At 40.0% G+C, this 288,358-nt stretch overlaps 3 protein-coding genes and 1 non-coding gene across 5 annotated transcripts; 2 read left to right on the top strand and 2 right to left on the bottom strand.

The window, feature by feature from the left end:
• Positions 1-53,232: 53,232 nt before the first annotated feature.
• On the top strand, positions 53,233-263,606 carry Cdkl5 (cyclin-dependent kinase-like 5). Its single transcript, NM_001024624.2, has 19 exons — positions 53,233-53,323; positions 119,259-119,489; positions 123,428-123,462; positions 171,346-171,391; positions 181,861-181,997; positions 186,860-186,980; positions 189,055-189,114; positions 191,469-191,559; positions 195,584-195,773; positions 200,897-200,977; positions 207,468-207,619; positions 213,080-214,046; positions 217,892-217,993; positions 218,266-218,371; positions 223,816-223,939; positions 230,923-231,022; positions 236,198-236,317; positions 239,223-239,439; positions 263,332-263,606. Exons 2-19 carry the CDS (start codon positions 119,426-119,428, stop codon positions 263,433-263,435), a joined length of 2,817 nt encoding a protein of 938 aa, NP_001019795.1. The 5' UTR covers positions 53,233-53,323; positions 119,259-119,425; the 3' UTR covers positions 263,436-263,606.
• Gja6 (gap junction protein, alpha 6) lies at positions 140,862-145,798 on the top strand. The gene is made up of 2 exons (NM_001001496.2): positions 140,862-141,003; positions 143,924-145,798. The coding sequence occupies exon 2, from the start codon at positions 143,980-143,982 to the stop codon at positions 144,829-144,831; it is 852 nt and encodes a 283-aa protein (NP_001001496.1). The 5' UTR covers positions 140,862-141,003; positions 143,924-143,979; the 3' UTR covers positions 144,832-145,798.
• Positions 248,251-282,095, bottom strand: Rs1 (retinoschisis (X-linked, juvenile) 1 (human)). 2 transcript variants are annotated; one of them, XM_030251270.1, is made up of 6 exons: positions 281,968-282,095; positions 279,677-279,774; positions 266,004-266,156; positions 256,999-257,140; positions 256,327-256,522; positions 248,251-253,395 (listed from the first exon to the last, which is right to left on the bottom strand). In XM_030251270.1, the coding sequence occupies exons 1-6, from the start codon at positions 282,093-282,095 to the stop codon at positions 253,243-253,245; spliced, it is 870 nt and encodes a 289-aa protein (XP_030107130.1). In that variant the 3' UTR covers positions 248,251-253,242. The 2 variants fall into 2 exon arrangements, with proteins under 2 accessions (XP_030107130.1, NP_035432.3); NM_011302.3 differs by lacking the exon at positions 281,968-282,095 and adding an exon at positions 268,531-268,556 and having other exon boundaries at positions 266,004-266,109; positions 279,677-279,901.
• n-TVtac3 lies at positions 281,732-281,804 on the bottom strand. Its single transcript has one exon. It is a non-coding gene; the product is annotated as a tRNA-Val (tRNA).
• Positions 282,096-288,358: the final 6,263 nt, after the last annotated feature.

Below are 288,358 nucleotides of genomic sequence, written 5' to 3'. Positions count from 1 at the left end.
AGTTAAAAACAACTAAAATTAAGAGCTGAATTTTGGTCAGACCTGATGGAGAATCCCTGCAAATCCAGTCATTTGAGAGGTGGAAGCAACACTGATGGTCACAAGTTCAAGAACTGCCTTGGCTACAAAGCTACTTGGAGGCCAACCTGGGTAGCCTAGTGAGACCATACTTAGAAATAAAAAGCAAAAAGGGACTAGGGATACAGGTTTTTATATATAAATAATGCCCAATACTAGGAAGATGGTTGCCTTTTCCATTCTTTCTGCTGACCCTAGGGGCTTCAGTCCTTTTCCCTCACCCAATACCAGATCAGGTTCCCCTCTCCCAACCCCATCCACTTTCCCTCCCAGTTCCCTCCCTCCATCCCCACTTGTGATCACTTTCTTCTCCCTCCAAAGTGGGACTGAAACATCCTCACTTGGGCACTTAGCTTGTTGACCTTCTTGAGTTCTGTGGACTGGATCTTGGGTATTCTGTACCTTTTGTGGCGAATATCCACTTATTAGTGAGTCCATCCCATGCATGTCCTTTTGGGTCTGAGTTACCTCACTCAGGATGATATTTTCTAATTCCATCCATTTGCCTGTAGATCTCAGAATGTCCTCATTCTTAATAGCTGAGTAATATTCCATTGTGTAAATGAACCACATTTTCTGTATCCATTCTTCTGTTGTGGGACATGTGGGTTGTTTCCAGCTTCTGGCTATCACAAATAAGTCCTGATCTGGTATTGGGTGAGGGAAAAGGACTGAAGCCCTGAGGGTCAGCAGAAAGAATTGAAACAGGCAACCTCCAAGGTAGGAGGTGGGGAGACCCTCCAGAGACTCTCATAACTCAAAGGGAAGGACTTTAGATGAAATGCCCCAACAGTAGGGAGAGGGAACTTATAGAGCCCACCTCCAACAGGAAGACAAGGTATCAAGTGAGGGATTGGGGTTGCCATCCCACAGTCACAACTCTGACCCATAATTGTTCCTGTCTGAAAGAAATACAGAGTTGGAAATAGAGCAAAGCCTGAGGAAAAGAAGGTCCAGTGACAGGCTCAAAGTGGGATCTAGCACAAGGGGAGGTCCCAAGGCCTGACACTATTACTGAGGCTATGAAACACTTACAAAAAGGGACCTAGCATGGCTGCCCTCCAAAATACCCAACGAGCAGCTGAAAGAGTCAGATGCAGATATTTGCACCCAACCAATGGACAGAAGCAACTTACCCCTGTTGTTGAATTAGGGAAGGCTGAAAGAAGCTGAGGAGAGAGCCGGGTATTGGTGGCACATGTCTTTAATCTCAGCACTTGGGAGGTAGAGGCAGGCAGATTTCTGAGTTTGAGGCCAGCCTGGTCTACAGAGTGAGCTCCAGCACAGCCAGGGCTATAAGAGAAACCCTGTCTCGAAAAACAAAACAAACAAAGCCGAGGAGAAGGGCAATCCTGTAGGAGGACCAGCAGTCTCAATCTGGAACCCCGAGATCTCTCAAACACTGGACCACCAAACAAGCAGCATACACCAGCTGATATGAGGTCCCCAACACATATACCGCAGAGGACTGCCGGGTCTCTGTTCAATCAGAGATGATGCACCTAACCCTGAAGGGACTGGAGGCCCCAGGGAGTTTAGAGGTCAGGTGAGGTGGGCGGGAAGGGAGGAGGTATGGGATGTGAAACAGACTGGGGTGGACAGGAGTGGGTGAATAAAATTTGGAGTGTAAAAAAAAATTTTTAAAGGATATTACCAATATAGGAGGATCCTTCCCCCATAAAGGAAGAACATTTTTTCATGAGCTGTACTCCCTTGATAGAATGTCCAAACAAGCTCTCAAGAAAAGAAAAGAAAAAAAAAGATACTCAGCACTATTAATGATCATCGGAATTCAAACTACCATGCAACTTAAGCTCATTAACCAGCAAAAATCTAAGTCTCACAATAGCAAGTGCTGACAAAAGTATAAATATGCATTTACTTTGAGACAAGGAGGTGGGAGACATGGGTCTGGGACAACAACCAAAACAAAGTATATATGAAATGCTGTATTCAGAATTCTAAAATTTTGTTTTCTTTTTTGAAAAAGAAAACAAAACACAGAAATGTTGTAAGAATGTGCTTTCATTTTAATCCCAGGTGTGGGACTATGGGGCTGCTTAAGACTGACCACAGCAGCTGACTATGATTTGCCTTGTGCTCTAGCAAAAGTGTTCTTTTGCCAGCTGCAGCTATTTTCTGTGATTGTGTGATGTTTGGAATTCTGGGAATTTTTCAGAGTGTCTATAAATGCTAGGTGGGATGGATGGTTGTTGGTCATTCAGTGATAAAGGCTTGGAAAAGAAGAACCCACAATGTAGCAAAGACCAGCTACAAAGGTGCCTTAAGAAAATCCCTCATTGTGTCTATTAGTTAAAAGGTAAACTAATAGCTGCTAAGATGGCTCAACCAATAAAGGTGCTTGGTGCCAAGCCTGACAACCTGAGTTAGATCTATGGGTCTACATGGTAGAAGGAAAGAACCAACTATAGCAAGTTGTCGTAAGACCACCACCTACTCGAGTATACATACATAAACAAATATCCTCTTTCTTTTTAAACAGGGGAGCTGCAGAGAGATCTCTGCAGTTAAGATGACATGTTGCTCTTCCAGGCAATCACATTCTGTTCTATACAACGACATCGGATGGTTCACTATGACCTATATAACTCCAGCCCTAGGGGATAAGAATTACTCTGCTGGCCTTCCCATCTCTACCCAGCCCAGCACCTGAACTTACATGTACATACCCACACAGAGACACACATGCATACACAAAACAAAAATAAACCTTTTATTTAAAAAACACAGAGAGAGAGAGGGAGGGAGGGAGAGAGAGAGAGAGAGAGAGAGAGGGAGGGAAGGAGGGAGGGAGGAAGGAAGGAAGGGAGGGAGGAAAGTTAGAATTTTAAAAGGGGTTTTGAAACCCACTAGGCTGATATATGCCTAAAATCCAAGCACTTGATGAACAGATGAAGAGGCAGAAGGACTGCCAGTTCAAAGCTATGCAGAGGAAATTTCCAATCCAGCCTGGGCTATATAACCAGTCTTTGTATTAAAAATAAAAGGGAAAAGAAGAAAATTAGAAAATTCTTCACTGGTAGATCATGCTTATAATTCCCATATAGGAGAGGCTGGACCAACAGTTCAAGTTCAAAGCTTTACTGGGTTACATTGTTCTTTGGCAGCCAGCCTGAATTACAGAAGAAATGCCCTCATCTTCCTAAAACTGAATAAGAAAAAAAGCAACAAAATCACAATTATTCACTAAGCATAGTAGGTAGGCTAGTGCCTTAAATGTAGTTAATGGTCTCAAAGATGTAATAAGTAACTTTTGGGGAAAGTGACACTCACACACTTCCAAGCCTGAGGTAAAAGTGATCTCAAACCTAGAAGGTTCAAGATGACCCACATACCTGCACTACTTCAGACTCCTTAGGACATTCTAGTAACGTGAAAATGTTCAACTTACCTCCATAGTGAAGAGGTAAAGCAGCCAAATCTGCTGAGCTGAACGTCCTGATTAGAACACAGGAAAGCTCAGAGAAGCTGAGAAAACAGTTGGCTTCCAGATAGCCAACAGTGTTCCAACAAAACAGAAAAAGTCAAAAAGGAAGCAGACCAGTACTCCAGGACCCTATGATTTGCAAAGGCCAGTCCAGTTTTGCAAGCAGGGGAAGGAAAGAAATACTTGACCATTGAACTTGAAGACACATAAAGGAATTTTTCCAGAGTTGAATATATCTTTAAGGTTTCTTAGGATATTATTGCTGTGATAAGTACAATGAGCAGAAGCAAATTTAGGGAGGAAAGGGTTTGTTTCACCTCCAAGATCACAGTCCATCATCAAGAAAAGGCAGGCACTCAGGGCAAGACTGAAGCAGAGGCCATGGAGGAACACAGATTACTGGCTTCCTCCTCTGGGCTTGTTCTTCTGCTTTCTTATACACTCCAGGACCAGCTGCCCAATGGTAGCACCACCCAAAATGGGCTGACCTCTCCCATATAGATCATCAACGAAGAAAACTCCCCACAGGTCAGTCTTATTGGAGGCATTTTTCTCAGTTGAAATGCTTTCTTCCCAAATGATTTGGGCTTGTGTCAAGTTGACAAAAACCTAAGCAGAACAATATGAGATATGGAAGATTATTTCAAGAAAGTGAAAGGTCAGGTAAGATCTGGCACCTGTGTGTGTGTATGTATGTATGTATGTATGTATATGAATATGTATGTATATATATGCATACATGTATTTTTACTACAGGGTAATGAACCCAGTGCTTTTTGCATATGTGGTAAATACTCTATTAGCTACATCCACAGGCCAATCTAGTATGTGTTTAAATATAGCTTCCTAAAGAGAAAATAGAGAATAAAGGCATTCTTAAAAGTCTTTCAGACTAACCAAAAGATATCATCCTATAGAAATTAGAAAGTTATTGTGACGGTTAATGTTAATGTCAGCTGGACAAGATCTAGAATTACCTAGACAGCAAGCCTCCAAGCACACCTGTAAGGAATTATTTAGGTTAGGCTAGGTTCTAGGAATGCCTGTGGGAGATTATTGTAATTAGGTTAACTGAGGTAGGAAGACCTGCCAACTATGGGTGACCCAATTCTCTGGGATATGAAGAGACTGGGTCTCTGTAAAAAGCTGGGCCAAGCCCTGCCACCAGCTGATCAACTCAGCTACCATCTGAGCCCAGATCCAGTGATTTTTGCGTCTGTCCACCCTAACATCTAACCCATCTTGGAGCTGCTGGAGCATGTGAAGGAGGCAGTCCTACAGAACCACAGCTGTGGGGTCATCATGACTCCGACAACAGCAGGATAACCAATGATGGCCCAGTGTTTGTGGTGCTTCAGAAACCTGAAACCTTGAATCCGACCAATGACTAGTTGCAATGTATTTGCATGCAAATTGATCTGGATATATGTGTGTGTGTGTGTGTGTATTTATGTATATGTATATACACATACATATAGATAAATTTAGTATATATACACACACATATACTACATATATGTGTGTATATATACATATATATATACATGCATATATACGTATGTGTATATATACTACGTGATACAGTGCAGTTTCCAATGCCACTGTGATGAACAAATATTTGATAGAGAGATGGGAAAGATAGAGGAGTGAAGAGGAGAGTGAGTAGTAGAGAGAGGTGAAACTAGAGACTCAATGACACTAATAGGTGTGAGAGAAGGCTGCAGTGGGCAGGGGAACATGTTGCTGAGTAGCTTATGTTCCTACTCAGCCCCTAAACATGCTGCCCAGCCTCATGATAGTCCTGGTTCTGAGCAATGACTGGATGTCCAAGATAAAGCATGGATCATTTTCTAGATTGGACCTCCTTGAAAGACCTGTATGTCTGGGCCACTTTGGTATCCATCATCTGTTGCCCCAAGCCATATTAAAGCCCAAGGTTCATATGGTTGTCTGTGATCCTACAGCAGTCAGGAGCAGTGTTGATGTCCCTGGCCCAAGGTACCACTGAAGAAGGCCATACAGATGTCTTTGGTCTGGCCTGCCACCTGATGCCATGCTGATGTCTGAGTGTGTGCTGCTGCCAAGGGCCATGTCTATGGTTCTACTGCAGTGGAGATCTGTGTTCATATCTGTGACCCATGTTACCACTTAAGGCCATGGTCTGTGCTGTATTCCAAGTCGATGACAGTGATTTGTGCTGCCATCAAAGGCCATGTCTTGGTCCATGGCCCTACTGCAGCTGTGGTGATGTCCTTGGCATCTTGTTAGCTCTAAGGCCAGGTGGGTGTTCATGTTTTGTACTACAGTCTGAAACCATGTTAATGTCTGTGAGCCTTTGCTGTGTCTGGGAGCCATACTGATGTGAGTGACCTTTGATGGCAGGTGAGGCCATACTGATGCTTGGGTCCATGCTGCTACTGATGGCCATGTCTGAGTCCTTGGTACTACTGCAGCCAGGGTCTGTGTTAATTGGCTCATATTACTACCAAAGCCATGCAAATGTCCATGGTCCATACTACCACCTGAAGCCATGCTGGTGTCTGGATCATGCTGACTCCAAAGGCCATGTCTGGGTCTATGTTCCTACTGTGGGAGAGGACTGTGTTGTCTGTGATCTGTACTGCCACTATAGACCATGCTGAGATGTTCATGGTCTGGGCTGTCTTCAGAAACCATGTGGAAGTCTATGATCTATCCTCTTGCTGGCTGTAAAAAGCAAGGAAGCTACTTTTGCCATGGGATTGATGACGGCAGATTCACAGTTGAGAAAGAGGGACTTAGAAAGCTTCTGTGACAACCTCTCCCCTGCCAAAAGAAAAGAACAGCCAAGACAGAAAACCACTGAAGAAAACTCTTAAAAACTGTGCGAACTATGCTGAAGTGTAGTTCTCTACAATTGATCACTTCTGGCAGGGGTGGGGCAGGGAGTGGTGGGTCTCAGTTTTCTTTAAGGGAATGGTCACTGGGAGTTTGACCATGCAATACAAATTGGACTTGATTTTCCTCCTCCTCCTCCTCCTCCTCCTCCTCCTCCTCCTCCTCCTCTTCTTCTTCTTCTTCTTCTTCTTCTTCTTCTTCTGGGAGGGAGGGAGGTAGGTCCCAGGGATAGAGGACACACCTGGGAAGAGAGTGTGGTCAGGGTTCATGAAATTCCCAAATAATCAATAAAAATATTATGAAAAATGACACTTTACCAATATGAAAAACACCGGAGAAAGTAAACAGTGCTCATTTATTCATCCATATCCTCTTCTTGCAAATGAATATAATCTGACCATCTGCACAGAAAGTTAATGGATGTGAATGTTGGGAACCAATTTCAGTTCCTCTAGAAAGAGCTGCAAACACTCTTAACAGCTCAAAGTTCTGAATGGAAGTTAAGCAAGGAACTTCTGCCTGAAACAATAAAAGGAAGTCTCTTAGAAGAGCACTGAGATTGATTTTTGATAGAAGAACTGAAATTTTCAGGAAAGAAAATTAGGAAAGGTCAGATGTGGTATCTCATGCCTCTAATCTCCAAATACTCAGGAGGCCGAGGCAAGAAAACTTCCACAGAAAGTCTTTTAAATGGACTGGGGACATCAAGGTGTCTCAGAGGGAAAAGGTGCTTGCCACCAAGTCTAGTGACCTGAATTTGATATCCAGAATCCATGTGGTAGAAAAAAAGTGAGTCTCATGAGTTCTTCTCTGACCTCCACATGTGTACCAACATGTACCCACACATACATTTACAAACACAATAAATAAATATTTTTAAAATAAATAAAAGGAAGGAAAATAGAAAATTAAGGAGAGGACAGAAGTCATTCTTCCTAAAAAAAAAAAAAAAAAAAAGAACTGAAGGAAGAAAAATATTTTTAAAATACATCATGGACTGTTTTCTGGACATGGATTTGGAAACTGATAGGACATCTAATGAATGTTCAAATATTTCTTTTATTAGCATGGGATTAAAATTTTTTCCAGAAAAAAATAGTTTTTATGAAAAATAAACCTGTAACCTGTTTTAGGATTGCCAGATAGTCTTAATTGTTGAATAAAAGTTCTCTACATAAATTTTTTGGCTAATAAGAACAATAGGAATACTGGAACTATAAAATCCTAATGAAATAACTTCACAATAACCATCAAGAGAAGCAGCCAAAGTAATGTGCTCCAGCATTTGGAAGGTAGAGGCAGGTAGATCTCTGTGAGCTAAAGGTCAGGAAGTCTGTATAAAAATGCTTGTCCCCACACAGTACGGTAGATCTGCACCTAGATGCTGGTCTCCACAGTCTTGTTTCAAGGGTTCCATGTTCCCACACTCAGCTGCTCCAGCACCATGCCTCTCTGGATGCTGCCATGCTCCCTGACCTGATTCATAGACTCTAACTTTATGGCATTGTAAGGCATAATAAACTCTTTCTTCTATGCACCCCCTTGATCATGGTATTGTTGGGTTTGGGTTACACAAATGATAAGGACCATGCAGTACAAGTCAAGCAGGACAGTTTATTTACCAAAGACTTCGAAAGCAAATGGATTAGGGATGTGGCTAGACTCAGGAGCTGGAACCATGACCATAAGGAAACTGTGTTCAGGTCTTTTTAAGCATAATAATAATAATAATAATAATAATATCAGGGAAAGGGGACATTATGGGCAACTTACCCTTTATGGGGATTGGCTGTGCCTGTGCCTGTGCCTGTGCCTGTGCCTGTGCCTGTGCCTGTGCCTGTGTCTGTGTCAGAAAAGAACTGTTTGGCCCTGGCTAGCTCTTGAGGCTTACCCAGGAAGGATGTGGGAGGTCAGGACAAGTTGGCCACAGGACAAATGGAATTAAAGAGAAAAAGGAGTTACCTTGGTCCATTCATTGTCTGTACAGCAGTGAAAAAGTAACTTTTGTGACAAGAACTTTATGGATTAAGTCATCTCCCCAGCCCTTACTAAGATTTTGAACCAGAACTTACTCATTCATAACATGAAGTCAGGCATGGTGAAGCACACTTATATCCCTAATACTCAGAAGTCAGGCAGAGAATTGGTGCACGTTCAAGGCTGGCCTAGCCTACACAGTGGATATCAAGGCACCCAGGGATACATAGCAATACCTAATCTCTCAAAAGCAAAACAAACAAACAACAAAAAAAGAACAACAAAAAGCATTGAGAGTGTCAGGCTAGATTGCTATGATTATTCTATTATTATTATTATTAGAACTAGCCAAACTCAATATGGTGCTAACATTTGCTAATATAATAAGAGAAAATTTTACACTTATTTGGTTTTCTTTTAAATGTATGAGTGCCTTGGCTGAGTTTATGTCTATATAGGTACCATGTGCAAGCCTGGCATTTGAGGAGGCCAGAGGAAGATATCATATGCCTTGTGACTGGAGCAACATAGTTATAAGCTACCATGTGGGTGCTGGAATTTGGTGCTCTGGAAGAACAACCCATGCTCTTAACTGCTAAACTATCTCTCCAGCTCCAGAATAGTTTTATTTAATGCCAATGTTCAAGCTTTTAAGAATACATAGCATCTGGAACTGAGCTGAAAATACAGTCTGTGGAACCAATTTTAGCAAACAGATAAGATTCTACTAGTATACTGTGTGCTTATATTTATCTTCTCAAGTGTTTCCATGTGATATGCAAATGGTTACCTCTGAAAGTATTGGAAACAACTTCTCCACTCAAAAATCTTGTCTGCAGTAGTAATTTGTGAAACAAACCTTATTAGATACAGAATGCAAAGGTACACTTCATCTCAATAACAAACTCAGTGTTATTCATGTAGTCATTATTGAAGTTTAATTGTAATTACTAGGTGTGGCCTACAGTAATCATTCGAGCAAAATATTTTTCCACTGCATCTCACAACCTGCCTCCTTTTTTTGCCTTGAATTTTCCAGTGCATAATGAGTTATATAATAAGCCTGTGTCTCATCTCTAAAGCAACCCTAGTAACATGGAAGGGTTTAGTGAACTTCAAAGACCTCCACCACTGTTACTACACATCAAGTCTCTGAATAATGATTCTCAACCTTCCTAATGCTGCAACCCTTTAATACAGTTCCTCATGTTGTGGTGAGCCACAACCATAAAATTATTTTTGTTGCTATTTTGTGACTGTAATATAGCCAATGTTATGAATCATAATGTAAATATTGTTTTCCAATGGTCGTAGGCGACCCCTGTGAAAGGGTCTTTTGACCCCCAAAGGGTTGAGAACCATTGGATTAGACATATGGTTTAGCAGTTAAGAGCACTTGTTGCTCCTCCAGAGGACCCAAGTTCAGTTCTCAGAACCAACATTAGGTGACTCACAACCACCTGTAACTCCAACTCTAAGAACTCTGACAAGTGCTGCTTTAAAAGTTAATTTTATGTGTTTTGCAAATTGTATCTTGTATCTTGGGTATTCTAAGTTTCTGGGCTAATATCCACTTATCAGTAAGTACATATCTCGTGAGTTCTTTTGTGATTGGGTTACCTCACTCAGGACGATGCCCTCCAGGTCCATCCATTTACCTAGGAATTTCATAAATTCATTCTTTTTAATAGCTGAGTAGTACTCCATTGTGTAAATGTACCACATTTTCTGTATCCATTCCTCTGTTGAGGGGTATCTGGGTTCTTATATGCCTCAGTACAGGGGAACGCCAGGGCCAAGAAGTGGGAGTGGGAGGGAGGGGAGTTGGGGGGGGAGGGTATGGGGGACTTTTGGGATAGCATTGGAAATGTAAATGAAGAAAATACCAAAGAAAGAAAGAAAGAAAGAAAGAAAGAAAGAAAGAAAGAAAGAATAACAACAACAACAAAAAAGAAATACCAGAATAAAATAAAATAAAATAAAATAATCTCAGGGCAGTGACTAATTTTTTAAAAAGTTAATTTTATTTTCAGTTTAGAGCAAATTAGACACCAACAAAGAAATCAGAATCAGCCACAGAATAAAAATGACATTTGGCCTGATGTTTATCTGGCTGCAAACTTTAAAAAGTCATGCTAGAGCTTCAACATCCAGGAAATTAAGGGCATCAAGATTCAGAAACTGGGGCAGGAGAAATGGCTCGGTCGGGGGTTAAGAATATTTTCTGCTTTTCCTAAAGACCCAAGTTCAGCTTCCAACACCCCCTATGCTTGGCTCTCAACTGCTTGTAACTGCAGCTGCAGGGATTCTGAAGCCCCCTTTTGGCCTCTTTGGCCACACATATACGGTATAGACCCACTCAGACAGACAAATAAAAAATAATCCTTTTTACAATTGGAAAATGTCGCGTCCGCTCTTGACCAGCAAGAACGACACGACCACCAGTCCTTCTAAGAGCAGTTTATTCAGCAAAGTTCAGTCTTCGTCTCTCTTCTTTCTCTTCATCTATATCTCCCAATAATAATAATCCTCTCTTGAATAATAATCCTCCCTCTAACCGGGGCCTCTCACTCTTATATACTCTCAGTTCCCATCCACGCACAGCAGGCCACGCCACCTCACCAGGCACACAGCTTCAGCTAATCAGGGCAGCAGGGGCATATCTCCACCAAAATGGATTCGCCAGTATCCTGGTACCCCTGTGCAGCTTTCACGATGGTTGTGGCTTATACTCAGGTGAGGAAGTCAGGTGCAAGTCATAAGACTTAGCTGCAGTCCCTGGCACCTTCTTGGGACTGCCGCCATACCCGCTCCTCACAGGAAAAGATTCACGAACTTGTGCCGGGCTTTTAGCTCAGTGCATGTCTAGCATTCCCAAAGCTCTAGATTTGATTCCTAGCATTGCACAAGCTGAGTGTGATGGCACCTTTAACCCTAGCACTGGGAAGGTAAAGAGAAGAGGATCAAGACTAACCTCAGCTTATAAGTTCAAGGCCAGCCTGAAATACATGAGACCCTACGAAATAAATAAATAAATAAATAAATAAACAAATAAGTAAATCCAAACATTGGAAATCAAGTTACATTATTTGATATTTTAAAAAAGTCTTACATCCCAGTCTGTTTAAACATATAGGGCCCTCACCTATTTACCTATCTCATATGGTGAATATATGTTGGATATAGAGCCATGTTCCTTTCTGTTTTGGTCTGTTCTAGCTTCTGCTAGGTTTATGCCTCTTGTAACCACCTTCTGTGTCATCGTATCACATGGCCTTGACAATTTCAGAGGTGTTCAACTACTGTGAAATCAGTGTTTTTAAGCTCCAGAGATTTTCACATTCACTCCACTATAAAGTTGTTAGCAGGAAGCCATGACAGAAAAGGGAAAATCCACTTCTATTTTCAGCATCAACATGTGAGAATTAAGTGTTGTGTGGTCTTCATAGCTGTATCATCTGGGCTGTTCTCTGCACAACATACAGGAGTGCCTCAAACTCAGATGGGATGGCCTGGTGAGAGAGGAGTCATAGGAGCTACAGATCCCCATTAATGGTGGGAACACTTGCAGGGAAGAGTCCCCCCAGGCAAGGGCCAGTAAAATGACTCAGCAGTAAAAGCACGCTGCTAAGCCGGATGATCTGGGTTGTATTCCAAGATCCACACAGTGGAAGGAAAGAACTGACTCTCCCGAGGTGTTCTCTGACCTCCACAAATGTGCTATGACATGTAACACACAAACACACTCACACACACACACACACACACACACACACACACACAGAGAGAGAGAGAGAGAGAGAGAGGAGAGAGAGACAGACTATAAAATATACAGTTTTTAAAAAATGTTTTCCAGGCAAGATGAATTTCAAGATACGAACACGATTTTCTACAGCAAAGAAAAACATAGAGACTAGATACCTCACAGGTATGATGTTGCATATTTATAGAGACAAGAGGATCAGAAATTCAAAGTGTACCTAGGCTTTTCAATCCAGCGTAGTCTAGAGTCCTAGTCTCAGAACATGTAAGTAGTATGAACACAGAGAGAAATCACTGTCTGGGTCTGATTTTAAATTCGGGAATACAGAATAGGAGAAGAATCATGAAGTAGGAGTCATAATTAAATAGAATGTGTAATTAATGAAGAATTTAAATGGGAGCCACAAAAGAAATAGGCCTGTAGAGACTCTACCCAGTGAGAATTCAAGTGGCTATCATCCACTTTAATTACATGTGCAAAATAGAATCTTGAAACTGAGGTTTAAATATATGACTTTAGATGAGTATTTATTCCATTGACAATTTTCTTAGCAATGTTCTCAATCTACCCAAAATTGAAGGTGATTAAAAAGTAAGTTGGCAAAGAAGCATTCTGAGAGGAATGTGAGACCCAAAATTAGTGTCCTAATGTAGTTGAAAATTGTTTTTACTTTGGCGGGGGTGGGGGGATAGGTACCGTGGAATAACACTTCATCGGTAGGAAGGAAGCAGGGCTGCCTTCTTCAGAAAAACGCTTTTCCCTATTAGACTTTTCAGATATAACAACAATAACAACAACAACAACAATAACCCAATGTACAGTGACAGACTTGTAATCTCAGTCTTCAGAGACAAGAGGATCAGCACAAGTTGAAGGCTAGTCTGATCCACATATTAGCTTCAGGCCAGTCTGTGCTAATGTGTGAGACCCTAGCTCAAAAGCAATTCAAGAAATAATCGCAATAATGATAATAGTATGTTTAAGTGTGTACTATGTGTATGCCTGGATACATATTTTTATGTGTATGGGCCTGTATGCATGCACAGATATGTGTGCCTCTGTGTAAGTCTGCATGTAGAGACCAGAGGTTAACATCAGTCATTTTCCTTGAACAGTCTCTACCTTTTTTATTTTTATTGAAATAGGGTCTCTCTCAAACCTAGAGCTCACCAATTCAACTCATCTATCTAGTCCACTTGCCTTGGGGATCTGAATGGCAGTCCAGCATTTGCCTAGGAGCTGGAGATCCAAACTCCCACTTGCATGGCAATCACTGACTGAGACATTTTTCCAGCCGCCTAATAATTTAATAACTTTAGAAAAACTTTTACATCAAATTTCCTGGAAAGATCTCTTGTCCTGTTAGCTTGCCAAGGAAGAAAGTAAGTACCTGCAGTTATGCAGTATAAGATTTCTATATTTGGGCTGAGAAAAGTCAGGAGGAATGAAAAGCTCTGATTGCTCCATTACTTTTCTCTCCACATCTTTGGTATTGTGTGTCACAGACTGGGAAGCAGTAGGTAGGATTTCTAAATAATAATAACATTCATTAAAAAAAAAACAACTGTAACTAGTTATCACAAATTCTATGACTTTAAAGCAGAATTTTATTCTTTTGGAGTTTGTTTGTTTGTTTGTTTGTTTGTTTTTCAGACACCCTGGCATTGAGCTTTGAACTTAATATCTAGGCTCTGAATCCCTGAGGGCTGGGATTATAGGCATATGCCACCAAATTCATGATCTCCAGAAATGTATCCCCTCACCTGTGTGTGTATGTGTACATGCTTGTATGTCTGTAGAGGTATGTGCTGGTACATGTGCACATGTGTTCATGTGTGTAAACAAGAGGACCACATCAATGTCTCCATCAATCTCTTGCCATCTTGTATTTTGAGACAAGGTCTCTCACTGAACTTGGAGACTATTTATTCATCTAGAGCAGATTACCAAAAAGTCCTAGGGTTCCTGGTGTCGCTACCATCTCAGAGCCAGGAGGGACTCAGTCTGTTCTTGGGCTTTCTTTGTTTGTTTAGAAAAGGCCTGATATAAACCAGGTTGACCTCAGCTCGATATGTACTGAAGAATGACCTTGAGCTTCTGATCCTACCTCCACCCCTCTGAGTTGGAGACTACAAGTGAGTACCACAAACTGAATCCAGTTTTTGCATGTGCACATTTGCCTATTTTAGACACTAGATGGCACTGTAGGACAACCAGAGCGAAATGTGTTTTGGCACAAGTTGAAGACAGGATTTCCTTTCTTCCCTCCCAAACTGTTCCCTGCCCCAAGTGTGTGTAAGTTTTCCCTCTGGTCAATATTTAAATGTGGCCCTTGTATCATGGAAACCAACATCACATAAAGCCTTATTGGGTATATGGTAGCTCAGGCCTAAACTCCCATGAGACAGAGTTGACCCAATAGGCAATACCATCTTAGGTAATCTAAAGCTTTTATTATTACTCCTTTATGTATGTATTTATTTTAGTGTATACCTGCACATCATGTGTAGGGGCACATACATGATACATTATGTGTGTAGAGGTCAGAGAACAATTTATGAAATTTGTTTTTGTCCTTCCACCCTGTGAGTCCAAGAAATGGGACTTGGGTCGTCAAACTTCTGTTTGTTTCCTTTATTTCTTTATTTTTTAAAAAATATATGTATACACACACACAGATAGATAGATAGATAGATAGATAGATAGATAGATAGATAGATTATATGGCTTCCCAGAAATATGAACTTTGTTATATAAAGCACATTTGAAAGTCTTTGTTACATTTTTATGTTACTACATTTTGTCCTTAATATGATTTTTTTCAAAGAAAGGCTGTCTTAGAACTCACTATGTATGCCAGGATGACCTCAAACTCACAGAAATCTGTTTTATTTCCAACATAATATTTTTGTTGATTATTTGGGAATTTCACAGAACTTACTCCAATAATATTCACTTCCCAGTCCTCCAAGACCCTCCCACCCTTGTGACCTCCCCACTCCCCCCCCCCCAGAAAAAGGGAAGGAAGAAAAATTGAAACAAAAAGCACAAGCCCAATATGTGTTACCCATATACTCACTGGAGATTGGTCGAAATCTCAGTCGCCAGCCCCTTAAAGAAAACTGAGCCTTTCCCCACTTGCACAATGCTGCCCCCTACCAGAAGCCATCAATTATTGAGAGCTACACTTTAGCATCCTTATCACAATTTGAAGAGTTCTTTTCAGTCCCTTTCTGCCTAGGCTGTTGTTTTGTTTTGTTTTGTTTTTTGTTTTGGGGGTATTTTTGGAGGAAGAGGAGGAGGAGGAGGAGGAGGAGGAGGAGGAGATGGGGAAGGGGTTGTCCCAGAAGCCTTTCATGTCCATTTTTCACCTGTGAGTCTGCCATCATCAATACCACTGCAAAAGTAGCCTCCTTCCCCTTTACAAGCAGCAGAAGCACCAGGTCATAGACATCCACATCATTTCTGGTGACAACATGGACTGTGACATTCACATGGCCTCTGGGATCAGCACGTGCCACAGACCTCAGCATGGTCTCTGGTGGCAATACAGACTCTGGACATCAACACAGCCCTCACCCACAGCACAGGCCATGGACATCAACAAGATCCCTGTTTGAAGTAGAACCATGGACCCCAGCACCTCAGGGGCAGGATGGACCAAGGACTTCAACATGACCTCAGGCAGAAATCACAACTATAGACACTAACTTGGCCCCCTGCTGTAGACTATGGGTATCAACCTGGCCTCCTTTGGTAGTCCAGACCACTGGTATCCACATGAACCTCAGGTTTCAACTTGGCCTGGGGCAATAGCATGGACCACGGATACCAGCATGGCCTCTGGAGGTGGTCTTTCAAGGAAGTCCAATCCAGAAAATGATCAGTTCCTCATCTTGGACATCCTGCTGTTGCTCAAAGTCAGGGAGATCATGTAGTTGAACAGCATGTTGAGGTGTAGGGGTCTGCACTAGCTTCAGGCTGCTACACACACACACACACACACACACACACACACACACACTGCCCTACTCAGCAACAAGCTCCCTGGTCCACCACAGCCTTCTCTAACACCTGCCACCATTGTTAAGTCTTTAATCCTCCCTCTCTCTACTGCATATTGCTCTGCTCCTCCATCTCTCCCACCTCTCCATCTCATACCTGCTTGTCATAGTGTCATTGGAAACTGCAGTATGACACACAGTATACCCTTTCACCCAAACAGCTTTACATGCAAACATTGATTGCTGTGAGTCATTGATCTGGTTCAAGGTCTTTGGCTTCTGACATACCATAAAATACTGGACCATTGCTGTGACTCATCTCAGATATCCTCTTGTTACCCAGAGTCAGAGTGATCCCGAGGCTAAGCAGGGCATCTTGGGGGAGTCTCTATGCTACCTCCAGGATGCTACCAATTGATGTCGGCCACCCCAAGGCTTGCTGGGCTCTACTACCTTTGTAATTTGTAGCCTGTAGGTAGCACCACGGCCCCATGCTCTTTGCCTCCCAGTGGGGCAAGCAGCAAGGGCTGCAGCCACAGCATCTCCATCCTGGGGGCTAGCCAATGGGCCTAGGCCCTATTGAGTAATTACCCCTGGTTCTACAAGATTGGCTCCTACACATACTCTAGTACCTGAGAGATGGAGTACATGTGGGGTAGGCAGACTCAAAGCACTGGATCTTGGAGGGGATGGTAGCCAAGTTGGTCTGGTCTGCCTTCCTTCGCCCATGCAGGCCTTCTGCCACCCATGCCTAAAAATGTAGATTTTAATTTTTTAATTTTGTATGTGTATATGAAAGAGAGAGAGAGGAAAGGAGAGATAGAGACAGAAAGAACACATGAGTGTGGTACCCTTGGAGGCATCAAATCCCATGGAACTGGAGTTATAAGCAGTTGTAGGCCATCCAATGTGGGTCCTAGGAATAAAACTCAGATCCTCTGGAAGACCAGCAAGCACTCTTGATGGTGGAGCTATCTCTCCAGTTCCATTGGGTTTTCTTTGGTGGGGACTGTTTTTGCGTTTGTTTGTTTGTTTGTTTGTTTGTCCTAGGCTGGTCTTGAACTCCTGATCCTTCTGACTCTGCCTTCCCAGTGTTGGGATTTATAGGCCTTTGCAATCTCACTCAGCTTGTCTTATACCTTTTGCAAGGTTGGTGGCTATATGAAAACAGAATTCTTCTGTATCAGCAAAGTAAGACAAATGCAAAACAAATCTGACCTTAACCAAGGAAATACATGGTTTCTTTCCCCTTTAAGGAAGAAACAATTACCCTTGTAAACTACACTGAAAAACTTGAAGATGCCTGCTGCTTTATCAGCAGATGGCACTATGGAACAACTAAACACTGTTTTGCTGTGTTTGGGCAGTGTTGGCAGAAGCTGGAGAAATAGCTCAATCTAGACTTTTTTAAAAAATCCTCATCTCCAGTGAATTCTCCTGGATGATGAAAAATGATATAAGCTCTTGGGAACATGGATCAATGAAGAAAACAAATAATTCTCCAGAAGGAGAGGAAGTTGCATTTGCCTCTGTTAAGTGCCAGAAAGGTCTTTTGAGCGCCTATTTAAAACAAAAATGATTCCCCCAAAGCAACCTATTTCACCATCATTAGTGCCTTTCCAGGCATCTGTACCCTTGTATTTTACATCATCTGTAACCTTGCTTTGGAATGCTCTGACAGCCAAGAATCTGTCCCCAAATAGGCAAAACTTGCCAGGAGATCAAGTATGATACTCCATGTGGGGTGAGGATAAACCTAGGATGCAATCTTAAGCAAAGTCTCTAGGTACTGGATCCCAGGAGGGAGCTCTGGACAGGTAATCACTTGGGTTCAAAGGCAATTTTCCATTGAGAGGCTCAGAGGCATTTCCCACAGTTAGGATTAATTGAAGATGAAACACTGATATGCTGAGTTTGAGACTGGAACAAATTCCTCAAGCTGCTCTAGACATGCCTCTAGAATAGCTGCTTAGAGTCTCAGAAAATCAGTTTTTTCATTGTCATCCCACAGCCAAGCCTTGGTCTTGACTGACTGTCCCAAGAGAGGTCACTGATGGCTGAAAACGAGATTGAGGAGTATCTTACAAAATGAAACTAGGATCTGGAGAGATGATTCAGAATTCAAGAGTACTGGACTCTTCTAGAACACCTAGGTTTTATTCCCAGAACCCACATGGTAGCTCACAGCCATCTGTAACTCTAGTTTAAGAGGATCAAATGCGTTCTTCTGGGCACCAGGCATATATGTAGTACACAAGCATACATGTAGGGCAATCACCCATATACATCAATTTAAATTAAATTACAAAAGAAAAGAACATAAAACTAACTGGGCATGGTGGCACATGACTATAAACCCAGAACTTGAGAGGCAGAAGCAAAAGTATTGACACAAGTTTGAGGCCAGCCAGGGGGCTATGTAGTGAATGTCAAGCTAGCCATGGCCATATAAAGAGACCATGTCTTAAAAATACATTAGCATGAAACCAAATTATCATGTAAAACTTACATTCTAACCAGGAATGGTGTCCTCACCATAGTAGCACTCCAGAGTAGAGGCAGGAAGATGGGGAGCTCAAAATCAGCTTTGACCAAACAATGAGTTCACAGCCAATCTAGGCTATATGAAAACCTGTCTCAAAAAAACAAAAACAAAAAAAAAAACCCAACAACAACAGATAAACCAAATCACAGCATCCAAGATAAGACATGCTAGAGGCATGACTTTCATATCAGCATTGAATGAAAATTTAAATATAAATGTGTCTAATAAACTTATACTTGAAACATCATTTACTGTTTATGTGAAACTCAAATTTGGTCACTTTGGCTACTGTCCTGTCAGCAGGGCAATCATGCAAGTCTTCCCGCAATGACAGCAGGTCTGAATGCCACAAGTCACAGGAGCCTGGAAGTTACAGTCTTTAGGGTGTGAGATATATTGATATATATAGATATATAGATAGATGTGTGTGTGTATATATATATATACACACATATATGTATGTATATATCACCAAAATGACAGACAGCCCTAGATCCAATTCCTACTTTAACAGAAACGAAATATTTAACTAAATTTGGCTTAGAAATTTGGAGGGTGGGCATAGTCTCAAATACCTTTTATCCCAACACTTGGTAGGCAGAGAGATAGGTAGATTTCTGTGAGTCTGATGCCAGACTGATCTGCATAAAGAGTTCTAGATCATCCAGGACTACATAGTGAGGCCTTGTTTAAAAACAGGACAAAACACACACACACACACACACACACACACACTCACGCATGTGCGCACTAATTAACTAAAATAATAAAAACTGACAAATTTTGGTTAGAAATTTTTATGAGAAAGAAAATAAAAGCATCACAGAAAGCAATTAAATGCCATTTTTTATTTTTTTAATTTTTATTAGATAATCTCTTTATTTACAATTCAAGTGTTATCTCCTTCCCCCATTTCCTCTCTGAAAACCCCCTATTCCATCCCCCTCCCCCTGGCTCCCCAACCCACCCACTCCTGCTTCCTGACCCTGGCATTCCCCTACACTGGGGCATAGAGCCTTTACAGGACCAAGGGCTTCTCCTCCCATTGATGACCCACAAGGCCATCCTCTGCTACATATGCAGCTGGAGCCATGGGTCCCACCATGTGTACTCTCTGGTTGGTGGTTTAGTCCCAGGGAGCTCTGGGGGTACTGGTTAGTTCATATTGTTGTTCCTCCTAGGGGGCTGCAGACCCCATCAGCTCCTTGGGTACTTTCTCTAGCTCCTTCACTGGGGACCCTGTGCTCTGTCCAATGGATGGCTGTGAGCATCTGCCTCTGTGTTTGCTAGGCACTGGCAGAGCCTCTCAGGAGACAGCTATATCAGGTTCCTGTCAGCAAGCACTTGTTGGCATCCACAATAGTGTCTGGGTTTGGTGGTTGTTTATGGGATGGATCCCCAGGTGGGGCAGTCTCTGGATGGCCTTTCCTTCAGTCTCTGCTCCAAACTTTGTCTCTGCATCTCCTCCCATGGGTATTTTGATCTGAAGAATCCACTCTGTGGTTTTCCTTCTTCTTGAGATTCATGTGGTTTGTGAATTGAATCTTGGGTATTCCGAACTTCTGGGCTAATAGCCACTTATCAGTGAGTGCATATCATGTGTGGTCTTTTGTGATTGAGTTACCTCACTCAGGATGATACCCTCCAGATCCATCCATTTGCCTAAGAGTTTCATGAATTCATCGGGTTTTTTTAAATAGCTGAGTAGTACTCCATTGTGTAAATGTACCACATTTTCTGTATCCATTCCTCTGTTGAGGGGCATCTGGGTTCTTTCCAGCTTCTGGCTATTCTATGCCCTCAGCTAAAGTATCTAATTTGCTTTTTCCTATCTTTCTCCAGAGACCCCCGGCACATGGAGGAAGTTGACTCCTAAAGACTGCAACTTCCAGGCTCCTGTGACTTGTGGCGTTCAGACCGGCTGTCACTGCGGGAAGACTTGCATGATTGCCCTGCTTACAGGACAGTAGCCAAAGTGGCCAAATTTGTGTGTGTGTGTGTGTGTGTGTGTGTGTGTGTGTGTGTGTGTACATGTACATATATATCTGATATACAGATATACTGGATATACAGAAATGTAGAGAAAACTGACAGACAGTTTTACATAGTAGGACAAAATCTAGTGATGACACTAGAGTGGAACTTCTTAGAATTTTTCTTATTCTCAGTACCTTTTATCCACGAAATATTCATGCTCCTCCTGGTGTATAATTATACAAAATAGAAATGCAAATCTAACACTGATTATATATCATAAATAAATGTATTTTGAAGCAAATATTTGGCTCTACACAATTTTGATCATTTATCAAAGATGAAAGGAAATTTATATACTAATCAGATGAATGTGCATATTTATTTTTATATAAAAATTAAATTGTGGCTGAATAGCTAATGCTGTAGGACATGGAATATCTTCTATACTTTTTGGAGTTGGCTGATATTTTGATTTTATAATTGTTAATATGGAGAATGCTACTTCATATAAATACATAGTACAAGGTTACAGAAATGTGCTTAGGATAATTTCAAATGTTGGAAATTCTATCCTACTACCAAGGTAAAAATCACTTAAAGATTTTTAAAAACTGTTAAGCTGGGTGCTGGTGGTGTACACCTTTAATCCAGGAAGCAGAGACAGGCAGATATCTGAGCTTTAGGCCAGCCTGGTCTACAGAGTAAGTTCTAGGACAGCCAGGGCTACACAGAGAAACCCTGTCTCAAAAAAAAAAAGAAAGAAAGAAAGAAAGAAAGAAAGAAAGAAAGAAAGAAAGACCCCACTACCACCACCACCACCACCACCACCACCCCAAAAATCAACAAACAAAAAAGACTTTTGATGCATTTTCACTTATTATTTTGGGGACCTGCTTATGGCTCTATGGCATCTGGTGTATGTGTGTCGTGGTGCATGGGTGGATGAAAGAGGACAAGTGGCAGAAGTCAGCTCCCTCCTTCCTCCACTATGTGGGTTTCCAGGGACTGAACTCAGGTCCTTGGCTTATAGAGGCAGAGGTGCCTTTACATGCTGAGCCATTTTGCCAGCCCATGATTTCATTTTTATTAAACTCAAGTCAGCAAATTAAATAGCACTTTTAAAATCAAACATTCTAACAATGTAGTACAAATATAGATTAATTTGATACTTTAATGTTGAAGAATGGCAATAGAAAATACTGAAAGTCTCTCTTTTCTGCAAATAATGGGGTTTTTAAAAAATAAAAGTAGAAAAGTTTGTGTATACGGTAATAACTGTATAACATTCAACAACTTGGAGTCTGAGCCAAGATATTTTAGGCAGGTTTATTGATGCTGTGTGTCATAATGGCATGTGCAGTACAAAGTGTGCATGTAGTTCTTTTAGAACCAAGTCTTCAGGAACATCATGCAATTTCTTCAAGGACTGCCAAGGTCACCTCAGATTCATTATGCTTTTGACTTGAGCTTAAGTGTTAGCCATTGCCCACTTAGAAACCTTTTTATCACTCACGCATTTTCAACAAACCCCACATTAGGACCTGGGGAGCTAGCTCAGTCATTAGAGTGGTTGCATCACAAGCATAGGGATCCGAATTCAATCCTCAGAACACACATAAAAATGCTGATTGTGTCAGCAAATATCTGAGCCAATAGTTGGGGCTTATTGATCAACCTCATGTAATCGGAGAGTCCCAAGTCTCAGTTACTGACCCTTTCTCAAAATAAATAGGGATGAATGGCTCCTGGGGAATGACACACAAGGGCTGAAATATGGCCTCTACATCTACATTCTCTCTCTCTCTCTGTCTCCCCAATATATACATATGTACATACATACATACATACATACATACATAACATGTTAAACTGGGCCTAATGGTACAGGCCTGTAATCTAAGTTTCTCAGAAAACTCAGAGCAGAAAATCACAGGTTCAAAGCCAGCCTGGGTTACAGAGTGAGTAGGATGCCAGCCTGGGCAAGTTACTGAAGCCCTGATTTAAAATAAAAAGTTAAAAGTGGGCTGATGGCTAAAACTCAGTACTAGAATAATTGGCTAGCATTTGTGAAGCCCTGTGTTCAACACCTGGAGATAGATAGATAGATAGATAGATAGATAGATAGATAGATAGATAGATAGATAGATAAGCAATCTATAAAGACATTCAGATCCAGAAGAGGGAGGGAACCCTGGGATAGAGAGCTGAGAAAGACTCAAAGAAGAGTGGGGATGGAAGAGGGTCTTGAAAGCTGGCTAGAACTTGCATAGTGGCTGTGGAAGAGGTTTAGCATTCTATACATAAACAAATGTGAAACACAATAAAATCCACAGTGCAGGACCCTAAATGCTCAGCAGAGTATTTGAGGGTCTACAGAAATGGCTAAGGATGGAGAAAAAGTTGGATCAGGAATCCATAAAAACTGAAACACCCTTCCCCAACCACCATCCAAGCTTATTCTGGCACATGCCTTGGTCTACTGGGCAAAAATTATCCCTTGAAAGTCCCTCAGAGTCCCATGAAGAGCCTGCATCTTTCTTTGTAGAGTGTGGGCAGTCATAAAGCTTTTCATAGCTAGGCAGTGGCACGATCCAATCTGTGATGTAGGCAGATTCACTTGGCAACTCCACACTTGAAAGACTGAAGAAGAGAGAGAACTAGAGATGGAAGAAACGTTCAGAGACCAAAGCCTTTGTTGGAAGACACATGGAGGTAACAGTCTAAAGAAGACCAAGGCTCTAGAACTGCAAATAAGAGAAGAAATGAAAAAAATAAAAATAAAAAACCAGGAAATTGGTAGCAAAATTCAACAACTGTTACATCCAAAGGACTAAAAGAAATAAAGGAGGGATCCAAAGTTTCAGAGAACAGTGACGTTCTTAAGGACAATAGCCTTTAAACTGGCAAGTCGCTCTGAGGTTAGAGGTGCATTTGAGTAGAGGATGGAGCACAGTTGGCAGCACACTGCTTGCTGAGCATAAATAAAGCTCAGCTTCAGCTCCCAGCACTGCATAAATCACAGGAACTGGACACGGATGGAGTACACAGCTGGAGCTGTACACAGTTGGGAGGCAGAGGAAGTTTAAGACAACTATCTAGGGCTGGAGAGATGGCTCAGTGATTAAGAGCCCTGACTGCTCTTCTGAAGGTCCTGAGTTCAAATCCCAGCAACCACATGGTGGCTCACAGCCATCCATAATGAGATCTGATGCCCTCTTCTGGGGTTTCTGAAGACAGCTACAGTGTACTTACATATAATAAATAAATCTTTTAAAATGACAATCATCTGTCTACACAGTAAATTTGAAACCAGCCTGGTCAATGTAAGGAGATCCCATCCCAAAATAAAAGGATGGAGAAAAGGAAGGGTGAGAGAGAGAGAGAGAGAGAGAGAGAGAGAGAGAGAGAGAGAGAGAGATCATTAGGACACATTTTGAGCTAAAAGACTAATAAATAGATTAGCTGAACTGGTTAGTCTAATCAGCTTTGAGACCATGGGATTGGAGGCAAATCAGAGCTGCCGATTCAGATTTACACTTGAGTGCTGGGTGCCTTTTTAGACGAGTAATTAAGAGAGAAAAAGGTATACCGTGGCCCTATTCTTGAGAATGAAGAGCAAGAAGCTAAAAGGAACCAAAGAAAAGAAAAAGCAGTAGATGTTGGGTGGCTTAGTGACTCACTCCTATAATCCCAGCACTTAGGAGATAAAGGCAGGAGGATCAGGAGATCAAGGTGAGGGACCAGAGAAGTAGCTCAGTGGTTAAGAGCTCTTGCTGCTTGTGGTGGTTTTAAAGAAAATGGCTCCCACGGGCTCATAGGGAATGGCAGTACCAGGAAGTGTAGTCTTGTTGGAGTCGGTGTGGCCATGTTGGGGGAACTGTGTCACGTACAAGGGCAGGCTTTGAGGTCTCAGGAGCTCAGCTAGGCTCAGTGGCTCACAGTCAGAGGAGACCTGCTGCCTGGGGATCCAGATGTAGAACCCTTATCTTCCTTTCCAGCACCATGTCTGCCTGCATGCCACGAAGCTTCCAGCCATGATGATAATGGACTAAACATCTGAACTGTAAGCCAGCCCCAATTAAATATTTCATTCTTGAGAGTTTCTGTGACCATGGTGTCACTTGTAAGCAATAAAACCCTAATTAGAACACTGCTCTTCTGGAGTACCTGAATTTGATTTCCAGCACTATCATGGTGTCTCTTGAATATCTCTAGCTCCAGTTCCAGGCAACAAAATGCTGTTTTCTGGTCTCCATGGGCGCAAGACACAGTAAAGACACAGGTAGGGAAAATGCCCATGCATTTAAAATTAAAATTAAATTTAAAAAGAAGAAGAAGAAGAATTTGAAGCTAAAGTTGATTAGATACTGAGTCAGCCTGGACTATAGGAGACTCTGTATTAAAAAAAAAAAAAAGAAAAGAAAGAACAAATCCTGGCTTGGTGCAAATGGCGTTAATCCCAGTTTCTGCGACAGAGCTTCCACTGTTCATCTCTGAATTCAGGTTCAGCCTGATTCACTTGGTGAGTTCTAGATCAGCCAGAGCTACACAGTAACGTTTTTCTCAAAACAAAACAAACAGACAAAAAGAACAATAACAAAACCCAAAGAGGCCTGTGGCTGTGTCTCAGGTGACAAAGTATTTTCCTAGCAAGTCTCAGTACTGCGTAATCAAAACTTGAAGGTCATCCTTTGCTGCTGCATAGTGAATTTAAGGCCAGCCTGGGCTATGAGAGACTCTGTCTCAAGAACAAAACCAAACCAGAGTGGGAGTAGAAGGAGGGAAGGAGGGGCAGACAGGAAGAGATGGGGGTGGGGAGAAGGAGAGGGAAAGGGAGGCAGGCAAGAGAATGAAGGAGAGACAGAGACAGAGAGAGAAAGAGCAGAGAGAGACAGAGAGACAGAGACAGAGAGAGACAGAGACAGAGAGAGAGAGAGAGAGATGGGAGGGGGCTACTAACTGCATGAACTGAGCCTATGCTGGCTCACACAGGAGAGCCAGCTTTCTATAGGCCACAGACAAGTGTTTGCCTACCTGATACCCCTTGAACAGAGCAGCATCATGCCTTGAAGAATCCCTTTGTCTCATTTTAAATTACCCTGTAAATATTATTCACTTGTGTGTGCACAGTGCTCAGTAACAGTGGGTATGGTTCACACCAGTGCCATGGCCCACATGCAGAGACGAGAATCAACCCAGTGGGAATCACTTCTCTCTTGCTACCTTTTACCTGGCGAGCAAACTCAGGTTGGCACATTTGTCAATAAGCACAGTTACTGAGCCATCGTACTTGCCCAGGACTGAAGAGCCTCTTCTCAGCTCCAGTCACTGTCACAGATACTCAGGGCTTGGCATGTTTGCCAGTCTCTGTCCCATGAAGCTCTCATTTTGCCAGTTGTCTCATTCCTCATTTGTCTTGAAGTGACTCAATTACACACATCCCGCTCTGCGCCCTCATAGGACACTTCTCGACCTTCCATTGGCCCTCCAATAATTCAGCCAAAGGACATTCTGATGTCACTGACTTTCAACAAAGGCTGTGTCATTTACTGTCTGTGACTTGAAGTTGATTAATGAACCTGCCACGTTTGATTCAATTCGGCTAGCAGGGGCCTAGAACAGTGACAACTGGAATTCATAGTCACTTGGTTGAATCCGATTTTGCAAAGCGCCTGGGTGCTACATGTTACTAGTGTGTATTGTACTGCCTTCATGTTTTCATTTCGTCTGCACCATGATGTTTTTAGCTGAAAAGGAAGTATATACTGGCCATGTACTCAAGAGATGGGACAGTGAAGAGCAGAGGAATAGCATGCTAATGGGGAAAAACAGTGAAAGGCTTTTCCCGAACAGTGAAGAGCTGTGTGTAACTGAGGAACAGTGAAGAGCTGTGTGCAACTGAGGAACAATGGAAAGGGCTGAAATCAGTTCAAAAACAGGAGATGGACTTTGTAGGGTTGATGGGCTCTGAAGCAGGCAGGAAGAACTTAAATCGTGAATGCCAGGGACTAAAGAGAGGGCTCAGCAGTTAAAAACATTGGCTGCTCTGGAGAATCCAGGTTTGATTCCCAGCACGCACATGGGATTTCACAACAGTTTGAAACTCTCGTCCCAGGAGAATCAGTACTCTCTTCTGGATCTGTGCTGAACAGACATACATTCAGGCACAGTCTCATACATGTAAAATAAATAAAATAACAAAAAACAAGTCACAAGCACCAAGACAAAGAAATTCTTGTCTCTGTTTCTCTCTCTCTCTCTCTCTCTCTCTCTCTCCCTCCCTTCTCGTTTGTGAGTACAGTCTCTCAGGCTGACCTTGAACTTCCTTTGTAACTAAGAAGGACGATAGTCTTGAACTCGTGACTTCAATCCCCAGGTGCTAGGATTACTTGTATACCATCATTCCTTTATTTTGCTTAAAATCCCATTTTCAAAGATTTATTTTTTTTATGTATATGAGTGCTCTGTCTTTATGTACACCAGAAGAGGGCAGCAGATCCCATTACAGATGGTTGTGAGCCACCATGTGTGTGCTGCAAATTGAACTCAGGACCTATAGAAGAGCAGTCGGTGCTTTTAACCACCGAGCCATCTCTCCAGTCCCCTAAAAACCCATTTTTAACAACTTCTGTCAAAGCAATAAGAATCTCTCTAAGTAGAAATTTATCAGTAATTAGCTGTGAAAGTCATCATACCAATGCATCATTATTTAAACTGATCGTTCACTGAAACCTTGAAAATTTTCATGCATGGACTGATAAAAACAATATGCAATATATTTAACAGTTTAAAAATCAATATGGTCAAATGTATTAAATAAAAATGGAGTTAAACAGTTATGGCACCAAATACAATCAAAAGCCCCTATGCTACATGCTACCAATTAAAATTTGAACTAGGGCTAGGGATTATAACTCAGTGGTAGAGTGTTTGCCTATTATGCTCAAGACCCATGGGTTCTATCCCCAGCACCTAGGAAAATAACAAATAAATTAATAAATTCATTAATCTCAGGACTGGGGCTGTATATAGTTCTGTTGGCAGAGAGCTTGCTAGGCGCCCTGGCTTTGAACCCCAGCACCAAATAAACTGGCAATAATAGCATATGACTATAACGCCAGAACTCAGAAGGTGGAGGTAGGAGGATCATGAATTCAAGGTCATTTCCAGCTACATTGGAAGTCTGTTTGAGGCCAGTCTAGGATTCATGAGACCCTATCTCAAATAATGGGAAATAAATAAATTAAGCTATATTGATCTCTATAGCTCAGGAACCTGGGTCAGACTACAACTTGTTTGTTCTCCCTTGCTTTAGCCTCCTGAGGCCTTCATCCTTAACCTCCCACCACAGCATTGCTCAATTCTCAATATGGGAGGGTATATAAAGGCTCAGAAATGAGACACACTGCACTCCTGCTCCCGCGCGCCATGACACACTCTGATGTGTGATAGACATTTTGTAGTCTTGGGAACTGGTGTCCTGGAAGATGCAGGTTTCAACCAAAGCCAGTAGTTATAGATAAGGAGAAAGCAATAATTCAGTCCAGACTAAACAGGAAGTGACCCAGAAAGACACAGGAACCCATGGAGCCACATAAGGTCACCTCAGGGACAAGAGTGGGGAGTGGACCAAACTGAGTGAAGTCAAATTTAGGATTAAAGCACAAGTAGTGACAAGAGGGAAAAGTCAAGTTAGGGAGCCCCATTCTTAGAAATGGTGGTGGATGACTGTGGTAGGCCTCAGGCCACTGCCCGCTTACAGGAGGTACTTGCAGTTCACTATTCCAGTGGTCACAAGAGTCTTTTAGGGGCTGGTGAGATGGCTCAGTGGTTAAGAGCACCAACTGCTCTTCCAAAGGTCCTGAGTTCAAATCACAGTAACCACATGGTGGCTCACAACCATCCGTAACAAGATCTGACGCCCTCTTCTGGAGTGTCTGAAGACAGCTACAGTGTACTCACATATAATAAAATAAAATAAATAAATCTTTTTTAAAAAAGAGTCTTTTAGTCTCTCAAATAGAATGTATATCTCTAGGGAGGTATGGTCTCTTTGGAAATTGGGTGGAAAACATGTATTGCTCCCTAAAAGGCATAGGTGTAACACAAAACCTCCACATTTTGCAAAGGGTTTGAGAGAATTGTGGACCCCTTGAGAATAAATACTCTCAGGATAAGAGAATAAGCACCCTGGGGTCAGAATTTCTACTCTAGATTGTTTTCCCTTTGTGATGCTGGGGACGGACCTCAGGGCTTTTGCACATGCTAAGCATGTGCTCTACCACTGAGCTATACCTCTAGCACCTACTCTCAGATGTTTAGGTGCACTCTGGCCCATTACTGAAATGAAAGTATTTCATTCTCATACATTGAAGAAAATTTGTCTTAAAGGTTCTTGGCAACCTACTCTCCCTAGCTCCTTCCCAGCACAATTGGGAAAGCTGAGCTGCAGGGCCAACGTGCCTGCAAATCCTCTTTGGAAATGGTGTGCTTCCTTGGCACGGTGGCTCACACCTAGAATCCTAGCACTTGAGAAGTGGAGGCAAGAGAACCAGGAAGACCAGCCTAGGCTACAGGAGACGGTTTAAAACAAGCAAGCAAACAAAACCATAGTGAAAATGAGAAATGATGCTGATCGTGATGGCTTACACCTGTAATCCTAGCACATGGAAGCCTGAGACAAGATCACCACAGATTTGATGCCTTGGCTCCATTACATTCTGAGCTGAAGGCTAGACTTGGCTATGTGAGGCTTGAACAAAATAGAACACTCCAAAGTGACAGCAGCAAAATAAATGCTATTGCTTCTCTACCACTGTTTTTCTGCCCAACCCCCAACCCCCGTTTCATCTTCCTCTCCTGTGAAGGAACAGTGAGAAGCAGATGGGTTGAGAGTGCTCTGGGAACCTTTGAGTATATTTTTTGCATGAGGTGGGAGTTATGGGTTGAATTATGTTGCCTAAAATTCATAGACTGAAACCTTAGTCTCCACCCCCTGGAAATGAAGAAATGGGGTCATTGCTGATGCAGTTATTTAGAATCAAGGAGTAGAGGGGATCCCAATTCAGTAGGACTGCTGCCTTTATTAAAAGGGGAAATTTGGACATAGGAACTCAGAGAGAACATCTTGTCAAGATGAAGGCAGAGGTAAAGTGCTCATATGCCAAGAACTGCTGGGTTGCCAGCAAGCCACCAGAAACTACAAGAGAGGCTACATAGAACAGGTTCTCCCCAATGACCTTGGAAGAAATCAATGCTGCCCTTCACCTACCTTCATGCCAGAATTTGGCCTCCAGAACTGAAAGATAGTGTTAGGGTTTTATTGCTGTAGTACAGTGCTTGCCTGGTATACATGAACCCCCAGGTTCAATTTTCAGCAACATAAAAGAAAACATTCCCAGGGGCTGTTGAGATGGTAAAGGGGAGTTCCATCAACACTAAGGATCTGAGTTCAATCCCGGGGGAGCCACATGATGGAAGAAGGCATCTGGCTCCTACAACTTGTCCTCCAAACTCCACATGCTCACCCTGGTATGCACTTTTACACAGGTAATTTTTTAAATTTACTTAAAAAGTATCCTGTGAGTGGTAGGTACTTTGATACAGTAACCTAAAAGGGTAGTATGGCGAGTGTTCCCTACCCTTGTTTGGGCTGAGCACTGTCAGAACATAAAGAGCTATTGCTGAGCTTTACAGGGAAATGCCCTTCCTGTGCAAGTATTTCTTTGATGGAAGGCAGGAAACAAGAAGTGCATGGAAATAGAACGGTTCAGGCCAGCTGGCTCTGACCAAAGGGAGCAGGCAGTAGGTTTGTTTGGTTTTAGGACCGAGCAGGCTTCAGAGCAGGAAAATGATGAGAAATGAGGTCAGAGAATGGAACAGGAAAATAGCTTAAAGTAAATGAAACTGGCTTCACATGGATTTAGTTATGGAGAAAGGAATGTGGGGACAGAGAAGACTAGTGCATCGCATGTAACCTCATCAGCAGTCGCCTACCTAGCATCCACCTTCAATTGCCATGCATTGTAAGCAAAATCTTAATAGAAGAGTCAACCAGCTTGTTGCCCTAAGTCCCTTACACTCTTGGTCTGCTGGTGTCATGGAAAGAAAGTACCATGGACTGGGTACTTCCAGCAACGGTACATTTTCTCAAAGCTCTGGAAGCTCGAAACTTGAGATCAAGGTGTATCAAGTTTCATGTGTCTTGAGACCTCTCCACTTGGTTTTTGGATGACTACTCTCTTACTACGTTCTTACATGGCCTTCTATATGCTAGCACATCCCTGGGGCTGTCTGTCTATTGACAAGGATGCCAGTCATATCTGATGAACAATCTACCATAAAAGACTCATTGAATCATTGTTACTTTCTTTGTAAAAAAAAATAGATTTATTTTATGTATATGAATATTTTGACTGAAACACATGTGCTGGTTCCCCTAGATGTCAGAAAAGAATATTAGATCCCCTGGAATTGGAGTTATAGATAGATGGCTGTAAATACCATGTGAATTTAGGGAATTCAGCCCAGGTTCCCTGTGAGAGCAAAAGGGGAGGATGGGAGGAAAGGATTGTGTGTGTGGTGGGTTGACTGGGGGGAGGAGCAGTGAGCAGGATATAAAATGAATTTTAAAAAGTACTTTTAAACCAATGTGCCATCTTGCCAGCTCCTTAGCTATTTTTAAAAAAGGCTGTCTCCACATTACATTGAGGATAAAGGCATCGACATATATATTTCAGGATAACACCATATGACCTAAAACCCCACCTTTGTAGTAAAGTATCGAAAATCACGAGGAACATACCTGGCCTAATAGAAGAGCCAGGGAAGGAGAGCAAGAGCTTCTACTGTGGGGTAGAGTTTCAAAGGGAGAACACCAGGCAGAAGGGATGCTACTCAATTGGTAGAGTGCTTGCCTAGCATGCACAAGGCTCACAAGTCGATCCACATCCACATAGACTGCACATAGTGACTCGTTCCTGTAAGTCTGGCACCAGGAGGTGGAGACAGGAGGATCGGGTGTTCAAGCTCATCCATCCTTAGCTACATAGAGACCACCCTGAGCTGAAGAAAGAGGAGAGAGGGAGAGGGGGAGGAGCAGGTGGGAGGGGGAGGGAGAAGGGGAGAGGAGGGGGATAGAGCAAGAGGGATAGAGGGAGAGGGAGATTAATTGAGAGCTTGTTACTGGTTGCAGTTTCCAAGAATGCAGACCCTAAGATAAGCACAGGATGTTTATGATTAGAGGGACCCTTAGGGTCAACCCCTGTGGACCAATGATGAGTACTGCAGGGTGGGATGCTGCCCTGCAGGTCCAACTACAGCCTCCAGGAAGTTCGCTTTTCCGCTTGAGTTGGCCTTTATGACCTTTATCACCACTTATCTCAATTATCAAGGATGTAGGTCCACTGGGCCCAGCTGCTCTCTGCAGCTAAGCCACCTCTTGAAAGGACTCCATGCTGGTGGAGAAACAAGCCTTTCCCCAAACATGGCTCAAAGTTGTGCATCAAAAAAAATCTAGCATGACATTTAGGATGACAAATATGAATTGATTATGTAGAAAACCAAAAGGAGAGTGTAGTTAAACCAATTTAAATATATCCCTATCTAGCTTACAAAGAGAAAGACTCAGAGTATGGTTATTTTATTTGGTTTTGACCATTACTGGGGGTCAATTGCCCCTAATCTACTTTCCTAACTACTGGGCTGGCTACTTCCCCAGAAGTGTACCCCAAATACTTGCTGTTTCTCCTGGCCACGTGCTCAGGGTCTATCACCTCTCTTGGTGGCTTTCTCCTCTCTCCTCTCATCCTTCCTCTCTCTCTGAAGCCCTCAAGATAACTCCAAACCTATCTACGTCTAATCCCTTCAGTCATTGGCTGTAGTCAGTTTATTTAACCAATAGTTTTAAATCAAAGAACAAGGTCTGCACAACAAAAGCTGTTAACCATGAGAATAACTCTTAGGCAAGTAGAACCTCCAGTACAGAATTTAGCATTAGGATGCATAGCAACAGACCAAACATCAACAATTCCCCCTTTTTTTCTAAATATAAAGGTTCTTTTTCTTCTAATATAAACAACATACAGTAAGTAGGAACAACTATGAAACAATTATGAAAATTATTAGGTAAGAGTTACGTTTAAGGTCCAGTCTATTTGTATTTGGCAACTTAGAAGAAGTATTCTACCATCTATCCTATCTTGGTGAGTTCTGTATCTAAATCATATTTTCATGCTAACTTGTATTACCATCCTAAAAACATCTTCATAGACTTAGAACATCTTCTTAAATTCTAAAAAAAAAAAAAAAACAAACAAACCTTAAGCTTATATATAGTAAGACTATGACTATTTAGTGAGGGCTTCTTTAAATTTTTATCCCTAGAATCTCTGATTCTTACTCAGCAAGATTTCAAAAGGAACCCCAAATTCATCACCGATCACTGATCTCCCAACCCCAAGAAACTGTCAGTTCACTCTCTTGGTCTCTATGGATTTGCCTACTCTGGCTATTTTGTACAAATGAAAACATATAGTATGTGGTCTTTTGTGTCTAACTTCCTTTATTTAAATAATGTCAAGGTTGATTCACACTGTATAATGTATCAGGGTTTTATTCCTGGGGTAGGGGTGGGGGTGACTTTGGTTGCAGAGAATTGAGACCCGGGGTTCAATCCTCGGCATTGAAAAAACAAACAAAAACATATTTGTTTTCATTGCCTAGTGGTATTTCATTGAATGGATATACATTTTGTTTAGCTGTCCATTCATAGACATTTGAGTTGTTTCTGCTATTTTTTACTATCATGAATAATGCTATTACTCTCAGTAATATTGGATTTTTATACTGGGATTTTGCTAGTTTTACTAATTAATTGGTCACTTTGGTGTTAAAGTGTCAACTGTCAGGGAAAAAAATACACATATCGCATCAATACTATCAGTTGGCTTCAAAGAATCTTTTAAGTGTTTTTCTGAGAACTACTTTTGAAAGAGAAAATACCAAATCAGGAATGATATGAGGTCCAGGAAAGTGGATAGAAAGGGAGACTGGGATCCCCAAATAAACGGTATTGCCTAGACCTTTCCTGGTATCAGTGAATCCATGAGTAAGATTTCTAAAGGCATCTAATATATTGCAATCATTTAGTCTTTGTTTCTAGTTAGGTATTCTTTTACTCGGTCGCTGGTGAATAAATATGAATCTCTGAAATCTATTATCTGAATTCTCCTTTGCTCTGTTTTGTGTTTTGTATTATTTGGGGTTGTTGTGACAGGCTTGTACTATGTAACCCTGACTGGCCTGGGCTTTTCTGTGTGAACCAGACTGTTGTCCAAATTTTGTTTATTCTACTGTGCCTGTCTCCTCCAAAGTGCTAGGATTAAAGGCATGAGCCACCATGCCAGACTTGTATCCACAAAGTCTAGAAGTTATACACACACACACACACACACACACACACACACACATATATATATATATACACACACACATACATATACATATATATACACACACATACATATACATATATATACACACATATATACATACATACACATATATACATACATAGACATATATATGCATATATACATATATATGCATACACACACATGTATATTGCCATTAATTCCTAAGAAATCAAACTTCTGTTTTTATTTGGTTAGTCTATATAATGTTTCATGAGATGATTGCCCTATTTAAAAATTATAAAGTAACAGGGTTCCATCACCCCTTGGTGTTTCATGATTACTTTTTGATTATGTCTATGCATATGAGCAGTTTAGAAGAGAAATAATCAGGAAAATATAGCTTAAGATGATTGGCTGCTCCTTTTATTTATCTCTACTGTGATAAATTCAATGTTTTCTATGTAAATAGTGCTCATTAGTCTTTGTTACACGGATGAACTCAAGCCAACCTGGCCATTTGCTAGAAATTCTTGTGGGAGATGAAACATTTAATATGCAAGAGACTAACAAAATTGGTTTTAGTTAAATGGTTGAATTGTTGATGTCAATTGGTTTTAAATTCTTTGTTTCCTACTTGGACAATAAACACGGCTTTTCTTTTGATTTTGGAAACTGGCATGTGCAAATGAAAGGTTTTGTTCTAAAGACGGCTAGCAGTTACCTTTAAAAAAACAATTCGTGTATGGGTGTCTGCAAGTTCAATTGGGTAAGTGCAGGTGTTCCTGTGGAGGTGTGAGAACAATCCTGGGTTTCTGCCTTTGCTTTCCTTCCTGTTTGAGACAGGGTGTCTTTGTTGTTCACTGCTGCATATGCCAGACTAACTGGCCCATGAGCTTCCAGGAATTCTCACTTCTCATCTCACTATAGAAGCTCCAGCAGCAGGCACCAGGGGGTTGAATGAGGTGGGGGGTAGATTACATATGTGTGCTACTGTGTCCAGTTTTACATGGGTTCTCGAGATATCTGAGTACAGGTCCTCATGCTTGTGTGGCAAGTGCTTTATTCCCAGAACCAGCTCACCAGTCCTTGGAACAGTTATTACTGAATAACAAACTCCTCCTAAAGCCACTACTTTACTAGTGGCTTCCAATTGTTTTATTAGGAACCTGCCATTTGAACAGGGCTTATACAGACAGCTAATTCTATTCTAGGCAGTACCAGCTAGGGTGCCTTGACTAGGGCTGGAGGATACACTTCCAGAAGTGGCTCTCCTGCCTGGCTGGTAAGTTGGGAGTAGTAGTAGTAAGTTGGCTCCTCTCTTTATGGTAGCTTGAGCTTCCTCAAAAAGGTGACTTCATAAACCATAGGGAACTGCAAGAGCAGCAAGTGAAAGTTAGGCTTGTCTGTTATAACTTAGACTTGAAAGCCAATGTTATTTTCACATTGGGCACAACATCATCTGATGCAAGAGGAAGGGAATATAGGTATACTCATCAGTAGATGGAAGTGGTTTAGAAGTCACTGTACAAAGGACTGTGTGATGAAATACATAGTTCTGGCTGTTTTGATGAAAATACAGTCTGTCCTAGGTCTTAACAATAATTTCCCCATGTCCTAATTTGCCTAGTTGGTCCTATAAAGTGTTTTGTAGTTTGTTTGGTTTGGTTTGGCTTTGTTTTTGGTTTGTTTTTAGACAAGATTTCACATATTCCTGGCTGGCCTCAAACAACTTGTGGTCTTCCTGCCTCTATCACCCATGTGTTGGGGTCTATCGCCAGTGTGTGCTACCATGTTGGGGTGATACAGCACTGGGGATCAAACCCAGGTCCTCATTTCTGCCAAACAAGCACTCTACCAACATTCCTCAGCCTCATAAAGATGTTGGCTTTCATTTTTGTGAGTTTTCTTTGCATTGGTCATTTAATTAGTTTTTTCTTAGCATATAAGGAAACTCATTTTGTTGTGATATTTTCATTAATATAATTGTCTTGGTGATAATTTTTCTAATTTGTCCTAAAACTTGTTAGTTATAATATTTGAGAAGTATTTTATTGATGAATTTGTTTATTACAGAACTAGGGATTGGATATAGGGCCTGTGAATTGTAGGTAACTTCAATTACTGGGCTACCTCTCCAGCTCTGAAGCTAATGTTCTTTAAAATAATTTTTGTTTAGCAGATTGTTCTTACAGTGCACTAAAAAGGAGGGAGAAAGTATGTCTTGCTAGGGTTATCTATTTATTTATACATGCACTAATTTATTTATGAAACAGGATCACATATATACTGGCTGGCCTCAAACTTACTATACAGCCATGTGACAGAGGATGATAATCCTAAACATTTGGTTCCACCTCTACCTCCCAAGTGCTGGGATTGAAGATATGTACCTCCATGCCCTGCACCAACTAGGTTTCTTAATTCATATATGTCTAGTTCCTCTGTGATATGGAAAGGAGAACAGCATATAGCTAAGCATAGATAGAAATAGAATACATGAGAGAAAGTCTGTAAGTATATACATATGCCTAGAGGCATCTTCAAGTTAGTTGTGGGAAAATTCTATTTTATAGGTGATGATGAATACAATGGTGAAATCAGATAGGATACAAAGACTCAGAGCAAAGTATTACAGACATCTGGAGAATAGTAATTTCTATTCAGAATAAATTATCATGGTAAGTTATACAAGTTTTCTAACTACTGGAAATTGTGTTATGCCCAGAGTAACCAGGAGCTGCCCATCCAGGTCCTACGATTGTCATTTTATTTGCTGGATCATTTATCTATTCATTCATCTAACTCTCTACCTGTCAATCAATTAGTGTGTGTGTGTGTGTGTGTGTGTGTGTGTGTGTGTTTCAATGTATCTTGTAGTCATTGATAGGAGTGTATTTTTAGTTTGGGTTTACAATACAGAGAGTCTTTTATTACAACCTATGTCTTAAAATATATTTAACAATTCATAAAGTCAGGTATCAGGTGGACTCAGTATTTTCTTATTATATTAAAAACAAACTGAGAACTTAGTGGAAAACTCCTGAAGAAGCTCATTTGGTCAAGATTATTCTGTTGTCATGCCTGGTGTGCTTCAGACCACAGCTTTATGAGGATTTCTTTTTTATGATTTAAATAGATTTTTTCATATATTCTGATCACAGTTCCCTCTCTCCTACCCCTACTAAGATCCTCCTTATCTGTCCAATTCCATGCCATCTTACTCTCTCTTTTTAGAAAATAAATAGGCAAATAAAAACAAAATAAACTAGGGTAGAACAAAACAAACAGATGAACAAACAAAAAAGCCATGGAAATGAAAAACAAAGGCAAAGCAAGAGAAGCACATACACATGTAGAAACACATGCACACACAGACAGACAACCAATAAAACCACAAAACCAGAAGCCGTCATATATACGCAAAAGACAAGTAAGGTAAAAAATGCTCAGATAAAGCATTATTTGACAAAAATATCTCCAAAACTACTATTGAGTTCATTTTGTATTGGTCATCTACTACTGGACATTGGGTCTACTCTTAAGTGTGGTTTGCACCCAGTGAGACTGCTTTGGAGGGGTTGTCAATTTGAGATATCTTCTTGGTTAGGGATGGGAGATCATGTCTACCCCCTTCTCTCAGTTCTGGAACCCCATCTGGCAGGCCTTGTAGATTCTGCCATAGTCTCTGTGAGTTCATGTGATCTAAGTCCTGTTGTATCTGGAAGACACAAAAAAGACAAATATGGTATGTAGTCTCAGAGGTTGTTTATAGAGTGAGGGACTGGGAAGAAGGGAAGTTATTTCCCAGAGAAGGAGAAACAGAATGTGTAGTTTTAAAGGAGTTCTTGATGTGCATGTTTGATGCCTGAGCAGGTGCTCCTCCTATCTGTAGCTATTGAGAGACCACAGGAGGGTGACCATCCCTCTGGGTTGGAGTTACAGGCTTTTCCAAGACAGTTGGATTGTCACATGGGTACTGAAATCTGAACTCTGACCCTCGTGATTGCACAGCAAGCAGTCAACTTCAGAGCCCTCTCTCCAACCCTACATCACATCTTGTGTGTGTGTGTGTGTGTGTATGTGTGTGTATACATAATTTCTTATTATAACTATAACATTTACCCCCTCCTTTCCCTCCCTCTAATCCCTCTCATATACTCCCCTTTGCTCTTTCAAAAATCACAGCTTCTTTTTTTCATTGCTTGTCTTTACATACCTATGTTTGTGCATGTACATATATACTCCTAAATACAACCTGCTTAGTCTGTATCATGTTACTTGTGTGTGTTCTCAGGGTTCTTGGTACTGGATATCAATTGCTGTGCTTTTCCTCAGGAAAGCCATATTTCTTTTGCTGTCAGCATTCCTTAGTTGTCTGTGTTTCTCTGTGTAGGGTTGAGATCTCCTGGGTGTTCCCTTTATACTTTCCCATGCCTATTGTTGATGTTCTTGTTCAATCCACGTTTAGGTAGTCATGTTGGTGAGACTTGATGAGTGTAGTTCTAGGAGAGACAATCTCAGAAAATTCCCTGATCCACACTTCCACAATGATCCCTGAGCTTCAGGTGTGGAAGTTGTAGTGCAGATATATTTGTTCGGATTGGACTGCACAACTCTACATTTTTATTTGTTTTGGTTTTCTGTAGTGGTCTCTGCTGTCAAGTAAAGTTTCTGTGATCAGGGGTGAGGACTACACTTATCTGTGGGTATAAGGACAAATATTTAGAATGTACTTAGGGACCGTGCTAGTTTCGTAAGGTAGAGGTCATAGATTTACTTATCGTTTTTTTTTCAAGTTTCCACACTGATTCCATAGAGGCTGAACTCATTTTCAGTCCTACCCACAGTGAGTAAGTGTTGCCTTTCCCTACATCCATCCCAGTATTTGTTGTTGGTTGTTTTGTTGATCTTTGCCATTCTAAGTGGGTAAGATGAAACCCCAAAGATGTTTTAATTCTCATTTCCCTACGTTATGGAGGATGAACAATTTTTTTGAGATATTTCTTAACCATTTTTTTTTCTTCTTTTGAAGATACTCTCTTCAGGTCCCAAGATCATTTGTTTTTAAATGAGTCATTTGCTTTTTTTGAGATTCTTATACCGATATAAATATGAATCCTTACTCAGATATATACCCGGCAAAGATTGTCTCCCATTCTGTGGGCTTCCTCTTCACCCTGTTGATTGTTTCCATTTTCATGAACTGAAGAATTAAAAAGGATTTATTTATTTTATGTATGTGAGTCTTCAGACAGACCAGAAGAGGGCATCAGATCCCATTACAGATGGTTGTGAGCCACAATGTGGTTGCTGAGAATAGAACTCAGGACCTCTGGAAGAGCAATCAGTGCCCTTAACTACTGAGCCAACTCTCCAGCCCTTTCTTCAGAGATTTAAAGGGTATTTTTTTGTCTTTTCCTAATTTATTGTGATTCATAATAATCTATTGTCTTAACTTCAGCAGTTTTCCAGACAATCTAGCTGAATGTGAAAATTTGGCTGGGACAAATGCAGGCTAATCTCTCCCCCCCCCTCTCTGTGTGTGTGTGTGTGTGTGTATTTCTTTTTTTATTCACTTTCCATCCCAATATCAGCTTCCCTTCTCCTCCCAGTACCCCTTTCACACAGATCCTCCCCCATTCCCCCATTCCCTTCTCCTCTGAGACAGTGGAGGACTCCCTGGCACATCAAGTCACTGCAGAACTAGGTGCATCCTCTCCCATTAAATCCAGACAACCCGGCCCAGTTAGGGGAACAGGAGCCACAGGCAGTCAACAGTCAGTAACCGGTCCTGCTTCAGTTGTTGGGGACCTGCATGAAGACTAAGCTGCACATCTGCGGAGAGGTCTAGTTCCAGCCCTGGCTCACTCTATGGTTGGTGGTTCAGTCTATTGGAGTCCCCAAGGGTCCAGGTTAGTTGACTCTCTTGGTCTTCCCCTGGGGTTCCTTTCCCATTAGGGACCTTCAATCATTCCTTCAACTATTCCACAAGACTACCTGAGCTCCATCCAATGTTTGGCTGTGGGTCTCTGCGTCTGTTTCCATTGGTAGCTGGGTGCAGCCTCTTAGAGGACAGTTATGCTAGGATCCTGTCTGCAAGCATAACAGAGTATCATTAATAGTGTGTCAGGGATTGGTGCTTGCCAATGGGCTAGGTCTCAATTTGGAGCAGTTGGCCATTCCCTCTGTCTCTGCTCTGTCTTTGTCCCTGTAAATCTTATAGACAGGACACATTTTGGGTCAAAGGTTTGTGGGTGAGTTGTGGTCCTTATCCTTCCCCTGGGAGTCTTGCCTGGCTTCAGGAGGTGGCCACTTCAGGATCCATATTCCCCACTTCTAGGAGTCTCAGCTAGTGTTGTCCCATAGACACCCTGGGACCTCTTCCAGTCCCAGGTCTCTATCCTAGAGCTGTTCCTCACCACCAATTTCTGTTATCTCCCCTCCTCTCGAGATTTAAAGTTCTCATAGGAGAAGTCCTTCACTCCCTTGGTTGGACTTATTCATAGATATTTTATTTTCTTTGAGACATGTGTGAATGGGGGCATGTCCAAGTCTCTTTCTCTGTATGTTTGTTGGTGGCATATAGAAAAGCTATTGATTCATGCAAGTTAATTCTGTATCCTACCACTTTGATGAAATTGTTGATCATTTCTAGAAGTTTCTGGGATCTCTATTGTATAATTTCATGTCTCTTTCCAAATAGGGATAGACTTCATCTTTATCTTTATGAATCCCTTTAATTGCCTTTTCTTGCCTTATTAATCCAGCTAGTGCCTCAAGCACAATATTGAAAAGTAGTGGTGATAGTGATTCTCCCTGTCTCATTCATCACTTCAGTGGGATTGCTTCAAGTTTTTCTCTGTTTCAGATGACGCTGGCAGTGGATTTCTCCTATATTACTTGTATTGTATTGAAGCACGTTCCTTGTATTCCTACTCTATCTAGGACTCTTATTATGAAGACATGTTAGATTTTTGTCAAGGTTTTTTTTTTTTTCTGCATTGTTGAGATGATCATGTGATTAAGTTCATTCATGTGGTTTATTGCATTTATCGACTTTCATATGTTGCATTTTGGTCATGGTGGAAAATCTTTTTGATGTATGTCTGTATTGTGTTTATAAGCATTTTATTGAGTATTTTTGAGTCTATGTTTATCAGAAATATTTGTCTATAGCTTTCTTTTCTGATTGTTGTTGTATCTTTTCCTGGTTTTGGTATTAGAATGATACTGGTTTCATAGGAATTTGAAAGTGCTCCTTCCGTTTCTATTTTTCAAAATAGCTTTAAAAGGATTGGCTGTAGCACTTCTTTGAAAGTCTGGTAGAATTTTGCAGTGAATCCATCTGGCCCATCTGGCACTGGACTTTTTTTTAGTTGGAAGGCTTTTTATTACTATTTCAATCTCCTCATTTGTTATGGGTCTGCTTAAGTTGTTGATTTCTTTTTGCTTTAGCTTTCATGGTTTGGCTAAATCTAGTATTTTTTTTTTTTTTGCTAGTGGAATGGAGTTTTGTTTTTGTTTTTGTTTTATTTTTTTTAAATTCACTTATAATATTCTCAATTTCTTTGGGGTCTGCTGTACTGATTCCCTATTTATTTCTGTTTTGGTTAACTTGGGTTCTCTCTTTCTTTCTTTCTTTCTTTCTTTCTTTCTTTCTTTCTTTCTCTCTCTTTCTCTCTCTCTCTTCCTCTTTCTTTCTTTCTTTCTTTCTTTCTTTCTTTCTTTCTTTCTTTCTTTCTCTCTTTCTTTTGGTTAGTTGGACCAAGAGTCTGTCAATCTTATCATCTCAAAGAATCAGCTCTCAGATTTGTTGATATATCACACTGTTTTCTTTTTATTCTATTTCATTAATTTGGCTCTGATTTTTATTATTTCTTGCTACCTACTGGGTGTGGATTTGTTCTGTTTTTGTTTTTCCACCTTTTAGATTTGTATCATTAAGTCATTTATTTGAGCTCTTTATGATTTGTTCATGTAGGCACTTAGTACTGTACATCTCCTCATAGGACAGCTTGCTGCTGTCTCAGAGGCTTCCTTGTGTTGTCTTTTCATTTTCATTTAGTTCCAGGACATTTTTAAAAAATTTCTTTCTTGATTTCTTCTTGGACTCATTCATCATTTAATGGTGAGTTGTTTAATCTTCCTATATTGGTATTTATTTGTTGTCAGTTCTGAGTTTTATTGCTTTGTGGTCAGGGAGGATATGAGGAGTTATTTCCATCTTTTTGTATTCATAAAGATTTGTTTTGTATCCCAGGATGTTGTATTTTTTAGGTAAACTTTTGTGTGCTGCTGAGTAGAATGTTTGTTCTTTGGTGTTTCTATTTTGTAGGTATCTGTTAAGTCCATTGGATGTATAATGCCAATTAATTCTGATGTTTGTCTGTTTGTCCTCTATTTTTGCAGAGGACCTGTCTAGTGGAGAAAGTGGTATGTTGAAATCACCTAGTATTAATAGCTTGATGTTGTTCTGTGTCTTTATATCCAGTAATATTAGTTCTAGAGAGATGACTCAGCAGTTAAGAACACTGGCTGCTTTTCCAAGGTGCAATTCTAATCACCCACACATAGACACATAGCTTACACCTGCCTATAACTCTTGTTTTAGGGATCCAACACCCTCACACAAAATATATGCAGTCAAAAGATCAATACACATACAATGAAAATAAAATAAAAACATTTGAAAAAATAATAATTAAAAAAATCCAGTAGTCCATTTTTAATGAAATTAGGTGCAACAAGGTTTGGTGCATTTGTCTAGGTTATGTCTTCTTAGTTAGCCATTCCCTTGATTAGAACTAAGTGATTCCTTTTTATGTCTTCTGATTAGTTTTAGTTTGAAATCTATTTTGTCAAGCGTTGGAATAGTGATACCTCCTTACTTTCTGGTCCCATTTGATTAAGTACTTCTGTCCATCCTTTTACTCTAAGGTGGTGCTTATCTTTAATGCTAAGATGTGTTTCTTGTAGACAATAGATAGAGAGATTTTGATTCTTGATCTATTTAGTCAGCCTGTGTCTTTTGATTGAGAATTGAGTTTACGGATACTGTTATTGTTGAAATGTGTTAGTGTGGTCATCATGTAGATTTTTGGTGCTGTTGTTAGTGTTCTCAGTGTTAATTTAGTAATTATAGCTTCTTATTTCTTTCCACAGTCTCCTGGCTATGCTCATTGTTTGTCTTCATCCTGATATTTCACTTCCTGTATTTTCTTTAGGTTTTGTTTGTTGGATACAAATAATTTTAGGTTGTTTGTAACATGGGAAGTTTTTATTTCTCTTTTGATTATGGTGGCTAGTTTTTCTGGTATGTTCATCTAGATTGCCTGGTGTGGTCTTCTGACTTTCCAAGTTTCTACTGAGAAACCAGTTGTTAGTTTCATGGCTTTTCCTTTAAATGTGACTTATGTTTATTATTTCTTTCTTCTTGCAGTTTTTGATATACTTTCTCTGTTCTGTATACTTGATGTTTTAACTAGGATATGCTGGGGGCAGTTCTTTTCTGGTATTGTCTATTTTGTGTTCTGTGTGCTTTTTGTATCTGAATAAGGATATCTTTCCTGAGTTTGGGGAAGTCTTCAACGTACTTGTTGACGATCTTGTCTGTACATTGACTTAGGATTTTTCTCCCTTATGTATGCCTGTAATTCAAAGGTTTTGTCTTTTTATGTTGTCCCATATTTCCTGTGGGTTTCTTTTCTGTGTGCTTTTAATTTTACATATTCCTGGATTATTTGGTCTATATTCTCTTGCTTATTTGGTCAGGAGTCCTGATACATTTTCTGCTTGATCGTTCTACATGTGAGTTTTCCTTTGAGTTTTCTAGTGAAGTTATTCGCTTTTTCAATTCCATCTTCACTTCTACTTGAATCCTCTTCAAGGTTTCTACCTTGATTTCAAGTCCTGGATTATCTGCACCATTTCCATCAGCCTTATGTTTGTTTTTTCTTGGTCATCAATCAGATATTTATTTTCCTTAAGTTCTTTCTACTTAATTTAATTGAGCTTTCTCTTTGTGTCTTCTTTAAACTCCTTATATTTTTATGAAGTTTATGATTGTTCTTTTAAATCTGTGTCCTGGGGTTCATCTAGGTAATTCTCATTGACAATATTTCTACAGAATTGGTAGATTTGGGGTAGGAGATAGTGGCTTGATCTTTCACGTTGTTTGTAATTTTTCAATGAGATCTGGACTTGTGGAGTTCTTTTGTTTGTTCTAAGTCGGATATGGACAAAACAGCAAAAAGGTCTGCCAAATGAATAAAAGTAAGCATCGTTCTTTTTCATCACTTTAAGCATTTTAGAGCATGCATTGGATTTTCTATCTGTAAACTTGGCCAAAAATTTCTCTTCAGAGTCAATGAAATAAAGCCTCTGGCCAGGGCTCTTGAGATAAACAGAAGTAAAAGAACAGCTATAGCTACAGGTAAACGGGAACTTATGGAAATCAGCTCACCCAAATTTAGAAGCTGAGAATTTCTGACATATGCCATCTACAATGGGGAAGCAGGAATAGTGGCAGTGTAATTCAGTCAGGGCCAACGTGTGTGTGTGTGTGTGTGTGTGTGTGTGTGTGTGTGTGTGTGTATGTGTGTGTGTGTGTATGAGAGTCCACAGGACCAAGGTCCAGTATCTGAGAGCAAAACATGAGTGCTCCAACCAGGGACAGAGACAGCAAGTTTCACCCTTCCTCTCTCACTGTATTTTATTTGGGTCCTCAACAGATTAGCTGTTCCTCACTCCCACTGGGGAAGATGGGCCTTCTTCATTCAGTCTGGTGATTCCAAATGCTAACCTTAGCTGGAAACACCCTTACAGACAGTCCCACAGATATTGTTTTTACCAACTATCTGGGCATTCCTTAGCCCATTCAAATTGACAAATGAAAAGAGTCACCACACTTGAGGGAATTGCACAGAAGGGTCAGGAGCTTTCCACATCTCTCATCCCTTCTGGTAATAGTTTGCTTTCTGTTGCTGTGATAAACAAAGTGAGTAAAAAGAATGTGAGGAGGAAAGAGTTTATTTCGTTTTGCACTTCTAGGTAACAGTTTATCATGGAGGGAAATCAGGGCAGGAACCTGGAATCAGGAACTGAGGTAGCGCCTCAGGAGGAATGCTGCTTCCGGGCCCCTATTCAGCTCTTAGATAGCCTGGGCTGCCAGCTTAGGAATGGAATTGTGCACTTAACTCGTCCTTTCTACATCCATTAACAACCAAGAAAATGCCCCAAAGACATGTCCCCAGGAAACTATTCAATTGAATTTCCCTCCCCCACCCTGGGGATGTCAAGGTGACAAGTCAGTTCAGCCATTGCACCTTTTCATTCCAATCTACCTCAAATGGGATGACGCGCCCCCCCCCAAATTGTGCTCATCCTCTTTTTACAGTTCCAGTCTGTTAACATCTATTTCTCAGCCCATTGTCTGGATTCTTGATTTCCCTCTGTGTATGTCAACAGAGCCTGCAATGAGGGAATGTGTGGGAATACAGATGAGCTAATTAATGGATTAATTCAGCAAATGCTTATTGATTGTCATGCCCCATGCTAGGCATCAGGAAAACAACTCAAAATGGATAAAGCTCAATCCATACTCCCCACTTTCTCTTGTTGCTATTGGTTAGAAAGGATTTCCCTGACTGGCCCAGAACTCATGGACAGTCCTCCTGCCTCTGCCTCTGAAAACTGGTATACAGGAGAGCACCACTATACAGGCTACTTTTTCTTTTATGTTATTTTTCTTCTTTTTGTTTTATGTAGTTCAGGATGGCTTCTTACTTTTTATGTAGCTGAGAAGGATTTTTGAACTTCAGATCATTCTGCCCCCTACCCACCCCTTCCTGAGGGTTAAAATTACAGGAGCATGGTACCATGTTCAGTTTGGGCAGTTCTGGAGATTCAACTAAGAGCTTTGGTGTGTAGTAAGCAAACACTATACCAACCGAGCTACATTGCCAGCCCCACCCACTCTGTGTGCTTTTATATAACTGTCCTAGAATTCAAACATGCCTTATAAAATTGCATTGAATCAGATCTGTTATTAAATCTAGAAAATGAAAAGCACAACCATTTTATTACTTTTAGCACTTATATTCTGTGAGCTCATTTATTTCTGTAAAAATTAAATGTTGTTTTAAAAATGTTTTCCCATTTTTAATTAAAATCTTGGGATATGATAAATATGTTATATATGGTCTATCTTCCATTACCTGTAAAATATTCAGGGGAAAGGCATTATTTGGAATCACTTTTCACTATCAGAATCCTGTAAGAGACTGACATTAGTAAGATGCTAATTAAGACACCTTGCATTTGAGCTAAGTAAGTAAGCAATGAAACGGAAATAAAACAGAAAGCTCGGGCACAGTGGAACATGCCTGTGATCTCAGTAGCCAGGAGGTTGAATCAGGAGAATGCCAGACTTGGCGTCATAGTGAGACCTCGTCTGGTGTGGGAGGATAAGAGTAATACAGAGGTCACTGACCCACCTTTACGCACATCATTATCATTTGACTTTATTTGGTAACTTGTAAAAGGCAGAAAGGAATTTTCCATGTACAGTTGTTTTGGGAGTAAAGGACACAATAACATTTACATTGTATCTACTGACAGTGGGGTATAGCCTAATGATTAAGGGGTTCAGCTTCTTGGGTCAGTCACTTGGGGCTTGTTTCAACTGCTTACTGTATGAGTAAGACTAGACAGGTTACTAAAACCTCACCTGTCAAATGAAGATAGGAACCATATACACGAGTCAGGACTGTAGCATTACTAATTAGCACAAAATGGGTGGCTTCAAACAACAAATGCGTGTCATTTTGTAGTTTCTAAGGGTTACACATTCTTAAGTGGCTTAGTGGAATGATTCTGGCCTGGGTGTTTCATGAGGTTGAAATCAGAATGTCAGCTAGGACTGAGACCATGAAGGAATAAGCAGACTGGAACATCTGCTTCCAAGATGACTCTCGAATTCTCTGGCAAAGGTCTTCAGTTTCTAACTCCATGGGCATCTTGAATGTCTTACATATACCTATATTCCACACCATGGTGAGCAATTTAGCAAAGAGAATGAAATGGAACACTATGACCTAATGTTACATCAGGACCACTTGTGATCATCACTTTTGCCCATGTTTTATTAGATGAGAGCAAGTGTATAGCCCGACCAAAGGTGTTTCCATGGATTACTCTTACAGTAATAAAACAGTGTGTGTGTGTGTGTGTGTGTGTGTGTAGGAAAGGGTATCTAGTGGAAATTGGTTCTTTTCTTCTACCATGTGGATCCTGGGGATTGAATTCAGGCTTCCTAGTCAATGCCTTACCAGCTGAGTCATTTTACTAAGTCTTTTTTTGTGTTTTCTTAAGGCCAATGAGTCTTTCTCCCTTATGCTTGCTACAAACTCTATGGTAAGAGACATTAGGTTTGGTGAGTGAACTGAAAATACCATCTAAGTAACTGGTGTACAAAGGAAAGGCCTATCCTATCTCGGGAAGCACTTCGTTTGCTTTTAGTCACACACCTGGTGGGATGGTGACAGTAACGCAAGAAAAGGAGAATTTTTGTTGTTTATTTGGGACTGTAAAAGTGTTTATACATACTTGATTTTTTTTGAAACAGGGTCTCTTGTGTTATTATCCTCAAACTTGATGTGTAGCCAAGGATAAATTTAAATTTCTGATCCCCCTGCCTTCATTTCTGAGTAGTGGGATTACAGCTTGTATGCCACTACACTCCAGTTGTGCTATACCATGCTAGGGATCAAATACAAGGTTTCACACATTCTAGGCAAGTATTCCACCAAGTGAGGGATATCTCTGGCTCCTAAAGATTACTTTCACAACAATGACTTTATAAATGAATGGATTTTTATTCATTACGGCATTTTTATAATATGTGTATAGTTTGTTCTAACGTCCCCTTCTCCAACTCTCTCCACCACCTTCATCTGCCACCATGAGCCCTGTCTTCCTCTTGCTGGTTCTCTTTCTTCCTCCAGATAACTCCAGATAGTTCCTCTTTCTGCATTCATGTCACATTCATTCCATTACCCTCTGGAATTGGGGATTTTGATCAAATGCAGCATTCTAGTATTAAACTGGATTAATTTTTAATAGCTGAAAAAGACCCCAAAGTCAGAAGCATCAGCCAAGATGTAAGAGAACATGAGAGGCAAACTTTCCATAAAATAGGACTCAAAGTATTGATCACAGGAAAAAGTGCTTCAAGCTGCCGTTAGTCCACGGAATGGAGGCTGTTGAATAACAACTAAAGCTTCCAAAGTCCTGACTATAATAGGTCAGTCAGTTGGGTTTTTGGGGCACTTCCTAATCACCCACTTACCTGTGAGGTAAGCATTACTGATGTCTTCATTTTATATAAGAAGAAACGGAGGCACATGGAAGCTCAACAATTTATGCAAGGCCATAATTGAAGCTAGCATTTGAACCTAGAGAGCTGCCCTTCCGTACTTTTGGCTAGGGTAGCTTTCATGTGACACTCTATTCTGTGGTTTGCTGTCACTCTCTCCAGTCATTCCTTCCTTCCTTTCTTTTTGTTTTTAATCAATGCAGTTCAGGCAGGCCTGAAACTAGCTATGTAGCCAAGGATAACCTTCAACTTTTGAACCTTTGGCCTTTACCTCCAGGGTGCTAGAATTACAGGTATGTACCACCAGTCCTAATTTATTTGGTGCTGAGGATTCAGTCCAGGACTTCATATATGACAGGCAAATGCACTATCAACTGCATCATATTCCCAGACATTTATTTATTTATTTATTTATTTATTTATTTATTTGAGGCAGCTCTCACTCTATAGCCCAGGTTGGCCTCAAATTATTAAGTCCTGCCCAATCCTCATAAGGGAAGGTATTATATGCATAAGTCAACAGGGTCACTTTTCATGTTTCATTTTAGAATAGGTGACAATGTTTTTACTTCCTTTGATAGTAGGGTAACTCTCCTGTCAACTTTCATTGTGTACAGTGGTGTGTAGTTAAGACAGAGTATACAGACACAGCTCATGTGGTCAGAAAAACTGTATTCTTTTTTTTTTTTTTTTAAGACAGGGTTTCTCTGTGCAGCCCTGGCTGTCCTGGAATTCACTCTGTAGACCAGGCTGGCCTCAAACTCAGAGGTCCACCTGCCTCTGCCTCCTGAGTGCTGGCATTAAAGGTGTGTGGCACCACTGCTCGGCTGGAAAAGCTGTATCTTAAAACAATTTTTGTTGTTGTTTTACTTTGGTTTTGATTTCTTTAGCCAAGTGTCTTAACTATAGAGCTTTAGCTCTCCTGGTACTTACTATGTAGACCAGGCTGGCCTTAAAAAGCCTAGAGATCAGCCTGCTTCTGCCACTCAAGTTCTGTGATTAAAGGCATCCCTGCCTGTTTTGTTTTTGAAACAGAGCTGGAGTTTACTAAAAGAGGCTTTTTTTTTTTTTTTTAGTGTGAGTGTGTGTGCATGTTTGCCTGTGCACAGATAAAAGTGTTGGTACATGTATGTGCCCACATATGTAGTGGCCACAGGTATTGTTAATCAGGACATATGTACTATTATTTGAGTCTGGAACTTGCTAATTAGGTTAGGCTGACTGGCCAATGAACCCAAAGATCCAGGGATTGCTGCTGCCTCTCCAGCCCTGGATTACAAACCCTTATGCAAACCTTTGTCAAGAGGCTTGGCTTTTCATGTAGGCCCTGGGAAGTAAACTCAGCCCCCCATGCTTGAGCAGCTAGCACCTTACCTACTGAGACACCTTCCCAGCCCCAAAAGGAGATTCGAAAGGTGAATTTAAACACAGACTTTAATAGAAACAGAGAAAGAATAGGGCACACTCCCAAATCGTAGACTTGAGCTTCTCAGAGGAAAGTCACTTCTTGGTTTATTTTTTATTTTTTTGAAGACATGACCACAGTTCAAGATATGTTAAATGTGCAGAAGAGCAGCAGTGTGCTAAGGAAGACACTCATGTTCCTTCGACACTATTTGTGCCTAAACTCAGGGCCTGAAGAGTAAGGCACTGAACTTGAATTTGTAAAATAACATTTCCTCAAATAGCATAAACTTTATTGTTAGTTCTTGCTTTGTTTGTTGACAAAGCGTCATTAGGTAGCCATGGCTGGCCTGGACCTTGCTGTGTAAATGTGTGTGGCCTTGAAATTGTTGTGATCCTCCTACTTCTGCCTTTCGTGTGCTGGTGTTGCAAAGTTGTGCCACCGCATCCTAATTGTTTATTTATTCATCTTCTTTTTTTGTTGTTGTTGTTTGTTTTTATGTGTCATAAACTTTGAATGAAGTCATGTAAGATTTGGCTTGATTTGAACTCTGAACAGGGCAAAACAATTACTGATGCTCCTGTCTGCCTCCAAGTATTAGCAATTCATTCATCAGGTTGATTCTTCTGCCTTGTCAAGAACCCAGGTTGTATCATGAAGTTAAGATCCAGATGGTTTTCAAGAACCTACTTTTTATTTTCCCTTTCTGTTTTTTAAAATTTTTAGTTAGTAGGTAGGCTTTGACTTAAGGCTGGCTTTCTTCTCAGTTACAAAGTGGCTGTCTGTGGCATTTGGGGTATTTAACTTCCTTGTTCATCCAGAAGGTGTGTGTGTGTGTGGGGGGGGGATATCTTTCTTTCAAACCATGGAATGCTAAGTTTTTTCTTTTAGTCTAATCAAGCCACATAGGATCGACTGAGACTAAATTAGATTCAGCCTCTTGATGTGTGAAGGGCCTGGATATCTGAAAACAGTGGGGGGTTCCATTAGGAGAGAAGGAGGCTCTGAGGCTGGTTCTCCATCTGGAAGTGGTGAGACTCTTGCTGAGACATGTGAGGATTAGAGATAATGTGTGTAACAGTATCAGGTTGTGCAAAGAGGCAAATAAAAGCAGAAGACCCCCAGTTAAATGTGAATTTCACATAAATAGCTACTCATTTTTCAGTATGTGTATCTCTTTCTACAAACACTACAGATTTATTTAGTTTGCCCAAAAGGGCGGTTCATGAAATTCTTTTTAGACAGTGATTAAAAGACTTAATCAGTCTTCTAGCTTTGTCCTGAATGTATTTGGATAGGACACATGTATTACAAGCTATTATTTGTTTATGTAAAACTCAAATTTATGGAGGCAGCCTGTGCTTTCTCTGTCAGCCCTAAATATCTGTAGAATTGCTATGGAGTAGGCATTTGCAGGGAACTATTAGTGCTCTTTTTACAGAAGAAAGGACCTCAGGTAAATGACAGCATGGTATTTCTTTAAAACACTTAGAATGTCTTATCTTCTCTCAAAAAGGGAATTAACTGAACTGGATGTGGCTCCAATAAACCAGTACTAAAAACCAGAGCAAAGCAAATGTCCTTCAGTGAAAGGCTGTGCTTGTCCATGGTATGGCTCCTTGGAAAACATCTAATACAGCTACTTAAAACGACATTGAACTTACATCTGTGGCCATTCTGTTACGGTTTTTTCCTTACCTTCTTCTCAGAGTGTTCAGATAAACCATCCTTCCTTTGACTCCAAGGCAATGCGGCTGAAATTTCTAGTACAAAGGCACTGACAGGGGGTGATAAAGCAGCGATTGTCCCAGGAATTCTGGCTCCACGTGGGTGAAGCATGAGGTCACAGCACTGTGATTTTGCAACTGGAGGAGGCAGGAGCCTCTGCAAAGCCTGACTCCATTTTCCCTCACTGTTAATTCCCTGCTCCTACCTGGAAAATTTTCTAATATGCTTCCTGAGAAAGTGGGTGCCTTCAATTGACTATGAAATATTCACCACGTTATGAAAAAGAATAATCTTGTTAGCTTGGTTTCAAGTAGACAAACCAATTGTATAGCTACCAGATTGAAGACAGGAGTAGATTAAATGGATTTTATCCAAGATATCTATTTTCTATTACAAAAAAATTAATTTCTGACTTGGTGGCATCTTCGATGTCATGCACTGCCTATTTTCTGCCCCCAAACCCGGAAAAAAAAAAAAAACCTTTTCTTTCTCTCTGCTTTCTTTTTTAAGGTGGAAATCATGCAGCTTTTCATAGATTTGTCTGCAAGGTCTTTCATAAAAGATTTTTTTCTTAGTTAAAAAAAGTGCACTGGAACTATCTCTATCTTAACCACTAGTCATCCTCATTGGAAACTCGATTCGCGGTGGGACTTAAGATCTTTTTATTTCTACTGGTGCGGCGATGACTTCATTGTTGGTTTTTTTTTTTTTTTTAACCAGCTGGGGAATCGTGTAAAGCAGAGCAGCGTCGGACTGGAGTAGAGTTGTGGTTTGCTGCTGCAGCCCCGGCCGCCACGGTTTGCACGCGTCCAGCTGCTGTGTAAGGAATCCTCGGGCTGCCAGTTCTTTGCTCTTAAGTCACCCCAGGGAATCGCAGGCTGCGAGATGAACGTGAATATGAATGTGTTTGCGCGCGCGTGCACGCACAGCTGCAACAGTTAGGAGCAGCAATGGACTTCAATATTAAAAAAAAAAAAAACCTACGACCGAGATGAGCCATCCTTCGTCCTTTATTTTCAAGTAGTGCCCGGGCTCCCGCCCGAAATGTGGTCCCCGCCCTCCACCCACTCCGCTCACTGGTCCCCAGAGAGGGAGGCTAGGATAGCTGCGCTGCAGGCAGGATTTCCCCTTTTTTTTCTACCGCAGTGACAGGTGGATTCCCGGGCCTCCTCACCCCCCTCAACCCCCGCATCCACCCCTCTCTCAGTCACGATCTCTCCCTCCCCTTATCCTATTCCTCCCTCATTTCCCCCTCCCCACGTAAGCTCGCAGCCTGAGCCCCGCCCCTCCCAGCCTAGCAGCCCAGGTTGCTAGGGCCTGGCAGGGCAACCAAACCTGGTGCCCCAGGAGGAGCATCGCGAGCGCGCATAAGCGCGTTCGTGTAGTAGAGGGCTAGAACAAGAAATCCTGGTTCTAGGATTTTGGGGGACTCGAGAACGAGCGGCGTGGGCGGGGCGCGCGAGCCCGAACTCGAGCACGAGCGCTTTCTCTTCATTGGCGCCTATTGGTAGGCGGGGCTAAGGCGGGACCTAGCGGAATGAGAGGAGTTTGCCGATTGGGCCAAATGGGCAGACGGGGGCGGTGCGATCATCAAATTAGGCTGCGCGTTCGCTCCGGCGAGAGGGCGGGGCCGGAGGTTTCGATTACTTGTCGCTGCCGCTAGGGAAGGTAAAGCGGTGACGGCGGCCGCGAGAGTGAAGGCTTCCCCGATAGAGGTGGGGGACTCGGCAGGGTGAGTAGTTGCGTCCGCCCGTCAGGCCGTCTCATGTTGGCCGTGTGTCCACTAGCTTGTCTTTAGAGAGGGAACCCAGTCGGTCCACTTAGGAGGGTAACAGAAGGGGTAGCAGCGCAGGTCCCTGCACAACCGGGAGACACGGTGAGGGAGTCCCAAGCTGGAGTCTCCCTCGGCGATCCACCACGAGTCTCTAGGGTCTTCCCGGAAGGGCTGGGGCTGGAATTTTTGGTGCCAAGAGACAGAGGGGGCTGTGCTAGACGTATGGTAGGTCGAGGTCGGACCCCGCGGGGCTCCCCTTTGCTGCAGGTCTGCGGTGTCCCCACCCCGCTGCCCCCGTGGCCAGGGCTCTCCGGGCTTGCAGCAAGGAAAGCCCTTTTCCGCTAGCGCCGAGGAGGGCCCCCCGAAACCCCCGCCCAAGTTCCCAGAGAGCCCGGGACCCGCCGGCAGCTACGACTCTCAGCCCTGGTCCTTCTGACCTTGGCTGCCCGGGAGGGTGGGCGAGCGCCCCGCCTGCAGCCCCGCAGGTTTCTGCCACCTTCCACAGGACAAGTTTCAGGCGTTACTGTGAAGTTCACGGCTGGCGTGCTGGCAGAGAAGCAGAAATTGACCTCTTCTCAGATCTTCCTACCCTTTGGACCTTCATAGAAATTGAATCCTGGGGTTTGGAACCATCTGCCAGAACGAACAGGTCCTCGCACTGACACGTTTTTCTGTTCTCTTCTCTTCTTTTCTTTTCTTTCTTTCTTTTTCTTTTGTGCCCACGTTGGGGTAAAAAATAACCTGGGCATATTTCAGTGTAAAAGCAGATCTTTCTTGGGGGTTTTGATTTTTCGCTTCACTTGAGTTAGGCATGGCACAGATGCTTGGATAAGAAAAGCCTGACCTTAGTCAGGCTAGACAGACTAGAAGGATGCTGTGATATTTAAATAGTTGCAGATCAGTATTCTGTTAACACAATTATTTTTAATTGGCTGAAATTTAAGCTGATTTTAGAAAGTATTGACACAGAATAATTTCTTTCCGCGCATCTGATTTAGGCTTGTTTGAACGTAATGGTTATGTAGGCAGTATAAAAGATTACACAAATTAATTTGTCTGAGAGTATTTGACTGGAAAAAAGAGGCATAAATATGTATAGAATATAGGATTAGGGTTTTAGGTAACATCTGCTGGAACACTTCCAGCTTGTTTGTTTCTTGCTGTAGGGTTACAAAAAAGACATTTTGACTGAGACACTTTGGAATTTATAGACTGCATAACATTTAGATGTAAATTCGTTTTTAATTCCTTTAAGTGTATTAAAATGTTTCAGTAAAATGCAGAACGGGTGTGTTTTCTTATCCCTGTATATCTGGCGTTGAAGGGGGAGTATGATCTTACATTTAACAACCCAACTAAGATTCATTAATAATAAAAACATAAAAGGCCTACCCCCATCTTTCTGAGAATGAAGATTTAAGTACCTAACGAGCCTTTTCCTTATTAAAAGAACTATTTTGGGTTGGAGCTTTTTTGGCGTTGATGCTGGAATGGGAGTAAGGAAGCCTGCAGCAGTATTACCAGTTTGACACCACCAGTGGGTGTTTCTGTTGACAAATGCCGAGAGGAGAACAGTTGAAAAGGAAATCTTTTTTGGGTGGTGGGATGGGGTGGGGTAAGGAGGGGAGGTGAGGGGAGAAGGAGCCAGAAGAGAGAAGCTGTAAAACTAAAGCTGCCAACACTGTGTGTGCTGGGCTTTGCACAAGTACAGGGCAACCTAATTAGGGAGAAGAATACCATTTGGCTGCATTAAAGACTAGAACTCCAAAAGAGGCATACTAAATAAAGTTAACCATTCCAAGAGTGTTTACTAATCCACCATGTCTGAGTACTTGGGAAGAGGGCTTCTCTTCTGGAAAGGGCATCAAATTCTTTTGAATTGGCTTGTCTTTTGAACATAGTCAGTGCAGTGGTTCATTTGTTAGGTAGAAATAGAAAGAGTTTACTGTCCTCATTGTATGGATTTAGCAGAGCTCCTAAGCCTATTTTTTTTTTAAAAATATAATAAAAAGAACTTGGTATGTTAGAAAAAATATTCAGAAATAAAATTTCTTCCCCAGGGAGGCATTATTTTTATCACTGCTTAGTCTTATATTAATGCCTTAGGGACTCCTTAAGCACCCCTGTCAGGGTTCTGATTTTGTTGTTTATGCAAGGGTCTTGGAGTTACTTAAATCAGGGATACAGCTAGTATGCTCCCTGAGGTGGTTTTTTTTTTTTTAAGGTTTCCATTGAGAGAAATTGCAGGGACATCTCATATAAATGAAGAATAGAAGGTTGACTGATTGTGAATTAAATGCATTGTGTTCCAGATAGTCTACATCTAAGAAGAACCAGACTTTACATGGCATTTTCTGTTTTGAAGGTGTAATATTCTTACACTACAAACCTTCAGTACAGAGGTGGAAAAATCCCTCTAAGTATGCATTTTCCCCCAACCTGTTTCTCCACACTGGCTAGGAATCTATGAGAGACTCTCAGCCACAGTTGCATTGTTGAAAACGACAGCAGCTCCTCTTGCAGGGTGATTTACATTTCCGTTTACTTTATAATAGAACATTGAGCTGTAGCTGAGATATAAGCTTGTAGGAAATTTGTAAAGAAGTGAGCTGGGGAATATTTTCTTATCTGTTAACATTTTCACCCTTTTCTTCCATTTTCACAGCATTGGTGGTGATCTCCTTTATTTTAATAGGATTTTAATGTTTGGCTGTTCAAAAGTGTGCTAATATGAAATTTTATTTTTGGCAGTTAGTGTGAGAGTATGATACTCTAGTATAACAAATTGATGTCAAATAATAACATGAGTCATTTAAAATGAACAAAGCAGTCCACTTGCATAGATCTGAAATAGGAGGAAGATCTTTTATATAACTCTTTAGTACAACACCAGCAAGATTTGAGATATTTAGTTGTTTTCTGATTCAAAAAGATTTTTTATTCAGAATCAGATAACTTTAGATCTTAAAGTTTTATTTTTGGCAACATCAAATTTCTTGACAGAGGAGAAGATAAAATGTCAAAGGTCGCTCACCAGCTGATAATTGTGTCAGGACCACATATTTCAAATTAAAAAAATAATGCAAAATCAAGACATTTAGAACTGGAGCTGTAACTCAGGCAGAGTCCGTGGCTTTGAATTGGCTCCTTACAGAGGCAAGTGGGAAGGTAGTCTGCATTTAAGCTCTCTGTATGAGCATCCACTTTGCTTTCAATCTTAAAATCTTTCCTTTTTGTTTTTTTCATTTTTTTGATAATTAATTTTTTTAGCATTTGGATTTTTGTTTTTTATTTTCTTGAGATAGGGTCTCATTTTTAATTCAGGCTTTCTTGGAACTAACAGTGTAGCCCAAGGTGGCCTGGAACTTGTGGCAATCCTCTTGCCTCGGCTTCCCAGGTGCTGGGATATGTTTGGTCTAGATTTAACATTTTGATATTTTTTTTTTTAGAAATTCCCCTTTATATGCAGCAGTGCATGCATTAGTGAATTATTTAAATGTGGAGTCTCATTTCTCATTTAAGTTTATACACTTCTTCATATGGAGATATGAATTTGGGAAGCATTTCCATCAGTGCATATGAAAACTGAGACAGAGGATTTTCTACCTACAGAGATATTTAACATTTAAATATTTCAGATTTGGGAATTAACAGAAAATTATTTATTAGATTAAAAGGACTAGGCTCTTGGAAATCTGTTGTCAATACATTGAATTAAGCCGTTTCACGTAAAGATATTTGTTTTGGGGGTAGTTCTCATCAGACGTTTTGGGTGCAGCCTCTCTTTTGTATATAGTCTGCTCTGTAATTTTCATAATGCTACATCCATTGACCACTATTGAATATCAGATGCTATGGCAAATTATTTATTCACGTGCATGCATGTGTACTCACAGCCTATCTCATATACATGTCAGACGAGCTCAGAAATAATTTGCACATATTAGCTAGCTAGTCAGCAGAAGAGGCAAAATTGCCATCCAAACCGGTCTGACTTGAAATTGTGCTTTTCCAAGCCCTGCTTTCTGCTTCTTTTAAAGAGTGTGGTTCCTTAAGCCTGTTTTGAATTCATTGTGTACATTGTGCCTGGGGAGTCCTGGAGGTACACATTTGCTTCCTGGGTTGATGGGCCTCATTGGCAAGGCTGCCTAGACTCTTGCGACATGGTGGACTAGACTAGATCCATCAAAACTGCTGGTTAGGACAACCCAGAAGTATAGACTTTTTGCAAATACCTTGGTTTGAGTATTTCATAAATGAAAGTTGTACATATAATTATGTATGTCTAAAATGAGATAATTGTTTCAATCATGTGTGTCCAAAATGAGATAATTGTTTCTAGTTAAACACTTGGTGCTTCATGTTTCTGCATATTCATTATAGGCTTACATTGGCTGATTAAATTTACTAATAAAGATTATGTAGATAAAGTAATAAATAAAGATTTAGTAATAAAGATTATGAAGATATCCTTTGAATTCAGTTTTATCTTTGTAGGTATGTGTTGCTAGGGTATTGCACATTCTAGGCAAGCCCTCTACTATTAGCTACATTCCTAATAGTATCCTCCTAATCCCACTTTTCTTCCCCATTAAAGGAACTCACCTTTTGTATTCCAGACAAGACTTGAACAATCTTTTCCTGTCTTGATGAAGAATTCTGCCTGGAGCTGCAATTTACAGGCCTGAAATTCCAGGCCTGGCTAGGTATATGCTTGAAGTGGCAGCTATTACGATTTCCAGATGGATATCTTTTCAGTAATTATAATGACTTAAGTAAAATAAAACTGAGAGGTAAAGTTTAAACAGGTACATTGTTCTTGTTTCTTTTTTTTTTTTAAATTATCTTATGTATTTGAGTACACTGTAGCTGTCTTCAGACACACCAGAAGAGGGCATCGGATCCCATTACAGATGGTTGTGAGCCACCATGTGGTTGCTGGGAAATGAACTCAGGACCTCTGGAAAAGCAGTCAGTGTTCTTAACCACTGAGCCATCTCCCCAGCCCTTGTTCTTATTCTTTAATTTTTTTTAATTTTCGTGTATATGTGTGTAGGTATCCAAGAGGCTGGAAGAGGGTGTCTAGATTCTTTGGAACTGAAGTTATAGGAAGTTTTAACTGCCTGATATGGTGCTAGGAATTGAACTCTGGTCTTCTGGAAGAACAGAGCAGCAAGCCCTCCCAACCCCTGAGCCATTTCTCTGACCCCCCCCCGCCCCCGTTCTTGTTCTTGTATCTTAATACATAGAGATTGACCTCTAATGAAATATTTGCTCTTGAAAGCAGAATTGTGGGGCTGAGTTGTAGGCCTTTCAGTGGGGTGCTTGTCTAACTTCCACAGAGCCCTGAGTTGGATCCTTAGCTCCACATACACAGGAGGTGGAAGAGAGATCTGTAATCTCTAGCATTCAGGAGGCACCAAGCTCTAGCCCTTCATAAAGTGTGTGTGGTGGCATATGCCGAGAATCCTAGTACTTGGGAAGATTAGATCATCAAAGTCACTCTTGGCTACGCAGTGAGTTTAAAGCCAGCCATAAGATGCTATTATTTTTATTATTATCATTATTATTATTTTAGAAAAGGTAATTTTCTAGGTAATACTTTGTGTGTGGTAGTAGTAGTAGTAGTGATGATGATGATGATGAAGAAGAAGAGGAGAAGGATGCTGATTTCTCTTTACATTTTTATCACATTTGTTTCTTTTGTGTGTAGGCGTGGCTGGTCATCCACATGCCATGGCACTTGTGTGGAGGTCAGAGTATAAATGCAGGAGTCTGTTCTCTCCCTCCACCATATGGGGCTCAGGGATTGAACTCAGGTGATAAGGCTTGGCGGCCAGTATCATTACAAGCTGAGCCATATTGCCAGCCATATTAGTTTTAAAGCAAGACAGCCAAACTGTTCAAGATTAGTTTGAAAGAACGCTTACAGGTTCCTGTGAAAGAAGAGAAGAGAAGGACATGTCATCTTTGTTTTTCAGTTGATAAAAGTCATTTTTGTCATTTAGTGATGGGTATTATAGAGCCTCGGGACCAGAAGTCTTTTTGGCCAGATCAGAGAGATGTTGTGCGTAGATGGAGCCTTGAAAATATTTGTTGATTTCTGTACAAAGTACAGCTTTCCAACATACAACTTAACACTTGTTTTAGAACAACAGTCTCAATGTGTAGCCCTGGTTTGCCTGGAATTCACTGTGCAGATCAGGCTGACCTTGAACTCAAAAACATCCACCTGCTTCTGCCTCTCTAGTCCTAGCATTAAAGATATGCAGTGCCACCCCCCAGCAAAAGTAGCTCTTATTAAAAAAGTATGCTAATCATTCTTTAATAAATTTATGGAGATTTATAGCCACTACTGTCAATTTTCAGAATATTTCAATCATTTAAAAAAATTTTCTCCTTGAAACATAGTTTTTGAAACTCAGTTTATCTGTTACAACTAGGCCACAGACACCAGTGATATCGTAAACGATATATTTAAAATATAATTTCTTTTTTTAAAAAAAGATTTATCTATTTATTTCATGTGTGGGTATACTGTCACTGTCTTCAAACATACCAGAATTTGGCATTGGATGCCCATTACAGATAGTTGTAGCCACCATGTGGTTGCTGGGAATTGAACTCAGGACCTCTGGAAGAGCAGTCAGTGCTCTTAACCACTGAGCCATCGTCTCTCCAGCCCTAATAATTTCTTTTTTTTTTTTTTGGTTTTTCAAGACAGGATTTTTCTGTAGCCCTGGCTGTCCTGGAACTCACTTTGTAGACCAGGCTGGCCTCGAACTCAGAAATCCACCTGCCTCTGCCTCCCAAGTGCTGGGATTAAAGGTGTGTGCCACCACCGCCCGGCTTAATATATAATTTCTTATACATGTCATAATGTTTGTGTTTCATTTTTATCTATCTGGTGTGTGTGCGTGCATCTGTGTGCCTGTGTGCCTGTGTGTCTGTCTGTACATGAGTATGTGAACATGCAAATGAAGGGCAGAGGACAACTTTCAGGAATCAGTTCTCTCCTTCCACTATGTAGGACTTGAGGAATAAACTCATTAAGCTTAGTGGAAAATACCTTTCTTACAGAGCCACCTTTCAGACCAGTTTCAAGTTTTTACCTAAGCACAATTCTTAGTAGACTATGAAGAATCATACTACAAATAGCTCAAGTTACCTTGTGTTTGTGGTTTTATTTTATTTAATTAGTAATGTTTGGGGAATGAGTCTCATATAGCCCAGGCTGATCATACACCTCTGTGTAGCCAAAGCTGGCCTTTACGTCCATCTCTCCCTGAGTGTTGGGAGTACAATTGTGTGCCATCCTATTTATGTTGTGCTGGGGATCAAATCCTGGGCCTCAATCAAGCCAGGCAAGTGTTGTACCAAATGAGTCACATTCCCAGTCCTGGCTTCAATTTTTTTGCAAAGCTAGCAAATAAAATAGCATCATTCTTAGTGATATATGAGAAACGCATAGAAAAGAAATTGTGGGAAAAATTATACAATCATTGTATAAGGAAAACTCACTTTCTGATATAAGACTATGGGCAGAATAATTGGTTTTCTTTATACTGGACCAGTGCTGTTGTGCTGTTTACTCTTTGATCTCTTATTTGAGTTCTGATTGTCCTAGACAGATCATCTCTGCTGTGCATGTTATAGGACACCCTTCATTGTATTCAGATACCCAGATATTTTGTACTTTGCGTTGCTTCAGACTGGATGGTGGTGGGATTTAGACATGGTTTTCTTACATCATTTTTCTTCTTAGTTATCATTTATGTGGACTGGAGAATAAAGCAAAAATTCTGCCATATTGCACTATCTTGGTCTTTGCCTAGTGTGTTGATGATGTAGGTAGGGAGTGCTTATAATATAGCTTGTACATGTTATCCTTATATAATAAAGGATAATGGTTTGGTTGGAAGTGATTAGAAAACTGTGCCTAAATTTTAGATAAACAATTCTTGTGGGAAAGTGACTCTTAAAAGTGCTAGGTAGAGGGCTGGAGAGATGGCTCAGTGGTTAAGAGCACTGACTGCTCTTCCAGAGGTCCTGAGTTCCATTCCCAGCAACCACATGGTGGCTCACAACCATCTGTAATGGGATCTGATGCCCTCTTCTGGTGTGTCTGAAGATAGCTACAGTGTTCTCATATAAATTAAATAAATAAATCTTTTTTAAAAAGTGCTAGGCAGGTAAATCATTTACTCTGTATGGTAGGTTGTATCTGGATTTGTAATAACAAATTAGACAAATACTGCTGGATCGATATTAATAGATTATTGTCAATTTAGTCATAATTCTTTGAAATAGTTTCTAATCTTTAACAGTGATGAATGTTTCTTTTGTTATTTTTATATCCTTTCTAAGAGAGAGGCCTAATATCAAGTAGTAATATCTGGAAATAACTTGTTTGTTTTGTGTATATGTGGGTTCTTGAGTGTACCCTATTTGTACAGTGGCTGCAGAATCCAGAAGAGGGCATCAGATCCCCGAGAACTAGAGTTGCAAGCAGCTGTGAGTTGCCTGATGTAGGTGGGGGAAAAGGAACCTGGTCCTCTGTGAGGGTATTAAATATTCTTAACCACTGAGCCATTTCCTCAGCACTGCAATAACTTTAGATAGAGAGTGGGTTTTGACAGCAAGAAAACAGGTTTCTGGGAGCTAATAAAGCATGGATGAATACATTTAAATTTTAAAAAAATATCTATTTTTTAAAATTTATGTTTTACTGTTTAATTGTGTGTATGCAAGTGAGTGTGTGAGTGTGTGTGTGTTGGTATATGAGTATAGATGCCCAAGAAAACCAGAGGAATTGAATCCCTTAGAGCTAGAATGTAGGTGCAGGGAATTGAACTCATGTTCTGTGTAAGAGTATACTCTCTTTTAGTGACTAAGCTGCCTCTCCAGGCCTTGTCTGTCTGTCTGTCTGTCTATCTACCTATTATAAGTACATTAATATTTATAAATATTCTGTGTGCCTGTATGTATTCATGCACATGTATATGGAATGAGTAAGAGGTCAAAGGACAGTTTTTAGGGATTGGTTCTTCATTCTACTGTGTGGGTTCCTGGGATTGCAGTTAGGTTGTCAGACTTGGCCGAAAGCACTTTTATCTACTGAACCATCTCATTGGGCCATTTTTTTTTAAAGATTGACTTAAATTATTTCATGTAAGTTGCAGTTACAGATCTTTGTATTATGTCTAGAGATTAGATTCTTGGAAAAATGAGATTAAGTTTCATATTAAACGTATAGGAAGATATGGCAAATAAAAACTGGTGCTAAATAGGGCTAAGGAGCTGGGTTAGTTGGTAAAATACTTGCTATGTGTGCATGAGGACCTGAGATTAGTCCCTACCACTCATGCTTAAAAAAAAAAAGAATGAATTCAATTGTATTTTTTTGTTGTTCTCATAATGCTTTGTGTGGGTTTATTTATATATGTATTTATTTGTTTTTACTGTGCAGGTCTTGATTTCTGATTTTGTTCTTAGGGGTTTTCTGTGTGTTCGAGTGTGCATGTCTCTGTGTGACTATGTGTGTGTGTGTGTCTGTGTGACTATGTAGATGTTTTGGCTCTTTTTTTCTGTTTATTTTGCCCTATTCTGGATTTTATTTTATTGCTATTTTTACCTGCCTATTTTCTAATGCGTGAGAGAAAGAAAGACGTCGAGTGGTTTAGAGTTGGAGAGGAGACTATAATCAGAATATATTGTGTGAAAAAAATCTATTTTTCCTTTTTCCCTTTACTTATTACTTATTCACTTTACATCATGATTGCAGTCCCCTCCCTCCTCTCCTTTCAGTTTCACCCTCACACCCGCTCTCCTCCCCCTCCTCCCCCCTTCTCCTCTGAGATGATATGAACCCATCCTGGCACATCAAGAGCATCCTCTCCCACTGAGGCCGGACAAGGCAGCCAGTTAGGAGAAAGGGAACCAAAGGGAGGCAACAGAGTCAAGTCCCTTCTCTAATAGTTAGAGGGCCCACACAGAAACCATGCTGCACATCTGTTACATATGTGTAGGGGGCCTAGGTCCAGCCCCTGCACACTCTTTGGTTGGTGGTTCAGTTACTGTGAGCCAACATTGGTCTAGGTTAGTTTACTCTGTAGGTCTCCTTTTGGTGTCTTTGACCTCTCTAGCTCCCACAATCCCTCCTCCCATTCTTCCACAAGCCTTCCGGAACTCCCGAGTAATGTTTGGCTGTGGGTTTCTGCATCTATTTCCATCTGTTGCTGGATAAAGCCTCTCAGAGGACAGTTATGCTAGGCTCCTGTCTGCAAGCACAGCAGAGTATCATTAATAGTATCAGGGTTTGGCTCCTCCCCATGGTATGAGTTTCAAGTTGGGCCAGGTATTGGTTGGCTGTTCCCTCAATCTCTGCTCCATCTTCATCCCTGTGTATCTTGTAGGCAGGACAGATTTGGGGTTGAAGGTTAGTGGATGGTTTGGTGTCCCCCTCCCTCTACTGGAAGTTCTCCTGGCTACAGGAGGTGGCCACACCAGCCTCTATATCCTAGGCTGCTAGTAGTCTCAATTAGGGACACCCACATAGACTCCCAGGAGCCTTCTGTCTCCCACATTTCAGTCTCATCCCAGAGATGCCCCCCCCACTGATTTCTCTTCTCTCTCCCACCCTACACCTCCAATGTCTATTTTATTTCCCCTTCTGAGTGACATTAAAATAAAATACATTTAATGAAGAGTAGGGGTGACAAACACACACTTGTAACCCCAGAGGTGATGGTGGTGAGATGGAGACAGGTCAATCCCAGAAGTTTTTTGGGACAGCTAGTCTGACTGAATCAGTGCCTCCAAGTTCCTTGAGAGACTTTGTTAAGTGCAGAATGGTAGAGAAAGTCACTAGATATTGACCTCTGGTTTCCATACAAATGTGAATACCCAAGTACACACATGTGCATATAAGAACATGTACATATGCATACACCCCACCCTCCACAACATGATGATGAATGATAGCTGAAGAAAACTTGTTGGATTGGATTTGCTGAATTACCCTGATGTTGGCCAGTTGTAGAAACTAGTTTCCTGAGAAGTAGAATCTTAAAGAGATCTTCAGAGTTGGTTCAGAAAGGAATACCCTAGAATTAATCCACATTCCCATTCTTGTGGGACATACAGACTTTAATTGCTAGTAATAACTAATAGTATTTCAACTAAATTCAAATTTCAAATCATACAATACATACACAAAAAAGGTTTTCTTTATTTTCTTTTGAAGCGGAGTTGGAGTTTATTAAAGGGGATTTATTTTTATGTGTGAGGTTGTTTTATTTACTGCTGTGTCTGTACACTGCATGCATATTTGTGGAGACCAGAAGAGGATGACAGATCCCCTGAAACTGGAGTTGCAGATGATTACCAGCTGTCATGTGGTGCTGGGATTTGAACCCAGGTCCTCCAGAAGTAGCCAGTGCTCTTAACTGCTGAGTTGCTCTCCAGTCCTCAAATGTATTTTTAAGCATAGATTTAAGTGTGGTGGTAGTTATGATGATTGTGGTTGTGGTGGTGGGTGGCAGGTGGGGAGTGGCTAATGGAAAGACATATACGTGGTTAATCAAAAGGTTAATAGAAAAATTAATATATGCTGAGCAAAGGTGTGGTTTCTCAAGGGAGCATCACAGAAAAGGCTATTCTTTATTGTGCTTATTGAAATTGATGGATGCAAACAAAGGTTCATTTTGTGCAAATTGGAATTTCGTACTGCATCAGTTCTTTATAAGAACAACCTATCTTACATCCTGAGACCTGTTTTTTGCTTCATTTAACAAACACTTAATGAGTAACTACTGTGGTCCTGCCCTCTAAGAGTTTAGTATTGAGATGGAGACAGAGGAGAGAGGAGGAAGTCACCTGTGGGAACAAATGACATGGTTAAGGTGGATGATCTATCCTGAGGCTTGATAGGAAGGCCATCTTGAGGTAACTTTTCAGTGAATTTTAAGGATAAGAAGGATTGCTTTAATTGGAAACAAGTTTTCCAAGAGAGTGGGTGCAGATGCCCTGAGGCAAGATGCGAGTTAGAGGCTTGAGAGAAACAAGACCTTTGGATTCTAGCTTGTGAGTGTGTGTGTGTGTGTGTGTGTGTGTGTGTGTGTGTAATGGTTAAATGGGTAAAACTAGAAAGGAGACCCAGAGATCAAAAGAGGTGTTGAGGAACAGGCCATGGAAGGCAAAAGAACACATGTGACATGAGATCTGAAAGGAGAGTAGGGGAAATGTACGAATAGAGGGAGAGGGACAAGAGAAGATAGAGGGAGAAGAGAGTATCCTTAAAAAAAAACCCACATTGCTTTGAAAATGCCGTAAACTGAGGGACTGGAGAGATAGTTCAGTGGTTAAGAGTACACACTGCTCACGTTCAGTCCCCAGCATCCATGCCAGGTGGCTCACAACAACCTGTAACTAGCTCCAGGGATCTCATCTTTTCTTCTGGAGTCCTGGGGGCTCATGTTCACACACTGCCTTGTACATAATTAAAAAATAAAATTAAAAACATCGCAAAAGAAAATGCCATAATGCTATCTAATGCCCTTGTATGCTAATTTTTGTTGGATTTATTGATTTTATATGTATGTTTGGTTTTGCCTGCATGTCTGCCTGGTGCCAGCAGAGGTCAGAAAAGGGAGTCAGATCCCCTGGAACTGGACTTACAGATGGTTTTGAGCCACCATGTTGGTACTAGGGATAAAATCCAGGTCATCTGCAAGAAAACAAGTGCCCTTAACTGTTGTGTCATCTCTCCTGCCCCCTTGTATGCTAATTACAGATAATGTTAAGAAGGAAGATTTTACAATGGCTAGAAAGGAGGAAAGACAAAGAAGAAGGCAGCGGTCAGTAGTAGCCCAGTAGCCCCACTGGTTTCCTGCCTGGCTCCTGGGGGACTGTTGGAGACTTTAAGCAGGAGTACACTGTGAAATGCAGGGCTGCAATCAAGCCAAGAGTTTCAGCTTAGCAGAATCTTGGTAGTTTGTCAAAAAGGTCATATTCTCTGCAAGGTAAAATATTCTTCTCATCACATTACAATTTTTGCAACTGCTTCCTGGATTGATTATAACCTGTAGTACTCTTCTCATTGTTTTTCTAGAAACTACCTTTACTTTTCCTAAGATTCCTTTTCTCTTTTACCATTCTGTTAACCTTATATAGCAATGCCATTTCTATTTATAACTGAATTAAAATATTTTTTCTAATGATTTCATTTTTTCTCTTCCTTATTTAAACTTAAAACTCTGCTGGTTCCCCCTCATCCCATTTATCTGCTGAAGTTATTTAATGCCTTGATAAAACATTTTATTAAATATCAACATTATGTTTGAATTATTCATTTGTCTCTCCAAATACATTTCAGATCTGGTCTAATATTTCTCAACATGTATGCTGTTTCTTTCCTGATTTCTAACCTTTTTTGTGTACTTATAGTGTCTTTAGGTAATTTTGCTTATACTCTTTAAGGACATCAGACTCCAGGAAGTGTAGCACTTCAAATCTCATTTTTTGTGATCTTGTCTTTTATATTAAACTATTCTGTGTTAGACTTCTATTTTTCTTTACTTTCTCATTGTATACACATGTGCCACTGTGTGATATAAGCCAGAGGAGAATGTCTTGAATCCTGCTCTGTCACTTTCTACCTTAACCTTGTGTGGCTGGCCAGTACCCCTAAATCAATCCTCTTGTCTGATCCCAGATCCCCAGTAACAAGGAAGTTAGGGACACGAAAGGTCACACCTGGCTTTTTTACACAAGTCCTGGGTATCTAAACTTAGGCTTTATGCTCTTAACGCACTTAGCCCTCCAGCCCATGTGTTCAGATTAACTTACGTATGCTCATGCTATGCAGAGGTGCCTATTTTAAATATCCAGGTTATTTATTTCATTCTCCTACAGTAAGCATTCTAACATGTTTAGGAGATGTTTGTTTAGACCAAGTCTCAAGTAGCCTTGCTTTTAGTAGAGGGTGATTTTGAATTAGAGGGGCATGCTGCCATGCCAAACACTGCAAAAAATTGGTTTGCCTTGCTGAGTACATGAGGTTCAGGTCTTCATTGCTTTAGAATTGCTAACTCCTACCTGTATTGAATGCTGCTTTTGCCCCTATACATATGGAAATAATAACCACAGCATCATCACCTTCTTCTTCCCTGATGTCCTATGCAGTCCACCTTTTGATGTAGCCTTTCACTTAGCTTACTTTCAGCATTGGCTCTTAGGCTTTATTGAACTGTCCCTGTACCTGTGCAGTTTGCTTGCCTGTCCTCCCTCCCTTCCTCCCCACTTGATTGGTGGCTATCCCTTGCTACCTTTCATGGTGGTTAAGAGTTTGAAAATGGTTTATGTCAATTTTTTTTTCAGTTTTATCCAGACCAGGGTATGTACTTGAAAATAATTGCCTCTCTTCCAAATTAAGAGCATGAAGCCAATATTTTTATCCTAGCGGTTTCTCCAGTCTCCAGAGTTAACGCCCCTGATTTAGAGGTGTGTTTTGAAGTCTGTCTGTCTGTATGTGTGCAGTGTTGGTAAAGGAAATCGACACTTTCTTGGCTGACTTTGTGCTAGGGTAACAGTTTGATTAGTAGAGTATCATTGTTATTTTCTTCAGACAACTGAGAGAATGTTGACATCAATATAAGCAATGGTGATGTTCTGTAAGCCAGCAGAGAGGCCAAATGCAGGACTAAAGCACTGGGTAATAAATAGCACATTCAACTGGAGAAGCAGGGGACAAGTGGCTGAGGCAGACTTAAGGCAAAAGAAAGGGGCAAAGAGTGCTTTGAGAGTGGGTGAAAAGAATCTTAAGAGAGGCCTAGAAATGTCAGGTAAAAGGAATGGGCCTTAAGAGGGTATTTTCAAGACATGGGTCCACAAATAGGCATGTAAACCTAGGAGAATTGTAAAACTAACAATAACAAAGAAGTGAATTTGTGTACTGTGTGCTTCACATTGTCCTGGGATTTTGGCTTTCTTTCATTATGGCCCATAAGAGTATATGAATATCAAAACTAGTAGTTTAAATAGTGTTGTGTCTTAGGGAAATGGACGAGTATATGATATTTGTTATGAGTTATAAACTCTGTGATGGTATGGTGTAGGCTCAGCATGTGGCACATAGGAAATGCTCAGTAGACATTTCTCCTGTGAAAGGTATCCCTTTGCTGCCACAAAAAATTGGGAGTCTCGTGCCAGTACCTTCTTTTTGGGTGTTTCTCTATATTAGGTACTCATCTAGTGAATTTCCCTTTCAGTTCAGCCTGTAGAAATGTGCTATCCTTGGCCCCACATTGGTACATGAATTGGTGCTGATGTCTCCCTATGGAGAGCTCTAAACTTTCCTGCCAGTGTTAATAGTACAGTGGATGATTGAGCATGGGGGGACATACTGTTGGAGCAGGATACCGGGGAGGCAGGACAGCGATCAGGATGTAAAGTGAATATAAAAACTAATGTCGTATTTTCAGATGACCTGGATAGACAGCAAAGGAATCAAATTCCTTAAATAAAAATGTATTGACTTAATACAATAAATAATTTTATACATTAAAAAACCATTTACACAGTTTTTAAAAAAATATAGTATATGAGAAGGCCAAAGCTGAAATGAAGTTTTTTTTAATAATGTATTCTACTAGTTAATGTAATTGCAGAGTCCTTGTTCATAATAATCTCTCTTTGACTTCATCTCTTTTTCTCTCTCTTTCTCTCCTTCCCTCTTTCCTCTGCCTTTATCGTCCATTATCTTCTCCTTCCTCCTCCTTTACCATCAAGCAAAACTGTCATTTTTGGAACATGTTTCTTATTTATCATATGTCTTCACACACCCCTAGGCTACTACTTAGGTCTTTTAGACTGGCAAACTAGCTTTAAATGGGTTACCACACTGAGGTAAAATAAATACTGTCACATAAAACCCTTCTGGGAATGCAGTAAGCTAACCAAATAATTAATTTGCCATGATATAAATTAGGTAGATGACTTTTGCCATTTTTGGATTGTCCAGTAGTTTTAAACATCCTTTCTACCTTTGAATTAATTTATGGCCCCTACTTTACTGGAAAATGTGTACCCCAGCCTCTCTTACTGGGGTACATGATTGTGACATAAGTTTGACCAAGTACGTTACACAATAGAAACTTGGACACAGAGTGAGCATTGTATAATGGTGATCATACTGAATAAATAATCTGTAAATCATGTTGATAGAGGGCTTTGCTTTCTAAAAAATACTGATTTTAAGAAGTTGTATGTATACATGTGTGCCATGTAAGTCTGTGTGTATAGTGTGCATGCAGGAGCCAGTGGAGTTCAGCAGAGTATATCAAATCCCTTGGAACTGGAATTATAGGCCACTGTAAACTATCGTGTATGTCCTGGCAACCCAACCCAGGTGGTTTGCAGGAGCAGCAAGTGCTTTTATAATCACTGAGCTGTCATCTCTCCAGTGCCAGGTTTTGAAGGAGTGCCAATGGCAGGGCCTTGGAAATTTAGCCTCTTGTTTTAACTAGCAATGATGGTAACAAAGAAGGAGTATGTGTTTTATTACATTTTTTGGTGGTTTATCTTCCTTTTCTTGAATTATCTAGCATTTGTGGTTAGATGTCTTATGATCAATTGGGGGATAATTTTAGCCATTATTTCTTCAGGTTCTTTAGTCCTATTCTCTTTTCTTTTCATGGATCCTAATTATATCAGGACCTTTGATACTGCCCCACAGATCTTTCCTATTAGGCTCCCCCCGCCACCGTGTTATCCACCCACTTTCAAGGTCACTAATTGCTTCCTTTGGCTGAATTGTGTCTACTGGGGAACCCGTTGAAGTGGCCATCTCTCTTAAATGATAACATTCCATTGGTGGCAGTTTATGTTTTTGGTTTTTTTTTGTTTTGTTTTTTGTTTTGTTTTTGTTTTTGTTTTTGACACGGTTTCTCTGTAAAGCCCTGACTGCCCTGGAACTCACTCTGTATGTAGACCAGGCTATATTCCTCGAACTCAGAAATCCTCCTGTCTCTGCCTCCCAAGTGCTGGGATTAAAGGTGTGTGTCACCACTGCCCGGCCATTGGTGGCAGTTTTATTTGATTTGTCTTTACAGTTTCCATTTCTTTGCTGGAATTACCCATCTGATTTTTTATGCTGTTCTTTTTTGGGGTCAGAGCCACCAACATACTGCTTAACAGTATTTAAACTATTCTAGTATGTCTTTGTGTCTGACTCTTTTTTGGTTTTGTTTTTCTTTGAGCATTTCTTTCTTTGTGTTCTCGTTTGCCTTGTGGTTTAACTTTCTTGGAAGCCTGACTTACTGTGTACGTGCTAGAGATAGAGGTACATAATTTTTATGTTTTGTATGGGCATGCTTTTGTTTCTGCTAGGCCTTTCATGTTGGGATTTGAGTTAATCTATTTAAGAGTTGAGCTGCCCCCCCCATCACCCCATCATTATAGTTTCTCTCAGACTACCTTAGGCTTCAAATTTTCTTAGTGATACTTTGTATTAGTGTGGGAGTTAGTACCAGTTCCATTCAAAATTTTGAATCTCCCCTTTAATGCCTTGGCAAGTTTCTTCCTTCCTTCCTTTCTTCCTTCCTTCCTTCCTTCCTTTCTTTCTTTCTTTCTTTCTTTCTTTCTTTCTTTCTTTCTTTCTTTCAATAGGCTCTTGTTTTCTTTCTTTCTGTTGAATTTTGCTTTAGTGTTCCTAGAAGCTCTTTAGCTTGTTGAAATATGATCTCTGTTTTTCTGATTAAACCTTGGATGTAGGTTGAAGTCCCAGGGTCCTGCCCCTCTGACTGTTCTATTGGCCTCTTTGTGGAAGACTGTCCTACTCTCAGAAGGATACAGCATTCCTCCACCCCTCTTTCATGGAGCTTTAACCCAGGCCCTAAGGATAGAAGTGGATAGGGGCACTAACTGCCTTTCTTTCTTTGTTGGACATGGGAATGATGGGGGGGGCGGGGCTTGCTCCTCTAGCACTGCTGTTGTACAGACTACATCACAGGACTGCATCACAATGGGTACCCTCAAGGCTCTTTCCTTTGCCTCAGTGCCTATGGGGTATGGGCAGGGGTTAGTGGCTGGAGGGGCATAATCCTGCAGAAGATTGGGCTCCCCAAACTCTGCAGCCCCCAGAAGTTTCACAGTGCCCCTTCAGCAAGCTACGCCAAGCTCTCACCACTTTGCCACCTGTTTCAAACCCTCCCTTTTTTCCGTTGACTCATAGTCTATTCCAGGTAAGCACCAGATTGTCTCCTGTCTCTCTGCTTCTTTACTTTTTGAGCCAACTGTTTGCCCTCTGTTGGGTCAGAAATCTGGTTACTCTTAAGATTTTCACATACGTGTATAGTTAAACCTGAATTTAGTTATTATTCATTTTCTCCTAAATGAGACTGAGATTTTAGAATGGTTATTCTTAACCCTGGTGGCCTTTTCCATGATAATGTTTCTTGTATGTTAATCTTGCTTTAATTAAACTACCCTACGCCTATAAAATAGTGAATATTTTCTTTAAATTTCTTTGCTCACCATTCTTCATTCACACCCTTTCTTCCTTGTTGTCTCAGTTCCCTTCTGTCAATACATAAATGCCAACTCTGCTTTAAGGAAAAGAGCCAAATATGAGTAAGAATGACCTGAGACCATGAATCCAAGTTACTCTGAATGGTCTGTTCTGCCATGGGAGAAGGCTCACGAGCTTTTATAGTCATAGAAACGTGTAGGTGGGGGGGCCCCAGGTAAGTGGGGGGGAAATTGTAAGCCTTGAATATCAGTGTTAGGGTTGAGGGGATGAGGCATGGTAAGCTTAGTGATGTATTCCAAGAGCTTTATCTGAAAGTCAAGACGTTTTAGATCACAAACAGGCTATTAAAAAGGGACAACTAGTAACCCAAAATAATTTTGTTCTTGACCTGAAAGATCCAATTACACTATAATCCCAGTGTTCTCCTCAACCAAGGTCAAGCTGTCTGCAAGCTCCCTAATGCACATGCGGCTCATTCAGAGAACTTCGGATTCTGTCTAAATAGTATTCTTAAGTAGTTCTTTCAGTAACTGTCCATTAGTAGTAAATCTGTTCTTACTTAATGTGTCTGAAAATGCCCTGACTTAATGTTTCTCTGCTAAATGGTACATAGAATTTCAGGTTGACTGTGACAAGCTTCATTAATGAAAAATTTGTAGTTCGTTCACTTGTAGTTTTCCTAGCAGGCACATCAATATCTTTTCTCTTGGACCTCCTTTGAAGACCTTTTTTGCTTTTGGTTGGTAGTTTCTCTGCACTATCTTTCTTTTTGTTGTTGTTGGTTGGCTGGTTGGTTGGTTTTGAGACAGGGTTTCTCTGTAACAGAACCCTGTAAACTCAGTCTGTAGACCAGGCTGGCCTTGAACTCACATAGATCTGTCTGCCTGGACCTCCGGAGTGCTGTGAGTAAAGACACGCTTGACTCTCTGCACTATCATTAGCCGTGGATTTACTCTTATTTATCTTGCATTTATTTTGTATATTCCATCAGGAGACTCCTGATAGTCTCAGTTGTATTTGTGGTCTTTAGAAATACTGTTTCTCTTTCATTTTCACTTTCTGGAGCTATTACTTAGATATTGGAACTTCATTGTTCTCTGTGTATGTGGGGGAGTGTATTTGGGTACAGTTGGGGATATGTGTAGAGGCAAGAGGACAATGTTGGATATCATTTCCTCATTACCTGTTCACCCTGACTTTTAAAATCAATTCTATTTATTTTATTTTAGCTATATAGTATGTGTGTGTGTGTAAGCACATGTGTGCAATCAACTGTGTGTGCAAGTACCTGTCAGCCTGTACACATGTGGAGGTCAGAGGACACCTTTATGGAGGAAGTTTTCTCCATCTATCTTTATGTGTGTTCTGGGGTATTGAAGTTAGATTGTCAGGCTTTGTGACAAGTAGTTTTACCCTTTTATCTCTCCTCCTTCTCTCCCAGACACAGCTTTTTTGTCCCCAAGATAGATTTCTCCTTGGCATGGAGCTTGGCTAGGCTGAGTGGCTAGCTAGATAGCCAGCAAGTCCTAAGGATCCATTCTAGGGCACGCAACACCCATGTTTCTTTCAATTGGGTTCTTGGGTTCTAGGGATCGACCTCAGTCCCTCATGCTTAGGAGGAAAGTGTTTTCCCAACTGAGCTATCACTGCAGCCAAGATATTCTTTACTATTTTAATATTTAAATTGTGGTATTTCTAATGACTTCTTGGCATCTTTTTACAAAAGAAAATAAAAGTTTATTTAGTGTATACTAAGAGGGGCAGTGGGATAGGCAGTCACAAGAGTACTGGCTGTAACACATTTCTTTTACAACTCACCAATTTGTTTTCTTTAACATATAGTTATATTGAGCTTTGGATTCTTTTCTTAAGGGGTTCTTGAAGAAGGAAGACTCTCACTTCCTGTTTTCCCTTGAGCCCTTTTGCTTGTTTCTGTATGTAGCTTTTGGCATTCATTAACTTATAATCTGCCTATGCCTAGGTTCTGAAGTATGATTAGTATTCCTTAACCATTCTTTTTGTTTTGTTTGGTTTCGTTGTTTTGTTTTTTGAGTCAGGGTTTCTCTGTGTACCTTTGGCTGTCCTGGAACCCAATCTGTGGGCCAAGCTGGCCTCAAACTCACAGAGATCCACTTGTCTCTGCCTTCTAAGTGCTGGAATTAAAGGTGTGTGCCACCACTGCCCAGGCTCCTTAATTGTTCTTAATATTGTTTGAGGTATTACTCAGAAGAGGAACTGTGAATTCAGATGGTATCTGAAGACCATCTTGCAGCCTTTTGGTCACTTTTGAGACTTGTTACTCGTTGCCAGTGAGAAGTATAAGTCAGGTTTTTAAGAGGAGGAGTCTCTCTCTCTCTCTCTCTATCTCTCTCTCTCTCTCTCTCTCTCTCTCTCCCTCACTCTCTCTCTCTTTCATTGCCTAGTGCTTTGGTCACTTTTTCTTGGCACAGTCTTGGACTGATGTGTGGAGAAATTCTTTTTCACCGATCTGTGTACTTATGGTGGTTTACGTCCAGTTTCTTCCCATGCAGACCTGAAACATTTTCAGCTTCTTGACTTTATAGTCATTTGAGTTGCAGTTCTTGGTTTAGGAGGTAGAAAGGAGCAGGTCTTTGTCCTGTGGTACATTGTGTAGAATATAGTGTCTGTATTTTTATCACTTGCTCCGATTATTATTTTCTTCCCGTGCCATCAAGTAGTTCAGCCAGTTAAAAACCAGGAAGAAGATACAACTATAGACATTTTTTACTTTGCACTGGTTATATGATTGTTTAAATATAGCTCATAGCATCTAATAGTAATTTTTATTTTTTAAAGGGCTTTTTAAATTTTCCAAATTGTAAAACTTAGGAGTCTGTTTTTTCCACTATATGGATCAAATTCATAGATTTTTTTTTCTTTTGCAGACTACAATCGATAAATAAAGATAACTTCTGTTGGAAAGTGAAATTTAAGATTCTCAGAAGGGACTATGTAGTGGTGCCCAACCCCACTCAGTCCATTTTCTGCTGCTATAACACACTCCTATATTATTCAACTCATGTTTTTGAAGGTTGAAAAGTCTAAAAGCATGGTGCCAGTGTGTGTTGAGATCATTAATGTGATGTGACCCCATGGCAGAAGGCAAGTAAACAAAATATTGAGACAGGAAATTGGGCCAAAGTAATCCTTTTTATCAGTAAGTACTCTCTTACTAATGATATCAATTCCTTCTTGAAGGCGAGTCCTCATGACCTAATCAGTTCTTAAAGACTTCACATTAGTTTTTGAAACAGAATCTATGTAGGTGTGCTTGTCCCATAGCTCACTATGTAAACCAGGCTAGATTTGAACTCATAGAGTTCCACTGGCCTCTGTCTCCATAACGTTGGGAAGAAAGGCAGAGGCTACCATACTCAGCAAGGCTCCACCTATTAATGTTGCTATCATGCCAACTACATATTGACATGAATCTTGGTTGGTTTCCCACTGGGTGTTACAAATCCTCCCCATTACTTTCATTCTTGCTATGAAGGCCAAGGTTACCATTCATGATGAGTTAGTGGTAACCTTGCCTTCTCTCCACCGAGAAACTTCAGTGTTCTGATTTTCTCCAGCTCCTGGAACCGCCTGCAAATAAATCAGCTTCTAGCCTTAGACCTTTTCTTTTCATCTTTCCCAGATGACATACTGCTCAGTGCTTCAGTGCTGTTGGAGACTAGGCCCTTGCCGGGGAGCCTCGGCTTCACTGCATCTATTCGAATAGTCTTCTTTCCATTGCCTGGTCCCTCTTTTTCTCCCTAGCTTGTTCTCAGAGAGTTCTCAATGGGGAGGAACAGTTTTTTTTTTCTCTCTCAGGACATCTTGTGGGTAGAGGCCAAGGATGCTGGCAAGCATCCTAGGATGTACAAGCTCTCTGCCCATAACAGAATTATCTCCCTTAAATGTCAGCAGTGCTGAGGTTGAGTAACCTTGTTGAATCCTTAGTTTCCCCTTTGCCTCTTCTGTTTGCTCTGTCGGTATTCTTTTTATTTTCATTTTTTAAAAAAATTATATATTTTTATTTTATATACATTGGTGTTTTGCCTGTATTTGTCTGTGTGAGGGTATCAGATCTTGGAGTTACAGACAGTTGTAAGCTGCCATGTGGGAACCTGGGTCCTGGGTCAGTGCTCTTAACTGCTGAGGCATCTCTCCAGCCCCCTCCCTCTCTCATCCATATTCTTACTGCTAAGGTTCTCATCCTAGAAAAGCGTTCTTGAGAGCTGTGGAGATGGTTCAGTAGTTACAAACACCTACTGCTCTTGTAGAGGTTTCCAGGGTCTACATGATTAACTTAACACTGCCTGTAGCTCCAGCTCTGGGGAGTCTGATGTCTTCTTCTGGCTTCTGTATGTACCTATACTCATGTGAATGTAAACACGTGCACACACACAATAGTTTTTTTTAAAAGATTCTATTTCTTAAAAGAAAATAAAAACTTGTGTGAGCCACCTATCAACTTCTCTTCTAGCTTCCTAACCTTCTTATCTAAACGGCTTAAAGTGCTCAGGACACAGTCTGTCCATTTTTCATTCACTCTTCAAGCTTGAGCTGTTGCTTCTATCTTCTCACCTTTATTACCACTTGTATTATTTTTTCTGAGCTCAATAGTGACTTCTTGTATGCTTCATTTAGTCAATGCATTTAGTCCTAATTTTACTTGGCATTTCAGTTGCATTTGACAAATGAATGTATACTCAAAAGACTGGCATCTGTGTTTTCTGTGTCCTTCTTTTATATTTATTTTTCTTGACTCCCATGTGAGTACTTATTCGACCCTTTCTCACTTTGTACTTTTTTGAAACAGGCTTTCAGTGTGTTTCCCTGGCTGATCTGGAGCTCATAGTATAGACCAGGCTAGCCTCAAACTCACAGAGATCCACTTGCCTCCCTCTCCTTAATATTTTTCTGAAACAGGATTTCATATGGACCATGTGGATCAGGCTAGTCTTAAAGTCATGAGTGCTAGGTTCATAGACAAGTACCACCATGCCTTGAGCAAAGTTGTTTCTCCTAGTTGTCTCCCTTGCTTGTTTCTGTTGAGTGTGTGGGTTGCTTCCTTGAACTGGTAGGATTCTAGGACTCCCATTCCTCAGGGCATGTACAGTTGATTGGTGCCTTGATCCATTTCTCAGGCATTACCATTACTGAGCATATTCCTGGTCTCAGTTGGCATTTTAGAGAAGCAGGCCTGGGTAGCATCTGTCCTACTGAAAGAGACTAGGGAAGGAAGGATACTGGCAATAGTGTTCCCTGCTCTGCAGTCATGTAGCTTGTTGGCATCTTTCCTTTTCTTATTTCCTACTGCTTCTAATTGTATTATCTTTCAAAGGTTCTTTTGGGAAAATATATCTTTTGTGAGCATGCCTCTCTTCTCTTCTCTTCTCTTCTCTTCTCTTCTCTTCTCTTCTCTTCTCTTCTCTTCTCTTCTCTTCTCTTCTCTTCGCAACAAAGCTTTGGGTTCTTCAAATTTGTGGCCAAGGACGATGAGCCTCTAAGCTTCCAGCTTTCATCTCCTCAGTGCTCCGATTACAGGCTTGAGCTCCTATACCTGATTAGTGCTGAGCGGAGCTACTGTCTAGTCAACCATTTTAAAGTAGACCTTTTGGGCCCCATACCTCAGTGAATTCCCTCATTTTCTCTGTTGTTGACATCATGGCAGAAGATGCCTTTAAAAGCAAATTCTTGTGTATACTTATTTTTCTTGTTTATACTTTAATTTTTTTAAAAAAATCATGTCCTTATGTCCTTCCTTAGTTTTGCTATGGGCAACAGTACATGATTCCTATGTGATTGTGCCACACCTATGAAAAGCCAGGGAGAAATTTTGGTCACCTGAACAAAAGTTGCTTGTTAAAAATGTGTGTCATAAGCTGGGTGGTGGTTGCGGCAGCCGCGGCAGCGGTGGCGCACGCCTTTAATCCCAGCACTCGGGAGGCAGAGGCAGGTGGATTTCTGAGTTTGAGGCCAGCCTGGTCTACAAGGTGAGTTCCAGGACAGCCAGGGCTACACAGAGAAACCCTGTCTCGAAAAACCAAAAAAAAAAAAAAAAAAAAATGTGTGTCATGTTGGGCTGAATTGTTTTTGTTGTATTTTCAGAACTACTAGTGAGACTGGGCATTTATATGGTTCATTCATTGGCTGTTTATATATTTTCCTTCTGTATTTTCTCTTCATGTTAATGAAAGACTTTTCCTCTTTAGTACCCTGTTTCAGGTTTTGTTAATTCTGTCAATAGAAAATAAGCAAACATTTAAGTTATCAATCAGTTTACTTTTTAGTTTATCTTTAGTATCTCATTTGAAAAAGATCATAAAGCACCAACAACCTTAAAAATAATGCATATTTCACTGGACATGACGGCACAGATCTATAATCTTAGTACTCAAGAAGCAGGGGATTGCTACAAGTTTGAGACTGTTTTTGTTTTCTTTCCAGCACTGGCTACACCCCCTTTCCAGACCTGGTTCAAATCCTGTCTCTAGTGTAAAATATGGCCTTCCAGTCTGAAATAAACACTCTCCTTCGAGTATTCATAGTTATTTTATTTGTTTAGCTCATTTGGTAATTATAAATCTGAATTATCTCATTTTGCTTGCTGTCCTCTATTATCCTAGGATCTTGAGATATTTCCGTGTTTGTTCAAGCCAGCAAAAATTTATTGAGTACTTGCATTGTCCTAATGGCAGAGTAAAGTTTTCAGATATTCCAATTCTTACAACTGGGCCATATGATAGTTTAAGGAAGACTTTTATGAATGTCTTGAGTTTCATGAATGATTCTTTTATATGTAATATAGTGTGACTGGTGATGTCTTGATGTGTCATTAATGTGAAAATCAACTTTAAACATTATTTCATCTTTATTATTTATCTTTCCTTAAACTGCTTAGCCTTTTCACAGATCTTTTAGAAAACTATTTCCAATGCTGGCTGTCTTTGTAAGTTGTATCGTTGCAGTCAAATGCTGGCTGTCTTTGTAAGTTGTATCATTGCAGTCAAATGCTGGCTGTCTTTGTAAGTTGTATCGTTGCCGTGCTTTATTGACATCCTTGAGCTGTGCCCCCTTACCTTCATGGTGGCCATCAAACCCAGGGACCTGGACATTTACATGAGTGAGTATCCCTGAGGAACAATCTATAGGTCGGTTTTGTTTGGGAATTGATATCAAAAGAAGAAAATAATAATAGACTTATTTTCTATAACGGATTTGTTTTCTAAAAGTGGTTTGAGCTTAAAAGCTGTTACAGTCTAGCATCAACTGGGGGCTTTTCTTAGAAGAATAACCTTTGTGTATAGACTTGAAGGAATGAGCACAAGGATGTAGAATGGTTCTTGTGAGAATCCTGTTCATTTGATGGATTGTAGTCGATAATTGAATTTTTTTTAAAAAAGAATGACAGGGTCTTGCCTTGTAGCCTACAAAGGCAAGTCTTCCGAGAACTGAGATTCAAGATGTGCACTCCCACACCTTGCTAAATTAATCTTTAAAGTTGGATATGTTCTATATAACTAAGAACACATGTATAACTGTATAACTATATTGCTATAAGCATGTGTTTTTATTTTTACTTATGTGACTGTGACTGTGAGGGGGGAAAGAAGGGGAAGGGAAGGGAGAAGGAGGAAGGAAGGGAGAAAGAGAGAAAGTGTGTGCATCACACACACACATACACACACACACACACACACACACACACACACACACACACAAATTGCAGGTACCCTGGAGGCCAAAAGGGGGTATTGCATCCTCTGAAGCTGGAATTACAGGTGGTTGTGACCTGCCTGACTTGGGTTCTCAGAATTGAATTCTGATCTATAAGAACAATGTATGCTTTTTATTGCCGAGCAATCTCCCCAGCCCCCTAAAACATGTTTCTTCACCAAAGCTCTGTGACATCTTTATTATATGAACTATGTTCATAATCTGTCCTGTTGCAGCAGTATACAGTTTTAATTTGTGAACATGAAACAATAATTTAGACAGTTGGAGAAACCATCTAGTACAGAATGATGTTTTTATAGTTCTCTCTTGTTTTTAATATTATCTAACCCATATCTAATTTGACAGCAACATTTTCAAAGTGATTCATCACCTTTGTTGAATCTTGCCAAAGCATCCAATGTAATTTTTACTTACAATGCAACTCTCTTTCAGTTGCTTTTTCATGGTACTTAATTGAAAACCATGCAATGATTAGTATAAGAAGCCATAACAGTTTTAGGGAAGAAATGCAACTGACTTGGATGTTAACCATATAGCTCAATTTAAGGGACCAGAAATGTGAGGTGAAGCTGAAAGTTGTTTCTCAAGTTTGTAATCCCAGGACTAGTGAGGCTGAGGCAGGAGGATCACTTCAAGTTACAGGCTAGCTTGAGCTACAAAGTGGGTTCCAGGACATTTTCTGCTACAGAGTGAGACTCTGACTCAAAGAACAAAGAAGGGTTCCAAATAGTCTGAGGGTGAGTTAAGTTTTAGTGGAAACACATAGGTTATCTTGGTGTTAACCTGTCTGTTTTATAGAGGTTGGTGGGGGTGGGTAGTAGTCAGGTTAGGTCTGTTAGACCTGCTGAACACCAGTATGGCTTGAATGCACAGTGTAAATTGGCGTTTGTAATGGACTTTATTCTTTTCAAAAGGTCCATTAACCATGAATAACATGCTTAAAAGAATCTTGCCGAAGGTAACTGGTATTCAGACTGCCTGGAGAAAATCACTGTGTTCACTTGAGATTTCACCATGACCAGCCTTTCCCACACAGAAGAGTTAGCGTTTCATCAACCATCTATGCTTTCTTCCTTATCTAGATATGGGACACAGTTTGGATAGTCCTTGATTTTTTTAGCACTTTTCACAGAGGGTTCACTAAATCTTTTTCTCTTTCTGTAAATTCTTTCTTTCTGTAATTTTTATACCTAATGTTTCATACGCAGTTAGTCTAGCCCAGTGAATGGAATGAAATATACTTTTGGGGGGAGGGGCATGTGTCACAACTTAATTTTGCTCAGAACTTTCATTGATGGGCTTTAGAAAAATTTGTTGCTACATATACAGTCAGGTCAAGAAATACTTTGATGTAGTTATACTTAATCAAATATGTTCTGTATGTCTTAAGATACCCCACTGCCTCTAAAGCCCTGACTTGGATCTTGTCTGCAAACACAGTTCTTACTAGGTCAGTGGGACTGTATGAAGAGGAGAGGTTAGAGCCTGGGGGAAAACAAAAGACTTAGCACGGATAGGACCTCAACTGGCCTGAGAAGGATAATGGCACTTTTGGTGGGTAGCTGCTCAGACCCTGGCTGCTTTGTGACATTCAGGAGTTGCTGTCTCTCTCAAAGGTTTTTTCCATTCTATCACACATTCCTAGTGTTGCTCTACCCATTCCTAGTTTCCTTCCCCTGCCACAGTTCTCTTTTCTTTAACCTTATTCTTTCTGTTCTTGGTAGAGTGCTTCATTGCTCTAACCTTATGCTTCTGGAAGTACACTTTTATCATTTTTGCATGGCACAACTCTTCATTGATAGACCTCTTACAATACTCTGGTCAAGTACATAACGTATCTTTACTGGACTGCAACTTTTGGAGGGCAAGTCCCATCTTTGTAGGTCTTAAAATAGTCTTTCATTTTCTAAGTAGCAGGATATGTATGTATGTACGTATGTATATATATATATATATATATATATATATATATATATATATATATATATCTTCACTCTCCAAATTTGGCTTATCTTCCAGACTTTCCACTTTCTGTTCATAGCACTAGAGTTTTTTCCAAGGCCATATTTGGTTGGCAAGTTTTGCTTTGTCTTGATAATGTATTTGTAGCCATACTGTTTTCTCCACCCTCATCAAACTCAAGGATTTAGTGCACAGTGTGTTCTCAACATTCAATAGGGGTTAGAAATACAAATAATGAGATCCAAGCTCTTGTTCTAAGAATAATAGGTGAGGTGGGCAGAGATGGGGAAAGAGTGAAAGACACCAAGACTGACGTATTTTGGCATTTTAGTGACTGATTTCTCTATGTGCTATCATAGGCAAGGACAAGCTATAGTCAGTCATTTCCTATAGGCTACTTACTCAGCTTTAGGAAGAAGCTTTAGAAGACAGTTGCTGGGTTTCTTTTGTCTGAAGGAGTCTTTTCTTCCCTATGTTTTTAGCATTTATGAAATCCAGAAGAATCCAAATCCTGGCATGTATGTTTTATGGAGTTTTCAATTCTCCCTTCAAGTGTTGTTAAATTAATTGTGCTTATAACTAGTAGAACCTCATAACTGGGGAGCTGTACTATATATTCAAGCAAGTATTACAGTGGAAGTATGTATAATAATACACTGTCAAATATGGTAGCTGTAGCCACATATGGCTGTGTAATATAACTTAACTAGACTTTAAATTTAAGCTTAAAGTTAAAAGATTTAATTCCTTGGAAAAATGAGGCACACTTCATGTTGCCAATTTGACTAGTGGTATTGGACAATATAGACAGTAAAGCACTTCCGTTATTGTAAAATGTCCTTTTTGAGCAGTGGTTCTCACCTTTCCTAATGCTGAGACCCTTTAATAACAGTTCCTCATGTTGCAGTGACCCTCAACCATGCAATTATTTTCATTACTACTTCATAACTGTGATTTTGCTATTGTTACAAGTCATAATCTAAAAATCTAATATCCAGGATATCTGTTATGTAACCCCATGTGAAAATGTCATTTGACCCACCAAGGGGGTTGCAACCCACAGGGGGAGAACCATACTTTTAGATCGTGCTATAATGTGGTTCTACAGTTGGATCTGGAGGGCTAGAAAAAGTGTTAGCTCTTTGTTCCCTGGTGTTATTACTACATTTCTTCTTTTAAGCATATAAGGGACTTATCTTTGGTTTTACCAGTGCGTAGAACAATGTGTAGGTACCAGGGGTGGGGAAAAAAGATGGAGTATAAATGAGCTCAGATGGAAGTGAGGAAATCTCATTTCATAGCTTAGCCAATGTGTAACGGAATGCCTTTTCCCCCTTTGTTTCTTGTTTATAGTTTTTTTTTTTTTGAAATTACAATATATTAGTCAAAGCCCTCTTCTTTCCCTTTCCCCCTTCCATCCCCTGCCATGTATCTACCTCTCTTTGTTCTGAATTTGTGGATTTAAAAAAAAAATGTTACAAACAGACGCAGGACTTGCGCACTCTGTATAATGTTACTTGTGCTTTTTCCAGTTTGTTTTGGAGACAGGTCTCTGTAGCATTAAGTCTGCAGTCCCTTTGCCTCAGCTTTCTGGGTGTTGAGAATGCCAGTGTGTGCCAGAGGTTATTTTTAAACAACAAACTTGATTGCATTGACTATTTAAGGATTTTTGCATAGGTTCTTATCATGTATGGAGTGTGGTTCAAGGAAGCTTTTTATGTTAGAAGGTTATGATTTAATGGAATGTATACCATAGTGAAAATTTCTGAATTAGAAATTTGTAGTACTATTTGTATTTTCTCAGAGAAGATATAGTTGGGATTGATAGATGGAAATAATTACATAAACTATTAATTCCCGTGGCTTTATTTTTGCATCTAGTGAGTCTGGTTTGCAAGGACTTGAGGCAAAGTGTTCCTAAATCTTTTTCTTGTTCCTATTTTATTACATGAAGGCAGTCTATACATCCTCCCATTAATGATCATCTAGATAGTTTCTTTCATTTGGCTAGCAAAACATGGGCAGATGCTTTCATTTCTCCATGTTACATACCCTAGGGAAGTTGCTAAGCTATAACAAAGATGTAATGCCCAACAGTTTTCTAAGGTAGCTGGAGTAACTCATGTTGCTTTTTTTTTTATTCTAAGAGATTAAGGTTTAGTCATGTTTGGATTTTTATATCTATTTATTTCCCCACATGTCTCCAGCCTGTGAAATCACAAATAAACCTAAAAATAGTACAGATCTATACTGCTGTCCAAAATACCTTTAAACAGTACAAGCACCAAGGACATTCTTTTTTCTATTGGCAATTACTAATTTTGACTTGTTTGTGTGTTTGTTTTTTTACATTTTTAAATTTTATTTTAATTAGGTATTTTCTTTATTTACATTTCCAATGCTACCCCAAAAGTCCCCCATACCCTCCCCTCCCACTTCCCTACCCCCCCTCCCACTTCTTGGCCCTGGCATTCCCCTGTACTGAGGCATATAAAGTTTGCATGACCAATGGGCCTCTCTTTCCAGTGATGGTCAACTAGGCCATCTTCTGATACATATGCAGCTAGAGTCAAGAGCTCCAGGGTAGTGGTTAGTTCATATTGTTGTTCCACCTATAGGGTTGCAGACCCCTTTAGCTCCTTGGGTACTTTCTCTAGCTCCTCCATTGGGGGCCCTGGAATCCATCCAATAGCTGACTGTGAAGAGCTACTTCTATGTTTGCTAGGCCCCAGCATAGCCTCACAAGAGACAGCTATATCACGGTCCTTTCAGCGAAATCTTCCTAGTGTGTGCAATGGTGTCAGCGTTTGGAGGCTGATTATGGGATGGATCCCCGGGTATGGCAGTCTCTAGATGGTCCATCCTTTTGTCTCAGCTTCAAACTTTGTCTCTGTAACTCCTTCCATGGGTGTTTTGTTCCCAATTCTAAGAAGGGGCAAAGTGTCCACACTTTCGTCTTCATTCTTCTTTAGTTTCATGTGTTTTGCAAATTGTATCTTGTATCTTGTGTATTCTAAGTTTCTGGGCTAATATCCACTTATCAGTGAGTACATATTGTGTGAGTTCTTTTGTGATTGGGTTACCTCACTCAGGATGATGCCCTCCAGGTCCATCCATTTGCCTAGGAATTTCATAAATTCATTCTTTTTAATAGCTGAGTAGTACTCCATTGTGTAAATGTACCACATTTTCTGTATCCATTCCTCTGTTGAGGGGCATCTGGGTTCTTTCCAGCTTCTGGCTATTATAAATAGGGCTGCTGTGAACATAGTTGAGCATGTGCCCTTCTTACCAGTTGGAACATCTTCTGGATATATGCCCAGGAGAGGTATTGAGGGATCCTCCGGTAGAACTATGTCCAATTTTCTAAGGAACCGCCAGACTGATTTCCAGAGTGGTTGTACAAGCTTGCAATTCCAGCAACAATGGAGGAGTGTTCCTCTTTCTCCACATCCTCGCCAGCATCTGCTGTCACATGAATTTTTGATCTTAGCTATTCTGGCTGGTGTGAGGTGGAATCTCAGGGTTGTTTTGATTTGCATTTCCCTGATGATTAAGGATGCTGAACATTTTTCAGGTGCTTCTCAGCCATTCGATATTCCTCAGGTGAGAATTAATTGTTTAGCTCTGAGCCCCATTTTTAATGGGGTTATTTGATTTTTCTGGAGTCCACCTTCTTGAGTTCTTTGTATATATTGGATATTAGTCCCCTATCTGATTTAGGATAGGTAAAGATCCTTTCCCAATCTGTTGGTGGCCTTTTTGTTTTATTGACGGTGCCTTTTGCCTTACAGAAGCTTTGCAATTTTATGAGGTCCCATTTGTCGATCTTACAGCAGAAGCCATTGCTGTTCTATTCAAGAATTTTTCCCCTGTGCCCATATCTTCGAGGCTTTTCCCCTCTTTCTCCTCTATAAATTTCAGTGTCTCTGGTTTTATGTGGAGTTCCTTGATCCACTTAGATTTGACCTTAGTACAAGGAGATAAGAATGGATCAATTTGCATTCTTCTACATGATAACCTCCAGTTGTGCCAGCACCATTTGTTGAAAATGCTGTCTTTTTTTCCACTGGATGGTTTTAGCTCCCTTGTCAAAGATCAAGTGACCATAGGTGTGTGGGTTCATTTCTGGGTCTTCAATTCTATTCCATTGGTCTACTTGTCTGTCACTGTACCAGTCCCATGCAGTTTTTATCACAATTGCTCTGTAGTAAAGCTTTAGGTCAGGCATGGTGATTCCACCAGAGGTTCTTTTATCCTTCAGAAGAGTCTTTGCTATCCTAGGTTTTTTGTTATTCCAGATGAATGTGCAGATTGCCCTTTCTAATTCGTTGAAGAATTGAGTTGGAATTTTGATGGGGATTGCATTGAATCTGTAGATTGCTTTTGGCAAGATAGCCATATTTACTATATTGATCCTGCCCATTCATGAACATGGGAGATCTTTCCAACTTCTGAGATCTTCTTTAATTTCTTTCTTCAGAGACTTGAAGTTCTTATCATACAGATCTTTCACTTCCTTAGTTAGAGTCACCCCAAGGTATTTTATATTATTTGCGACTATTGAGAAGGGTGTTGTTTCCCTAATTTCTTTCTCAGCCTGTTTATCCTTTGTGTAGAGAAAGGCCACTAACTTGTTTGAGTTAATTTTATATCCAGCTACTTCATTGAAGCTGTTTATCAGCTTTAGGAGTTCTCTGGTGGAATTTTTAGGGTCACTTATATATACTATCATATCATCTGCAAAAAGTGATATTTTGACTTCTTTTCCAATTTGTATCCCCTTGATCTCCTTTAGTTGCTCTGGCTAGGACTTCAAGTACAATGTTGAATAGGTAGGGAGAAAGTGGGCAGCCTTGTCTAGTCCCTGATTTTAGTGGGATTGCTTCCAGCTTCTCTCCATTTACTTTGATGTTGGCTACTGGTTTGCTGTAGATTGCTTTTATCACGTTTAGGTATGGGCCTTGAATTCCTGATCTTTCCAAGACTTTTATCAGGAAGGGGTGTTAGATTTTGTCAAATGCTTTCTCAGCATCTAACGAGATGATCATGTGATTTTTGTCTTTGAGTTTGTTTATATAATGGATTACATTGATGGATTTCCGTATATTAAACCATCCCTGCATCCCTGAAGTGAAACCTACTTGGTCAGGATGGATGGCTGTTTTGATGTGTTCTTGGACTCGGTTAGGGAGAATTTTATTATTTTTGCATCGATATTCATAGGGGAAATTGGTCTGAAGTTCTCTATCTTTGTTGGGTCTTTCTGTGGTTTAGGTATCAGAGTAATTGTGGCTTCAGAGAATTAATTGGGTAGAGTACCTTTGGCTTCTATTTTGTGGAACAGTTTGTGAAGAACTGGAATTAGATCTTCTTTGAAGGTCTGATAGAACTCTGTACTAAAACCATCTGGTCCTGGGCTTTTTTTGGTTGGGAGACTATTAATGACTGCTTCTATTTCTTTAGGGGATATAGGACTGTTTAGATCATTAACCTGATCCTGATTTAACTTTGTTACCTGGTATCTGTCTAGAAATTTGTCCATTTCATCCAAGTTTTCCAGTTTTGTTGAGTATAGCCTTTTGTAGAAGGATCTGATGGTGTTTTGGTTTTCTTCAGGATCTGTTGTTATGTCTCCCTTTTCAGTTCTGATTTTGTTAATTAGGATGCTGGGCAATTGACTAATTTTGAACCACATGCTATTGTTCTTCCTTTCTTTGTAATTTGATCGCATTGAATGTTGGATTCCTATTGCTTTCTGTGATAGGAGGAAGTGATATAATGAGCTTTGTATATCACTGGTATGACTGTTAAGTGTTTGGGAACTTATGATGTGAAGTATATCAGAAAGTAAAGAACAAAAGTATTCTGAATTTTTTAAAATTAATTTTGTGGTGTTAGGACCAAACCCAGAGTCTTACATATGCTAGGTAAGGGCTCTACCACTGAACTATTTCTTCAACCTGTTCTGTAAGTTTCATTCAGTCAAGTTCAGCATAGTAAATTGGTAAGCTTCAAGCTGAATTCTTGGTATTTGTGAGGTTCTGTTTTAGGCATCTCTACATCTAAAGTCTGATAAGAATGAGTCTCCTAACCGTATAATCTCATCTAATGAGGATAGACACATAATGCTTAGAAGAACAGCAATCATTGTCACTAGGATTACAAGTAAGGTGCCCTGTGGCTTCTGTATCTTATCCGATTTGAGTTGTAGAGAGGAGATGGTATCCTGTAAGAATTCATGGGCGAGTAATAGTTTATGATGTCAAATTTGAGAGGATTTTGGTTAAGGCTGTGTTCTACGTGAGGTGAAGGGAATTGCTTGATGAAGTCATGAAACTAGAAAGTATGGTCTATACTAAGTTCTTCTCTCAGATCAGGAGGATCAGCAACTTCCCGCAGACTTATTAGAAAGGCAGATTCTTGGTACCTACCAAAACAAACAAACAAACATACAAAACCAAAACCAAAAAGCCAGAATCTCCTTTAGTTAATTGTGATACACTAAAATTTGAGAACCATTACCATTGATCTGTACTTACCTGCTAAGAGAATAGTAAACTGCTTTTGGTTGGAGAGTAAAGATTGATGCATGAAGAGATCAACAGAAAGGGAAAAGCTTAACTGGGGGTTTCGAGTGTTAGGGTTTAAGTATATAGGTACCAGCAAAGGAAGGGTCAGTCCATGAGATACTTTAGAAACAGTAAGCTGAGACTTCTAAATAGAGTCAGAACTAAGGGCTATTAAACTGGTCATGCCAGTGGTGCATGCCTATAATCCAGAGCTGAGGTAGCTGAGGTGGCTGAGGCAGGGGTGACTGAGACAAATGAAATTGTCTCCCAAACCAACCCAATCAATGAAATAAACAGAACACCTGAGGGATATTGGATGCAGTGAAGGTAAATTAGGGGCACAGGATATCTGGGACTTCTAAGGAGACCACTGCAAAGGAGCGGCAAAGCTGGGATGGGCCAGCCTTGACACAATACTGGCTCAATGGCAGGAAAAAAAGGGCAACTGGGAATCTTAGAAGTAGCTGAGGCCTTGGACCTGGGTGTTGACTGTGGGCCTTGCAGAAGCTACTCAGGCATAGGCCAGATGTTACATGGTTCAGAAAGTGGGCTATGGAAGACAAAACTGTTTTCTCTAAGTAAAGATACCTCCATGACACAACCTCGCTGGAGGAAATGTAGGGACTTGAAAGAAGGTGAAGAGGGAAACAGAATTGCCTTAAATCCCACTTTACTGAGATAAGCAAAGCACGTCCTGTTTAAATATTTATGAGTTCACATTTGTTTATTTAAATTCAGTCGGTATGCATGGAATTATACAGTTCTACAACCAAAATTTCTTAGACAAGTGATCTTAAACACATGTCAGTGTTCCACACGTGAGAGTATACCCAGGTCAATGTGTGTTTGAAAATTGGTGGATTTTATGTTTGAGAGACAGAATGTTTATACAAGCAGCTAATTGGTAAAGATTGCAATTTCATTTGGCATGATTACAAAAACGTCCTGTCTGCATCTATTTTACACAAAATCTGGAGCAAGACAGTCTGAGATGCATGGTGTGCTAGCTATTGGGCTGGGAAAAAAAACCCTCCCAACTGTAAAAAAAGGAAGGGATTTATGTCTTTTATTAGAATTTCAAGGTTATTCTTCTGTTTTATAAGAACCAATTAAAGCAGGTGTGCTCGAGTACACCTATAATCCCAGTACCAGGGAGGCAGAGGTGGAGATGTCGACAAATTTGAGGACATTCTGGTCTGTATAGCGAGTGCCAAACCAGCCAAGGTTTCATAGAAAAACTGTTTTTTCTCCTTTGTTTTCTTTTGTCTTGTCTTGTCTTCTCTTTTCTGTCCTTCCTGTTATGGGTTATTTGTTCTTGTTGTTGTTTTCGTTTTTTGAGACTGGGTTTCTGTGTGTACCCTGGCTGTCTTGGAACTCACTCTGTAGAACCGGTTGGCCTCAAACTCACAAAGATTCACCTGCCTTTATCTCCCCGGTGCTCGGATTAAAGGTGTGTGCCACCACACCTGGCAGAGAAACCCTTTCTTAAAGGAAAGATGGAAAAAACAAAACAAACAAAAACCCAATTAATGCTGGGCTTAATACCATCTGCCAAGTTTTAAAACTCTGCATTTAAATAGGCAGTTGCTAGTGGGAATTTTAAAAAAAAAGAAAAAAGAAAAAAAAACAAGCAAAATGTGGAATAGTTTGTACATTTCTTAAGTTTTGTAAGATTTTTGTTCATTGATGGAATATATCATCTGTAACAAGATTCCCCACCCTTTTTAGATACATGGCCACTTCTCTGTCCCTTCTTTTGAAACAATCTTCCTTCCTCAGCCTCTCAAGTGCTAGTATTGGTTACAGGCCTATACTAGCTTGTGGCCATTCTTCCATAGCAGTAAATACAGATTAATGCTTGTCTGTTTTTTGAGACAAATTCTCACTCTGTAGCCCAGTCTGGCCTTGGTATTGACCAACTGTAATGATCCTCCTGTCTCTGCCTCAAATGGTGAGATTACAGAGGTAAGCCACCTTGTCAGGCTCAGTCATGAGAATACATTTATTTCTATGACATTAATCAACTTTATATTAACTGGTAATAGGTTAGTTTTTGTTGTTGATTTTATAAGCAGCACTGTACTATCAATCTTTGGCCATTTGTCAGATAATCTCCTAAGGATAAATCTCTAAAAGTACAAAAAATATGATTTTTATCCAGGGGTGATGAAGCATACCTATAATTCCAGGCATAGGCAGCTGTAGCTCTGAGTTCAAGGCCAGCCTGGTGTCCAGAGTGAGTTTTAGGACATCTAGGGCTACACAGCAACCCTGTCTTGAAAAACAAACAAAAATATCATTTTTAAATTAATAAAAACTATGTGTATGGACATTTTGCCTACGTGTGTGTCTACACCACACGTGTATTTGGTGCTTGGGGAGACCAGAAAAGGGCATCGGATCTCCTGGAACTAGAGTTAACAGGCAGTTGTGAGCTATCATATGGGTGCTGGGAATTGAACCCAGGTCCTCTAGAAGAGCAGCCACTTCGCTTAACTGCTGAGCCATCTCTCTAGCCCAGTGGAAATACATGGTTTAAAAAGCAGGTATATAGTTAAAATGCTTAATGCCTGTTGCAGGGTTGTTCTTCAGGATCCTTTATATTTCTACTGTGAGTGTGAACTCATGTTCTCTGGTACTTACAAGGGTACTAGATATTCTTCATTGAACTTTAATCATTATGTTTGATAAGTTAAGCAGGATTTCTTTGAAAGCTTATTTAGACAAGCATGGTAGCACACACCTTTAATCCTAACACCGGGAATGGGCGGGGCTGTGGGGCCAGAGGCAGGCAGATCTTTGTGAGTTTAAGGCTAGCTTGGTCGTCATACTAAATTGCAGGACAACTGTAATAAATAGTAAGTAGTAAAATAAATAGTAAATAGACAAGATACATAGTAAAAGCCTGTCTCAAACATTACATGATATTTTTGCTATTGTGGGTAAGTGTGCAGATATGCCACAGTGTCTATGTGATATAGTGTACATGTGGAGGGCAGAGGGACATTTTGCGGGAGTCAGTTATGTCTTTGAACTCAATGTTCTAGGAATTGGGTTGAGGTCATTTGTCAGGCTTTTGTTGCAAGCATTTTAGCAGCTGTGCCATTTTGTCTACCTGGTTAAACATGCCTTCTTATTTGTATCTTGTTTATATTTCTTTTTATGAGGCAGAGTTTCATGTAGCCTGAGTGGGTTTTGAATCAAAGTTCAGACACTTGTACTTTTCTCTCCTAAGTTCTCGGGTTATACCTTGTTGATCTTGTATATAAATGACTACTCGTGAGATTAGACAACTGTTTATTCATTTAAAAGGAAACCATTTCTTTTTTAAGATAGGCCAGTTCCTATAGCTGTTCTTTACCTGTTTCCTTTTGGATTGTTTAAATCATACTGATTTGTAAGGTGCTAACATGTTAAGGATATTTAGTCTGTCTCTTATTTCATAAATCATTTGTTGACTTTCTAAACTTCTTTATAGTGATATACGAGGAGAGGAAAACATCAAGCTATATGAGACATTAGTGAATTATCACAAAGCCAACACTAATGTCACTTTACCCACCTGAGACATAAACACTGGCAAACTTCCCAAATCCATGGATATGATTTTGAATGACCATTGATGGCTGAGATCACAGTAGATTCAGGTGGCACGAGTACATTTTATAAATAGAATTAAAATCAATATAATTACTGAATAACAGTTGGTATTCTTTTTATTATCACCATCACCATATGGAGGTCCTTTAAAAATATCATCATCCATAATGTCTACTTTCTTTGTGGCTTTCCAATTCATTCTTTTGATAAACAAATGTTCATAATTAATGTCATTCAGTTTATCTGTCTTTGAGATTGTTGCTCACGGTATTACAATGAGTTATTCTTCTGTATTATCTTAAGAGCTGCTTTTTCATTTACATTCAGAAAATTAATATTAATGCTTTGTACAAATTGGAAGTCGTTTAATTTCACTTTCCCTTATGGACATCCAAATGCTAGTATCGTTTATTGGAAAGATCTGCTCTGCAGTGCCAGCATCCATCTCATATGTGATCTATTTCTGGTCTTTCCTTTCTGTTCTCTCATCTGCTTGTCTCCATGACTGAGCTTCATAATACATCTTGATAATCTAGGGAGAAAAGTCTTTTTGTTCTTCTACAAGGGTGTCTTCTTTGCCATGACAATCTGCTCCCTGTATAAATTTTCAAATTAACCTGTAAATTTCCATAACAAATTGTTACTGTTGATTGGGATTATATCGGGTCTGTAGGTCTCCTTTTGACATCTTAAACATGGTAAGCTTTAGTATGGAAAATCCTTTTATTTTTAAAGCTCCTTTAATTTTTAAAACTATTGTTTTCATTTTATTTACCTTTACTTATTTAATTTTAAAATTCGTTTAGTTTGAAAAAAATGTGTGGGTGTTTTGCTTGCAAATATGTATACCACATGTGTGCTTCACATCCATAGTTGTCAGAACAAGGAGTCAGAGCCCTTTGGACTGGAGTTACAGAAAGTTGTAAGCCACCATGTAGGTTCTGGGAATAGAACCTCTGGAAGAGCAGCCAATGTTCTTAATCACTGAGTCATCTCCCTAGCTCCTTGTTTAGTGTGTATGTGTGATGGTACACCTATGATCAAAGGGCAACTTGTACGAGTCCTTTCCTTCCACCATGTAGGTCCCAGGGATCAAATTCAGGGTTTTTTGCTTGATGGCAAGATACCTGAGCCATCTCTGCCCCCAAATAGTATTCAAGACAGAGCTTTACTGTGTATTCTTGACTGGCCTGGTATTTGATATGCAGCCCAGTCTAGCCTCAAGCTCACAATTGTCCTTATGCTTCAGGTTAGATTACAGGCACGTGCCACCATAAATGGTGTGTTTGGTCTTTTTAAAAATTAATTTATTTTTTTCTTTGACAGTTTTATGCATATATATGATGAATTTTAGTCTTTTTTCACATGTAGCTCAGGCTGGCCTTGAGCTTTTTGTATGGCTAAGAATGATTTTGAATTTCTAATTAGCCTGCCTTCCCTTCCAGAATTCTTAGATTGCAAATGTGTATTACTTTGTCTACTTAAAATTCTAGTGTTGCCTAGCAGTGGTGGCACATGCCTTTAATCCCATCACTTGGGAGGCAGAGGCAGGTGGATTTCTGAGTTCGAGGCCAGCCTGGTCTACAGAGTGAGTTCCAGGACAACCAGGGCTACACAGAGAAACCCTATCTCTAAAAACCAAAACCAAAACAACAACAACAACAACAAAAACAAACAAAACAAAACAAAACCTATTGTTTAATGTTATCATTGGCTTATACAAATTAATACTAACTTATGTGTCCCTTATGTTGATAACATTCATTTTCCCCTAATTTGTAAACTAGGGAAATTTTTTAAAGTTTTTTTATCTGTATAATTTGTCAGTAATGACAGGGTTTTTTTTTTTCCTCCATAGTTTATATCTTTTATTTTCCTTCCAGGCATTATTCTAGAGGAAGGAAAATTTCTTTCTTATAATAAAAATGTACTCACTTCATATCCTTTTCCTTTGCAAAGCAGACATTAAATAAATGAAGGTAAGAAAAATGTCAGCAATATTATGCCGACCCCATCCCCAAAAGGCATCCTGCTGGGACTGCCACTTTCCTAGGACTCTTGAGGTGTTTTAACAGATCTAAGCAATGGGGAATGGTGTAGGCTCCCAGTGAAGCTATGCCAGCCTGGGCTAAACCTCTCTGCATCTTGCTCAGTGGTTCCATGGTGAGCTGAACAACCAGAGGACACTGTCATCTCTCGAGATCTCTGGTATTGATTTTGTTTTGTTTTTATGAGCCAAGGTGTTGGCTATGCCTATATAACTAATACTGGCCTGGAACTTGCTATATGGCCCAGGCTAGCATTGAACATGTGCTCCTATTGCTAAATTCAGCCTCCTGAGTGCTGGGATTATAGGCCTCTGCTGCCATGCTCAGCTATGTAGCCTTTTCTTCATTCTGTGCACAGCCTTTTGCTTATCTGGATTACTTAACATTAGTAAAAACTCAAATTCTTTCTGAATGAAAAACTAAAACTGCAACCTATTTTCATTTCTGAATTATTTCAGGTTATAAGCCCAATTCTGTTGGGACCTCAGTGGCCATGAGACTCAGTTAAAACTCATAATGCCACCAATGTTAATAATAATGCCACAAATATTCCTAGAGGCTGTTTAAACAAATCACTTAAAATATTTTTAATACTTGAAATTTCATTTTGAGAGCAATGTGAAGGTAAAAGAGTTAGAGATAAAGGCTTGCTAGTGGTTACAAAACTTCCTCCAAATAATGGAGTCACTAGTGAAGCCACAGGGATCCCTGGTGAATTCTTTCTCAGTCATTATTCTTAATATTCTCCCACAGGAGGTAGCCCAGGGAGGTTTCCACGTTTGCAGTAGACATTGCCTTGCTCTTGTGATACTGCATGGTGCCAATAGAGATAGGAATTTCGGGAACTCTAGAAACGGCACGGGCGAAAAGGAGCGAATGTGTATCTGCGTGGGCAATGTCAGGGACTGTTTGCCAAGGAAAATTCCAAGTTGGCTAGTAATGTATTTAGTTACAGCTGAAGGATTAATTAAGTATTGCTATAGGTTGTCCTCTGGCAATGTCATAGTAGTGACAAAAGTGAGCAAAAGAAGTCTACGGGCCATTGTGGCCTGCCAAAGTCAAGTCAATGGAGCATACGATGGTATCCCATAACTAAATGTACAGTTGGAAGGCTGAAGTTGGAGAATTGCCGTGAGTTTCACACAAGCTTGGGCTATACAGTGAGTTATGGGCTAGCAAGGGGTTACAGAGGGAGAGGTAGAGAAAAATCAGTGGCTGTTAGGCAGCCTCAAGAACTAGATGGGAACTGAAGAAATTATTGCTGCAGGGTCACCTCCATGGGAAGAACTCCTGGTCATCATGACTGTGGCCTTTCAGTAGCACAACTCATGAGACTGATGAGCTACTACTGCACTAAAACGGTGCTTATGTGACAGTTTTATTTTGGGGTCATATGGCGCTTTTGATGAGTAAGGGTTTCATTCATTGGCTATTTGGGGATTATAAGAGTGGGCAAGCCAAAACTAACCATAGGTTTGTGAAAGGACAATAATGTTTTTTTCCCTTGTATTTTCGTCTTTGCCAGCCTCTTTTACATGGTAGGTGTTTGATGACTGTCAGTGGTATGTGTGGATCATCATTAAGACTTCAGAAGACTTCTGGACACTCTTAAATGTTACTCAAACGAGCTCAGTTTAAAAAAAAAAGGTTTATCTTTGACCAAACTAGCTGATTAAGTAATTTCATTCCCCTAGATTAAAATATTTTAATAACAAGTTTAGAGGAAAATCTTATTCTAATTTTAGAAAATGATGTATTTGAATTCAATTTGCAGATTTCAAGTTTGAAGGAAAAAAATAGTGATGGCTGTAATTATAATCAGCAGATGAATGGGATGTGAGACCCATTTAAGTACAAAATATGACCTTAAATTAATTAATTCAGAACATTCTGGATGCTCTTCAGACTGTGATGATATTTTAAGTAAAAATTTCCTTTACAGGAAATATAAATGGAATCTATGCTATAGTATAGTAAGGATTCTAAAGGAAGCCATGTGGAGTAAAGAGGTTTTTGTTTGCCCAGCATGTCTTGCTGGACCATTTTTATGAATTTGTGTGTGTCTTTCTTGAGTTTTGAATTTATGGGATGAGTAAATGATTTTTTCCCTGTCCTAAACATACATTTTCTACTGTCTACAGGGAGGGATCTAGAAGTAGAACTTCAGAAAGCACAGCTGCCTGTATAGTTTAAACATATTTCTATCGAATAGCACCATCTTTGAAAATGGTTTCTTCTTAGCTTCTCTATATGGAGTAAATTCAAATATATCACAGGACTATTTCTTTTAAATAGAGCATGAAAATAATTCTTCTGTTTATTTATTAGCATGAATAGCTTCCAATCTTCTCCCCTACCCCGAACACATATTTTGGTCTTTATAGGGAGGGATTTTAATATATAATAAGTTTTTCAATTACAAGTAGTATGTCAGAGATTAGTATCTGAATCTGGTACTTAATAATTGTTCGTAGTCATGGTAGACTGTCTTTTCAATTTTGAATTATTTTTTATGTTCTTGAATGTGATAGCCTAACTATAGTATTCATACTGTCACAGTGATGGAAGAAATAGTTGATAATTTAATGTTTAGGGAGATGTATTAGGCTGTTATGATTGTTAAATCCCAAATAGAAGGACTGGGGAGAGCACTGGTGAGAGCATTTGCTCTTCTCCTTGAGGACCTGGGTTCAATCCCAGTACCCACGTGGTGCTCACAACCATTCATAACTCTGGCTACTAGGAATCCAATGGCCTCTTCTGCCCTTGGGCACCAGCATACATGTGTGTATACACACACACACACACACACACACACACACAGGCAAAACATTCATACACATAAAATAAAATCAGTAAATCTAAAAGAATCCCAATAGACATTGAGGAATTTTTGGAAAAGCTGACTTAAGAAGAGTTAAGGCTGTGGAAGGGGCTCAGTTGCTAAAACACTTGCCATAGAAACCTGGAGATGGGAGTTTGGATCCTGAGAACCCACATAAAGAGTGAGGCAGCTGTGGCAGCCACCTGTAATTCCAGCACTCAGGAGGCAGAGAAGGGCTCCCTGGGGCAAGATGGCTAGCTAAACTAACTCTTATTGGCTAGTTCTGAGTTCGGTGAGAAACCCTGCCTTAAGTAGTTATCAAGCAAGATACTTGAGGTCAGCTTTAATCCTCTACAGATGTTTACTCACACATTCACCTGCACAGGTGTTTACATCCACACACAGACATTTGGCTCTGCATAACACACATACATGCACACACCACACCACACCACACCACACCACACCACACCACACCACATCTACCCTACCACACTGGAAATAAGTGAAGCAGACATTTCAGTGTCTAGTTTGGATGTTGGTTCTTCAGCCCGTACTCATTTCATTTAGAGAGAGAAGATATTTCCTATGGCGTCATGTTTAGCTGATCTTGAACTCATGATCTCCCTGCTTCAACCTTCTGAGTACTTCTGCACTTTTTATAATTTTAGAGTTAGAATTCATAAACTCACTTTAGGGAACACTTATTTATACCTATTATTTATTAATCCATTTCTTGTAGCAAGTCCTTAAAAGAAAATTTGGTTAAAATAGCACTTAAAAGCTGAAATGTTAACACATTATTTTTGTTACAATAACTTAGATTAAATATGGTTAGATTATATAATAGGTATTTTATGTGCTATATGTGGAGAAATAATTAAAGATGATAATAGAGCAGGCATGGCCTGATGGCACAGTGGGTAAGGATGCTTGCTACCAAACCTGATGACCCAAATTTGGTCCTTGGAACCCAGAAAATGTTTCCTAACCTCCATATGAGTATCCCCTACACATCCACTCACTTATACAAGTAAATACATGTTAAAATGAAGTAAATGGATAAAGTGAAACTGGTTCTTTCTGAAAAAAAAAATCAGCTTAGTAGTAATAGAAAAGGGCCTTTCAGTGCTTAAACTCATTCTGTCAGTGTGGCTGGATTACAAATTAATTGCTTACTATTGAGTATATGGGGATCCAGTGAGATAAACGGAACGGCTGTGAGCATTGTGGGAGAAGGCTATTTATTACTGTAATCTGCCATTATCATCATCACCATCAATCGGCTAGGTTGGGAATAGATGGAAAGCAGATAGTCACTAATAGATCCTCTAATAGCACTGGTAAAGGTTGATAAGTGATGGGTTACTCAGAAAATTTTTAGAAACCAAATGTGTACAGCCACGAAAGTGCTATTGCAATGTGTCTTTTTACAGAGATGTCTGTGGGAGGTATTGCCTCTCTGAGTCCACAGCCCACAGCTAAGCATATGTTGTTGGGTGCTTGGCTTCTGTTGGCCAGCTCAGAGGAAGGACTCTGAGCTGGGACTCAGAGTGGGACAAGAGAGGAAATCAGGAGGATATGGAAGATGCTATGTACCTCTCCATTTGATTTTACTGTGTTTAATGATGAAGGCTTTCCAAGATTGGTTATTTGTCTCTCCATATATATCATATATTTTTGGAAATATTTGAGGAAATAGTTGACAGTTTGATAACCTTTCCATAAAATGATTCAATATGTTGAGCTTCTTATTTTGAGCATATCTTTTGGTTTTCTCTCATCAAAAGATGAAAATGGCTTCCATTTCTGGCTCCAGGGGCAGTTGGAACACTTGACTAGCATCGACTAAGCCATGAATTATATCCCCAGCAACAGCCTAACTTTTTTTATGTTCTTATGTTATTTGTTTGAGTAAATGTTCATAAGCTGTCGTCATCACTGGAGAATTTAAAACGCTGTATTTTAGATAGCTTTTCTTTTGTTTCTTTTTTCCACCTCTCCAAAAAAACCCAAACCAAAACAAACAAACAAACAAACAAACAAACAAAAAACCCCAACACTGATCTTTCTTTAACACACTTCATTTTATAATAATTTAATCCATTTAAATTATTACTGATTTCCCCTTCATTGTTATTGAGGCTTTACAGTGCCACCAAGGAATTTCCACACAGGTAATAACATTCTAATTTTGGAGAGAAATTGGGTACAAAATTGAAACATGATTATCTTTGCATAGTCTTTGGTGGGTTTGGGGTTAAAAATAACAAAGCAACCCTTCTATAATGTTAAACATTAGCAGTTGTGAATCAAAGGAGATGGCCTTTTGTAGAAGATTTTAATTTGAGGACATTGGGGCTCTCTGAATTACAGAATGTCGTCATTTTTCACATTGTATGTATTTATATATTCAGCAAGCAAAATTAAGTACTTGTCGGTTATTGGATACTCACAATATGGCTCATGTTTTGGGTCAGCCTTCTATCTTCTCCAGCATGAATATAATATACATTCCTACTAATTTTTTTAATGGGTAGCTGATAAAGGAGTGGTAAGTGTAAGATAAAATAGAAAGTCCTGCCATTGCAGTCATTTATTACCTTCCTGCAGTGCATACTGGGTTAATGTGTTTCCTTTTCATTTACTCTTATACCCCCTCCCCCTCCGGAAAATCCTTTCTAATTTTTAAAGGCATGTTTGTTGACACTAACTGAAATATTCTAGAGAGTTACATCTCAGGCATGGTTTTAGAATATTTAGTGTGTTTTAAGTTGGTTTCCAGGGTCTGTTTGCATTAAGATATATAGTAACTGACAAGCAGACATTTGTCATCCAGGTTAAAAAAAATCATTTCTTGGTTTACTTTGTATTCAGGTGCAGGTATAGGAGTAAATGTTAGCCAGTGGAATACGAATGGAAGTGTTGGGGACATCTTTTGTGTTTCCCCTAAAGAGAAATGAGTTTGGCTCTCCCTACATCCCACTTTCTCCTTTTTTTTTTCTGTGACTGGAATGCAGTCAAAATGGTGGAAAACTCTGGAACATGTTCCTCAGATATTTACATGAAAGAGATATAAATTTCTGTTTTATTTAAGCCACTGTTGTTTTGAGCTTAATGTTAGATCACCTAAATTGATATCCCAATTCAAGTATTAGTATGCAGTGATTCATGGCTGTAATCACATCACCATGTAGGCTCAGGCAGGATTGCTGCCAATTTGAGGCCAGCTTGGACTATTGTCTTAACTTCTTTCCTGTTGTTGTGACAAAATACCCTAAGAAAAAGCAATTTAAGAAAGGGTTTGTTTTAGCTTACAGTTCCAGAGAGATAACAGTCACTATGGCAGGGAAGAAAGGGATCAGGGGCGTAGATCAGCATGTCACATTGCATCAGGAAGCACATGAATGCATGCTAATGCTCAGCTTGCTTTCTCTATTCTGAGAATATTCTGTCTAGGCTCCCCTACCTGGGGGAATAGTCTTGCCCATAGTTAAGATGGATCTTCTCATAGCAGTCAGGATAATCCCCCATGGACAGGTCATTCTAGAGCTGCCAGATTGACTGTTAACACTAGTTATCACAGCTGTATTAATTATCACAGCTGTATAGTGACCTTTAGGCCACCCTGAGCTACAATGTAAGACTCGCTCCCAAAAGCAAAACAAAACAACCCCTGTCAAATATCATATACTTCATAATATGATTAGGCATTGGCTGAAAGAATAGACATTTTCTCAAAAAAAAAAAAAAAGACAAAACAAAACAAAAAAAAAAAACTTAAGGGCAACAAGATTTTGTACTAACTCAGTTTATCATCTGAAAGCAATTCAGAAAATAACCAGGCAGCTTTTACCTTTAAGATTTGCCCTTCTCCAGGTAATTTCTAAGTTTCTAACTCAACTAGTTGCAGGTCTTTTGTCACTACCTCCTCAAAATCACAACCCAAAGCCCCATATCTGTTGGATCTTCTAGTGATCTCTCAAGATAATTACTGTCTTGATTTAGGAGTTAAGTCCCCATCTCCCAGAAAGGAGAATATTCTCTCCGTCTTTGGCCAGGGCTTTGTCTCTAGTCAGATAAATTATGGCCCAGGGCAGTGGCGTACGATATTGTTTAACTGGCATCTAAAGACTGTGACTGACATCTTCGTGTTTTTCCTAAGTGTGGCTAGGATGGAAATGATGGGTGTCTTCTCTGAGCAAAAGTTTATGACAAAGGTTTTTGAAACGTGTTAATATTTTCTTACTGTTAAAGTGGTTCTTTAAAATATGCAACAGTTGAAACGACAAAGGAGAGGCTGAGGATGCAGCTAAGTTGGAAAAATGCTTGCCTAACATGCACAAAGCGCTGTGCTCAAACTCCAGAACTCCATAAAGCAAGCATTGTTGGCATACATGCCGATAATCGCAGAAGGCATGGAGGTGGAGGCAGGAGGATCAGAGGGTCACATAGAAAGCTCTGATATAGCAAGTCTTGACTGCCTATGTCCTGTCTCCAAACGTGTAAATTAAGAAAAGGCAAAACACTTGAAATATTTCAGGAGTCTCTTTGTTTATGCTAGGTTGTAAGACCTAAAGTAAAATGCTAACATTACTCAGAACAACAACAACAACAACAACAACAACAACAACAACAAAAAGAGTATCGTGTAAATCTATAAATTAGAATATGTAATTTGGAAAATGTAAGTTTATTATTGGCTAAAAAACCAATAATACATACTGGAGGATGAGTAGTTCATTCTTTTAATAGTACTTATCTCATTATAAAATATAGTTTTGTTCTGTTTGATACCTTAGTCTGAAGTAATTTGGATAGAGTTGCAATAATGTATGCTTCCATATTAAATTTGATATCTGAATTTTGGAATCTTATTTGGCCTGTGGCTTTGTACATATTGACTAAGATTAAGGTTGCTTATTTGGAGGTATAGTTATTATAATAATGAATATTATTCATTTTTCTAGAAGATTTTTTAAATGCAGATTGAAATAGAATTGATGCTTTCATGATAAAATGAAAAAAAAAACTTGAGGCATATATATAGTATACATAGACCTCTTTTGTGTGTGTATGATCAGACATGTGCTCCTCAACATACTCTAGCTCAATGGCAAGTTCCAGGCCAAATGAAAAATCTTGTCTCAAAAAACAAGGTCAGGCTGGGCATGGTGGTATAGGTCTTTAATCCCAATATTCAAGAGTTAATGGTAGGTGTCTTTCTGATTTTGAAGCTGGCCTGATCTACACCGCAGGTTCTAGGCCATCCAGGACTGCATAATGAAATCATGTCTTTAAAAAAAGCTGGATGGCACACATGAAGAAAAACACAAGAGTTTGACTTCTGACTTCCCAATGCATGCAAGCCCACAAACATGCTCACACAAACACACATAGACATACACACAAAGAAGCAGAGAGAATAAAGATTAAGTATATATTTGCATATACGTGTATCTGTATTTATTGGTTTTGCCTTTCTTCATGTCTTCCTTTCTTTATTACAATACAGCTTTGCCCCTATCCACCTTCCTTGTGCTTTACTAGCCCTTAAATAAGTGTGTGGACTCAACATTACTGTCCTGTGCCATTTACTTCAGAGTACAATTTCTTAAATATGTCTTGTATGTTATATCTTCTGGATGTCAATTACCTCATTTTTACTTTTTAAAATACATTTATTTTGCCTTTATGCTAGAAACAGTAGACAGGTTTCAGTTTGTTTGTTTGTTTGTTTTTGTCAGTATTGACTGTTGAATTGTCATGATGCTGTCTCCTTTTCTGCCCTTCCTCTGTCTCCCTCACATCTTTGTCTTGCTATGTGATCTCAACTGGTTTGGAAGTCACTTATGTAGCCCAGGTTGGCCTTGCTCATTGAGCAGTTCCTGCTTTTAGCCTCCTGTAGTACCAGCACTCTGCCTATATGCTATCAAGTCTTGATTTCTATCTTTTCTAACTAGAAACCTGCTATTGACCTGGCTAAGTCTGCCTTGTATGTGACAAGCTCATTTTACTTCTTTTACCATTTTCCTAGTTTTCCAGTTTGAGTGTATGTCTTGGCATGGATCTTCTTGTGTTTATTCTATTTGAGGTGTGTCGAGGTCCTTAGATGTTGTGCTAGCTACTGTTCCATTGCTGAGAAGAGACACTAAGACTAAAGCAACTCTTATGTAAGAGCATTTAACTGGGGGTTGGCTTATAGTTCTAGAGGTTTCGTTGTTACATAATGGTCGGGAACATGGTGATTTTCGTGGCTCTGGAGTAGTAGTTCGCATGGCCAGAATGTTTGAACACATATCTAGAATTTTTGTAGCATGGCCAGAATAATGTTTAAACAAATAGCTGGGATTTTTGTGGTCCAGTGAAGTTGACACATGCAATTAACTAATGCAATATGCTCAAAGGTAGCTCCTGGTTTCCTGAGGACTGCATATTTCTCTTTATTCTGTTTTCTTCTTCAGATTGCATGATCTTTGTCAGTACAGTCTACAAGTTCATTGATTCTTCTGCCAGCTAAATATCTGGAGCCTCTTTAATGAGTTCTTCAAATAATTAAGTCCAAAGTTTAGGATACTTTTCAGTGTAGAGAAATATTGTGAAGGTAGTGGCGTTTCCATCTGCTTCTCCCTTTACTGTCTTACTTTAGTAGTATATATTCATTACAGTTTATGAGTTGGTGACTCATAAATTATTGATTTATTGATTATTGATACTGCTAATAAAGTTTCCAGACTTCATCCAGGCCTTATTTGTAATCTGACTTGAGAATTCAGGAGAGGTAATAGCCAAATCCCATTAAGCAAAACGATTTTGCTAACATTTCTATAAAGCTCAACCTGTCTTTTTATTGAAGGAACCCATTGGAACTCTGTTCTGTGTTTTTCTTTTACTTTACACTTATTTAGTGTGTATGTGTGTGTGTGTAGGGGCACAGGGAGCACACGTATGCATGTAGAAGTTGGAGGACAACTTCTGGATATGGATTCTTCTCTTTGACCATGTGGGTTCCAGTGGTGGACTCAGGTTGCTAGGTGTGGCAAGCACGAAATGCCTTTACCTGCTGGGTCATCTCACAATCTCTCCATTTTGTGTCATACATTGGATGTGGCCTAGGTCATAAATAACTAATAACTAAGTGACAGTGAAATAATAAGAGTAAATTATAATATCTCTGCTCTGTTCAATTATAAATGGTTCTCTCAAAACCTGATTTCTTTCTTTATTAATTTTCTCAAGTTTTATTAATTCTGATGATTTTTAAGGGGGGACTATAAATTCTTATACCCCCACCCCGCTCTTACAGGGTTTTCCTCATATACTTATTTAACTGCTTATTGCTTGTCTACATATCTGTTTCCTTTAGGCAAATTATAATTTCCTGAGAAATAGATGTCATACCTCAGAACCTAGCCTATGCATATAACATGGGTGCTACATTAATGAAGACACACAAAAAGATAAAAACTATATCAAGAGTTTCTAAGATTTTGTCATAGGTTAGAGAGATCTGTTTCATTATCTTTCCTGTCAAAATTCTCTCTGAAGTACTAAAAAAAATCATTTTAGCTTTTTTCTACCTGTTAACTGAAGAATTTAATAACAGCTCATATTTATGAAGGAAAGATAAAAATCAAAGAAAAGCTTTGCGCTTGGAATAAGCTGTCCTAACAATTCATAAATAAGAATTGACCATGTATGTTTATAACAACAGTAACTGTCAGGGAATGAATTCTTACTTGCTCTGTAGATTATTCATAATATGTTTTACAGTTCCATAAATTTAATTATTTGTGGGTTGGATTTTTGGTTTTTTTGTTGTTTTTTTTTTTTTTCCCGAGACAGAGACAGGGTTTCTCTGTGTAGTCCTGAGTGTCCTGGAACTCATTTTGTAGACCAGGCTGGCCTGGAACTCACAGAGATCTGCCTACTTCTGCCTCCCAGTGCTGGGATTAAAGACCTGTGCCACCACTCCTGGCTATTATTTGTGTCTTTAGTTCCATGCAGAAAATCTTGTAAAGCACTTTGAAATACTAATCACCACCTTCCTGTTTGGGGACAGAACCTGAAAGCTGGGACAAATCTTATATGTTCATTCCAAAACAGAGAAAATTCATATGCAGGTCCTATAAGCAGCTTTTGAGAGGGTGCTTCACAGCAGAGTAGGTGAAGAGTGGCATAGCTTCCTGATGACCATGGAGCCAGTCTCATCATGGGATCATCATTTATTTCAAAATAACTACTACCTAACTTTAGGTGCGAGATTCAGTCCTTTAAAAAGACCCACACTCAATGTAAATATTATCTTACCGCTGTTTCGGTTAGTCAGGTTAGCATAGCCTAATTTTAAATATCACAAGTGACTTTTTAGTTCCTGGCATTGATATGTCTTTCCTTCGAAGATGAGACATCATTATCTCAACAATTGAAGCCCTATTAAAATGACGAACAGTCAGTTCCCACGCACTTCTTGTTGGCACAAACTCTTCCTGCCAGAACTCCAATTTCTATTTTTCAGAGAATACTGATAAATTTGAGCGCCATCTTTCACTAATTATGTGACCAAAACCAAGTCATTTTTACATCTTTCAGCCTGTGTTTTCATTCATTAAGAGGAAATAATACTATCTAAACAAAAATAGGCTAATAAGGAAGGCTAAGGTTTTATATATATATATAATAATCATCACTAATTGTATAATGACAGCAGTATAACAGTAAATGACAGAAATAAAGCAAATACCTCTACTAAGTGGGATTTATCATCTTAATTAGAAACTTGTACTTAAAGGGGTTCCCCAAATGACACAAGCAATTTATGTCAATTTACCAAAAGAAATGGTAAAATCATAAAATATCATTAGCACTTTTTGGGGATGCAGGGAGGAGCCAGTCTTGCTATGTAACCCCCAGGCTGTCCTCGAACTTTGTGCTAAATTTGGGGATTGCAGACTTATATGACCCTGTCAATCTCATTTTAGTCTTGCCACTTGTTACTCATTAAGTTGTTTACAAAGCACGGTTATTAAATTGAACAATATCATTGAAAAATTTGAGGCTGGAGAGATGATAGCTTAGTGGTTAAGAAACTTGCTGCTCTTCCAGAGGACCTGGCTTCAATTCCCAGCACCCACACAGTGTGTTACAATTTAGTATAATGATTAATGCTTCATTCATCATTTCTGTGTCATTTCTCCACACTTGTGTGTGTGTGTGTGTGTGTGTGTGTAGAGGCCAACCTCAAGTGTCATTAGTGCCATCCACATTTTTTTGATTGAGACAGAATCTCTTTGGCCTGGAACTGGCGGGATTTCTCAGATCTTGTAGATTTTACATTTCCAAGGCAAGCGGTTTACTGACTAAACCTCACCTGAGTTTACAAGGAACATACAGATAAGCATTACTTTGATGTATACAGAGGTGTTTTGCCCACTTGTGTGCCTGTGCATAAGTGTGCAGTGCTCTCGGAGGCTAGAACAGGAATGCATCCCCCTGGAATTGGAGTTGCTCATTGTTTAGAACAACCACATAGGTGCTGGGAATTGAACCCAGGTCCTCTGCAAGAGCAGCCAATGCTTTTAAATTCGTAAGTGACATGTTTGGAAGTTTCTAGCTTGGTAACCACACAGAAGTTCTAAGAAGAAGCGTGCCATGAGAAGTCGTGAGAGAACCTGAGTCGTGGGAAACCTGCAGTTCCCCACCCCACATTCTTTGCCTTGTGAAGACCTCTTCCTTCAAGCTGTTTCATCACTATAGAACCTCCAATAAGAAAGCACTGACTATGAGTAGCATTTTCTCATGATCTGGAGCAAAGTTTGAACCTGAGGAGATGGTATGGAAACCCCTGAATTTGTCCTCATGTCATATAACTACTCTGGGGCTAGAGCTTTGTGGCTAATGTTTTAAATGGGACAGTCTTGTTGGACTAAGCCCTTCAATCTGTGTGGATTGAGTCATAGGGCAGCCAGCTGGGGTGTAGTATCAGAGAACTGTTATTGGAAGGAGCAGGGCGGGGGGTTGAGATGCCCTGCAGATACAAACTGTCAGGGAAACCCCACAGGTCCTCACAGGTATTTCCAGTTTACAAAAGAAAACAAATGCAATCTCTCAGAGACTGCACAGCTCCACATCAAGTTAGTATGTGGTAAGATGGGAACTCCAAGCTGCTCTTAGCCCTGTTTTGTCCTTTCTTGAAATTGTAATCTGCTTAAGGGAAAGAGCCAATCATTTCTTTTACTTAGGTTTTATCTTTTCAATTTGATTGCTTACATCATTTATTGATCTTAAAGAAACTGTAAGTTTTACTATTTGCCCTTCGAAAGTTTAGTAGCACAGACAGCTGAGAAAGTGTAAGGGTTTTTTGTTTTGTCTTGTTTTTTCTTGATTTTCTTCTAAAATTTTTAATTTTTTTTTTTAAATAGGACACAAGTATCTTTAAGTAAAAATAACTTTCAGTCAATCTGGAAACTACCCCCAGGCTTCCTCTGATGCCTTACAGAGTTGCTGCTGTCTAGTTATTACCACTTGGTTTTCATCTTTAACATAACTCTCACAGGGCTAGAGCTTAATCACCAGCTATTTGGCAGGCAGTGTTCTATTTGTTCTGGTTTTGCTATTTTTTGGAAACCTTCTGAATTGCACTCAATCACTCCACAGACTTACCTTTCAAGTGATTTGGAATCATAATGAGAAGATGGGATAGACTTTACAGATTTCATATTGATCCCCTGTGAACTGATCTTTATTATTGAGAATTTTAGCATCCATTCTCAGTTTGCAAGGCTTCGAGTGCTTAGAAATGCATTTGTGGACTTGAAAACAATAAGGAACCTCAGAGATCATCTAGCAGAGGGATCTCAGAGTTCAACTAAGAGGTTAAAATTAGTCAAGGTCAGGCATCTACCGGGACATTTGTCTTGGTGAGGGAAATCTAGGTTTCAGGATGTATTAAGTACTTTCCAGTGTGGGACTATGAGGACCAGGAGTCTGGAGATCAGATGAGAATGTCAGTTTGTCAATGTATTAACACTGTAGTCTGGAAGCTTTTGGAATTTTCTATGTTATTGACTTTGAGATTTTATGGTGTCTTCAAGACTAGTAACTTCTATTATGTTGTTTTAAAAGATTTGTGTGTGTGTGAGTGTAGGTGTGTAGGTGTGTAGGTGTGTATAGGTGCCTGTCAAGGCCAAGTGATAAGATCCCCTGTAGCTGGAGTTACAGACAGTTGTGAACTACTGGATGTGGGTGATCCAAACTTAAGTGTCCTCTACAAGAACAGCAAGCTATACCAGACATCTGTCCAGCCCTCTTCATCTTCCACTATGTAGGGTTTTTACTTGTTGGTTAGTAGATTTTGAGAGATTTAAAAACAGCAATAATATCATAATATGATTGCCAGTATGTTCTTAGGTAGAAATGTACAAAACAAAAGTGGCATTTAATTAGAACACAGCTTTTTACATTTATTGTTGTGTATGTGTGCAGGGCACATGCATGTTATAGCAAGCAAGTCTAGATCAGAGGTCAGCTTATAAGAGTTGGTTCTTTCCTTTTGCTGTGTGAGTCTGGGGGATCAGATTCAGGTTTTTAGGCTTGGTGACAGGTCCCTTTACTCACTAAGCCTTCTTACTTGCCCTAGAATATAGTATTAAGTATAATTCAAGATTATTCAAAACTAAGATAAAACATTATGAAATATTTTCTTAGAGTATATATGTATTTCACTTTTGACTCTCACTTAAAATAAATGAATGACTGTAGACAGGCTCCTATGGTATGTTTAGGCTGCTTGCTCTATGTGAGTGGGGGAGGGGTAGATGCTGCTGATGGAATGCAGGGCCTCCATGGTAAACAAGTGCTTCTACTGAGCTAGACCCCAACCTCATTCTCTTGTTCTTGCTAACAGTACTGTGGTGCATCATATGTATGTCTTTGTGTACAGATTCCTAAAAATGTTATTCCTGTGTCAAAATGTTTGTCTTTAATTTTGGTTTTGTCAAAAAATTGTGTCAATATGATTTCCTACTAGCATTGAATGAGCAGGCTTAATTTCCTCAGGTTCTCAATATGGTATGTTTACTCTTGGGTATTGCCAATCTGAAAAATCATATCTCAGTATGATTATTTTTACATCTGTCTATTGTGAGTGTACGTGTGTGCATGTGTGCGTGTGTGTGTGTCCCCCTCTGCCTGTGCATATGCATGCACATTGAATGGTTAGAGGACAACTATTGGATTTCGTCTCCAGAACTCACTCAGTTTGTCAGCCTTGGCAGCAAGCACCTTTACCCACTTATTTTTCTGGCCCCAATTTTCAGTCTTTAATATATGTATAGCCAAGTTACATTGTATATTCTTTCCATTTATTTATTTAACATCCCAATCACTGTCCCTCTCTCGGTCTCCCCATCACAGTCCCTACCCCCATCCTCCCTTTCCTCCTCTGAGAGAGTGGAGGCCCCCTCCTGGGGATCTCCCCACCCTGGCCCATCAAGTCATTACAGAACTAGCTCCATCCTCTTCTACTGAGGCCAGACAAGGCCTGGCCCAGTTGGGGGAATGGATTCCACAGACAGGCTACAGCTTTAGGGATAGCCCCCATTTCAGTTGTTGGGGACCTACATGAAGATCCAGCTGCACATCTGCTACATATGTGCAGAGGGCCTAGGTCCAGCCCATGTATGTTCTTTGGTTGGTGGTTCAGTCTCTGGGAGCCCCCAGGATCCAGGTTAATTGATTCTGTTGATCTTAACTGTGGAGTTCATATCTTATATATCCAAGTTTTTTTTGATTATTTTAACTGATCTTAAACATTTATTTTGTGTGTGTATGCATGAATATTCATGTAAAAAAACAAAGGAAAACTTTGAGTAGTTGTTTCTATCCTTCTACTCTGTGGGTTGAATTTAGGTCATCAGACTTAACAATTAGTGCCTTTACCTGAAGAGCCTTCTCCCAGGCTCCACACTAGTTGCACACTAATTGGTTATCCAATACCAAATGGCGAGCGCTGAACACATACATACAAGTAACATTATACAGCCTAAAAACACAAACACAAGTAACAGTATACGGCCTAAAAACATACATACAGGTAACATTGTATGTAACATTATACAGTCTAAAAACACAAATACAAGTAACATTATACAGCCTGAAAACATACATACAGGTAACATTATACAGCCTGAAAGCATTCATACAGGTAACTTTATATAGCCTGAGCAGATTTTACAAGTGTGTGTGTGTGTGTGTGTGTGTATGTGTGTGTGTGTGAGAGAGCGAGAGAGAGCGAGAGAGAGCGAGAGAGAGAACAGTTAATGAAAAAAGGAGCCATGAATTTGAACGAGAGCAAGAGAAAATACATGAGAGGACTAGGAGGGAGGAGGAAAGGGAAGGGGGAAATGATATAATTATATGAATTGAAAAAAATTGGGCTTCTACTCTTAATTGAACAGAAGGATTGGGGACTTTTTGTTAGAATGTTGACTCTGTAATATAAATAGATTTTCTTCCCCAGGTTTTTATTTCTATTTTTCTCCTTTTCGTTTGTATGGATATCTAAACTCAGAACATGTGTAAAATGGTGTTCTGGATTGTCTTTCTTTTAAAAATATGAATAATAACATTTTCATGTCATCCCTGTGTCTCTGCCACACCTTTTGACCCTCTAGTAGCTCCTTGTGTCCCACAATAAAAATTGTAGCATTTAAAATACATAGTCTTGGGCCAGTGAGTAAAGGTGCTTATCACCAAACCTCATGATCTCAGAACTCCAATGGTGGAAAGAACCTGCTCCTCCAGGAGGTTGCCCTCTGACCTCTACACACACACACACACACACACACACACACACACCCAGGGAAGCTAGGGGCATCAATCCCTTGGAGCTGGAGGTAGAAGAAATGTAAGCCTCTGGAAAAACAGCAAGTTTTTTTAAGCACCTTTCTAGCTCCTTAGCTCAGTATTCCTTAGTCTTGAACTCCAGTTCCTTCCATCATGTTATAATCCTAAGGATGTTGTTGTTGTTGTTTCTTGGAGTAGGGGACACAGTAACTTGCATCCCAAAATCTGGTGCATGTCAGTATACCAAAATCTAGCAAGTTCCAAGCTTTGTAAGTTTATTTTAAAGTTAGTTATTTAGGATTTGGGGTTCAAAATATCATTTTGTGGTAACCTTGGTAAAAATTGATCTGTAAATTTTTCATATAGTTACTTTCAAAAACAATTTTAACCTCTAAGATATCTTAAATGGTTGGTATATTATTAATATGGTGTGAGTTTTTCCTGCCCTATTTTAGCTCCTTTGTTTCAGTGTGATCCCCAAAGCCTTCTTTGGAAGGCTTGGAGTGTTTAGTAGGATTGGAAGTGCTGGGAAGTGAGGATCAAATTGGTATTGGATTAGTGTGTTTCCTTCCTTGTAGAAAGACTGGAAAGGACACAACAAGGTACATGTTGGTTAGTTTAAACTTTTCACACTAGCAAGTTCTGTGTAACTCATGCTTACCAAGTAGGTGTTTGATTTAATGATAGGAAGTGAAGTTTAGAGGCTAGATTAATAAATCAAATTACTGTCTGCTATTGAGAGAGTAAAGCAGAATGAAGACCCTATTATGTGAGGGTCAGATGGTCCTATGCAGGAAGAAGACTAAAATAGAGTGTACTATCTTTTTCCCATTTGACTGTGGAAAAGCCTCCACAAGAAGGTAATTAGGATGGTTTGCACAGGGCTGTGCTTTCTGCAGAAATGGTTTCCTTCTATCCATGGATCCTGAGTTTTTAAGATGCTTTCAAATTGTTTGAATTCTTCTATTATTGCAAATTTAGTCATGTACCAAATTTATTCCTGTGCAGTCTTCAGTGACAAAATGGTCTCCTCATTTGTATGTATAAAAACAATGCCAGGAACAAAAACAAAACTCATGATTCAACTGATTTTGTTCTCTCTTTGAACAGAAGAAAAGATCTGTTGAGATGAAGATTATAATTTCAGCAATGAAGAGAACATTCTAGGCCCAGGCAGCTTTTAAATTTGATGCTCGAAATTTATGAGATAAACTCCAAGCCTTATCTTTCTGTCAGTTCTTATAGCTACCTGCTTACTTACATATGCAGAAAGAAGATTAATTCTAGAGCTGATGACATTGCTCATCGGGTAAAGGCACTTGTCACACAAGCCTGACTGTTTTTTGATCCCCAGAACCCACACTGTGGAGGGAAAGAACAGAATTCAGTGAGTTCCACTCTAATCTCCACATCTGTTTCTGTCTGTCTGTCCCTGTCTCTGTCTCTCTCTCTTAGTCTCTCTGTCTCTCCATAAATAAATGTAATAATTTAAAAATTCTCCTAATTTTAGGTGTTACTTATTACTGTGAGACATTTGGTTATTTGTTTATGAAGTTGATGGCTAGTAACCTCAAATCTTGTCTTTGGAAGGTACTGGAGAGGACATCTAGTTCAGTACAAGACTGGTTTCAATCAGGGACCAACTGTTTCCAGCCACCCCTTCCTGCCACCTGCTGGCCTTCTCTGTTCCTGAGCTCATCAAGTCCCTCTTTGTATTGCCTTGAATGCTCTTCTCCTGACCCTGTGCCGTGGCTTACTTCTTTCCATAGAACAGAATGTGGTTGATCACTCTCAGACCACCTATCTAAAGGACCCTTTTCTGTCATCTGCCATGGCTTAATTTTTTATAGTAATTGTCACTGTAAATTTATCATGCTTGTTTGTTGCCCACATCCCCTTAGTGTTATGAAAGCAAGAGGCAGGCTGGTATTCACCAGCTTATCTCAAAGCCTTTCTACCATCAGATGGCCTGTTGGAGGCATCTGACAAATATGACCAATGTGAACAGAATAAATATGACTGGTCCTTGCCTAATCACTACTGCGCTGAAATCTCTTTCTGATTCTCTTTCTTTCTCTCTTTCTCTCTTTCTCTCTTTCTCTCTTTCTCTCTTTCTCTCTTTCTCTCTTTCTCTCTTTCTCTCTTTCTCTCTTTCTCTCTTTCTCTCTTTCTCTCTTTCTCTCTTTCTCTCTTTCTCTCTTTCTCTCTTTCTCTCTTTCTCTCTTTCTCTCTTTCTCTCTTTCTTTCTTTCTTTCTTTCTTTCTTTCTTTCTTTCTTTCTTTCTTTCTTTCTTTTCTACCAGTAATCTTAATTCTACTCCATGAAATAAACCTGCACTTTGGCTTCCTTTTTCTCAACAAGTTCAGATGGGATGTCAGTTATTTTTCATAGAAGAAAAACTCCATTTCTTCATTAGCTTTCTCACTGGGTGTTATTTGAGGAGTGTGATAAACTCTGGTTTATCTGTCTCTAAGAATATTTTGGCTTTGTTAACGGTATCTAGCAATAGACATAGTAAACTGAGTGGAACCTAAGCCTCAGTGACAGAAAGGACATGGCATTTTTGTTTATGTCATTAATGCAGTGCTCAATGTTTTATCTTCAATAAGAATTCTCATTTGCATCCAAATGAATGGTGAAGAAACTAAATATATATGGTATCTTAGGGTCATTGTGAATTCTTAAGAACATGTTTTATGATTGAATATAACAGCATAGAAATTCCAAAAACACAAATATACAATAGGGAATAATTACAAGTAAATCGTTAGTTAAGCCATTAATTAAATAGAAATGACATCTCTGAAAGACCATATTAGTATGTGTCTCTTCTCCATTTCGCTGCTCCCTAGAGGTAATTAATATCCTGATTTTTGTAACAAACATATAATCACATATATGGCTACATATTATGGTTTGTGGCTTAGTTTTTCTGTTTTAACATTGTAATAAAAGAAATGAGGTTGTTTTTATTAGTTTTCTGTTGTACAGCAAGTTGCCACTATTGTTCCTCTAAAAATCACCCATATGCTTTAGCTCACAGTTCTGTGGGGGCAGAAATGCACCCTGGCATGGTTGAATTTTCTATTCAGGATATGATGAGGCTGACACTCTGCCTCTTGTATTTTTTTTCTCTTTTAGTAAATAGGTTCTCTGTATAGTCCCAGACTAGCCTCCTCGGACTCAGTTCTCCTGCCTCACCTTTCCAAATGCTGGGGTTACAGGTGTGTTCATAGTCTACCATATCTAGCTTAAAACAAATACACAAATAAAAACAAAAAACAAGAAAAATGTAAATTGTAACTTTGATTTCCAAGGCCCAACTTTGCCCTTTTTTAAAACCCACTTAAATATGTTTCCTATTTTTGGAATTTCTGGCATGAATGATTTTTCTATATCATATATATTCATTTTAACCTTGAGATTGGTGCTTAGTTCATTTGTTTTAAGTTTTTGCATTTTTGGATGTATGTATATCAGATTCTTAGTTTTCGTTCTTCTTTAAAAACAAACAAACAAGCAAACACTTGTTTTATATAGGTGTATCTCACATATGTGGGGATCAGGGGTCAAGGCAATCTATAAAAGTGGTTCTTTCCTTCCATGATGTGGGTCCTGGGGATTGAACTCAGGGTGTCAAGCTTGGTGCCAAATGCCTTTACGTGCAAAGGCATAGCATCCTCTGGCCCCTGGCAGTTTCCTTTTCTAAGTATTGATTTAGCTTCTTGCCATAAATTTGTGGCATTGTAATTTTTAAATGTTAAAACGTCTTGTTTGACTTACTAATGGGATGTTTTGGGGATTATTAACTTCCAAACTTATTAATATTTTTTCAATTACTTCTTTTGTGTTTGACTCCCTCCATATTTTAGGTATGGCGAGAGAATATCCTCTGATTTCAGCCCTTGTAATTTGGTTTGAATTACATTATGGCCAAGCATGCCATCCTTTATAAGTGTGTATGTGCTAGAGAATTAGAGAAAACATATTGTGTAGGTAATTTGGTGTTTTTAGAAACCATCTAGGATCTTCTGAATGCTGACACTTTTCTTTCTCATTGAGTTCTTCTTGCATCATTCTCTTGTTTTGCTATTCTAACTCACTGAGTTTTGTCTCTCACCCTTTGGACCAACCAGTCATCAAAATGCTTGCTCTCTCCCACCTTTTTTTCTATCTTAATCCTGCAGTTATTTCCTGGGCTTTCCTGATCATCTGACTCTTTGCGACCCCTGTGAGTTCCTTGCTGTCTCAGCGATCTGTTTACCTCTTGCTTGTGGGCTCTCACCTTGTATTTCTTTCTGCCTGGTGGTGTTTCCAGTCTGTCCACTGTAAATGAGAAATGATTTGTGACACTAATACCAGGTCTAGATTGGTACTGTTTTCCCCTAAGATGAGCAGTGACACCCCCGATCTTAATATGGAATCATTTTAGTCTAAGGTACATTTAGAGATTTTATCTGGATCACTGGAATGCCATGAGGCCACAGTTCGGCTCTTTCCAAAGGCTGACGTATTGCTCTTTCCCTTTGTCTAGAGATGGGCTTTAGTTTCAAATGACTAGCGATGTACCAAGCTCTGTCCTTTTGAAACACCCTTGACTTTGATATTCATGCCCCTATATCAGTAAGGATTTCATAAGTAACCTGTTTTTCTTTCATTTTACCAGATTTCTTCAACTTCCAAAAAGGATCAAAACAGTTTAGAGTGGTTTGGGCTACCTCTCCAGGTTCAATTCTTTTGCATTGATTTGAACTGGATACTTCTTTATAATCTTAACTATCATAGCTTTCAAGTTCTTTTTTAAAAAAGTATTTCCCCAGCATTTGTATTTGTCCTCAAAGACACATTTCATCCAAGTTACATAATTTGCCATTAGCAGAAGCTAAAGTGTCTTTGTCTTCATTCCATTTTTTCTCTTTTAAGATTAATCAGTTTTATTCAGCTAAATTTGGCAGCGCTTTTTTTTTGCCTCAGTATGAATACTGGTAGTTAAAACATGGATTTTGACACCTATGTATGTACTGGCATATTTAAATTGGGATTCTCAGTTTACCTTGTTTGGCTTGCTCCAGAGACTAGGTTATAACACATCTCCTGTTTCTCTTGTGGTGGACCAGGATTCAGTGCTGGGTCATCTTAGTGGAGATCATTTACTTGTTACCTCAGTTCCCTTGAAATAAATTATACTGTAATTTTCAGAAGAAAGGATATTTAGATGTTTCCTGGATCTTTCAAACCAGCCTTAGGAAGTGAAGATTAACAGTCCAAAATATTCTGAGCATCTTTTAACTAAACACGCATCTTCACTGCAATCTCAACACCACACTTTCTCCTCCCTCTGTACAGTGAGAAACCCTACGGCAGTGAGAGCCTGGACTACTTAATTCACCACAGCCTTGTGTGCCTTTTCAATCAGTTAGTCTGTATGGATGATGCATATTGTGTGTGTTTATCATGGGGCGTGAGAGTAGAGGTCAGAGGTTTGGCCTTTCCTTCACTGGGTTCCAGGGGTCTGAACTTGGGTTGTCAAGCTTGTGTGGCAAGTGCTTTCCCAAGATCCTTGTGGGTCTTATTTACCATTTCCCCGAAACATGGGAGATAGTTTCAAAATGAGATTTTAAATAAATAATAGAATGTTTGACCTTTTTCCCCCCAAACTGTAACATTGTAAGACAGGTATCTGAACATATGCCTGTGATCCCAGCACTTGAGAGACTGAGGAAGGAGGATTGCCATGAGTTTGACGCCAGCCTAGGCTATAGATTTTGGGACACCCCCATCTCAAAAACAACAACAAAGGATTGTAACATAATTTTTACTGAATATCATGGTAAGCCATTAAAGCCGTGGTTTCAATCTGTGGGTCGGGACCCCTTTGACAAACCTATCTCCAAAAATATTTACATTACAATTCATAACAGCAGCAAAATTACAGTTATGAAGTAGCAACAAAAAGAATGTTATGGTTGGAGTCACTGCAGCATGAGGAGCTATATTAAAGGGTCACAGCATCAGGAAGGTTGAGAAGCACTCACTGCACTAGAGAATTGTGTGCAGATGGAAGAAACATGTTTCAGTTTTCTGAGGAAAGTATAATGAAAGGTGGTCAGTGTGATTGGAGCCAGGATCACCACATTGGGAACTAGCAGATGCTCTCAGAGGATGGATGCATGTGGCTTACAGATGGACTTCAGCTTCTACCTTTGATGATGGGGGAAGTCATTCTATAGTTTCCAGTGAGATGTAACATGATCCAACGTACTGAATGTTACTTCAAGTCCTATCAGGATTGTAAGAAGTTGGAGGGATATTATAATATTGATATTACTTATTCTTTGGGTTCATATCTGTCTGTTCCACTGTCTTTATTTGCCTCTGGTGGCACAGCTCTGTTAGAACTCTCAGTATATTCTGTAGAATATTCAGTAAACCCCCATCCCTAGCCTGACTTCCATTCTTTTTTTTATCCTTATAAAGGAGTATTACTTCTACTTGTAACTCTACTCTTCCATGCAGATTTTGTTTGTGCACATGAGTGCAGTACCCTCAGGAGGCCAGAAGAGGGCAGTGGATCTCTGGAAAGTGAACTTGTAAGCATTTGTGAGCATATGTAGGTGCTAGGAACCAAACATGGATCCTTTGCAATAACAAAGTTCTCTGAACTACTGAGCTTACATTATTACCTGGTTGCAGGTATTCCTTTTTTTTTTTTAAAGCATCTCACTGTGTAGTCCTGGCTGGCATTGAGCACACAGAGATCTGCCTCCTGGAGAATGCTGGGATTGAAGGGGTTGTTCGCTATGCCTGGCTGTTGCAGGCTTTGTATGGTTGCAAATCTTCATCAGGATAAGAACATTTAAATATCATTCAATTATGCATATTCTAATTGTTTGGAGGTCTTATCCTAGTTTACATTCCCACCATCATGTTGGAAAGAATGCTTCCTGTTTACATATCATGTGAAGTACCTTTTAAAAAATTTTTGAGATTCCACAGGCAACAAACAATTTTCTTTGTTTAAATTTATTTCTTCCTTTTAAAACATTGTTTTTTAATATCTGTTATTGTTTGTAGAAGTAGGGCAAGTTTTTTTTAAATAAAAGAACTAGAACAAAAAAACCTAGAGCATAGTTTTCTATGACCTCAGTACTATCAAAATTAATACTGTTTAATCTGTGAGCATTTAAATTTTGTTTTTTCTTTGACCTTGAACTCACAATCTGACCAAAGCTAGATATGAATTTCTGATCCCAAGGGCTAAAATTACAGTCATGTACTAACATACCTCGCTAGATTTAGGCTTTACATTTCTGGTAGAATTGCCACAGAGATAGTTATGTAGTATGTTCTATCAAGAAACATGTAATGTTGGTTTCTTTCATTCTTGACCATATTAAGTTTGATCACTTAATTATGGTTGTATTGGCCAGAATTCTTCACTTTAAAATTATACTTTGTTCTTTTGTAATTAATAGGCACCTACCTTGTGGGTAGATAGTTTGAGATAAGATAGTATTTTTCCTGTAACTTTCAAGTATAAATTTTAGCACATATTGATGACACTTGCTAAAGTAATTATTTCTAGAGTGATTGCTACATGGAGATTTTGTAATTCCATCACTAACTTTATTATTTGTTATAGAACTTCATAAAAAAGCTTTGTCTATATTTATTTATAGATATGTTTTTATTTCATTCTGTAAATTATAATTTATTAATACCTTTATATATATATATTTTCCTGTTGCCAGTATGAGTCAGTTGAGCTTGGCTCCTAGGATCATTTGACATGCTGTGGTTGTTCTTCAGGCATTTCCTCACTTTGTGGCTCTGCACTTTTTCTGCCCTAGTCTTAAATTAGTCACTTCTTCAAAGAACTGGGAGTCTTTTCACTAGAGTATGCAGTGTGCTCAGAGCTGTTGGTATGCCATTACTTGTATGCTCTCTTAGGGCATAGATCTAGGGAACATGTATATGTGAGAACATAAACATTTACATCTTTTTCTTGCCCTTTCATATTGCATTTCCCTTTTGTGGGACTAAGAAATGATGGTCTAATTCCTGCCTGGAGAAGGTAGGGCTTATAAGGCCCTAACCCGAGCAGAGGAGCCATTGGCAGTTGATAGACACCATCAGTTTTCTTCAGGGATGTGGCCCATGGTAGGTTGTCCATGTTCCAGTGGATAGCACCCCACACCTATCTATATACTGGCTAAACTAATTGGACTCTGGGTCATTAAAAAGAAAAGATAGGAAATTGGGAAGGGGAAGTGGTAGAGGTTTCATTATCCAGTGTATGCTTACCTGTTTGGTCCAAAATATAGATAAGGAAGTTCCCTGTCATCTGGGTATAATGACACACCCTTTAGCCCCAGAACTTGTGCATACTGGAGTCAGAGACATGCGAACTTCTGAGTTTCATCCAGGGCTATATAGATAGTGAGACTCTTATCTTTAAATAAAATGGTTCTATCACTATTAAAGGAAAAATGTCTAAGATCTAAGTATGGTTGAGTACAATGTTTGTTCTTAGTTTGAGATACTAGGTAAATTCCTATTTTCAAAAGTTAACTGGAACTTTTTTCCTTAATGGTGGTATTAATTTTAAACTAAGAGGTTCATTTCATTTGAGGTTCTTTCTTCCTACTTTCATTTACAGCATATGAAACACTAACACAGATAAAGAAAACATTTTAAGAAGAATAAGATAGGTTGAGTATTGTAACATAACAGTAATGGTGCTTCATTGTGTTTGCTCTTCCAGGGACTCAGTTAATACTGCACAGTTGAACAAATGTATGAAGGTTCCTTGCCAACCATTGAGAATTTCTTCGTTGGGACATTATTTCCCTGCTTACTGAATAACTTGTTTAGACGTTTCTTTTTTGGTGCCATGTTCTGTGGCTCACATCAAAAGAGGAGTTTGTCTTCATGAAGATTCCTAACATTGGTAATGTGATGAATAAATTTGAGATCCTTGGGGTTGTCGGTGAAGGTAAGTTAGAATTTCACGTTTGAAGTTTGGAGTACTGTATCATTTTATACATCACCAAAAATTCTATTCAGATCCTCTTAGTTTATCAATTCAGATATGCACCTAAATGTACAGTAGTTTTAAAAACCCTGTTCTTCAACTATGTGGGTCTTATTCTCCAAGTGAAAAATCTTTTAAAACCCTTCAAAGTTAAATAGATATTTTTTGAGACCAAGTATCTTTGTGTTGCTTTTGCTGTTCTGGAACTTGTTCTATAGACCAGGCTGGCCTTGAACTCACAGATCCACTAGCCTCTGCCTCTGGAGTGCTAGAATTAAAGGCATGCGCCACTATGGCAATCAGGTATATTTTAAAACTGACCTGATTTCATTCTCTTCACTAACATGGTTTCCTTAGTCTATGTATTTTTGTTATTGTTATATTTTTTATCATCTGAGCTATTTTTAAATACCTGAAAATTCACTTGTATATGCGAACTTAAATTACTATGTAGTAGACAAATGGATAAATAACTTTTTTTTTCCTTTGAGAATTCAGACCATAGTTTATGAGTTTTCAAGTACATGGTTTGGTTATATTTTTAATCTCTTAAATTAGTATGCATGGAATGGTTTAATGCCATTTATTTTTCTTTCCCTGTAGTGTATAACATGATGCTTTTATGACCAAAGCTACTATTGATTAGATAAAATACAATTCAGTTTTCAAAAATTGACTCCTAGAAAAAAAATGACCCTTTTTTTTTCTTGCTTAGTCATTTGAGATAGCTTTACAGAAATTTGTAAACATGATTTTAGTTGAGTATCCAGGAATACATGGGTTCTTAGCATTTTAAAAAACAGATGTTACAAAACTTTTGGATTTTAGGTTTTTAAAATAAATTTAGAATTTCAAGTATTGAAATTTTTTTACAGGGCTCTTTAAGATTTTAATATTAGGTTGACAAATTTTTCTAAATAGATAGAAATAATGAGAATCTGATTATTCATTAGGTGCTTGTTTCAAGGTCTGAAGTTCAAACCACACCAAAAAGTGGTTTTTCTCCCTTGACTAGTTGACTCCTTTTCATCTCATCATTGATATTACACAGCAACAAGTTATTCTCAGTCTCTTACCTGTTTTGTAAAATTTGCCTTTTGGGGCCAGCAAGATGGCTTAGCCAGTAAGGTGCTTGCTGCAAATCCTGAGAACCTGAGTTCTAGTCCAGGACCCAGAATGTAGAAGGAAAACATGGACTCCACAGACTTGGGTTTCAATCTTCACACACACTGTGGCATGCCTACACTTCCCTATACATTTTTTTAAAAAAAAGGTTTTTACTTAATTTTTTGAGACAGGGTTTCTCTGTGTAGCTTTGGCTATACTGGAACTTGCTCTGTAGACCAGGCTGGCCTCAAAGTCACAGAGATCTTCCTGCCTCTGCCTCCTGAGTCCTGGGATTGAAGGCATGTGTCACTACCTTGCTGTAAAAAAAAATAATTTTTAAACACTGCTTTTTTAGAATTTATTTTTCTGAAGTCCACCTTCTTGAGTTCTTTATATATGTTGGATATTAGTCCCCTATCTGATTTAGGATAGGTAAAGATCCTTTCCCAATCTGTTGGTGGTCTTTTTGTCTTATTGACTGTGTCTTTTGCCTTGCAGAAGCTTTGGAGTTTCATTAGGTCCCATTTGTCAATCCTCGATCTTACAGCACAAGCCATTGCTGTTCTATTCAGGAATTTTTCCCCTTGCCCATATCTCAAGGCTTTTCCCCACTTGACTCTAGCTGCATATGTATCAAAAGATGGCCTAGTCGGCCATCACTGGAAAGAGAGGCCCATTGGACATGCAAACTGTATATGCCCCAGTACAGGGGAACGCCAGGGCCAAAAAAAAAAAAAAAAAAAAAGGGAATGAGTGGGTAGGGAAGTGGGGGGGACTTTTGAGATAGCATTGGAAATGTAATTGAGGAAAATATGTAATAAAAAAAAAGAAACAATATACACCATAAAAAAAAAGAATTTATTTTTCAAAGCTGTTGCAGTTAAAAGCTCCTGCAATAAAGGGAAGAGGGTAGGTAGAGTATACCAAAGTTAAAATGTTCGGTTTGCATTTGACTGTCTAGATTATAACCTTGTTTTGGTTTTTTGTTTTTGGTTTGTTTTAAGTATGTGTTAATGAAAATCTTAGATATTGGCTCAGGTTAGCCAAAATTGCAAGCCTATCATTTATAAATTAGAATCTGTTGATTTGTAACTATGGTCTGTCATTCTCAAAGAAAAGAAAAGTTATTTATAGCCAAACATTGTCGTTTTACTTTTTCTTTGTAGATTAACTCAGTTGGTTGAGTTTAGGAAATGTATCTGTCAAGCATGCATTCCTGTAGCCTACACGATGCATTTTGACCACCTAGAAAAGTGGCTGTGGACTGTTTCCTGGTGATTGTGAGTGAGTTAGAATGGTTCTCATCCACTGGTTTCATCTTAGCTATGATTATTAGACTCATACCTCTCAACAAAAAATAAAGGAGCAACTTTAAGGTATCCTCACCCCTTAGAGACATAGCTCCCAATTTTGTCTCACTCAAGTCCACCTTCTGCTTAAGTAGCATGTGGGATTTGCCTGTCTGCTAATAACCATGTTTGTAGCGTTTCTTCAGAGATCCACCATTGCATATATGTTATGTCTTGATTCTTTCAGTTAGCTGTTTCACATTGTAACTTTAACCTCTGTATCCTGGCTACTTTCCTGCCAAGGTACTGTTTCTTAGTTCTTCCTCTAGCCAGGTGAGCTTCCCACTTCCATAACAGGAGATCATGTCAGAATAAAACAGAAAGCGGCAGTGCTTGGGACCTATGGAATTTGTACTGGTTTTTTAAAAATTTATTTATTATATGTAAGTACACTATAGCTGTCTTCAGACACATCAGAAGAGGGTATCAGATCTCATTACAGATGGTTGTGAGCTACCATGTGGTTGCTGGGATTTGAACTCAGACCTTTGGAAGAACAGTCAGTGTTCTTAACCTCTGAGCCATCTCTCCAGCAGGCATCTTGTTCTGTTTAACGGAATTACTGAGGCTGGTAGTTTTGGTGTGTGTGTGTGTGTGTGTGTGTGTGTGTGTGTGTGTGTGTGTGTGTGAGAGAGAGAGAGAGAGAGACAGAGAGACAGAGAGAGAGACAGAGAGAGGGACAGAGAGACACAGAGAGACACAGAGAGAGACAGAGAGAGAGTGAGACAGAGAGAGAGACAGAGAGAGACAGAGAGAGACAGAGAGAGGCAGGGGACTGGACATAGACCCAATGACCATGGAAGAAAAGCACTCTACCACTGAACTTCACCCCTAGCTCCAACCTATAATACTTTTCCTGTTAGTATATTACAGTGTTCTAGAAAAGGCTATACTTGGCTCCTGGGATAGAGATCTTATTTGAGTAGGCTTTGTGTTTGACTTTACTCTTGTGAAATTATTAGCTTTTAAGTTTTAAGTTCCTTAGGATCTATTGAGTTGATTTTTATTTGCTTCAAAACATGCATTTTTTGAGATGTCTTGCTGTGTACCCCTGTTTGGCTTGGCACTCACTATGTAGTTGGACTGAGCCTTACACTGATGGCAGTCCTCTTGTCTCAACCTGGTAAGTGCTATAATTGCAGTGTGTACCACTGTGCCCAGTTCACATAGCCTCACAGCCTTATGGTGTGTGTGTTTTCTTCGATCCCATTTTGCTTAAAATAACAAATGTGTGTAGTTTGTTTCTTAGCCATGATTTGCCTCTACTCTGGGTTTATACAAAAACACATGAGACCCCTGCTCTATTTGTATGTGACTTATGATGCTCTCACTCTAGAATATTGTCAGAGATGTTGTTATTCTAACATATGCTCATAAGCAATATAAATATAGAACTATAGTTCATATGCATATCTCTGATTGCTTACTTCTTTTTAATTATAGGAGCCTATGGAGTTGTACTTAAATGCAGACACAAGGCAAGTACATGATTTTTACAAGGAAAAATATGTATGTATTTTAGCTGTTTTGAAAATGAAGCAATGTTCTTTGTATGTGGGCATATAATTAAAGTTGTCTGGCTCTGGTAGTGATGGTTAGTAAAATATAATTGATATGTAAACATGGAGAAAAAGCAACTTTTGGGATAAACGTGATCATGGTAAGTGACCATTACATTTTAATTTTTATTTTCATACTGTTTTTAAGTCAATCTATTTATGTATAGGTGAAAGTTATATAGTGGGAAGAAAGAAGTAGGATGGAAGGAAGCAAGACAGTGTCATATTAAATTTGTATGCATATACACATGAATGAGGGAGGAGCTTTGTTGTGTGATTTTCACGCAGACTAGTTGATTACTTGATGGAGTCCTGTCTAGGTTTTGAAAGGTAGTGAATGGGTAGATGTTTGGCTGTGTACAAGGGCTTGGGATAATAATGTATGATTATGGGTATTGGCTCTAGTTGATCACTCTCAAAGTCAATCATACAGGTTTTTGACTACAGCAACCATAAATTATTCATAGTCACCTGAGGTTTCATAGCTGCTACTTGGTGACTGCATCTTGCTCAGAGACTACATTTCTATTAGAATGTATCCAGTCAAGGTATTCTTATTTAGCCTCATGTTATTTTGTATTAACTTTAAGATCAAGGCTTTAGTATTTTGTAATTTTTTTCCATTTTAGTGATGTAGTTTGAATCCGAAATGAGTTCAACTATTGGACTCAAGATATCATCCATCAATAGTAATTAATATATATGTAAATAATGAAAGCTTTTCCTTATAAATACCTGCTACCTTTTGATTTTAGAATCCATTACCATATGGGTTTGTGTTTTACATCATGGATCTATTTTAATACAATGATTTCTTAATTCTTGAATTTAGATATTTGAATTACTTTTATGTTGAAAATATCTGCAGATCTTTGTCAGTAACTAAATCTTAAAAGTTGCTTGAATGCTACTGGCTCTTGATTAAGGATGATTAAGGATTCAAAATACATGTAATCAAAATAAATTTAGTACACTGAATACCTCGTTAAGAAGTATTACTGTAGTTTGAAATTAAACAAATGGAAAGTTCTCTAATGAAATGCTCTTCTTTTAATGAGTTTCCTTGAGTTATAATAAATTTCCAAAGCTTAAAAAAAAAAAGCATTCCCCTTTCTGTGATGGCTCTGTTATGTACAGCATTGCAAATAGAAGCATCAGTGTTTAATTGTGGGTTTTACTTTAACATTATTTTTTGAGACAGGGCCTCAAAAATCCCAGGCTGACCTCAAAACTCACTATGTAGCCAGGCATGATGGCATTGAACTTCTGATCTCTTGCCTCGAGCACTAGAGTGCTGGGATTCCCATTATGTGCCATCGCAGCCTGGTTATGCAGGGTTGGGCATTGAGCTTGGACTCTTATGACTATGAGGCAAGTACTCTATGAAGTAAGCTACATCTGTGCTCAGTCCTAGTGCTGGGTTTTAAACCATAAAGATTTAGGAGATCCATACACGTCTAGAATACACACACACCACACCACAACACACACACACACACACCACACACACACCACACACACACCACACACCACACACCACACACACACACACACACACACACCACACACACACACACACACACACACACACACACACGATACACACACACACACACACACACCACACACACACACACACACACATCACACACACACACACACACACACACACACACATCACACACACCACACACACAAACAACACACACAACACACACACACACTACACACCACACATCCACCCACACACACACACACACACACACAACACACACACACACACACACACGCATCATTTGCTTATGATTTTTATATTTATATGGTTTAAATATTTTCTGCTAGTCTTTGTCATTTATTAACCTAAATTTAGTCATTTGTTTGCTTGTGTTTTGGGGGGAGGAGTGGTTTGAGAGAGGGTCTCATGTAGGCTGTCATCAAACTTCCTATGTAGCTAAGGATGACCTGGAATGCCTCATTCTCCTGCCTCTACCTTCTAAGAAGTGAACTTATAAAGTATGCACCATCATACCTAGCAAGGTGTGATTTCATTTGCAGAAACCTCAAGCGCTAGATTTTAAAGTAACTATTTTCATATAGGCTACAAGGGCAAGAAAACTATGATATATTCATCATTGTAATTCAAAGGGTTGTATATAATAGTCAGTAGACATTACATTTCACATTCAAAATGGGTTTCCCAAAACCAAAGGATGCCCACTCCCATCCAATTTCCTTTAGTCCCATATTGCTGGCACTATTTATTAGCCAAACCAAGTATATATTAAAACAATATTCTAACAAACAAGTAAATGGAAAGATAAAAACAAAATATTCCACTTAGAGGTGTAGCTCATTTAGTAGAGTACTTAGCTGGTATATAGGAAACCCTAGGGTTTACCCACAGTACAGCATAAAACAGCATGGTGGCACACACCTGTGATCCCAGCACTTGGGAGATGGAAGCAGGAGGATAAGGAGTTCAAGCCAGTCAACCTGAGCTTGTATCTAAAAATTGTCTTGTCCTGCTTTTCACTAAATGAGAGGTTCAGATCAGCATTCAAAGTACTGTTGCTTTTCCCTTTTAATGCATCTAAAAAGATTGTTACAGGATGGAAAATTTAAAGCATAAATTAGGCCATAACTTAGAATAATATGAAACTCATTTTAGCATCGGCAGCTGTTTAGCCGTTTGACTTGTTAGAGTATATCCTTTTCCCAACTAAAATCAGACCTTCAAATCTATGCTCCAATATATAAAAATAGGGAATCCGGTGTGCCTCATGGGATTTATGCTTTAGAATCAAATGAACAGATTGCTATGGAATTCATGTTATAGGTAAAATATATGTGATCCTGCTTATTGTGTTCATTATATAAAAAAATTGTGCCAATATATTTGTATATCAACATTTTAGTAAGATGCTTAAAATTTTAGGTATTATTGTCTCTAATTATTTATATAATAGGTTTATTTTTAAGCATAGATCAACTATTGTTAGGTATTAATTATATAATAATAAACATTATAGTATACTTAAATATTATATAATTAAGTGGTTCATAATATATTATGTCTCTAAGCACGTATAAAAAAAAAGCCACTTTAGGTCTGTATACTGATAAGAGCTTTAGAGGTCAAGTATGTTTTGTCTTTTCTGAACATAGTATGATGAGCTATTCCAGAGCAAAACTATACTTTCTTTTTAACTATTTTTTATGAAGGTGGGCAGATAGCTGGCAGGAGATTGAAAGTCCCCCTGGGATAGCAGGCTACTCTGGGCAGAGGACTCAACAAATAGGGAAGATGGGTTGGGGAAAGGAAGCTAATCTGTATGGTTCAGGCTCTGCACATCTGATGACAGGGATAGCAGGATGCTTAGGGCAGCTTGGGATGCCCCAGAGGACTCAGAGAGCAGGGAAGATGGATGCGGGGAGGGAAGCTTACCTGTGTGGTTCAGGATCCTCAGGTCTGATGAAAGTTGGCAGAGAGGTGGCAGGAAAATGGAAGTCCTAGACCCTCCCCCACACATATGTAGCAGCCATGCAGCTTGGTCTTCATGTGGGTCCTGAACAACCGAACCCCAATAGTTGTTGCCTGTCTGTGGGATATGTTCTTTCAGCTGGGCTGCCTTGTCTGGCCCCAGTGGGAAAGGATGTGCCTAGCCCCACAGAGACTTGATGTGCCAGGGTGTGTGTGGGGATACCCAGAGAGGACCCACCCTCTCAAAGGAGAAGGAGAGAGGGAAGGATTGTGGGAAGGGGTGACTGGGAGGGGTTAGTGAGTGGAATGTAAAGTTAATAAATGAAAAAAAATGATTTAAAAAGCAATCATTTGAGATTATAATTACATCATTTCCCACATTCCTTTTCCTCCCTTCTAGCCCTCCCATATGCCTTTGTTTCATTTCAAATTTATTGTCTCTTTTTTCATTAGTTTTGTGTGTGTGTGTGTGTGTGTGTGTGTGTGTGTGCATGTGTGCATGTGTGCATGTGTGTGTACTCCTAAATACATAAATACAACCTTCTTAGTCTGTATAATGCTTATAGTATGTATTGTATGTTTTTAGTGCTGATCATTTAGTATTGAATAACCAATTGGTGTGTTCTTCTTTAGACTTCAGTACCTAAGGTTTATAGGTGACTTACAGGAGACTTTGCTTGCTTGCTTGTGTTGTGGTACATCATAATGTGCATGTAGAAGTCAGAGGACTATCTGCAGGAGTGAGTTCTCTCCTTCCACCACATGGGTTCTGGGTTTTGAAGGCAAGTGTCTTTGCATCCTGTGTTAGTTCACTCTCTAAAGACTATTCTTTTTAGCTTAGCGGTTGAAATGTTGCCCAAGTGAAAAATACAGCTTGTGGTTTTTTTTTTTGTGGATAACGTCTGGTTTTTGTTATGTGTACACATTGACATGTATATGAAAAGTCTTAATGATAATGCTTAATTATAATGCTTATAATGACTTAAAAGTACTCATATTTGAAAGATGCACCTTTTTTAATTTATTTATTTTATTAGATATTTCTTTATATTCTTTTACATTTCAAATGCTATCCTGAAAGTCCCCTATACCCTCCTTCTGCCCTGCTCCCCTACCCACCCATTCCTGCTTCTTGGCCCTGGCATTCCGAGGGGCTTCTCTTCCCAGTGATGGCCAACTAGGCCATCTTCTGCTACATAAGATGCACCATTTTTTACCTTTACCCTACACAGATACCTTGGTGGTTTTCTTTTTATTCATATATATGTGATTCCTCCTGCCACTCCTCTTTTCCTGAGGGCCAGAGTTGAAAATGTTAAAAACATAAACCCACACCACATATTGAGCACTGTCATATGCTAGGCACTGCAGATGTTTCAATCTCCTCAACAGTTGTGGTTGTGTCCCCATTTTAAAGATAAGAAACCATTAAGTAGAGAAACCAGGCTTTGTTCTGCTTCTAGAAGTAGATAACTTGGGGAGGAAATGGAGTTTTGAAATGATAGGATGCTTACAAGAGGGAATATAGAGCTGAATGAATGGGCTACTGAAATTGTTGCTTCAAAAGAAGACTAGGAGGGAAGGAAGAACTTGAAAGATAGTATTTATCAGTAGTCTAAAAATTATAGAAGGACGTATGATGAGGATTGAGAGGTGAACAAATCCATGTGCTACAATGAGCCACGTATCAAATTGCCTGTAAGTGAAATGGGTACATGACATTTTTAAATAAGTAGACATTATAAAATGTGCTGTTTTCCTCTTTCACGTGTTAAAAATGTGATTGTAATAGGTAGTATAAAATTGATTAAATATTCACTAGTTGTGCTCACTAGTTTTATATCAATTTTACACAAGCTAGAATCATCAGAGAGGAATGAACCTCAGTTGAGAAAATGCCTCTATAAGCTCAGGGCATTTTCTCAATTAATGACCAATGGAGGAGGCCCCAGCCCCTTGTGGGTGGGACCATCTCTGGGCTGGTGGTCCTGGGTTCTATAAGAGAACAGGCTGAGCAAGTAATGATGAGCAGGTCAGTAAGCAGCATTCCTCCATGACTTCTGCATCAGCTCCTGCCTCTGAGTTCCTACCCTTAATGATGGTGAACTAAGTTGCTTTTGGTCATGATGCTTAATCATAGCAATAGCAACCCTAAGACACTAGTAACAAATATCTTTGTCTGTACCAAGAAGACATTCTTAGTTGTTCATACTCAGTTGTCACAGTTTCTTGTTTATCATGAGGCTTCCTGGTTGGCTTTTAAAGTCTTTTTTTTTTTTTTTGAGATAAGGGGTGTGGTGGTTTGAATGAAAATGATCCCCATAGACTCATACTGAGTGGCATGATTAGGAGGTGTGTCCTTGTTGAAGTCGGTGCAGCCTTGTTGGAAGAAGTATGTCACTGGGGGTGCACTTTGAAGTCTCAGGTGATTAAGCCAGGCCCAGAGTCTCTCTCTCTTCCTGATGCCAGAGGATATAGAACTCTCAGCTACTCTCCAGCACCATGTCTACCTGTGGGCCACCATGCTTCCTGCCATGAGGACAATCTACTAAACCTCTGAACCTATAAGCCAGCCCCAATTAAATGTTATCTTTTATAAGAGTTGCCTTGGTCATGGTGTCTCTTCACAATAGAAACCCTAAGACAGTGTGTGTACTCATAATATACTCCAGGTTTTCCTGAAACTCACTATGAAACCCAGGCTAGCCTTGGTCTTCCTGTCTTAGCCACTTGAGTGCTGGTAGTACAGGCTTGAGCCATCTTGCCTGGCTAGACTTCATTGTTAGTAGCATACTTTTTCCTTCCTTCTTTTCTTTTTTCCTCTTCCTTCTCTCCATCTCTCCCTCCCTCCTTCCCTTCCTTCTTTCTCTCTTTCTTTCTTCTTCCCTTCCCTTCTCTCTCTCTCTCTCTCTCTCTCTCTCTCTCTCTCTCTCTCTCTCTCTCTCTCTCTGACTAATGTCTCATACTATAGCCCAGGATATCCTAGAATTTACTGTGTAGCTTAAGTTGGCATCAAAGATATAGAGATCCTTCTACTTCATCCTTCCAAGAGCTAGGATTTAGAAATGAGCCATCACACCTGACAGGAGCATATACAGGAATTTATTTTGATTTTTCTCCAAAACAATTTGTAGGCTTTTTAAACATCAAACTATATCAAGGTCATATTTGAGTAAAAGCTGGTGACTTTTTTTTTTAATAATTTTGAACAATATATTTACTTTGGGCAAACTGCCATCTAAAACTGTGCAGTATTTTCTACTAAAACAAAACTAACTTGTTTCCCTCCCTCCCTCTCTCCCTCCCTTTCTTTTGAGACTGTGTTAATCTGTGTGGCCCTGGCTGTCCTGGAACTTGCTCTGTAGAGCAGGCTGGCCTCGAACTCACAGAGAACCACAGGCCTCTGCCTCTGAGTGCTGGCATTAAAGGTGTGCCTCATCATGCCTGGCTAACTAACTTAGTTTTTAAAACTACACTAAATAAAGCAAATTCTTTTTTCTTTAATTTTTAGTTTTAAGCTTCATATATAAGTTACAGTTTTAAAACAAAGATCAGTAGAATAGAAGTTTGTTATATCATTTTCTCCATCATTGCTTTCTTTTTATTTAAGTAAATATCAGGGTTTCTGCTTTGTGTGTATAAATTTTTATTACTTAAAATCACAGAGAAATTTGGGGTTTAATAAATACTGTAAAAAAACTGGAAAAAGTTTGCAGTTTTCATTATAATCCATTCTAAGTGATTTAATTTACTGAAGGTTAGGGAGATTAATGAGATGTCACTAGACTTCAGGTTTAGAGCAAAGATAATAGGAATCATTAATAAAGAAAATATCTTTTGTCCTTGTCTTATAGAGGCACTCATACAGAACAATTAGTTCACTTGCTTTCTGCTCTTGACCTGTTTTTTGTAGTTGTTGCTGTTGTTGATCTAATTAGTTTTCTGAAATACTGTAAGACTTTCATTAAAATGTTACTTCTCTGTAGTTATGTTTTACTTTATTTTTGAGACAATGTAATATACTGGAACTCACTATGTAGTACAGGTTAGCCTTGAACTTGTGGCATTCTTTCTGCTCCAGTCTCTGCTTTATGAGAGTTACAGAAATGAGCTGTCAAGCCCACCCCATAACCAATTGATAGGAAGATCTGCCCATATTTGTACATCAATAAAAGAAATGGATGTTATTTTCCATGCAGATCTGACTTCTTTAGGGAAGTAGAAGAATTTGGATCTTTTCTTGCTTCCTGAATGCTTGAATCTTCATCATCCTCATCTAGATTTGGTTTTCTGTTGGTTTCTCAGTTAATGGAACAAAGAAGTACTCATTAAAATTATTTTTACTAGCTCTGTCTACACTGAAGACTACCTCATTCTATCTCAGTTTTTTTGTTTGCTTGCTTACTTTATCTTTTCTTCTCTCTCTTCTGTCTGTCCTTCCTTCTCTCTACCCCTCCCTCCCTCCCTCCCTTCTTTCTTTCATTCCTTTTTTTTTCTTTTTATTAGATAGGGACTTGCTATTTAGTCTTGACTCCCCTGGAACTGCTTGTTCCTGCTTCTCAAGTGCTGGTATTAAGGCTTATACTACCATGCCTGGCTCTGACTCAGTTTCTAAAGCATCTTTTTAACCCTTTGTAGAGGATTGTTCCCCAGGCTGCTTTTCCAGTTTACCACATTCAAATGGCCAGGAACATCTTGGATTCCTTGTAAGGGACCAAGTCCAGCTTTTTGGTACCACCTCTCTTCTATATGTTTCTTTTCAGGTTCCTCATTTCAATCAGTGTCACTATTTATTGAACATTATAGGGTGAACTTTAAATCCCTTTTATGCAAATTATGCTATAATTAGTACTAAGACAAGAACATTCTTTCTCCATCTTAAGATGAGTGATTTCAAGCTAGGCGGTAGTGTGGCGCACACCTTTAATTCCCAGCACTGGGGAGGCAGAGGCAGAGGCAGACAGATCTCTGAGTTCAAGGCCAATCTGGTCTATAGAGCAAGTTCTAGGATGGACAGGGCTACACAGTGAAACCTTGTCACGGGGGGGGGGGGAGAGAAGGAGTGATTTCTTATCTCTGACAAAGATCTGTGGTTAAGTAATCTATAATGTCACCTTCATGAAACTTCTTTAAGACTTCAATAGTAAAAATTAATACAGATTATTTTTCTGTACAGACTTGAAAAAATATATTCACTGATAATGTAAGAAAAAGCTAATTAACAAATGCCCTTTTAATGGATATTGTTAAATAAAAAATATAGTCTATATGTTATTGAAACCAGTGACTGGAAAGTAGTGCAGTGTGGTCTATTTCTAAAAAAAAAAAAGTGTAGCTCCAAAGTACATATGATTAGTAGCTATCATTCACAGCTTAGATATTTTTGAATTTTAGTATCTCTTAATTTAAGGATTTATTTTATATGTTAAAGTATTTTCATTTAGAAAAAAATCAAGAACTTAAAACATACTCTTCACACATGGATACACATGTTGGGGGTGTCATGTGTCACATGCATGTGTGAGGGTCAGCGGGCAACTTTGGGGAGTCAGTTCTTTCCTACCACCTTTGTGTAGGTTGTAAGAATTAAACTCAAGTTGCTAGGCTTGATTGGAAAGCACTTTCACCTGCTGAGCCAACTTTTTTTTCTTTAAAACAATGTTTTCCAGGCCTAACATTACAAACAAAATTGAATACATATCTGCTAAAGAAAAAAAATTATGGAGTGCTGACAAAATATCAGCCACTTAGCTAGGACAGTGCTCTTCTAATTCAATAAGAATGAATTATTTTGAGAAAGTTAGTTTAGCCTAGCTCAACCAACACATGTAAGGTTACATTTTTCCTTTGTCAAGGAGCTTAAAATGTAGTTAAGTCGTCAGTCTGAATACTGTAGAAGATGGCAATTGAAAGGAAAATGTGAAACCTCATTTTCCTGCTAAGTTCCCTATTTAAGCCTGTTTATGAAAAATGCTTGTCAGTAATAAAGCCATAGGAAAGGACAGTATTTCCTAGTGCCCCTTAAGACAAATGCACAAAGCTGAGAATGAAAGCAGCACCATTAGTTGCTGGCATAACAAATGAGAATGGGGTAGTAGGAAGCTCTTTTATAAACTCCTGAGGTCTACAATTATTATTCAGATGACACAGTGCAAACTTGACCTTAGGCCCTGGTCATTTCCTTTAAGGGTAAGGCCATCATATTAGGATGGGTAAGAGAAATTAGCCCGAGAATGTAGATCTGAAGGTTGAAGAATAAAATTCTCTCTTGAATAAAGTTTTGTTGGAACACAGTCACACTCATTCATGTGTGCTATTTCTGTGGCTGCTTTGTGTGATAGAGTTAGAGAGCTGTATAGTTTTATTATATAACCCACTGAGGCTAAAGTACTTATCATCTGGCTTTTGCAAAGAAATTTGCTTATTTCTATTGTGAAGCAAACCCCAACTAGGAGAATGTGGCAGAAATAGTATAGTAGTCTCAGTGGAGCAAGCATCTGTTTTCTGTTTCTCGGAGCCTAAGGAATTAAAAGCCAGAAGGAGGAGATTTTCCCTGAGAATTACTTTTCCTTTGATTTCACTTTGAGTAAATTCTTTAAACGGTTCCATGGGAAGTTGTATACGGTGAGCAGTAGAATATTCTGGGAGTCAGACATACAGAAACATACTAATCAGCTGTTGTTCCACCCAAAGATGAACAAAAGCACAATGCACTCTTCTTGAGAATGAAGAACACAGTCTTCGGATTAAAAGAAGGACATTCTTGCAATGTGACGAATAAAATTCTTTCGAGAAAAACAAAACAAAACAATTGAATATCTTTCTTGTATAAGTCAAGGAAAGATAAATACATTAATAAGTCACAACAATAACTTCCACTTAATGTCTCTCCGTCAAGCATTGTGTCAGCTGCTTTACCTCCTAACTTTAGGTTAGAAGGAATTATCCTTCTTTATGTGAGGGACGCTGCTGCTTAACTAGTTTAAGTTTCTAAGGCCCAATAAATGGAGTTTTTTTATTGAAGTGATAGTTAAGACATAACTTTGCCCCCCACATTAATATGAAATTTACATTCCATAAATTAACCATTTTCAAATGTACATTTCAGTGACATTTAGTACATTCACAGTCTTTCAAGTTTTAAAGTATTCTTGTATCCTCCCAAACAAAGCTCCATGCTTATTGTCTTAGTTAGGGTTTTACTGCTGTGAACAGACACCATGACCAAGGCAAGTCTTATAAAAACATTTAATTGGGGCTGGCTTACAGGTTCAGAGGTTCAGTCCATTATCATCAAGGTGGGAGCATGGCAGCATCTAGGCAGGCATGGCACAGGCAGAGCTGAGAGTTCTATGTCTTCATCCAAAGGCTGCTACTGGAAGACTGACTTCCAGGCAACTAGGGTGAGGATCTTATACCCACACCCACAATGACACACCCATTCCAACCAGGTCACACCTATTCCAACAAGGCCACACCTCCAGATGGTGCCACTCCCTGGTCCAAGGATATACAAACCATCACACTTATTAAGTATAAACTCCATTTTTCATCCCCACTTTTAGCACTTGGATTTGCTTTTTGTGTTTCTTGGTTTAGATATTCTGAATATTTGATATATGTGAAATTATATGACATGTGACTTTTGAATTTGGTTTTCTTTGCTTAGCATAAAGTTGTTTTTTTGTTGTTTTGTTTTTTTGGGTTTTTTTTTTTTGAGGCTCACCAACATTATACCATGTATCAATGCTGCATTCTTTATCAGGCCAGAATATGTATTTTTAGTGACTGAATGTCTGGCTGTTTCTACCTTTTGACTATTGTGAATAGAGCTGCTATGAACATTCATGTGTAAGTATTGGAGTTCTGTTTTCAGTTCTGTAGGGTGCATACTGAGGATGGGGAGACTATCATATGGAAATTCTATGTTTAACTGGTTTCCATAGCAGCACCACCACTATATTCCCACCAGCAATGTACCAGTTTTTCCACATCTTTACTTTATTTTCCTTTTGAAACATTATAGCCATCTCAGTGGATGTAAAGTTGCCCCTCCGATTGGTAATGTTGAACCTCTTTTTAAGAATTTATTGTCTGTTATTGGCCATTTGTATATTTTCTTTTTTTTAAAAAAAAGATTAATGTTGATTCATTTGTATGTGAATGTATGTATATATGTGTGTGCATATGCACATGTGCACATACAGGTGTTCATGCATATAGACACATGGAAGCCCAAAGAAGGCATTAGGCATCCTCTTTAATAACCATTTCCTATCTGTTTCTTTGAGGCAGGATCCTCTCTTGAACTTGGCATGTGTGTCTTAGCTAGGCTGGAAGTCAGCAAGCACGAGTGATCCTGCTGTTTCTCTTTCCCTTGAAGCTGGAGTGCTGTATGCCTGTTTGTTACATGGTTGTAGGGATCTGAACTCTAGTTCTTATGATTGCACAGCAAGTGTTTTTAACCACAGAGACAACTGTCCAGCTGTAGGTTAATAGTAGTGTCCTGCGTCCGACCAGCCACAGGGCTAGGGCCACTCATGGAGGAGGATGCAGGAAGATTGACTGTGCACACCCCACACCTCCGGTCAGGCTTTGGGCTGTGAGAAGCCCAGGATCCCACTCTGGGGGTGGGGAATCTCAGTCTGAGATCCCCATGGACCTGTTGGAGTTGACTAGGGGACCCCAGGCCTGCATGGAGGCCGAGGACGACAGGTTCTCAGGCTCTTGGACACCACAGATAACTGCTGGATGCCATGGAAGAGCTGAGAACTGAGTGGGGGCCCGATGGCTGGATTTAGCCCAGGCTGAAGGGAAAAGGGCAGGAGGAGAGCTCTGGCTGATTCCCATGGGGAGGAGAGTTTCTGGTTTGCTTGGGCTGCTGGGCTTGGTGGAAGCCATGTCTGGAAGCACAGGGAGGCCTTTTAGAGGAAGACCTGCTCCATTGCTCCAGCACGGCAGGTCCCAATGAGAAGAGATAGTCCATGGTTTTAAGGTGTTTATTGTCATGGCAGAGGGCTGTGATGAGTGAAACCTTACCCCCTTTTCTCTGGGTGGGCCTGAGGTTAGGAAAGGAAAGCTAAGAGAGGCAGAGAAAGGCAGAGAGATGGAGACAGTAGAGAAGTAGAGGCTGGCCATGGCCATGTGAAGAGAGGGGGAAGGGAATTCAGAGAGAGGGGGAGCAAGGGGCAAGAGAGAGAGGCAAGAGTAAGAGAGGGAGGAGGGGGCAAGTAGCCCCTTTAATAATGGGCCAGGCCTACCTGCCAAGTAACTGTGGGGAGGAGCATACCTGGATGTTGCCAGGTAACTGTGGGGGTGGAGTCCAGACAGAATACCAGAGACTTGGGGCATTGTCCTATGTAACTGATGGCCACATAATTATGGAGCTGAGGTCTCATGTCAGGAGCCTGGTGTCTAGGGGCATGACAAACTTCCTTTTGTTCCTTGCAGAGTTATCTGCTGGGTCTCTGGGGTTTTAACCTTGCTCAACCAGAAAACAGGCTGCCTTTCATGGTCCCACATCCAGCCATTTGTATATTTTATTTAGGGAATTGTCTATTTAATTCTTCTGCCCATTTTTAAATTGAATTTTGTTGTCTAGTTTGAGTACAAGTTTCTTGTCAGGTATATGGTTTGCAAGTATTTCCTCTCGTTCTTTAGATGGCCTTTTCATATTGTTATTGTTGATGCACAAAAGCTTTTAATTTTGATGATATATTATTTACTTTTTCTTTATTGTGTGCCTTTAAAAGACACTGAAATCCAAGTATGTGAAAGTTTAAATGTACTTATCTGGATTTAATAGAATACTAGTATAATTTTAGCTTTTATAATTGGGCTCCTCACCTATTTTAAGTTGATGTTCATATGATTTTCATATAGTGTGATACAGAGGTCCAACCTTTTCATTTTTTTAACTAATTAATTAATTTAATGTGCATGTGTCTATGCACCACATGCACGTAGTCCCCACAGAGGCCTGAAGGGAGTGTTGGATCGTCTGGAATAGGAGATACAGGTTGTTGCAAGCTACCATGTGGGTCCTAGAACTCCAACTCTGGACTTCTGGAAGAGCTCTGCTAGTGTTCCTAACTAGTGAGCCATCCCTCTGGTCCCTGTTTTTTTGGTTTTTGTTTTTTGTTTTTTGGTGTGTGTGTGTGTGTGTGTGTAATGCATGTGTTTTTATATTCATGTGTGCATGTGCCGGTGGAAGGCAGGTGTCTTCTATCAATATCTACCTTACTTTTTTTGTTGTTGGTGGTGGTGTTTTTTTTTTTTTTTGAGACAGGGTTACACTGTATAGCCCTGGCTGTCCTAAAACTCACTCTGTAGACCAGGCTGCCCTAGAATTTACAGAGATCTGCCTGTTACTGCTTCCTTAGTTCTGAAATTAAAGGTGTACACCACCGTGCCTGGTTCTGCCTTACTTCTTGAAGAATTGTCTCTTATTGAACTTGGTGCACATCAGTTGGCCAACTTCATGGATGTCCCATTTCCCCTGTACATGTTTATGTGCACTAGTGTTACAGATTTGTGCAGCTATGCTTGGCTTTTATGTGGGCGTTGAGAATCTGAACTCCTGTCCTTAAGCTTCCATGACAGGCGGTTTACTCACAGAGCGAAGCCTCCAGTCCCTGCTTTTGGTTTCTTTTAAACTGAGTCTCACATAGTTCAGGCTGCTCTCCAGGTCACTTTGTGGCTAAGGATGACCTTGAACTTTTGACCATCCTGCTTCTGCCTCCCAAGTGTTAGGATTGCGGTCATGAGCCACCACATCTAGCTTTTATCTTCTTTTCATAACTTTGTATGTGAATATCCAGTTGAGCTAGTACCTTCTATTGAGAAGATAATTCTTTCTTGCATTTACTTATTGTGGCACTTTTGTTAGAAATCACTTGGCCATAGTTGGGGGGGATTACATACCATTGATTTTTGTTCACTGGGCTCTGTTCCTGTCTTCATATCAATACAGATTGTCTTGATTATTACAATTGTGAAATGAAATTAAAAATCAGGAAGTCTGAGTCCTCTGAGTCTTTTCATTTCAATGCTTTTTTGTATATTGAAGTACCTTGTTCTACCGTATGAATTTTAAGGTCAGCTTTTCCACTCCTGGAGGTAGGGAAGCCATTGGAATTTTTATCAGGGTTGTATAGAATCTGCAATTTAATCCGCCAATATCTTACTCATTTATTCACTTATTCATTTTCATGCTTTTATAACTGTAACTGATCTCTTAATTTCCTTTTAAGATGATTTGTTTGTAGTATAGAGCACTATTCCTGTTTAGTTTTAATTGTGATGAAAGTTTTACAGTTCAGTAGTATGTATTCATAGTAATATGAAAACACTACTACCATCTGTTTTCATTTTTTCATTAGCCAAATAGAAGCCTGGAACTAAGTAAGCACTACCTCACAAAGTTTCCCTACTGCATCCTGGTACTTAGTAACTTTAAGCTTCTTTCCTTTTCTGTGCTGTTTACCTATTGTAGATAGTTTGTGTTGCTGGAATAGTACAATACTTGTCCTTTTGTATCTGCCTTCTTCCATTTCTATGTTTTCAGGGTTCATCCATGTTGTACATATGAAAACTTCATTCCTGTAGTGTTCCATTGTGTGTATATATGTATGATGTATGCCTCACATTTTCCAATCTATTCATCTGCTGATGGAAACTTGTTTACATCTTTAGCCATTATGAATGCTGCTTTATACACAAGGATCCAAGTATTTGTTCTCAGTGCTTGTGAACTGAGTATACCTAATAGCAGAATTCCTGGCTCATATGGTAAGGACATGTTTAACACCTTGAGGACCTCTAGTTTAAAGCCAACCAAAGGAACATAGTAAGACACTATTCAAACAAAACCAAAATTATGATTAATGTATTAAGAACTCAAAGTATCCCTTTAATCCCAACACTCAAGGGGGAAAGATCGGCAGATGGATCTCTGGGTTTGCAGCCAGCCAGGGATACACAGTAAGAGCCTATACCTCAAAAAGAAAGAAAGGGAAGGGGGAGAAATCAACTTTCCCACAATCCTACAACTATTCAAAAAGCTTAGAGAAGCACGAAGAGGCTTGTCGAAAGAGCTGCTTGTGATAAGAAGGCACCGTGCTTCCACCTCCTGTACCTCCCACTAAGCTTTTTGAATAGTTGTAGGATTGTGGGAAAGTTGATTTCTCCCCCTTCCCTTTCTTTCTTTTTGAGGTATAGGCTCTTACTGTGTATCCCTGGCTGGCTGCAAACCCAGAGATCCATCTGCCGATCTTTCCCCCTTGAGTGTTGGGATTAAAGGGATACTTTGAGTTCTTAATACATTAATCATAATTTTGGTTTTGTTTGAATAGTGTCTTACTATGTTCCTTTGGTTGGCTTTAAACTAGAGGTCCTCCTGCATCACTCTCTGAGTCCTGGGATTGCAGGCAAGAACCATAATGCCTTGTTTATTCATAGGTATTTTAAATTCTTTATGTGACAGTTCTCAAGTCTGTGCCATATCTTCATCTGGTTCTGATACTTCTTTTGTCAAGTTAGATGGTTTTCTTGCCCTTTGCATGCCGTGTGTGTGTGTGCACACTGGGTTTGGTATATGGGGAGATACTAACTGAAAAAGTGGGCCTTTAGTAAGGGATTTTTTTTTTATGTTCCTCAGCCAGGAACCGAACCATTAAACTTTTTTTATTCATTCATTCAGTTTGTATGCATTCATGCAAGTGTTGTGGCTGCACATATGTGGTTTGGGGACGATTTGCAGAGATTAGTTCTTCGCTGCCACAATGTGAGTTCTTGGAGGTTAACTTAGGTTCTCAGCGTTGGCAAGCAAATACATGCTAAACTATGTCACCTCACTGGCCTGTTTCTAATGTTAGAAGTTACTGCCCTCAGTTTCATCTAATGCAGTGGTTCGCAACCTTTTTAATGCTGTGTGACTCTTTAATACAGTTCCTTATGTTGTGGTGACCACCCCCCAGCATAAGATTATTGCTATTTCATAACTAATTGTGTTATTCTTATGAACTGTAATGTAAACATGTAATATGCAACCCCCAAAGGGATCAAGACACAGGTTGAGAACTACTGCTTTAGTGTCTTTTGTTTGTTTGTTTTCTACTTCTTGGTCCTTTCCTTTCCCTGAGACTGTCTTGCCAGCATCACTTTTCAGTGGTGATCGGTACTGGAACCCTGTTGAAATGATGGGAAAGAGTGAGATGGGGAAGTGTTTGTCACCTATGGCTTCAGCTGGGCACCAGTCCTTGGCTATATCCTTCCCAAACATTTTTAGGGCTGCTGTGTCTCTCTCCTCCTTTTGTTAAGTAAAACAGGAATAACAACTCGGACTGGAGCTAATTAATTCCCCTTCTTCCAAAATATATAGCTTCTGATACATTTTGTTTGAGTGTTACGTTAGCCTTTGTTATTGAAGAACATTCTACACTTATTTGCACTGGGCCAGATGGCACAGACTTGTAATCCTAGCTATTTGGGAGGCTGAGGCAGGAGATTCCAAGTGTAAGGTGGGCCTGGGTTACAAAAATGAGTTTATTTGAAAATTATACTTTGCATTTCAAAAGTACTTACATTCTCCATCCCTGAAGGTTTTTTATTGTTTGGTTTTGTTTGTGTTGTTGTTTAATTCGAGACAGGGTCTCTGTGTAGCTCTGGGTGTCCTTGAACTCCCCCAGACCAGTCTGGCCTCAACATTGCATCTATGTCTCAAATGCTGGCATTAAAGGCAAGCTCCACCACGCCTAGCAAGGAAGAGATTCTCATTGGCTCTTATGTCCTGGGGATATTTCAGAATGGTTACTTTTCCCCTCCTACAAAGGGGAGGGGATTTCAGATTTCCGGAGGCCAAGCTGCAAGAGTAGGAGGGTCTCTTCTCCTTGGAGCGCTCTTCCACAAGCTGGTCTCACTTAGCACTTGGCAGATTTATTTTCATTGCTAATATTTTACTCTAGTGCCTTCTGCCTCAGGTAAGTGTCTTGGGTGTGATTTCATGCATTTGTCCATCTAGAGATAGCAGGCTCTCTTGCCCTGTGTCCTCGCTTCTCTAGCAGGTTGGAGCAAACTTGCTGACTTGAAAGTTGCTAGGGTCTCTCTTGCTGTAATGACAGGAATGATGATATCTAAGCTCCGCATGTGTTGGAGCTGAAACTGGAAGTCCTACGTTTATAGTTTAAAATTAGATCTTGTCCAGTTTAAAAATAATGTTCTGCAAGAGGGTTTTAAACTTTCGTGTGAACCATTTGCTTAACAAAGATGACTCATTCTCAGTTATTTCCATCCTTTTGAATCTTAGATCTCTATTTTCATATGGTTAGTAAGAACTTTTTCAGAAGAAAAAAAATTTGAAAAGCTTAAGAACTTCATCTAGTTCTTGAAAATTGCTAAGAACTGTATCCTGGATTAACTAAAAATATTATGACTCTTGATCTGCCAGCATTGTTTTTTGACTTGTCAGCTACCTTTTATAGACTTCGCTGAAGCAGGTCTGGGGATTTGTCTTCACTATTTCACCCTATTTGTTTCTGCAAAACTATCTCTTTCTAAGGCACTTTCAAATGTCTAGAGATGAAGATCTTTGGAACATGAAAAATGAATGAGAATAAACTTGGAAGTCTTATACTGCCGTTGACTTGTACTCAATTAGCCTTGAGGAAGGAGCTAATTATACACTCTAGATCTTGGTGACTTTTGCTTAATAGGACTACTTTTCTAATCTGTGCGACAGAGGACAGTTCATCTAAAATGTGTTAGTTATCTAGCTGAGAAAGTACGCTGTACTTTGAAGCCTTGTAAGTTGATAACTTGCTAAAAAATTTAATTTGGGGAAGCTTCTGTTCTTACCCTTGGATAAGAGTTGCAAACGATCTCAGGTGATTGACACATTGTAAATTTTGTTAACCTTGCCCTTTTTCTAGGGTTCATTTTAAATTGTGTTTTTCTCACAGAAAGTACAGTGAGGAATGGCCATTAAAAATGAAGAAACAAAATAGTATTTAGATGTTTCAAATTGATTATTACTTGGCAAACACTTAATGTGTTTGTGTTAAGAAATACTATTTTTCTGTTTTATTATACCCAATTATTTCCAATGACTATTTTTACGAAAATGTTTTTGAAGAAGGCAAATTCAAATATTAAGTATGATGAATATGATTTTAACTCAGCAGATGAAAATTACTTTATAAATGATTTGCTGCATTGAAAATATTTAAGTAAAAATATTAGTTGTTATGTAAAAATTATCAGTGGTCCAATCATGGTGAAACACATTTGTCTTGCTCTGAATTAGAGGCAGAAAGCCCTTCATTCTGCTTTTGCTTTGAGGACTTTGTCTCAAAAAATAGAGGCTCTTGGAAGGAAATGGATGAAGACTAGCAGGTGTTCAGAGCTGTTTGGCTCACATTTTGCATCATAGGAGCTTCCACCCACACTCAGTAGGCTAGAGGATGGTAGCCATGCTCCTCCTGAAAATGTTTTCATCTTAAGCCCTTTGTGTATCCTAATTATCTCCTCCTAACTGCTGGGCCATCTCTCCAGGTCTCCATCACTCTTGATAGCCTCTTCACATTTAGTTTCCATCAAAACTCGCTTGCTATCTATTAGCACAGACTTCCCATCCTCTTGCTGATCTATTTGTCCCTGCTCTAATCCTGTGCTGTCAGCCCTCCCACTCACTCTGCGAAGCCTCAGATAACCATTTGTAATGTCTTCCAATGCCTCAGCCTTGTCCTAGTTTCACAGTGCAATCTTTGTTTCTGCACCCAAGTCTTCTCCTCCTATTAAGTGGTGTCTGTCATAGCTCTCTCTCCTGTGACCTCCACCTTTAACACTGCCCACTGTGTCAACCTTTACACTTCCTGCCTTTTAGTGCTTTGAATACAGAGAGTTCTTTACCTTTAATTTGTTTGCTCTTTCTCTCTCATCAAGCAATAATTTTCTTGCTTCTTGTGTGGCTATCTTTAATCAGTGTGGCTGGGGTTTTCTTACCTTATTCTCTGTCAGTGTCTCCTGGTTGTTATCGTCTCAGCATCTACTTACATGTGTAATTACTGTATATTTACTTGTTCACTGAGCCTTCCTTTAATTATAACACTTGCACACACACACACACACACACACACACACACACACACACACACATTTTTGAAATTAAGATGTAGGATGTGTCTTATACTGGATTTCTTGATTCCTCTCAGAATTGAAACAATTATTTATCTTTTAATCAATTATATTGTAGATTTAATAAGATGCTATAGTTTTTAAAGACAAGATCCCACTCTGTAGCTCAGGATAACTCAGTAGGTAGCCCTGACTGGCCTAGAACTCTCAGTGATACTTCTCCTTAGGCCTTCTAAGGGCTTGAGGTTACTGGCTTGTACCAGCAAAACACCATATTTGAAATGATCTATTTTTCCCAGTTGATTGCGAGTTTCACCAGTATATTCTGTTTTACTCACCAGTAAGAGCCCATGCCTATTATAGTACATTTCACCTAGTAGACACTGAATAAATAATGGATGAATGAATATCGCTGTCTTTTTGGAAACTGTTGGCCCACCCTCTGCAGCTGCATCAATCAGTGTATGAGTATGAATTGTTAGTATGCCAAACAAACAGTTGACTCATTATTTTTGGCGATTGTTTTATACTGAGAAAGAGACCTTTACATTTATCTGTTCTCCCATTTATGTAACTTGTTTCAGTATAGGTACACATATGTAGGAGCACTTACCATTTATGAAAATGAATTCACATAAGCTTTCACCTGGTGTCAGCAATTTTCTTTCATTAGGGGGAATGGGGAAGGTACGAAACAGCAGCAGGCTTTTAAACTTTAGGCAGGTGTGCCTCTTGAACTTACTGTCTTATTTCACTTCATCCTCCAAGGTGTGCACTCACTTGGGGTGCCCACCTTTTAAGTGCAAGAACAGCGAACAGGCAACATGAGTGATTGGAGTGCCTTACACCAGCTCCTAGAAAAGGTTCAACCCTACTCCACAGCTGGAGGAAAGGTATGGATCAAGGTTCTTTTCATTTTCCGCATCCTGCTCCTGGGCACTGCTATCGAGTCGGCTTGGAGTGACGAGCAGTTTGAGTTCCATTGCAACACTCAGCAGCCTGGTTGTGAAAATGTCTGCTATGACCATGCCTTCCCAATCTCTCACGTGCGCCTCTGGGTCCTCCAGGTCATTTTCGTATCTGTGCCTATTCTCTTATACCTGGCACATGTGTACTATGTGGTTCGACAGAATAAGAAGTTGAACAAGCAAGAGGAAGAACTGGAAGCTGCTCATTTTAATGAGGCCAGCGTGGAAAGGCACTTGGAGACAATTGCAGGAGAGCAGTTCAAGTGTGGCAGTGAAGAACAGAGTAAGGTGAAAATGAGAGGCAGATTGCTGCTAACCTACATGGCCAGCATCTTCTTCAAGTCTGTCTTCGAGATGGCCTTCCTCCTGATCCAGTGGTACATTTATGGATTTACTCTGAGTGCCCTTTACATCTGTGAGCAGTCTCCTTGCCCACGTCGGGTGGACTGCTTCCTCTCTCGCCCCACCGAGAAAACCATCTTCATCCTCTTCATGTTTGTGGTGTCAGTGGTGTCTTTTGTCTTGGATATCATTGAGCTGTTCTATGTCTTATTTAAGGCTATTAAGAATCGTATGAGAAAAGCGGAGGATGAGGTTTACTGTGATGAGCTACCATGCCCTTCCCATGTCTCTTCATCAACTGTTCTCACCACCATAGATTCTAGTGAGCAGGCGGTTCCAGTGGAACTTTCTTCAGTTTGTATTTAAAGTGAACAGAACCATGTCAGTTACAATGCGTGGTCAAAAGGGGGAGGGCAGGCAGGAAGTATCCTTTCTGGCTTATACTCAGCATTCCCCCCCCCCACTGTGATGATAAACAGAATTCTCAGAGGGTTTTAGGTAGAAAAGCAAAGCAAAGATAGTGGACATTAACATTGTAGAGCAATCTAACAGTAGCCATGACTGTACTTAAACAGCAGCTTCATAACCTAGACATTGTGACTTGTGCTTGAAAGCATTGTGAAAGCAAATTATCTTTTCCCCTAAAATATATCTTCCAATTTATTGAATAATACATAATAGTTTTGTTAATTGCGATGAGTTTTATTTTTCTCTTATATACTATAGCAGTAATCCTATTGCTATGTATTTTTTGTAATCCTCTTGCTATGTAGACAATGTATTTTCCTTCTCCAAGGTAGATGTATATTTAACTAAATCAATTGTACTGAAAACAGCACTTGGGAACACTATACACTTAAAGAAGTGCTTAGAGGTAAACTATGAAATGTGCCTACATGAACTTGGCAATAATAGGCATTCTTGGCTTTGTTCTATGTAATGCATATTAATTCAGATCTTACATTCTGCAGTGAGTTTTACAGTCTTATGGGATGACTGGCATTTTTCATGTTCATAATTAAGATTTTATTTGGAGAGCAGAAGAAGGTGAAGGGGGTTGCCTAATTCCTGTGTAATTGACCTGAAACATATACACGAAAAGGTACCCATTTCTTCTAATGCCTTTAAAAATATTCCACAGGTGATTGAAAGTGCTGAGCTGCAGACTTTTCACTCTTGCATGACAGCTCCACATACCATTTTATACAAGAAATATTAATTTGTTTACCATGTGATGTTAAGTTACTGTTATGTTCTGCTTCATTTCACGCAATGCAGGCTTAATATATCTTGTTCTAGAGAATTCTTTATTCAATAAAGCCTTTTGAGAGTGGTGCATATGTATTTCTTCTCCGAGATCCTCTGAGTGATCTTTGGAACTCTTCATTGGGGCATCTTCATTTAAGCAAACTAAGGTGGGTGTGGTGGTTTGTGGAAGCCAAGGCAATTGCAGAGTGTCCTAGGCTCTAGGCTAGCTCGGACTGCAGTGTGAGACACATCCCCATCTCCTGCCCACAAAACTCAATGCACTGTAATCACAGTTTTTGGACTTCAGGTTGAATGACTGACACTGTTCCAGGAACAGCATCCTTCATCTCATGTAACAGAATCCATGACTTTGAGATATGCAAAAAGAATGTACTTAGGTTTTTTCCCTTCCCTTTTAAGGGATGCACTCTTCATCATTAAGTATCTTCCCACTCCAGGGAACTCAGGGGAATGGAGAACACAGGAACAAATCATCAAAGCTGCAGTTTATAACATCTTGTTCTGACAGTTGGTACAGTCTCATTTGGAAAACCCAGTCTCTTAGTTAAATGATGAGTTCTAGGTTTTCTTTTAGAAGTACATTGTGAAGATTAATCAGTTATGTAGTAATGGGGCACTTGTGCCTTTTGGACACTGCAAAAGTTCTAAAGCGTTTGAATCAGGGCACTCCCTAGTCCTGTTTCACAGTCATTTTCCCATGTAGCTTGCTTGTTTTAGTTACACATTTACCCTGAGATAATTACAGATTGGAACATAATAGTAAGGAATAATCGATTCGGCATTCCCTCACCATGTTTCAACAGTAACCTTTTTTGAGATAGGGTCTCTCTATGTAGCCCTATTTGGTTTGGAACTTACATTAAGGAATTTACTATGTAGATAAAGCTGGCTTTGAATTCAAAGAGATTCACTGGACTTTGCCCCTGTAGTGTAAGGATTAAAAGTGTGTACAACCATACCTGGCCAAATACATGGTTTTTTGTTTGGTTGGTTGGTTTTGGGTTTTTTTGTTTTGCATTTATTTATTTATTTATTTATTTTTACTTATTCACTTTACATCCCACTCACAGCCCCCATCCTAGTCACCCCTCCCACGTTCCTCCCTCCCTCCCCATCCCCTTCTCCTCTGGGTGGGTGAAGGGCCCCTTGGGTATCCCCCACACTCTGGCACTTTAAGTCTTTGTGAGGCTAGGTGCTTTCTCTCCCACTGAGGCCAGACAAGTCAGCCCAACTACAAGAACACATCTCACATACAGGCAACAGTTTTTGGGATAGTCCCTGCTCCAATTTTTCAGGACCCACATAAAGGCCAAGCTGCACATCTGCTACATATGAGTGGGGAGGCCTAGGTCCAGCCCATGTGTGATCTTTGGTTGGTGCATTCAGACTCTGAGAGCCCCAAGGGTCCAGGTTAGTTGACTCTGTTGATCTTCCTGTGGAGACCCAGAAGGAAGTCATAGAACCAAGTATTCTATATCCCAATCTGGTCTTGAAGCTGTGGTTCTTTACTGTGAAACCGAAGATGACCTCGAACTTCTGATCCTCCTATGTGCTGGGATTACAAGTGTATGCCTCCATGCCTGGCTTATACTATGCTGGGAATTTGATCCATAGCTTTTACATAGTTGGCAAACCACTGAGCTACACCCCCAACTTTTACTGTTTGTTTTTTTTTTGTTTGTTTGTTTTTGTTTTTGTTTTTTTGGTTTTTTTTTAATAGGATCTCTTGTAACCCATGCTGGTCTTGAACTCAATATGTAGCCAAGGTGATTGTCTTCCTGTTTCTACCTACTATTTAATAGAATTAGAAGTGCGCACCATCACGACCTTCAGATTTCATCAATTTTATATGCACTCATTGCATTTAGTTATGTATAGCTTTATAATTTGTGTACAGTTGTGTGCCCACTACAGTCTAAATACACAGCAGTTTTGGCAATATTACCTTTTTTAGTTGTGTCCTTTCCTTCTTCCTAACCCTTAGTAACTCCTAATCTTTACTTCACGTGTATAATTCTTTCATTTCAAGAATGCTATTTAAACAAAATAGATAGGCTAGAATGCCTTTTACGATGGCTCTTTTGGCATTTGTTGTCGTTTGTGTGTAATATGTGTAGCATTCCATGGTATGCCTGCCTGTGGAAGCCAGAGGTTGAAACCAGCTGGGAAATTTGAGTGGAATGAGGGCATCCTTTCTGGACCACAGATAGAAGTCAGTCTCTCTCTCTCTCTCTCTCTCTCTCTCTCTCTCTCTCCCTCCCTCTCTCTCTCTCTCTCTCTCTCTCTCTCTCTCTCTCTCTCTCTCTCTGAGTGTGTGTGTGTGTTATGGTGTAGATTCCCTAATAAAGTCTGTAAGTAGCACTTTAAAAATTATTTTTGAAAGAGGATCTTACTGTGTATCTGTCTGAAAGAGTTCATAGTTTTGTGACGTTTAGAGACCTATGATATAAGTGCACCATGCTTGTGACCCTAATGGACAACTTTTGTTTCCTTCTTTTTGGTTTTTGTGTTGTTCTGGTGATTGAATTGAGGGCCTCATGGACAGTTAATTGATTGCTTGTGACTGAGTCTTGCTTGTGTGGGGGCATACATTTTGGCTACTTTATTGGGCTTTTATATATACTACCTTTCCCCATCCCAATCCCTTCCAATACCCAACACTAGGTAGGCATGAAAGAAGGTTAGAGGGGAGAGGGGGCTCCAGTCTTGTTAGACTACCTCCTACTGATTGGGGTGTCAAGTTCCTTGGGATAAGTCCTATCTTAGTCATCAGGATATCTCCAACAGGCAATCCAGCAACCATCAATCTAGAAGTAGCAGAAGGAGCAAAAGCAACAGGAGGAAGCAGCAGCAGCAGGGGCAGCAGCAGAGGCAGCAGCTGCATCCACAGGCCCACTTGAGGCTCTCACGTTTGTTCCATGTTAAGAGTTCCCAAAATTCCAAATGTAAACCATCTGCAGCTGGCAGAAATCATTCCCCTACTAGAGCATGGGACAAATCATAGCAGCTGTGGGAAACCTGAAGCAGCCCCAATCCCATACCTGGGATTAAAACAAAAACATAACTGGATTTTAAAAGAAACCAAAATTCTCACTACACTTGTGTCCTGAACTGATAATTAAACTTTCAATCCCCTTTCTCACTTTTCCAAGTGCTAGGATTCTAAGTGCACTGCCACACTCAGCTTACAATTCTGTATTTTGAAAATAAAACTAAGTTTACATCCCCTGACTTGTGATCCTATTGAAACTCTTTCCATTCTTATTGCCTGTCAAGCCATTTGACCCATGCTAAGAGGCCTTGTGCTTAGTGCCTTGTAGTTATCTTGGTTCTCATGTTTTACTTGGGTTATCTTTAAGCCTTTTGCTGTCTAACAGGCAGAACACACCTGGCTGGCTTCAGCTCCCCAGGCCATGTGCTTTGTGATCAGATGGAAAAAAAAATCTCTGCAACAAACCTCCAGTCAGAAGTCCTGGAGCCCTGCATGCCATGCAAGTATAGCATGCAAGTATCATAGCCCCATGGCCTGCCCAGTCCTGGTGGTGACTCTGTGGTTTGTTGGACAAGGATATTCCATTCCACTGCTGTCCTAAGGCTTAGCTTAGAAATAGCAGTAAGGACTGGCATTCTTCCTAAGGGGAAGAGGAGCCAGGCTTTAGAATTAGACCTAGGTCCTCTAAACTTACTTGGGAACATACTTAAGATGTTTAGGAATACCTACAAGCAGAACATTTTGTTTAACTTAGATCAACACTGAACTTTTCTTTTGTCTTTTCATTTAATCCTAATAGTATCCCAGGAATATGAGCTCTTGTTAGGCCCAGTTTTCCTAACAAGGAGGCTGAGATACCAAGAAGTCAGTAATGCCCTTCAGGCCACTCACTTGGGTAGTAAGTGCTGGAGGCAAGGTTTAAATCTCTGCAGGCTGGCTCTCAGGCTGGTGATCTCATCCTTCTTAGATAGCATCCTTTTGGAAGTGTGATGGCCTTTGAGTTTTATGTCACCATTTTCATTTGCTTGGCATCAGGAGAGGCAGATATGTCAGAAAGAAGATGCCACAGAATTGAAGGTTTGTTTTCCCCTAACTGCCTAGGAAGCCATATAGGTAGACTTGGTAGCATTGTTATGAGAAAGGACCCAGGACATAACTTACATTTTTTTACTGTTTGGAATATAGCCCTCTATATGGAGAGTTTTCTTTTTTGACTTATTTTTGTAAATAGGAAACAAAATCTTCTTAGTAAACTGATTTAGTGCTTCATAGAAATTTTAACAGTTTCTGATGTGTATTTGTTCTGCGTCATTTTCTTTCTACTTTCTGATCGATCCTGCTGTAACCTTAGTTTTGTTTAAATACAGCTAGTAGAATAGCTAGAAGGACAAAAATCAAAGCCAGTATGTCAATATTATTCATAGATTTAGAATTTTAGCTCAAGGACTTCTGTAATGCAGCTAGAAGTCAGCCATGTTCCTCTGTCAGAAAAGACCCATGCTTCCCTTTACCTTGCCTTTTCAGCAAAAACTACTTCCACCCCCACTTTTTGTAATGTAAACTCAAGTCCCATTTATATACATATTCCATGGACTTGGTCCAATGTCTTAAATGTTTGTTCTATGCCACATAAATACAGAGTATTAGATATAAAATTTCTGCTGTTAAGAAATAATATAATTTCTCCTATAATCATGTTACTTTACATTTTTCCAAAATTTCTCATTTTTCTCTTAAATTTCTTGAAGCACTTAGCCAAACCATGATGTTTGTAAAGCAGATATTTTTCAGATTTATACGGCTTCATTTTTCATGCAATTTGAATATAATTTATTGATATAAGGAGAGTCTTTGTCCTAGTTAAAGACAAACCACAAGGATAAACTTTAAAACTTCAGAATAATTCATTAAGCAGCCATTTGGCTGTGGATTTAGGACAAATGGCATGAAAGGCATGCCCGGCATCTATAGAAAGCTTACTAGATAGAATGAAAGGGCTCACAGCAATATAGTAATGGAGTTTGCCCTGTGTCCTTCAGTTCAGTCTGTCAGAGAGTGAACAAAAGGAAGTCGCCGTTTTTGAAGGTTAGATCCTTTTAACAAAGATGTATTTCAAGTCTTTATTTTTGGTAGTGTTTTTAGTTACAATTAAAATTTTTGGTAAAGATTAATTAATTAATTAATTAATTAATGTATTTATTCATTATATGTGAGTACACTGTAGCGGTCTTCAGACACTCCAGAAGAGGGCATCAGATCTCATTACAGATGGTTGTAAGCCACCATGTGGTTGCTGGGATTTGAACTCAGGACCTTCGAAAGAGCAGTCAGTGCTCTTAACCACTAAGCCATCTCTCCACCCCCTACAACTAAATCTTATCCCATTTCCTTGTCCAGGATGTCCTCGGTCTCATTGCTTCATGATTACTGAAAATTTCATCAGGGTTACTTAAAATGTGTGGACTGGTCAGTCACAGTGGCTCACACCTACATTCCCAGCACTTGAGAGGCCGAGGCTGGGTGCAATCATGCCACAAAGCAGAGGCCATCATGAACTACACAGTGGGGCCCTGCTTCAAAACAAAACAAAACAAAACAAAACAAAACAAAACACCAAAACATCAATGAAACTGGCACGTCCAACTGGTCTAGCTCATCCTTTTGGAGGGCTTTTCTGCTAGGTATTGCAGTACAGAGTCAAAATAGGGCCCCTATTTTTACCACTATTAATTGTTATTTTGCTTGGGAAGTGAGGCAGTCATATGGATGTCCTTTGCCAGAGGTATAGATAGAATGCTAGGGACTGTAAAAAGAGGAGTCACAGAACAAGCTGGAAGTCCCTGCAAATGCTTCTCAAAGGAGGAGACTGAAGGCAAAGAGAAATGAACTTGCTGGCTTAGTATCATTTAAGTAAGGCTAAAATGTGGTACTTCTTTGAAATTTCCTATCGGCACAGATACCCTGGAGTTGTCTCACCTTGTTTTCCCATAAGCTGTTAACATCACCTTATTGTATTGTATTGGGGATCAAATTCTAGACAAGCATTCTACTACTAAGCCACATGCCCAGGCCTATTCTTGCTTTGTTTCTTGCTCTTCCTTCCAGAATGTAACCTCCATGAGAAAAGAGCCCCCTTTGCAATGTTGGTTCCTATCACACAGTAGAAGCTTGAAAAAAATGTCAGTGAAATGAATGAATGAAGAATGAATGCAAAGTATGCACAGTTGAGAAACTGCAAGTAATTAGATGTGGCAGAAAAGGCACTTTTCTTTAAAAGATAAAAAATCCTGATCTCATGGAGACCTTTGATAATGGTATTTGAAGAGGATTTCTAACATTATTACCCACTAATATTGTTTTCTGTATAAGGTCCACATTTTATATCCAAATATAAATGAAATTGTATGGTACTTTCTATGCCTCTCTTATTTCACTTAGCACAATGACTTGTAATTCCTTCAATGTTGTCCCAAATGGCAAGATTTCTTCTCTTTATGGCTACATAGTATTTCATTATGTATATGTACATATTTATTGTCTATCCATCCTTTGATGTACATTTACCTTCACTATTATGAATAGTGTTGCATTACATCTGAGAATGCAGATGTCTATATTCCATATTGATTTCATTTCTTTCCCATATGTAGCTAGTAGTGAGGCTGCTAGACAGTGTGGAAGATATGTTTTTAAGATTTTTTTGAGGAATCTTCATTCAGTTCTCCATGCTACCTATACTAATTTACATTTCTATCAAAATTGTATATGTTTTCTTTTTTTCTCCAGGTTGCTTCCAGTACTTCGTGTCCTTTGTCTATTTGATGATAGGGGTTCTTATTTGAGTAAGGTGATCATTTCATTGTAGATTTTACATTTTATAAAATAATTTTATGTGTATGGATGGTTGTCTGTATGTCTTTGGATCACATCCATTCCTGGTACCTGTGGAAACCTTAAGAGAGCAATGGATTCCACTGGGACTGGAGTTTTAGACAATTGTGAGCCACCATGTGGGTGCTGAGAATCAAACCTGGGTTCTCTAGAAGAGCAGTCAGTATTCTTAACCAAAGAGCCATCTCTCCAGCCCCATCAGTGTAGGTTTGATTGCCATTTCTCTGGGAAATAGTACTGTTGAGCATTTTTCATATTCATTTTTGTCTTTTGAGAGATGTTTGTCAAAGTCTATTGCCCATGTTTAAAAATTCAGTTGTTGGAGCTTGTTATTGTTTTGCTGTTGGGTTGAACTCCTGATATGCAGTGGTATTTGGTAACCAGACACAAAACTTTGATTCAAAATATATACTATTATCTGGCTGTTTCTCTGACATCATTGAACTTCTGAAGACTTTCATGTTGGTGTTGTTTCATTAGTATCACCATGTTGGGGAATTTGTCTTTCTTCTTCCTCTTTTTATCTTTAGCACTTATGCGACATGACTTACAATCATTAAGCTTCCATGTGTGGTTATGGTAAATAGTGCATCTTCCAGATTCTTAATATGATGTAGTACATATGTAAGATAAAATGATGTGGAATTGGATATGAAGACCACACACTTTTTTTAAGAATGCCACAGACTGCTGCTTTGTTTCATATTCTTTGTGTGGTAAGAGAATGCAAGGCTGAAGTTTTCTAGTTTATTTTTCCATGATGCATAATGAAGTATGAAGAGTTTTCACTAAGACACTTTGAAAGGGTATTTATGTATTTCACATTTACTTGCTTTATTTTATGTGTATGAATGTTTTGCCTGCATGTATATATGTGTACCACATGAGTGCCTAGTGCCTGAGAAGAGCAGAAAGGACTTGAGGAGATCAGAAGAGAGTGTGGGGTCTAGAACTGGAAGTGAGCCACTGTGGGAGCACTGGGAATCACCTTCCCATTATCCTTTCTTGTTCACCTTCAATTCCCAGTTGATACCCTTCCCAGCTCATCTTCTGTTTTCCTTTTCTTTTTGACCCATTGTTCTTAGGGTTTCTTATAAGATCCCAGGTAAAGGGCTATTTATAAGAACATTAGCTCTCTACCAGTGATTGTACCACCTAAGAATATGTCTCTCCCTCCCCCAGATATTCAGGTGGAGATGAATCTTCTTGACACCCTGCCCCAGCGCTATTATCTGCCTTTTAGGTTCTCTTCTAAGCTCTATGGCAGGATACTGACAGGCCTAGTCTTACACAGGTAAACACAACTGTCGTGAGATGAAGAACATTGCTGTACTCCAAAGATGACATCTACCTCATCCCATCCCTTTCTTTGGCTTTTTTTATTTCTGCCCTCTTCTTGCCACATTCCTTGAGCCTTGGAGTGAGTATTGTTGATGTCACTTATGGCTGACTCCTTTGCCAGCCTTATGATTGCTTACTTCTTATTACTTTGACCATTTATAAGTCTTTGCAGTTACCACTGCCCATTGTAAATGGAGCTTCTCTGACCAGTGTTGATGGCAGTACTGCTATATAGGTATAAATATAATTGTTGAGAGGGTAATTTCATGGCCACATCTTGTTTATTTTGTGAAACAACAGCAATAGCTTCCCACTTAAGGCCTGTGACCTCCCAAGCCACCCATAATTCCAAAGAATTGGAGGAAAATAACCATTGACATATTGGCCTTATTTAAGAAAGTTCAGTATTCATATTGTCATATTTTTATAGAGTATAAACCTAGACTAGTATGGTATTTCCCAAAATCCAGAATGAATAGATCACACACACCATATACACAGGATTTATCAGGGTGTTGATGAACAATTACAAAACAGACATTAATTTGCAACCACTTTAGGTTTTTGTCTCTAACTTCAGCAGAAGGTGTGAATGTGTGGGTACCCCTGGATATTTTTGTTGTTAGTATTCCCTCAGAAACTGTGAGCCACTTTTTCCATGCTAACTACCTTTTGTTATTGCCAGTTCTTTATACATTGTTTACCTATAAATAACTGCAAATATAAAGACATCAGTGTTATCTACACAGTGCACAGGCAAGTTAGACAGTTTCTACCCCTTATAAAGGAATCTGTATAAAGCTACTCTCACTATTTAGCAGAGAAATAATGTTTTCTCTTTAGCTGAACCATTTTAATTTTATGATTTATTTTTTATTATTTTAAATTATGTGTATGGGTATCTCTCTGTCTAGGTAAAATATATACATGAGTACAGTTCATGGCCACACAGGTCAGGAGGAGCATCAAATCCCCTGGAGCAGTTTTGAATGGACCTTTGCAAAAGGAGTATGAGCTCTTAACCACTGAATCATATCTCCAGCCCCAAGGAGCATGTATTTTTTTAAAATATTGATCATTTGTCCACAGTTATAAGATTACTTTGGTTGTTGTTCTATCAGTACACCTAAATTTTTCAAATTTAATAGGGATAATAATTTTGAAATACATGCTGCTGTATCTGTGGTCAATATATGGGAATTTCTCTCCTTAAATTTGCTTTTTATCATAGCCCCAGGAGAGGGCTATGGGGAGAGAAGCAAGGATGCTACTTTCTAGGAGAATTTTCTTTGAGAATTAAAGCAGTGAAAGAGTGTCATTTCAAGTGATAAAACCACATAGAAAGAAGAGGGCAAGTTAGAGTGGGTAACTCTATGCTGACATTTCCAACATTTCCGCTTCAGAAAAATGGATGTGTTGAAGTTATTGCCAAAAGTGAAGGAAGCTCATTTCTCATTCCCTTCTTGAAAGATGCTCCTTCCAAGTTTACCTCATTACAGCTGGAGCAGCAACAGCAGAAAAAAAAAGTCTAGGGTGGTTAAGTGGCTAGAAGCCTCCTGCTCTTCCTTTAGCTTGTGATCAGTTTCTAAGGATAGCAAAAGAACATTTATCTTAGGTAGTTGGGTTGACAGCCAGTGGAACTATCAATGGGGACATTGTATTGAGGCAGAGGCTGATAACAATATAGCAGTCAGTAACCAAGGGGAGTCGTAAATGAGATTACAGTCTAGGTGTCTTTAGCACCAGGAAGCCAAGAGGGAACTAATCAGTTGGACCAAACTCCCATGTTCTGAGCTAAGAGAGCTCTCCAGAGTTGATTATATTTCTTGGGACTTAACAGAGGCACCAGGGGTTCAAGCCCAGAAAGAACCTTCTTAGAGACCAGAGAACCCCTGCCTTACTAGAGTGAGCGCCTTTCAGCTTCACCTACTCCATATAATGCAGCCCTTGTCTTGGCAGAAGCAGGGAGAAAGATCTGAAAAATCTGCACATTTCTCTGAAAGAATCTATAAACTAGGAAGGACCAAGTCACTAACACATCATGCAAGTTCAAGGTGAAGTGAACACTTTAAAATTTAAGTGAACTTGAATTACATAACAGAAAATTGAAAAACTACCTTTTCTCAGTACAACTTAGATTTAGTGTTAGTTAAGTTAGTGTTGCTGCCACAGCAAGATAATCTTTGATGAAATATAGTCTGCATTTAATTTTAAATTTTGTATTCTCCCATCAGAGTTGAGTGTCCCATAAGCCTGGTGATTGTCTGATTGAGGTTGTAGATTGCCTGCATTTGGCATGCCCAATTAATGCCATCTTTATTTTTAATTATTTGATCAATACAAGTGGAACTTTCATTTTTATCATTACATCCTTATTGTTATAAAATAAGGGTGCAATGAAATAGTCACACAATTTGCACAATAACTGCAGTGCAGGCAGAGACGGTTAATATCACTTAACTGAAGTACATCCCAACAGCCATCACTACTGCATAATCTCTGAAATTTTCATGTACAAGGCCTCTTGAGGACATCTGTAGATATGTGTATAAAGGTGTGGACAGTATACAAATTGAATATTTCATTTTACACAATCTTTTACTAAAGAGCTAGACTATTTTGAAAGGATGTTTGTTTCTCCACATCACCATCCTTCTTTTCTCAGAAGATCTTATGTCACACTGAACTCAAGCTATCGTCCTTCCTCTTCAGCCTCCTGACTAGCTGGGATTCCAGGCTACCACACCTAGCTTGTCTCTCCCCTTTCTATTTAAAGAGATGCTCTTTGCTGTATGAAAGGAATTAGGGAAACTTGTTTGGGCATCTTATTTTTTATCTTGATAACTGGATTTCAGTTTTTGAACATTTTATTAATTACCTTCCCTGCACAGCCATAATTTAGTAAATTTGTATTAATCTATAACTATGAGATAAATTCATTTTAAAAGTGGTTTTTAAATGATACTAGAGATTGGACCTAGAGCCTTGTGTATGCTGGGAAAGCATGGGCTGCATCTCTCTCTAACCTTAAATCTACTTTCCTGAGGTATAATATATAGATACAAAAGTGTAAACGTGGCCTACAACACACTCTAGGTATAGAGGGCTATAGGTGTGTCTCAGTGGTAGAACACTTGCCAAGCTTGTGAGTGACCCCAAGTCTTATCTCTAGCCCATGAAACCAACAAAAGGCATGCCTATTTCCTTGCACACAACAAAATGAGCCCATTTTCAGTGCATTGTTTCCCTATAGACATTTCTCCTTGCATCATCTTTCGACATTGTCAGCCAGTGTCTGATCTCGTTGAACACTGTCACATACTAATGCTCACAGTAGCTTACTTTGTTGTGTGGGTTTGTGTTCATCTTTCAATTAGGCAGTCCAAGATTTTTATGTCTTCCATTCTGATATTCTTAGCACCAAAATATCAACCTTCAGCTTTCTCAGAAACTTTGATTTTTATTGTAGAAATAAAAATAGTTCAACTCCATTCTAAGTACTCTGAGATGCCCACTGCCCTAAGAACTTAGAAAGGCCATACTGTACAAGCTCCATAGCTGTTAGCCGGCTAGCAAACTTATGACTGTTCCTATACTGAGAGCATCGCAGATGTCACAAGTGTGTGATAGCAGTAGTTAGAGCTTTATCATTTTCACTGGACTAAAGCATATTGCACAACTTTGCCACAGACTAGAACACAGGTGACTGTGGAAGAAAACCTTTTATTTTTAATTAATTAATTAATTAATTAATTTTCCACTCCATATTCCATTCCTGCTCCTTCCTTTTTTCCAATTTTTATTAGATATTTTCTTCATTTACATTTCAAATGTTATCCTAAAAGTCCCCTATACCCTCCCCCCCGCCCTGCTCCCCAACCCACCCACTCTCAGTTCTTGGCCCTGGCATTCCCCTGTACTGGGGCATATGATCTTCGCAAGACCAAGGGCCCCTCCTCCCATTGATGGCCGAATAGGCCATTTTCTGCTACATATGCAACTAGAGACACAGTTCTGTGGGGTACTGATTAGCTCATATTGTTGATCCTCCTATAGGGTTGCAGACCCCTTCAGCTCCTTGGGTACTTTCTCTAGCTCCTTCATTAGGGGCCCTGTGTTCAATCCAATAGATGACTATGAATATCCACTTCTATATTTGTCAGGCACTGGCATAGCCTCACAAGAGACTATATATATATCAGGTTCCTGTCTGCAAAATCTTGCTGGTGTATGCAATAGTGTCTGGGTTTGGTGGTTGTATATGGGATGGATTTCCGGGTCCCCACCCCTTCTATCCACCCTCCTACTGTTCCACATCCCACACCTCCTCCCAACCCCACCCCATCTCCATGTGGATGTCCCCACCCCTGACCCCACCTGACCTCTAAACTCCCTGGAGCCTCCAGGCTCTTGAGGGTTTGGTGCACCATCTCTGAATGAACACAGACCCGGAAGTCCTCTACTGTATGTGTGCTGGGGGCCTCATATCAGCTGGTGTATGCTGCCTTTTTGGTGGTCCAGTGTTTGAGATATCTCGGGGGTCTGGGGCATGATGATACACACCCTTGATCCCAGTACTCTGGAGGCAGAGGTTGGCAGATCTATGTGAGTTCCAGAACAGCCTGTTCTACATACAGAGTAAATTCCAGGACAGCAATAGGCTATCTACATGGTAAAACCATGTCCTTAAAAATATTGTAAGCTGGGCAGTGGTGGCACACGCCTTTAATCCCAGCACTTGGGAGGCAGAGGCAGGTGGATTTCTGAGTTTGAAGCCAGCCTGGTCTACAAAGTGAGTTCCAGGACATCCAGGGCTATACAGAGAAACCCTGTCTTGAAAAACCAAAATAAAAAACAAAAAAATAGTGTGTGTGCAGGTGTGTGTGTGTGTGTGTGTGTGTGTGTGTGTGTGTGTGTGTGTGTGCACGTGTATATGAGGGTGAGAAGGGCCACTTTGTGAAGTTGGTTTTCTATTTTCACCTTTTCTTGCATACTGAGGATTGAACTCCAGTCACTAGGCTTGTGTAGCAAGCGTGTTTACTCAGCCAGCTCACTGGCCCAAAAGCAAACCATGTGATTGTTTCAGGGAGAGAAGCACAAGATACACACACACACAAAACCTAGCACATTCAGTCATTTCACAGCCTTGTTATGAAAGCAATATTAACAGAGGAAAACAACCTCAGTTTCACAGTGCATTTGGAAGACCTTCCGGGGGTCAGGGCAGTCAAGTAGCAAAGCAGGCGTTTACTGAGGCAGTATCATTTTTTTCTGCACTTTAAGAGCTAATTTAAATTCCTGGTGAGGGCCAGGGCCAGAGATGAGGGATCTTATGTCTCTTTGAATTGTCATTTTTGTAAATATTCTAAAGGCCAGAAGAACAAATCTGTTCAACTGTGTTTCCTAGGGAATACTGTGTCCTTTTTTTTTTCTTTTTCTCTTTCTTTCTTTTTTTTTTTTAAGATGTATTTATTGTCTTAGTCAGGGTTTCTGTTGCTGCAACAAAACACCTTGATCAAAAAGCAAGTTGGGGAGGAACGGGTTTATTTGGCTTACACTTCCATATTGCTGTTCATCATTGAAGAAAGTCAGGACAGGATAGGGACTCAAACAGAACAGGAATCTGGAAGCAGGAGCTGATGCAGAGGCCATGGAAGGATAGAACCCAGGACCAGCAGCCCAGGTATGGCACTACCTACCATGGACTGGTCCCTCCCTCAGTGATCACTAATTGAGAAAATGCCTCACAACTGGATCTCATGGAGACATTTCTTCAACAGAAGCTCCTTCCTCTATGATGACTCTAGCTTGTTTCAAAACCAGCCAGTACAATTGACCCCTTGTCAACTTGACTCAAAACAGTCTTTTCTTATTCATCCCAAATGTCTCACAGTAAAAGCATAAATAACTTTAAAAGTCTCACAGTCTTTCCAAATTCAAACATGTTAAAATTTCAGTCCCTTTCTTTTTCCTATTAATGTAGTCATTCACTTCGCATCCTGGTTACAGCCCCCCTATTCTACTAGTCCCACCTCACAGATCCTTCCCCCATTATCCCCTCCCCTTCTTCTTAGAGAAGGGGAAGCCCCACCCTCTTGGGTACCACCCCATCCTAGGACATCAAATTGCATCTGAACTAAGCACATTCTCTCCATCTGAGGTCTTATCAAGCATTCCAGCTAGGGGAAGGGGATCCAATGGCAGACATCAGAGTCATGAAACAGCCCCTGCTCCTATTGTTAGGGAACCCACAGGAGTACCAAGCTGCATATCTGCTTCACATGTGCAGGAAGCCTACATCCAGTCCTTACATGCTCTTTGGTTGGTGGTTCAGTCTCTGAGAGCCCCCTTGGGCCCAGGTTAGTTGACTCTGTAGGTCTTGTGATGCCCTTGACCCCTCCAGCTGGCTCAATCCTATCCTCCACTCTTCCACACAGCTCCCTGAGCTCAACCTGATGTTGGCTATGGGTGTCTGCATCTGTTTTGGTCAGCTTCTGGGTGGAGCCTCTCAAAGAATAGTTATGCTAGGCTCCTGTCTGCATGCAAAGCAGTGTATCATTAATAGTGTCAGGAATTGTCTTTCTCACATGGGATGGGTCTCAAGTTGGGCCAGTCATTGGATGGCTATTCCCTCAAACTCTGCTCCATCTTGATCCTTATACATCTTATAGGCAGGACAGATTTGGGGTTGAAGGTTTTGTAGGTGGTTTGATGTCCCTCCTTCCCTCCACTGGAAGTCCTGCCTGGTTACAGGAGGTGGCCACTTCAGTCTACACACACACACACACACACACACGCACACACACACACACCTACTAGTAGTGTCAGCTAGGGCTAGCTTATTGACTCCCAGGGGCCTCCCCTCTCCTGGGACTCTGGCTAGTCTCAGAGATGCCCGACACAGATTTCTGTTCTCCCTCCTGCCTTCTGTCCTCACACCTGATTCCTCCCCTCTCTATCCCCAGTTCTCTCCCTCCATTCACCTCCAATGTATTTTATTTCCCCTTCTGAGTGACAGTCACAAATCCTCTGGTGACCCCCTCCTAATTGTGTAGTTTCTTTGGATCTGTGGATTATAACATGGTTTTCCAGTACTTTACGGCTAATGTCTACTTATAAGTGAGTGCATGTCCTTTTGTGTCTGGGTTACCTCACTAAGGATGATATTTTCACTATCCATCCATTTAAAATAGCCAATTTCTTTTAAAGGCCCACATCTTTCAATTGTGGGCTCCAGTAAAATAAAAAATAAACCAACTACTTACTTTAAAAGGGAGAATCAGGGCACAGTCACAAGCAAATCAAATCAAAACCAAACTCCAATTATGCAATGTCTGAGATCTAGTCACGATCTCTGGACTTCTCCAAGGGGCTTGGATCACTTTTCCAGCTCTGCCCTCCGCAGCAAACACAGCTTGTCTTCTAGCCTCCAGCTGGCTCCATTGTTGCTGTTCTTGGCAGTCATCCCATGGTATTGGCATCTCCAAAACTTCTGGGGTCTCTTGCTATAATTGGGCTGCACTTTTACCAATACCCTCTCATGGGTTTTCTTCTTGATGCCTAGCCTTAACTTTTCTGCATGACTTCTTCAGTCCTGAATCTTCAATTCTCACTGAGGCTGCACCTTCACCAGTGGCATCTCCTGGCCTCTTACAGTGCCAAATCTCAGCTGCTCTGTGACCCCATCATGCCTTCAAAACCAGTACTACTTGGGTAATTCTTACACATTACCAAGTCTGGGTGCTAATAGGAGGTAGAGCCATGGCAGCCACTGGAACACAATTTTTCTGTGCTCTCAGGAAACTCTTCCCAGATTTCACTACAATGATGTTGTTCTCCCTCTTAATCACTGCTAAATTCTCAGCTCCAGCTGCCCCGACTATCCCAGCAACACAAAGGTTTCGTGCTAGTAGTTCTGGTATCTTGTTAATCACAGCTGATTCTTTAGCTGCAGCTAACCAGAACCACAGAATCTTAATTCAAAATAGCAAACAACCCTGATAGCGTCTTTAAACTTCCCTCTGAAACTCTTCACACCAGGTCTCTCCATCTTCTGCACTGCTCTCAACTTTCTCATCTTCCAAACTTCTAAAGAATATCCCACTTAGCTGTTAACATTCAGTGGTTTTTCTAGCCCAAAGTTCCAAGGTCCTTCTACAATCTTTCCAAAAATATGGCCAAGTCAGTCACAGCAATACCCAACCATGCTGATAACCAACTTCTGTCTTAGTTTGGGTTTTATTGCTGTGAAGAGACGCCATGACTAAGGCAACTTTTATAAAGGAAAATAGTTTATTAGGGTTGGCTTACAGTTTCAAAGGTTTTAGTCCATTATTGTCATCATGGGACAGATGGTAGAGTGCAGGCAGACATGGTGCTGGAGAAAGGGCTTAGAGTTCTACATCTTGATCCACAGGCATCAGGGTAAGATTGCCACACCTAGCTCAAGCCCACCTCTACACACCTCTTCCAACAAGACCATACATACTGCAAGAAGGTAACACCTCTTAATAGTCCCAACCCCTATGTTCCAAGCATCCAAATACATGAGTCTATCTATGGGTGTATGTGGGGGAGGTCATTCCTATTTAAGCCACAACATTATGTAACAGTACTCTGTTGTGGGCCACCATGTGGTTACTGGGAATTGAACTCAGAACCTCTGGAAGAGCAATCAAATGCTCATAACACTAAACTATCTCTCCACCCCCTAGGAATACTGTGTCTTAAAAAATAAAACAAAGAAAGCCAGAAATGGTAGAAAATGTATTCAGTATTTTCAAGGCCTTGGGCTTGATGCTCAGCACCAAGAAAAAAAAAAAGAAATGAAAAAACAACCTGGAATAAAAACAAGTTTAGTGTTCTTGCTTGGTTGATTTGCTTTTCCTGGTGTGCCAAGACATGGGTAGCTCTTTTTCTTCTTATTTTTTTAAATTACTGCAGGAAAGTAGAGGGTTTTTTTTTGTTTGTTTTGTTTTTTGTTGTTGTTGTTACTGTTAAACTAGTAATTGAAGCCCAATGAGAAAGATGGCATGGGTTTTCAATAGACTTGGTACAGATAAGCATTTGCAATCCTTCACCGTTTGCTTGTTTTGCTGAATGTCTGTGTAGAGTGGTCAGAGCTTGATGGTGCACTGTAACCCTGGTGAGCATTTCATATGGGTTATAACTTTCCAGAGGCTATGAACCATGCATGGGAAGCTGAGTTGGGTGGGGGCAAGATGAATAGCCCTGCAGTGGGAGGTTGAGTCTAAAAAGTGGCTGCAGCTTGACAAACGCATGAGACCTGGAGAGAGGAAGAGAGTAAAGTGTTGTCCTGTGTTCTGATCACCCAGTGGTCTTGCCAACCACCTGGGGTGGGGCTGTGATATAGTTTTTAAGTCAGTGGAGTTTGGGGACTATTTTAGGGGGTCATTACATTGGATTTCTAGTTCCAAAGAGGATCCTGTTGGTTGGGGGCAAACATGCTAGAGTAGGGGTGCTAAAGACTTGACCCGTGATGGGAGCATTCATATATATTTGGAAAAACTCAGATGATATGAGCCTCTGTCACTTGATGATAAACTAGATATATTTGGAGGTGCAGATGTAGGAGATTGGAAGAGGAATCCTAAATTTCTGGCTACCATTCACTGAGATTGAGAATTGGGAACAGGCCCAGGTTTAGTAGAGGAACATTGAGAATGATTAGGCATTCTGTCTGAATAAATTATACTTTTATACTCCCATTTTATGTCTCAACTAAATATTCACAGAGGGCAGATTTGCCTTACTGAGAGAAGAAGGTATTCTATGTTTTATGGAACTAAAGAAAAAATAAGAATTTGTTACATAGGATTTATCACTGACTTGGCTTGAAGACTGCTTTCTCCATAGGAAGTGCCACTTTAAAATGCCATTCCTTGGCTAGAGATGTGCTTCAGTTGGTAGAGTACTTGCTTAGCATGCACAAAGCTCAAGGTTCCATCACTTGTACCACATTTAACAAAAGAACTTGAGTGTGGGGATGTGGAGATGGTATAGTTGGTAAGTTGATACTTGCCATATAGTCATAAAAACCCGAGTTTGGATCCTTAGCACCTACATAAAAGTGAAAGACTTAATGGCTGTGCCCATAACCTCAGCACTGAGGGTAGGTTTTGGGAAGCAGAGACAGTTGTATCCCTGAAGCATATTGGCCAATCAGCCTAGCCAAATTGATGAGTTTGAAGTTCTATAACAGACCCTGTGTAAAAAGGTGAGGGCTAGAAAGATGGCTATGCAGGTAAGAACACTTGCTATGCAGAGGACAGTTCCATTACTAGCACTCACATGGTAGCTTACAACTGTGTATGACTTCATTTCCGGGGGATCTGGTGCCTTCTTGTGTTGTCTACAGGCACTGCACACATGTAGTCTACTTACATGCATGTAGGCAAAACACTCACAATTATTTTTTTAAAGGTAGAATATTATTGAGGTAAGACACCCATTATCCAATTCTGATGTCAGTTTTCACCCTTGCACACCAACAAGCACACATATATATACCCGCAGGAGCATATACATATAACACGTGCCCTCAAAACACTGCCCTAAACTTCAGGGTAATGGTACCTATCAATGATCCTTGCACCTTGAGGATAGAGGCAGGAAGATCAAAGGTACAAAGTCATCCTCAGCTACATAGTATGTTTGAGGGCAGCCTACACTATGTGAGACAGCCTGCAGGGGTCACAAAGCAAAGCAAAGCAAAGCAAACAAAAAACCCAAGAAGAAACAGAAAACATTCTTCATATCTATTTTGGCTACATGCGGTTAATAAAGTATTAATGTTTTCATAAAACTACTCATTTTAAAGTCTGAACATGAAGTAGTAAATACGAAGAAGTTGTCTTATTATTCCTTACTAAATATTAAGGTTTTCCTGAAATTACGCTTAGATAAAAGTAAATTGAAACTAAGTGCAGTTCTGAGTTGCACTGAATACCAGTGCTTGCTGTGTTACTATCCCAACAGCATGAGTCTTAATAGCAGTTCTCTTGGCTTTTGCTGTAGATGATGGTCCTTAGCTAAATTGATTCGGCCAAATGGGAAGTGTTACTGAATTGTTAACAGAAAAGTAAATAATATGTTTTAATAGATTTTAATATATGTGTGTGTTTCCATAATGTGTATCTGTGTTCTTGAGTAGTATGTATGCTCCAAGTTTGTGTATGTGCACCACATGTCTGCAGTGCCCATGGAGACCAGAAGGCAGCTGTGAGTCCCCTGGAACTAGTGTTATAGGTCATTGGGAGCCACCTATGTGGATGGATGCTGGGAGCCAAGCTCCCATCCTCTGGAAGAGTTCTCACCCACTGTGGCCTCTCTCCAGCTTCCCTTTTGATATATTTTGTCATATAAAATTTTACTGGAGTCATTGTAAAAATAACCATTATTTTGTTAAAATGAGTGTAGATATTTTAATGCCACAAGTAATAGTTTTAATACTTTTTTGAGACTTGATCTTTTAACTTTTCCATTTGCAATTAAAATTTCACTGAGTCCTATCCCTTATCAGGCAACTATTGACTGCCTGGAGGAGAAGGAGCTAGACAAGATATGGTTTGCTGCTAAGTATGAAAGGAGTATACATTTTTTTCTGTATATTTGCATGACTAAACTGTTTTGAGTTCCTGTGGTATATCATACAACATCTGTGGTATTTTTCAACTTCTGTCATGCATTTTCAACTTACTATCATACAGTGTTAAACAGCATCTCATAGATAGGCTTCAGTGTACAGGAGCCAGCTTCATTGACTCCCTCATGTCAAACACAGCAGCAGAAACCTTTAGCCATGGCAGAGACCCAGCAGGCATTTGTTAATTGACAGATTGAGATGTCTTCCTTCCTGCCTACACTCGATTGTTCCCTTTCTGATTTGGTATCACATATTTAAATTTAGACATAACTAGCTTTTAATATAGACAAACTATGGTAGTTTTCAAGTAATCCAATGTAGGTCACATACTCTAACATTTATCATTGTATATAATGGATAATAGTTTGTATTTCCAAGGAAAAAGCATTACATATGTATCCTACCTGCTGTGAAATATATCTCATGCTTCAGTTTGCTTTCATTTTATAGTTTTACTCATAATGTAAAAAGTAATTTCAGTCTAAGTTATTTTTGAAGGTGTTTATAAAAATAAGAGTAATGATAGAAATAAGTAAATATTTATCTATTTATTTTAATAAAAACATTCTTTAATATTGATAATAGCATCTATGACTAGAAATACCTGATGGTGCTAAGATACATTTCAGAAAATCGAGGAATAGAAATAGTGATCCTGGCTGGGCGTGGTGGCGCACGCCTATAATCCCAGCACTTGGGAGGCAGAGGCAGGTGAATTTCTTGAGTTCAAGGCCAGCCTTGTCTACAGAGTGAGTTCCAGGACAGCCAGGGCTACACAGAGAAACCCTGTCTCGAAAAACCAAAAAAACAAAACAACAAAAAACAAAGAAATAGTGATCCTTCCTTGGTAGGTGGTAAGTGTACTCTGTGTGTGATTGTGGGGGAGAAGTGCCCACACACACACTCACACACACACACACACACACACACACACACACACACGCATACCTATCTATGCGTACATGTTAGAACTTATCTTTTCTTACAATGCATATTCATTTATTGCTTGCAAAAGCCATATTACACTACAATGCTTGAGAAATGACACCCAGAATCAATTTGGGTTTGAAATCTCAGTTCTACTATCACTTAGCTATGGTTTTGTGGTGCTTTTAGCTTCTACTTTTGTACCTGGAAACTCAGCATCCTTATCTCTGCTTTAGGTTAACACATATAATAATGGATTTCTGTATGACCTCTTCAAACCTATGTTGTATTATTTTTTCTATTTTTTTCATTATCTTCAGCATCCTCATCTCTAAAGTGTACATGACAAGATCCTTAGTGTAGTGATTTGAGGATTGCCTGAAATAATTTGTGGGAAATACTTAGTATGAGACTTGTCATAAAAATTATTTTTAAAATGGTAATCTAAAATAAAGTTTATATAAATAAAGCCTTGTATAATTTGAGAAGTGAAAGCAGGATGATTAGAAGTTCAAGGCTAGCTTTAGCTACATGAGATTCAACCTTAAAAATGAAAACAAAGTAAGTTTGCCTTTTTGAATCCCATACTGGCCAATAAAGTTTGTCTGTGATTAAAATTTTGTTTCGACTGAGGGGGCATGGGGATGTGTGAACACTGACTGTTGGAGATCTTTGCATATAAAATGTGGAATGACTTAAAATACTTTGGTTATCAAGATGTAGCCCTTATGTAGATGAAGAAAAGCATTTCTCAAAACAAGAGGGGGTTTCCTCCGAGAATAATTAGAAAATGAATTATTGAGTATAATTTTTGAAATAGCTTAGTCTGTGACTAGAAGACTACGATAGAAACAGTGCTTTCTTTTTCCTGTTGTTTCCTGCTACATGCTGTATATTTTAACATAGAAAGCAAAATGACTTAGGGGCTTTCAACACTGAGCAATAGGAGTGAATCTGTAGTCCCTGTCCAGTATGGTTAGAGGCTTGTTTGTTTGTAATGGAGTTGAGAACTTGTCGTAAGAATAACTATAAGCCTTCCAGATCTTCTACTGTTAGGTACTACTCATAACACATTTTTCAGTTGTCTTCTCCCACCACCTCCCCTTTTTCTTTTTTGAGACAGTGCCTCATATGAACCAGATTGGTCTCCAAACTCTCACCTCCTGCCTCTATGTTCTAAATGCTGAAATTACAAGCCTATAGCACCATAGCCTGCTTAATCTTTTTTCCTTTCACTGAAAAAGAAAATAAAACCTTATTCTAGGAAATGTTGAATGCTTCAATATAGAGATGGTAAAATCCAGAAAGCTTTATCTAAAAATTATTTCATCCTCCTTTTGTGTATTCTGAAGTAATCTTGAATCCAATTTGGAGGTAAAAGGAAGGATGAGGTAGACTGAAGGATGAGATCTGTAATGACCATTAATGAATTGTGGAGATATTTTATCTCATTCTTATTTTGCTGGTTAAAATGTCTTCTTTGGACAGCCTCATTTCAAAAATAAAGCAGGACACTGAGACAAGACAGGATGATGTCTATCTTGCTAACTGCAGCTAGTGACATTCTGTTGCAGACATTGTGGGGGCAATGGCATGCTTTGGGGAATAAACTGAATTTAAAGCCCAGGTTCTTTAGTTATTTTCATGTAGTTTCTTCTTTGCCCACACCTATATTATGAGTAGCATCCCAGGATAGTGGTAAAACTAGTAATAGTGTTTGGCATGTCACCTCCTGCCTCTCTATTAAGTACCTATGAAGACATTTAAACAGAAAAGCAGAAACTCTTAATAGTTCTGTGAATGTAAAAGAAATTCAAACACTGGTGACAAACTCTAGGGAGAATTTCATTAGCAAGAGAAGATTAAAAAGCACCCTTGAATGCCATGTTATTTATTACACTTTCTGAAACCAGCTGAGGCAAAAATAGGCAAAGGGGGCTGGGAAAGACTTGCACCCATGTGTAAAGTGGCCGGCAGGCAGGCAGTCATCTCACCAAGGAGCTTGGGTTCTTGCTTTCCTACGAGCCCACTTAGCATCCATATTTCCAGATCATTTCAGATATAAAGTAAGGCAAGAAATAGTGAAGGCTTGGAAGAGACAGTATCCACAGAGAATTGTGGCTGCCACCAATACCAAGGTAATGTGTTCTACAGCCAGTACAGCCAAGTACTCATTTGGCTTCTTGTATAGAGAACCCTTCCCACATAGTCCAAGGTCAAACTAGCCAAGTCCAGTGAGGACAAGGATGTTCAATTGAAAGCAGGCTCTGAGAACTCAATCTTTATTTGAACTTCATGTGGCCGAAAAATCCATCTACCTAATTTGCTGCCAGGTTCCAATCTTGTTGAATTTCTTTCCATCTTGGTAATAAGTATACGTTTTATAAGGGCTGTGGGCAGAGGAGGACTACAAAGAGAGGAGTCCAGATAAAATGTTGCCTTGAGATTTCAAAGCAACAGCTTGTCTTGAAAATGACTTTTGTGTACCAAGAAAGTGAAGTCAAGACATCTATGCTATCTCCTGAAAGGAAACAGTAGAGATTTGCCCTGTATAGAGCGGAACAGACTGGACAACAAATTCAGGACTTTTCTTGAGATAGAGAAGGATGAAGAAATCTAAAATGGAACAAATGAACAGAATTGATAGCAGTGCTTTTGAGTAGTTCACTCATTGAATGGTCACTAAATATTAACTGCCTACCTGATACATTAGGGATTGGTGCTGTAATACTGAACAAAATAGATTAAGCAGTTATGGGAGACATACCAGGTTTACAGTGAATATTACTAGAAAATTTTGAGTAGATACAATATTTAAGGCTTTCAGAAAAAAACCCTCCTGAACATCAATAATTTTCATATTACTTTCAGAACACAAACATGGATTTTTTTCTACAATATAGGCATATGATTTCAATTTTTTCTTATATCAAGGAAAAGAAATGACCTAAGAGAATCTAGATGTAAAAATTAATAATAATAATAAGGTATCCACTTTGGAACAAAAACCAAATCAGACTTAGACATTTTTCTAAAAAACCAGAGACCATCATGGCAGATGGAACAGAGGAAAGAACTCTGTTTAGAGCCTTCTATGCTATCACTATAATTTCTGTTAGAAAGCAGCAGGCCTTTGTGGGATGATGTTGGAGGCACACATGTGTGGGTGATACCTGTGTGTGTGTGTGTGTGTGTGTGTGTGAGAGAGAGAGAGAGAGAGAGAGAGAGAGAGAGAGAGAGAGTGTGTGTGTGTGTGTGTGAGAGAGAGAGAGAGAGAGAGTGTGTGTGTGTGAGAGAGAGAGGGGGGAGGGGAAGGGAGGGGAGGAGAGGGAGGGAGGGAGGGGAGAGAGATCTGTCAGGTGCCATCCACCTTGTTTCTTTTAGACAGGGTCTCTCTTACTGGCATGGAGCTCATCAAGTAGGTTAGGCTAGTCAATGGGCCTCAGGAATATGCCTGTCTGTACCTCCCCAGAGCTGAGCTTACAAACTCATGCACAACACCTTCCTTTTTGACATGGATTCTGGGGATTGAGTTCAAGGACTCATGTTTGCATGACACAGCACTTTACCAACTTAGCTATTTCCTCAGCAAGAACAAGCCTAAATTAAAGACTTTAACTTTTTTTCTCTTGAAAAAAAAATAGCTACTATGTGAATTTCTTGCAAAGCATTTCATTCTTAATAAGAATATGGATTTCTTGTGTTGGTGATGTGAATGGTACTTCTCAGGGTTTTTTGTAAGCATACAGAAAATCTGTGAATGCAGGTTTTTCTTCCTCCAGATTGATCTAACCTCCCTCTTTCCCTCCCTCCTTCCTTTCCCTCTTTCTCTCTTTCTCTCTTTCCCTCTTTCTCTCTTTCCCTCTTTCTCTCTTTCCTGCTTTCTCCAATTTTTTGTTTTAGCCTCATACACGCTAAACATACTATCTACCACGATAGAAATAGAGGATCAACCCTCATAAATTGTTCTCTGACCTCTACACATACAGTGTGGCAAGCATGCTCAACCACACAATAAATAAACAAATGTAATTAGTGAAAAAAATTCTCTACTAATATATAGTTGAAAAATATTCTTTTAAGTAATGCCATTTGTTTTGGCACTGCTTGTGGACTAGATAGTATATACTGCTGAAGGAGCCTGGAAAGGGGTATACTTGGGTATGCCAGCTTAGTTGTGTGTATTAGGAACGTTCAGCACTTGTGGCCTTTGAACCATCTGTGCAACTACAGCATTAGCTCTGGGAATGAAGATGCTCTTGGAGTATGTTGATTGACAGACTATTTAAATAACCATCTATTACAAATGGAGCTTTAAGCAGTTTTTACCATCAGGTATAAATGTTACTTATATAATGGGAAGTGACATGCACAACCATATACATATATATGCATATAATATGTGTGTGTATGTATGTATATTAAAAAAACAAGGTATACAGTATTATGATTCCAAGTTGAGAAAAAATACTGAAGAAATATACCAAACTGGTAAGAGTTATATGAATATTTCTGGATGTCTTCTTTATTTTGTTTCTTTTGTGTCCTGTACTTTTGAAGACATTGATAGTGAAGAATTATGTTTCATACATAGCGTGCCAGTGTCTGTTCTTTGCCCCCTTGCTACCCTCTTTCTTAACCTTCCTTGGCAATGTCTCTAGGGCGGTAAGAGGATTCTGAAACAGAGTAGTGGGTGGATGGAGATGCTCTGTCTTAGCTCCTCTGCCCGCAGATAATTGTGATTCCCAGTTGGGACTAGAGAATGATTTTCCCTCTGCCTCTCTTTCCTTTTCAGGAAACACATGAAATTGTGGCAATCAAGAAATTCAAGGACAGCGAAGGTATATGTACATTTTTACTTCTGTACTTTTTTTTGTAAGTAAAATGTATTAGAGGTAGGTTTTAGTTGTTAGACCTCTAGCCCTGTGATTTTAAAATTATAACCTTGGGGAGGGAATGCAACTTGTTTATTATCATGCTAATTTACTTTTTAAAATATTTCCTATCTCATGCTATTAAAACATCTATTTTAATTTACAATCAAGGGTGGAATTTTTGCTCCAAAGGCCAGATAGAAGTTTTCTTAACTACATGTTTCCACATAGATGACAATGGAAGAGATGATTAAAAGCAAATGCATGTGTAGCTCCCATAAGTGTGAGTGCAGCATTTGGTCATGGAGTTCTCTAGCCCCTAGTCACAGCAAGGAATACAAGAAGTGGAAGGCAGGATGGAAAGGGGAATTTTTATATTTAGGACCATTTTTTTGGAGCAAATAAGATTTTCAATAACAGATACCATATTTGGTGTGGGGTGGGGGGTTTGGTCACACTTTTAGAGCATTAAAATTCTCTGCTGGGCAAGAAAGTTTCAAACAGCCTTAGCTGTTAACTCTTACCTAACCAAAGACAAAGAAAGACTGATAATGAAAGTCTACATGGCTTTTGAGATTTAGGCAGCAGTTCAGAGACCTCAGTAAAAAGACTTTCTAAATCCTAGCCCAGTTTCCATATCGACACTATACTATAATGAAGCAAGTCCTACAAATTCGTGTGTTAATGAGGTACTCAATCTTCTACTTTCACTGCTTTATGTCAAATCTTAAAAAAATTCTCCAGTGTGACATTGACTTGCAAGCTACCATATGAAAAATAGGTAAGAAGGTATCAGCATCAGCCTCTGGATCGAATGTGAAGCCTGAAGATACACAATGTAGCCTGGCTTCATTGGTGCACCTTTCCTAAGCACTTGAAGGCAGTAGCTTCTATATTTATGAACAGTCTCATCCCCCTAACCTCAGATATTTAGAAAGCATAAAATAACAGAAGGCTTGTAAACAAAAGGTTCCTAGGATAGCTTCCATAGCGTTTGATGTAACTAAACTATGAAGTAACTAAACTACTTATGTGGAACTCTTGCATATTACCTAGGGCCCTGAGCAGCCATTGTGAGGACAGTCACTGAGGACAGTCTAAAAGGAAGGCACTGGGAAATGCTTTATAGCTTATTCTGGGAGACAGTGTGCTTAAAACCATGCCTATGTGCCTTTGATCTAATGCAAGCAGTTACCCCTGGGTAACCTACTGTGAAACCATTGGAAATAGGCTCTTTGAACAGTGACTCTAGACTAATGACAGATGGTCCAGAGACAAATGGTGATCTAAAAGGAGTGATTGCAACAGGAAATCAAAGCAGCACTCTTGCATGTGTATAGAGACATCTGACTCTGTCTTCACCTTTAAGGTCACATTGGCAAGCTGCAAAGTAATAACGGCCAGCAGAGCTTCAAAAACTTTTTTTTGGCACAGGGTCTATGTAGACTAAGCTTGCTTAAAACCCTGTTATCTAGTCTTCTATGTCTTTACCCTGTTCCTCTGGCAAGGATACTCTTAATAGAAAGGATGGTTCATATCTGGTGATCAACTCTTTTACATTATGAATCATGTATAATAGTTTCATATAGACGAAGTTGTCTACTAAACTACTATGTAAACTATGATATATAAAATCTGTTTTATTAGCTGGGCGTGGTGGCACACGCCTTTAATCCCAGCACTTGGGAGGCAGAGGCAGGTGGGTTTTTGAGTTCAAGGCCAGCCTGGTCTACAGAGTAAGTTCCAGGACAGCCAGGGCGATACAGAGAAACCCTGTCTTGAAAAAAACAACAACAAAAAAATCTGTTTTATTATCTAAATTTCAACCAGTGTATTATAATAAAAAATAGGAGTATTCTAATATTGTTCTCATTGTCTAGTAACTCTCAAACATTCTCTTTATTAGTTGCCATAAAATTCATATTATAGTAGTGAATATTCTAAATCATACATGTCTAAATTTTTGTGAAAGTAAATGAAATGATTCTATAAAAGCGTTGATAAACTTAGGCTGAAATGAAAATTGTGCTTGGTCTGACTGACATTCGCATTAATGTCCCTAAATATTCTCTCAGTGATGATGTGCAGGGAGGGCATGAGAATATATACCACCTTTTGGTAGCTTTAAAAGATTATAATAACATCCTGCTATCCTGTTAACTTGATATAGATCCAAAAATTATGTGAAATATTTTATTTTCAATTTAAATAAAAGTGTATTTGCTTTTAAATAGAAATAAAATGTGATTTAAATTTGAATTATATTTTATGTAATTTTAAATCTAGATAAAATTGTATTTAATTTAAATAAAATACATTACTATTTTATTTAAAATATATTTTTAGGTAGACCACTTTTTAGTGCAAAATATCAAATATCTTTACTATCCCAGAATAACTGATTACTGTTTAAAAGACCCAAATTTTCATAGTAAATAAAAGGGTTGTTACTTTAACTGGAAAAATTAAAACTGAAATTCTGACAATAAGTTTATTTTTATAGTAAATACAAATTTCTATTATAATAGCAACTGTGTGGTAATTTAGTTTTTAGCACAATTGGGTATTATCTTTTAAGCAGGAGAGTTTTTACAGTAAAGTTTCATAATTAGCTCAATAAAAACATAGCAAAAGGCTTTGTCAGTTTTCTCTGTCTTCATATGTGTGTCTTCATGTTCTAGAATTAATGTATTTTGTATGTATGAGTATTTTGCTACAAGTGTGTATTGTACCATGTACAGGTCTGGTGCCTGTGGAGGTAAGGACGTTGGATCCCATTTGTGCTGAGAATCAAACTAGGATTCTTCAAGAACAAAAACTCAAACCTCGGAGCCATCTCTCCACTCTGTTCCACATTTTTAAGTTTTTTATTCCCTGGTTGTTAGTGGATAAAACTCTACCAGATCATTTATCAGTATCTTTGCCTATGCATTTCCCTGCAAGATTTTAATACTCTAGAGGAGTTCAGAAACTTCTGTTAGGAGAAAGTATATAGGCTGGGGATGTGGCTCAGTGGTAGTCTTTGCTTTAATTCCCAGCTGCCAGCCCCACCCCCAAACAAAAAGGCATGTTTAAGTGATAACAAATTTTTATCAAAGACGATTTCCTTTGTTGGTTTTTCTTTTATTATTTTAACAGCTTCCACTTTTGGCATATCATCATAAATCTGGCATCTCAGAATTCATAGCAACACTCTGAATGATGATATAAATTTCTCTATGTATACTTCCACAGAGAAAATTAAATATCAAATACCTAACAAGTTAGTGGTCTCTACTGAATTATTTCTGTTCATTATTTGGATCTTCTATGAATAAAAAATGACCACAGACTCCAAAGATACAGGGGATTCTTTGGTTAAAAGAAGTTTTGAGATTGTATATAGTAAATATTTTAGCCAAATTCTCTTTAACTTTCCTATAACTGTAGTCTTGAACATTAATATTTAATAATCAGATGGTCATGGTTTTTTGTTTGTTTGTTTGTTTTATTGGATATTTTATTTATTTACATTTCAAATGTTATTCCCTTTCCCGATCCCACTCCCCTGTTTCTATGAGGGTGTTGCCCCACCCACCCACCCACTCCCACCTCCCTGCCCTAGCATTCCCCTACACTGGGGCATTGAGCCTTCACTGAACCAAGGGCCTGTCCTCCCATTGAAGCCCAACAAGGCCATCCTCTGCTACATACAGGGCTGGAGCCATGGGTCCCTCCATGTGCACTCCTTGGCTGGTGGTTTAGACCCTGGGAGCTCTGATTGCTTGATATTGTTGTTCTTCCTATGGAGTTGCAAACCCCTTCAGCTCCTTCAGACCTTTCTCTAACTCCTCCATTGGGAACCCTGTGCTCAGTCCAGTGGTTGGTTGTGTATTAATAACAGATTATCATTATTAGTTACATTTGTTTGTTTATTGTATGTGTTGTTGTACAAGTGCCATATCCGGTATCTGGAGATGAGAGAACAGCTGTGGGCATCAGTTCTCTCCTTCCAGCTTGTGGGTTCTGGGGATCAAATTCAGGTTGCCAAATCTCAGAGGCAACCCCTTCACCTTCTGAGCCATCTTACTGGCCCCGGGTCATCATTCTTACATAAAGACATAAACCAAATTTATTGAAGAATCCAGGAGTGCCAATTTAAACTAGGTAGTTGTTTAATAGTAACAATGAAAAATACTGTCTATTAAACATTTATGTTAGGGAAACATGTAGTCAGAAATTTTTAATTAATATTCCTTCTTTTAATTCTTTGTACCATTAGCTTTCTTTGATGAATGAAAAATTCTCTCTGCTTACCACTAAGCCTTCGTACATGGCTACCTCCAGTGAGCTGCGCACTCAGCTCTGTGTCACTGGGGTGACACAGGGATGCTTTTATATCAAAAAATGGGTAGCATTTTATCTCCTGTTGTTTGTTTCCTATAAATGTTTTTCTCTTGAAATGGACATATTTATATCTTTAATTCTTATGAAATGTTTAGTAATTGTATAGTCTTTCCTACAGTTGATTCCACTCTTATTTTTACCTAGAGACTAGCAAACTCTGTACTGATCTCTTAGTTTGCATGATGCTGTAAAACAAGAATTCGTGAATTGTAAACTTTAAGAGCCTAGATTCTGTATAAGAGAGGCCTTGAAACAAAATTTCCGGCCTTGATTATCTAAAGAATCTGATTATCTGAGCTGCAGCACCAGCTACTCCTGTTACTATCATACTCCCCTTTCCTGGACAAACCAGATCTCTTTCAAACCTCAGGGATTCTTATAAGATTTGGCAACATTTTGCACTTTTTGTGATTTCATAAATTTTCTCTGTTCTTTAACTTGTACTTCATCTCTAAAGACTGAAGGGTCCTCATCTTTTTTTGGTACATAAAACAGTAAGTAACATCACCATTCCAACCTCTGGCCACATTGATTGTCCTGCTGCTGCTGCTGTCCTGTCTTCAATCAGAGCATGGTACCCTATGGTTTCGTTCAAGGATGGATTGACTTCTCTTTTTCATTCTATCTGTTTAAAGGTCTGTTTGGGGGCCTCTTTGGCTATACAAAGATGTCAGATTTGTGGTTTCATAAAGTAGGTTACAGCTATTCCTGGATTTCTTTTCTAAGCCCACGGCTCTTTAAAAATAGGGTTACAATAGTTTCTGCTGATCTTTAGATTTTTCTTTTCATCACTGACTTATCTTTGAATTTATTTTGCTCCTGTGAGCTTTCTTCTTAAAAAGCTGCTATCTTTTATTTTAGTGAATCTCTTGATTTTTTTTTAGGTGTGTTAACTTGACTCAGTGGTAAGCCTGCAGAAGTAGGCCAGAGTTTTGTTTGTTCTTACTTTGCATCCTTTCGGTTACTGTCGCTTTGTCCTGGGTAGGGTGGATTGTATACTGACTGCATAGAACTTTAACAACCAGTCCAGTACTGCTTTTGTTTTGTTTGAGATAGGATATTGGTATGTAGCCCAAGATAGCCTGAAATTAAAGTTTCATATATTCATTCATTCAATCTTCCTACTCTCCCCCTCTCCCTCTTCCTCTCCCCTTCCACCCCTGCTCTCCTCCTTTCCTTCTTTCTCTCTCCCTCCCTCTTCCCTCTTCTCTCTTTTTTTTAACCACCATGTGGTTGCTGGGATTTGAACTCGGGACCTTCGGAAGAGCAGTCGGTGCTCTTAACCACTGAGCCATCTCTCCAGCTACCCTCTTCTCTTTATTTTGAAAAATTATCTTATTGTAGCCTAGGCTAGCCCAGAACTCATAGTTTAGCCACAGATGGTTTTGAACTTGTAGCAATCCTCCTGCCTCAGCCTTTTGAATGCTAAGATTACAGCTGTGAACCATCATGCTTGACTTTCTTCAGCAGTGCCTAAGGATGAGATTGGCTAGCATGGTCTTAAACCAGTATAGAAACATTGACTTTTATAAGTAGAAGATGCCTTTAGAATAAACCACTGTAACTCCAGTCAGTCTCAGTTTATAGGTGAGGATCTGGTATGTGTTTAATGTGACTAAAATGCAGACCTTCACTGACAAGTCATGTTATGCTCTTTGGCTATGTGGCGATAGCAACAAGCCAGATAGCTGGATCTAACGTTACAAAGTCTAGGCATCAGTGTAGGGATTGTGACTCACTCTCCAAAGCTCACTCACTGTAATACACCATACCACCTAAATCCCTCTGTTCAACTTAGGTTGAATGTGACTCTGAGTCCATGTCCCCAGAGAAAATTAGCTATCCATTTTAGATGTCAGTTATTTATGAACAGAAGAAATTAGCACAGATAGCACACAAGGATTATCTCAACTCATGGTGATTTGGGGAGGGGAGGATGGAGGATGCTTGTTTTCATGCAGTGTGCTATGGCTCCCAATGCTTTGCTCCTTTTTGCTTGTTTTAGAAGCATGTGTGTCGGTGGAGTGTGCGTTACTTTTCTCCATCATCTCATTATTTACTACCACACTTTTCACTGTCCATGGTAGGCTAGAAACCTTAAAAGTACTCACAGAAAGAAAATTATAGCATGTTCCAAGTAATGGTGAGTGCTTAGTGTGCTTGCACTTTGGGAATTAAGCACTTCACTTCTTGCCTGTTCCCAATCATTACAGTCTTAATGCATAAGGTTATTACTTATGGCTGGCATAAAGAGCCTCATTTTCATAAAAGGCAGCTCAAATGAGGTTGTGTTGGCACACTACACCCTAAGTGATGTTATTGTGTGTACCTCCAACCCCCAGCCCATTTGTGTGTGTGTGTGTGTGTTCCTGACAATTGAACTTAGGACTTGCACTTGCTCAGAAAGCACTCTACCACATAGGTATATTCCAGGCCCTCTTTTTTATTTTATTTTATTTTATTTTATTTTATTTTATTTTATTTTATTTTTTGTTTGGAGACAGCTTTTCAGGACATTGTCCAGGCTGGCCTTGGACTTGGAATCCTCCTGCTATAGCCATCTAAGTAGCCACGATTACAAAGTGCCACCAACCTAGTTCACTGTATGCTTCCTTTCAAAGAATTACTTATTTTCTTTCTCTCTTTATAAACATTCAGAATCCATTATGATTTTATAACTCCACTGTTAGGTGGAGCTAGTATATATGAATGGTATATTTTATCAGCTACCAAAAATCAGTGAGGCTCAGGTTTATAATCAGAAAGACTTTGGCTAGAGAGATGGCTCAGTTGTTAAAGTCTAGACTCAAACCAGAAAGACTTCAGTGAAAAAAAAATTACAGATTATTAGATGTATTTACTGATGAAAAAGTTTATAATCAGAAATACTTTACTGAGAAAAATCATAAATGATTAGGTTTAGTTACTGATGAAAGTGTAACTGCTTTGCCTAGAGTTGCATGTTGCAGCATGAATTGCTTAAAAGACAGAATCCAAAGTCTAGCTCTCCAGCTCTTTTCTGGTGTTCCTTCCATAATTGCTATTTTAATTTGGACATACCAAGGCCACCTTATCTATTAGCACAATGAAACTGTCCCAACTTGCTAATTAGACACAACACTGTATTTTTGTTTGCTTTTTAAATGCCCAGTGTGCCCAAGCATTTGATTAGAGAAGAAACGCCAGCTGTATCTACTTAGTAACCTTGTAACTCCACTCCATATAGCTTAGTGATCCTGTTACAGATTTTGTATGTAGACACATATACTGTTGGCCCTAAGTACTATTAGTTTTCTGGATTCCCCATTTTCATAGTCTAGAAACATTCAGGGTCAGAGATGAGTAAGGGGAAATAAATTCTGTCTTTCACATTACCTCCCAACTAGCCCTTTCAAAGTTTTCAAAAGAAAAATTGAAATTACTCTACTCCGAACTGAGAAGACAGAGTTTATTTGTTGGGCATATTGTTGGGCATCTCTTACCTGGTTCCCACATCTGAAGTTGGGGAGAGCTAGGCATATAGATCTCTTCCTGGGCCCAGCGCAAGCATTCATAACAGGAAGTTGTGAGTATTTCCAGTTCTGCCAAGTTGAATGTATGTTGGACAGAAGAGCTTAGTCAGTAAGCAGCCTCAATCCCAATCCAAAGGTCCAAAGTGTGAAGTGTATCCAGATTTACTTGTTGAGGGCTTGTCTGATTCTATAAGTAGGAAATTTCATACTTGACTTTATGTAATATCTTGGAGTCAAAAAATAAGCACATTGAAAACATTGTATAAAGTTGTCTTCCATGATATGGATATATGAAATGTAAATGAATTTTGTATTTGAATTTGAATCCAAATCCCAGGAGATTATTATTACACACAGCTCGCTTGCTCTCTCTCTCTCTCCGTATGTATGTGTGTGTGTGTGCTCTCTCTCTCTCTCTCTCTCTCTCTCATGTACTTACTTATTTCATAATCGAATTTCTAAAATGTTAGACACTCCTTGGTCACAAGCATTTCAGTTCAGGGACACTCCACTTGTAGCAAGGAAACTGATGAGCTGTTCCGTGACAAGAGAGCCCTGTATATTGTGGTAAGGAATGGGATGGGAAGGAGTTGTCTACTTATAGGGTCTGATAAATCCCCTTGCGGCATGAAATTTTACAACAAAACAGTGAAAACCTGAAAGAACTAGTGCCATCAAGAGCCAGGGTAGAAGACTGAAGGTACCGAGCTTAGAAAACAGGTGAAATGGCCCTCTGCTGACAAAGGTTAGGGCTGTTATTGCAACTGAAAGATTAAGATGAGAGAGACATGAAATTGGCATCCTGATATAGTTTCTGATGGAGGTTGGTGCCTTAGTGGCTGGACCACTATAGTAGTCAAGAGCAGAATTTTTGCACAGCAACATCCACAACCTTTCAAACCTGTGTTCCAGCAACCTCCAATGCTTTTCTGGCTGAAGAGTGCCTCATTCATGTAACCAGGTCACAAAGAAGTAGTGACTTTATGTTTCCTGGTTGTCATCGATCCACCAGTTCCACAAAGCCCTGTTTCTACCAACCTCTTCTTTAAACTCATTTTGAAGGGAGCTGAATGTGGGGGCTAGATAGAAAATCAGCTAATAAGCAGTCCTTACTCTGCATTTAGAATCTTTCCCTTCCCTCATCATGACCCCCAGTCAGCTTTTCCCCTTTTGGGTGCCTTTGGTAAAAAGCATGTTTTCTTCAAAGCCATAGGTGTTCTTGTCTTTGTCCCAGAACTTCCAGTTTCTTTCGTTTCAGACTTAAAGGCATGCCCGTATTTGAGGTCCCCACAACATAATCTCAACAAGCCTGGATTCTGGCCCCTAACCAAAGCCTGAGACCAAATGTGTTTTAGAATTCATCATTTTGAAGTTTTAGAATGGAAATATGGCACTCTACATAGCACTCTGTAATCAAGGCATTTTTCTATAGCCTAGACTATGAATATTCATATTAAGTGGGTTAAACAAAGAACATAAATAGTCTCATATCAATTCCATGATCCCTCTGAATGAATTTGTCACAAACTTAGAAGGGGTTTAGTTTTCCAACTAGGGATTTTAGAATTATGAGCCTGTACTCTTGAGCATACATATTAAAAACACACTACTTAGAATTTCTCAGTTACCTCTTAAACTATCATAAGTAGACAATTAAAGTAAAATCCTAGCTTCTTGCTTGTCTGCCCATTAATGTGGCTTCTGTCTCGCCTCCCTGTCCATGGAGGATATCACAAGTGAAATTGATGGTATGGAAGGGCAGATACTGGTACAGCACAGGATCTCTATCCCAGAACAGCTATACCATCTGTGATAAACAGATGGAGATGCCATGGGAAGGCAGCAGGAACCCACAGCAGCTTCTGTTCAGAGAAATAAGGCACTCTTAAGAATTTCCTATGATTTGACCATGAACTGCGGCGTCACAGATACCTGATGCACAGCCTGTGCTCACTGAGGCCATTCGCAAGCAAGCCTGAAAAAAATGAAATATTCTTTTTAAGACAAAACTTGAAGCTAACCTTAGGACATGAAGTGCTACACATACTGGACACAAAGCTTCCAGCACACATTGATGGGGTTGGCTCTCATAACCCTTTTAAACAGTTTCTTCCCCAACACAGAATGTTAGAACCAAAATGATGATGAATTCATGTGCTATGTCTATAAATCTGTGGTTTGATACAACAAAAAGGAAAATAAAATGCAAGCAAAAAAATGGGTTTGATGTGTTCAAGGAAACCTTTTCTTTGTTGTGTGTTTTGTTTGGGGTTCTTTGGGTACCTTATAGCATAGGCTGGCCTGGAACTTACCATCCCCAGCCTCAACCTCCTGAGTGCTGGAATTATTATAGGTCTGCACTAAGTCTTTTCTTTAAATTTTGTTTGTTTGTTTTCTTTCTCTTACCATGAAAATGTGTTAATATTCTATCTGTGAACATCTTAAGTAGATGATGTTGTCAATGGTCTTAAAATTCTTTGAACGGTACTTTTGAAAGCTTTCATTTATTTTCTTTCTTCACTGCTGTCTATATTCTAGAAAATGAAGAAGTCAAGGAGACGACCTTACGAGAGCTTAAAATGCTTCGCACTCTCAAGCAGGAAAACATTGTGGAGCTGAAGGAAGCTTTTCGTCGGAGAGGAAAATTATACCTGGTGTTTGAATATGTTGAGAAGGTAAGTCCTGAATGAATAGCCAGCATGCAGCCTCACCTGTTTTTTTCTGTTGTTTCTGACCTGAGTGAAGAGTGTAGTATTACTTAGTATGCCCTATCGGTGTACCCATAATCTGAGGGTATTAAATATGAAATTATCTTCCGTAGTCATTAGATGTCCTGAAATAGATTTAGGGATTTGATACAAGTTCGATGCATTCAGATGCTCTTGTTAAACAACTTCTGAAGTCTTAGACTCTATAAACAACAAGTGGTTTTCCGATTAGATTTACTTCAATTAAACATGAACAATGTCTCTGTGGGAGAAATAGGTGAATGGGCAGTATGATAAAGGACGGCAGGGTACACATCTGTCCTGGCAAGCAGGAGCTAGATCCTTCAGTCAGACCTAGGATGCTGAATGAAGAAAGCAGACGCAGTCTTTTAAGAACGGCCAGCATTCTAGCTTTCGTCGGGGAATTGTAAGGCAAGGCCTGAAGCGGCTGTTAAGAATACTAGAAAGCACTTTTAAAAGGATAACTCATTAATGAACATTTTAATATTGTGACCTAGGGGCAAAAGGTTAACTGCCTCAGAATTCCTTAAAGCACAGCTGACTGTGAGCAGCTGATTTTAGCTGCTTACATTAGGAGAGACTGCAATCAGAGGAGCCTGTTGAAGGGTTTGTTGCTATGTGAATAGGGGACTTCTGAAGTGTGCGTGCACAGCACAGATTAAGCCGGAGAGGCTTCTGTTTGCTGTGCATCAGTCCCCTGGTGAGTCTTAGGACATACGGGGCAAGAAAGCAATGGTTTGAAGAACGCTGGCTGGTCATGTGACTTTGATTTCATTCACCATTTACCCAGTATCTTTTAAATGAACAGCACAAAATAATGCCTACTAACACAATTTAAAATATATAGGACTCTTATTTTATTTCTAATATTTCTTTATTAAAAATAATTTTATATAACATGTTCTGATCGTGAGCTTTTTCTCCCTCAACCCCTCCCAGCTCCTCCCCTCCTCCTCATCCACCCAACTCCATGCCCTCTTTCCCTCTCTTTAAGAAACAAACGGGCGAGCACTAACAAGAACAACAGAAGTTTAAAAAGAAGGAATGTACACATATACACACATACACAAACCCAAGACCCATAAAAATATAAAATTAGAAACCATAATTTACAACCAAAAGACCAGTAAGAAAAAAAAAATGGCTAAACAAAGCAATACTGAGTAAAAAGTCTACAAAAATACCATTGAGTTCATTGGTGTTGGCAATCTACTGCTGGGCCTGGGGCCTACCCTTAAATGTGGTTAATATACCCAAAAAAGGCTCTGTCATTGTAAACCAGTTATTATATGCTACTTCTCTAAAATCTGTTTCTCTGTGTTTGTTTTGGTATTTCCCTATCAAAATAAAACCTTAAAAAATGGTTGTTTAAGAAAAATATTGCTGTACTAAGGTTACGGAAAGAAATCAGATTATGTTTATTTTCTAGTTAGCACAAATATGTGTGCAGTTTTCAGCTCTCCCTGGCGATGAAATTTGTCACATCTAGTATTTCACTTTGTCTTTTTTATTTCTGTTGTGTTCGTGGTGGTGGTTTGTAATAAATAACACTTTAGTATATCAACTAGAGATATCTCCTCTGTATATTCATGTTCTCTGGGAGAAGCAATTTGACATGCCTGAGTTCTCTCTGCTCACAAAGGGCGATGCTGCAGCCAGTATTATAATTTTCTGACACCGAGGCCTGGGCTGCTTTCTCTGCCCCTGTGATTCTTGAATGGAAGTTAACCATCACACATGCCCACCAGTGGCAGTGCCTGGCAATCTACAGTGAGTCCCAGGAGTATAAGGAGAAAGATGCTCAAACAAAATTGGGAGTTGTTAACTGAGACCCACAATGGCAGTGCCTTAAACAAAATAGGAATTTCTATCTTCTTCACAAACATAGACAACAGGAGCTAGCACAGGACTGAAAGGCAACTCTCTGCTCCTTTGTCTGTAGTGTCAACCCAAGCTGTCACATCCAGTTAGCTAGTATATAGTGACATGGTCACACTTGGCTGCAAGACAGAAAGGAAATGTACCCGTCATTCTGAGTATTTAAATCTGTGGTTGAAAATTGTATTCCCTATAGAATAATGAAAGGTGGCTGGAGGGTAATAGTCTCTCTGCCACTTAGGAACCTTGAGTAGAACATGAGCTGAGAGCATCATCTTTTCTGGACCATTCAGCTCTCTGTGCTCCCTTGTTCTTGGCATCTCCTGCATATCTGTTCATTGAAAAAGTGCAATTAGCATAGCGATTTTTTAAAGCTGAAAACATTCTTTCAACATTTTATTTTAACTGAAACCATAAATATACATCGAATCCTCTCTAGAGATTGGTTGAGGTGTTTTGCATATTGATCTTCTGATTAACGCTCTTATTGGCCTTTGTTGCATATGACATGCCCATAAATGCATCTTTAAATTGGAGCAAAGGCTCCAAAACCTGGAGAGCAGTCTCCATGCAAAACCTGTCAGTATTTATGCTTATCAGTGCCAGCACCTGTTCCTTACCAGTGCTGTATGTATGCCTCTCACCGTTGACATGCATTTTATGCCTCTCTTTTGTTGTGTATTTCCAAACTATTAAACACGATTTACATGTGCACAGCAACTCTCTTTTTAAAGAAACCTTATTTCAGTGGTTGATAATGATACTTAATTATATTGATTGTTGGGAGCCTTCACAACTTCTATGGTGGGTTTTATCTAGTAGTGTTTCTCATATTAGACAAAGTTGAGCAGCGTAAAAAAATACTTGTTTGGAGCTAGAGTTGTAGCTCAGTGGTAGAATGCTTCCCTAGCGATGCAAAACTAAAACAACAAATAACAGCAAGCCCAATAAGGTTAACATAAATGGATTGCGCCTCAGTTCTTTAATAATGAAAATGAAACAGCACAGAATGGCTAGGACAGCCTGCTTCTCTGCACCCAGTGAGGACAGCAGCCATGGTTCAGATGGCATATGTGCAATAGAAGGACTCTGTATATTCTTCAGTTAACTTGTAGATTTCTTTAAAAACAAACAAACAAACAAGCAAGCAAAAAAACATGTATCCTAGTTTCATTCATGTTGCTGTGACAACATATCCTCACAAAAAGCAACTTAGAGGACAAAGGGGTTTATTTTCCCTTGCAAGTGTAGGTTATACTCTGTCAGTGCAGGGAAATCACGGAGCAAAGAGCTTGAAGCAAACTAGTCTTACCATATCCACACTCAGGAGCAGAGAGAAATGAACGCATGCATAGCAAGTGCTCAGCTAGCTCTCTGCCCTTTTTGTACCATTTAGAGCCCCAAACCCAGGACTAAGGCCACACATTCAAGCTAGGTCTTTTTTCCACATCAATGAAAGCAATCATGACAATCCCCCACAGACCTGCTCACAGGCCAACCAGGTCTAGGCAATCCTTCATTGAAACTCCTTTCCCTTTATTATGTCAACTTGACAATTAAAACTTAACTATTACAACATGTACAACAAAATTTCATAAACATAATTCTTTCTGCCATTTCATCAAATGCATCTTTAACTGCTGTTTTGTTCTCTCTCTCTCTCTCTTTTTAATGGAATTTCAAGGGTCAGTAGGCTTAAAGATTCCATTACCTTGATTCATGTTAATGTTCCAGCAATTTGGCCATTGTTGCTGTGCACCATTGGTGTAAATGGCAGTAGTGAAAAAGGCAAAAAGCTGAGCATTTGCTTCGGGTGGTGTGACTTCTTGAGGCTGTGAGCAGCATCTGAGCCTCTGTTTATCCCCAGGTTATACTTAAGATCCGTCTCTTTGTGGGCACCTTCAAACAAGCTAAGGCTGTACTGTGAGCCTTATTGATTGGGCTTTGCAAAAAAGATGGAGAATCTTTGGTTAACTTGGTAATGCAATGGAGACCGAGTAAGGGACTAACCTAGCATTTCTTTTAAATATATATTTATTTTTATATATGTGAGTGATCTGTCTTCATGCTCGCCAGAAGACAGAATTGGATCCCATTGCAGATGATTGTGAGCCACATGTAGGTGTTGGGTATTGAACTCAGGACCTCTGGAAGAGCAGCTGGTAACTGCTGAGCCAACTCTCCATCCTCTTAACTTAGTTAGCATTTCTGTTAAGTTTATAGCTGGGTCTCACTATGTAATGTCTTCTAAGTTCTGGAATGACAGACATGCATCATGGTACCTGACAAGAGAAAATTTTGCATGAACTTTGTACAAAAATGGTCTCTGACTCCAGATGGACTGTTTTGAATTGTTTAGGGTTTGTGTATTTCTTTAACAATATTTTCTTTAATTTGTGTGTGTGTGTGTGTGTGTGTGTGTGTCTGCTGCTCCAGTGCACATATGGCAGTCAAAGGACAAATTTGTTGAGTTAGTTATCACCTTCCACCTTTACATGAGTTTCAGGATCACACTCCTGTTGGGAGGTTTATGTCATTAAGCAGCAAGTGTCTTTACCCGCTGAGCTATCTCACTGGCCCTCAATATTTTCTAGCCTGTTTTAATTTTTATAGAAAATGTAAAAATTAACCGTAGAGAGATCCCCCTTCTTCCCCCCTCCTCTTCCTTTCCTTCCTTTCCCCCTCCCTCTCCACCCTCTCAGTAAGGCAGCAGTAAGGAGTAGTAACAATATAATTTCTCATAAAGTAAAATTTTTGTTTAATGCACTATCCTGATCTACCATAAGCTAAGTTATAGATTAAATTCAGACCATAGAAACAATGCATGTTGTATATCAGCTGAATCCTTATCTAAGGTGCTAATGATTAGTAGTTCATAAGTGATGGTCTTGCCTACTCTTAAAGATGAATGGCTTTGCATTTGCTTTTAGAATATGCTTGAATTGCTGGAAGAAATGCCAAATGGAGTTCCACCTGAAAAAGTCAAGAGCTATATCTACCAACTAATCAAAGCTATCCACTGGTGCCACAAGAACGACATCGTCCACAGAGGTGAGTATAGACTTTTGAAATGGAAAAAAAAACTAAATCAGTTGGCTAAAATTAAAGATCTACTGTTTTAAGAATATCTCTATCTAAGTTAATCATATTTTGAAAGTAAATAGATATAAAAAGCCCTTTGCTCTTCAGGTCTCCTATAACCAACAAAGGGTACCATATTTGGCTATTGTGTTGATATCTCTATTAGTATGACCAAGTATTCTATAAACTGTAGCAATAACTAATGAGTTAGCAGATACAAATTTTGAAGCTTATTCTGGATGGAATTGAGTGGCAAAAGGACAATTTCCATAACCTTTGGATCTTATGAATAGACTAGGGAATGTGAACCACCTCAAAACCAGGCTTTGTAATGGCCTTAAAGTCTAGTATATATCTATCTCCACTTCCTGAGTTTTGCTCCCTGTTGGCAAAAAGTAGCCCTTTCCTGTAGTTTGAAGGGATAATCAGCCTTTTATGGGCCATGACTATACTTCTCTAAACTATATTACTTTTTCTTGAGTATCACGAAGTCAATGGTTTCAGCAATAAGGAAAATTATTTGCTCTGTGTTATTTTGACTCTGATATTTGCTTTCTAATAATCTTACACTGTGAAGTTTTACAGCAATGGGGCACAATTTGATACAATAATAAAGCTAAAATTTTTATCAGAAAATATTGATAATATTTTTGTCTAAAAGAAGTAGATATGTCAATATTATCTTTGTACTATGCTGTTGTACAGCTAATGCTGTTGATTGTTATTATTATTATTACTACTATTATTATTATTATACTAGATTCATCTGTACAAATGTGCAAGGATAATCACCTTTAAACTAGTCTTACTTTTCAGAATAGCTGAAAGGTATTATGAAGATTTTGAACACTTACTATTTGACTTTCATAGTTACCATGTTATCAAGATTGAAAATGTCATAAATAAATCCCCAGGTTAACTAGCTATCTAGTGGCTTAGGTGCTAGCTCTAAAAATAGCCCATGTTACACTTTAGCATGTTAATGAGGAGTTGTGTTGGGTGTGTTTCCATTATGAGGCTGTGTTTTGTTTAAATGTATAGCTGATTAATGTTGGGAAAATAGGATTCTAGTCTGGGGCTGCAAATGGTAGAGTCCTTGACTAGCATGTGTAAGACCTTTGATTCAGTCTACCTGATTAGAAAACATAATTCTGTGACTTCGAGATCTGTAGATTCCACTGTGCTCTCTTCACTTTCCCCTCCACCATAGAATAGAGAGACTAAGTACGGAACTCAGAAAATAAAGTTGGAGTTGTTCTCTGGGCATTTGGGAGCTAGAGGCCGGAGGATTGGGAATTCAGGGCCACCTTTGACGACATAAGAGTTGAAGGCAGTTTCACATACATGAGACCCTAGCTCAACAAATACAATTAAAAGGTTCCTCTCAGTGGAATAGCTCAACTTTATTTTTTGCAAATTTCTGCTCCTCAGTTCCTATCACATCTTTCCATGATCTACTGGAAAATAATGGAAATCTTAACTTGATTCATTAGCATAACTTCAGCATTAAATGTTGTTTTAGTTGTAAACTACATGGAAAAGCTAAGTAGGTATGTGAATATAGGAATTATACAGAGCAACTTTTACTTTCCTGTTAAAAAATAAAATATTTATATTATTCTGTTCAACTACTGATGTGTGTATTTTCAAAGATAGCATGTAGATATAAAAATTTGAGGTTTAGTCTCCAAAATTTTGCATTATTAATGTTTTATGTAGCAAAAGTAATTCCTTGAAATATATTGATCTAAATTTAATCATTTAAAAATTCCTTACCGAGTGTCCTCTATGTGTTGTAGGTTCTAGCCTTAGCAGAGGAAGGGAAAGAGCAGGATTTGGGGGGGGGCCTTAGGGCTCTTCTTGGTAAGAAGTTAATTGAAAGTTTTATGTAGCAGCCTAGCATGTCTTGCTCTTCTGTACACTGCACAGTTTTCTAGGCAGCCTACTCAGATGAGTTTACCCAGAAACCATTGCAGTGCTACAAGTGTCAATCAGCAGACCACAGAACATTCTTACTTACTATTTTTTAATCTTGGTATTCTAGATATAAAGCCTGAAAATCTCTTAATCAGCCACAATGATGTCCTGAAACTATGTGACTTTGGTGAGTTAAAAAGAAATTGAGAGTATTAATTTAATAAAACCATTAATGGGTATCTTTTAAAGGTATATTAAAACCAATCTTGTTTTGATTTAAATTAGCAGAAAAGCATTCAGTTGGGTCATATGCTGCCAGGTGGTGGCTGGGGATGGCTTTGCTTCCTCTTTGTTGTATGGTGTATTATCTACAATTTTAACAAATTATTCAGGTACTTGTCTAACAGAAAAGAGTTTGAAGCAAATAATTGCTTGCCGTATAAGAGTAATGTACCAAATTACCTCAGAATTGGAGCTTCCTGGGTTTAGTAGGATAAAATATTTTAAATATTGACAGAAAATGTTCTACATTTAGTCATAACTACTAGATCTATGCTCGTATATATTCACAGTTATGTATGGTATGCATACAGTAGTTACATCTATAAGGTCAAAGCCATTTTTAAAGTACTTCTATTCTTCCATTTGTTTCTGTTAAATAATAAATGAAAATGGTAATTTGTGTATAATGCTCTTATTTCTTGAATATATAGAAAAACTTATAAAATTATACTCCTAGTGAAAACCTGTATTGTTTCTCATGTAGGTAATTCTATTTTAAATACTGTTAAATATTTTAAATAGTTTAGAAAAGTTCTGAAATCTTGAGTTAGAGTGTTTAGGTCATGGCTTGTCAAAATAGGTCAGAAAGGAGCATTTATGAAATGAAGCAGATAACTAGAAAACTATAATCAAATTTTGAGTTATCTTTAGTACTTAACAGTTGATTTAATTATTTAAATTATTTTATTTTAAAATAGGAGCTCGTGTATCCCAGATTGGCCTCTAAGTCACTATGTAGCTAAGGATGTCTTGAAACTTCTGATCCTCCTGCCTCCACTTCTTGAGTGTTGGGGTTATGATCATGTGCTACCACACCCCGTTTATATAATGTTAGAGGTAGAACCTACAGCTACCTGTGTACTAGGCAGAGACCACCAACTGGGTGTATTCCCAGGCATCAATATGACAACTCTTTAGAATATTATTGGAAACTGGAGAGAGATGGCTCGGTGCTTAAAAGTACTTGTTGCTCTTGAAAAAGACCTGGGTTCAGTTCCCAGTACCCACACAACAGCTCAGAACTGCCTGTAACTCCATTTCCAGGGGATCTGACTTCTGTTTTTTGGCCCCCACTAGTTTCCAGGAATCTTTTCTACTTATGAATTCCTCTCTGTAATTGTGATATGTCCCAATGTTTCAGTAGACTCTGTGTCCCTAGAACTCTATTTACTATGCCTCCATGATTCTCTGTTAAGATCCAAGGTGACTAAAGAGTATAAAACAGATAAAATACAAAGGAAATGCCTGCAAAATGATTAATATTAAGAGGAAAAGAGTACTGTTTCTCCAGAACTCTTTCTTTCTTTGGTCAGGAAGTTCCTCCTGGCAGCACTACATGTGGTGTTCTGTGTCCTGTGGGTCCTATCAAGGACTTCCTAATTAATTGCCTTCCCTGGCAGAGAGGCAAACTCCTTTGTCTGACTTGAAGAGCCCTATTCAGAAGTTATTCAACAAATGCTTCAATAAGAAGACTTGATTAACTGAAGTTAGGGGCTTTGTCTTTTTGCTGTTGTTTTTTTAAATTGTTTCACTTTAAGAAACACAAATTTGGGCTGGAGAGATGGCTCAGCCATTAAAGACTCGGCTCACAACCAAAGAAGACAAAAAACGCTAATTTCTCTTCTCACAGGAACCTTCATTTTTACTCCAGTTTTAATGTTTTAGTTCTATATAACCCTGATGGTGAACCTCTATGACAGTTGATGAGTTAGATGGGTAATTAATTTATCTTACTGTTTCATTTTGTAGTCCTAAACCTTTGGAAAGAGTGAGAGACAAAAATAATGCTAGTGTCTGTAAGATAATTAAGATGCCCCTAAGTTGCTTCTACAACAGTAAGGGCTAAGAATAATTTTCAGCCCACTTGTTTCTATCAGTGCCAACTGTTAATTGTTTACATAATGACTGGAACTGCTCAGCAACAGTAAATACACAAATACAATGTAGGTCTCACTTAGCAGAACGAATGCAGGTGTGACTGACTTCTAGCCTGAGTGGGCACTTAATTTTACTCCTAAAAAGAGCCACTTTGAAAATATGGTCTGAATGCTTCCAAAAACACAGGGTGAATTTGAAAACATGGATGGGTTCATAGCAAATTCATCCTGTGCTTTAACATATGAACACAAGTAACTATTTCAAATAAAGTTGTTCCTAATAAACAGTCCTTTCAATATTAGTCATTATGTTCTTTTGGTATCTTTTTAAATATAGCTATAAGTAAAATATTTGGCCAACAGGAACTTGCTATTCTTTCAGGTTTTGCTCGCAATCTCTCAGAGGGCAATAATGCTAATTATACAGAGTATGTGGCTACAAGGTGGTACCGATCCCCAGAACTGCTACTTGGGTGAGTTATCTTTCTCAAATAGAGTGACCTATACACATTTATTGTTTGTATATATATATTCACTTATGGAAAATAAGGACTCTGGTTACTTACATATATTAGTTGCATATCCACTATAAAAGAAAAAAGACACCCAAGAACTTGATGCTATGAAACAAGCTTCATTTCATTTATCATAGTTCTGAGTGGCTATAACTTGAGTTCAGTGGAGTGGCCTTTCTTGGAGTCACTGATGGTAGCTAGTGGGCCAGAAGATTGACTGGGAGTTAATTGATGGAGTGTACTTCAGCTGGTGTCTGATAGATTCCTTTTGTTTTTCTCTTCATGTATGTGTGGTTTTGCAGGGAGTGGGGAGCTGTGTGTATGTGCATATAGAAGCCAGATCATCATTCCTAGACTACAATCCATCAGTTAGGCTAGGTGCCCTGGACAGTCAACCCCGGGGAGTCTGTTCTCTCTGCCTCTCCAGTGCTGGGATTGCAAGTGGGTGCCACCATGCCTGACATTTTTATGTGGATTCTAGGGACTGAAAGAATTTGGGTCCTTAATTTTTGTAAGTCATGCATTGCCACCAATGGATCCATTCTCTTAGCCCCTGGCAGACCGTCATGAATCCATCAGGACTTACCTTTAGTAAGCTAGTCCGTTTCCAAAACTGATAGGAGAATTCTGTGCATCAGGATGTTTAGCCCTAAAACAAAGGTGCTTTCCAAGTTCCTATTCCTATGGCATTTGTCTTATTGACCACAGCATGTCTCATGACCAAAGCATAATTCAAAGTATGGAGAAAAAAATCTTACCTTTTTTTTTTTCTGTTTTGGTTTTTTCGAGACAAGGTTTCTCTTTATAGCCTTGACTGTCCTGGAACTCACTCTGTAGACCAGGCTGGCCTCAAACTCAGAAATCCACCTGCCTCTGCCTCCCAAGTGCTGGGATTAAAGGTGTGCACCACCACTGCCCGGCAAGATCTTACCTCTTGATAAAGAAAAGTATTAAAGATGAATTACAAGGGGACAATTTGACATTCTGGCTTATCTGTTGCTACATTGAATACATACTTAAGTTTCTGTTCAGCCACTTTGCTAGACACCGGGTAAATACTGAACCAATTATCAACTTTCTTCTGAACAATGTAAATCTTGTTGGATGATAAATGGCTATTCCTAGTAAGCCTACATTGCTGATTTTTTTCAGCAACATCTATCTCCACACTCACCCCCTTTGCTTACCTCACCACTTTCAGAGCCCTGTCACTCATCTGTTAATACTAGAAACTCTTGCAATAATGTTCTTTTTTTAATGCAGCCCAACAAGGAGCCTGAAGTCTGCATCTCCATCACATGCTCCCATTAATAACTTTCTACCTATTCTAGGTTTTGCTCATTTCTACCTATCCTAGTATTTTCTCATGTTTTTTCAGTCGTAATTCCTTCCTTGGAACCCAATAACAGAGAAAGAAAACATACTCAAATAAACAAATAAAAGTAGTCATGTTGATAAATAATGAAAAGTACACAAATTGTTGGTTTTGCCACATTTCGCTTATGTAACATGCACATGTATCTGGGAAAGTAGGATACCCTTTATGTAATAGCAATGTAAATTTCTGTAGTTCTTATACCCTAAGGACTACAGGTATTACCCATTGAGAGTTTATTGGATGTTAAGTATTCATTTTCTAATGTTTGCCAGCCACCATCTGATGTAATTCTTGATTTATTGATAATCTAGAGTCAATAAGAATTATTGATGTTTTAAAAATCTTTATTCTCTTAAATCAAAAATTTGCTTTATCCTGCAAAGTAAATTATGATTAGTCACTATCATTTAAATGGATCAAGTTTTAGATTTCTGCATTCATTTGTGTGCGTGTGTGTGTGTGTGTGTGTGCACCCACATACATGAGTGCATATGGAGAGGTCAGAAGTTGATACTGTGTTTCTTCCTCTATTGTTCTCCTTATTTCTTTGAGGTGGGGTCTTTTGCTGAAGCTGGAGCTCATTTGGTTGGCTAGACTGACTGGCCAGTGAGTCCTCCAGGATCCTTTTGTCCCTGCTTCCCAGTGCTGGCATTAGAAGTACCCACTGCAAGACCCAAATTTGTATGTGGGTGCTGGGGGGCCCAACTCATGTTCTCATGCTTACGTAGCAAACACTTTACTCACTGAACCATCTCCCCAGCTTCTTGTTCTAATTTCTGATCTTGGTCTTAGGGTTGTTATTCTTTATTTTTCATCTGCATGTCTCCTGAGTACCTTTGTAGATTCATTGCACTGTATTATATTTCTCTGAGGGATTTGAAATTTGAATTTACTGGACACTGTTTGCCAATGAAGAAATGAGTAGCGAGTAAATCATTCTTAGAACTGTAACCAAGAGCCCAAGTATGGTAGAAGGACTCTTTAAAATGTGTTTTTGTTTTTGTTTTGTTTGCTTTTGAGATGGTTTTACTATGTAGAAGCCCTGGCTGTCCTAGAACTCACTTTGTAGACCAGGCTGGCCTCTAACTCACAGAGATTGCATGTTTCTGACTCTCAAGTGTTGGGATTAAAGGTATATGCCACCCCCCAACCCCTGGCTAAAATATGTTTTTTTTTCCTATAAGATAGTCCCATGGAGGATATTGTGAGAGTAGCTTTATTATGAATCTTTAGAGAACATTTATTCTCTAATGGTTCCCATTAGAAAACTGAGGTTTTGAAAAACTGAGGTTATGTTTAGATATGTGTGACAGTTGCCCAAAATAGAACTCAGCACAGCCAACTTGAGCTAATTGTCATGGTCTACTTTAAGTACCATATTATGTGTGTAAAAAGTTTACTGAAATTGATTGATATTTGGTTTTATATTAAAAGTCTACATGTTTATACGTTCCAAGGACTTTGCCCTTGATATTCAAAAATAGTTTCAGCTGCATAAAATATTCAAATTAGATGATAGGATTAAAATAGCTTGTCATGAATGTGTGAGGTTTTTCCATAGGTTTCTCAATCCAGTACCATAGGACAAAGTTTTCTTTATCTCAAATATTTTTGAAATTAGTATGCTTCATTGCTCAGAAAGCTACCAAAGATGTCTAAACGAGCTTTCACTGTGGTTTTAGATTTTTTTTTTGTGAGAAGGAAATGAGATAAATGAAATACTGATTTATTGTTGCAGTAACTTATTAACCTAAATATATTCTGTATGCTAGCAGTGCTTAGTTTAAAATTTTTATTATCATAATGGCATTCTAGAATTTCATTTGAGATTATTTTTATATGTTTTATTTCAGATTTATTTTAAGGCTTAGATTATTTATTTTTGAAACTGTATATATAGTTTTTGTTTAAAAACTGTCATAAATAATTTTATTCTAGGCTTTAGGTACTGAGCTATAAGGCTCTTTGGGGAGCCTTAGATTTTTCATTTATGGCCTCCATTTGTAGCAAATTCTTTGTAGCAGACTCTCTAAAACTCTCTACTGATTCAGGTCCTGGAAGAGAACTACAAGGTCCTAAATATATTAAAACATGGTTTGAGAGCAATAGCTATCAGAATGCCTCATATAATGTACAGTTATAATTAACTCCACTGTTGGAAATTATGATACTAAACAACCAGAAGTTAAGTAACGTTCAGTATTTGTTCAACGTACACAAAGCAATGGCACGTTCTACCAGACTAAAGCTCAAAACTGGATATAAATTTTGACACTTAGCAAGCTAAAAGGATAATTATTTGAAAATACACTTCCTGGGAACATTCCATTCCATAAGTGAGGTGCTCTTATCCAATATGTATACTACATTAGGGTTTATTAAAACCATTCATGTTCTAGATATACACTGATTTCTTTATGAGTGTGGGTTATGGACTTGTGAGTTGAATGTTTGCTTAGATGGCTCTAATTCTTTATTTGCAGTCTTATTTTTTCTTTAAGTGCATTCATCCTTTACATCATGAATTGCTCCAAAATAAGCTAGTAATTGTTAAACCCTTTTGTGTCTTTAGTTGCTAAGACCATTTCTTCTTTTGCTTTTCAGAGCCCCCTATGGAAAGTCAGTGGACATGTGGTCAGTGGGCTGTATTCTTGGAGAGCTTAGTGATGGCCAGCCCTTATTTCCTGGAGAAAGTGAAATTGACCAACTCTTTACTATTCAGAAGGTGCTAGGACCACTTCCATCTGAGCAAATGAAGCTCTTCTACAGTAACCCTCGTTTCCATGGGCTCCGGGTAAGAGGCTTTGCTAAAATCCCAAATGGAATCAATCTAGCAGCATTTCACTTGCTGTTCATTGCACAATGGAATCCTAAGCTATGCATTGCACATTCCTCCCTTCCCATCACAGCGGTTTTAATCCTCACTATACTGACTATTATACAGTATTTGTGAAATTAAAAAAAAAATAGTCACAATTCTCAAGTAGGAGTTGCTAATGTCTTCTTTTCTAATATGTAAAGTTTGAGTTTTCAAAATCATTTTATCATGTACATCATTATATTCCAAACTTTCATTTTACACTCTTTATTCAAACTATTAAGCATCTCCAAAGTATAGAAATGTGCGAGTAGCTGCTGTTTACTTAGGAAACTTGGTTTGTGCTGGCTTGAAGGCAGCCATGAATTCTTGTATTCTGCAGCTTTGGAGAGGCTGTTGCACAGATATTTCTTGTGCATTGACAGTGAAACATTCAATCTTTGTAGAAGTCAGAAGCCTTGTTACCTTTGAGAATATAATGAAAAACATTTTTGAGGTCATAAACTTTGCTTAAATGAGGAGTGTGTAAGTGCCAGAGGTATGTCATTGGAATGACGACTGATGTATAGAATCCTCCTTATTTCTGTCTACCCACAAAAGCAGTTTTTAAAGTTTTGAGCCAACACATCAATTTGTAGTCATTGTAGAAACTATCAAATAATTTCATCATCCCATCTTTTATTTTCTTTTCCAATGCAAGTATATGATTCTTAAACTATGATCTTATCTTTTAAAATCTATTTTTATTCTTTAAAAATGTCGGATATTCAATATACTGTATTTCAATCATGTCCAACCACCATTACCTCTCTCCAACTCCCTCTAGGGTCCCCTCACCTCACCTTCCTCTAAGCTTTCTGTCCTCCATTATTTTTATCCCTGTTGTTATTAAAAATCCAGGGTCTAGTAAGTGCTCCCCATGTATGTCTGAGTGACCTACCAGCAGCTATGTCCGCAAATGAAAATGACTTTTCTTTCCTCAGCAACCATAAACTAACATGGTATGAGAAATTCATGGTGTTGTCTTGCCATTTGCAAAGCCCTTTGGTTTTGATCTTTGACTTTCTGGATGTCAGTTAGCTTTTGTTTGAGAGCACTACTGCTTACATGCACATGCGTAACACAGTCCCAGCTCCTGCGGAGCCCAGCCCACTTGAAAGAAATGAACCCACTGAGACACACACAGTTCTTCATACCCCTCTCTCCTTTATGCTCTCACGTCCTCTTCCAAATGTGCCTAAGTTGCTTCAGATTTGTTTTTCCTTTTATCTTTGCTTCTATTAGCCAAAACAAAAAACAAAAAAAACCAAAAAAAAACAAAACCAAACCAAAAAACAACAACAAAAAACAACCATTGATTGGGTTATAAATAGCATGTAATTCAACAAGTTAATTTGACAGTTATGGAACATTTCTCATCCTAGATGCTGAAAATGTGGCAACAAATAGAACTTGCTCTTGGTCTATCAGAAAGACAAATATATTCACAAGTAAAATAAAGATAGTCCTAATTACTGAATTTCTGTTTCACTGAGAATCCTTCCCTACCCCCTGCCATCACCTGTGAGGCCCTGCTTGGCTGGGCCCTTTTGTTACCTGACCTTGTCTCATAGCTGTCTCCATACACCTGCCTTCAGAGTCTCACCACACTTGCTTATTCTTTGACCTCTATAGGCATCCCAAGGTTTTCATACTTTCTGACCTTAGGACTAAGGTTTCTTCTCCTGGGAGCATTCTTACCTTGCATGATCTCTCCTTCTACTGTAATATCAACCCAAAGACAATCTCCTCTCATACAGCTCCTTCTTACCCACCCCAACTTTTTTTTCTATGCTTTTAGTTAGCATATAAAATAATTTTCATTACATTCATACATGCATATCATTGTATCTAACTTTTATTCACAGTCCTCATTGCCCTCATTCCTCCTTCCCTCTCTTGCCAGTCCCTTTGACATCCCCCTAAAAATAGTCAGTCTCTCTCTCTCTCTCTCTCTCTCTCTCTCTCTCTCTCTCACACACACACACACACACACACACACTCACACATCTAGATACTGCATCTGAGATAAAGCATGTGATATGTCCTTTCTTTGTTCACTACTTTGGCTCAACTCATCTCCCGCTCTATCCAGACGGCTTCCTTCTGCCTCAGAGTGAAATCTGCATTGCATGTATGAGAGGAAAGCTTGTACTTTCTTTCTTGAGTGTGGCTTATTTTGTTTCACATGGTTATCTTCAGCTCATCCATTTCTCTCCAGCTGACGTGGTTCCTTTCTCTTGATGACTGAATGAGATTCCATTGTGCTTTTATGTCACCTTCTCTTTATCTGTTCATCTTTGTTAGGCATCCAGGCTGGATCCATATCTTAGCTATTGTGAATACTGCTGCATTAAGTATGGATGTTCAAATAAGTCTGTGGTATGCCATTGTCAATTCCTTTTGGGCATATACATGTTTTTTTTTTTTAAGTTAGGAGTTTGCCTTCTCTCTCTCTCTCTCTCTCTCTCTTTCTTTCTTTGTTTTTTTGTTTGTTTGTTTTTTTGTTTTTTGTTTTTTGGTTTTTTATTTGTTTTTCAAGACAGGGTTTCTCTATATAGCCCTGGCTGTTCTGGAACTTACTCTATAGACCAGGATGGCCTCAAACTCAGAAATCTGCCTGCCTCTGCCTCCCAAGTGATGGGATCAAAGGTGTGCACCACCACTGCCCAGCTGGTCATTTCTTTTTATTTATTTTTTTTATATTTTTAAAAATTATAATGTGATTGCATGGTTTACCCCTTCCCATTCTTCCTTCCAGATCCTCCCATGTAGGTGTCCTTCTGAGCTTTCTCTCTCTCTTCTCACTCTCTCCCCTCCCTCTTTCTCTCTTTGCTTTTCAAGCAGGGTTTCTCTGTGTGTCCTGGAACTCACTCTGTAGAGCAGGCTGGCCTTGAACTCAGAGACCTGCCTGCCTCTGCCTCCCAAGTGCCGAGATTAAAGGTGTACACCACCACTGCTCAGTCAATAAATATTCCATCTATGACCTGCTCACTCTATATACTCTTACTTGTATGTATTATGTTTTCTGGGCTGGCTGTTAGGTGTTAGATAACCAATTATGTGTGCTTAGCTGGAAAAATCTATTTCTCCTACTCTCAGCATTCCTTAGTTACCTATAGTTCCTTGTGTAGGGTTGAGGTGATAAAAGCTTTACATGTCCAATTTAGCATGTCTGTTGGTGTCCTCCTTATTCACCTTATGTTTGGACAGTCATGTTGGTGAGGGTTTGTGTGTGTAGCTTCTGACATTCCTAAGAGACACAATCTCACAGCAAATTCCATGTCCTGGTCCATTTTGTTTATTGCAACTTTTCCTAAAAGTTTTTAGCTTTCAGGATTAACTCTTCAATAAAATGTTCTTCCTGAGGAAAGAAAAGAAGGATATGTAGTACAATAATATAAAACAGTGATTCTTAGCCACCCTATTGCTGTGGCCCTTTAATACAGTTCCTTATGTTGTGGTGACCTCCATTCAGAAATTTACTGTTGTTGCTATTTCATAATTGAAATTGTGTTACTGTTAATGAATCACAATGTTAATATCCGATATGGATACCTGACATATGATCCCTTTAAAAGGGTCACTCAATCCCCAAGGGGGTTGTGAGCCACAGGTTGAGACACTGATATACAAAGTCTTAATTAAAATTGATTGGTGGAGGGTCTTTTATCATGGTATGACAGGTGTCACTCCCTCTCCGCTGATAGGTAATGCTTCAGTAGCATCAAAAGGAACTTCTGCAGCTCCCTTGGGAGAGGTACTTTGTTTTGGAAAGAGTGTGCATTTGGATCACAGGCTTAGATGCAAATAGTACTTCTACTCCTTAATTATGTAGCTTTCCTTGAACCAGTTATTTGAACTTTCTGATCATTTTCCTTATCTCTTTAATGGAAAGATAATAATACTTAAAATGCCTTGCACAGCATCACATCACTGTTTTTCTTTCAAAGTTGAGTTCAAGATCCCCATAGGTTCTTCTGTGGCCACAGAGTCTGGCTGAGTCCTCATACCCAAGCCCTTCGTGCCTCATCCTCTTGAGTGCCGCCTTGCCAGGCTTTAGCTTCTCATTTGTAGATGCACCGTTCATCAATTCCTTTTCAACCAGACAACAAATTTCTCAAGTTTGTTTCTTGCCTTACCCAATATAACGTGGGGATGGTAACACAAATATTTATTAATATCTTGTTTGGTGTTACTACATAATTAGTCCTTCGGTCCCTTTATTCGGCATATTTAAGGATTTCCATACTTTGAAATGTTTCTATGTTAGCCTAAAAGAAATATGCATTGCAAGCAACCAGCACTGAACATTTGGGAGGTGGATGAGTGAATGTGTTCTGCCGGTATCTTACTCAGTGCTTCAGTACACTCAAGAGCCTGTCAAATAGACTGCTAGAAGGATACAACATCAAAATAAGCTTCAACCCCTCTTTACTTAAAAATGAATTTGTTGGTCTAGGTGCCTATATTTGCCCTTGGTTACAACTTCAAGACTTGATAAACAGATCATTAGAAGAGTATATTAAAAAAAACAATAATAGAACAAAGGCCTAAATTTAGTATTTCAAATAGTCTTTCAGGTTCTGGCTCCTTGCTGCCTTTTTCCTTTCTTATGTCTCAATTTCAGGAGTAAGTTACAAATTCTTATGGAAAAGCCAAGACATTTTTATATAATATAATATCATGGCCCTTCTGTTAGTTCTTCAGTCTGGCAGTATTTGTCTGTAAATTATTTCAGAACAACTTTGTGTAAGCATACATGATTCAAGTTATATAGACTCAGACTTTTATTCATTTTACAAGCTTCAGTGTTCTCTATCTAACTTTAGGTATCATTCTTCCCCTGTATGTTTTCCCACTATTTAATACTTAGTCAGTCCTATTAATCGATAACCTAAGATATATAGACACCAAAAGTTATGTGTAAATAGTAATTTAATTTGGATTGACACTAGGGCAATGATTTCTGTCCAGATGTTGTCTTGTGTAACTTTCACAAACATATGTACACATATCCTTCCTCAAATGCTAACATTCATGCTGTGTTGTTCTTACAGTTCCCAGCTGTTAACCATCCTCAGTCATTAGAGAGAAGATACCTTGGAATTTTAAATAGTGTTTTACTTGACCTAATGAAGGTAAGAAAAGTATGCTTGTAAAAAAAAAAAAAAAGAGTCCGTTGGTTTATGGATGCTCCTCTGCAGACTTCTTAGCATGCTTTTATGAATTAAATGTCTTCTTAGTACATGATTAATGGGGAGTATGTCATGTTAAAAGGCATGTAATTTGTTTATAATTGCAACAGGAATCTGGTGTTGTCTCAGACCATCTAGAGAGGAGCATGTAATCCCTAAATTACTTTCCTAAAATGGGCAGAATAATGAATATCTGTTGGTACTCAAGAACTACTCGGGCATAGGTTTTAAAACAAATCTTAAAGTGAATGTTATAAGACAAAAGATTGTACAATTATTTCTATATAACATTGACTCTATATCGTCTATAGAGTTTGAATCAGTGAACCTTTTGGTTTTTGTTGTCTGACTGTGCCTCTTCTCCACAAGGCAGGTTGCTGTTTCTGACTTTTCTTTAGATGTATCAGGATCAACACTAACATCCTGATACATCTGAGTGTTCCTCCTCATGTTAACCTTTCTATCAAAAGATATTCTACTCCAAACTACTAGAAACATCACTTAAATTCTTTTTGTAAAAGATTTAATTGTGTATGTGCACGTGTGTGTGTGTGTTTTCTGCGTATCTGCCTGTACACCATGTCATGCAGTGCTCATGGAAGCCAAAAGAAGGCATCAAGTGTCCTGAAACTGGAGTTACAGACTGTTGTGAGCTATCAATCAAACCCAGATCCTCTGGAAAAGCAGCCAGTGCTTTAACTGCTGAGTTCTCTCTCTAGCCTCAAAATTCTTTATTAAAGATTTTCTTGCTGGGCATGGTGATACATGCTTCTAATGTCAGCATTTGAGAGGCTGAAATGGGAGGACTGCTCTAAGTTTGACAGTAGCTAAAGGTACCACGACTCTGTCTAAAGAACTAAGCAAGGAAACAAAGATTCTCTACCTCGGTAGACAATGGTCCCTTGATGTACAGGCAAGCATTGATTGCTTCAGGGTGGAACGCCAATGGTTGCTTATGGATTAGTTTGCTTTATGCCCATTCGTTAAGCTGTCATATGTACACAGGCTATACTGTTTGTAGAAAGTTTATGACAGATTTAGCACAGTGGCAAGTTACTGAGCTGCGTTCTTAAAACTTTGCTGTGTTTTAGGGTATGTTCACCTGTGTCCCAGGGAACAGTGTACATAGGTGTGAAGGAGGGTCTCTGACATTAGGGAAAGATACTGTGAGATTTCTGAAATCTCACAGTAAAGCCTCAACATTTCCCTAATTTAATTAAATATCAAATACTACGTTGTATGAAACTCTAATGAAGCGCTGATGGTATTAGCACAGATTAAGAACTGCTATTTTTTTTTTTTAATGAACCCTCAACACTCTTTCGGTTTAATTAGACAGAAATTACTAGGTAAATCAGTTGGGTTTTGCCAGTACCTTCTTTCATGTAGTCAATACTTAATCAATCTGGGCCTTACTCATTTAGTAGTTTTAAAAATATAAATAGATACAGACATAAATATAAATAGAGTAAAAAAATGAAATTAAATACAACTTTATATTTCCTGTCTTTTTTGTGTGTTTTTTCCTTAGTTAAAAATGCAATGATGATTAGTGACAAAAGGGGCCATGAATTTGAAGGATGGTTTGGAGGAAGAAAAGGCTTAGAAAGTAAACATTATAATTCCAATTATTTAATATGTTTATTGCCACTGTTCTTTTTTTTTTGGTTTTTCGAGACAGGGTTTCTCTGTATAGCCCTGGCTGTCTTGGAACTCACTTTGTAGACCAGGCTGTCCTCGAACTCAGAGATCCACCTGCCTCTGCCTCCCGAGTGCTGGGTGTTCTTTAATAAGCAAATGTTTTCATTGAAATGCACATTTAGAGGCCTAGAGAGATGGCTCAGTGCACTCACTGGCTGCTCTTCTAGAGGACCCAGGTTCAATTTCCAGCATCCACATGGCAGCTCACAAGCATCTTTAACTCCAGTTCTGGGGGATCAGATGCTCTCTTCTGACCACTGTAGGCACTTGTACACATATAATGTACAGACATATTCATGCACAACACCCATATACACACAAACTATACAGTCAAGAGTATTCAAATCATATCTAAATCTCTCAGTTTTCATAATATAAGCATATTTTTGTTACCTTACCTGGATTGAGACATAGAAACGTAGTTAATAAGTTAGAAGCCTCCTTTGGCTCCTTCCTAGATCTTACCTTCCTGGCCCACTTTGCCTCCTTATGAAACCATCATTTTTATTTCTGTCACTGATTAATCTTACCTGATTATTATTGAATTATACATATATGAATATATATATATATATATATCACCATTCTTTATCTGATTTTGAAGATGAATTTTTAAAATGAAAACCCTCCATTGTCCTTTTAATTAGTCTCTTTGCTGCTCCCTAAATGTATGTTGATAATTGTGTCCACATCTAATACTTAAAGCATTCATCTCATCTTGTACCTCTGTATAACTAAGCTACCATTTCAGTAGAGAGAAAACAGTCACTAGAATTAATGTGTGCCTATGCCTTTAGTCATTTAAAAAATAGCTACAATAGTTCTATTTACTTTACTTTCATTTTTAAAAAAATCTCCCCCCCATGCTAAATTTTAAAAACTGTTAGCTAGGTAAATTTCATACTTTATTCATAAGGACTTCATGCTTTATAGTAATTTTTAAATGGCCATTTGTGTTCATAACCTATAATTTTTTTATTTCAGTAACTTCTACATGGTATCAAATAAGTTAAAACAACCCCCTCTATCCTGAAAGGTCATGAGTGCTTTGAATTTAAAAAAACTTTTTATTGGGGTTTGATTTTACTTTTTAATGAGCATCTTATATTTTTAACCCATTTTAATAGTAACTGTTAGAACTGCTAGCTAAAGACATCATAGTTTTTGTTCTATAATAAGGGAGAAAAAAAGAATTGAGATACATTTGCAATTGTGTCTGAATTAATATGGATATAAATCCAAATGTAATTAGTGGCTGAATTTCAATGATTAGAGTCTTTGGATCAAAATGAATATGTCAGTATATGGTAGGGCCAGAATTGAAATGTTCTATGGTATTAGATTAAAATTGAAGTCTGGCTTATTGGAAACAATTTTGCTCTCACTGCTCAACTAAAGGTATTAATTATGGATAAGACCAAACTGAACTAGAAATGAATTTGTGAATAGTGGAATTCTACCCATCTTCCTTTTTCTGAGAGTAAAAACCAACACCTAAAAGAGTGAATTGCAGAACTTTATTATGTCTTGTTAGGGTATATTGTTTTTTTTTTTTTTTTTGATATTTGATCAACTTATAAGTCAAAATCAAATACCTGTCCAGCTATTAAAGATAAACAATTTTTGGTGAAAATACTTCAGTTGTCAAAATGCTAGTACATTCAACATAAAATATAGCTTTAATGAACAAAGAGCACTTAGAAATAAGTAAGGATAGATGCAAAAGCAGGAAAAGGATTGAAGAGAATACATAAGGAACAGCAAACATGTAAACGTGTTCAGTATTGCTAAGCAGAGGGACTGGAGCAGTGACTCAGTGGTTAAAGGCACTTACTGTTCTTGAAGTGGACCCATGTTTGGTTCCCAGCAACCATAGCAGTGGTTCACAACTACGTGTAACTCCAGTTCCAGGAGATTCATGTCCTGTTCCAGCCTCAGAGGGCAACTGGACATGTGGTGCACATACATATGTACATACATACATACGTATGATACATATATACATACAAATTGAGATATCTTTTAAATATCTGATTTGCAACTACTAAGAATAAGAATGCCTGTGGTCGATGAGGGTACCTAGAACTTGATAGACACATGTGCTTTTTGAGAGGAGTATAATTTGAGATAACCTTCCTAGGAGGTAATTTAGCAGCATGGAGAAAAAGACTCTTTGATGCTCTGCAGTACCAGTACCACCCTTAAGAATCCATTAGACTTCAAGTGTTTTTGGCATAGCATTAATCATAATAGTGAAAAGTGGCTGTCAGGAAACTGTCTAGTAGTAGGAAATAAATAAATAAATAAATAAATAAATAAATAAATAAATAAATAAATGATAATTGACTCTCTGCAATCATGTAAAGCCTTGTTGTAAACTCTAGAGATATAGCTAGTTAGTAATAGTTGTAATGCACTTGCTTAGTGTTCACAAGGCCTTGCCTTCAGTCCCCTTCCTTCCCAAAAAGTATTATAAGATGCTGTGTTCTCATGCTGTTCAGAATAAAGGAAACAATAAATATTTGTCATTTGGGAATTTCTGAAAACAGCATATAAAGTATACACACAGACTTAAAGCTCTGTACTTATATGGAATGCTATCATTGTATCGTAAGTGGAAGGGAAACTAAGTGCATACAGTTATGTGCTCACTACTGTTGGGGTAAAGTTAAAAGAATCAGGTGAAAGGATATGAAGAATGCACAGGGAAATGGTAACTGCACTGTCTCCAGAGATAATAACTGGGTATTTTGAAGATGGTAGAAAGATGAAGAATGCAAATACATGCTTATTTAAAAGTTTTTTAAATGCTTAAGTTAAATTGCAAAAGTTTTTTTCATAAAGTAAGTGAAAAGAATGGGATATAAAAACATGTATATATCATGAGCCAGGTATTATAGAAGGAAGACTATATATGGTATTCACAAGCAGAGCTAGAAAACCTCCTACCAAGAGGACTATAATTATGAGATTGTGGGTGTTTTTTTATTAAGTTATTTATTTACTTTACATCCCCTACTGATGCTTCCCCTCTATCCTCTCCTTCCTGTCCCTCCCTCTAACCTCCCTCCCTTCTCCTCAGAAAAAGGGAGGCCTCCCATGGATATTAACCAGCCCTGGCATATCAAGTTTTAGTAAGACTAGACACATCTTCTATTGAAAGTAGACAGGGCAGCCTAGTTAGGGGAAAGGGATCCAAAGGCAGACAGGATATTTCTATAGAGACAGCCCCTGCCCCTGTTTTAGGAGTTCCACATAAAGACCCAGCTTTACAGCACTTACATATTTGCAGAGGTCCTATGCTGTGGACTGGACTCAGTTGGTCCCTCAACCAGAAGTCAGGGTCCCAGTACTCAGTTGGGCAGGGAGTCAGAGAATGACAAACAGACACAGACACAAGGGAGTATTGTATCTGAATGTAATTTCTCAAAATGAGCATCAAATTTATATTACAGAAGAAAACAAAGAAGTTAGATGACACATCAGCCAAGGTACATTGAAGTTATCCCATGTATAATGACACAAAACAGAGAAATGCATATATAAAGGACTAGCAGGAACCAGGCAGTGACTATAACTGAGATAAAAACTGTCCCTATCTAAAGTCAGCTATTCTAGGAGCCAGGTGAGGATTTCACACCCTAGTCACAATTTATGCTATTCCTCTGAGCCTTGTGAAAGCTTGCACCAGGGGGTTCTGCTTTCGCTAACTTTTTCATTAATAATGCAATACTCTAGTTCCTCCTTAAACCACAACCCTCCTTCTTCCTAGGCCATTGTAAATTCCTGCATATGGGAGTGACTTGGCTGCTATTTTAAGTATCGTAGGGAACCTCCAGGAGACCAGTTTCCATGAAACTGTTTGCTTCAGGACTGTGGCCAAACTTTTGGACTTGTCATATAGACTCCACTGGAGTGGGTGTGGCAGTCTTAGGTCTATTCCATACATACTCTCTGGCAATTCAGTCTCTATGAGCGCCTATGAGCTCAGGTTAGTAGATTCTATAGGTTTCCTTGTGATGTCCTTGACCCCTCTGGTTTCTTCAATCCCTCTGCTCCCTCTTCCACAAGATTCCCCAAGTTCCACTTAATGTTTGGCTGGGGGTCCCTGCATCAGTTGCTGGATGAAGCCTCTCTGATGACAGTTATGCTAGGCAGAATATCATTAAAAGTGTCAGGGTTTGGCTCCCTCCCATGGCATGGGTCTCAATCTAGCCCAATCATTCTTTGGCTCTTCCCTCAAATTCTGCTCCATCATTTATTCCCTGCACATCTTGTAGGCAGCACAAATTGTGGGTCTAAAGTTTTGTGTCTGGGTTGATGTCCCAGTCCCTCCATTGGAAGTCTTGCCTGATTACAGGAGATGGTCAGTTTAGGCTCTGTATCCCCCACTGCTAAGAGTCTTAGCTAGGGTCAATCTTATAGATTCCTAAGAGTTTCCATTTTCCTAGGTTTCCATCATCCCAGAGATGCCTCCCAAAACCAGTTGTCTCTCCCATTACTCTCTCCTCCATCCTCCCCAACCTTATCCTCCCTGTTCTCATCCCCATCCCTTCCCTTCCCTCCCTCCAGCCACCCTAATGGTGATTTTGATGGTTTTTTCCCCCTGAGCTATTGTTGCTAGGTATTTTGCAGTGACTGCATATTTCTCTTCTAGGAAGTAAAGATAAGATTTTTGGTAGAGTTTAAATTCAACTTTGTTCTTTCCATTCCTAAATTTTTATTTCCCAAGAATTTACTGAAGTTGGACCCAGCTGACAGATACTTGACAGAGCAGTGTTTAAATCATCCTACATTTCAGACTCAGAGACTTTTGGACCGGTCTCCTTCAAGATCAACAAAAAGGAAACCTTATCATGTGGAAAGCAGCACCCTGTCTAATAGGTAAATATTCCTTCCCTTCTAAGGAAATACAAATGCAGGCGTGGTCTCAGAAGTGGGTGGAGGAGGCGGCTGCTAAAATTATGCAATTAAAGAAAAGAAGGAAAGCCCTCATTATTCAAAAATATCTCCCTCATACTTATTACATGATTCAGAACTATAATTAATGAGTTGTGTGGGACTATTAAAGACTTTTCTATTTAACAAGTATATGATGAAAGCCTATGTATTCCCTTGGAAAGGTAGCATTGAGTTAGCTACTCTGGAGGTTTCCAGCATCACAGACAACATTAAGACCTAGCAGATTTTGTGTAAATGACTAGAGGAAGAGAGTTCCTGGAAGGAAAAGAAGATACTGAATGTGTATTGGGGAACTGAGCCAAGGCAGCCTTTTTAAAAGGGTTTTGTGATTGTATTGATCTTGCCCTTCAATCACTGAGTTGAGAACTGACCTTATTTTATAAAAATAAGCATAGGGAAATAGTGGTCAATAATTGAAAGTAGTACATTTTAAAATAGCTTTTTGAACATAATATTTTAAAAATATTTGTTTCTTGCCTGAACATACCTATAGTCCTAGCATTGAAAAACTCATTGGGTAGTCAAACAGGCTTCAGGGTTTACTCAGTTTCTCCTGAGTGCCAATCATAGGCCCATCTGGCTGAAAACTTTTCTTGAATCAATCACTCAATCTCTGTCTCTCTCTCTCTTTCCTTTCCTCTCTCTCTCCCTCCCTCCCTTTCTCCCCTTTATTTCCCTTTTACCCTTCTTCTTCCTCCTCCCCTCTATTGGATCAGTCAGATTGCCTTTGTGTCCTGACATTCCCCAATTCTATTGCTGCATTTACAGGAGAATGGTGTTCCTTCATCTTCCAGCTTTGGCATCTGATGATTTTTATATATGGGATTTAGAAATAGTTTGACTGAGGAAATGAAAAGCAATGAAGCTTTTAAAATTTTAATACTACCCCCAATAAACACACACACACAATTTTCCCTTCTGTATGTGGAAAATTATTCTTAATAGATTCGAATTTTGAAAGGTCAGGACCTACCACTTTTCTGCTTACTCCTTGGCACTTGGCTGGTTGACATTTTTCTCGTATCTTTGCTGGGATTACACCAAGCTTGGTTCATGGGTTTTAGTCTCCCTTCTACTTGAATTGCCACATGACTTCTCTAATTTACCTTTACAAAGTAAATTATCCTAATGATGTAAAGTTTGGTAGACCAATGATAAATCTGTGAGTTGTACTGTAGTCATCAGTGATATAACCTGTAGTCTGAAAGGAAGCCTATGGTGAGTCTCACAGAGACTAACTTGATAGGAATTGTGAGTAAATAAAAATTTCTGAAAGGATTCATTTTTAGGTCTTGGTGATATTTTAAATATATCAAAGGGAAAGTCCTAAGAGTTTGTATTTTTTAGTAATCTTCTATCATCTGAGGCCTTTCCACCACTATTGCCTTGTCCAGTATTTACTCCATGGAAGCCTATCTTGCCAGGGATGTGAATTGTAGCTGGTGTCTCCCCACAGGGTTTCTAAGACAATTTTTTATATGTTTACAACACCATATCTATTGGTTCCCACTCACATACTACTGTGCCTTGTCCCTAGAGAGCACACTGTCACCCCACATCATTTTCTCTCCAGAAGCCAGTGAACTCAGTCATTACTTCAGGCTTGTCACCTTCAGACTCCTCTGAGGTTCCTTTCATGGCATAGTGTGATGCCATTTTGACTGTGCTGGTCCTCTCATTGATCCTGCTTTACCACTCACCACATATGAAAATAGTTTTGTGCCTGTCTCCATTTACTCATTGGTTTATGGAATGTCCCAGGCTGGCCATGCCCTCTTCTTGTAGCTATCCTTCAGCCTCCAGCTGAATTATCTTTCAGCTAGGATTATAGGGTTGTGTCGCCATGCCTGGCTATTTTCACTTTTAAACTTATTTTGAGTATACGTATTAACTGTCTATCCATTTATCTACTCTGCCAACCATATGAGAGTGGTTCTTAGCCATACAGTCATGTCCACATGAAATCCCAGCCCTCATGAAGTGGAGGCAGGAAAATCTGGAATCCAAGGCCAGCCTTGAGCAAGTTTGAGGCTAATGTAGACTACATGAGGCCCTCTCTCTAAAACAAGCAAATGATTGAGTGATTCATACATTAATTTGTTTTCAATTGTTAGCAATTTAACAAAGATTCTTGGGAGTTGTGTGTCAAAGAGATCTATGAAATTTTCAAAGCTGCTTTTTCTTGTTGTACTCTGCCAAAGCTCCAATGTGAAGATGATGTGATGCCCTTTCTACATATGAATTATTATATGTCTAAATCTCAGTAGCTTGCAGTTAACCCTCAGATGGAAACACAGAGAGTAACTGCTTAGGATACATATAAATACATACTTATATACATGCATACATACATGATGAATAAATATATACTTATATACATGCATAGATACATGATGAATCTGGGCATTTAACAGCTGTTTCCACCTTAACTTTATAGCTTCCTTTCTCTTCTATTGCTGTGAATACATAAGATCACAGTACGTTTGTGTAACAGTAATTCCAATGGTTCTAGAAGCTCTAGCAACTTTCTACACTCTTTTCTGTCCCTTCCTGGTCCTTATTTATGGCTAAAGCATTTCTGTCATTGCTATACCTTCATCTGCAAAGGAAAGGGAGAAAATATGATATCAGGGAAAACTAGAGTTTGGCACAAGAAGCCCTGTGGAAGAATTGAACTAGGACCTGAGTCAGGGCATGTGGCCAGGAAGAAACAGGGAAGTCTGTCTCCACCCCCCACCCCCAACCTTCTCCCTTTTTCTGTGGTACTTCTTTCTCCTGTTCAACTCTACTAGAAGATAGCCAGCTAGGAACCTGAGGGATATAGTCTCCTGTGGTCTTAAGGCCCAGGACTGGAGACAGTATTGAGAGTAGCCAACATATTTACTCAGATCTATCTGTGTGTACGATTATATATCATAATTGAGTTTTTGAAAAGTGCTGACATATTTTGTTTGCCAAGATATAAATAATCAGGCAGCTCTGATGCCTGTGGGGTAGGTAGACTGGCTGGATGCTGTTGTTGGATGGAGACCACGGCTGAGCCGTTCTAGAATTAGAGCAGGTGGAGCTCAGAAAAAGGTTGTTGTCTACAAGCAGGACCATTATCTTGTCAGTTATAACTAGTCAGCCCTAGTTATACTCTGTTTGAGATCAAAGTATCCAGAGCTTGGTGCCTAGTAACTCATGATGTTTTATACAGGTAACCAATCTTAAGGAGAAAGAACAGCTGAGCTGGAGAGATAGCTTGACTGTTAAGGGCTAGGTTCAAAAATCAAAAACATAATTTATTTCTTAGCCAATTAGGGAATTTTCCACTAGTTATCTAGATAGGACATACAGATGGATCATCCAATAAGACCTAGCCACTTTCCTTTGACTGCTACAAAAAGAACTTCTCCTTCGTCTGAACACTAGATTCTCTCTGCCCAGGAGTTTGCCCAGTATACTCTATGCAATATATCTCAATAAACCACCCTTTCTTTCTACCCCCTACTGTGTATATATGTGTCTGATAAATTATTTTACCATCTCTGTAATCAGTCTTACAGATCCTATCATGCATGCACTGCACTTTATTGATCTGGACATATGTTCTGTATAACATCTAACAAAACAAATGTAATTTACCTTTGTGATTCCTTTCTAAATCTGGGGAAATGAGGAGGCATAGTTTTGTTGCCATTTTTATTAAATAGCAATAACAGCCTAAAAGGACTTTTCTTCCAACTAGTCTCTGATGGAAAAAAATCTTCAAATCAATTGATTTTCAATAGTAGCAATACTTGCAATGTTTTCTAAATTCACAGTAAAAACAATTGGATAGATCATTCCTAACTCTGAAACCTATGTCAAGCCACAATCTCATCCTTTGTTACAACAAGCTGTCTTTTCTAGAATGTCATTTGTGGCTTTCAAACTGAAGACAAGGTTTCTCTCTGGGCAACTATTTGTATATTACAATAGGTAGGAAATGAAGCTTCGAGTCCTAAAGAAGTGCTCAGTCACTTTGGAATAATGAAGTGTGAAATGAAGAAGTGACTAAAGTGTGCCTTTACCAAGCAATTAGCACTCAAGACTCTGTGTTCCAGTATAGGATTCCTGTTTAGTTACACAGAAATATCTAAACAGTTAGTGATGCATTTCTGTTTAATGTACAAGGAGCTATCTCAAGAGGCCAACGTAATTGCCACTTCTCTAAGGCATAAACACAGATCATCATGTTTTCCAACAAACCTCACTAGTCAGTTCCCATTTTTCTCAGAGTGTCATTTTCTTTACATCACTAGAATTCTCCCTCATTGACTCTACGGGCTAAAGAGATGTTGGCATGTGTGTGTAACTACTGTGAATGTGTATCTGAAGCAGCCTACAGGTTTTTACAAAGAATGTGAAGTTCAAGGAACACAGTAACCTTCAAATCTAAGTGTTGCCTCCTGACATTCAAACAGAAAAGGGGATTGTCAGCGTCAGCAGTCTGCTAGCTCTCTTACTCGTACTAGCTATTCTGTACCAGGCAGTCATAGCCAAAGCATACTTTACCTGACTCTGCATCAGCGACTGTGTTGGCAGCCAGCAAGTTAGACAAGCATTTAAGGATGCCAAAACATCTTCATCAGGAAGTGATTTATCTCATTCAGTGACTTAGTCTGAGAAACATGCCTGTTATTGAGAGGGACACATTTGAGGTAGTGATTTTGTCATTTGAGTGCCTGCTTTTTTCCCTTTTTAGAAAAGTCTCAGTCTCTCTCTCTCTCTCTCTCTCTCTCTCTCTCTCTCTCTCTCTCTCTCCTTTAATCAAAACACTGCTATTATCTTTTCATCCTTTTATTCCTTCCAACAAATTTATCTTTTCATCCTTTTATTCCTTCCAACAACTTTCTTCCCAAGTCCTGTGCCTAGCCTAATGCATATAACTAGGGTTGCCTTCATGAACACATAAGAGGTTGTTGAGTGGGAGCAATGTATCAGTGGCTATACCACTAAAGAATATGACTACCTCTCTCTCTCTCTCTCTCTCTCTCTCTCTCTCTCTCTCTCTCTCTCTCTCTCTCTCTTTCTCTGCAACTTTTAAGTGTCTGTATAGCTCCTCTGGGAGGATAGGGCCTTGGGTCTCCTGCATTCAGGATGGAGCATTGATGGGCCCAGTCTTGTACAAGGAACCACTCCTGCAGTGAAGATAGCAACCGTGTCAGATCCAGACAACAGCAGCCCTTCCCATTCTCCAGCTCTTAAATTCTTTATACTCCTTCCTTCCCTGAGCCATGCAGGTGTTTTAAGAACGGTCTCATTTAGTTTACCATGGGTTTGCTTATCTGTTTTAAACATTATACTGTTTGCCTCCTATTGAAGGGAACTGATCTGCATCTTTTGTTTTAAACATAGAAACCAATCCACCAAGGGTGCTGCCTTACAGACTCACCACAGATCCAACAGCAAGGACATTCAGAACTTAAGTGTGGGTCTGCCCAGGGCTGAGGAAGGCCTGCCTGCAAACGAAAGCTTCCTCAATGGAAACCTTGCTGGAGCAACTCTCAGCCCAATGCACACCAAAACCTACCAAGCAAGCACCCAGCCTGGCTCTTCCAGCAAAGATCTCACAAACAACAACATACCACACCTTCTCAGTCCAAAAGAAGCCAAGTCCAAAACAGAGTTTGACTTCAATATTGACACAAAGCCTTCAGAAGGTCCAGGCACAAAGTACCTCAAGTCCAGCACCAGATCTCAGCAGAACAGGCACTCATTCATGGAAAGCTCCCAGAGCAAAGCTGGGACCCTGCAGCCCAGTGAGAAGCAGAGTCGGCACAGCTATATTGACACCATTCCCCAGTCCTCCCGGAGTCCATCCTACAGGACAAAGGCCAAAAGCCATGGGGCGTTGAGTGACTCCAAGTCTGTGAGCAACCTTTCCGAAGCCAGAGCCCAAATCACAGAGACTAATACCAGTAGATACTTCCCATCCAGTTGTTTGGACTTGAACTCTCCCACCAGCCCAACCCCCACCAGGCACACTGATACGAGAACTTTGCTCAGCCCTTCCGGTCGAAATAATAGAAATGAAGGCACTCTGGACTCACGGCGAACCACCACTAGACACTCAAAAACCATGGAGGAGTTGAAGCTGCCTGAACACATGGACAGCAGCCATTCGCATTCACTGTCTGCACCTCATGAATCATTTTCTTATGGGCTAGGCTACACCAGCCCCTTCTCCTCTCAGCAGCGTCCTCACAGGCATTCCATGTACGTGACCCGGGACAAAGTGAGAGCGAAAGGCCTTGATGGAAGCTTGAGCATAGGACAAGGGATGGCAGCCAGAGCCAACAGTTTGCAGCTCTTATCACCCCAGGTACCGCTTGGCATTTTGGTCTATCAGCTTATCTTGGGAAAGGGTTACAAGGAATATTTATAAGGTTGCTATACAGTTCCCCCTACTACAATCAGCCTGACTTTCATTGGACAGCGAAGGAAAGTACTCTTTGGATTATTTCTGTTAAAAATAATCACAATTTAGCTGTGTGTGGTGACATAGACACAGGCATGTCCTAGCACTTGGGAAGCAGAGACAGGTAGATCTTTGTGGGCTCCAGGCTAGCCAGGGCTACAAAGTGAAACACCCTGTTTCAAAAAATAATATTTGTAGTATTTTTAAATGTTCATTTCTGACATATTTTTGATGACTGGCCATTTATTGAAATTAGCAATATGGACTAGCTCTTACTTATTTTAAAATTTGGGTTGCTTTTGTCTGTTCTTTCTAAACCACATTTGTTTAGACTTTTTTTCAAATACCAAGCATTTTTTTATTAATCACTTTACTTGTTTACATTTCAAATGATACCCCCTTCCCAGTTACCCCTCCATAAACCCCCATCTCATCCCTTCTTTCCCTCTCCCCTTTGCCTCTATGAGGGTGCCCCTCCACTCATTCACCACTCCAGCATCCCCCCATGCTGGGGCACCAAGGGCCTCCCTTCCCATTGATGCCAGACAAGGCCATTCTCTGCTACACTTGTATCTGGAGCTATGAATCCCTCCATGTACAATCCTCAGTGGGTGGTCCATTCCCCGGTTCTCCAGGTAGTCCAGCCTGTCAATACTGTTCTTCCTATGGGGCTGCAATCCCCTTCAGCTCCTTCGGTCTTTCCCCTAACTCCTATATTAGGGTCCCCAGGCTCAATCCCATGGTTGGCTGTGAGTATCTACATCTGTATTGGTCAGGTGCTGGTAGAAGCTCTCAGGGAACAGCCATATCAGGACCCTGTCAGGAAGCGCTTCTGATACCAAGTATCCTAACTGAATTTAATGATTTAAATTTTTTTTGTAAACTAGATAAGTTTAACTTCAGGCTAGAGTAAATGATACTTGCCCACCCAGTCTCTAACATTTTAAAAGATTTTTAAAATTATATACATATCTGTCTGTATCTTAAGTATGAGCACATAAGTATAGGTACCTATAGAAGCTACATACCTTTGAAGCTAGAGTTATAGGAATTGTGAGCTGCCTGACATGGGTTCTAGGAACCAAACGCAGGTCCTCTGCAAGGATAGTACATGCTTTTAACTGCTGAGTGACCTCTCGGGCCCCTTGGGTTTTTTAATTAAGTATGTATGTATGTATGTATGTATGAATGAATGAATGAATAACATGGGGCAAGGGATGTATATAGACATGCACATGAAAGGGTGACTTTGTGCAACTGGTTCTCTCCAGCCATCTTTATGAGGGTTTTAGGGATCTAACTCAGGTCATCAGGTTTGCATGCTAAGCAGTTTACCTGCTAACCTACAAAATCATTAAGGCCTGCATTACTAGAGCACTGGCTATGAATAGGCATCGAGAACAGGGAGAGGTCACCGTGAACAGGAATAGTCTGAAATGGCTTCGGTGCAGCTAACAGCCTGACCTGTGTAGACAGATGAAGAATGAAGCTGGGCTAAGCACCACAAGAAGCCTTGATTGGGAAGATGAAATTAAAGTGTCCCTGTCATTCTGAAGTATGTTAACTGAGAGGGGACACTTGGCCACAAATGATTTGTTTTAATTCTATAAACCTGGACACTGGTAACCATGCAGAGGTGTGCTTGCTTGCGTGTTGAAAGAAAGATAATGGAAGCAATCCTGTCAGTCCAGCATAGGCCCTGTTGGAGGCTCCCAGAGGAGGGAGAGTCTGAGCAGATCCTTATGGGAAGGTTGAGATTTCCCTTGGGGAGGAAAGTGAGAGCAGCAGGAAAAAGGACTAAAAAGAGGGAAAGTATTCCAGGAAGACATGATGCTCCATGGGTCCCAACTGGCTTCCCATTGGTGGAATGAAAATGTAAGAGCTGAGCAATTCTCACATGAGCTGAGGAGAGTATTCAGGATTGAATGTCAGTATGAAACCAGAGTGGATCCCGAGGACTGTGCAGTAGACGCAACCAGACTTGCCAATTGCACTGTTGAAGGATTTCTTTCTGAGAGTTTCTTTCCTAAGAGGTCCGTTTTGGAATTGGGATGGGGATTTTTAAGCTCTGTAATTCAACATTATCCCTCTCTGTTGGGACTCATAGGAGATAGGTAATCTGCCCAACTTTCCCCAGCTGCTAGTTTAACGTAGAACTGGGATTCTAAGGCAATCTACAGATCCCCAAGTATAAAATGGTGGCAAGATGGCCTGGTCCCCAGTTAAAGGTGGGACAGGAGGTTTTTGCAGGGGCTTTAAATGGAGTTATAGGAATGGTTGGAAGGAGTCCTGAGAACTCACTATAGAGATAAGAGAACCCAGAGTGTCTAGAAACATCTCTAGGGCCTGCTCACTGCCTGTAGAAGAGAGTTGGAGATCAAAACCAAGCAGATTGTTGTTGGCATTGAGGCAAGTGTTAAACAAAAGAAAAACGAAAGGCAGCCTCCCTTGGAAAATGGACAAATGACTTGCTCTCAGAGAATTCAGAAAATAAATATCTCTGAACACTGTAGTCCTAAACTAATTATAAACAATTACTGGGGCTTAGCACATATCCAGCTGTTACTTCAGTCCAGTTCAGGAGTGCAGCACTGAGCCTTAAGAAAGGCCACAATTAAAGGCTAGAAGGTGGCTGGAAGGCTTGAAAGAGTTGTGAGTAAACCACAGTGCTCATTCTCATGGGAAGCATTGTAGCCACTTTCAAAAGCACGAGACCACTCACTGAGTTGAGTTTAAATGTAAATAACTCATTTCCTTTAAAAAAAATCTTGCTCTGGGCCTTTGTCAACAGTACAGGTTGGCAACTTGGAAAGAAGAAAGGCTGCACCAAATTAATTTCTTTCCAAAATTCTCTAAATAATGGTGGTGGGGAGGAAGGTGGTGGGGTACCAGATCTTATTTGAGTTTTTAAATTAAATCATTTTATGTATATCACCTAGGCTTTAAGATAATACATTTTAAGTATAATGTGTAGATGCTGAAAGCAGCCAGCTCCTTCTAATTGTGTTCCTTAACCCTCATAGCCCAGGGTAGCAAATGTGATCTCTTTTTCTCACTTGGACACTGTTAAGGACCCACTGCTGTGCTGAGGTTATGTCTCAGCCTACTTGAGAGGGATCTAGGTAGCGGGACCATCTCTAGATATAAGCACCATCAGGACCATGCATTGAACAGGTGAGCTACTGTCCTGGAGAAGATGAAGAAGCTAGAAGCAGCAGAGACTGGAGGAGTTGGGGACTCTGAAGACAAAAATCATTAACAGGGATTATTCTATTCCTCTTTGTATTCACAAAGCATTTCTTTTCATCTGCATCTGCTGTGTTAAGTCTCCTGGAAAAAATGCTTTTGCCTCTGCATATTTCTTTTCAGAGAACTCAGCCTAAAATCTGTAAGAGCACGTTTGGATTGACTGATAGACTCTCTAAGTATAGTGATGCTTAGAGCTGTTACTGTCTAGATAGAAAGGTGATTTCTTTTGTGGTTTTAAATAATTAATTGAACTATTTTCAGACTAATGTAGTCCTTACTGGCCTTAACTTTAATGAGAATCTCGCTATCTGTTAAATTTTGGGGCTTATTTTACATTCGTCAGATACTTTTAGTCTTTTATGGAATGAGTTATGTTGAAGTCATCCCATGATTTTTATTTCAGCTTGTTAAGGTCCTAGCTGTATTAAATGAAGACAGTGATGAATTTTCATCCCCAGAGACAGGAAGTTTCTATAAATCTGTTTGAATTTGACTTGCAGCCTGGAGAACAGCTCCCTCCAGAGATGACTGTGGCAAGACCTTCTGTTAAAGAGTCCTCCCGAGAAGGCGCCTCTTCATTCCACACCCGTCAGAAGTCTGAGGTCTGAGCTCTTCCAAGTTGCTACATCTTATAGTGTGGTCTGTAAGGACCATTCACTCGGCAGCATTACAACCTAGCTTTTAAACTTTCTTCATACCCAATCTTCCATAAATTAATTGAACTGACTTAGAAAATAAGTACTTTTATTTGTAACATAAGCCTGAGTTTTCCTTTAAAAGATCAAAAAAAAATGAGGCACTGGCTGGGCTTTGTTGTAAGCTGCACTATCATCAAGCCATGGTTTAACTTTCATAACCTTGTTTCCTGCCTCAGGGTGGAGTATACCATGACCCACACTCTGACGACGGCACAGCTCCCAAAGAAAATCGGCATCTGTACAATGACCCTGTCCCAAGGAGAGTTGGTAGCTTTTATAGAGGTAAGCCACCCCACTCCTGTGTTTGCTGTTGAGTCTATCTCCTTTCCTTATCCACCACTATTTCTTCATTACTCTAGTGGACCTCAGACCAACAGCATCACCTGCGTTCCCACCATCTGGCAGTTCTCCTTGCCCCTAGTCACCATTGTCATTTAGTCCCTTGTCTCTTCTGGCTGGGACCCTGATTAGTCTCTGTCTCCAAGGCACCCATCCAGACAATCCTCAGAATGATCCTGAAGCTAGATATTGACCATGCCGTTCATTCAACATTTACCTATGTCACTTTGTGCCCAGAAGAGTTTAGCCTATAAAAATCATGGCTGCATGATAGCTATGAAGACAGATCCACACCAAATTATAAACATCCATAAAACATGAGAACTTTTAAAATTATATATACCTATTTTCAGGCCGTGGACACACAGGCCATGGTATACCTGTAGAGAGAGGTCAAAGGATAGCTTATATAGGACTCAGTTCTTTTTGTTTACAATGTAGGTCCAGGAGATCAGTCTCAGGCCATGATACCTGATGGCATTCTTTCCCCTGATGAGCTATATGAAATTATAAATATATATATATGTGTGTATATATACATACATATACATATATGTGTATATAGATATATATTCATGTGTGTATACATATATATGTGTGTATGCATATAATTTTTATTTTGGAACAACGTCTCACTGTGTAGACTTAGGCTGGCCTAGAACTACAGGTGTAGACTAGACTGGCCTAAAACTTTAAAATATTTACTATCTCTGCCTCCTGAGTGTTGTGTGTAAAGGTGTGTGCCAACACACCCAGTTTAAGATTTTTAAAAATATTTTGATTGTGTATTTGTATTTGTATTGTGTGAACATTACTCATGGCAATGTGACATTATAATACCAGAAACTCAGACATGCCTAGAATATGTTAGTAGATAAGACAGATAAAAATATCCACCCTCATTCTTGCCTTTACAAAGGAGATTGCCAGCAAGTATAATAATTCTCTAGGGCAGTCAGATAATGGTACTACAGGAGAAAGAAATAGAGCAGGCGTCCATTGTCCAACAGTACATTGTCCATAATTGTACCCCAATACCTTAGCTCTAACTTGTTGATAGGCCTTTGGATGCTTGATAACAGACTGTTTATGGTCGAATCCTTGTAGTCCACTCTTTCTGTTCCCCACCCACTTCTACCCACAAGTCTCAAGCATACCTGGCTCTTTCATGGCCTGGGACACACTGCTTTCCTAATGGCACCAGTTGTTTTCATGGGACAGTTTTCCCTTTCCTATGCCAGAAGTATCTCTTCTCTGTTCTATTCAATGGTGCCTTGTCTTTGTCCCTGATACAAGACAGAGCACACTGCACTGGATCTAGTGTTTCTCTGCAAGGTTTTTGAGCCTCTTGAATATTCTGAGTTTGAAGGATGGAGATGGAGATGGAGATCAGTGATAAGAGTGTCTGCCTGGCATGTGTGAAACCTTGAATTTGATCCTGGAAGAGAGAGATGGAGGAAAGGAAAGAGAGAGGCAGGAACTGGCTGACACAGCTTTATAAATACTTATTAATTGAATTAAAGAAAACTTTCAAGAGTAGTTTAAAAATAGACTTTGTTGTTGAACAGATGACTAAAACATGTTTTTTGGGTTCTGTTAATTTAGCAGAGAATTAAAGAAAGACAACCCTTTGAGGTTGCACCTGATGGTAAAGTGCCAAATATTTGAGAATCCCAGTGCTTTGGTGGCAACATGAACAGGAGGCTCGGGTATATAAAGTCCATAAAACTTAGCACAGCCTTGACTTGTATGTCCACATTGCCTGACTTCCTGCTCTTTCTGATGTTATAGACAGCTGGAGAGGTTCAGTCAGGGTCAGAGGGGACACAAAATACTGTTTGGTAATTAAAATTAGGAATCTGAGCTAAATAAATGCATACAAGTGTTATTCGGGAAGAGGTGTGCATTGAATGATTAGGCTACTATGTGGTCTCTCCCACCTCTACCTTTAGAAAAGGACTAGGCATAAAATATGCTTCTTAATGACCCCCACCCAACTCCATGGTAACTGTAGAATCTTATAAGGCTAAACTTTTTTTTATTCATTTAATATATATATATATATATATATATATATATATATATATATATATATATTTGTGTGTATGTATATATATATGCATATATATATATATGAATGAATGAATGAGTGGTCTGTCTTCATGCACACCAGAAGAGGGAATCTGATCCCATAACAGATGGTTGTGAGCCACAATCTGGTTGCTGAAAATAAATTTTGGACCTCTGAGCCATCTCTCCAGCCCAAGGCTAAACTTTTAATTCAGACTAACATTAATTAGTTTTCTTGTCTTCTGCATGAGTGAAAACATCTTCAGTGTAAGTTTTTCTTTTAAAATCATCTATATTTTGTTGTTTGTACATATGATTGGAGAAAATATCCTTCTTTTGGGGAAAGGGTCTATCCATGTAGACCAGGCTAGCCTCCAGCTGACTTGTATCCTTCTGTTTCTATATTTCAGTGCTGGAACTCTAGGTGTGTGCTATCATGCCCAGTAGAGGAATGTTTTAATATAAGATGGAAGTGGAGTTTTAAATTAATAAAATAGTCTTTTGGCTACACTATTTGGGTTACAAATAGATTGAATTAGTTACTATGGGAAAAACATTCCCTTTATCTATTTCATAATCTACTTTGAGAGTTGGCAAGTAGAACATTTTAATTTTTAAAAATTCAGTAATAGAAAGGAAAGTTTAAACTAAATGAAACACTTGGAGACATCTGTCATTTCATTGATACTGCTAAGTCCTAGAGAAAAAGGGTGGTTTTTAAAACTGACAAATGTTTCCAGATATATCTAAAGAGATGTTTCTAGAATAGGTTCATCCTATTTTTTTTAATCCAGGTTTCTTATCCAGAGGCAAGTGAAATGGTGTCAGTTTTTGTTGTTGTTGTTGTTGTTGTGTTGTGGTTTTAATTTTATGTTTGAGATTATAATTGCATTTCTTCCTTCCCTTTCCTCCCTCCAGAGTCTCCCATATGCCCCCACCTTGCTCTCATTCAAATTCATGGCTTCTTTTTTCACTAATTTTTATTGCATACATATATGTGTACTTACATATCTATTCCTATCAATAACCTTCTCACTCCTTATGTGACTGTATGTGTGTTTTCAGGGCTGATCTTTTGGCACCTCCCCTGCTCCCAGCTTTCCTCAGTTGCCTATAGTTCTCTGTGGAGGTTCAGGCCTCCTGGGTTTTTTTCCCTGTCCACTTTGACATATCCTTTGGTATTATCCTTGTTCAACTCATATTTGGAAATGTTGCTAAGACTTTATGGGTGTAGCTTCTTATATTCCTCAGAGACACAGTCTCATAGCGGATTTCCTGATTCTTCGGCTCTTAAAATCTGTTCAGTCCTTCCCTTTCCCACAGTGCTCCCTGAGCATTAGGTGCAGGGTGTGTTACAGATGTCTCCAGTAGGACTGGGCGCCACAACTCTGTATTTTCATTAGATGGTGTTTCCTGTAATGGTCTCCATCTATTGCTAAGGAGTGAAGACTACACTTACCTATGGGTATAAGAACAAATGTTTATAGATTGTTGTTAGGGGTTATGATGACTTAGTAAATCAGTGGTTGTAGATTCTCCTCCAAAAATCATGCTTTCACTAGCACTGAGTAGTTAGCTAGGTTTCTAGTACCAGACATGGTTTCCCTCTTGTTGAGCAGGTCTTCAGTGTAATTAGAAATCTGTTGGCTACTGGCAAGGTATACATGCCACTCCTGTACCCTTGGAATTATTGTGCCTGGTCCCTGATGTGGGTCCATCAGCATTATGGCTGGGTAGGTGTCTTAGTTGGGGTTTTACTGCTGTGGAGAGACACCATGATCACAGCAACTCTCATAAAGGAAAATATTTCATTGGGGCTAGATTACAGTTCAGACATTTAGTCCATTTATGGTCTTGGCTGGAAGGATGGCCGCACACAGACTGACATGTTACTGGAGAGGTAGCTGAGAGTTCTACATCCAGATCAGCAGGCAACAGGAAGAGAGAGAAACTTGGCCTAGCTTGAGCATCTGAAAAACCTCAAAACCCACCCCAGTGACATAGCTCCTCCAACAAAAATAGTGCCTCCTAAGAGTGCCACTCCCTGGTGACCAAGCATTCCAATCTATGAGTCTGTGGGGGCAACCTCATTCAAAACCCCCACAGTAGGACCGTTGATGCCTCCCTCCTTTGTAACGTGGGTGGCACCTTCTGGCACCATGAAAGCAAGTCCTCAGAGAGGGGGCATGTAGGTCAGTTCCAGTTCAGGGATCTCTGGGCTCTGTAGAGCAAACAGAAAATTAAAATGGGATCATTGCCAAGATAGGGGGTTAGGGAATAGTAGAGAGGGGAATAGCAGGAGATAAGTGATCTGATCAGAGAAATGTGAAAGGAGGGGAGGCGAGGTAAGTACAGAAGCAGGTGGGAGATGGATTAAATAACATTAAGAATGTCTGAGAAGTGACAAGTAATCATACTATTAACTGTTTACCTAAAAAACTCTAACACAGAGATGCAATGCTGTGTATGAATATGTAGGTTTTGTTTCAACATCAGTATAAGACAATGTCTTATACTGTAACCCAGTCAGGATGACCTGGAACTCACTCTAACCTAGTCTGTCCTTGATCTCATTCAGTCCTCCCACCTGAGCCTCTTGAACAGTGGAATTACATCTAGCAAGCACTTCTTGCTTGGTGTCACTGATCTTGATATACAATGTAAATATAACTTTTGTGATGAAATTTGTAGAGCGGCCAAGTTTAGAAATTGATGAAAACATGGTTACCCCTTCCCCCAAAGCAGAATCACTCAATACATCATAGTCTATATTTCTGTTCATTTTTTGCTCTGAGAATATATAGAAAATTAATATTTTGTGCAAATGGCCCAATTTCCTTAGAGTTTAAAGATCTAAGTGGCACACCCTTACATTGCCAAATCTTAAACTGTAATTTGTGTGTTCCAGTACACATATTGTTAAGTATGCTATTGGACTAAGAATGGATTTTGCCTAATTAGACCTGTAATGAGAAAGCCTCAACCTCAAAGAATGCCAAAAACATGGTATTTGGCGGTGGATGCTACAGTAGTCATATTTTCAATGCTGTCCAATCTAAAAGTGTCCTCAAATATTCTGCAGCCAATCAGCTGATATCCCAGGCTTCTGTTTTGAAATCTTTATTACGTACCCTTGTAACCATGTAAGCGGTTGAGGAGGGAAATTTGCCTGGACCACCTCCATACTCAGGCAGCGAAGGTTCTGGAAAGGCAGAGGAAGACTTTTTGTTGGTGTTCAAGAAATGCAGTGGAATAATATCAGAACTATGCAACAAAGTACTTCAGTAATGGTTTTTCTTTCCTACCCCTTCATTTAGTGCCATCTCCACGACCAGACAATTCTTTCCATGAAAATAATGTGTCCACTCGAGTTTCTTCTCTGCCATCTGATAGCAGTTCTGGTACAAATCATTCAAAAAGACAACCAGGATTTGATCCATGGTGAGTGTTTTGGTTTGGTCTTACTCTTCCTTTTGCTAATTGTAGATTTGGGAATTCAAAGATATACAAGGTAAACTTTTTAGTTTTCTTTTCCCCACTCGGCCATTCTTTCTTTAAGAATAAGAAAAACATGTTCTTGGAGGGTTTTGTAACTTTTTTTCAAGGACAGAATTTATATTTTAAATAACATAGCAGAAAAGTCTTTCATCATATTCATTCATTCATTTATTGACAGTGAACTTGGTCCTGACACTCTGCATAGCCCTCTGTATCCACTGCCGTAGTTCTCATAGTTGCCCTTTGAGGGAGGAGTTACTCCCATTCCATACACAGTGAAGCTTGAAAGTCAGAGGATGTACCTGGTGCTGAACACCTGTAACATAGAGCAGGGACACAGGACACTAGCACTTCCCTCTAGAATTGTTAGGATATTTAAGTGATACAATATTAAAAAGGCACCTAAAATGGTACCTGGCACTGTAATGGCTCATTGTATTAGTAGCTATGGTTATTATATTTATGTTTCCATGGATTGTTGACCATTTTGCTTTTAACCTAGCTCATAAACTTCCATACCTCTTTGTGACTGTGTTTTCCTCCCTAGAGTGTAGAAAACATAGGAAAACAGACTTAGCTTTTGTTGGTTTTCAGTGTTGACCATTTTCAGATGTTGCATGGACAAGCCCTGAGAATAATGTCAAAGTGTCAAATACAGATGCATAGAATGGACTGTCTTCTCTTGGTTGTTTGCATAACACAGTGGGGACAATCTAAAACAGTATCAATTTGAGACTTGCATAATCCTTTGAGAATTAGGTTAGTCAGATAAAAATTAAATGAAAGTATGAACTGGTCGGCATAATGGTACTAGACTGCAATTCCAGCATTTGGGAGACTGAGACAGGAGGATTGCCAGTTCAAAGCTAGGCTGAGAAATGTAGTGAGATTCTATCTCAATGCCTTGCCCAGGGAGTGGGGGGAACCAAAAGTAGGATAGACATCGTTAGCATGGTGCTGTCTCCAGGGGGGGGTTGTGTGTGTGCATGTTTTAGGGGGTTGATTTAGTTTGGTTGCAGAGACTGAATGTAGATGAGTGTGTGTGTGTGTGTCCGTCCGTCCGTCCATGAAATTGGTTGTTTGCAAAACAATCAAAAGTACAGTTGGGCTGTTCATCTTTAGCCAAGACATCACCAAGTCATCCTTGTTCTAATGTTGCTATTATGTTAAGAAGGTTCCCGAATCCCTAGCTGTAAATGGGCTCTCTTCTTTTATTCTCTACGCCCCCATTATATTCCTATGGTGTATCTTGTTCATGTATCATATCTAACATCATTTAATCTTTAATTAACCTTGACTTGTCTTGATTTGTTTCTTGACCAAGATCTTTGTTTTGCTGTATTCTTTATATCTAAGAGAACTATGCATTTGCTAACACAAACATAAAAGTCTTGCTAAATTCTGTAATAATACCACTTTACATTTCTTTGGGGAAGAGAATATTTGTACACGGTACATATTTTCTGCAATGGAAAGATCAAGTTGCAATATCATATTTAAAACCAATAAATTGATATTGTAGTTTAACACCCAGAGCTGTTATTCTGGCCATCTTAGTTGTATTGAATCCACCTAAGAAACTGGAAATAAGCCAAAATATTTCAGAACAAGAAAAATAGACTTAATACAGCCAGACTCATCTTTTACTAGTAGGCTCCTCACTTGTAAGCTATTTATTCCTCCTAGTGTCCAGTTTTAGTGGGTTAGTACTGAGGTCATTAGGATGAGATGTGGTTCCAGCCCACAACACAGTGTCCAAAGGGGAGGGGAATCACAGGCAATAGCTATGGAGCAAAGCATGTGTGTGGTTTATCTTTTCACAGACCTGTGAGAATCCCATGCCTCAATTTAGATAGGTATCAGTTTAGAGTGTGTGCCTATAAAATGAATAGCAATTCCTTTACAATAGATAAACAAATGACAAAGTATGGAACTAGTTTAGAAAAACTTCCATCAAAACTGGGCTAAAAATGGAGGAATGGACTCTGAAACTCATTTGAAAAATGAGGTTTTTTTTTTCCACAGTGTTATGAATATATTGTGTCCATTACAGCTTGTCAGTCTGTCTTGCAGTTTTTCTCATAAAATCCTTCACTGACTTTCTTAGTTACAGCCAGGGAGGGATGAGGCAGGGGAATGACAGCGCAGTGTCCCGCACCCCTCCCACGCACTCTCCATGCAGCTCCCAGAGGGCTTGTCCTAAAGTTCAAGAGGCTCTCTGTACAGTCCTACCCCACTGCTCTTCATTGTGAGGCTGGGAGCAGTTTTGAGTGAGAGGCCAGGCTCTTTGGTTGATTTCTCTCTTTATCTCTAATACCTAATATGATACTCAGTAAATGCTGATTAACTGTAAGTCAGTTTTTGTTTTCATGTCTTCCTTCCTTGATTACAGTGAGTCTTTGAACTTCCCTCATTCTTCTTGACTCCCTTGGGAAGAGTTGTTAGTCTAGATGACAGGAGTCACAGTTTTGTGTGAGACCCTGCCTATTTATCCTTTATCTAAAAGTGTGTCTGTCCTCCCTCCACCTTGTAGCCATACTATTTTGATCAATGTGTTCCCCAAGGTGATGGGCTGGGTCACACTAGATGGATAACCCTTCTCAAAGCTTGCTTGTCTGAAATTTATGTGACACCCAAAGCTGCCCACTATACCACGTGAAATTATAGAAGCCATAAATCCACATAGGGCAATAGTTGCCTGGTGCTCTCAATGCTGCGTGTTCAAGGCTCCTTCTTCCTTTGTGTAACACAAAGCTTTTCAAGTACTTGAGTTCCAGGCAGCTAGCTGCTCTCTCTTCCTTTCTCTTCCAGGCTTTTTTCTCTTCGTGTTTTCTGTGTGTGTTTCTGTGTAGCTCTGCTTAGTTCTTTCCTTTTGTCTCCCCTTCTTTGTTCAGGCTTGCTTTCTTCTGGCTTTTTTTTTTTTGGTGGGGGGGTGGTGAGACAGGGTTTCTCTGTGTAGTCCTGGCTGTCCTGGAACTCACTCTGTAGACCAGGCTGGCCTTGAACTCAGAAATCCACCTGCCTCTGCCTCCCAAGTTCTGGGATTAAAGGCGTGCACTACCACTGCCTGGCTCTTCTGCCTTTTATGATGCAAACATAATTTCTTTCCCCTTTCCTTTTGGCCCCTACACTCTTTCCCTGCCTACATCTCAACCCTACCACCTGGTCTGCTTCAGCTTAGAAACGTTGAAGTTAATCATTCCTCCTGCCCCACCTAGACTGTAGTTTCTCCAGTGCCTTAGAGATCCTAGGGAGGGTCTTTGATCCTTCATCTTCCCAGTTTCCCAGGACCAACTCTGCAATGGCAAATGCTGAACTGTTCTCCTGCCCCCTCTCTTCTAACCTTCCACTTCTCCAGCCTCTACCTCATCCTGGTGGAACTTCTATCTTCCCAGGCAGAATTCTGCTTCCTCCAAGGAGTGGTGTCCCCTTCTTTCCTTCCTGCTAGCACTAAAATTCTGCTCTAATGCCAGTTTGCCTTCTAACATGTCTCCTCGCCCCACCCTTGACTGCATTCATGAAGCTATGAAGGTCATATTTTCCCCAGCAGTACAGCACTGCATCTACAGACTTGTAACTTGCCACCATCCCATTTGTACCCATGCAACCACATCTTAAGCTTCTAGCTTTCAAAGTGATGAAGGCACTGCTCTGGGTTCCCAGACTGAATCACAGAACTTGTACTTCAGAATTTAGAACTTAAGTGGTGCTTAACTAGCAAGTTCTAATGGATTTCAAGAATGCCTGGGGTGCTCCTGGGCACTGAGGAGCACAGGTGTATGCCATCATGTCAGGGTTATGTGGGATTGAGGGCAGAGGCTTTGTGCATGCCAGGTGCACATTCCACCAGCTGAGTTTCATCAGCACCAACTATATCTCTAACCCCAAAGTACTCTGGGCTGTATAACACCTTGTTGATGACCTATAGCATACTATTGGTATGTGTTCTCAAAAATTAAAAAGGATATCAGAAATTCTGCTACCTAGATAGAGCTTGTAAGGGTTTTTTGGGGGTGGGGGGTGAGGGTTCTATTTTGAGAAGAGGTAAAATTTAAAACAAGAATATCAATAATTCTATTACCTAGATAGAGCTTTTAAGTTTTTTGTTTGTTTGTTTGGTTGGTTGGTTGGTTGTTTGGTTGGTTGGTTGGTTGGTTGGTTGGTTGGTTGGTTGGTTGGTTGGTTGGTTCGAGACAGGGTTTCTCTGTGTAGCCCTGGCTGTCCTGAAACTCACTTTGTAGACCAGGCTGGCCTCGAACTCAGAAATCCGCCTGCCTCTGCCTCCCAAGTGCTGGGATTAAAGGCCTGCGTCACCACCACCACCACCACCACCCGGCTAAGATTTTTTTTAGGGGGGGGGTGGAGGTTCCTTTTTGAGAAGTGGTAATCTACCCACTGTTAACCACTGTTCTCAAACACACGTGCTAAATCGATCCTCCCACTGTAGTCACACACCTAGGACTACAAGCATATGCCATGAGGCTTTTCTTATTTTTTCCCCCTAGTGCATTCAATGGAACCCAGGGTCTTGTCAATATTGTACAAGTGCCCTTCCGCTGAGCTGCATCTCCAGCCAAGATTTCTGTTGCAATTTCTTCCTGCATTTTAAAAAAAGTGAATATAGCAGCTAGAGGAATGGTTCAGGAGTTAAGAGCACTCATTGTTCCTACAAAGGATCCAGCTTTGGTTCCCAGTACAAATAGTGGCTCACACCGATCCATAACCCCAGTTCCAAGGAGTCCCACACCCTCTTCTGACCTCCATGGGCTCCAGGCACACAAGTGGTACACACACAGAGACTAATTGCTAAAACATAAGATAAATAAATCTTTAAAAAAAATAAATGAATATTAAAATGCATTGTATAACCTATATGCCTTCTTGCCATATAGTTGGATTTATCTGGTATGAAAAAAACTTGAAATCATTATATTTTTACTTACTACTATAGTTTAAATATTCTTTTATGTCAGTGGATTCTTTGAAGCTGTGATTTATTTTTAATAGCTTCATTGTGTTTTCTGTCGTGCAACCAATAATGGTTTATTTAGAATTTTTCTGGCTTACATATTTTAATGAAAAAAGCTGGGTGCTGCTTTCTTCATATTTTCTTAGATATTATAATCACGTCATCGCTGTTTGGTATTCTGAAACCATAAATATAAATTAACTGTTAATTTTAATGATTCTACCACTTTTACTTTAGGGAATATGTAAATATGTGAGGGTTTTTTTTTTTCAAGAATAATAGCAGTTGAGTTGCTTTTTGAAGAGTGTAAGTCCAAAACCAAGGTGTCCCCCAACCCCTCTTTTTTTGAAAAGTGGGTTTTTGTTTCATGGTCAGTCTTGGAAGACAACCTGACTGGCCTTCAACTCAAACATTCTGTTTCAGCCTCCTGAGTGCTGGGATTACAGGCATATGCCACCACACCTGGCTTATTTCCTATTTTTGAACATCCTCTATTTTTATTAAAATACCTAGTGTTATCTGTGGTATCAGTCTTTTAAATTTTTTATTCTACTTACTCTTCTTTCATTTATTACATCCTAAATGCAGTTTACTTTCCTCCTAACCCTTCCTCTAAACTCCACCCCCGACCCCCCACCACCAAAGTCATTCCTGTTTCATTTCTCTTCAGAAAAGGACAGACCTCCCATGGATATCAAACAAATTCGACATATTAAGCTGCAGTCAAGACTAGGCATGTTGTATCAATCTTTCTTTCTTTTCTAAATTTTAAAATTACATTTATTTTTTATTTATTTTTTTACATCCCAATCGCTGTCTCCCCCCCCCCATAGTCCTTCCTCTCAAACTCCCTCCCCTTCTCTGAGATAGAGGCCCCCCTAGGTATCTCCATACCCTTGGGAGCTCTCAGAGACTGAACCACTAACCAAAGAACATACATGGGCTGGAGCTAGGCCCTCTGCACATTATGTATCAGATGTGCAGCTTGACCTTCATGTGGGTTCTGAACAACTGGAGCAGAGGCTATCCCAAAAAGCTCTTCCCCATGTTGGGGTATGTTCTACCAGCTAGGCTGCCTTGTCTAGCCTCTGTGGGAGATGAAGCTGTTCCCCATGTTGGGGTATGTTCTACCAGCTAGGCTGCCTTGTCTAGCCTCTGTGGGAGATGAAGCTGTTCCCCATGTTGGGGTATGTTCTACCAGCTGCCTTGTCTAGCCTCTGGGGGGGATGAAGCACCTAACCTTGCAGAGACTTGATGTGGTATCAATCTTAATGTCAGTATTTTCAGCTAGAATGATTCTTTAACACACACACACACACACACACACACACACACACACACCTTGAGCATACTGTGTTAGAGCATACATCATGTCTACATTTTTTCCTTGAGTATTTTTTTATTTAGGTGTAATAGATTAAAGGTTTAATAAGTAGGAATTTTCCAGTTTGGGGCAATTTTTACTTCCATTAATAATGTTTCTATAGCAGCATTGATTTTTTTTTTATGTTTTGTAACTTGGCAAGCTACTAATAATAAACTTGTTGAGCTGGTTTTTAGAAGGTAAATAGAAAAATGAAGGTATTGGAAATGTTTCTGTTCTTTCCCTTGGAGAGTTACAGAGGAAGCATCCTCTAAGCCATGCATTTTACAGAATTTCTAATTCAGAGATTTTCAGCAGCAGGAAAATGGTCCCAGAGAGCAGTTACAGATCATTTATAATAGTGCTCAAATTGCTAGTGTGATCAAGCCTGTGCCAAAGAACAGCCATTCCCTATGCTGATTAGATTTGGTTCCCTCTGTGCTTTTTAGAGGACCTTTACCTGTGGGCTCAATTCTTCATGGCTGATTGAATCTGGTATCACACATTTTCAGCCTTCATTATGTTTGTCACACTGTAGCAAGAGAACGATTCAAAGATCTATATGATTTTTAAAAAAAATGTCTTCTCATTTAGGAAAAGTCCTGAAAACATTAGTCATGCCGATCAACTCAAAGAAAAGGAGAAGCAAGGTTTTTTCAGGTCAATGAAAAAGAAAAAGAAGAAAACTCAAACAGTAAGTACACGACTAATGTCTGTCTATGTCACAGGGTTCTATGTTATTCTGTGGATACATGTTACCCTCTACACGGAGCAATCAGACTTAATTTCTTAGTATGGATATATTGTAGACAGCTCTTTCTGAAGTCTTTCATTACCATTCTCTCACAAAGCTTTTCTAGATTCAGCAGAATCTCAAGGAGTAAAAGAAACTTAAATTGGATGAGAAAATACTTTTAAGCCTCTCTCAATAAACTACTTATCCATGTGAATTTAGATTGCTGTAAAAACTATGAAGACACGGGATTTGTTTTTCTCTGGGAGCATAGAGATATGCAAAAACTTTGGAAATGGTTTTGGTTTACATTTAAATCCTGAAATTCATAAATAATTATCATCCTTCCCTGGCTTCTAGTCACAGAGGTACAATTTCATCTGACATTTCAGGGCTGGCTTTGAGAAGTAAAGCTATTTCACTTATGGTGGCGTTGTGAAGCAGGCTGCACCTCAGCTCCTAGGAGCTTTGCATCTGAACAATGGGCCAGCCCCACTTGACTGGACTCATCAGTTTGTGGAACTGCTCAAGTGGAAATTCTAATCTAGCTAGTAACAAGAGAAAATGGGGAAGAAAGACAAGCCTCCAAGACAGCAGCAGGGGCAGTTAACTCAGAAAGAGCCTGCCTTCCTTCATTTTATTTTACCCTGATATCTAAGTGATGTTGAATTAGCCACTTTCAATAGTCTTGCGTTTTGACTTTAGTTTTATTTCACACAAGATTTATTCTCGTTCATGGCCTAATCCCATTGGCTTTATACTATTAGTAGACTAAATGCTTCTGGGGCCCTTCAAGCCATCATGAAAATTAGAAAATAGAGCTTAGTGGTAACTAAAGAAGAAGCAGATGATTGTAGGAAAGTATATAACTCATACTAAGGATATTAGTCTCAAAGATGTTTGAGAAACCTTATATGTGTTTTTGTGTTGATTATAACAAATGTATAAACAAACACAGTGTATAGTGATTTTGCCTGCATATGTTTGTTCACTGCTTGTATGCCTGGTGCCCACAGAGACCAGAAGAGGGCATTGGGCATTGGGCATTGGGATCCATGGAACTAGAGACATTTGTGAGCTGCTATGTGCGTGCTGGGACTCAAAACTGTATCCTCTGGAAGAACAGCTAGTCCTCTTAAAAGCTGAGCCATTTCTCCAACCCCTAAGTGTATTTTTAAGGCCCCTTTACATCTAGACCTGTGGAAAGCATTCTTTCCCTTGCATATTAGATGCAAGTATTTCATTCCAAATAAATGACTTCAAGCTCTGAGTTGGTGTAGAGCATGGTATTATAGGCTTTTCCTTCCAGTACTCAGGAGACAGAAGCAGGGAGATCTCTGTGTTCATGACCAGCCTGCTCTACAAAGTGAGTTTCAGAGTAGCCAGAGCTCCATGAGAAAACCTTGCCTCAAACGGCCACCAAAACATTTCATTATCAAAAAGAAAATATAAAAAAGAAAACATTGTTCTTGATCTTGCCCAACCTACCACAGACAGGAGCTTTGTAGTCTATGTATACATGTGTGGAGGAAAGTTTGTGTGTGTGTCTGTGTGTGTGTGTGCGCGCGCGCGCATACACTTGTCTCTGTTTTCTGCTTTATTTTAATGGTTACATGATATTTCTGAAATGTTCGTGGGGGTGGAAAAGGGTACCTATATATCTCTTTCTGAAACTTGCCTAGACTGAAATGTCAAATCAAAATGCCACTCAACTATATTTGTTGCTGAAACTGTATTAAAAAGTGAAGAATTTAGGATTGACTTTGCTTTAGGATGTTTAAAATAATTTAAGTGCTAAAACATTAAACTCTGCCCGTTGTCTATAGAATGTATTGCCTAGCATAAGCATTATCCTTCCAACACTCCTTCCTGGCCACTGTTATAAATTTTGTGGGATTTTGTTAACTACATGCCTACCACCCTGTGATATGATTGAGTTATAGAAAGTAGTAAGGGTAGAAGAATTGAGGCTGTTTTGTACATAAATTTACATTTTAATACATGTCTGCCTCAGATCAACATTAAACCTAAAGCCCTTGCCTAACTGTGGCTAAACGAAGTATACACATCTTGCCTGACCTGATTTTTCAAGATTTGGATAAAATTCTAGATATGTAAATAGTATAGGTTAGGGTAATAAAAATTACTGTTCTCTAGCATCCTCTCTCTTAAATGTTTTATTAAATGTTTATACTAACCTCAGAAAAGCTTTCCACAGATCATGGGGCCTTCAGTTTTCCAAACTGAATTTTTTTATACCTCTGCATTTTTAAATTAAGAATAAAATGTAAGTGTTTTGAAATCTAGAGTCAGATTTCCAAAGAATACTATAGTGTGCCAGACCTCAGGCACTGAGGCCTGGCATTAACTTAACTCTGCTTTCTTTTAATGAATATTCAAACGGGAACTTGCCTTTACCTTCTAAAATTCAATAAATAGAAAGCTAAGTAAGACAAACCAAAAAATTGATGGGGTTGAAACTTTCACAGAAGACTCCAAGAAACTTAAATCTGCTGCCAGATGTACGTAGTATAGCTAATCCTAAATCTCTTTTACTAGATTAGGAGCTGAGCCAGGCAAGTGGTTGACCTGTCCAAAGTCGCACAGAGTTAGAACTAAAACTAAAACTGGCTTTCCCTGTAAAAGGCCTCTGAGTCAGGGTTTCTCTCATTAAAACGGGAAACCTCAGATATTTACACAGCCGTCTTCACACTTGCAGCAATGAAGGGCTGATCTTACTGCATCTGTATACACTTTTGTTCTCTGACCACTGAGGTAGCCAACAGAGAGGAAAGAGGTGCCAAAAATCATCCTGCACTGTAAAGGTGCCTTCTTTGACTCCAGCAAGTCTGGAAGCTGCCTTGGGGAATCTGGCTTTGTCTACCCAGGGAATTACATAAGTCCCCAGAGCCTATGGTGGCTTTGCCAGCTTGGTAATTGGAGCTTACTTAGTATCTCAACTTGAAATGATACTTTAATATAAAGATTGAACTTTTAAAAAATATTGTGTGTGCATGATCTGGGGAAGGAGTGCACAGGGGCCATGGTATATAGAGGTCAGAGGGTAACTTTGTGGAGTTGCTCCTCACTGTTGACTTTTATGTGAGTTCTTGGAATTCAGTCTCTGGTTGCAAAGTTCTCCACTGATCCATCTTACCAGCCCTGAAGATTAAACTTGTATCTCTTTGCTTGAAACCCAGAAATCTGAATTGTACCAGATATTTTAAATGAGGCATATATTTCTAACAGTGTAATGTAGCTCTGCTCACCTAGCCTTAGTATCCCAGCAACACTGCTAATCATCTCCCAAGTCATATTTACTGGCTCTAGATAATTGACTAAAAAGATCCAAAGGACTTAAAGTATATTTTCTCTTATAAAAAATAATCCATGTGGTAGAATCTCTTCATTACTGAAATCCTAACAGTTAGTAATGGCTGGAGTTCATCAGCAACTCATTAAACACAATTCTTCAAAACAGTCTTATTTTTGACAATGAATAAATTCCTAATTGAGCATAATGTAAGCAGATGCCTAGAGGTCTCAGGCATCCCTATACTCTTGCTCATAATCATTGTAGAGACTCTGAAAAAATTTGTACTTGTGTAAACGTACACTATTGTTTCCAGGTGAAAATAATAAATAATCTCTCTAGATGCATAGCACAGAGATTCTTTCCATGATTGCTAATATTTAATCATTTGAGGGTTACCAAGGGCTAGTAGTTTCAATTAAAGCACCTATTTATTTTGCTTAATATTTTTTTTTGTTGCAATTAGCTCATTTGTATCTTATATTACAGACAGAGTCCAGCAACGGCGAGAATCCAAGCATCAAGAAATCCCTCTTCCCTCTTTTTAATTCAAAGAATCATTTAAAGCATAGTTCTTCTTTGAAAAAGCTGCCTGTAGTCACTCCACCCATGGTACCCGTTTTTCCTATCGTAGCCCTGAGAACTGCTCCAGTAAACTTGTTTTACTGATGATGACAGCATGTCTTATTTTCATGGGGTCATAATCTTTGTGCTAGTTAAGTACCTGGGCCAGTTCCATAAATTCTCTGGGATATATGCATATATATAATACATATACTTTATATATATTATATATCTATTCTGGGTTTTCTGCATCAGTTAAAGATGTTGTCGCATAAGCCTACTAAACAAACTAGTAAGGCTGGTTTGGATGGGCTGATTAGCCAATTGTTGGCAGACGGCATTCTTGAAATCTTTTCATTTCTCTAAAGAATCTGATTAACATTTACAGTCCACAAATGTCTTTTCACTTGGCTCACTGCATGCACTTTGTTACTATTCGGTTGGCAGTTTGTTTCTTTAAAACCAACTTTAAATTGACCAAATCATTTGAGCTAGCAGGCTCCATAAGAAAAGCAGCTTGTACTAGTTGATAACTTGCTCTTCCTTACCTGCCTCTAGCTTTTGCTAGTCACTAGGTGTAAAGCCATGGCTTTTGCTTGGCATTTGGCATAACTCTCCTTTTGTCCACTAAAGCCACTGAATAGACCAATTGCATTCATTTGGAATTTGTGGCATAAATTTCAAGCAGTTTCTAAGCCTACAATGGCAGACACAGATTTACTGGGCAGTGGTTTGGGACTATGATTCAAACCATACTTCCCTACATTTTCTCTCCTTGAAAGCTCCCTAGACGACTTTGGCAGCATCAAATACAGATTTTGCATCATATTCCCAGCATGAGATTTTGTTTTTGTTTTTGTTTTATTGAACTGGTTCATAACCTAACTACAATATGAAATGAGGATGCCACAGCAGTTCCTGGTCCAGCCCACTTTAACTGCTCTCTCTTACAGATACTGAAACTAACAGCATGGGAATGCTTTAAGGGTTAAGGTTTTAACCAAGCTGCATGAATCTGCCAATTTTTCCTAATGCAGGGAAAATTACTAAGAAGGCAGCAGACTTTAACTAGCACTACTTGCATCATGAACATTTGGAGAATTTTGATTTACTTACTGGGTCTTTTTTTTTCTCTCTTTTGAAATTTGGTTTAGTTCAGTTTACTTTTCAGTTTGGGTCTCTTCTTGGGTGTGGTTGTTGTCTATGTTCATTAAGGTTATTGATGTGCTTGCTGAATCCTTCTCCATCTTTCCCTCTAGGTGCCCAACACTGACGGTCCTGATCTATTGACCTTACAGAAAGCCATTCATTCTTCTAGCACTGCAAGCAGCAGACCAAAGGAGTGGCGACCTGAGAAGCTCTCAGATCTACAGACCCAGGTGAGTGTAGCTTACATCACTCCCAGATTTTCAGGATGGGAAATGAAGGAAGAAAAAAAATAGCTTTCTCCAAATCGACCGTAATAAATAGCCTTGGTGCTATTTTGCAAGTCAGGATGATTTTCACAGTGATTCCCACTGTGAAAAAAAGCAAGCCTCCACTACCCTTCACCTAGCTGGGGAAAGCAGCGGAGCAATGTGCAGAGATAAACAAGAAGTAGTCCTAGACCACAAGTAGGCTACAGCTCAGGAGACAAGATTCATGAAGACCATACTACAAAGTAAGTTATGCTATGAAATATTGGTGAGGATAAACTGAGATTGTGAGAAGAATAAGGTTACCTTAAAGATGGTAGCATATAAATCGGGCCTTGAAAGCCAGATATTAGAAGCTTTCTTGAAAGAGTATTATACCTTTTGAAATCTAAGCCATTTTTATAAAGAAAGGTTTATTTTATTAGGAACTGCATATCCTTTTTGTATTTCTTCAATACCCCGTAATAAGAACAGTGACATAATCTACCATGTTTATTTTAACCAAATTTTGGGAGTTTAGAAGCAGTGGCTCTAATTTTTATAGGTTTTCTGTTTTGTTCTTTTTTTTTCCCCTAAGAATGCATTTTACCAGTTAGTCCAGGTAATCAGTTAGTCCTGCAATTTTCTATGTAATCCAAACTGACCTAAAACTAGTAATCCTTATGGCTTTATATCCCACATGCTAGGACTATAGATCTGGCTTCTTTCACTATAAGCTGTTACTTGGAGCTATAAGCAGAAGTTCTCCAAAATTGCCATTCTTTTTGCCTGGCCATTTATATTTTGTACTTATAGCATAATCTCTTCTAAGGGTAAAGGGGGCATAGGGAATGAGATATCCTAATTTGGCGAGGTGGGGATACTTATTCAAAATAGGAACACAAAGATCTGAGAGCCTGATGCTAAGGGGCCCCTTTCTAGTAACTTCATGTCTCCAGCTGATTCTGGATTATTATAATTGCTTGATAATTTTCTCAAGTTGACTAGGAATGACTTGTTTATATCATTTTAATAAAAATGAAAAAGTAGTCAAGAATGATGCCTCAGACCTATAATCTCAACACTTGAGAATTGGAGGTAGGAGTATGAATAATTTGAAACTATACTGGGCTATATAAACAGAGATTCAGTCCAGCCTGGGCTACATAAAGGCAAGGAGCAAGGAGGATTAAGAGTTGGAGGCCACCCTGGGATACATAAAAGGAATGAGGGTAGAGAAAGACACCCTTTGAATACCTCCAGTGCATAGAACACTTTGCCACCTCCTATAGAGACCCCACAGCTTTCTTTGGGACAAATGTCATAGAGCTAGTGGCGAGTGCTTTCCTAGAAGCTATGTCTCCCTTAGTTGTTTCTCAGCTCATTTACCGTGGTGGTTAGCACCCTGTTTCTTCAAATCTTACAGTTTTCCTAGCGATTATCAATGTGATTCAAAGTTGACCAATAGCTGGAATGCATGTGGCTTATACCATGGCACTCAGGATAAAAGTACTCTTGAGTTTTGCCAGCCTGTGTTGCTTCAGTAGTAGATTGGTTTATTTATGGTGTGTGTGTGTGTGTGTGTGTGTGTGTGTGTGTGTGTGTATGTGTGTGTGTGTTGTTTTGGTAGTTTCCTAAACTGTCCTCAAATTTGTGATTCTCTTATCTCAGCCTCCCACACATCTATCTAGGATTGAATTCATATACTGCCATACTTGGCTTTCTATGCCTCTTCTGGTAGTGATTCTCCTGCATGTTGTGCTTAAGGTAGAGGAAGAAGTGTTGCCTTTCACCATGGAGAAACTTGAGTCTCAGGAGTTAACTGAAAATAGTTGGCCAGTGAGGGACAGATCTCATCTAGGTCTTGGCCTTCTCTTTCCACACCAGTCTCCCTTCCAAGGTGCTATAACCTGTAGGGTCTTTGACCAGCAGCCATTCTGTAGGCAAGAAGTCCACTAACCAGGGTTTCTGTGAGCAGTTGAAATGCTTTATATTTTTAGTACCCAAACTGTACCATTCCTACATCAAAAAGATGAAAATGAGTTAGTAAAATACAGCATAGAACATAAAGATGTACTATCAAAAAGGGAAACTACTATCTAATAATTCACTGCATCAATACCTAAAACTACATTTTTCCAGCTACTCTTGCAGCTAGGTATGGTTAGATGTTCAAGTTCTATCCAGTTGTATCAATTACTTCTGCCATTGCTGTGGCAAAATATCTTTACAGATGTAGGGTACAGTTCATCACAATGGGGAAGGCATGACAGCAGGTCACACTGTATCCACAATCAGGAAAAAGAGAGATGAGTACCAGTGTTAAGCTTACTTTCTTCTTTCATTTAGCAGGACACCAGCTTCTGGAATGTTGCTGCCCACATTCAGAGTGGGTCTTCCCACCTTAGTAAAATCTCTTTAGAAACACCATCACAAACACACCCAGAGGTATATTTCCACAGGGATTCTAAACCTAGCCATTCCACAATTAAGATTATCCATAGCACTGGCGAAATCGAAGTGAAGACTTATTTGGGACGTCTTCTCAAAAAGGAGAGGCACACCCATGTCTGCTGTTGTTTCTCCTTTCTAGGTCTGAAGCATGATAAACATGGTAAAGACAGAGTGCAGCCAGATCAAAGGAGCCCTGACCTTCATATGCTACCTTTGGGGCCCTAGAGTTATTTTTTCCCTAGATTTCTAGGCCTTTCTTTAAAAGGCAGTGACTAAAATCTTATTTGGAAAACTGGGAGACCAGATAGAGCTGGACTGGCACACCCAGCCATGTGGCCTCCCTTTCTGCCTCTCTTTAGCACCTGATCTCTGTGGCCTTCCATCTCCTTCACCTACTCTAAATTAAATCTTGTGCATACCTGAATCTTTCTTTCAGAGCCAACCACTAAAATCTCTTCGAAAGCTGTTGCATCTGTCTTCATCAACCAATCATCCAGCTTCTTCAGATCCTCGGTTCCAGCCCTTAACAGCTCAACAAGCCAAAAATTCCTTCTCAGAAATTCGGATTCACCCTCTGAGTCAGGCCACTGGTGGGAGCAGCAACATCCGGCAGGAGCCTACACCAAAAGGCAGACCAGCCCTTCAGTTGCCAGGTCAGATGGATCCTGGTTGGCACGTGTCCTCTGTGACCAGGAGTGCCACAGAGGGGCCTTCCTATTCTGAACAGCTGGGTGCCAAGAGTGGGCCAAACGGGCATCCTTATAACAGAACAAATCGCTCACGAATGCCAAATCTGAATGATTTAAAAGAGACAGCCTTGTAATTTATGCTGGGATGGAGGGTGTTTATGTGGGGGGGTGGGGGGGCAAGCCAGTTGGAAGGGGAGGGTTCAGGGTGGGTTGGGAAATGGGTTGGGCCAGGGTAATAAGCCAGTATTTTCAGCTTTATGAAGGTGTGTGCAATATTGTGTGTGAGGGGGGCCATCTGGCTCCTTGCAGCCACAAATGCTAGTCAGGGATCTTAGAGCCACGGGGGTTCCTTAGGGATCAGCACTCCCCACAGGTCTTGTGTGAGAATGGATAGAGTGTGCCATTGAGGAAGAAGAGATTCTTGCCAGTTTCTCCCCATTACATTCCAGCTTTAGTGCAATCTCTGTTGAACTTGGGGAAGCCAGGGTGTGTCCTGGATGTGAGGGATAGAAGAATTCATGTTGACCGATGCCCTTACCACATATTTTTTTCTGACTAGACTAAATGTGGGGTTTATTGTAATCTAGGAGTATCCCTTTGAAGGGTTAGCAGATGAACTGTATGTCTTAAATTGTTTTCTAAGCTTCCATATTTGATAGGATTTGTAACATTTATTTATAATTAATATTGTACTGTTATAATCATACCTTTTATGTTATAATGTAAAGTTATTTTGAGCTGTTTGGAACATTGTGAAGCAGTGGGACAGCTACAGTAGTTTCTATAAAAACTAAACAGTAACATTTATATATTGCATCAGGAGTATTTTATTCTATATAACTATAAATATATATGGTAAAGAACTGTCTGTTTTATAAATATATTCATTTAAAGAAAGTATCGTTATGACACTATCTGCCATATTTTTATACATTTGTGATATGAAGTGAGTATTATACTTATAATAAAGGGAGTTGAATTGTGGCTACATGTGATTGTAACAGTATAAACTTTGCTGAACTTTTTGGCCCCAGCAGTAGCCTCTAGACATGATCCTTGGTAGCAGACAAATACAGCGTCTCTTTCCAGGCCCACAGGAGAAGAAGGTTGGCTAAGTCAGTAAGGAGCCCAACAGGCCTCATTTCTGTTCTCAGACACTTGGCTCTCATTTGTGTCCAGGGACATTAACTGGCACACGAGAGAAGGGCGGACAGAAGTGGTGTGCATGGGTCTTTACAGAGAATGTGCTCTTCCACTTAGCAATAGTGTTAGAGTATGGACCAAAGATTTGCCAGTGAACAGTCCTTGTTGTGGGGTTGTAAGAGGCACCTGTCTGGGGATCTTGCAAACCAGCTCTATGCTCCTGAATGCTGTCCACCCTCCTGGAGACTCTTGCCTTCAGGTGGGATCTGAGCTACGTGAATGGCATTTCTTCTTCTAACTGCTTTGTTGTTGTTGTTGTTGTTGCTGTTGTTGTTATTGTTGTTGCTCTTCTAATATATTTATAAGGCTCCTGAAGCAATTCCAGATGTAGAGAAAATTGCTCTGTCCTTTTTTCCTTCCTGGGACTGTCCATTTATAACAAGGTCATCATGTATACCTGTATATACATACACTCCATCCATCGGAACAGGACTACATCCTTCTCTCATTTGATCACTCTCAACTCCCAAGTTACTATCAAGTATCATCAAAGTATTATAAGGCCTCTGGCCAGCAAGCATTATACCCACCTGTCTCTGGACCATCTTTGACAAAAAAACAAAAACAAAAACAAAAAACAAAACAACAAAAAAAAAAAACAAAAAAAATCAAACACCTCATCATCTATCAATAGTCATAGAGTTTTGAAAGTAGTCTCTTAGCAATAAGACTTTTAGAGATCACTCCCATCCCTCAAAGAGGTAACTTTTCAGTATTTACTACTTATTCCAGAATTCCGAGAGTGTCAGTCCCCAAATAAAGTCAGCTATCACTGAAATCTGCTGCGTAACTGTTAACCCTTCCCTGAGATTTTGAGAATCATAGCACTGATGATAATGAAGATTATAAAGGTCTTAGATTCTTTGAAGCTTAAATTGTGTGCATATTGCATATTTATATAAATACTATTAATGATGTGTATTGATTATATATAGAGGTCATTTTAAGGTGCTTTTTATTTAATTTTAATAAGTATAATAGGCACTAAAATGAAACTCAACTGGGTACTATCATGGAAACAATTTGATTCATTTGCATGCTCTTGCGTTCTTTTCCTATCTTGTTTCTGTTACCAGTTCAGTACTGTCTGGGTAGCTCTGAATTCTGGCTTTTCCCAGGCAAACTCTTCAATTATCCAAGTGAGGTAGACCCTCAGCAGTTTTTGCCTGGATATAATGACACTAAAAAGGTGTATATTTAACTCTTCTTTTTCATACTAGATCTGTACCTTTGTATCCCCTGCCCCCACCATGTCCCCTGCAAACCAGAAACTACATTTTGTTTCCTCTGGAAAGACTTCTCACTGTGCTGTGTGCTTAGGAACTTCGAGGTCCCATTGCCATGCTGTGGCATTCGTGACTCGTCGTCACCAAGGGGCTGGTTTCCCATGTTGTCATCTTTGCTAACACTGGGATCTCAGATGTTTGCCGAACATTTATATTCATGATGGTTCTTTAAAGAAGGGCTAGAACAATTGCCTTCTACCTAGAGCAAACTAATCCTAACTGATGAAGTCAACACTTAACTTTTCCTACATTCCCAGATTTGAGCCAGAAAATAGCTACAATGTTTTCAACTAGTGTTTCTGAGCTAGCTCTTTTATCCTCTTCTTAGCTCTTGTCGGTTCTGACTTTCCCTTGATCCTCAATAAGCTATAAGTGAATCTACAATCCCATGCATTCTCTTCCTGCTCACAGATGGGGGCAGTAACATTTTCTCTCAGATCTAATAATGAGCCCTCTCTTAGCTTTTAACTGTCACTTCCCCTTCTGGTTGGTCATTCAGTGGCCTCAAAAAGATGTCATCCACTGCAGGAAGGAGTTGACTGAGAGTCACAAAACCCCCACATTTTCTTTAGGAGGGGGAATTGGTGATATCCATGTTCTGTTATCTGTGCTGACATCCTAAAGGACACAAAGGTTGAATTGAAGGCTTATGAAGTTCTTTGTGTTAGGAAGCTATTGCTGATCACCTTTCAAAAAGAACCTTGGTTTCACTGTCTCTCTAATTTGACTTCACTATCATCTTTTTCTTTTCTGAAGTTCTAAGTAAACTTTAACTGATCTTTGTTCAGTCTTAACTTGGACTCTATCCAGAGCCCAAAACCAGAAAAGAGTGCCCTATGCCAAGAAGTTTAAGTGAGCTATCTCTGCAGCAGCACTTCTCAGCCAAGGGCAGTTTTGTCCACCAGGACACATTTGACAATGTCTGCAGACATTTGGTTGTGATGGGCTGCTCCCAGCATCTAGTGGGTAGAGGCCAGGGATGTTGCTAGGCAACCTCCAGAGTGTTCCGGCCCATTACTAGTACCAAGGTTAAAAAGTACTGCCTGAGACCATTCCAGGCCAACCACTCTGCAGAATTTGCCTTCTGGCCTTGGCCTTTCCAGGCTCCATAACTGCAAGAGTGAATTCCTCAACATTGTATTCTCTTTAAGAATCCTCTACCACTGTTCTCAAATCCTTACTATCCTATTGTTTGTTTCCATTGTCTTGGACCTGCTAAAAGGTGCATACTTTGGGAGGAAACCAGAGTTACTTTATATATGTTTGAGAACTTAAATTCTAGGTTAGCATCCTTAGAAGATCTTTCTTAGCCGTGAGGCTTATATTTAGAAGCAAGCAGCAGCCTGGCAGATTGGCATGATTTTTACCAACTGCTCAAAGGCATCATAGCTTTCAGCTGTGTCTACGGAAAGAAAATGTCTTTGTTTTTTTTATTCAAGTCGTTTAATAGCTCTTTAAAAATATTAGCATATGGCAGACTGATTAGAAGCAAAACTCTTTCTTGGTGGTTGTGATGTGGCTATTCTAGAAGTATTGTGCTGTATGCTTTGGTTAAATCTGTTTTAAAACATGCTTTAAGACTCACCATATGCAGTTGTATACTTTAATTCTAAGTAAACCTATCCTGGTCAGTCTCTAGTCATGCTGTGTATTATAAAAGTATGTTGTGGTTGTAGAGTTAGCCAGTTTAGCATGTTCCTAATCAGAAAATTAGTGGACTCCACTAGGAAATGCTATCCCATTTTCCCTTCCCAGTACCTCTTAGTTGATATCATAGTATCCTCACTTAAACTAGTCTTTAGAGTAAATAAGGAAAAAAAGCCATTTATTTTCTTCTAGCCATGTATTGAGAGTAACTCATATGTGTATAATTTTTTCAAAGGCCAGAGGATTACTTCTCCAGCGTGTAGAAGGCTGTGTCCATTCTGCTCACCTAGGTTTCAGTGGTCACAGAACTTTTGGCAAGGATGCTACGTAGCTCATTGGAAGTCACTGCTGGGGCTCAGCTGGGATTCAGCAAAACTGCATATCGCTTGTGCTCAGAACCTGTGTTCTGGATGACATTGCTTTTTCATTTGGGCGTTCGTTGCCTACTGTATTGGAGTGGGTTATTGAACCCCACAATGTGGGTACATATGAAGACCCACAGATGCCTACTTCTGTGAACTGGGACTATGATAGGTTTCACTACTCCAAGTCGGAAAGCAGTGGGATATTTATTTCCTTGCCTCCTTTAAGTTCATCACCAGTAAAAGTTCCTTAAAGCTCACTTAGGGCTTAAGAAATAACAGTCCTGGTTTCTTTAAAAGAGATTGTAGACAAGACAGTACAAATGTCACTCATCCCCAGGACTGGAATCTTAAGGAGAAGGCCCCTACTGAATTGTAAAAGGCCAGATTACCAGGAAAATAAACAGACAAACACATCCAGACTTGTAAACAGTTGTGGTTTCCTCTTTTGCTTCTTGACCGGCTGAAGTCTAGAATATCTTAAGGGTCTGGTTCAACTGATTAAAAAAGTCAATCTTAGAAGCCATGTGTGAGGAGCCATGCAGGAAAGGGAAAGCCCTGGATCTGTTTGCATACACTTGAAGGGAAAAGCCAAGTGGCTAGGAAACTCTGGACCTATTGCCCATGCGATTCTTTTCTTTTCTTTTCTTTTCTTTTTATTTTAGATTTAATATACTATACAAGATGGTAGACTTTGTGCAGACCAGTTTCTTACATAAACCATTGTTGCCCACAGTGGTTTGTTCATTCATCATCATTTGGCCTGGTCCCTACTCCACTTTTTTCCTCTCTGGGCATGACCCACCTTTCTTTCTATTTGCTGTAGGCTGTTAAATACGATCCTGACCTGCCTTGTATTTTCATTCAACTGTTTGCTCCCACATTTAAGGGAGGGTTGTCTCTTGTTTTGCCAGAAAAATAAATAAAGTGTCATAGTCTGTACGCTGGATTTGTAGGGCCAGCAGAACTGCTGGAGTGAAACTGGTTTCACTTCTAAGGCCCTTCCTTGCTTTCTCACAAGGGTAAGCTCTCTACACCCCCTTTGATCCTCGGTCCAATTGGTCCTCCTTGGGAATCTGAAATCAGTTTCCGTGTTGTATGCAGATTAGAAGTTGCCTTGTTTGCTGCTCTTCCCAGGCAGAGTATCAGGGAGAAAGAGGCCTTATCTGTCCCTCCATGTCCCCTCCTGTTTGGCACACCTGCTGAGAATCCCTCAGGACTTCCTTTGGCTGGGGATTTCCCTTCCCAGAAGGCCGATGTGACTCATTTCAGGCATGGCTTGTCCTAGTGCTGTGCTTCAGGTCTCATCAGAAGAAACCCAGGAATTGAAAAGGTAGATGCCTTGACTTTTGTCCCTGTTGGGTGATTAAAGTGTTTATTGCCAGAATCATCAAAGGCTCTGGTTAAACTCAGTCGACTCTGCTTTTCCTTGTGAAGAATGTATACTTTCCACACTGGCTTCCTTTTTCCACAAGTGGAAAGTAAAGCTTGCAGGAAATCCATTTTCCCTCTTGATGACCAGTGGGTTCTAGTCACCAGTCTCTCCCTCTCCTTCTTTACTCATTTTGGTCAGTGATGGAGTTGGGCTGGAAGAGGAGCAGGCTATGTGGTGATAGAAAGAAGTGGAGTCTCACTGGAAACTTGCATTGATGAACAGAGACAATTAAGCCCAACAAAACAGTTACCCCAGAGTTCAAGAATTGCTTTGTGCCACTCTGAATTCAGGTCGTTATTCTGTATATATTTAGATAATTCTCAGAGTGTCTTCAGTCTTTACTAAGTTTGAAGGGTACCGTAGTCTGGGAAGACACAGGGCAGGGTGACACTGAGACCCCTGTTCATTCTTAAAAACAAAAATTGGGATAAGCCAGAGGGATATGCCATCCGATGTGTGGTAGATGAAATCAGTGGACATTCTTAATTGCATAGACTTTATAATCTACTATATAAAGTGTAATCCATACTTTTTACTGTGGCCAGGGTGTGATGTGGTTGTTAATCTTTTTAATTTTTAAATCCAAACTGAATTTAAAGTGTTGAATACTTAAAATTCCTCACAAGCTAATTATGAACCATTTGTAAAGTGTTTCTATAACTCTTTGTATCATGTGTTGGTACATCTTATCAAGTTTTTTCTGGCATGTATTCCATTCTAAACTTCTGTAAAATTTCTATTGTTGCTGTACATATTCTACAAATATCTACTCTGTGGTTCCCTTCATTAGCAGCATGAGGTGGTTAATTTTTACTGAGCACAATGTATTTTTGAATGGATCTTCCCACATGTCTTTAATAAAATGCAGATTTTGCACTGACTGATGTGACTGCCGGGCTTTCCCAATCTTGAGCACTGTGGTCCTTCTTGCCTTTGAACAGCAAGCAGCTCCATTTTAATTCTTTCTTTGTAAACAAGAATATGTTCGAATTCAAATGAGGGGCAATGGGCCTTTGAAGTTGTAATCAGTTTAAAGGAGTGAAATTAATGTAAAACAAAGCAAATCCTGTTACTTAATGATTTTTTTTCTACTTATAAAGTTCTTTTCCCCTTATGGCATTGTGAAAACTTTGGTTTCTTTCACAGAGTGTTGTCATTTATATAGCTTGTTTGCTGCTCACTTGTTAATTTGAGGCTAAGGGAGATGCTGACCCGGTGTGCTTAGTACTACAGAGAAAGAAAAGGTCAGCTGTGGAAGATTGCTTCTTGTTCTGGAGCAGGGGTTGCCATAAGCTTTCAGAAAAGTCCAATAGTAAATGTGCTTTGTGGGCCATAAGGGCTCTGTTGCCTCCACAGAACTCTATGCATACATCACAGAAACAATTAGATAATATACGTAGGCATAACCAACTGATGGCTGATTTGGGCCAACCGTGCATACTATCCTGAGCCAAAGGGAATACTACTGGACTACTCTGAGCCAAAAGGGATGTTACTGACACAGGAAATATCCAGGGCACAATGGCTGTACCTCCTCACTTTATAGTCCATATGAAGGTATGTCGTGCACTGCTCTGTGGAAGACAGTACTTCAAATTTGAGGTACTTTATCTGTCAATTATTTTCCAGTTTTATATACCTTTCTGTAAGAGCTGAAGCTCAGAACTTTACATTCTATGTGTCTGTCTCTGTGTGAGTGTATGTGCCACAGCAAGTGTGTGGAGGTCAGAGGACCCTGTTTCATAAGAGATGAAAGCTGAATCGAGTGTATGGTTGGTTGGTTGGTTTTGTTTCACTTTAGAATGATCTTGAACTCCTGAGCATCTTGTCTCCACTTCCCATGTTTATAGGCATTCGCCACCGTGCCCAGTTTAACATTCTTTTCTAAAAGCCCACACTAATCCATGTGCTGTCTTCAATCGCATCTGCAGCTGGTAGAGACTGAATTGATTAAAGAATGAAGCAGTTCAATGAAACAACTTATTGGACATCCAGGGATGCTGGATAAGTGGTTAGATGGCCTTAGTGGATTTATCACTAACTCTGACAGGACCTAAGACAACATACTTATTTAGCTTCCCAGGACCTCAGTTTCTTTGCCTTTCAATGCTAACACTGCTAGTATTTATGACATAGGGTTGTTGTAAGCATCTATTAGGATGCTACCAAACCTTTTACAGAATTTCAGTAAATATCAGCTAATATAACATTATGCTTTGTATATGTGTCTCAGTTGAGAGTTCCAAGAAGTTGGGAAGGGAGGCTGGAGAGATGAATCGCTCACTAAGAACACTTGCTCCTTCCTCCTCCAGAGCACATGGGTCAGTCCTCAGTACACACATTGGGTAGCTCACAACTACCTGTACCTCCAGCTCCAGTAGATCAGATGTCCTCTTTTTTTTGGCCTCCACAGGTATTCTCCCTGCCCTCCCTCTCTCTCAGAAAATGGGAAGAAATTTCACTGAATGATGAAAGCCTGCTATAGAGAGATTTGTGGTTAGTACATTAAGTAGGTACATGCATTCTACCTGATCTTCATATCAGTCCTGTTGTGGAAAAAAAAAGTCCAACTTGGGGCTGTTCTTAGGTTCATCCAGTAAGCATCAGCCCTTATAAGGTATCCTTCAGCTGTCCTCTACCACTGTGCCTCTTGTGGTCAGGTCAAAGAGGTATACTTCCATCTGCATTCATGCAGTCATTCAAAAACTTACTTGTGGACAGTCTTCTTGGCAGTGAGACCTGATTCGTAGCAGTTTCTCTACTCTGAAATATCTTCGCTTTATCCATATGTCTTAGTTTGGGTTTTATTGCTGCTGTGAAAAGACACCATAACCAAAGCAACTCTTAGAAAGACAACATTTAATTGGGGCTGGCTTACAGTTTCAGATGTTTAGTCAATTATCATCCTAGCCAACAGCATGCAGGCAGACATGGTGCTGGAGAAGGAGCCAAGAGTTCTATATCTTGATCCAAAGGTAGCCAGAATACTGTCTTTCGGGCAGCGAGGAGGAGGGTGTCAAAGCCCACTCCCACAATGATGTACTTCTTCCAACAAGGCCACACCTACTCCAACAAAGCCACACCTCCTAATAGGCCAAGCATATCCAAACCACCACACTATATAACCTCCCACATCAACTACCAGGATTACTTCCATTTTTTTCTTAATATCATTATTTAATGCTTCACAGTTAACTAAAAGTATGTAAATTGTTATGCTTTACCATAATGTTTTGTTTTGTTTTGATCTGCAGGCTGCAGAGAGAACTCAATTGAAGAGTATTTGCCTACCATGTATGAAAAACCTGGGTTATGTCCTCAAAACCATAAAAAATAAAATCCTTAATAACCCAAAGTCTAGTGGTAAAAATAAACAAAATGTGTTAAGATAGGAATGACTTTCCTCCATTATATAATCTTTATTGAATTAGTTGCCCCCTAAAAGAAATAATATTGCAAACATATTTTTTGTTTAATAGGAAGATTCTTTTTCAGGTTTACTTTAATAATAGGGTTTCTTTTATATATATATCCTAACACAAAAGGAAGAAAATGCTAACATTTTCATTAACTATTGAAAGAAAATTAACTACAGATAAATATCTTGCAGATCTTAATATCTCATTGTTTATTTAATTTTGAAATTGAAAACATTTTCCATTGTGAGACCCCTGGCTGGCTTATTTACAGATATACTTACTTAGAAGTTTAAGGAACCCAGAATAGTTAGTTCAGTCTTGAAACATAACCAGAATTGGAAGATTTATATGTCCTAATTCCACAACTCACTACAATGCTACAGTAATGAAGACTATGTGGTAATAGAATTATGAGGCCTAGCATATACTCTAATATTCTTGGTCAGTTGTTTTTGGAAGAATAAAGACCATTGACTGTGGTGAAGACAACACAAGCTACCAAGACAGCTGCATATTGATATCCAAAGAATGAAATTACACCCTTACTTTATAACTGTTCACAAAGTAAGAGTTAAAACTTTAAAACTTTTTAAAAATTTTTTTTCAAAACATTTAGAAGAAAACACAAGAGTGAATCTTCTTGACCATGGTTTGACAGTAGTTTCTCAGATAATACACCAAAAAAGGAAACCGGAAGGTTGGACTTCATTAAAATTTGGTATTTGTTGTGCTTCAGAGAAAGGCCAGGTGTGGTGGCAAATACCCAGAATCTCAGAACCTGGGAGGCAGAGACAGAAGGATCTTTGCAAGTTCCAGGCCAGCCTGAGCTACATAGTGAAATCCTGGTGCAAAACTAAACCAAGACAATGACAAGAAGAAAAACAGGATGGAAGAAATGTTTGCATAAGAGAATTGTATGTAGAACACCCAAAGAACTCTTAATGAATCCGTGAAATGAAATCTTTATATGGGCAAGGGTCTGAATAGAACTTTCTCCAAAAATATGTCACTGGTGACTTGAAAAGATGCTCAAAAAACATTGGTTATTAGAGAAATGCAAATCAAATTCATCATCGAATGCTACTTCATACATACTAGGACAGATCTAATGAAATACAAGAAGCATTGCTAAAGATGAGAGGCTGGAAGCATTAGACATTGCTGGTGGGAACAGAAGATGGTACAGCCACCTGGAGAAATAGTTCCCAAGAGACCCAACAATTCTCTATTCTCAGTGTGAGTATGCCCAAGATAAAACATGTCCACGCAATAACTTACATATAAATTTTCATGAAGCAGCATTATTCATACTAGCCCCACCCAAATGCATGGATAAATAATAATACAATACCCTACACAGAATGTTAATAACAAAAAAGGAGGATGTACTTCTCCAACACATGGACTTTAAAAACACTATGATAAGTACAAGAAACAAGTCATAAACTACTATATATTCTAAGATTCCATTTGTGTGGAGAAATGCCCAGAATGGAAAAAAAATCCACACACAAATAGAAAATGGATGACGAGTAATCTAGAGCTGTGGTGGCTGATGGCCCATTGTTAGAGGATTCTCTTGGGGGTGATAAGAATAGTCTAAAGTTACTTGTAGTGATGATTGTTCAAGTTTGAATATACTATATTGAATTACACACCTTAAATGAATTAGGACTGTTTATGTGAAGTTAATGAAACTATTAGAAAACAAATTTATGGCATGATTTTTTAATTTGATGACTATTTACCCATGCCTTGTACCATTTGGGTTTTTTTCTCCCTGATCAGTATTCTTAAGTTATTGCCATTTTTCTCTAACAATTACTCAGTGTGGTGAGAAAGGTAACTCAATTTTCCAAATAAAGGTCTGCTGTCAGGAATATTATCCAAAATGAATTTGTACATATGTAGTCATACCAGGAATATTGTTGTACATTGCCACACATACACACACACCTGTGGAACTCCAAAATACTAGGTAGGAAATTTGATGCTATTAAAATGTTGTTCTATTCACTGAGAAGAATGTGACATCCAAGATCATTTGATTGATGGATTGATTTTTGAGACAGTCTCACTACATAGCCTTGGCTGGTCTGGAGCTTGCTATGCAAACCTGGCCTTGAACTCACAGAGATCCACCTGTCTGTGTTTTCCCAGTGCTAGGATTAAAGATGGAAGATACCATGTCTGGCCATCCAAAGTTATTTTGGTGTGAATCCATGTAATCTCCTTTAATACCTGGAAATAGAAAATAGCTCAGAGAAAAGTACTAACCAAGGCTGTATTGTGTGTGTGTGAGGCCAAGACCTTGTCTCTGGGCAGTTCTCATTCTCAGCTTCTCCCCGCATGCCTTTTTGACCCTCACTCCAGTTAACAGCCTCTCCCAGAGAAGAGCCTCAAACCCAGCTTGAGCTACAGATGGAAATGAGCTAGAGACCAGTAGTCATTCTCTCAGGCTCCAAAGCTCCTGATTAAATGAGCTATTCCTGCCAGAGAATGACTACCGAAAGAAGTTTCAAATGTCATGTCTGAGTAAGCATGTTTGGGTGGGCAGGACGGGAGGAAGCCGCTCGGAGAGAAGGCTTTTGTGGTTTTATTTTTGTTTGTTGTTGTTGTATTTTGTTTTTCCTATTTACATGTTTGAATGGGAAACAAAAAGGAAAAGGAAAGGAACATGACTTGTCCTAGGTATGGTAGAGGAGAGAGTTTATGGTAGATATGTGGGAGAGCATAGCCAGAGGCAGGGGCATCCGGGAGAGAGTCCAGAATAGACATGAACACTCTAAGCTGGGCCTTGTGAGGAGAGGAGGGAGGAAAAGAGATAAGGGAGAACAGAGGAACCAGATGCAGCAACCAGGAGGCCCAAAGGTACAAAGAGAAAGGGTGACCAAAATAGTTGGATTATATAGGGAAGAAGCCCAACCCCCTGGGCTGAAGAGTTTCGGGGTAGGGGGCGGGGTATGCCAACTAGGAGGACCTGGTAGGGGCTGAGAGATGCTGGGAGAACCTTAACTAGGCACCTCTGCCATTTGCCCCAGGTTTGAAACCTACCAGTGTATGTGTATGTGTGCATGTTGGACAGAGGTTGACATCTGGTATCTTCCTCAATAGCTCTTCACTTTAGTTTTGAGACAGGGTCTGACCATGAACCTGGAGTGTACTGATTGGCAGACAAGCTCTAGGCATCATCCTGTCTCTGCCTGCCTCCTAGTCCTGGATTTGCAGGTGTGCCCCTCCATGCCTGGTCTTTTTTTCTTGAAACAGGGCCTTACTGTGTAGCCTTGGCTAGCTTGGAACTGCTATGTAGACCAGGCTGGCCCTGAACTCAGATCTGCTTGCCTCTGTCTTCCAAATACTAAGACTAATGGCATGTTCCACCATACCTGTCCATACCTAGCTTTTTACATGCATTCTAGAAATATAATCTCAAGTTCCTATGCTGTACAGCAAGCCCTTTACTGACAGATCATCTGTGTACAGTCCTCTATGATAGGAGTCCTAACCCCTTCCCCCAAAGCATGATCTCTTCCCAGTAGATAGAGATATGGTTTATCTCAGCTGTTTTCTAAGCCTGTTCAATTTCTGGGAAACTGTAGCCATGGATAAAGAAGGTGTGATGTATTCTAGTTATTTGGGCTTCCTCAGTTTAAGGGAAACCTCACTATCCACACACACATATAGCCTGCCCCTTGCATTCATCTCCAGGCAATCACAGAAGGACACATTGCCAAAAGGGCTGTAGAATGGAGTTTCTGCACAAGGAGCTCCACCCCTTCCAGGCAAAAGCAATTCCAGGGAGGGGGAAGCCTTGACTGGTTGGTTAGTTGGTTAGTTGGTTGGTTGGTTACTGGCTCCAGACTCGTGGGCCATACGCCAGGCTTCCTTCTGCTTTCTTCACACCTATGTACTTGTCACCAGGCCTCTATAGTGAGGATTTCATGCAAGTGTTCATGTGAGGCTTTGCCAAAGAGTACGCTCCTCTTCTGAATGTGCTAAGAGCCAAAAAGAATTTTCAAATTATCAGAGCTGCTTTGTGTTCCCCTGGGCCTGCACCTTTGACGGTGTCACTGAGACAAAGAGAAAAAGATGGGGAGCCAGAGCAGCAAATTACCCCTGCTATTTGGGTTTGTGTAAGAAAATTGGTTTGAGAGATACTTTCTTTGTTCTTATTTTCTTTGGCCCTGAGTTGAAGAAAAGCTTAAAAGCTTCTCTCTCTCTCTCTCTCTCTCTCTCTCTCTCTCTCTCTCTCCCTTTGAAATTTGAAACTATCTTTTAAAAAGTGAAATATTCTCTACCCAGATCTACATTGTAAAGTGCTTATAAGATATAGCCCCATTCATCCCAGTGGTATTTCAGGGTGCCCTCCCCCCAAAGCTCTCCCTGCAAGTGACAGAACTGAGCTGAAATAGACATCAGGCACACTTGCTGGCACACTCAAGCAGCTCCATCCGGATGGCAATTCGGACATGCCAGCCTAGAGGGATCAGTCGGATGAAGCGGGAAATGATGGGGGGCCTGAGTAAGTTCTGAACTGTAGAACTCCGGTCTGAGTTTCCATAGAAGACCTAAAGAGAAAGAGGAAGCCTAGTCATTATCACAATAGAGGAAGGAAAAGGACAAATGACTTCTGACTAGAGCTAGGTGTGTGTGTGTGTGTGTGTGTGTGTGTGTGTGTGTGTGTGTGTGTGTGTGTTTTCTCTCCTACCATGTGAGTTCTGGGCCTTGAACTCAGGATACCATGCTTGGTGGAAAGTATCTTTACCTGTTGAGCGCTATCTAACTTGATCTAGCCTCAATTTTGAACAATGGAAAAACATAGAAAGTATATTGAGTACAGAAAGCTTGCAGCACCCCATAAAACCCGAATGGATGTTGCAAGCAGCTCTGAGGATGTCTGAGTATGCATGGGGACATTGCACTATGCAAAATGGTAGCAAGTAGCCATGTGTGCCCAGTTAAATTTATGTGAAGTAATAGTAGCTGAAAATTTAGTTTACCTGTGTGTGTGTGTGTGTGTTTCTGTGTGTATGTGTGTGTTGCCATGTCCTCGTATGTGCTAAGCAACCAGTCTCCCACAGAACCACATGCCCAGCTCACATTTAAAGTTACTCATTAGCTGCTTTCCGTCCTCACAGATAGCCCTATTGGATGGTTGCTACAATATGCCTCTTGACTTTTCTTTCTTTTTTTTTTTTTAACAATTTTCCATTTCTATCCCTTGTACTTTGACAGAAAGTTTTGAATGGGGCCACAGCATACAAGAGAGTTCATATATCCCAAAGATATCCAAGATGCACTCAAGTCAAATCTTGTGCCTGGCTATGGAGTTGGAAGCCAACGCATAAATGTGTAATTTTTTTTTTTTTTTTGTCTTTGATACAAGTGACAAGTGCCTTTTGGGCCTGGAGAAAATAGATTTTAACAAACAGACAAAAAATAGAGGGAAAATTCTGGAAAGGAGAAGGTGGTGTTGACATAAAGAGATAAAAGGGTTTAATGTTTTTCAGGAGGCAACGTTAAGATGTTGCAGACACTTGACAGTAGTTCTGAAGAAATCACTCTTCGCACTCTTTCCAGGGTCACAGTGTTCTGCTCTGTGACATAAGAGCATTTCATTTCCTCCTCTAACTTTCTCCTAAAAATATTTAATGGCTGCACTTAGCTTTATCCATCCACAAAACAGGCGCGCCTTGTTTACATCCATTTTGCCTTTCTTCCTAGCAACAAGGCATGAGCTGCCCTCTCATGCTGTTTGTCCTTGAGTATATTCAACTCGGAAGCAGGTGAAGAGGGGCTTCCTGAAATCCGACCCAAGACTTTGTGAATGGAGTGGAGTGCCTCCTCTAGAGCACCATCAAGGCCTTCCAAGCACAAGACTGAAAAATGAATTCTAATGTCTTTTGCAAAATACAGCTAGTAAAGGCCAAAAAGTATGAGGTGCTGGAGGTGTGGTCCAGTTGCTAGTGTGCTTGACTGACAAGCAGACAAGGCTGGGTTCTGATTCCCAGCAGCAAGGAAACTGATGATAGTACACACCTCCAGTACCAGCACTCAGGATGGATAGAGCCAGGAGGATCAGAAATTTAAGGTTATCTTGAGCCACATAGCAAATTGGAGACCAGCATGGGATACATGAAAAATGTCTCAAAAAAAAGCATCAAAATGGTATTTCCATTGTGTCAAACTCCTCGAAACCTCAAGCCTCAACCCATGAATGTCTTACTGTGCAAATTGTTACCATGGACTATAAGGTTTTCTGATTATTAGTCACATACGTCTACTCAACCTGATTAAATGTCAACAATAGACTTAGGAGAACTGGAAGTGGTGGAATGTGCCCGTAATCCCAGCATTCTGGAGAGTGAGGCAAAAGAATCAAGACCAGCTTATGCTGCACATTGAGAGGCCAGAGATAGGAAATAGCCTGAAGAATTCCTTGCTATTGTCCAAAAAAAAGTGTTTTCAAGCAGCTAAGTGAGTTTTCAATTCAATTTTTATTGATCACAAAGACATCCAGGAGTTTAATGGGTTAGTTCATAGTGAAGATCTAGATAGAACTCAGTCCTCAAAGGTTAATAGATTAAGTGTGTCTGAACTGGCACCATCTTTTAAAGGCCCATTTAGGCTATTGATATTAATTCATCTTACCCATTACTAGCATTTTCAAACTTGGTTTTAGTATTTTTTTATTATTATGCGTAGCTATGTGTGTCTGTGTATGGCTATGTGCAAGGGAATGCAGAAGTCCTTGGAAGCCAGAGCATCTGATCCCCTGGCACTAGGGTTAGAGAATGTTATGATCTGAGTGCTGGGAACTGGACTCTGGTTCCTTTTTTGAATTTAAGATTTATTTATTTATTATAAGTGAGTACACTGTAGCTGTCTTCAGACACCCTAGAAGAGGGCATCAGATCTCATTACAGATGGTTGTGAGCCACCATGTGGTTGCTGGGATTTGAACTTAGGACCTTCGGAAGAGCAGTCAATGAATGCTCTTAACCACTGAGCCATCTCTCCAGCCCTCTGGACTCTGGTTCTTAACCACAGAGACATCTCTATAGCCTCAAAGAGGCCCACTTGCTGTACTTCCAAAGGTTTGAAGGTGTCAGTCTCAGTCAATAGTAAGAAGCAACCATAACTATACAAGTAAGTGATAATGGGTGAGCCAGGCCCATGGAGCCCACAGTCATTGTTGGAGTGAGTTTGAAACAGTCCAAATTGCCGGGGTAGTATTTTCAAGAGACTATATGCTGATAGTGAGAACTAGAAAATTACTTTTTTTTCCTTTTTTTCAAAAAAGACCCACATTCATTTACAAACTGCTAGTCTCCCAGATCACATCTGGAAAAAAGAGAGCTTGTACAGTGGAGAAGGAACACAGATGACCCAGCATGTAGAGGGGTCAATGCTCAGACAGACGCGGACAGCAGGAACATAGGGATGGAGTGTGTCTCCGCAGTGTGAGCTGAAGCTGACTCGGAGTGACCCCCACTTACCCGATTGTTTCCGGTCTGATCCTTATAGTAGATCCAGTTCAGGCGCTCATCAGTCCTATACTGCACACTGTACTTGGTCACCCACTCGTCTATGTCACAGCGTCCTTGGGTCAGGATCCCCGAAATCACCTTGATCTCCTTCAAATCTATCTGTAACCACTGGCTGCTGTCCTGATACTTGGAAAGCCAAGCACACCTGCCAGGAACACACCAAATTACCAGGAGCCATCCTCTTATCTATGTCTGTAAAAAGCCAACAGGTGCTGAGTTTTGAAGGGTTACCTAGCATCAAGAGGTATCATCCCAAATCTGGGCCTTCAGACATAGCCCGACTCTTAATTCTTTTCCTTAGGAAAGACTTCCCTGGCATGTTTAACAAATGAGCTCTTCCTTCCTCCCTCATCTTCCCAACCATGTTCATCCCATGATCAGGGATGCAGGGATGTGTTTCCAGTCTGTCTCTCCCCCTCTTCACTGTGTGCCTTGGCTTTGGCCAAGGGACTCACCCACCCTGCCACCACTGTACACCCAGTCCTCGGCACAACAAGGCACTCAGTCAGAGGCTGTTGAATAAATGCTTTCTGTGCTATCCATTTAGGAGACAGACCTAATTTTTCAAAGCACATCTTTAAAAATATAAGAATGACCACCTGGGCTGCCTGCCCTACTTACCCAAAACCTTGACTGTTGAGTCGGGCCTTGTTTGCTGTCCATGAGGAATACCAGCCCACATACTGCTCTGGGTTGGAGCAAGTGATCTGATCTGGCGTGACCTCCCCTGACTCGAAACCCAGGGGCTTGTGATATGGGCATTCTGGGGAGGAAAAACAGCACACACTCAAACACCCAAATCTCCAGGCAGAGTGGTAGCATATGTTCACAGTGTGGAGTCCCAGCTTCTCTGGGCTGTCCGGAGAAAGTATTGAGACCTCATCCCAAAATACAAAAGAAGGAATGAACCCCTCCTTATCCCAGAACTTCAACATGAAATAGCTTAAAGAACAAAGCAAGAAACATAGGCACTTTGGAGGTAGTAGACATTTCATTTCTCAACAAGGTACTGGATACAGAGAGCCGGACCTGCCGCTATTAAGTGCTCACACGGGATGAAGGTAAAGGGATTGCCATAGAGACATTCACTCAACATTCATAAAAGCAGAGAATTGGGGGAGCTGGTTCTATGGCAACCTCATGGGGGGAGGTGAAAAATGCATCCACCTCCCTCATCAACTTAGAGACCTAAATGCTAAGAGGTGTGTAGTGAAATAGCATATTGAAATGCCAGGCGTCCAGTTTTAGTTCCCTCATTATCACAGGTTGAACTGGGCTGCATAGGAACATTAGGGTCTCTAATTGCTCTTGGGTAACAGATGATGCCAATTACAGGAATAAAACAATGGTGAGCAGCAAAAATGGCAATTATATACCGAGACTGACTTCTTGCTTGTAAATTGTCGTTTTTCTCACTGTCTGAAGAAAAATAAAGGATGACTGAAGAGGTAGCTGTTGAAGGAGGCTGCCTTCTTCAAAACTGGGACAGCCAAAGTGGTCCTTATAGGCTAGTTGCCTGCTGCTCCCTTCCTTTCATAAATAAGCACTCTCATTGAAACCAGCATTGTGCGGTCGGGGCATCTCTAGAATGAGACAGAGACCTGGGATAAGGGAGGTGTCCAAGAATTGATGGAAGACGTGACCTTAGCTGTGACTCACAGCATTGGGGATATGGAACCTGAAGAGGCCACCTCCTGTAGCCAGGCAGGAACGCCAGTAATGTGATAGGTATTCCAATCCACCCACAAAACTTTAGACATAAAGTTTATCCTGTCTACAAGAAATTCGGGGACTTGTGCATGGAGCAAAAAACTGAGGGAATGACCAACCAATAACCGGCCCAACTTGAGACCTATTCCATGGGCAAGCATCAATCCTTGACACTACTAATAATACTATGTTAGGCTTACAGACAGGAGTCTAGCGTGGCTGTTCTCTGAGAGGTTCCACCCAGCACCTGACTCAGACAGATGCAGACACCCACAGGCAAACAATGGATGGAGCTTGGGGACCCTTATCGAAGAATAGGAAGGATTGCCAGCCCCAAAGGAGATAGGAACTCCACAGGAAGATCAACAGAATCAAAAGACCCTTGGGGCTCTCAGAGACTGAACCACCAACCAGAGAGCATACACAGCTGGACCTAGGCCTTCCCTTTACATATGTAGCAGATATGTGGCTTAGTCTTCGTGTGGGTCCTGAACAACTGGAGTGGGGGCTATCCTGAAAACTCTTAGCTGGACTACCTTGTCTCGTCTGTGTGGGAGAGGATGCGCCTAAACTCACTTGATGTGCCAGGGTGAGAGGAAGCCAGGGGAGCCCACCTGCTCAGAGGAGAAGGGGAGGGGAATAGGGGGAATGGTTATGGTAGGGGTGACATGTAATGTGAATAGGTAAAAAAGTAAATAAATAGGCAGACAGACAGATACATAGGTACATAGATAATAAAGCTGGCTGAACCCTGCTATAGAGGAATTAAGCTGACTTGTTTAAGCCAAAAAACAAAAAACATTGGGTATCTTGTCAATTAACAGCCTAGTTTAAAACACAACACCACATACACACACACACACACACACACACACACACACACACACACACACATTTTAAAATCTTTCCCAGAGTTTCTCAGAGTTAGAAGTGACTATGTGACATAATTTCTGACCAGGAAGATCTAAGAGGACATAAGAGTTGTCTGGTCAAGTTTTCTCTTTGTCTCTTTTCTTTGTCTCTTTGTTCCTGTTGTCTAGACTGAAGGAAGTTGTGATAGCTGGTGCAACTGCATGCAGGTCACTTGCACTATGGGGGACCTTTAGGGTCCTCAGCTCTGCTATCTTAAGGTGACGGTCTAACCTCTAGCCCTTTTACTGTATGTCAGTGCAGACATAATCCAATAAGCCCCTCTCTTGAATCCTAGCCCAGTCCCTAAGTGAAATTCTATACAAAACGAAAATTAACACTCTATACATCCACTCACCTACATTCCTATTTGAGAATGATAAATTCCAAACGAGGCAAATGAAATTATGTTCTCTGCGTGTGTAAATCTGAATTCAAGTAAAAGAGGTGTGTTTGTTGTGGCATCATTACCTGGAACACTGACTAACAGGGAATGTTTGAGTCTTCTTTGAGGTTGAGGTTCCCAAATTCAGTAAAACAAATCAGGGGCCATAGATCAGTGGTAGTGTGTTTGTGCAGCATGCACATGGTTCCATCTTCAAAACACACACACACACACATCACCTTCAGAAATTGCCATGCCCTGACCCTGTCTGAGATTAAACATAGACAGGATGGCCACAGGCTTCAGGCTAGGATGGCTCAGCTTCCTTGCTACCTGTAAGTGCATGTCAGTGTGGCCAAGCTTGAGAGGACAGCATTTGTAGTTTATCAAGTGCTCAAGGCCTTGAAGTCTATTAAAATCATGCCAGTTCTCAGGAGAGAGCATGGGCGCTTTTCTGAGCCAAGCAATCACACCTGGTGTGGCTGAATCATTAGGGAAGCTTATTAAGAATGCAGTGTCTGGGAGTCCACTCCTGGAGTGGAGTATTTTTAACAAGCATACTTTCAAAGTGCATTTTCAAAGCTTTGGCCTACCAGGGAAGGCATTTCGTGGGCTGGTTGACTGAGAGATCCAAGTCCCCAACCCCAACTCCCCTCCAGCCTGCCAGACAGGGTCAAGGTTCCAGAAGGAGGGACAAGATCCCAACAACAGAAAACGGTTTTAATGGGCCTTCACTTGTCACTTAGACCTGATTGGTTTGGTTTTGGGCTGCAATGTAGCCCAGGCTGGCTTAAAACTATGAACACTTGGTATGTAGTTTAAGCCTGGCCTTAATCTTTCTGCCCTCACTTCCCAAATGCTGAGATTATAGGTGTGCACCCATCACCCTAGCCTCCCCAGGTTCTTGAATCTGTAAATTTATTTTCTTTGTTGACCATGAAGGCAAGTGTGCCAGGCACTTTACCACGGCCATGGGCTCTAGGGAAGAGGCAGAAGAGAAGGAAAATCTTGTTACCATCTTCCCGTCACTGTGTGTGGCATTTCCATTTCCCTTTCATTGACTCTCCTGCTTTGCTTCCCACATACTCTGTGTGCCAGTTAGGAGCAAGCTGGACATCTACAGTGGTAGTTCTCAGAGACCTGGAAGGGCTTGTCCAGCAGCTGAGATTGTATGGTTCACTTGTGACCCAAGGACATGGTTTGGAGGTCTGGGACTATAGCTCAGTTGGTAGAGACCTTACCAACTTCCTGGGTTTCATCTCAGAACCTGGGCATGGTTGTACACACCTTTATGAAAGCTAGAGGCAGGACAGAGGAATTTGAAGACATCCTTGGCTACATAGTAAGTTCAAGGCCAGCATGGAATACCCGAGAGCCTGTTTCAGAAAAGAAAGAGGGAAGGAGAGAGACAGAGGCAGAGATGGACAGAGACAGACAGAGAGACAGAGACAGAGAGAGACAGAAAGACAGAGACAGGGAAAGAGACACAGGCAGAGAAAGAGAGACAGAGAGGCAGAGAAAGAGACAGAGAGACACACCTGAATGACCCAAAGAAGTTTGATGTCCTTTATAATCCAAGCTGGCTCTGCGTCATCCTATCTCCTGTCTAATTCTGTGGGTCTCTGACCTTGACACTTTCCATCTAGTCACCCAGGGAGCTTCAGGCACACCAGTACTCTGACACATTCTCCAGAAACTCTGCTGGGATAGGACTGGAGTAGGGCCCCAGAACCACAGATGACTATAATGGGCAGTTAGGAATGAAAAGGGCTACCCAGTGCCAGTGAGCTTAGTTCTTAATGCCTTCTAAACCCGTTTCCTCACTTGTGAATGGGCATCATAGTAATATTGCCTTGAGATGCAAAAATATCTAGTGAAATCATGTTGTGACAGTTGTAGACTTAGGAGAGTATAGTTGCCTAGCTAAAAAGGAGCAGGCTGTAATAGGGTTGTTTCTTTCTTTGACTTTGCATGTTTTCTCTTTGGATTTACCATAGGAGAAATCTAACACCCCGTGCTTGTCTCTCCTCCCCTCCACGTACCCTACTGGCAGCATCTGCCAGGACTAGAATATTAGATGATCTATACAGCACCAGAAGAATAGGTGATAGCCACAGCTAAAGCAGGAGGGACCTTGTAGATGTCTGAGCTCACTGAAGATATGGTTTCACTGAGGAATGAGACCAAGGATGAGTTAGCCCTCTGGACACCCTCAGAAAACCATCTGGGGATTCTAAGGAAGTGTGGCCTAGAGAGAGCTTCCACCATAAACAGCTGTACACCCTCTCGGTGGCCAAGACCTTACCCCCAAGCAGTACTTGCAAGCTTCAAAGGGCAGACCCTGGTCAGCCCCACAGACATTATCTTATCAAGTTTTTGCCCAGCAATTCCATTATAAACAGCTACTATGCTGTTTATAATGTGTGTGTGCTGCATATAAGTGCACAAATGTGCACATGTTCCATGTGGAGGACCCATGAAGAGGATGTTGGGTGAATTCCTCTGTCACTCTGCCTTATTCCCTTAAGATGGGATCTCTTACTGAACTGACAAAGCTCTGTGTTTTGGCTGGGCATACTGGCCACCAAGTTGGTAGAATTCACCTGCCTTCACCCACCAATGCTGAGGTTACAGACACAATAATGCCTAGGTTTTGTTTGTTTGTTTGTTTGTTCAGTGTGTTTTGATCAGGTTTCATTTTGCAGTGCAGGCTAACCTGGGATTCACTATGTATGCCAGGCTGGCCTCAAGCTTATAAATTGCCTGCTTCTGCCTCATGAGTACTTAGATTAAAGGTGTGTGTCTGCACACCTCATGAAGCCTAGTGTTTTATGTGGATGCTGGGAACTGAAACGGTCCTCAAGCTTGCATAGAAAGCATTCTTAGCCACGGACCTATCTCACCTCATCAGCTCCATTACAGGTTTTTTTTTTATATATATAGTCATTTCACTCATAAAGGAAAAACTCACATCTTTTTTATGGCTCACGTGACACTTGTTAAATAGATTGATAAGGGTATAATGTGTGAAATGTATTGCTAAGGTACTTTACATGTTAGCTTGTTTATTTGGGCTATATTTTGTGGATCTGTAAGGTGAAAATTCCAGACTTGTTTATAAAGAATATTCAGGGTTAAAGGAAAAGGTCAGAATGTTACTCAATGGTAGAGTATTTTTCGAACATGTTCAAGGTCTTGGTGTGTAGCTCTCTGATTTAGCACTTGCCTAGCATGTGTGAGGTTCTAGGTTCAAATCCCAGCACCACAGAAGAAAAACATGCCCTAAAGAAACCTAAAGAAAACTAAGCCTAGTGGGCCACGCCTACAATCCCAGTTCTCAGGACAATCCAGAGTTCAAGCTCATGCTTGGCTCTATGAGGTTCTGTATACAAAACAAAGGGAGGGTGGGGCAGCTCGGGAACATTTCTGATAAGAAATAGCTGAAAGCTGTGACTAGTACTTGTGTGTGTGTGTGTGTGTTAGAACTGAAAATATATAATAGGCTGTAGAATAATAAAAAGACTAATATTTATAAAAGATAGATGTGCAGATAACAGAATATTAATGTGGAATAAAAGTAAAGTACTAAGGAGCTATTGTATTATCTTTATCCTTTTTTTTTTCTTTTTGGAGTACTGAGAATTGAACCTGGGGCTTCACACAGGTGAGGCAAGTGCTCTACCACTGAGCTACATCCCCAGCCTGAACACCTGGATTTCTTAGGCTTTTGCATGTCCCCACCCTGCCACACCCCATTCTCAGGAGGCCAGGCCAATCTTAGGTCAACTGTGGAAAAGGCAGAAGTGGTCTTTGTGATAGTTCTAACTGATGGTAAAGAAGGTCCTTGGCCTTCTGCTCTGTGGGCAGAACACCTAGACTTTATCCTCCATATCCCTGTGGGCTTTTTCAGCAGCTCTGAATAACAACACTTGTACTTCTGTGCTTCCTAGGATCTTCCCTCTTAAGGTACAACGGATGGAAACACTCAAGATCAAGATCCAGCCAGCCAGACGAAGTGATCTTCTTGGCATCCCATGAGAAATGGAAACAGTGACCAACAAACGCCTTCCAGAAGTTTGAGCCTAGTCTTGCTACTGTGAATCTTTCACAAAACATCCAGTTACCATGAGGAACCGACCATTTCACACTGACGTGGTTTTCTTCCTTTCTACCTGAAAATATCTGTGTTGCTAGAAGAAATAGACTATAAAAAGTACACTTATGCTAAGATACTGTTTCATGTTGGAATCACAAGTTCACTTATATGAGTAAACTTTATTCATATAAATATTTATAGATATGATATACTACTATGAAATAGAAATATTTATAAACATATTTACTTATTTGGGGGTGTGGTTGAAGGGAGTGTGCACATGTGGGAGATAAGTGCAGGAGTGGAGGTTGGAAGACAACTTTAAGCAGTCGCAGTCTCCTTCCATGGTGTGGGTCTGCTCATTAGGCACCTTGGCCTCCTGAGCCATGCCACTGGCCCTATCCATTCATCTTTGACATAGTGTATTACCAGGACTGCTTCAAACTCCCTTTGTAGCATTGAGTATGACCTTGAAATAATGATCTTCCTTCTTGAACCTTCAGAGTTCGGCGATCATGGGCCCAGCAATGGTATGTGCTGGGCAGGCACTCTGGAACCAGAGCTCCATTCTTGGCCCTCTGTCTACTTTTCACGAAGCCTCTTTGGAGTGAAATTCCAGTATGTCTGATGTCCCTACTGGAAATATTTCATTTAAAACCAATGTTAGGCTTAAAATGGTGAGGTCAGACACACTGAGGAGAGAGTAAGAGTTCATACAGTGGAGGATATGATTGGCAAGCTGACCAGATAAGAGGAGTGACAGGGCTCTGAGGAAACCATGAAGCCAGGTCTCAGCTGGCTTCTAACAAAACCCTTTACCCAAGTCAGCTTCTTACTTTATAGGTGGTTATACGAAGTCCTGCAAACTCTTAACCGATTGAATTGTGGATAAAGACTACTTCTAATAACGCTTCCATCTGTATTACAGGAAAAGGACTACCTCCGACTGCCCCCAAGGGTGAGCAAAGACAGGAAAATGGTAGACCAAGAGAGAAGCTTAGACAATAGAGACTACCCTTTGCCATTGCAGGAGATTTTTTTTTTTTTTTTTTTTTTTGGTTTTTCGAGACAGGGTTTCTCTGTATAGCCCTGGCTGTCCTGGAACTCACTTTGTAGACCAGGCTGGCCTCGAACCCAGAAATCCACTTGCCTCTGCCTCCTGAGTGCTGGGACTAAAGGCATGCACCACCACTGCCCAGCATTGCAGGAGATTCTTGAGGGTTAGACTCACTTTCTGTTTTGTTACCTCACCCGCTAAACTCCTTTTGCTTGCTATAAGAAACCATGGCCACTTGCACCCTTTACCTGTGCCCCAGTGTGATTCTTCCCCATCCAAGGCACAAGAATGGAGAAGACTGTGGCTGTGGTTAGGATTTGACGGTCTTCTTTCATAAGGAGGCATATCTCCCCATCCATAGCAGAAAAAAATGTTCATTTCCATTGAATGGTAAACCTCAGTACAATGGAGCCAAAGCCTTTGTTCCGACCTTCCTAACAGTGCCCAGCACAGGGTTAAAGTCCTTGAACAAATTTATACATGCATTACTCGAGAAGACCCTTTAAGTTGGGCAGATCACACCAGCATTTAAAAGCTGCAGGAGTACTTGCCACCAAGCATAATGGGACGTCCTTGAGGAAACACCACTTAACCGAACCTCCTTTCTGTTCCCCAACTCCCCACCCCAGTTTCCTAAAGAAGAGACTGAGTTTCTGTTGAGAAACAGAGATTGAGGCACTCTGAGAACCAGGAGAGGCATGGCTTTCATGCACCATCGGCCCTGGGCCATGGAAAGGATAAAGCCTTGCAAATATTTACAGAGACGTGCAAGCCTCTGCAAGTCTGCTCTAATTTCTCACTGTAAACTCCAGGAGGCAACAAAACAAAAGAACTAATGTCTACTAAAAGGCTATAGTTGGCCAAGTCCAACACAATGACGCCTTGTCCCATTTATTCCTCCTAACAGCCCCATAGAGCTGGATCACCAAACTGTTCTCAACTTGTGGGTCACGACCCCCTTGGTAAACATCTGTCTTCAAAAATATTTACGTTATGATTCATAACTGACAAAAATCATGGTTATGAAGTAGCAACAAAAATAATTTTATGGAACTATAGTGTTCCTCCATGTTGGCTGAGCTCTGCCAATCCATGAAATGACAGTAATTTAGCTTCTAGAAGCGACTTGTTTTACTAAATTCTTGCCCTCCATATCCTCATTACTGATTTAGAGACAGCATGACTCCACAGGATATAGAAACACACACACACACACACACACACACATTTCCTCTGATACCTAAGAGGAAGGGACTTCCCTCACGCTGAGTTATTTTCAGATTGCATTGACAATTGGGTCTTACCTGACCATCTCAGGCAAGCCAGGGAGGGAGAGAGCCTGGCACTTGATAATGAACAGAATGTTGGAGCAGTGGCCACGGTGAGATGTGAAGCTCACAAGCCAACTTGAGAGAAAGCAGAGGGATTAAGAGTTGGAAGGAGGAATGCTAGGGCGTTGAGCCACTCACCTGGAATACAGTCTAAGGAGGTAGCTCCAGCAGACCACAGAGCATTGGCTCCTACCTGGCAATCACACTTGCATGCTTTCTGGTACCAGGGGTCCTCACCCTCATCCTGCAAGCATCCAGAGGAGCACAAGTCACAAAAGTCGTAGTCAAAGGCTCAACCAGAGCATCACAAGAAGCTTACTTGCAAAGGTCAGACCCGTTCATTACAGTGTGAGGTTGCTGGCTCTATGCACACAGTGGCCCTTTGTCTTACACTGCATGTTCCTTTTCAGCTTGAGTTCTTGCTGCTGCTACTGCTCTTACACAGGGTCTCTCTCGTGTATCCCAGGCCGATTTTAAACTCACTGTGTAGCAGAGAATGACCTTGTTGAACTCCTGACCTCCTGTCTCCACCTCTGAGTGCTGGGCTTCTAGATGGGTGCCCAGTTTACATGGTGCTTAGGATCAAATCAAGACCTTCACGAATCCTAAACAAGTGTTCTATCAACAAAGGTACACTCCAGCTCTATATTACTTTTTAAAAATGTGTGTGTGTGTGTGTGTGTGTGTGTGTGTGTGTGTGTGTGTGCGCACATGTTACATTCAGGTGCACATGTTCTTGCATGCTCATGTGAGGATGCTAGAGGACACCTTTGGGTGGCATCCTCAGGAATCCCATGTGCCTTCTTTGAAGCAGGGTATCTTACTGTCCTGGAGCTCACCAATTAGGCTAGACTAGTTAGTTGGCCAGCATGCCCTGGGGATTCTCTTGTCTTCACCTCCCCGACACTGGGATTACAAACTCCTGCCACCATGCCCAGCATTTTTTATGAGTCTCTGGATTTACCACAGGAGCCATCCTTCTATCTCCCACCTCCCCCTTTTTGTTTCAGGCTGGGTCTCATTCAGCACAGGCTGGCTAACCTCCAACTCTCTGTGTAGCCAAGAATGGCCTTGAGCCTTTTGATCCTCCTGCCTCTATGTCCCAAATGCTAGAATTAAAGACATGTTCCACCATGCCCTGCTCATCTAAATAAAAAAAAAAATGCTTCTCACTATAGGCACCAACTGATTATTCCTAGGGCTACCTATGTACACAAGGATAATGTTTACCTTCTTGGAGATGGAGTTCCAGTACAAGATTGGACTCTTTATGCTCCCTGGAGGATCCTATCTAAGGCATCCAATTTTAAAACTAGAGTAGTACGTGACTGTAATCCCAGCACTTGGAAGATAGGGATAGGAGGATCAAGAGTACAAAGTTATCATCAGCTACCTATCAAGTTCCAGAGTTCCAGGCAAGCCTGGGCTACAGGAGAACTTGCCAAAAAAAAAAAAAAAAAAAAAAAAAAAAAAGCAACAATGACATCAAAAAGCAATAACAATAGCAAAACAAATGCCAATGTAACTGGGTCTGGTATCTGGGCTACATACAAAACTCCTGTCCCAAAAACAAAGAAGTCCAGCAAGCTTCCTATGGATGCAGCTAAGTGTTAAATCACTTGCCTAGCATGGACAAAAAAGGTGCCTAAAATAGGTCTGGGTGGGTGTTTTTTAGATTTTTGTTTTTATTTCCTTGTTTTGAGACACAGTCTCTTGTGTCCCAAGCTGGCCTTAAACTCTATGGAGTCAAAGTAAAACCTTGGAATGATGCCTCTAGAGTTCTGAGATTATAGGCATTCACTATCATGTATGCTAGATAAGCACTCTGCCAACTGAGCCATATCCCTAGCTTCTCCACTGAACTCCCCCCTCTTTCTCTCCCTCCCTCCCTCCCTCCCTCCATCCATCCATCTTTCCCTCCTTCTTTGTCCTCTTTCTCTCTCTCTCCTTTCTCCCTCCCTCCCTCCCTCCCTCCCTCCCTTCCTTCCTTCCTTCCTTCCTTCCTTCCTTCCTTCCTTCCTTCCTTCCTTTCTTCCTCCCTCCCTCCCTTCCTTCCTTTTCTCTTTTTCCTTTTAGTCAATGTCTCACTTTGTAGCCCAGGATAACTAGACTTGAGTGCCTCAGTTTACTGCATGCTGGAGTGATAGGCCTAAGTTCAGTGTAAAACTTAAAAAAAAAAACATTTGAAAGGGGCTGGGGAGATGGCTAAGTGGGTAAGAGCCTTTGCTGTGCAAATATGAGCACCTGAGCTCAAATCTCCAGAGCCCAGGCAGAAAGCTGGGCATGGCTGCTTGATGTGGCCATAGTTTAGGGGGGGAGGGGATAGAGAAGGGTGATTTGGGTAACTCATGGCCAGCCCACCTAACCACAAAAGCAAGCTTCCAGTTTAGTGAGAGAGCCTGAATTAAGGCAAGGAGGGATAGAACAATAGGAAGACCTGCCTTTCCACTCATGCCCACACCCAACACCCAACTAAAACAACAGACATTTGAAAAAGGCTCTCAGGCTTCAGGAGTAGGGTATCAGTGTGAATCACGTGCCTAGCATGCCCAAGGCCCTTGGCTTCACCCTCAGCACTCTTCCCCCCAATAGTGCTAGACTCATATATTAGTTTTACTTCAAAAGCAACACCGATGAAAATTCCACCCTTCTTACTGTAACATACCTCTGTCGATGACAATCCCAATGTGGCTGAGCAAAAGAACAAGAGAGGGAAAAAATGAAATTAAGAAAGGAAAGAAGGCAAAATGAAAACAATGCCATAGAGATTAAGGAGCTCATTCTGGAGGGAGGAAAAGGATGGCAATGACTGTTGTTTTTTCTTATAGAATTATGGAAAATATATTAATATAGCAAAGCAGGGTGCAGTACAGCTTTCTTTTTTTCTTTTGGTTTTTCAAGACAGGGTTTCTCTGTGTAGCCCTGGCTGTCCTGGAACTCACTTTGTAGACCAAGCTGGCCTCGAACTCAGAAATCCGCTTGCCTCTGCCTCCCAAGTGCCGGGATTAAAAGTGTGTGCCACCACGCCCGGCTACAGCTTTCTTTTTTAAACTACATTTATTTATGTATTTGTTTGTCTGTTGTTTTGTTTTTGTTTTTTATTTTTGTGAGGAGTTGGGTGAAGTGGGAGAGTGATGTGATGGCACCATTGCTCCAGTGTGGGGATCAGAGGAAACTTTGCAGAAGTCTCATTCTCTCCTACCATGTAGGTTCCAAGGACTGAGCTCAGCCTTTTTCCTTTACTGATTAAGTCCCCCTCCTCCTCCTCCTCCTCCTCCTCCTCTTCCTCCACCACTACCACCTTTTCTCCGCCTCCTTTTTCTTCTCCTCCTGCCACTTCTCCTCTCCTTCCTCCCCTTCCTTTTACTCCTCCTTCCTGTTTGATTCCCAGTTGCCTCCCTGTGCCACATTCTTGTTAGGAGAAGTCTGCTGGTGGCACAGGACTGTAATCTCAGCACTCTACGAGGAAAAGGCAGGAGGGTTGTTACTCTAAAGCCATCCTCAGCTGCATGGAAGTCTGAGCAAGCCAGGGATGCATGAGACCCTGTTTCTTAAAGCCAGACTGGACTACCAAGCAAAATCTTCATAGACAAACAACGGGGACTGGAATTAAAAATACTGGACACTCTTCCAGCTAACCAAGGTTCAATTCCCAGCGTCCACTTGGTGGCTTACAGTCATCTATAACTCCTATAACTCTTATCCCAGGAAACCCTATGATCTGTTCTGTCCTTCTTGGGCACCAAGCATACAAGTGGTACACAGACATACATACAGACAGACACCCATACACATAAAATCTTAAAAATAATTAAAACAACAAAAACAGGTTATTTTTTGCGGGACGGTGGTGGTGCACGCCTTTAATCCGAGCACTCGGGAGGCAGAGGCAGGTGGATTTCTGAGTTCGAGGCCAGCCTGGTGTACAAAGTGAGTTCCAGGACAGCCAGGGCTATACAGAGAAACCCTGTTTCAAAAAACCAAAAAAAAAAAAAAAAAAAGAAAGAAAGAAAGAAAGAAAAAGAGGTTATTTTTGCCTGGACTATTGGTTGAAAATTTTTCTTGAGGTTTGTCTATGATGTACAGGAGCTATTAAACCACAATAAAATATAAATTCCATGTAAGTAATCTGGGAGCATTGAAAGTGCAAAAGTAGCAGGAACAGGTTTAACTCATTCAGCTGTGTGGTGGCTAAAGTAAACTGTAAGCATCAATATCCCTCGCCGGCCACCTTCTCTGACACAGGGTCTCATTATGTAGCCATTGGCTATCCTGGAACTGACTATGCAGAGGGGGCTGACCTTGAACTCACAGAGCTCTGTCCCCTCCTCACAAGTGCTGGAATTAATAGTGTGTACCTCTACCTCCTCCTCCTTTACTCCTTTCCCTTGCATTCTCTTCCCTTCATCCTCCTGGGTCCCTCCCTGCCTTCCAATAACTAATCCCCTTCTGCTTTCATGTCATGTATGCTGTTAGCCCCACCCAAAGATCTCTCCCTTTCTGTTCATTTTTCCTATGAAAGAAGACAGTGTATAATAATTCCAATTCATTTAATAATTCTCTCAAGAACATTCATACTCTATGCTCACAATCCCCCCTCCATATGGCTATATGGTCTTATGGCTGTACTAGAACTCACTATGTAGACCAAACTGGCCTCGAACTCACAGAGATCTACCTGACTCTGCCTCCTGAGGGGTGGGATTAAAGGCAGGTGCCACCACTCCCTGCTTGTATATGATGCCTCTGTCACAGGTTGACGTATAGAGTCCTTTGAGTAAATACCTAGGAGTGGTAAACCTGGATCGTGCAGTAGTTCTAGTTCTAGTTCTAGAGGGTTTTGTTTTGTTTTGTTTTGTTTTGTTTTGTTTTGTTTTGTTTTGTTTTGTTGGAGTGGGAAGGGAACCTCTGTGCTGATTTTCATAGTGGCTACATATGCCAGTTTACATACCCACCAACAGTGAATAAAGTGTTCTTTTTTTTTTTTTTTTTTTTTTTTGGTAAAACTTGATAGGTAAATCTGCATGCTTGTATGTGTTCCTGTGTATACAGTGTATGTGCACGTGGAGTTAAAGGATATCCTTAGATGCTCCTCAGGAACCAGCTACCTTTTTTATTTATTATTATTGTTATTTTTTATTATTATTGTTATTTTTTAAGGTACCATCCCTTAGTGGCCTGGAAATAGATGAATAGGCTAGGTTAGCTGTCCAGCCAGCCACAGGAATCCTCCCATCTCCTCTTCCTCACTATGCCCAGCTTTTTTATTTGATTTCTGGGGATTGAACAGAGATCTTCATCCTTGCATATCAGGTACTCCGCCAGCAGAGCTCCAGCATTTGCATGCTTTTATTAATCTATCATTTGTCATAAGGAGTCTCAGCCATGAACCTGAGAATGAATAAGTAACATAAATCAATTTCCCCTCATCAGTACCAAAACCCCCACTTCTTTTCAACAAAACAAATCCTTTTATTTCTGTGTTGACTAGAAAACAATACATACCTACTGTAAAATTCTCAAAAGAAACCTGAGTGTAGACAATGAAAGCTGTAGGTCCCTCCTCTAACCACTTTGTCATTTAGCAAGAGAATCAGATGCCTGTGAAAAGCTTTCAGCTTGAGAGTAGACACTTATCTTTTTATCATGATTATAAAAGCTACTAGTTAAAGAACACACATTTCCCCGTTCTGTGGCCACATTGCTGCACTCATTGTGAGACTGTCACTGTACTGGGGCATCAGCCCTATGCAAGCAGAAGCCTTGTTCTCTACCCAGGGACACCTGAAGACCTAAAAGAAGATAGACTGCTGGGCAGTGCCCATGGTGGTGCTGGGGCTGTGATGGAAGTCAGGACCATAGCTCCTAAATCTACTAAGACTTCAGCAGCTTCATTGGCAGCCAGCATACTGGTAGCTCTTCCGGGACCTTGTTCCTCTGTTAGTCATCTGTTACAAGCAAAACTGACCTTCTAGGGTAGCAGTGAACATGAAGGACTGCCATTTTTTTATTGTTTCTATTTGGGGGTTTTGGAAACAGGATCTCATATAGCCCAGGATGGCATCAAACTTACTATGTAGCCAAGTCTGGCCTTGAAGTCTTAATTCCCCAATATCCACCTGCTGGATACTGAGATTACAGATATTCAGCTCCATGCTGGGTTTGGGTGTTCACCAAAGTACTGGCTGTGATCAAATAATTTGGCTTCCTTTCCTCCTGCTCAATTGCTATGTTGAAATCTGTTCACCAATGGGGGAGCATCCGGAGACGGAGGGTTTTGGAGGTGCTTAAATCACTTTGGGGCTCTGACTAAGCTATCTACTCACATCAATGGAATGCGTGCTTTAATATAAGGTCCAAGAAAGCTGGATACCTTCCACCTGTAAGGACACTGAGAAAAAGCACCACCCATGAACCAGCAGCCCTCATCAGACACAGAACCTGCTAGGGCATTTGATCAGGGACATTTGATCCTCTAGAACTGTTGTCATATGCAAGCCCGTCTGTGGTGTTTTGGTTAAGTTGAGCAAGTGAACCAATGTCTTAGTTTCTTAACTATTGATATCCTAAAGTACCATGACCAAGGTAACTTATAAAAACAGTATTTAATTAGGCTATATGGTTTTGGGTGATTAGAATTCTGGATGGCAGAGCAAAGGCATGACAGCTGAAAGCTCATTTTTCAATCAATAAGTAGGAGACAGAGAGAGGCACACTGGGAAACTTCAAAGCCTTCCGCCATTGACAGACCTCATCCAGCAAGGCCACACTTCCTAATCCTTTCCAAACAGTTTCACCAACTGGGGATCAAGTTTTCAAAAATAGCCTGTGGGGACCATTTTCATTCAAACCACCACAAGCAAGTACTACAGTGAAAAGGCCTGCATTAGCAAAAGAAATCGCAGAGGGCTTCTTCTTTCCAAATGCAATGGATTCTCCCCAGCACTGCCCTTCCATCTGCACACTGCACACTAGGTATTGTCAGCCTTTCCTGTCTACTTTCAGTGTCCACCATTCCGATAAATCTTGGTTTTCTTTGAGAGCTTAGCTTACTCCAAGTACCGCACAGACATTGCTAAAGCCAAGGTTTAGATCCTGCATTGAATGGCTTCCTAGAGCTCTACATGTAGATGCCTCTTATTATTCTAAACAGGACCCAACCACAAGTTGGTAGAGTAGAGAACAGTGCCAACTCTTATATGCTTCTGTTGATCGGTAGAAGGGAGTCTAGCCTCTTTGGTTTTGGTAATTTATTCCAAGGCTGAGCATATGTGTTCCCCATAAACCACCAATTCCATTCATAATTAGAAATGCTTTCATATATTTTTTCCTGGAATAAAAATGTGCCCTAGAATATTCATGGAAGCAGACCTTGTAATGCCTACTCTTCAACTGGAAGTACTTGTGTGACCGTCAAGAGGCAAGATACATAGTGATAAATTCACAAACTAGAACACTAAATCACAATGAAGATAATCAAAAGTAAAATGACGTGGTAATAAGGAGTGGTTTCTCCTCTCCATTCCACAGACCCCGCCCGCTCTTAGCACTACCCAGCATGCCTCACTGCTAAAGATAGTTGCACACATCTATCCTCCATCTGTGAATGCAGAGAAATGAAACCCACTTGCTCAACGCCCCTCAGATGGGTGCTCCTCAGGATATTGCCTTATCTCTCTGATGAGTCTTGAGACCATGGTCTGCCTCCTGCCCACCTCTCTTTATGAACATTTGCTCTCTGCGTTTCTTGCCATGCCCTGGTCCACAGATTTTTTTCTTTTTTCTTTGTCTCAAATTTCCCTACTTACCTGTCAACTTCTCTTCTTCCACATCCCCTTTGCTATGAAAAGGACTTTTCCTAATCCCAACTCACCTGTTGGCCTTGGCTTTTGTTCTCAACATCCTTCCTCCCTCCCTCCCTCCCTCCCTCCCTCCCTCCCTCCCTCCCTTCCTTCCTTCCTTCCTTCCTTCCTCCCCCCCTATTCTTTTGAGTCAGGGTCAGGGCTAGAGCTAGAGCTCAGTTAGTAGAGTGCTTGTCTTAACATGCACAAAGCCTCAGGGTTGATCCCTAGCACCACATGAACTAGACATGGCAGCATTCATTCTTGTAATCGCAGCACTTGGAAGATGAAAGCAGGAAAACCAAGAAGTTCAGGGTCATCCTTTGCTTCATAGTGAGCTCAAAACTAGCTTCCAGCCAGCCTAAGCTACATGAGATCACTGAGCTATATATAACCATAGTCCGGGAGAATTCATGAGATTAGCACCTCTCGGATTTGTTAATCAGGAGGTACTATGTTCCACCTTCTACTCTCAAGAGAATCTGGGATACCTAAGAGACAATGAACTAAGGACCTAGCCACAAGGCAGACATAGGGTAGGAGCTTATTCCTATGCTTCCTTAAATTTGGGGCGGATTTCTTGCAGGTTCCGCCACCCACTGGCTTCCCACCCCCTCAGCCCCAGAGGCCTTACTGGTTGCATAAACATCAGTTTGCCAAGACTTTTGTGGAGAGATAAAAGAGAGAGGACCAAAGCCCAAATATGTCGCTAAAGAATATCTACTAAAGTTCAGGTGAGCCAACCCACGGTTCACAAGAGGCTCAGCAAATACCTTTCAGGGACTTCTGCAACCTTCCTTATTCCTGGAGGGGTAAGGATGAGACCTAGCTGCTAATCAGGCATGGTGTAGGAGCTTAGTCCTATTAAATTTGGAGTTGATTTCTTGCAGGTTCCCCCACCCACTGGCTCCCCTCCCTAGCAAGCATTTGACTGCAGGCAGCCTGGGATTCTAAGGTGCCAGATTCCTATGAAAATGAGCAGAGACAGAGGGAACAGCAGGCGCTTTTTACAGAAAAAAAACACTGTCACCAAGGGAGCAGTGAATGAGAGTCACTGTTGCAGTTCCCCCAAAATGATTTAATCACCAAAACAACTGGGGAATAAAAGCTTAAAGCTTTTTTTGTCTACAACATATCACACCAGAATATAATATTGTTGGAAAGTGAGAAAGGTGGGGGAAATGGCAACCTTTAAAAGAAAAATCATAAATTACTTCCACCTTTTTCTGCCTACTCAGGTCGTTCCGTGCTCCAGGCACATGTTTACAGGTGACACTGCCACTTGCTCATCTTAGATTTGTGCAAAATGGGCTCAAGTGTCCTTTTTATTCAAATGGTTGAGCCGCTGGGGAGGTCCTTGTCACCACTGGGGGTTGGGGTGGGGTGGGGTCAATCAAGGCATGCTTATTTCTCTGCATGGCCCAAGTGGAAAAGGATACCTTAGTGATATAGAGACGAGATTATTTTAAATTATTTTGGTCTTTCTGATTGGGGATCACCAAATACAGTATTCACTCATTTAGGAAACTGACAAAGCAGGGGAGAAAAGTATAAAAGTATGAATGATTAAAAAAATAAAAGTAACCAGTCCCTTCATCTACTTGAGAAACACGAAAAAAGACACAGGAGAAAACTAGCAGGCTGCAATAATGTCCCTCTTGGGAAGAAGAAAGAAGGAAATTGCTTCTAGTGTGAAAGTGTTGCTATTTTAGGCGACAGGCATATTCATGGGTAAATCTGTTATCCTTTCATGCTCAACACAGATGAACCTCACAGACACACGGCAAGCAAAAGACAAAAGACCACATGTTGTGTAATACCATTTCAGTGTAAAGTCTAGAAGAGGTGAATCTATAGATGGCAGGAAGGGGATTTGTGGATGCCAGGGACTGGAGCTGGGGGCTGGGGAGAATAGGGAGTAAGTATTTAATATCTGTAGTGCTAAAAGGGTTCTAAAATTGGATCATATGTGCCCACAGATCTGTAAGCATATTTTTAAAAAAAACTATTGAAGTGTACCCTCTAAGTGGATGAATTAAATGGCACATAAACCACAGCTTTTAAAGGTTGCTTTTGGCTGGAGAGATGGCTCACAGATTAATAAAATATACTGCTTTTGCAGGAGACTCTATTCTCAGCACCAGTGTCTGGTGGCATAAAACTGCCTGAAACTCCAGCTTCAGGTGATCTGATGTCTCCACAGGCTTCCACAGGCACCTGCATGCAGATGTGCATACTGCTCCCTCAGACACATAATCAAAAATAAAATAAGTCTTAAAAAAAAACAGTTGCTTTTTACAAAAATAAAATTGCAGTATCTGATGGTTTTTATATCCACAAAAGGGACACAGTTACCTGTAAGATGGGGCCAGATAACCCCTTCCACCTTTGTATAGTAAACATAACCCCAAAAATGGACTAACACATTTTAATAGGATGGATGCTTTAATCATCATGAATGGCCTAAGATCCACAACGCACAGTGCTCTGACTTTGTTCTAGGCCATCAGTGGTTGTCTTAGTGTGATCACATGTGTGTTCCTAAATAAACTCTCACCCAGGGCAGAAACAAAGCTCATCTACTGATCTTATTTCCCAATAATAAGAAACTGCTGTCATCGAAGAATAGAAACAGCATAGACTAAATGAGCCAAAGAACCTTTGTGCATGGGCTCCCACTGTCCAGTGGAGTGTATCTTTCCTATGTGTGTTGGTTTATGTCTCCATCTGAACTAGAAACTGAGACAGCACAGCCTTTGTGTCCTATCACTGTCCTCTGTTTCCCACCGTATCCACATTTGCTCTGGGTGAAGTACACAGGAACTTTCTGAGTCATGCTATCCATTTTGGGATGGCTTGTTTCCTTCTAAGTATGGTGAGGGATATACACACACACATTAGTAACCGTTTAGAGGACTTCTGCCCATGGGGCAGTGTACTGAGTACTTACTTGAATGAGACTGCTCCCCTGAGGCTCATATGAATGCTTGGTTCCCAGTTGGTAGAACTGTTTGGGAAGGGTTAGGTGTGGCCTTGTTGATGGAGGCATTTCACTGGGGACAGCTTTGAGGTTTCAAAAGCTCACACCAGGCCCACTTAGCTATCTCTCAGCTTTGTAACCGTGTCTCAAGATACAAGCTCCCAGCTACTACACCAGTACCATGCCTGCCTGCCTGCCTGCTACCAAGTCCTTGCCTTACCCTCTATAACTATAAACCCTCAATAAACTGTTTCTTCTTCTCTAAGTTGCCTTGGTCATGGTGCCTTAGCACACCAGTAGAAAAATAAGACAGATGGGAGGGCCAAAGCACAGCTTTACTAGATGAGGGAATCTAGTCTAATTCTGAACATCAAACTCTAATGTTTACCCTGTTGCAAATATTCAGACATGGGTTTGTATTGCACACGGAGACCAGAGGACAATTGTGGGTATCCGTGGGTATCATTCCTCAGGAGACATCCATTTTGTCTTTTCTTTCTACCCTTTTTTTTAGAGACAAGGTCTCTCATTGGGCTGGAGCACACCTAGTAGGCTATGCTAGGCTAGACTGACTGGCTGGCTGACTGACTGGCCGACCGACAAGGTCCAGACATTTGCCTCCCTAGCACTGGGATTATAGCATGCATCACTATGTTTGACCTTTTTTTAGACTTTTATTTTTCATTTAATGTGTATGAGTGTTTGACCTGCATGCATATGGACCATGTCTGATGCATGAAGAGGCTACAGGAGGCTGTCTGAGGCCCTGGAACTGGAGTTATAGAGCCCTGGGAACCAAGCTGAGGTCCTCTTTAACAAGTGCTGTTAATTGCGAAGCCACCTCTCCAGCTGTCATGCCTAGTTTTTGTTTGTTTGTTTGTTTGTTTTTTAAACAAGAAAAGTTCTGGGGATCGAACTCAAGTTTCTGTGTGTAAGCTATAAGCACTTTCCAGACTAAGCTATCTCTCTGACTCCAGACAAGGGTTCTTGCTTAGATCTTTTTGTGAGAAAAGAGCAAGGAACCAAAGAGAAGCAACATCGATAGCAAACATCAGAAAGTCTGAGAAAGATCCTGGGATAAGCTGGGTATATATAACTTAGGGGTAGAGCCATCGTTTAGCAAGCACAGGGCCCTGGGCTCCATTGCCAGGCCTGACAACTGGAAAAAAAAAAAAGGTGCAAATTCCTGACACGTCATTGCAAAGGGTTAAGGTGTAATGCCAATAACCTTGCTTAAAAACATATCTTAGGAATTGGGTGTGGTGGCTCAGGCTTGAAATCTTAGCACTCAGAAGGTGGAAACTGGCTGACTGCTATGAGGTCAAATCCATAGGAAATTGAAGGCTAGCCTGAGTTTCAGTGTGGGATCCTGTCTCAAAAGAATAACAATAATAATAACAACTAAGAAAAAAAAAACCTGGGGCTGGTGAGATGGCTCAGTGGGTAAGAGCACCCGACTGCTCTTCCGAAGGTCTGAAGTTCAAATCCCAGCAACCACATGGTGGCTCACAACCATCCGTAACGAGATCTGATGCCCTCTTCTGGAGTGTCTGAAGACAGCTACAGTGTACGTACATATAATAAATAAATAAATAAAACAAATATGTATAAAAAAAAAAAAAGAAAAAAAAGAAAAAAAAACCTGTTTCTTTGTGTTTGCCGTATGACCTTGAGATTTTATTTTCACAAGGCTTTCCAGACACTAGAAATATTATTAGATAATAAAAGACACAAGACTGCTGGTTCATGAATATAGAAGAAACAGAGGAATTCTGACTCTTGTGTGTATTCGTCTTATCTGAGTGGCAGGTCATTTGCAGAGCAGAGAGGCCTCCTTTTCCCTGAACACTCTAAACATACAGTGTCACCCACAAGTCATTCAACCAATGTCTTTCCTTCCTTTTTCCCTCCTTCCCAGACAGAGGCTTACTGTATAGCTCAGCCTAGCCTAGGCTCTCCCCCAATGTTAAGACAGGGTCTCAGATAGCCCAAACCTAAGTAGCTGAGGTTGGCATTGAATGCTCCTGCTTGAATTTGTCCAGAACTAGGATTGCAGGTATGTGTAGCTATGCCAGAAAATGGATGAAGTAAGGTTTTTGTTTGTTTGTCTTATACTGCTTCTGGGAATTTAACTCAGGGACTCATGAAGGCTGGGCAGGGGCTGTACCACTGAGCCACATCCCCAACCCTTCAACCAATTTTTAATATTTGAAAGTATAAACTTTAAAAGGAATTCTGAATTGATGGGCACTAGAGAGGTAAGAGAGGCATGAGAGAGTATTATGTCTAAGATGGAAAGAGATTTAAAGTTTATTTGATTGACATTTTAGAGATTTAGCTTTAATCTGTCCTTATTTAAGCATATTATGCCTGCCAGGGCCACATTTAGAAGTTTAAAAGTGATGGAATATATTGAGTCTTTAGGGTTTATTGACTTTCTTTGGATTATTTTATTAGACTTCTATTAGACTGCAGTGGTGCTTGGCCTTATGCTAATCCATATTTAAACTAGGGTGACCCTTTGTCCTGATTTGCCTGGGACAGTCCTCATTTACACTTGTCCCAGCAGAGCTATTAATAGCTTCATCCTTAACCCTCAGTAATAGTCCGGCTTACAATATTAAATTCTACAATTGCTTCAACTTTGCCTCCTAAAATTTCCAAGAAACATGACTTCTCATTAATTGTTGCAATTTAAAGTTGTTTTTATAGAAACTCTGAGGCCCTTCCTTCTTTCTGTTGAGTTTCAATATCATTTGAACTTTAGAAGGTTCCTCATGAAACCAGGAAGCCAGGAGCAAGACAGTGACAAAGAGCCACACAACAGTGACCTTTTAAATTAATAACCTGTGAACTAATTGGCATGTTGTCATCCAACAATTTTTATTACTCAGGTTGCATTTCTATTTATCAACTATTTTCTATATATTTCTATATTAAATCACATTATTAAATACATTAATAAATGCCAATAGTAGAATAGTACATACCTTCATAGCCAAAGAGAAGTAACAAGAAGAAGCCTTCAATCTTGTGTGGCATTTTCTCCTTGTCCTTGGTCACAGCAAGATCTAAGTGAAGTGGAGAGCTGGCATAGGAGCAGGCGATTAACTTAAGCATCTTATTTCATTTAGTTCTTAGGTCTTTCACTCAGCCCCCATCCAATTAAGCCACATAGTCCCCTGCCTCAACAAGCAGTCTGGGGAGGTATTGTTGACATAGGTTGGTTTAGCAAGGGAGGTGCTGATGTTCTACCATCTTTAACTGTAAGGCGAGTAATAGGATGAAATAGAAAGTAGAGTTGGAAGATGTGGGCCCCTAATTCTTTCTCCGACATCATTTCCTAGGGAGTGACCTTGAACAGGTTCCTGCTGAGTAAATAACCTCTATTTGTAGGGGAATGGTACAACAGAGTGTTTTCTCCCAGAAGAACTTGTCATGTTGACATCTGCCTGCTCTGGAAAACATTGACTTTGGTAGTGGTGGCTCAGTTATATGGAAGAATGTGCAGTGTTCACGTTACTTATGATAATGACAACACAGAAACAATCAGAATGTCCAATGTTAGGGAGCTGGCTAAGTGAGCAGATTCCAGAGGTCATCAGGGAAGAAACATACTGCTTGCAATGGGGCCAACTCTAGGCAAATTTTCTGACTGTAAAACAATGATAATCATGTTTACTTCATAGAATTTTGTTGAGATTGAAATGGCATGGTACTGCAAAACACATAGTAAGTCTAGAGGTGTAGCTCAAGATGGAGAAACTTGCTTTGAGATAGAGTGTGTGTGTCTCACATTTGATTCCCTTCATTTAAAAAAAAAGTACTTATGTCAATGTCTGGCATACTCTGCTATCATTACATGGACATTAAAAATAAAGTTGATGGGATGAATGGGGTCATTGGACGTCGAGTTTCAGTTTTGCAAGAAAAAAAATCTGGAAATGTGTCCACAGCAACATGAGTGTATTTACAGTACCGAACTGTGCATTTGGATAGCTGAAGTTTTAAAAAGAGTAAATTGATTGTTAATAGGAAAAATCACATTTTATTTGTATTTTTTTTAGTTACAAATGATGTATATTTATATGCTGCATAAGCAAAACGGGGGTGGAGGTGTCAGTGGAGGTGGGGGGAGAGGGCTGGGGTCGGGGAAGAAGCCAAGAAAAATAAATTAGTTTTTCATTCCAAACCAAGAAAAAAAAATCTAGTTTCTCATTCCCCGGTTAGTTCTCTGTTCCCACCATCTCACCCTTGACCCTGAGGACCCCCCCAAAACCTTTTGCTCATTCTTCTTGTGAAAGATAAATACATCTCTTCACTCCTCCTCCCAAGAAATTCTCTTCCCTGAACAAAATTGTAATAATGTGAACAACAACTAAAACGAACTAGAGAAACATTTAGTTATCAGCCAGCACGTACTGGATGTGTTTGTAAAGCCTGGCATGAGTAGGGAGCGAGAGTAATCGGGGATGAACTATATACAAGTATGAAATTGTCAAGGACTACATTTAATTAATAAATTTAAAAGCACGCCATGTATTCTAAACTATATATAAATTCTTCCTTCATTAACCCTCCAACTACACTGAAAGGAAAAGAACTATGCTTTTGTTCTTGTTCTGCATTTTAGAGTCGAATAAGATATTAAAGAGTTGAATAAGGTGTTTTTAATCTTTAATCACAATCAACTTTTTAAAACGGCAGCTTCAGTTAAAGCATGGCTACGTTGACGTACTTTCGTGGGAAGTTCAGGGGATCAGCTTGTCCTCGAAGGGGCTGCTGCGGGCCGCTCCTGGTAAAGTATAGTGGAGCTTCTCGAAGTGGGGTAAACAGCGGCTAAGGCTCTGAATCGCTCTGCTTCCACTCTGGGAGTTCTGGTGACAACGGCTGGGACCTTGGTGGAGACGAGGTGTCTGTGGTTTCGTCTCTGAGATATAAAGATGTTAGGGAAAAATGTAGGTAGAAAAAACAAAAAATAAAAGTTTTCCGGTTTTTTATCTAAGATACTTTTGGGGAAAAAATGTCAGCTGGCTTTGCAGCTATGGTTCCACTGGGGCTCGAACCCAGGACCTTCTGCGTGTAAAGCAGACGTGATAACCGCTACACTATGGAACCACCACGAAGGGTGGTATGACTATTCGGCCTTTTGAGAGTGCGCAACAGACTCAGCGTCTCCGCGGGAAATCCTGCCCTCTGCCGTGGCCCCGCCCCTTCTCAGAGGCGGGGAGTTTAAAGCTGAATTTTGAGCCGGGGTTCAGGAGTTCTTCAGGTACTCTACCCGAAGCCGTGGTTGAGCCGGTGCCCGGGTCCCTCTAAGTTCGTGACTCCAAACTTTCCCCCAGCAGCGGCCAGGCCGTTAGAGTTTACCCCAGGCCGGTTACAGTTTAACCGCTGCCTCTGGCACATCCCTCAGCTGTGCCTTCCTTCCCACACTTACAGGGACTGGACTGCCTTACTCTGGCAGAAGGTATGAGGGCATCTGCTTTGGCAGGGTTGGAAATGGTCCAAGGCTGCAGCCCTCTCACTCTCCTCTCGCCTTTCCCAACATTGTTCCCTCCCTGAAGTCACCAAGGGGATAAAATTCTCAGGGCTTTTCCTTCTGTCCCATTTATCTAGTGTAGTAAAAAAAAAAAATTTAAATAATCTAGGCGTGTTTTTTTTTCCGCCTTAGACCATTTATGTTCTCGGATGAAACACACACACACACACACACACACACACACACACAGCCTTGTATTTTTTAAATATGCCTTAGGCAGCACAATAGCTGGGCAACTGCCTACCCTTCATGTTGTTAGAATCTATTTCCTTATCGATAACACCGATAATAACGAATAATAACGAATTATTGCTTATTGTTTACTATGTTTCATCTATGCTGTTCTTGGCTCCAATTGGCCAGCCTATCTGATCATGTTTTTATGGCTTAGTTAACCTATGGCGGCTCTCCTTTCTCCTCTCCTGACATAGTTAAAAACATGAGGCTATGTATATCTTTCATCCAAGAACATAAAGGGTCTGTGGCAGGTAGAAACCCCGTGTCATGTTAATGCAATATCTTCTTTTACTATGGTCTAGGGCTAGACTAAGTAGTGGTTGTATACAGGTCAGCTCTTCCTGGTTGTCACAGAGGAAATAGCACCAGCTTTGTCACTTAACTTGAGAGGCCTGGTGCGGAATGAAAGTGATTGTCCTGTGTTTGGTTTGGTAGGCTATGAAGAATTCAAACGGTGGCCACAGAGCCTTACACCCAGCGGCTTGACCCTGCTTCAAGGAAGGCAAGGCTGTGAGGACTTTCTGTTACCAAAGGCTCTCAGGTGGGTTTCTCTCTTTTTATTGTGTTAGTTTGCCTTCCCTGGGGCTTCTGGATGGGTCTTTATCACCATCCTTAGGACTGCTCACCACCCTCAAGCTCGAAAACGTACTAAAAACCATTTGGGGGCATCTTTAACCATCCTAGAGGAGGTGACCTAGGGTGGTAGTTGTTCTTTTTCCTAGCATCTTCCTCTGAGGCTGGCAGAATAATGGAGATATGATACTGGTTAGAAATAACATCCATCCACCAACCCCTGTTTTTCTGATAATGCAGAGGGAAGAAATGGGGTAGGTTGGGGATAGGGTGGCATGGACACAGATGTGGAGGGAAGTGAAATTTTAGTCATGGTATGGCTATTCACCAGTTATGCACTCAAGCTATTCCATTCAACATGCTAACTCCCATCTCTTTCCTAAAATATAAGGGGTGGACTAGACATCTATCTCTCTTTTCTCTGGGTCTGAATGTTAGGTTCATAAAAATGAAGGCAGTTGTTAGTTTTTGTTTCTTTATAGGCCTACTTAAAAACAAGCTTACAGTTAGTGATATTATCTGAAATTTTTCATTGTTGGTTTATAAGAGCAGATTTTATGTAGTCCAGACTGCCTTCAAACTGACTGTGTAGGCAAGAAGGACTTCAAATCCTCTTGCCTCTACCTTCTGAGCTCTATGATTCCAGGAACATGCCACCTTGTGCAGCTTTATGAGATTTGGAGATGAAACCCAGGGCTTTAAGTACAATAGGCAAACATTCTTCCAACTGAGCTACCAGCCTCAGCTCCAGCCTGCTGTTTCCTTGATATGTTTTTTTAGAAGCCTTTGGAGTACTTTGCCTAATTTGTTAGCTATGAAATAGTCTTGAGTAGCTAGCCATCAGTAAGAATGAATTCACAAAAGCCGTGTTTCCTACTCTCCAGTGGCTATAACCCACTGTACTGGCTAGTTTTGTGTCAACTTGACACAGCTGGAGTTACCACAGAGAAAGGAGCTTCAGTTGAGGAAATGCCTCCATGAGATCCAACTGTAAGGCATTTTCTCAATTAGTGATCAAGGGGGAAAGGCCCCTTGTGGGTGGGACCATCTTTGGGCTGGTAGTCTTGGGTTCTATAAGAGAGCAGGCTGAGCAAGCCAGGTGAGGCAAGCCAGTAAAGAACATCCCTCCATGGCCTCTGCATCAGCTCCTGCTCCCTGGCCTGCTTGAGTTCCAGTCCTGACTTCCTTTGGTGATAAACAGCAGTATAAAAGTATAAGCCAAATAAACTCTTTCCTCCCCAACTTGCTTCTTGGTCATGATGTTTGTGCAGGAATAGAAACCCTGACTAAGACACCCACCTATTTCCAAACGGTCTATTAATTCAAAATAGGACAGTCAAGAAGCCCATATACAGTCACCAATACCTGACACTATTGTGGATGCCAACAATTGCTTGCTGAAAGGAGCCTGATATAGCTGTCTCCTGAGAGGGCCTGCCAGAGCCTTACAAATATAGAGGGGATGCTCTCAGCCATCCATTGGACTGATTGCAGGATTCCCAATGGAGGAGTTAGAGAAAGGACTGAAGGAGCTGGAGGGGTTTGCAACCCCATAGGAAGAACAACAATATCAACCAACCAGGAGTTAGCTCCCAAGGACTAAGCCACCAACCAAGGAGTACACATGGAGGGTCCCATGGCTCCAGCTGCATATGTAGCAAAGGATGGCCTTGTTGGGCATCAATGGGAGGAGAGGCCCTTGGTCCTGTGAAGGCTCCATAGATGCCCCAGTGTAGGGGAATCGAGGGAAGGAAGGTAGGAGTAGGTGGGTGGGTGGGTGGGTGGAGGAACACCCTCATAGAAGCAGAGGGAGGGGGGAAACAGGAAAGGGGATAACATTTGAAATATAAATAAAGAAAATATCCAATTTAAAAAAAAGATAGTCAAGAATTGACCCTAAGGCGGATTTCTGAGTTCAAGGCTGGCCTGGTCTACACAGTGAGTTCCAGGACAGCCAGGGCTACACAGAGAAACCGTGTCTCAGGAGAAAAAAAAGTTAAAGAGCTGTGCATGGTAGTGCACGCCTTTAATCCCAGCACTTGGGAGGCAGAGGTAGGCAGATTTCTGAGTTTGAGGCGAGCCTGGACTACAAAGTGAGTTCCAGGACAGGCAGGGCTACACAGAGAAACCCTGTCTCAGAAAACCAAAAAACAAACAAACAAACAAACAACAACAACAAAAAAAACCAAACAAACAAACAAAAAAGAATTGACCCTAAAATTATACCTACCAGTTAGTTGAGCTTTGGTCTTTGTCTCTAGGGAATGCTTTGCTTTCCCTACAGATTTCCAATCAGCCCTTGGCTGAAAGGGTCATTTGCCCAGTTTAAGTTTTAGCCAAGGCCCTACATTTACACTTCATGTAGAAATGAGGTGGGGCTCCAGTAATGCATGCAACAGAGATTTCTCTTCCTTTTCTTCATTAAGAAAGGAAGACTCTCCAAGTCTCTCTTAAAACATGGTCACAATGACTAGACCATATATTAGAAAGTACAAGATAGCTCACTCTCACCTTCATTCCTGGGTAAGAGCACTCACTGTAAGGTAGCCATACATCACCATCTCCATTTTTTTTGTCTTTTCATTATGTTTCTGATGATTTATTCACTAAGAAGAAAGAAGTTGGTGATCATAACCATAGATTCTTCAAGGACAAACATCTGACAGTTCATACTTATTTTGATTTCTGACATTTGGCTAGCTTTTCTTTTAGAGCTCTCTCTCTCAGTCCAAGGACCTCAAGATAGGGAATCTTCTTGTTGACATTTTTAAGTTGAAGGAATGAAAGCTAGGTACGTTGCCCATGACCTTGCAGCTGATGAGTATTAGGACTGGGCTGGAACTCACGCTGCTGCTGCTTAAGAGACTTGCAAGGCTCATGTCCATAAAGATACAAGTTGTTCTTCTAAGAGTGGCTTGGCCTCTTGTCTATTTTCTCTGTTCAAAAGTGGATGCACATATTTTCATATTTCTTTTTGCATCTGAACAACGATAGGAATATATATGTATTATATATATATATATATATATATATATATATATATATATATATAAAGAAGGCTAGAAATCATCTTAGAGGTTTTGAGTTCCCTGATTTCTCAGATGCTTTCTGTTGCTTTTGCAGTCTTGGGCTTTACTGATGGAAAGCAATTTCATTTAATGAACCCTACCCCTAGTTAGAGTGTGTAGTTTATCTTATTGCCTTGGCAGACTACCTCGCCCTGTCCTTGGCGAAAACTAAGAATTCAGTTGCAGAAGCAAATTACTGCTACAGCATGTCAGAGCTTACCTTACCTCTTCTAGGTCATCATGTTCAAATCACTTTGAAACACCTTCTGTAATACATGGAACCCCACTTGTGGCTTTTAAGTCTGTCTTTCTACAGTCCCTTCTAATTCCACAGTGCCTTCTAATTCAACTCAGAATCTGTAGCCATTTTTATTACTTCTTGTCTGCTTCATTGCTTCCAGGTGTGTGTGTGTGTGTGTGTGTGTGTGTGTGTGTGTGTGTGTGTGTGTGTGTGTGTGATTTCATTAGTGGTTTGAGACTAGGTTTCTCTATGTAACTTGGCTGGCCTGAAACTTGCTATGTAGACCAGGTGGCCTTGAACTCAGAGATCAGCTGACTCTGACTCTGACTCTGACTCTGAGCACTGGGATTAAAGGCATGTACCACCGTGCCTGTCTGTTTTTATTTTTCTAGACAGGGTCCCACTGTGAAGCTGTGGCTGGCCTGAAACTTGACATGAAAAGCAGGCTGGCCTCGAACTTGCTTGATACACCTGCCTCTGCCCCCAGAATGTTGAGATCAGAGGTGGGATGCTTCCTTATACTCGTTGGCAAAAGCACAGGGGCTTCAATTCAACTCAATGCTCTGCCTCTGGCCCGAGAAAAACATACACCTAGGCTCAGTGATTTTATATTATTATTATATTATTATTACCACTTTTGGCCACCTCCCTGTGGTGGTTTGAATGAGAAGGGTTCCCATGGGCTCATATGACTGAATGCTTAGTCCCCAGTTGATGAACTGTTTGAGAAGAATTGGGTGTGGCCTTGTTGGAGGAAGTGCATCACTAGAGGTGGGCTTTGAGACTTCAGAAGCCCACATCAGGCCTAGTGTCTCCCTCTTTCTGCCTGCTGCCTGTGGATTAGGATGCAAAGCTCTCAGCTACTGTTCCAGTGCCATGCCTGCCTGCTTCCTAACATTACGATCATGAACTAACCCTCTGAAACTGTAAGCAAGTGCCCAGTTAAATGCTTCCTTTGTAGGAGTTGCCTTGGTCAGGGCATCTCTTCATAGCAATAGAACTCTAATTAAGACAGTCTCTTACAAGATAGTTTCAGTCCCTTCTCCCTGTACCACCTGAATCTCCTTCCCAAATCTGGTGAAAAACAAACAAACCAAAAGCAATCTACCAAAAGAGAACTATAGGGACCATCTGCTCTTGTCTTTGGTCTCATACACTTCTTTTCTTTTTCTTCTTTTTTTTTTGGGGGGGGGGGTGGTTGAGACAGGGTTTCTCTGTGTAACCCTGGCTGTCCTGGAACTCACTTTGTAGACCAGGCTGGGCCTCGAACTCAGAAATCTGCCTGCCTCTGCCTCCCGAGTGCTTATTGCAGGAGTTTTTAACTGCAATAGCTTTGAAAAATAAATTCTGAAAAAGCAGTGTTTAAAAATTATTTTTTACAGCAAGGTAGTGTCTTGTCTTTGGTCTCATACACTTCTGGTCTCATACACTTCTTGTTTTCCCACCATAGCCCTGTGGATTGGACTGGGTAACCCTGTCACAGTTACGGCCCTGTGTATGATAGCATGAGTGTGTTTTGCAGCCTTCCTGGCCTCTAGTCACTAAATGCCTCTAGCACCCACCCTCAACACCTGGTTGTGACCATTCAGAATGCCCTGGGGGCAGGGCTGTCTTAGAAGACTTCTTGGGATCCTTCTGTTTGTCATGACTGGGAGAGGAATGCTGTTGGCATCTAGTGGACAAGGGGCAAGGGTGCTGTTTAATATCCTACAAAGCACAGAAGAGCTCCTCACAAGAAATACTTACCTGGCCTCAGTGACAGAACTGTCACAGTTGGAAAACCCAGCCCTAGATAAATTGTATTCGTTTCCTTTTTTTTGAAAACATTTTTTTTTAATTGATAGGGGGCAGAGGTCAGAGGACATAGTAACTCCTTTAATCCACACAACAGCCCTAAGGGGGAAAACTATTATGTTTGGTTTACAAGGGAGAAAACTAAAGCACAGAATAATTAGGTAACTCAGCAACACAGCTAATAAATAAAGGAACAGGGTTTTAAACCTAGGCCATG

The sequence above is a fragment of the Mus musculus genome, chromosome X, assembly GCF_000001635.26.
Source record: "Mus musculus strain C57BL/6J chromosome X, GRCm38.p6 C57BL/6J".
Taxonomy (NCBI): Eukaryota; Metazoa; Chordata; class Mammalia; order Rodentia; family Muridae; genus Mus; species Mus musculus.
This window is presented reverse-complemented; position numbering and strand designations above follow the sequence as displayed.

Excerpts from the sequence above, each read along its gene's own strand:
- Cdkl5 (NM_001024624.2), top strand. The coding sequence starts at position 119,426 with ATGAAGATTCCTAACATTGGTAATGTGATGAATAAATTTGAGATCCTT. Across the intron at positions 186,981-189,054 it reads GAACGACATCGTCCACAGAG|ATATAAAGCCTGAAAATCTC; the intron begins GTGAGTATAGAC and ends TTGGTATTCTAG. Across the intron at positions 189,115-191,468 it reads CCTGAAACTATGTGACTTTG|GTTTTGCTCGCAATCTCTCA; the intron begins GTGAGTTAAAAA and ends CTATTCTTTCAG.
- Gja6 (NM_001001496.2), top strand. The coding sequence starts at position 143,980 with ATGAGTGATTGGAGTGCCTTACACCAGCTCCTAGAAAAGGTTCAACCC.
- Rs1 (XM_030251270.1), bottom strand. The coding sequence starts at position 282,095 with ATGTGCCAGAGGCAGCGGTTAAACTGTAACCGGCCTGGGGTAAACTCT. Across the intron at positions 266,157-279,676 it reads ACTTCTCTTTGGCTATGAAG|CCTTTGACTACGACTTTTGT; the intron begins GTATGTACTATT and ends GCTCTGGTTGAG. Across the intron at positions 256,523-256,998 it reads CTCAACAGTCAAGGTTTTGG|GTGTGCTTGGCTTTCCAAGT; the intron begins GTAAGTAGGGCA and ends TGTTCCTGGCAG.